Source organism: Magallana gigas, chromosome 1, assembly GCF_963853765.1.
Source record: "Magallana gigas chromosome 1, xbMagGiga1.1, whole genome shotgun sequence".
In the NCBI taxonomy this organism is placed as follows: domain Eukaryota; kingdom Metazoa; phylum Mollusca; class Bivalvia; order Ostreida; family Ostreidae; genus Magallana; species Magallana gigas.
The window spans coordinates 70,355,914-70,644,271 of record NC_088853.1 but is presented as its reverse complement, the minus strand read 5'-3'; the positions used below and the strand labels follow the sequence as shown (position 1 = coordinate 70,644,271).

Below are 288,358 nucleotides of genomic sequence, written 5' to 3'. Positions count from 1 at the left end.
TAAAAATCATTTTATTTTTATTACGGGATTGAGTAAGACGTCCTGAATGTCGGTTCAATACAGACTCACTTTGTGAAGTTGGCTGATAAAAATTTTCTGGAGAGCTAGTATAATACAACTTTACAGCCACTTGTGAACTAGCTGCAGGTCTGTATACGTAGCTCCCTGTCTAAAAATACTGATGGACGATCTTTGAGCTACAGTGCCTCACATAGTTAAACTTCAATTTACGGCGCACAAAAAATATGCGCTAGTTTTTTTTTAATTATTATTGAAGATTTTTGTTATTATTTATCTTTCACTTACACAACAACAAAAAGTATGAATACATGTAAAGTAACATATATTATCCGCGAAAAATTACCAAATCCTTGCAGGTCGTTCATTCTAACTAATTCAGAAAAATAACAAGAGTAAAAATGGGGTACTCTATATGCAATGTTTTTGCCCAAAAGTTCAACAGCTGATATTTTTATAAATTATCAGAAATCAAAATCCTAGCAATTTGCATACTTCTATATATATGTATAAATGATCTGCAAAAAAACAACGTCCTATCTTCAAAACTGTTCGAGGTGTTATCGGTACAATAAGGGTACCTTTTTGACAGCCACTCGCCCGTCTGCAATTCTTTACTATTTCAATAATCGGAAACCCGGTTAAAAATTCATTCTCAAAATTCTTAGAAGCAATTCAGAAGCAATGGAGTTACATGGGACCTCACGGCGGTCTTCGAATGCCATGCTGCTCATAATATATTTACCCCCTTAGGAAATATCTTGATCCGTCTCATTTCTAGAAAAGAGTACGCATTTACTTATATTCCAGTTTAAATAACATGTCAATTTTTTTTTTTGAGATATAAGATATTAGGCATTTCCTTTTATAATACCATGAGAATTATATTACGGAAATTAGCGCATTCGTCACATCGGCAACAATTTTTTTTCTACATGAACCTCTTCCTGTTTGGTCCAGTTTCAATCATACCTCAATTTTTTTTCTAAAAATAATACCGGTGTTTTCGATAGAAAAGGTGTCATTCATTAAAAGCTTATTGCAACAGTTTAGCTGAATATTATGTTTATTTTTCGTTCATTCCGGTCCGGCGGTTACGGCATGCCTTTTCCCGCAGCAAGGCAGTTGCTATATAAGGTCATGTCAAAATTCGACAAACTTGTAGACTTTACATTTGTCAATTTGTATCATGTCAGATGTGCTATTGCCGAGCCTGAAGTTACAAACGCAGAAACTACGAATTGAAAGAGTGCAAAGTTGAAGGTTTAATCAACTAATGTAAACAATAAAGTTGCAAAATGTGCATCATGCGAAGGAACTGAGTCAAATCTTACACGTGATTATGCCCGAGTTTTATAGGTTACACGATCAGAATTACACATATTCATGCTCAGGCTCACACATCAACACGATTGCATATTCGGATTTACAAGTTTAAACGTCTTGATTTTTGAACACGATTACCCTCCATACAAATGAGCACAATGTCGGTGCATATTTCTGATTACCATCTTGACACTCATATCCCTGCCATCCGGGGTTACACCCAGTATCACAAGAACCATTGAATCTGTTACAACCACCACAGGTGTCGTTACATCTGTCAGCACAATCTGGTCCAAAGAATCCGTATAGGCAAGCTGAAATAATAGATAACGTATGAATTAAAAAAACTAGTAACATGCCTAATAAATGTTTACAATTCTTTAACTAATATGTAATTAAAGTTGATTTTAATTTCTTTTTTATTACTCACGTGCTTTACATGTTACTCCATGATAACCAGCTTCACACCCAGTCAAACATGACCCGTTAGTGTGGACGCACTGAGTTAAGTCACGGCAGTATCCACATTCTTGTTGACACTCAGCACCATAATATCCTCGACTACACGCTATTGAAAAAAATGCAATGCTTACTTTAACATTAGACATTGGTCAATACAGTGAAATGATTATTTAAAAACAATGTTTACAAAACAACATCAATGCACAGTTCATGTATCGGTGATACCTTAAACAAATGTACACATGTATGATGCTGATTTTGTTATCAACGTACACCAAATCAAATGAGTGTGCAACAACGTCAGAAAGGTTTTTTTTTTCTGAATGGCAACACGAATAAGTTAAAAGTGATCTTTTTTGTTCGTTATTAATGAAACACGATGAATAAAATTGTGCATTTAAATACTTATTGTTAAACCCAAAGAAACATGAGCACATTATCTCTATGGAAATTGTATTATCTAAAATACAGATGTACATGCAACATAAGAATGACTAATTTATCAAATTTTCTCTTATACCTTGTTTTGTGCCTGTTGTTTTAAAATAAAGTATCAGTTTTTGTTTGATTTAAAGGCATCGTATTTGTTTATTCATCTGGCAGTACAAATCAATTTTGTTTCAAAGTCGTTTTTTAGGTCACTGGTTTTGATACTCAGTCGTAACATTGCAAATTTTAACAATTTTTTTAGAGACCTGCGCTTGGAATATGAAGTGATCGATTGGCATCAATTTTGTTAATAATTATTTGAAATCCGACGAACAGTAAACCATTGCACAGAGAGAAACGTCACTTATCTTTACCTTTAAGATAGAGCATAAGCAGATTACTGAAGATTTGTTGGTGGTTTTAGATTATGAAGCAAAATCATACACATACACAATCCCGTATTTCTTGGTTTTTAGAAATGGTGTTCGTTTATCTATACAATTACCATTTCAGGTAAAAATTAGGCAATATTAAAGAATTGTAAAACATTGTCAATGAGTTACACTACGGTCTTACAGTGGTATTCATGCTTAGTACACATTTTTAAGTGTACAATTGAACAGTCGTTACCTGATTTACACAGGTAACCTTGGAACCCAGGTGTGCAACCCTGACAGGTGCCCGTTTCTAAGTGACAGTAACAGTTGGTGTCTGGGCAGGCGTTAGAACAGTTTGCCCCGTAAAACCCTCCAGGACATCCTGTAAAAAGTAAAAACAACCAGCACTTAAAACAGATTGTACACTTTCCTTATTTATTTAAAAAGAATATATATATATATATATAAATTCCAGAGGTCGTGAGTTCAAGCCTCGGTCGGGGCGGAAGGTGGAGCTCCAACAAAAGTGAATTTCTCTGTGCTTTATATATATCTATATCATTTACTATGGGCAGGTACATGTTAGTTTGAGAGTTATTGCAATGTTTGTGCTTGTTATATATGTTTGTATCTATGCAATGTGTATCGTTCCGATCCTCTCAAATTGTCGTTTAACTGTATTCCACCTGTATCTCAAGCGACTGTGTAGTGCATGGCCAGCGCGCTAGGTTCCGTTCGTTATCGAAAGCAAGATTTTGTCTTGACTAGATAGCCGAGTGGGGAGCGCGGTGGCCGCTCACTGCTACGAGAATGGGTTCCAGAGGTCGTGAGTTCAAGCCTCGGTCGGGGCGGAAGGTGGAGCTCCAACAAAAGTGAATGTCTCTGTGCTTTATATATATATATATATATATATATATATATATATATATATATTTTCAAAATCACCTTTGACACTTTATGGTAAAAAGTATCGCTACACAAATGTTGATCACTCCTTGATATTCAAATAAAAAAGAGGGCGTAAAAAAACCCTATACCTTTCATAATTTGATTTTTAGTTCATACTTAAGATATATATCTTCAACATATTCGCCCCCCCCCCCCCACCCCTTGTCTTTTATATTTGAATCCAATGAAAGAAAGGATTAACCTTTTAAAGTATAGTCATTTTTTCATGTTCCCATCCTACCACAATTATCAGTTAATCTATGCCAACGTTTTCCGGGCATCAGGTCTCTGAATGTGGCTACTGGTTTCTTGCGTACTTCTGCATGAACTTGTATATCATTCACCGCAGTCTTAAGGCTGTTTTTGTTATTTGCAGCTGGTCAGCAGTGACAACCATGTTCCCACCCTACCACAATTATAATTTTGTCCATGCAAACGATTTCCGGGCATCGGGTCTCTGAATGTGGCTCCTCATTGGGCCGCTCATGTTGCACGTGATTACTGGTTACTTGTGTAACTTCTCCTTTTTACAGGTCTTAGGCCCACCTTCGAAAAATAATATCAGCGAAACTGGCCTCCTGCATCGCACACTTGCCTACCATGTTTCCTTTTGCGTCTTAAACGGTAACGGGATGGCAAAACTCTTGGTTTATTAATGCAAGCCATGTTGGGTGGGTTTTTTTAATCTAGTAACTTTATACATGTAATGAGTCAGTAAGAGAACAGTGTAAATATCCTTGCTCTCCCTAGGCGTAGGAATGTCCGTCTCGGTAGTTTATCTGCAACAGATTGACGTGCACTGTTGTCAGGCAGTGGCTATCTACGCTCCGAACAACCCGTGTTTTTATATTCCGTCAAATACTTGTTGGACACTCTCTTCTCTCACTTAAAATACTAACTTGTTCTTGGGCCCGGTTGCCATATAGAGAGGCAAGTCATCTGGGTCCAAAGCAGGGCCGAATCAAGAACTGCCTTTAAGGTCTTCTCCTGCTGCAGCATAGGACAGGACTTGACTCCATTAATAGTGTAGTATACTATTATCCTTTTCTCTTTCTCCAACAATATGACAAAGCTGTGATGGGACTTCATGTATTGGTAAAGGATAACCACTAGGCTGATACAAGCACCTAGCAGATGATGCTTTAATTTAGAAACTTCACGGCTGACACTGGTGATAAGCGACTTGACCATGGTTATTCTTGTACCCTGGAGTTGAGGGACAAAGGAAAGTGAAACTTCCAAATCAACAACCCGAGCTATCAGATGTTTTATCTTTGTGAAAGCCCCAGGGCTGACAATGGTTATATGCGACTTAATCAGGGTCATTGTTGTACTTTGGGGCAGGGGACATAGGAAGGGTAAACCTTAGCTTGCAAGTCAACCACCCGAACTGGTCTATGATAATGCTCCCCTTATCAAAGGAACCGAGTACAGTTCGAGTGGCTGTGCATTCTTTCATTTTTTTCGCAGCCATGGGTGCAAAATTATAACTTTGTTTTGAATTGTTATTTTACACAATAGTATTTTGACATGTAACGTTTATTAGTTGAGAAATTGTGATTTTTTAAAATTTTGATAAGTTGAAATGCTATCGACTTCCGATATTAATACTATGCATAAACCTTACGTTAAAAGTACAGGTACCTCATTTATTCTAGGCGGCTATGAATTTCAAAAGTTAAATCTTTTTGACAGAGCATTAAGAGAAACATATTACCATTTGAAAAGTGCTGTTTCATTGGAAACTATTTTAAAGCGAATATAGTCAACTATGTGACATTTTTTTAAGAAAAAAAAATTGATAATTTCTTTTGATAAAACCACGATGTAAGTTTGTTTTCTTTCATTTCATTGTTTGGTATTTTTTTTTTTTTACAAGTTTTCATATATTTGAAAGAAAAAGAATACCCTAGGACAAAAATACAAACAAAAGGCCTATAGATCACATCGCTCACCTGCGGAACAATATGTAAAAAAAAAACTAGACTCTTGTTGCTATAGCAACAAAAAGGTCTTCCGTTACTTATATATTAATCTGCACAAAAATCCAGTTTTCTTGTCAACAGAAAATGGATATAATATGTACATTTTGTCATTCCTCAAAGTTTGGATGTTCAAGTTTTGTTAGTTATAATATCTCGTTGAAAAAAGGTTTTTATCTAGGGACCGGAAACGAACAAACGGAAGTGATTTAAGAAATGGAAAGTAGATATTTTAGTACATTTACCTACGTACGTTACTGATCATCACATTGAGTAAAATGTTTTTAAAAAAGTTAAAAGTTTAAAAAAAAATTCTATTGCTTTTGAACGCATCGAGTAATAACCAAAAGTGACGTACGACCAAATAAAACCCGTTAAACACATGTTTAATCAATGTCCATTATCTATATAAGTTTTGTGTCTTGATCTATCACAGTTTCTGAGATCTTGTTGGTACTTTGTTTTTAAAAAGAAGGCTACCTGAGATATTTGAGATGTCTCACCGGAAGTAGAACTTTTTTTACCACGTGTAGATGACCTTTTGTATTTCTATAGCTAAAATGTTACTTCAATGCTTAATAACCAAAATATTTTTAAAAAATCAAAATTGGGTGTACTTCCTGTGACGACCGGAAGTTACGCCGGATAAAACATAATAGTGTTAACACATGTACATACATAGGTCAATCATCCCTCAAAGTTTGGTTGTTCAAGTCGATCTCGTCAAAACAAGGTTTTTGGTCTCGGAACAGGAAACGGACAAACGGAAGTGTTCAATGTAAATTCTATTAAATATTTCATGTATACTTGCCTTTTGCACATTATTTTTCATTTATCTAACTAAAAATATCAAAGGAAAACAGTTAAACTGATAAACAATTCCATTTTCTGAACTCTTCAGGTATGAACCGGAAGTGACGGAATACAAAATGAAACCAGTTAAACACGTCTTTAATCAAATGCCTATCATCCATGAAAGTTTTGTGTCTTGATCGCTTATAGTTTCTGAGATCTCGCGGGTACAAAATGTGTTTTAAAAAAGCTACCTGAGATAATTGAGATATCTCAAAGGAAGTAGAATTTTTTTGTTGATATTACATCGCAGAGATTTCCTATGTATAGATTTATTCTTATATATTTATTCTATGGACAAAATATTTATTGCGTAAAAATAATTATTTTTGAAATGCTTCCGATGACGACCGGAAGTTATGACGAACAAAACAAAAGTGTTTAAACACATCTACAGCTATAGGTTTATCATCCCATAAAGTTTGAATGTTCAAGTCTTTACCGTTTTTTAGATCTCGAGGTGGCAAGCTTTATGTCGCGGGACAGGAAACGGACGAACGGAAGTGAATTTAGATAATTTTTAAATAAAATCCTCTAGATATTATTATTCTCAGCCATTCCTGAAAATTTTATAAAAATCCATCAAGACATCTCTGAGAAATTCACAAGACAAAAAGGGGGGGGGGGGAATAATAAAAAGAAACATTACAACGTTGCAATCGGAAGACCTTAATTAGCTTTATGGATTCATAATACAAACTGTATCTGTAGTGTAAATGTAAATATGTATCTGGACAATGTACAATAATACATGTAGATCCTGTATAAATAAAAATCCAATTACCCCTATATAATCAAGTCCTTTTTCTAACAGGATGATTTTATAGTCATATCTATTGTTGAGCATTGGGGCTCTCTAAATATCCTATATAATTGTTTATATATTGGAAATTAACCTACATTAAACTCTGAAAGGACCAGGAATCGTCAGAGGGCTAAAATCTAAACAATTTCAAAGGTTCAGAGAATCAGCAATTTGCCAAAATACTTGCATATAATTAAAACCTTATATTATAACATACCCAACATGGCCCTACATAACTCGAATCCACATTACCTGAGGTTGAAAGTTTCAGCTTTTCTAGGCAAATGGATTTAGAAGAAAATGTTAAAGATTATCTCCGTATATATTTCCATGTAAATTGTTGATCTCCTCCTCCCTACACCTTGTGATCCCATCCTACCACAAGGATCATTATTTGAATAAACTTGAATTTATCCTACCTAAGGATGCTTTTACACAAATTTCAATTGTTCAAGCTAATTGATTTCTGAGAAAAAAAAAAGTTTTGTATATATTTCCATGTTAATTTTTGTCCCTCTCCCCTCTGCATGTTCTGACCCTATCCTACCCTAAGAATCACGATTAAAAAAAAACTTGAATCCCTCTTGAAGATGCTCCGATAAAAGTTTAAACTTTTTAAGCACATTGCTTTCTGAAAAGAAGATTTTTCAGTATTTTCGTTTGCATATTCCTATATAGAAATGCAACCCCCATTGTGGCCCCACCCTACCCTACCAGCGGATGCTTACACAAAAGTTTAAGCTTTCCCGGCTGATTAGTTTCTTAAAAGATTTACAAAGATTTCTCCATAGATTTCCTTGCAAAACGTCAACTTTCCATTACGGTCCCACCCTTTTCTGGGACATGATTTTCAAAACATTGAATCTACACTACCTGAGGATGCTTCCACATAAGTTTCCGCTTACCTGGCTGATCAGTTTCTGAGAAAAAGATTTTTCAACATTTACTTTACCTATTTCAATGTACAAATTCGACCCCGATTGAGATTCAAACTTTTCCGGTGGTCGTAATTTTTACAACCGTCCATATATACTACTTGAGGATGCCTTAATACAAGTTTCAGCTTTACTGGCTAATCAGACTCTGGAACGAAGTTTTTTAAAGACTTACTTTATATATTATAATGTAAAACATATAACCCCCATGTGGTTCTACCCATTCCCCGAAGATGATTTTCAGAAATTTAAACCTTTACTACCTAAAATTCTTACATTGTCCAATCCTATAGTAGTTTATGGCAGTTGCTTTGAGACCAACCCTGGCTATTATATATGCTATAAGTTGTACGTGTTTTGTTCTAAAATGTTTAAAAAATTCTTAAGAGTCGGGACCATGTGTCCCCTGCATGCAAACCAATTTTAACAGATTTAAAAATCCACTGAAAAATTAGATCACATATATGAGCACTATCTGCCTCCCGTTTCCTCGACCAAAAAAAAAATATCTCCTGACACCTAACCTCTATGGATAATAATGTTTAGGTGGCAGGGGACAGTTTTTTCATACAATTCATTGTAGCCAAGGGATGCATGTCTTCGGAACTCCGTAACTAGAATTTCCTCAGTTCCCATTCAGCACAAATACCTTTAATTCACTCTTTATAAGGCCAATCACCAATTTCTGAAGAAAATTACTAATCAAAACCTGTAAAATTCTCTACATACTGGTTTTTATGAGATTTTGACCTTTTCATATTTTGCCAATTTTTCATGATTTTTCAGCTTTTTAGACCTCCCCCAGCTAATTCCCTGCAGAGGGTTGACCTTCCGTACCGCGTGCATGTTGCACTATCACATGTCGCAAACTTACCGGTGTATAGTTTTCAATGTCCCATCCACCTACTTTTCGTGTTATTTTACCTCCCGTCTGTAACTATCAATTTCACTGTGTAAAGTCAGCACAACAGTCATAGCCGCAAGTTTCGCATTTTACTTCTGATTCTCATTTACCTAACATAAGGGGCCTACATATTGCATATCAATTTCAACAAGAGACACCCTAACTAATAATAATCATTAAAAATCATTTCATGAATTTTAGCAACACTCATAAGCCTTCAAGTACAGCAACTCTCAATTTTACAAAAATATTGACGGGTACTTTATTCGAAACTGTCCCTTGCTACCTTTAACATACACTAACATTCTCTGAAAAGTCATCTTGTCTTAAAATTAAAAAGCTTATGCTATTCTGAAAAAAGTACACCACATTTTGCCAGTTCCATTGAGTTTTAAGAAAAATATGGCCATTTAAGTGAACCCACCATTTCCACTTTCCTCTATTTAACACAGATTTACAGGGCTCTCAATAAATAAAGCATCTTTACCTAATCTTTTAGAGGTCAACTGTTGTTCTACCTCCTTAAATAAGAAACCTTATTCAATACTACATACATCTGCTTGATATTATCATGATAAAAGCATCACATCACTTAGAAAGCCCTTTACATGTATACTCTCCCCCTATCTCTTGATTTTCACATGAAGCATTAGTTTGAACACTTTAACCTAATATTATGAAACTTGTGGCAGTTTCCTTGAGTCATTTCTTACACATAATTGAAAACAACCATCACTGATATTTAAAATTGATCTTTTTTGGTAAATGGATGATTTGTAGCATTTTTATTTACAAAAAGTCATGTCGCCCTACATGTGATTTCTTGTTTTCATGAAAAACTAAGCCTATAATCATATTTAGTGGTTATCTTATATAGTCTGGTTTCTAGTCTTCTTTTAACTTTGCTAAATTAGTAAGACCTACAAGTGTGATGTGTGCGTTTAATTAAAATGAAATTCAAACACACCGGGGTACCTGGGGATGGATGAGAATTCCATGAAAAATGTTCAAATTTTACATGTTTTTCTACAATTTTGATGCATATATACAATAAAAGGGTAAAAATATGTTGTTTTTTGTTCATTTCAAGAGTAATTACCATAGCAGATGTTATTTCAAGGTCAAATGTACATTTACATATCCTACATGTAATGGTAATGGAGTCCATTGGAAAGAAGGGGTGGCTTTTTCAATTCTGTAAATACATCTAAAATACCATTTTTTGATAGGAAGGAGCAAAAACTTGAGTTTTTTGACATATTGTTTACTTTGATAACTGCATTTGTCTACATGTAAAGTTCATTTGAAATAAAAATATGCTGTTTTAAAAAACTTGGGTGATATAAGTCAGGTGGATTAATGTTATTTCATAAAATCAGACAGCAAAATGGCTGCAAATTCATAAATTTAATGATTTAATTGATAAAAAATGTTTTAAAGCATTTATTCTTATCTCAGTAATTAACTTAAGCCTATTAATTGTCATCAGGATAGGAAATGCCTACTCTCTAAGCCAATTTACTCTAGTGGTGGTCATTCTACACATTTAAGAGGGAGTTACTCCCCTTGAATATTTTAGCTAATAAATCATGACATGACATCTAAAGCCAAGAAAATCATCCATTTTCACAAAATGTATTACTTATGGTACAAAATCCACTCAAAATTACACTTAAAGGAGAAATATGAAAATACCATGTAGTCTTGAAGGTGGCGGGGGACAGTTTTTTTATACAATTCATTGTAGCCAAGGGATGCATGTCTTCGGAACTCCGTAACTAGAATTTCCTTATTTCCCATTCAGCACAAATACCTTTAATTCACTCTTTATAAGGCCAATCACCAATTTCTGAAGAAAATTACTAATCAAAACCTGTAAAATTCTCTACATACTGGTTTTTATGAGATATTGACCCTTTCATATTTTGCTAATTTTTCATGATTTTTCAGCTTTTTAGACCTCCCCCAGCTAATTCCCTGCAGAGGGTTGACCTTCCGTACCGCGTGCATGTTGCACTATCACATGTCGCAAACTTACCGGTGTATAGTTTTCAATGTCCCATCCACCTACTTTTCGTGTTATTTTACCTCCCGTCTGTAACTATCAATTTCACTGTGTAAAGTCAGCACAACAGTCATAGCCGCAGGTTTCGCATTTTACTTCTGATTCTCATGTACCTAACATAAGGGGCCTACATATTGCATATCAATTTCAACAAGAGACACCTCTCTAACTAATGATAATCATTAAAAATCATTTCATGAATTTTAGCAACGCCCATAAGCCTTCAAGTACAGCAACTCTCAATTTTACAAAAATATTGTACTTTATTCGAAACTGTCCCTTGCTAACTTAGTCGTAATAATGTTTAGTCGTACATAGAATTATTCGTTTAATATTTTGTTCATTTTATTTGAAATGTGGAACAATAATTTCCTTTCATCAATGTTTGGTTTTTGGATTTAAGGTTTTTTGTTCATAAACATAGTTTGATATCACTTTAAAAAAAATGATAATTAACGATGTGTATTAAAATCATTGTTAGTACAAGCTTCCGTATTTCCCATGGTCTTCTCAAGATCAAAATATTTAATCCAAAATAAACAACAATTTCTGCATTTATTTTAAAATTGCTCTTACTTGGTCAACTCATTGAATACAAACTCTGAAATGTTGAGGGTTTTAGGCAGAAAAAGCAAACCATCAATGGAAAATTTACGATCAATGCAAGAATACTCACGATATCCAGGAGTTCAAAATAGTCTTATACTCGTTTGCAGCAATGGAAGACTAATTTTAGGCAATGAAGGTCAGTTGTATAAAGTAAGTTTACACCACATTGCATTTCTCTTGCCATTATGTTTACTTAAGTGGGATTTTTTATTTATTTAGCACATATTTAAAAAAATCCCGCATTTGTAGGAATGTTTTTATTACTAAAAAGGAGAATAGTTCTCGTTTAGCGTAATCATTCCTCAAAAGGATAATTGTGCCAAACCTGTTTAATTCAGACGTTTCATATTACCTATTTTTTTGCGTTCAATTCATTTAATTCAGCTCAAAACTTTGCATCAACTGACGGTGCATCCATTCACAAAGTTGTTGATGTTATGTGTATTCCTGCTGGCCGCTTCAATTATACATGCACCAACAACAATACAAAAATTGTAAAGCAGCTGTGTGTTATATATAATACTGATAAGAAAAAATAATTATGATACAAGGGATGTGATAAAAGCAGCTTATTGTGTTTATATCAGTGATACAACAATCTTGCATTCTTTAGCAAATAAAAATGGAATTTCAATAATATTTAATAATGAACTGATAATTAGACGTGGTCGTGTTTCAATGTTTTTCTTTTCTTAGTATATTAAAGGGTACCTGCAGTGCCTGTCAATGGTTGATATAATGGATATCAATGTGTAGAAACATCATCCTGAACATTTTACAGCGATCGCATAAGTAGTTTTCAAGATTTTTGGGGAAAACCCGATTTCACACCTAAACGAGTTTTGAATCAAACCTATTAAGTGCGAAATGAACTGTGACATCACGGGGCCAACGCCGCTGTTTGAGAAACAGGAATATCGTATGAAAACTGTTCGTTTTCTTGCATTGTGTTATCGATATATGAGCATTTTTTTCTGTGGTTTTATTTCCTTATCAACCCTGGATGACTTAATATACTGTTGTTTGAGTTTAAACCCGTATTTAGTCGAACAAAAATTCAGAATTCGGAAAATTGTTTGCTTCATGAATTTAGTCAAATGTGTAACACATTTTACGTATAAATACACAAAATATGTAGAAAAATGACAATTTATTTTTCTGTTTTATTTCTTTAACAATTGAGTAGCTAATTATACACAAATCAATTTCCCAGTCTAGAGGTGTGAAACCCTTTCTTTGGTCACCAGACTCGTGTACCTTGTGTATACATACCCCGGATACACGTGTGTCTGGAGCAGTGGCTTCGTTAGTTTACCTGTGTCATTGACTCGGATCACTCGTGTGTGAAAGGATATCATGTAATCAAAAAATAAATAATGAACATAAATCTGCCCATGCAAGCGTTTTAAGATAATGTATTCATCGATGAAAAGGTGACGAGAGTAGCAGATTTTAAAATCCTTTAAAAAGAAATCTTTTTGTAATAAAATAATTATGGATACAAATTTCTAAATCTACAATACTTAAAATAACTAGATACGTTAACAAATCAGACTTATATCAATCATTTTTGCTGAAAAATCGAATTTAATTTGTATAGCTTTGTAAAGAAATTTCCCTCCTGTTGATCTCGTGACGTCACTTCCGCTGAAGCCTCGTTATCGCTTGATTTTGTTTTGTTTTGATTAGATTTCCCAAAGCAGGTAAAAATAGCCACTTTGAAAGCGGCGTAACTCCGTTATTTTTCCACCGATTTCGATGCGGTTTTTTGCATTAAATTTTGCTAAATAACCTCTTTGACATGTGTTTTACATCGGCTGGACTGCAGGTACCCTTTAACATTAAAATTCATATCAAAACAATACTTAAGTATTGCTGCTCCAAATGTGCATTGAAATTATATTGACAAATGTACACCAAGAGCATAATTATTCAAGGTTGAATTCAAGAAATAAGGAACACTCACCATACACCTCCACTTCACAGAGGCCAATGCAAACATATGTAGAGTACCCGTAAGGGTATGTAACTCCTGGTAGTCTCTCGTTGTAGTAGATGACGTACTGTCCATGTACAGGACAGGTGGTGGTGAAGACAGCAGGTATGGTGTCCCGTGTAAAGTTGTCGTCCTTGTAACACAGTGTTCCCTGTAGTCTGTCTGTTGTGTTGGAGACGTACACCGAGAATCCAAGGAATTCCTCTGACAAGCTAAGATAAAAGTCTACAAAAGGAATCACGATCAAAGATGAATTGATAAAAGCTAGATTAATTAAACAATATCGTTATTGCTCTGAGGAGTCGGTATTTTTACAAAAGGATGAAACACGCCCTGAAAAAATACTAAAAAATATTATTGTAATATAATTCTTTTGGAGTTGTGTGTATGAAGTAAATAAAACAATAAGCAGTCGAATAAACAAAACGTTTGCATGTGTTAAGTGAAACAATAAAATGCTTTCTTTGGTGATTCATGCAGGAAATTGCAGAAAAATACATAACGAGCGTAAGTATGTTATGTAATTTTTGTCTGCAATAATCGTTTATATCTACATCTTTCTCTTAACAAATAAATTGTTTGTCTAAAGTTAAAAAAAACGAAATCACTAAATTGCTGTAAATTCACATAAATACGTTAGCTAAAAGAAACTGTATTACAGCCAAGTCGTCACCTATGGGAATTTGAGTCTGACACCATCATGATTATTTCGCGCATTCCGAGACTTTTCATAGGTCGCTATAAGTTGTAACCTATTGATAAACGGGGCGTGTAGATTTCTTTAGAGCTCTAAATAAACTATAAGTTCCGTTAAAAATAATAGGAATCATACCCGGTAGATGTAAATATTCAATATGTGCATCGTTAAAACTTTTAAGTCTTACCATCGCCTTAGTATATATTAATGTTGAATATATATTAATTTATATATGCTAAACTTTTATTTTAGAAAAATGTTCTAAGTTTGTAATATCCCGTATAATCAATAAACCTGTTATATTTATTTTAAAGAAAACCTACAAAGATTCGAAATAACATAAAAGAATGGCAGTTTTGTTTTATTAAATTATCATAAATAATCCCATCTATGCCTACGCCTCAAACACAAGTATAACCAGAAAATAAATTAAATGAAAATTTATAGATAAAATATTAATAACATTTATTGGCCAGTGAATGTCACAGTCTACAAGTAATTTATAACCCACAGAGAAATATACACCGGTGTTACCCAGGGAACCTGCTTGGGATGCCCCACCCCCCAACGTGCCTGGTGGGAATATACCTTTAATATGCCCCTGTCAAGAGTGAATGCCACGTACAAACAAGGAAATCGAATTTTGGGTCGGGCCCTAATTCTAACACAACTAACAGGGGATAACCAGAGATAGACCACAAAACCGCCCCTAGGAGTTCAACGCATCTAGCTGATATTCAAAAGATACCACTTATTAACCAAAATTCCTCCTTAGTACCGTGTTGTAGTTGATGAATGAGTTGGTTGTCGCGTCTACGCTGGAATCGAAAACCTTTACCACAGCGTGGTGTTAAACGTTATTATGTTTTTAACTGTCCTTGGAAAATTATTAATTCTAACTCATAGTATTCTCTCTTATTTTATTAATATACAGTTTATTATGTGTCACTAATCCATATCGCCGCCCATATGTTGACGATTTTTAGAATGATTAATCCAGCCTTCATTATCAAGAAGTATTAATGTCATAAACAAATAATACATATACATGTATCGACTGCGAACAATAAATATAATTACATTAACATATATAACAGGTGCCTCGTTCAATACATTGAGGGTTTCTTTACATAACACCATGTCGTTGTTCCATAACCTTAGATCAAATTCACGCACGGCATGATGGCGTCATTGGTATTTAATACAAGTACAATGATCACTGCATACAAAAGGTGTTTGCAATAATATGTTACGTTAAGATGAAAATTAATGTAAAACTAAAAAAAAAAACCAAGTTTTTGTATCTGTGTACATGCATCTCTGTTTTTATCTTCAATGTTTAGAATGTATTTACATAGAAATAAGTATAATACGTAAACTGTGTAATGTCGATCACCACGTTACATGTACATCAATTCTTCATGTTTTACAGCATTACCATGGTTACCTTATCTGATCGGAAGTATGAAGAATGTCGCGTACAAGTTCGTGGAAATCTTGTTCTCAATTTAGTTATAGTTTCTAGCGATCACGAATTAATTATGTCAACAAAATCAAATATATATGACTGCTGTCACGAGAAAAGGGCTCTTACGATCACATTTTCAGAAATTCACATTTTTTGTCAATTTGGATTAGCCAACTGTTCCTGAATGCAAATATACAAAGACATTCAAGATATTGTGTTTTTTAAGCATGTTATGACAAATTTAGTAAGACATGTTAACACTATTTTGACGTTGCTTGTCGAATACGACATGAAATCACGAACGTCAAATTTTGTTTTGTTTAATCGTTTTCAATTGTTTCAGGAAAAAATAAATCAATAACTATCTATACAATTGTAAATGCCTAACAATATCAACAAAAATGAACAAAAACATTTTGAATATCCAGGTACACTTCGGTAATTAAGGATATATAAGGATATTTAAAGCCAACAAATATCAAATGTCTTCCCACCTTGAAATACATCTTAGTTTATTAAGCTGCCGGGGAGCTAACATGTAACAAACATGTAACAAACATGTAATCAAACGTCTTAGTTATTTAAGCTGCCGGGGAGCTAACAAACAGACATGTAACAAAAACCCATGAACAAAAAAGATTAAATTCGATGCCTATGTTTCAGCATTTTAGAGTATAATTAAGAATGCACATACGTGCTTCATTCTGAAAAAGATAAATATTTATTTATGTATTGATCCTTTTTGCACGACTATTTTTATTGCCTAGTACCGACATTACATTTAACGTATTTTTCCGCAAGCGAGTTTAAATACCTACAATTTACAAAATGTCTGTTTTTGAATTACGCAAGTAATATGGTATTTTCTGATTTCTCTTCTGTTTTATAAGTCAAGTATCAACAGTACTTAAAATAATTACAAGTGAAAAAAACAATCAGCTTCGACTGTCTCACTGTAATGTCACAACAAACGAAATGCGGTTAGTGGATTTGAGAGAAAGGTTTTAACAAAATAACATCTATTTTTTATACAATAATATACTCGTAACATCCGGGGTAGGATGGGGCAGTTAGGGGGGGGGGGGGAGGCGACCCTCCCACTCTTTCTCGCAGCAAACATTTTTTTCAGAAATACATATAAAACATTAAATTATCATGGAGTTAACCCCCCCCCCTTACATTTTTAGAAGCATGTAAAAATTTGAATTCTGTTAATGAACGGTGAAATCGTATTATAGTAAGTATAGGCAACACCCCCCCCCCCCCCACACACACACACACACACACTTTGAAAAAAAAATATGTTACGTGCTTTTGACTTCTGTCTCTACACCACTGTTTTGTGGTACTGCATGGTTTGTGTCAGTCTTATATTTTTGGAGGGTTTTATAACAACATCAAATCGCCTTTTACCAAAGTGTTAAACACTGCACAATTCCGATGTAATTAAACAACAGGCCAATTGGCATTAACGGTCACCTGAGTAGCAAATATCCTATACACAAACTTGTCATGGAGTCTCAAATGTGCATCAAATTAATTAGGTTTCATACTGGAGTAGAAAAATTATAAATTTGTAATGACGACCACATTTCAAAAAGAACTGTGAAACCTATAATTTTGGTGAAAAACTAAAAGATCTGTCTACAAAATCATGAATTCAGTTTACCTTTCAGGTGTGTGTAAAGAAGATATTTTTTTAACGTTATATGCATTAACATCTATACATCCATTTTGGCCCTGCCCTAGAGTCCAAACCCATCCTTGAGGGTACATGAAAATAAAAAATTCAGTAGAAGACTTCCTGGTAAACATAATTATTAGTCAGTTTTTTTTATACAGATGTGAGAGAATAGAGACGATTTTTTTTTTTAAAAATAAATGCATTAACACTATATTGCCAAATTGCGCCCCCCCCCCCTTCATGTCCTGAACCCCTGACCCAAGGGCCATGAATATCACAATTTAGGTAAAGGAGATTGTTAATTTCATTACCATGTATTCATTTTTTTGCCCACATGTGTGGGAGATGAGAAGAAGATTTTTTAAGATTTAAAACATTATTACTATATGGCCATATTGGACCCCACCCTAGAGCCTGAACACCTAATAAAGGGGTCATGAATTTCACAATTTTAGTAGAGGCCCTCATGGACATCACAACCATGTATTTAGTTTTTTGCTCACATGTGTGGGAGTAGAGAAGAAGATTTTTAAAGATTTAAAACATTTTTACTATATGGCCATATCTGCCCCACCCTAGAGCTTGAACACCTAACAAAGGGGTCATGAATTTCACAATTTAGGTATTTAGGTATAGGGCTTCATCGAGATCATAATCATGTTTTTAAAAAATATATGGCAGTAGAGAAAAAGATTTTCTAAGATTTAATACATTTTTACTATATGGCCATATTGACCCCACCCTAGAGCCAGAACCCCTGACCCAGGGGCCATAAATTTCACAATTTTGGTAGAGGGCGTCATGGACATCATAACTATGCAACGAGGTTTTTCCTCTCATGTGTGGGAGAAGAGAAGAAGATTTTTGAAAATTTGGCTTGTTTTTTTGCTTATTTAGCCCCGCCCGTGGCACCCCAGGGGTGGTAGAGCCATAAATTTGACAATGTAAATTCTTCTTACCAGAAAGATGCTTCACACTAAAAATGGTAACGAAAGGCCGGGTAGTTTTCAAGAAGAAGTTAACAATGTAAAATTGTTAACGCACGACGCACGAAGACCAATTGCAATAGGTCACACAAAAAAAGACTACGATGGGTTGTTCTGATGTGACTCTGTACGGAAATTTGTTAGATTGTGTATCTAGCGTGTCGTAGAGGTGAGGTTTTGTTTTACACGTCTAACTTCAATTAGATTGTACATACAGTGTAGTATTGCTTATACATTAAAACTTCTCTTATCTTGCAGAGGGTGGTTCTTAGAAATTCGGTCGGATTAGGCAACGTCCGGTTTGGAGAACATTGTTGCTAATTAATTTTAGTATACATGTATAATGCAGTCTTGATCGTCTTTTCTTGCAAAATGTTTAATTCTTCTGAAATATGTTAGCCCTCCTTGATCGTGATTACGATGCAGATTTTTATTTTCTATTTGGAGAACACTAATTGCATAACGGAATACGTACGATGGGAATACTTTTCAAACAAATCATCGTAAGGCAAAAAAAACTTAATGATTTGTTTCTCAGGCACCGCCGCATCAGTAAAATTGTCGCCGCATCAAACTTTTTTATCGTTATTTTTCCGGATTTTTCATATCTTATCATTATCGGTTTTCTATATTATGGAATCAATGTAAACAAACGCTCAGAATAAACGCTTGTCTCTGTCACTCAGTGTCAGTGAAAACGTTATTTTATCTGACACATCTACCCAGTGACAAACCTATGGGGCTTCCTGAGCTAAACACAAGTTTATGTAAATATAGGTACTCGCTTTGTGGTCGGTAACTTCGCCAGAATTTCCTCAGAAAGTGAGGTAAAAGTTGCCCTGTATTCTGATTTCACGATCGTGAAAGTTAACCCCTAATGCAATAAAATGATAATTATCTAATTCAAAAGACATTTTCATAGCCTTAGTTAACCCCTTTTGTGATTAATAACTAGCGACTGTCTTATTTTTAGAGGTTAGGCTATAAATAAGGTTGATGCAACCACATAGGTCCCTAGCTACTGTGCACTGAAAATTACAACCGATGTTTATAACTTTAGATGCTGATATTATAATTGGTTGGTAACTTGTGATTATAGTTAACAACTTTGCCAAGTTAATGCTAAAATAATCATAAAACCGTTTGTCTACAGTTGTCTTTAAAGTTAAACAGATCCAACCATATGACGGTTGTAATTGGGTCAAAGGGTTGGACTAATACCTCCAAAATACACTGAAACACATAGACTGGTTTTATTTGTCATTTAGCCAACACAATTTCGAAACATTTCATCTACAAAATGTATGAATACACCTAATAAATTAAATTTAAAAAATTGGATAAGATTTTAATTTTTAGGAGTTATTTTTATATTTAATTGACTTGCTTCTAATCCAATTTAAATTAAGGTTGAATCTGTGTATACAAATATTATCTTTAGTATTATGCCATTGTCAAAGAATGGAAGTCCACCTAATTTCTCAAACTTCTCCCTATCTTTCTGTGAGGGAAAATTTCAGAAGTGAAGTCTCCATAAACTAAATCTGCCCATGTTGGTCCCTGTTAACACTACCACTGCAATTTCCGTTATCTTCAGAAATTGAAGCCTCTGTGATATTGCCTAGTAGCAGGAACAAAGGACAATTCTATTGTTTGAAATTTTTTTGATGACTTATTTACTTTTCCTTGATTTCTGTACTCAAGGCAATGAAGATTAATAAGAATGCTTTATTTGATAAATTTTTATATGGCAAATTCAGCTAGTGAAATGCCATTAGAAGTCCCCTATTTCAGTTCAGACTTGTGTAATTACTGTGGAGGGGAAAGATGGGCTGCAAAATGAAGCAGGGGCACACACCATTTGCCATTGTTTGTTCATCTGCAAAAACTTAACCTTTGAAAAGGAAACAGAGACAGTTTAAACTAAAAAGAATAAATTAAAAGAAATATTTAAACTTAGCCAATGTATCAGCTTGATGAATAAATCATAAAATATGGGTTACCACCACTGTAAATTTTGTCCTTTACAAAAAAAAAAAAAAAAAATAAACCTGCCTGCCTCATCAAAATTTCAAAATTTTGGCCCGAGAAACTAATGATTAATTTTTTTTGGCCTAATTGATAAATTTTGAACAAGCTGATTAACTTAAGAAGTCCTACAAGATACAAGTGCATGAATCACCGGAAATTATTACACAAACATTAACCACTCGACAAGTCAACAGGTGGCTGATTACGAATTGGCGAGAACTGTTTTTATGCAAGAAACAATGAATAAATATACGGGAATTAAAATAAGCAAGAGGCCTATGGGCCACATCGCTCACCTGAAGAACAATAGGTATAAAATCAGCTTAATGGAGTCATAATATAAATTATCTGGACAATGTACAATAATACATGTAGATCCTGTATAAATAAAATCCATTTTCCCCCTGGATATTCTTATGTTTATAATCATTAGTCCCTTTTCTAACAGGATGATTTTATAGTCATATCACATGTTAAGTATAGCAGTTCTCAAAAAGATCCTTAACAATAGTTTATATACGGGTTATAAACCTACATCAAACTCTGAACCTTCATGTGAGGCAGAAGAATTGTCCTGGGGCCAAAGTCTTAACAATTATAAAGAATCATCTGATTGATTAGTTTCTGAGAAGAAGGTCTTTAAAGATTTACTCTATATATTCCTTTGTTAAACTTTGACTCCCCATTGTGGCCCCACCCTACCCCTAAGGATCATGGTTTTCACAACTTTGAATTTTCACTACCTGAGGATGCTTTCCTGGCTGATTAGTTTCTGAGAAACTTTGACCCCCCATTGTGGCCCCATCCTCCCCCCAAAGAAGATTTTTTTAAAAAATGTATCTATAAATTCATATGTTAAACTTCGATTCCCCCCCCCCCTAATGTGGCTCTATCCTACCCCTGGGGGTCATGATTTTCACAACTTTGAATTTACACTACCTGAGGATGCTTCCACACAAGTTTCAGCTTCCCTATCTGATTAGTTTATGAGAAGAAGATTTTTAAAGATTTACTTCATATATTCTTATGTAAAACTTTAATCCTCCTATTGTGCCCCCCCCCCCCTACCACTGGGGGTAATGATTTTCACAACCTTGAATCTACACTACCTGAGAATGCTTCCACGCAAGTTTCAGCATTCCTGGCTGATTAGGTTTTGAAAAGAAGATTTTTAAAGATTTAATCAGATATTCTTATGTAAAACTTCGAGCCACCCATTGTGGCCCCATCCTACCCCCAGGGGCTATGATTTTTGCAACTTTGAATCTACACTACCTGAGAATGCTTCCATACAATTTTCAGCTTTCCTGGCTAATTAGTTTCTGAGAAATTTTTTTTTAAAGATTTACTCTCTTTATTCCTATGTAAAACTTCGAGCCACCCATTGTGGCCCCATCCTACCCCCAGGGGTTATGATTTTTGCAACTTTCAATCTACACTTCCAGGGATGCTTCCATACAAGTTTCAGCTTTCCTGGCTAATTTGTTTCTGAGAAGAAGATTTTTAAAGATTTACTCTCAATATTCTTATGTAAAACTTCGACCCTCCATTGTGGCCACATCCGACATCCGGGGGTCATGATTTTCACAACTTTGTATCTACACTACCTGAAGATGCAGTCACACAATTTTCAGTTTACCTGGCTGATTAGTTTCTGAGAAGAAGAGTTTTAAAGATTTACTCTATATATTCATGTGTTAAACTTTGACCCCCATTGTAGCCCCACCCTCCCCCTGAGGGTCATGATTTTCACAACTTTGAATATACAATGCCTGAGGATGCTTCCACACAATTTTCAGCTTTCCTGGCTGATTAGTTTTTGAGAAGAATATTTTTAAAGATTTACTCTCTATATTCCTATGTAATACATCGACCCCCCATTGTGGCCCCATCCTACCCCCGGGGGTCATGATTTTCACAACTTTGTATCTACACTACCTGAGGATGCAGTCACACAATGTCAGTTTTCCTGGCTGATTAGTTTCTGAGAAGTAGATTTTTAAAGATTTACTCTATAAATTCCTTTGTTAAACTTTGACCCCCTTTTGTGGCCCCACCCTCCCCCCGAGGGTCATGATTTTCACAACTTCAAATTTACAATGCCTGAGTATGCATCCATACAAGTTTCAGCTTTCCTTGCTGATTAGTTTCTGACAAGAAGAATTTAAAAGATTTACTCAGATATTCTTACGTAAAACTTCGAGCCACCCATTATGGCCCCATCCTACCCCCAGGGGTTATTATTTTTGCAACTTTCAATCTAAACTACCTGAGGATGCTTCCATACAAGTTTCAGCTTTCCTGGATCATTAGTTTCTGAAAAGATTTTTAAAGATTTGCTCTCTATATTCCTATGTAAAACTTCGACCCCCCCATTGTGGCCACATCCTACACCCCGGGGTCATGATTTTTACAACTTTGTTTTAACACTACCTGAGGATGCAGTCACACAATTTTCAGCTTACCTGGCTAATTAGTTTCTGAGAAGAAGAGTTTTAAAGATTTACTCCGTATATTCTTGTGTTAAACTTTGACCCCCATTGTGGCCCCAGCCTCCCCCTGAGGGTGATGATTTCCACAACTTTGAATTTACAATGCCTGAGGATGCTTCCAAACAATTTTCAGCTTTTCTGGCTGATTAGTTTCTGAGAAGAAGATTTTTAAAGATTCACTCTCTATATTCCTATGTAAAACTTCGACCCTCCATTGTGGCCCCATCCTACTCCTGGGGGTCATGTTTTCACAACTTTGAATCTACACTACCTGAGAATGCTTCCACACAAGTGTCAGTTTTCCTGGCTGATTAGTTTTTGAGAAGAAGATTTTTAAAGATTTACTCAGATATTCTTATGTAAAACTTCGAGCCACCCATTGTGGCCCCATCCTACCCCCGGGGATTACGATTTTCGCAACTTTGTATCTACCCTACCTTAGGATGCTTCCACACAAGTTTCAGCTTTCCTAGCTGATTAGTTTCTGAGACGAAGATTTTTAAAGATTTACTCTCTATATTCCTAAGTTAAACTTCAACCCCCAATGTGGCCCCATCCTACCCCCGGGGGTCATGATTTTCACAACTTTATTTTTACACTACCTGAAGATGCAGTCACACAAATTTTAGCTTTCCTGGCTGATTAGTTTTTGAGAAGAAGATTTTAAAAGATTTACTCAGATATTATTATGTAAAACTTCGAGCCACTCATTGTGGCCCCATCCTACCCCCGGGGATTATGATTTTCGCAACTTTGTATCTACCCTACCTTAGGATGCTTCCACACAAGTTTCAGCTTTCCTAGCTGATTAGTTTCCGAGAAGAAGAATTTTAAAGATTTACTCTCTATATTCCTATGTAAAACTTCGACCCCCCCCCCCCATTGTGGCCCCATCCTACCCCCGGGGGTCATTATTTTCACAACTTTGTATCTACACTACCTGAGGATGCAGTCACGCAAGTTTCAGCTTTCCTGGCTGAAAAGTTTCTGAGTAGAAGATTTTTAAAGATTTACTCTATATATTCATGTGTTGAACTTTGACCCCCCCCCCCTCATTGTGGACCCACCCTACCCCTGGGGGTCATGTTTTTCACAACTTTGAATTAACACTACCTGAGGATGCGTCCGTACAAGTTTCAGCTTTCCTGGCTGATTCGTTTCTGAGAAGAATATTTTTAAAGATTTACTCTTTATATTCCTATGTTAAACTTCGACCCCCCCCCCATTGTGGCCCCATCCTACCCCCTGGGGTCATGATTTTCACAACTTTGTATCTACACTACCTGAGGATGCTTCCACACAAGTTTCAGCTTTTCTGGTTTTATGGTTCGTGAGAAGAAGATTTTTGAAAATTTCTCGATAATTTTCATAAATTCCTAATTATCTCCCTTTGCAAAAGGGCGTGGTCCTTAATTTAGCCTTAGGCTAAGGATGCTTTGTGCCAAGTTTGTTTAAAATTGGCCCAGTGGTTCTTGAGAAGATGTTGAAAATATGAGAAGTTTACAGACACACAGACAAAATGTGATCAGAATAGCTCACTTGAGCTTTCAGCTCCGGTGAGCTTAAAACGGTAATAAACGGAAATTTAATCAAGAATGGAGCATTTTGACGAAGTAAAATGTGACTCCGTAAGTGTAACTATGATACAACGCGCATTACAAACAATACCGGCAGTTTTACTCCCACGGTGTCGTGAATCATGGCCTGAAAAAAATGAGGTGAAATATAATACACAACCCCCATTTTGGATGTCATTCTGGCAGAAAAAATGCGTATTTATTTATAACAAGACCTAACGGTATCAACTGAAATGAATTGCTAGTTTTGACTTATGTTCACAGTTGTTTAAATCAAAAAGCAACGAAGGAAAATTGATCGATAATTGAGCAGTAATTATCCCGCATAAGGCCGATCGATGAGTGGCCGGAGTACGGGAGATAACTTCCACTAATTATAAAGAGTTGGTTCTTTTCATCTCGGCCGGTTTTACAGAATAGACAAGATCTGGGTTACACAACATTTTTTTAAACATAAAATGATAAGAAAATGTCAAGGGACTGAATAATTTTGCCGGATTGGACAACATGCCGGAATGGACAACATTCAGATTCAACAAGTTTTACTGTATACTTATGGGATTATTCAGCACAATAGAAGTAAATAAATTGTGTACATTTAATATTAACTATCCTAAGAATTCAAGATTAATGACCACTATTACCATAAAGGATATTTTAAACCAATGCTACATGTAGACTTGATATATATATTTGCAAAAATTACCTACTTTTAATTATTTAATCAAACAAATAAATTCTTCAGGCTTGTATGTGTACAGCGTTGTATCTCTGATGCGATTTTATAAACTGTAATCATTGGAATAATCAAGAATTATCCACATTTGTTGTTTTCTTTTTTTCAAATGCAAGATTAATTTCCATGTGTATATCGATAGTACGAGAACTGATAGACGTATCTTATATTTAGTGGGTTATCACACTGGGTTTTGATTATTAACCAAATCAAATGTTCTTATTAGTAATGTTGAAAAATGAATGATTGAATGAATACATCTCTCTTTACCCTCCTCCCCAACTTGCTCTTGCTCTCTCTCTCTCTCTCTCTCTCTCTCTCTCTCTCTCTCTCTCTCTCTCTCTCTCAATACAGACATCGGCAATGTGATTATCTGTTTTTTTTAATCTGAACAATTCTCCGATTTTCGAAATATTATTTTTGCTGTACATTGTAACAGACACCCATAAGAAACACTGACTGTCAATATCGGCAAAAGAAGGTGTATAGGGAATATATAGCGCAAAAGCCCATTCAGTTTAGTCGTAAAATACATTTTTGATTTTTTTTAAATTGAATCTATTTAAATATATTTTAATTCAAGTTTGCAAAAGCACAATTTCTAACTATATTCAGTTTTTAATATATTTAACAAAAAATAAAAAAAAATATTGCCCCAAATGTGTGTGCTATCGAACCCATGACACAAAATCCCTAGATATATAAGGTTAGCTGTATGTCTGGTGCTCTAACAACTGAGCCATTTCAGACACAACAAAGTAGGCTGTTTAAATACTATGTGTCACTTTGGCCTCGAATTCACGGACTTGTATTATTTTTTTAAAACGTTCAAATGTTGGGATACAAAATAATAGTTTTAATGTATAGTGGGTCACCTCTCCACGTTTTTGTTGTTTGAAATCGGTTTGTTTTCCATTATACCTTGTTTAGGCTATGAGAAAAAATATAGAGCACAGACCCACTCTATATAAGAAAATGCCTTTAAGTTCTAAAAAAACCCCACTTTTTGCAGGTTTTGATACGTATATGTCTGTTTGAATCAACATATTCCCAGTATTGAACATATTTATAGATTAAAAATAAATGATATGTTAAATATATATTGTTTTAAATGATATTTTTTAAAATATTAGAATGATTTGCATTTGATATTCTAATTTCTCAGTATCTTGTCCGACCGTGCATGGATGTTTTACACGCCTTATGCACCCATCATCTTTGTTGATTGTATGCATGAAAATAAGATGAGAAAATATAATAAATGACGTTTATTGTGCAGCGTCCATGCATGGTAATTTTCACAGAGGTCTTACATGTAGCATGCGCGGATCTAGAGAGGAAAGGTGTGTGTTAGAGGGGTCCGGTCCCCCCTTGTAAATTAATTTTTCTTTAAATTTGTATAAAAAAAATTGCCAAAAGTATGCCTCAGACCCTATCAGACCACCCTACCCCCCCCCCCCCCCGGAAGAATTTTCTGGATCCGCGGTCGTGTAGTGTATATATTTAGCGATCAATATATTTTTTTTTTCAATGATAAAACAGCGATGCCATTGACTTTATATCAAAAGCATAACAGTATAAATGACTGGGTTTTTTTTTCAAACCTGTTAATGTTATTGAATTTAGAACCATGTATGTAACTGACCTGAGATGAATATATTATCATATAAATGCTTAAACTATAAAACCTCGGTGATGTTATGACAGACTGAGAGTCTAATAACACAAAAAATGTGTGTACGTTAAATATCTCAAAAAGTACACATAACACGTGGATTTGGGTTGTCAGATTGCACAAAAGAGCAACTTATGTTTCGTGCAGATTATCACTTATATTTCATTCATACATATAGATTTAGTTTTAAGTTGTTTCTTTAAAAGCACTTTTCTTGTAAATGTCACGAAGAATAAGATTTTCCCATCAAATCAAATGAAAAGTTTACAGTGTTAACATATTTTTCAAACTCTTCGAATCCTTGAGTTACATGTACATGTTTTTAAAAGTATTTAACATTTTAACAGTCGGTCGCTATATAGAATACAAATACATGACTAATGTGTTGTTTTTAAAGTTTAAAAGCGGGTGAAAAAGCAGCATCTACGAAAGTTCAGTTGTGTTCAATATTTCGTTCGATAAGCAATACAAACATAAGAAATTATTGGTAATCAAACAAACGTGGAAAATAGAGGAGCTATCGTGTAAAAACAATGCACGGCATTATCGAAAAATCAAGAAATAAACCTGCATAATAACTATTTCAAACATCATAATCAGATCGTGGTACGAACTTTTACATCAAACACAATAGGATAATTCTTAAATATAATAGTCAGTGGAAATAAATATCATTTGATCATGAATTTTGAATTGTTATATGAGGGTAAATATAAAAGAATAAAATGTGACTATACCCTGTAGATTAGTGTACGTCATGAAGTATATGGTGATGTTGTAGATGCTGTGGATGGTGGTCAGGTTCACCCACCAGGTGGCGGTTTGTTCATCATATGATCCAGCACATTGACCTCCTCTACCACTCAGGTCTGATTTACGTCCGTCCACAACGTTACTGGCGTCAAATGTGTCACCTGGTACAGAGTTCTGTTGGTACGCTGGTTTGTTGAGGGCGACATTAACTGTGAAGATAAACACACAGTATAATGTCATTCTCGGGATGTATATCAACACACGATGCTTTGGTTATTAAAAACATCACTATACATAAAAAAGTTTAACTATGAATTAGATAAATACATTAACATTCATACTGATAGTAATATAAATAAATTCTAACTGTTATCAGGAATGTATATATTTTGGTTGTAAATGTCAACCAATTTTTGAAAATCAGTTTAAAGATTGAACTGTTTGTTTACATAATTTAAATTGTATCCAACAAAACACACAACAAAACCTCCCTCTAAAAATAGAACGTTTCCTGTCTTTTGAAAAGGGACTTTGAAAGCTGAGATATCGTGCCAAGATACATGTAGGCAGCGGCACGATAAAGAGCCACACTGCATGGTAAATGGCCTTATCACCGAGATGTAAATGCCATCAACTGTATCTGTTGATATACCGGTATATACATGAAAGAAGAGTAGAAGGCAGACTTTTAATACATCCTATAGATCCCGCCATTCATCTGACGCGCAACATGGAACCACTGTTTCCTAGATTCACATTATGTCTAATTTTTCAATACTAATTAATACCAGAGGCGGATCCAGTGTAAAATCCAGTGCTTGTAAAGGTGGTATGGGGCACATTTTAATAACGTGGACAGAAGTATATTACAAGTAATAGCTTTCAAAAATGCTTGCCTGACTAAACAAAATTATTCAATAGAAGCATGCATGTATCAATTAGGCTTATCAGAAATGAATTTTAATTTTCGCTGCTGATCATAAATTTATAAACGGAACGTGCAAATTAAGGACGAAATATCAGTCTTTTCCTCGATCTAGAACATGTAAATATATATATCAATTAAAATTCATTGAAATTCATTTATTTTATCAATTCATTTTTTTAGGAATGTACACATATCATATAAGTTTATGTAAGCTTGAAAGCTGGAGGGTAAAAAGTCGGGTATTTTTAATTGTACATGTATTTGTTATATTAATTAAGATGCAAAATCAACTGAAAGGCATTTTTAAAAATGTCCAACCATATGAAATATGAAAGGGTATACAAACACGTTTTGATTTTGAATGTGTGTGGGCAGCTTAATCAAAATCATCTTGAAAAGCAATTAAAAAAGGATGAATTCTCAAATTCATTGAAAAAAACCCTAACTGTAACTTCAATTCAATTAGAATTCCTTATTTGCAGTTTCATTTATTGCATGCTCCTACAAAAGTGGAGGGGGGGGGGGGGCAAATCCATGATATTTCCATTTATCCTATAAAGTTAAGAAAAGTGCCAGCTGCCAAAAAAGTGGTGAAGGGGGAAGCAGCCTCCTCACCCCAACCCCCGATGCTACGTGCCTGTGATTTAAACACGCAAAAACTATGAATGAGACATTATGGCGCGAAATTCTGCTATTACCGAGAACCATGGGGATGGGATCAGATGAATTGTTGACATTTGTTCTGTAACAGCTACATACATGTATATTATACTTTGGTTCGGATGTTTTGGAAGAAATCTATCGAATTAAGAAACACATTTGATTAGTAATTGTCAAAATGTAGTAGTGTACATTTAATAGTTATAATCACTTTTCAAGATTAATGAAATCGCCCGACTGAACGAAAATCGGGTCACACCCCACTTTGGCGATTTAGTTCCTCCAGTAAACATTCCAGCTGTATAAATATACCTTTATTTTAATTCAAACTGATGACTCTCTTGTAATAATGATAATCCAACACTAATTATTACTTACATTGTACCGTAATAGACAATATGTTATAACTTGTTGCGATGACCTCCTTCCCCTTTTTCACCGTTCAAATATGGTGGAATGCTGATCTATTTTCAAATCAGGACTACATACGTGTATTGCATGGTGAACGTCCCTTTTACTTGAAAACTCTTGCTCGCTGTTGTTATAACATGCCATATAACACTGATTTTATCAATTGTGAATGTAAATGCCGACATCTTAAACATGCATCGGTTAATCTTTTTAGTGATATATCATGATATTGCTTTTCCCATTGTCTGCACTGTTTCGGAGATTGCAACTTTTAAACCTTAGATATGCCTGACGTCATGACGTCAGGCAATAAACAAATTACTATCACCGGTTTTTCTTATGTTACAATATTTGACCAAAAAAAAAAATATTTTAAACATATTTGGAATGTAAAAACTATAAAAGCTCCAACGGGATTCGAACTCAGGACTTACATTCTTATTTCATTTTCTAACCGAGTGGAATACACTGTTTTGTAACAATTTTGGGAAAGAAAACATTTATAACATTATATTTGATTTCATTGGTTATATCGATAGGAAGTATACAGCAACGAGAACGCGCTTCTTCCCTTACAGTTTTTTTGGGGGGAATTTTTAACGTTTTACTCGATAGCGAAGATTTCTTGCTTTTCAGTTCAAAACTTACAATCGATTTTCTTCAGGAAATAAAAAAAAATACCTGGTAGATATAAATATAATTTGTGTATTTAGCGGTAATGCTTTATGTAAATGTTTTTAATTTTCCACATGCTTACTGTCAAACATAAACACCGGAGTCTGAAGAAAATCACTTTATCTAAGGTGGCAGGGGACAGTTTTTTTTAAACAATTCATTGTAGCCAAGGGATGCATGTCTTCGGAACTCTGTAACTAGAATTTCCTCAGTTCCCATTCAGCACAAATACCTTTAATTCACTCTTTATAAGGCCAATCACCAATTTCTGAAGAAAATTACTAATCAAAACCTGTAAAATCCTCTACATACTGGTTTTTATGAGATTTTGACCCTTTCATATTTTACTAGTTTTTCATGATTTTTCAGCTTTTTAGACCTCCCGCAGCTAATTCCCTGCAGAGGGTTGACCTTCCGTACCGTGTGCATGTTGCACTATCACATGTCAGAAACTTACCGGTGTATAGTTTACAATGTCCCATCCACCTACTTTTCGTGTTATTTTACCTCCCGTCTGTAACTTGCAATTTCACCGTGTAAAGTCAGCACAACAGTCATAGCCGCAGGTTTCGCATTTTACATCTGATTCTCATGTACCTTACATAAGGGGCCTACATATTGCATATCAAATTCAACAAGAGACACCCCTCTAACTAATGATAATCATTAAAAAATCATTTTATGAATTTTAGCAACACTCATAAGCCTTCAAGTACAGCAACTCTCAATTTTACAAAAATATTGACGGGTACTTTATTCGAAACTGTCCCTTGCTACCTAAATGAAAAAATGAAATTTGTTTTAAAAACTACCGTCCATTGTACGAAACTCTTTCATATAAGCGATTTCTAAAATTTTTTATGTTAGATAATTATAGTATTTAGATTTAGGATTAGAAAAATAGCTTTAAATAAGAACTTCAAGTTAAAACGAAAACATGTATATCACAAAAGATGACGGGACTCTATGTGACGTATCCTAGGGCTTTATCCGAATCACAGGTCGCCGCCTCGAGATCTGTCCTGATACGGATCTATGCCTATAATAGGGCTGTATCTCTCCGACACAGGCTTCAGACAGGTACACACAGTTGTTTAAATTCAAAAACCACTATTAACACACTAAGCATTGGTCATTTGGTTTGGGCAGGGTTGGCTCTCGAGTGACGAGTTTCATGGATGTCCCGGATGGCAAGGGAACTAGGGAAGCTGATCTAGCTGGAACCCAAGTTTAGAGGATATAAATGCACTAGGAGGTCAGGTGTACAATAGGTCTGACAAGCTTTTAGACTTGATAACACCTTTTTATGCCGCCAGTGTACAGCACTCCGCACGCCCGGGTAATGAAAGATAGTACTGTGATAGGGTAGGTAGACATGTTCCTTACCCAGGGGTGAGTGGGGATAGGGCTACTTAAAAAATGGGTGTGTATGAAACAGCTGGGTCTGGCAATTCACGGGCCATGGAGTCCTCCCGGCGGACCACAATTGTGTTCTAATTAAAGCACGGGTTTTAGCTTTCGAGTCACAGTTTGCCTAGATTACAAAATTTTTGGTGAAGGTGTCAGGGAACTTGGGGGAAAATCACTCTCAGGGATTAAGTCCCAGGGAGAACGCGCACGCCATCCCGCCTCTTGAGGCGAAAATGGGTCATGGAACAGTATAAAGTTGTTGACTGGGGTCGAGGGCAACTGTTGATTGGTCGGACCGGCTCGCAAACTGTTGCCCGAGACACAGTCAACAACTGTTTTGTTATACCCCTTCTAGTCAATAACACGTTTTCGCGGAATGTGACGTCACCGGTCAACAGTCTTTTTTTAACGGTCAATTTTAACAGTTCCAATCTAACAGTTCCAGTCAAACAGTCAAAATGCTGGACTTATTTTCGTATAGAGTTATATAGTAACTGTTTTACAGGGGTATAACAATGGACACTAGATAGGGACCCTGTATTGAATGCTAGGTTTTCCAGGGTTGCTAACACTGTGATCCCTGCTCGAATGGTACAAGTAATAGTGGGAGGGTAGTCCAACTGAGGATGGTTTTCCTGGCCAGAGACACAGTCAAAGATAGCATTCATGGTTGGCATTCCCAGACCACTGGAATACTGGAGACAGTAGGGTAGGCCACGTATCGGACAGCAATGTCGGGACACGTGAATAGTGTATCGGAGTAATGGGGCCGTACTTTGGTGGAAATCGTTGTAAGGTGTGTCCGTCAGGGCAGTCAAGATCCTCTATATACTCACTGTGTAGTGACTCTTATAGACAAGCAAGGCGTGATCTGCCACAGAGGCCAGAGCCTGTTGCTCATTTAGCTATTGCCAGTAATGCGTGGAATGGGGGGGGGGGGCTATCCCCCTTGTCCTCGCGATTGTCAGCAGGGGTCTGCTTTATGTTCTGCATGCTATCAGCAGTGGTATTTAAAGCGAGTTTACCTGAACAAATATCGGGTCGAATCCTCTTATCCACAAGCTCGCGTGGGTAAAAGTGGTGACAACAAGCATGTAAGTTCCCTCGATACTCCAACAGTTGGGGCGGCTTCTCGAGTTGTGCCATCTGTCAGGTCTGGGAGCTTTGCCTGTGGGGAAAGTGTGCGGCACATACCGGTTAAGGTAGATGGTGTCCCAGGGAGTGCAGTACTCGACATTGCACACTGCTAGCTCTAACAACACCTGTCCGTATGAAAATCCCCTGTCACCCCCTGTGTTTTTACTGTCATCACCTCTACACTCCCTTTCAGCCTCTATACAGAGCCCATGTATACCCTGACATCTCACGTGCGCCCCTGTATATATCCCCTGTGTGCCACTGTAAGCCCCTGTCATCCCCTGTATGCACCTGTCAACCCACCATGTAAGCCACTGTACTTCCCTGTGTATACCCCTGACATCATCTGTACGGCTTTTGACTTTTGTTTTTTTTCAATAGTATTTACTTTATTCAACTATTTAAATCACATATGTTATATTTTGAGCTATAAGTCAAATTTTGCACTTAACAGCGCCAAATCACAAGACGCACTGTTATCGTAATTTTAGAAATCACATTTTTTTGTTAAAAATTTATTGATACTTATATAATCATGCTAAAAACTAAAGACTTGAGATTCACCGGGTGGTAAACCTCACGTGAGGGCGGGGATTATTTTAGATAGATGTGAAAGCCGTCAGAGCATGTAGTCCTTCAGAGTTCAGGAACATCGCCACTCCATTATGTTTGAAAAACAGACATAAAAATACATAGAGTGAATTGTTCATTTTTAAAATTGTCTACACTTAGATGTACACTTTTACTATGAATATCCTAAACCTATGAATCGTATGATTCTTGGTAATAAATAATAAAATAAAACCAAAGATCAAGCGCTACACATGGTATTAAGCATTTAATTTTGAATATATCTAAACATATAGGTACACACTAAAACCAGTAAATCAGTCAGAATGTAGAAATTATAAGTAGCCATGTTCCATTAGAGTACGCCTTTCTTTTTTTTTTCACCCAGTATTTTGATATACCTTTATTAATTTCCCGTGAATAGCAAAATATAGCTTCAATAGCTTATATAAGTTTGGCTAAGAAATTATTTTAGTATGTTTGTTTAATATGTTTCTGACCAGCTTATTGGACTCTTAATTTGAGGTAAAACTGATGATTTATTATCATAATCAATTTCATTAATTTCTAAAATCTAATTTCCATATCCATTTTTACTGCAAAGTGGAAGATATCAAAGATAATTTAATTAATTGCCAGTGAACAGAAATTTGCGTTATACAAAAGAACTTACGGCAGAGTCGTTAATATTTTCAGTCTCATGGAATGATATTTAAAGAACAAAACTTAGACATAACCATATTTATAGAACTACTTTGATGTCCATGATAATATTTTACAGCCAACAAAATGAAATATTGATTTTAACATTCATTAAATTTATTTGGTCGTAAGTTCTGTTTTAAAACGCCGTCCTGCCGCCAAGGTCAGAACATGCCAATGCTTTTTCCAACATGTAGGAGGTTATTTCGATATTGGTCGAGAAATAAAAAAACCTGATTAATCATATGCGAGAAAGAGAGAGACAGACAGTCAGGAAGAAACCGAGAGTTTGCATTGATTTTTAATTAAATATTTAATTATATAGTTTCCTCGGGAATCAATTTCTTCATAAGTAAACATGCAATGCTAATTTCATTACCAATTCTTTATCAATCTGCAGCCTTGTTAGAACATACACAACACATATTACATGTAAATGTAGAACTAAACTAAGTGTTTTCTACACATGTAACCTAAGGAGTTTATGTAGATACTGAGAGAGAGAGACAGAGACAGAGAAAGAGAGAGAGAGACAGACAGACAGTCAGGCAGAGACAGAGACAGGGAGAGAGAGCGAGAGAGTTTGTTTTGCTTTCTCATTAAAGATACTAATATTTTACCCGAGAATTATTTTCCTAATAATTAAACATGCAATGAAAAAAATGACAATTCTAATTTTTCATAACAAATTCTCTATAATTATTTAAATTGATTTTTGATTCATCAATGTTTTTTTTCTACACCAGATCAGTTGATCAATGAACTTGAAAACACGATTAACAACTAGCTAATTGAAGCTATACTTTCCAAAGGAGAGGATGTTGACATAATAGCTACTGTAAACAACCCCTCTTGACAATTTGCAGTGTACGATAGCGAAGTAGGAAGAAACGAGATGATAGACACACGTGTACATGTATATATACACACACTTCCTAAGATATGAATGGTCGGTCAGTGATTATACAATAGCTACTGTACAAGGACGTTCTTGACAATTTGCAGTGCACGGTTACGAGATTGGGAACAATGAGGTGACAGACACACGTGTACTTGTATATGTATATACACACGTCCTAGGGCCTTGATGCTTGGTAATGCTACACGATGATGCAATATATTGTTGAAACACCCCTTATGACTTTTTTCAGTCTGTCAAGAAAAAACAAGAAAGTACAAATTTCGATTTCTCAGTTCTAAGAATTAAAAAACATGAAAAGAAAGATTTAAATTCAGAACATCATTTGGCACAGTGATATAAATTAAAACTGTAGATTGCTCTCATATTTCTCATTTTTTCAAATCAAATCAAATTTAAACAAATGTATGATATCTTTCTAATCCCAAACCCGGAACATTGTTTAAGATCATCATTGTGTGTTTATACAGGTATGCTACCCCGTTACCGTCATTTGTAGATATGCATTAAATCATTCATTACCTGTACCATTGCTCTAAATATATATATATACAATAATGCATATAAATAACTAATCTGGAAAATGCACACTGATAGAATTTAAAAGTGTCAATGAACTGGTCTATCCCCCCGTCTATCCCAATGAACTGGTCTATCAGTAAAATAATAATATCTCTCTCTTTCTCTCTCTCTCTCCCTCTCTCTCTCTGTCTCTTTTCTCTCTCTCTCTTTCTCTCTCTCTCTCTCTCTCTCTCTCTCTCTCTCCCTCTCTCTCTCTCTCTTTTCTCTCTCTCTCATGATTTGCCCAACAACAAAAAATGTTGACAACAAAGATCAGCTATTTACACGAACTTCATAAAAACTGGGCAAAACAGTCAAAATGTAGGTGATCATTTCGATCGGTGTTTGGTGTTTATGCACGTGCTGATCATGTTGTGTTATATTATGCGCTTTAGCTCAGACAGGTTACCTGGCACAGAACATTGCAGATATCCCTCATTCCTTCACTTATTGTTTTTAAATTATTTACAAAAAGTACGTGTATACCTTGATTTGTGTCAATGTTGGATCAGGATTATTCACATTTTTAATAATTTTGCCCTCTATGAAATGCAAACTTAAGAAAAACGAGCACCGTCTAAAACACGAATGCTGAATATTAACTTTTAAAAATCAGGATTATTTAAAAGCTATTTGTTCACTTTACAGAACGTACATGGAATGTCAGGGGCACGCACAGGGAAATACAGTGGCTTACAGGGGATGACAGGGGCGTACAGGGTATGACAGGGGCTTACAGTGGCACACAGGGGATGTGCACAGGGGCTGACAGGGGGCGCACAGGGGATTGACAAATCGACATGTTCCTGGATATCGACTTTATGCAAAAAATGGAGTACAATTACTCTGCTGCAAAGGAGAATTTCGCATGAGGGTAGTCTGACCAAACAGCCCATGCAACGTACGTTTACCTCCATTGTCAATGAAAGTGATCGATTCTGGAATTACTGGCAAGATGTCTGATTTTATTCCGGAACGAGGGTTAATTGTGCCTCATGAACCTCATGCAGAAGGCACTTTTTTTTTCGGCAGGGGCTGCCTTTAGCAACTGCGATGCCTGCGACCGAATCAGGAATCTCGAAGGCATTTGTGAAACAAGTCAGAGTGAAAGGTTCTTCCGAAGTACCTTCACACATGAATGGGTTACTTGACGACATCCGGAATAATGCTCCGCCTGAAGTGCGGCATGAGGTCGTGCGACTCATAACACAATATTCGGATGTATTCAGTGTTTGTGACTTAAAACAGGGCGAGTTCGCAGTTATCGAGCATCAGATTGAGACTTGAAACGCACGGCCTATTAATCAGCGCATAAGCAGCACTCCAGCGGTCTTCCAAGGAGAGGAAGAGGTTCATGAAGGCCGCATGCTGGCCGCAGAAGTTATACAATCGTCTACGTCAGATTGGGTGGCTGTGTTCGCGCTGATAAGGAAGAAAAGACGGTTCTGTGCGGTGGTGCGTTAACTATCGGGCGCTCAACAAGATGACGGTTAAAGGCACCTATCCGCTTTCACTCATCAAGGAGTGTCTCAACGTGATAGCGGGTAGCCTCTGGATTTAAAAAGTAGATGCTAACTCCGCAAACTGGCAAGTTAAGGTTAATCTTGAGGCTTTCATAACCAAAAAGTATGGGCTCTTTTAGTTTACGATATTTTGCCTCTGCAATGCCCCGGAAACGTTTTCACGGGCTATCAAACTCATCACACATCTGTTTGATAGCCATTTTCGAGGATGTTCTTATCCTCAAAGAGTCTACGCAAACAAGTTTAAATGTGTTCGGCGTTCTTTTTACGTGTCTCTATCTTTTTGTTTAGACTCTTGACCACAGAGGCCACGAGGAACCGGAATATAAGCTCTCTTCTGAGTTGTATATCATTTGTAATAATTGTGAACACAGAATAAATTGATTTTATATCAAACTGATTAGTTGTCTAACAATTGACCGCACAAATCTGTTTAATACCTAAGATAATTACATTTTTTGGATCTTTTTCCTCCCCTTACTCCGAAAATGTATGTAATTTTTATCTTAGCACGCTTGCAGTTCAAAGTGATTGGGATTTCTTATGCCTGGTTTCTATTTCTACTACTTTTTTGTATATCTACTTTAGTTCCTTGTTGTCTTGGTCTTTTTATTTGCCTTTTATCATTTTGTCAAAAAAAGTATTTGTTTGTTTGATTTTCAACTCTATGTTAGCTAAAAGTTATGGAAATGTGATTTAATACGAAAGTCAAGAAGTTTCGAGATTCGAAATTCAAAATAGGAGAGTCGAAATTCGAAATTCTATATTAAAATTGTCCAATCAAATCATGGATCTGAAACGTATATCCAAGCGACATCCAACTGTTCTAAATAAAGATCATTTGTTCATGTGTTTATCTACAAATAAATGCCTTAATAGCTCTTATATAGTATTTAAATAAAGATTTAATTAACTTTAATGAATTAACCTCGTACAGTATCAACAATTAAGTTAGTGATTACACTGTGTACTTTGCTAATCTTCATGATTTTGTTTGCTCTGTATGTATTTTCCCCCGATGCATTTAAACCCAATATATGTATTCTCCCCCGATACATAGTAAATTTGTGGCAACTGTTAAACTCAATAAAAAAAATAAACCTATTAAACTAGAGGTTATGATAAAGCTTAGACACCATGATTTAAATACAAGTTTAGAAAACATAGAATATATGCGACCTGAACGGCAAGAATACAAATGCATGTAATATAGTCTACCCATAATGCAATGTCATGGTCGAGGTTACAGAGAGAGAGAGAGAGAGAGAGAGAGAGAGAGAGAGAGAGAGAGAGAGAGAGAGACAAAGAGAGAGACAGACGGACAGAGAGACAGGCAGACAGAGATAATCGTACTGTCAAACTCAGAAATAGAGAGAGAGACAGACAGACAGACAGACACGGAGGGAGAGATATACACAGAGAGGGAGGAAGAGAGACACAGAGGGAGACAGACAGAGAGATTTAAATTCATTGAAATACATGTATATAAGCTATTTTTTGATAAGCCTTTTTAAGAAGAAAAGAAAGGAGGTAGCTTGGGAAGGGCTGACCTATTAACAAACTATAATTCCCTTCATCGTTGGTACCGCGAGGGGGTAAGGGCAGGGAAGGGAGCAGACTCATCCAAAAAATCCTGACAAGCAAAAAAAAAACCGGAAACTTGAAAACCCTAATCGTTGAATAAAGGTGAAACAGAGAAGAAGGGACTTTTTACATGCAGATCCTACTGTACCATTGCATCCAAAAAAACAACTAACACTCAAGCATCGAGTTAGACTTGCGTTGCTTTTCATTCACTGGTTATAAGGAAATTCATTTTTGAATATATTTGGATATTTTGTATTCATGACTGCGCTGGTATAGCTGTTTACCCAAATTGGCCCAAATACAGTTAAATACAACAATACACTTAAAAAGATGACAGAATTGATTTTGAACAACTCGTTATTCATTACTAATCGGGTTTTGTCTTTTAGAAATATTCTATAGAATTACATGATTGTTGAACATACATGCAGTTTCTTTTTTTGGTGTCGTGGAGTGTCTATGGCGACAGTAGCAACATGGCAACAATCAACTTCTGGTAAAATGTTTCCTGATTAAATTTCATCCGGCTATAAATCTTCAATTTTGGCGGGGCGGGGGATACAGGGAAATTCAATTTGGATGTGGTAAATATACTTTCATTTTTTTCTTGATGATAAAAAGAAACATATAAAAAAATAAAACGATAAATTGTGAAAAATACATGCAATCAAATTTTCGCATATTGTCCATAAATGATATTGGGACATTATTATCTCTTCCTTTGAAATTTTTTTTAAAGCAATGACGAACAGTTTGACTCATTATAAGCTATTTACTTTAGAAAAGTAATCTTAATATCTGGTATAAATTCCATGGCACGAATGGTGTGAACATATCTCAGTGATTATTTACAATATTGTATGACTGTATACAAAAACAAACGTTAGATAATGCTCATATTCCTTTTTTAAACCGGACTAATATTTTATATTCGTTTTAAAGAATCTTTCGGATACAAATCTTCATGCGCAGATCTAGATGGGAGGGGGTCAGATGTTCTGGAGCTCCTCGGGAAATAAAAGCTTTAAATTTACATGGCAAAATCAATAAAATTAGGCCAACCCCTCCCGCCCTCCGCAAAAAATGGATATGTTTTAAAAGCTATTTACCATAACCACATTTTTTAAACTTCAGATTTAAACTATCGATAGTGAAATATTCCAGGGTTCAAAAGCATCTGGTCGGGATGCACAAGGAGAGCAAAATCACTGAGAAAGTTATTGCATTATAACTAGTCTAGTTATATTTTCTGCGTATAAATCAAGAAAAATAATTATTAAGTTAGAGAGAACATATCATTGTTGTATTTAAGAGCATGTGCAGAATGATGTCGCTAAGAAACAGGTTTTCTGATCTATGATTTGATTAGTTAATTTAGATATTGAATCTCGAATTTTGAATCTCAAATTTCATATTTCGAATCTCGTATTTTAAGTCTTGGATCTCAAATGAGCCATTTGGGCTTTCTTATATACCAGTGTTCTTCCATTCAGTCACTTTAGATATATTTTAGTCACCTTTCAGTTAACGAAATGGCAGCACTTTATATTGTGAAACTTAAACGTGTTCCTTTCGAAATTTATTCGACATCACTATGGTGATGGTGCACTAAGGGTGCAATTACCGGGATCAGTTGTCTTGAAGAAGCAGATAAGTACAGACATTCCGAAGATAAAAAGAATAAAAACTAAAGTGGAGGCCTAATTGTATGGGCGACTATAAGATTATCTTTAGAAGCACATTCCTCCATTGTTGTGAAACGTTCTACAGCCAACAACCAAATTAATAGCAAAGGTGTAATAAGTCGACAACGCTCGGGCATTTCGCGTTATCCTAACCACTCGTCAGGAACTAGTGCAACTGTCACCCGAGTGTGTACATTTCCGTAAACATTCCACAGCCAAAAAAATAGCAAAGGCGTGAAACATCGACAACTAGGGCATTTCTCGCAAACATATCGCAACAACTCGTCAGGAACTAATACAACGGTCGACTACACTCGCCCAAGTGTGTACCTGTCCGTACGAGTTCTGGAGAAAGTGATGTGCACAAATCGTACAGATGTTGACTAAAACTCATGTTACAAATAAACAATCTTGCTGATCATCTGTCAATATGGAATTAATTGCAAGAAAAAAATCGAACTGATATCCCTGTTATCAAGGAGCATTGCAAACTGGCCGAGTTTTGTCGAGTTATGACCCCCCAGAATCGTGATAGCTCGTAGCTCTAAGTTTTGACAGTGTGACCGGGACTTAGATATTTACTTCAAATCATGATAGTCAAATCTGTCATGCATTATTGTAAACCAGAGTCTTAAAGACTGCGACTATCAGAATCATAAAACCCAATTACCTTAAATTACGGGACGATAGAAGTCCCAGTACTTTTCATCATCATTCTGATTCTGTTTTTGAACCATTTTGACAACGAAATTTGTAGATCATTGGTCTTTACAAGTTTACAGTGGATGTCTATCCAAATATTTCACTTGTGAAACACTGTAAGTCTTATTACGTACACTTATGTTGATGTATATTTACGTTATTATTGTTAAAATGAGCTTGTACTTTAAGTTTACTCACAATACGCCGCCTGGGATACTGCCAGCAGACAGAACCACACAGTGAGGACATCGAGGTAATACACAGAGTGTCCGAATAGGGACACCATGATAGGGTCTTGTCGATCTGGTCAAATAAGATCACTCTATGAGTATAGGCATGGCCACGCAACAGCAAAAAGTAGTAACATGAAGGTTAAAACTGCGCAGACTCAATGATCACGTGACAAGGAAGTTAAACAAGAAGAAAAGAGAGCTTATTATAATATTCATCAACTAGTATACACCAAAGAAAACCTCGATTTTTTAAGATGAAATAGCAATACAGTTTTATTTAATCTTAATTTCATATTAGGTGCATACATATATCATGACTATGTTTTCATTTTTTCTTTATTTCAAAGGGGCATGGTCACAATTTTGGTTAATTTATTTTTCGATTTTAATGTTTACAATGCTTTTTTGATAGGCAACCAAAATGTTATTGCCATTCGATGAGTTGTAAGCAAGTTACAGAGATTACAATTCTTTGTTAAGTAAATTAAGCTGCTGTTTAGTTATGAATGTTGAAGTGAAAATTCCAGTTTTAGACCTAAAATGGATTTGTAAAATATTAGGAATTGTTAATTTATGCTTAACATGAAAAAAAAATACACATCAGCCTGAAAAAGATTTGTATTGGTATATTGAACCTCTGAAAACAAAAAACAGGACACGAGCCTTGCTTACATGACAACGATTTGTGAGCCATGTATCTTGCTAATAACTCAAAGACTGACTCTTAATTTTCATTTGATCATTAGAAATGCATTCCTAAAACATTGTTAATGATAAAAACAGAAAAAATAGAAATTGACCGAAATCGTGACTATGCTCTTTAAAGTACTAATTGAATGAATAAATAAATGCATGAATAAATAATGTTGTTTTATATACATGCATCCGGTAGGAATCTTGAGACTTGACAAAAAAGAGACGATGCAAGTGAAATAATAAGATGATGAACAAAAGATTACTATTTCCATGATAGTTAAATAAAGCGGAATGGATAGTATGCGAATGATAAAACAAACAAACACCAATTAGTCCTACTTTGTCCTCTCCCCAACAGCTCTGATAAACACTCAAATATAGGAAAGTTCTCAAGTCTAAGAAAGTTAGTTTTGGGTTTTGATAAAAGTGTTTTTTATTCACTCACCTTTTTCTAACATTATGGTCGATACGGTTCAGTTTAATACAGTTATACATATTGGTCAGAGGTAACATAGTTTAGATGAATTTATATAATGTGTATTAATTTGAATAATTTATATTATGTGCCACATTCTATTCTGAATAAATTAGCTAAAATTGTGCTCAATAACTTTCATATGTGTCCGTTATATCGGTGAATACAAATTACTAACACATTATTACATCATTAAAATGCTATGGGTCAAAACACTTGTCGAAGCATGTACTAATATACGAGAAAAATAGAAATGTATAATTTTTAAATCTGTATACACAATAAATTTACATTAAATCGATAAAAAAGTAATGCAATATTTCCTTTCGTGTTTTTATGGTGTTAAAGAATTAGCTTGATTTGCAGAAAAAAAATATTAAGGCAGTAGTTATAAAAGTTTTATAACCACTAAAAATATATTTAATATAAAATTATAAATACATGGCATATTATATACCCACTGCGCACTCTTGGAATACCATACTATTTCCTTTCGACACTGATGAACTATGTCTTTCTATACGTAACTTCTAATATACATATACGTCAACTTCGCCGAAAACATAATATAACTTATGATATATTTACTGTTCATCATTTATGGTGAAATAAATGTTAAAAAACATTACTTTGATTTAAGCACTCAAACAAAGTAGGGTGGAAAGTTTTTAATAGATTCATGTGATTTATTAGCTGAATAAATTGTTTTTGTAAATAAACCAACTTATTGACACATAGGCAATGTACGAGGCATACGGTTGTTTAATCTTTGTTTATATGTATATACTGATACATGTTATGTATTAAAGGGGCATGGTCACGATTTTGGTCAAATTTTCTGTTTTTATTATTTATAATGCTTTAGGAATGCATTTCTAGTGATCAAGTGAAATTTGAGGGTCAGTTGTAGAGTTATTAGCAAAATACAGGGCTCACTAATTCTTGTCATGTAAACAAGGCTCGTGCGCTGTTTTTGTTTACATAGGTTCATTATACCAGTCAAATTTCGTTTTCAAGTTGATTTTTTGTCTGCTAATTCATTTTAAGCATGATTAAACAGTTCCTAACGTTTAACATATTCATTTTAGGTCTACAACTGGAATTTTTACTTCAACATTCCAAACATAAACTGTTTATATAGCAAAGAATTGTAAGCTCTGTAACTCGCTTATAACTAAACGAATGGCACTCAAATTTGAAATGATATTAAACATGCCTTAGTGAAGCATTGTAAACATTAGGATTTGGGAAATAAATTTTGACCAAAATCGTGACCATGCCCCTTTAATATTTGTGACTTTTAATTCAGGCATTGGTTCTTGAGTAAATACATATTTATATATAAAGTAAAGCCTTCTGCTTTTTTCTTCCTCCGCTTAACCACTATAACAATAGGGTTATTGAATAAAGAGGCCTGCATGTTCAGATAAGTACGTATAAGGAAATAAACATAGCGCATGGATCCTTTAGAAGCAGCATGCAAACACTGTGCTCTTTATTATTTCATCAGAAAGTGATTTTTGTTGTTCCATGGTTTCTAATGAAAACCTCAGTGGCTGTGCCACCAACAAATTATGTGAAGACAGGGTTTAGGATGGTATTTTAAAAAATAAACATGTATAGAGTGCGTCAATTTGGGACCATGTCAAGTCTCTTTTTTTTTTTTAAACCAAGTAGGATTTGAAAGTACATCAGCAAAAATAAATTAAGGATGAACGAAACAATAGAAATATAATTTAAATGTCAGACTTTATGTTGAGAATAAATGTACATCAGCTCATAAATGTAAAGAGAGACAAAATGCGTTGAATGATAAATATAATGATACAGTGTCAAGTTTTATATAAAAGAATTACATATTATATAGATATTATGTATCGTAGTTTTAATGAATTATATGATAGTTTCAGTTCAAAATTAAATAGCTTTTTGCCTCAGATTTGTGTACACTAGTAAATTGTTGCATCAATTTCATCTTTCATAATTTCTAATGAAGATTGTTTTTTTTTAAAATATGATTCATAATATTAGCTAATGACTTAAAATGTAAAAAAAATCAAGAAGTGTATTTCGTTAACTATATGTGTTCTTTCTTTGTTTTAGACATTGGTTAGCGAATCATTCATAACAGCTAGAACTATTTATCTTGTCGACAATGTCTTTTTTTAATAACTGCGAATGTTATATTTATGTGTTACTCATTAAACTGATGTAAAAGCACATGGTTAACTCCATATAGAATACAATTTGAACATATTATCAGTATTATATAATGTTATATTGTTCCACCAATATATAATTCAAGCGTTATGATTTGAATGTGTTTCATTATGTTGTCCCTGTCAGGTATTCTACGTGTAACACTATTATGACGTCATTACGTGGTCATGTTAACCGGTGGTATCCCTCGCTTTGAAACTCTATTTATTGTAAATTTCAATTCTCCAGGTAGGAGAAGTGTGAAGTTGGCTGAATGACAAAAAATAACTTTTTCTGTTTGGATCAGCTTATTTTTAAAAAAATACTTTTTATGTGTAATTACATTAAAAAAGGCAAATCTTTAATTTAACAACACTAACAAACATAACTCTCTTTTGCTGATGAATGTGGTTATTGCTTTGGAAATTGTCACTGATTATTCATTGAATGATTTACTTTATTAGAAAAATCCATTGATAAGTAATAACGTGATTAAAATTGCACGCTGTGTGAAAACAATATTTGATTTTTTATGTTTTAATGAAATGTGTATCGAAGAGTGATACATCCTTTTTAAAACATTACGTGATTGATTGGAAAAATACTATGCACAAACTTTACAAGAACAACATTGAGGAGTTTCCCTGTAACTCACCCAGATGTGTTTAAAAATAAACTATACTAGCTATGAAGCTTTTGAGTGTTCTTTTTTGTTCAAGTACAGTGTGGGTTTTTATCTCACTCAACATGTTTTTTTTAACTCTCTCCCAAATTTATCTATTTAAGGAATAATATATACTGTTACAAACATTCATATTCTTTTTATTTCATTTTTAACGTAAATATATACTTTTAAAATATGTCTGAACAGTAGGTTAGTTAGTCTAGTTATGTTCATTAATTAATTATGCCCATTGAAACTTTCTATCAAGCGTAATTTTTTAACTATTAAAAACAACATTTTGTTTAATAAATAAATACATATCACCCTCTCTGTTGTTGCGTAATTATTTGCATTTAGTTTTATTTCCTTTCGGAAAATTCAAAACAACGTTGTTTTAATGAAAGTGTCAATTGTTGTTTGATTTTCCATTTTTCCTCAATCGTCGCTGACTTATGAACTCTACAATGAAAATATACAATATGCTATGAAACATTGTTTTTATGCCGAAGGAATGACCTCAAAGATAGTATCGCCAAATCACAAATCATAGCAGCTTCCGATTGTAATGACATATTTAAAAGTACACACAAAACAAACAGTCTTAAAATCATTTTTGCAACTGATAAGTCATGCTGGAATAAGTCTGTGAAGTACAAATTTGATCAGATGACTTGAGAAAAATATAAATCAATATGTTTTTTGTTTTGTTAGTTTGTTGTGGTTTTTTTTCGTTTTTTTTTTGTTCTCTTTTTTCGGGGGGGGGGGGGTAAAATTGCATTCACTTGACACTATTCATTCAAGGATCACTTCCAGTGAAACGTGTGAACATTTAGGTTGCGTGCACTCAAGAGTATTTTTCCGGTGTTGTTTAGTAGTGGAATATCACGATTATGAATGAGTTAAACTGTATTGCTGACGTTTTATCACTAGAATGAAAACAAAAGTGGAGCAATGAAATTATCAATGACCAGTTTCAATGAGACATATAATGTTTCTATATATTGTTATACACTCTACATTAAAATGATACACTCTTCATGATAATAATTGTTATTTCTGCACTAGTATTGTACCTCGGATTCTCCGTTTTCAAAAACAAACTTCATTTTCGTTAGCTCAACACCTGACTGAAGCTACACTGTGTTTGCTTTTTTATATGAGCTAATGAAAACGTGTCCCAGTGTGCAACAGTTGAACATATGTTCAAAACAACAGTGTCCCAAAGGAATTATGTTGATATTTATCTTTTACATCATACGCCATATCATAACATAACAGTGAGATTTTATAGCATAACATTGGAATCTCATACCATAACATACAACCTTGTAGATTCTCATTCGTCATTTTATGCCGTAGCACAGCATACAGCATAATTTTAACTTGGTTTTAAATCATTTTTTTAAAGAAGATATGTTCACTTAGCAGATTAGTGGTGAACTTTGGCTTCCTATCATTTTATTCCGAAATGTTTGGAACTCTTCTGTGTATGGAAGCGTTTTGTTCAAATTTCATAGCATTGCATTCATATTTCATAGCATTGCGTAGTTCATAGCATATCGTTAAAACCGCATATCATAGCATAGCATGAAATGACTGTAAGACAAATGTTTAGTTACACAGCTGCCTGTATTTACCACATAGTCTGTTAACTGGAAATCTATTTGTAAGTATCCAACATTTATATCAGAGGAGACTTTTTTCTCAGAAACAGCAACTTTACAAGAAACACTATAGCTGCTGTTTTTCTACTGTCATGTACATGGACAATGTGTAATCTACTACAACAAGAGACTACCAGGAGTTATCTTCCATGAAGAGTTTTCTGTTGCTTTCTTACAGGAAGATTTGTGAAGTAGACCTGTGCTGTGTGTGTTATTTATTTCTTGTAAATTCAATTTACTTTAATCGCAAACTACTTATACACTGTGTTACAAAGCCAAACCTACTGTCTTGGAGATGTTATACGTCACTCTACTGCCAATATTTACCACAAAACCTACTAACTGGACATTTATTTGTACGTATCTTACATTTATATCAGAGAGGACTTCATGTCTCAAGAACAACAACTTTACAAGAAACACAATACCTGCTGTCTTCACCACCACCTGCCCTGTATATGAACAGTTCGTCATCTTCTACAACGAGAGACTACCAGGAGTTATCTTCCATGAAGAGTAATATGGCTATACACAGGCAGGACTGTGAAGTGCATCTTATTTATTTCTTTTACATTGCATTCACTTTAATCAATGACTGCTCCCTCCATTGTTTTATACTTTTTTATTTTTTGATTTATTCCTTACTAACGGGTCGTTTTTTGACAAAATATGTAGAAAAAAATTACAATAAAGCATGATTCCAGGAAAGAAAAATAGCCCATGTACATCGTACATGTATCTGTGTTTATAAGAAGAAAGAAGTAAAAATACATCTCCTTGTATTCATAATTTACATAGTGGTCTGACGTATCTAACGAATTTAACTCATAAACGTAGAGTGGATACTCAATATTTATAGAAATAAACAACCACATATTACACACATTTTACATATCCGTAAATACAAAGAAACATAATGCATACAAATATTAATACCCCCTCTCCTGAGGGATGCATGTCCTGAGATAGTTAATTTTATGCAAGGTTCTTTTGGAGTATTTCAAAATTGTTTTTGCATTAAAAAAAATTTCTTCAACAAAAAAATTTAAACTGTTCGTTGTTATTTAATTAAGTTGCCCGTCTGTTCTTTTACTGTACATGTACATGAAAATGGCAGAATATGGAGAATTTGAAATAGGTGGAGAAGACATAACAGATGAGTTATTTTTGTTCTTTGACAATGCAATTATGGACAATCTTGATCTTTTTAACTTAGAGAGGCTATTTCTGATCAGTCTGAAATATTTGAGATGTGTAAAGAGCTAGAAAAGCCAGTTTTAGCTTGGCTCCCAAAGCCAGAGACCCCTGCTCAGGCTGCTGAACCGAAAAGATTTCGTTCTCTTACAGAAAATGAGTTTTAGGAATTTCAGGATTCAAGACAATCCTGTTCAACCAAGAAAAATACAAACTGGGGCATCAACATATTCTAAGGTAAGCAAAATAAATATCAAAAAATATGAGACTTTGGGGTGGGAGGAGATGGAGCAACGTATCTTTTATGCACAAATAAATACAAACAGAAATCAGTGGCTGTTATGAAGGATATCTTAAATTTCAGAGTGGCATACAGAGGTTTACAATGAGCCATTGGAGTTTGAAACCGTCCCCTCTGATGTTCTTGCGATTCACCTGCACAAGTTATTCTTTGAGGCCAAGCCGAAGGAATCTTCCTCACGAAATGGGTAACTTTTTCCTGTTTAAGCGGAACACTATCACATGAACACATTAAAATTCACATAAAAAACTCTAATTACTTCAGATGATTTAAAAAGATTTCCTCCTACTTTCAAGCTGCTCTATTTTCTCCCCTAATGCTACGGCAGTGTGTGTGGTTCAATCTCTCGGTTCATCTTGTCTCTCGGGGCTTGGAATTTCATCAACAACTCCGTAAAGATTCTTTTAATTTTCTATTTGATGAAGATGAAAAAGAATTCTTCAACATGAAACACAGCAGAAGAATTTCCAAGGAGGCCTCAACAGTGATGACGCTCCTTCATATAACAGAATTTATGCTGTTCCAAAGTGCCCTACTTGTCCTGTTAAAATGCTTTGGCTTCTTTTGTCCAAAACTGATCAACATGCGACAAACCTTTTCAATGATTGTGTGAAAGATGCTATCATTGTTCCATCTTCTTGTGACACATGGTACCCTGTAAAGCCTCACCAAAAGCAACCATTCAGAGGATACATGCGGGATATATGTAATATATGTAAATATGCGAAATGCCAAATCATTTATATTCCCCACTGTTTAAGAGCCACGGTTATTTCCTCCAATAATGATGCAGGATTCCAAGCTAGGCACATCATGTTTATGTCTGGACACAGATGCAAATCGTCCCTGAAAACATACAACAGAAACATGTCAGTTGACCAGAAAAGAAATACAAGCTCTGTTTGGCGACAATAAGAAACCCAGAATATGAAAATACAAAACAAATCGGACGCGTCGTACAATATTTCATTACCTCTAGTCGCTATGCCTGTTTCGCCCGAAATTCCTCTACATGTTTCATTAGCCGTCGCTGACACTGCAACCTCGTCTTCCTCTTCACAACAGGATATCCACTCACAGTCTAACATCACCTCCTCAAGAAGAATGACAGCTAAAATTCTCTCCAGATCATCTTTCCAAAACTGCACGTTTAATATTAATTCAATCTTTTAGGATGCGTGGTTAACGACCGCTTCACCACCTGACAATTCTACCTCCGCTTTGTGACTTTACATTTTCACCAACAAAGTGGGGATATTAAACCTTTACAATTTAGTTAATCCTTGTTATTTAGTGATATTGAAATTTTCTATAATTTGTTGATTTTCAATGTAAACGATAAAATTTTACTTAAAGCTTTTGGAACTATGTTTTTTAAATGTCTAGGTCATGTTTCGGCTCAATTTTGTATGGCTGACAGATAGCGTCATAGTTTAAACAATTTGTCTCTCTCTCAAACGTAAATATAAGTAACAAAAATAGTAATTTGAACAATATAACTCAATGAAATACGAAATATAGTTTTCTCTTTAGATCTGTAAAAAATGTTTTAAATTGTGGAACCAAAATTGACTTATGAAAAGAGGATAATTATGTTAATAGATTAAAATATGTCAAAATAATAATATCTGATATTATTTCAAAATTTGTTAAAAATAATTCCAACAAAAATATCAAATTATATGTGTATTATTCATTTTACTCAGTAACATGAATCAAATAATTTAGTGGGAAACAACTTATCAGGTAAATTTAACCACCAGTTTGAGGTTTTTTGTAGGTGTTTTGGTTGTTCAGCTCATTTGGACTGAAAGCTCAAAGAAATTTTTCTGATCACTTTTTGTCCGCCGTCTGTATGTCCGTCTGTCGATAATAGAAATAGCTGTTCTTAAAGGTGATAATTTAGAGTTATTGAACTGTTGTGTTTTCTTTTAAGTCTTCTTCTCTAAAACTATTCGCCAAGAAAAGCTAACAGTTGTATGGAAGCATCTTCATATAAGGTAAATTCATTTTTTTAAATGATTTTTAATGATTTTAAGGGATGGTGGAAAATCATTACCGTCTTTCTTGAATATTAATCAAAGGGACTCAGTGATTAACGACATTAACTTTACTTATTTGTCTAGATTTGTTTTGGCTTTTTTGTTTTTGTTTGTTGGGTTTTTTTCGTTTGTTTGTTTGTTTGTTTGTTTGTTTTTCATATGTGGTTTTGATGAGTTTTACACCAATCCTCCATAAAATAATAAATTATGGTTATGAAGTCATATTTTTTTGTAGGTATAAGAAAATACACAAGATAACGACCCAACATACCTGTAAGATTAAGCAATCCGGGAACTTTGGCCTACAAAAATATTAATGATTCCACAGGACTTTGTGTTGACCTACAGCATAAACAACAGAGAGAAAGATCATTTAACTCTCTACTCTTTACTTTTATATTCCTTGTTTAATTAGATATTTAGATAGATAGATGAAAGATCGATAGATTTTGGTAATATGAATACACGTGAGTGTGTAATTGCTTGAACAGGAATTAAACAATTATATTCAAAACGTGGAACTCCGATCATCATTAGTTGTTTCACTAACTTTCTGATTTAAAATTCCTCCGTATTCCCTAAAATAAGAATTAAACAATGATCTTCTAAACGTGAACAACCGATCATCATTAGTTGTTTCACTAACTTTCTGATTTAAAATTCCTCCGTATTCTCTAAAACAGGAATTAAAAGTTGTCTTTTGTATCGACAATAAAAAGATTCACCTATGTACCTGCTACTATGAAGTATTGTAATGACAATAAACAGTGTAAAAGGATTTAAAAGCGCATACTTATCAAATGATATCAAGATAACCTATTTATTCCGAAAATGAACGTGTTTATTCTTAAGGCATTAGATAACCCCCTTTTTATTTCAAATTTTGTTAAATGCAAACCTTTTGTAGAACAATAGATTGATGTGCAATTAAAACAAGGTACAGTCGCATAACTGATGCCCATTTTCCGGTTAGTTTTAATAAATTTATCGTGTTTTCAGCATACGTGACTATTCAGAGACCCGTAAATAAAACTAGTGTAATGGTAGTATTAAATCACTTTCTTTCGTGATGCATGCAGAATACTTGTATGAAGGTGGCAGCATTGCAAATAAGTACATTACCGGGTTGAGCGGGTTATATTTTTTCTGTCACAAGCGCTACCTTCATCACCCACATGAATCATTAAAGAAAGCATCTTATTGTTTATACTTAACATTTTTCAGCGACAATTTCATAATTGAATCGTAACAAGTAGGTAAAGTTTACTAAATTCCTGTTAATTTACATCAGTACATTAGCTAAAAGAAATAGACACATCGTCTTTTATGGAACTTTGAGTCTGAAAGCATGTGGCTATTTCATGCAGTGTTTTTTGTTTGTTTTTTCAAAGTTTCGGGATGTGCAGATTTTAGTTCTATTAGATTCTACAGAGCTAATATTTACAAACAGTTTCCGTAAGTAATAGAGGGAATCAAACAACTCGGTAAATGGAAATATATATATATATATATATATATATATATATATATATATATATAAAGTATTGTTGTTTTAATGAATTATAATAGTTACAGTTCAAAATTAAATTGATCTTTGCCTCAGATTTGTGTACACTAGTTAATTGTTGCATGAACTTCATCTTTCATCATTTCTATTGAAGATTTTTTTTTAAAATATGATTAATAATATTAGCTTATGACTTAAAATATTTTAAAAAATCAAGAAGCGTATTTCGTTAATGATATGTTTTTTTTTCTTTGTTTTAGATATTGGTCAGCGAATCATTCACAGCAGCTAGATTTTTTTAACTTGTCGACAATATCCTTTTCATAACGGGGAATGTTATATTTAAATGTTACGCATTAAACTGGTGTAAAACCACATGGTTACCTCCATATAGAATTCTATTTGAACATATTATCAGTATTATATCATGTTATATTGTTCCACCAATATATAATTCATGCGTTATGATTTGAAAGTATTTCATTATGGTGTCCCTATCAGGTATTCTCCGTGTAACACCATGATGACGTCATTACCTGGTCATTTTACTGGTGGTATCCCTCGCTTTGAAACTATTTATTGTAAATTTATATTCTCCAGGTAGGAGAAGTGTGAAGTTGGCTGAATGACAAAAAATAACTTGTTTTGTTTGCAAAAAAGTTACGGAGCTAAAACAAACTCATTTTTTTAAAAAAATCCTTTTTATGTGTAATTACATTAAAAAAGGCAAATCTTTAATTTGACAACTAAAGGTTTGGTTCTCTATCTGGCAATTAATAACAAACATAACTCTCTTTTGATGATGAATGTGGTTTTTGCTTTGGAAATTTTCACTGATTATTCATTGACTGGTTTACTTTATTAGAAAAATCCATTGATAAGTAATCACTTGATTAAAATTGCACGCTGTGTGAAAAAAAAAAATTGATTTTTTAAGTTTTTATGAAAAGTGTATCGAAGAGTGATACATCCTTTTTAAAGCATTATGTGATTGATTGGAAAAATACTATGCACAAACTTTACAAGAAAAACATTGAGGAGTTTCTCTGTAACTCACCCAGATGTGTTTAAAAATAAACTATACTAGCTATGAAGCTTTTGAGTGTTCTTTTTTGTTCAAGTACAGTGTGGGTTTTTATCTCACTCAACATGTTTTTTTTAACTCTCTCCCAAATTTATCTATTTAAGGAAAAATATATACTGTTACAAACATTCATATTCTTTTTATTTCATTTTTAACGTAAATATATACTTTTAAAATATGTCTGAACAGTAGGTTAGTTAGTCTAGTTATGTTCATTAATTAATTATGCCCATTGAAACTTTCTATCAAGCGTGATTTTTTAAGTAATAAAAAAAACATTTTGTTTAATAAATAAATACATATTACCCTTTCTGTTGTTGCGTTATTATTTGCATTTAGTTTTATTTCCTTTCGGAAAATTCAAAACAACGTTGTTTTAATGAAAGTGTCAATTGTTGTTTGATTTTCCATTTTTCCTCAATCGTTGCTGACTTATGAACTCTACAATGAAAATATACAATATCCTATGAAACATTGTTTTTATGCCGAAAGAATGACCTCAAAGATAGTCTCGCCAAATCACAAATCATAGCAGCTTCCGATTGTAATGACATATTTAAAAGTACACACAAAACAAACAGTCTTAAAATCATTTTTTCAACTAATAATTCATTCTGGAAAAAGTCTGTGAAGTCCAAATTTGATCAGATGACTTGAGAAAATATAAATCAATATGTTTTTTGTTTTGTTAGTTTGTTGTGGTTTTTTTTTTCGTTTTTTTTTTTGTTCTCTTTTTTCGGGGGGGGGGGGGTAACATTGCATTCACTTGACACTATTCATTCAAGAATCACTTCCAGTGTAATGTGTGAACATTTAAGTGGCGTGCAGTCAAGAGTATTTTTCCGGTGTTGTTTAGTAGTGGAATATAACGATTATGAATGAGTTAAACTGTATTGCTGACGTTTTATCACTAGAATGAAAACAAAAGCAATGAAATTATCAATGACCAGTTTCAATGAGACATATAATGTTCTGCACTAGTATTGTACCTCGGATTCTCCGTTTTCAAAAACAAACTTCATTTTCGTTAGCTTAACACCTGACTGAAGCTACACTGTGTTTGCTTTTTTATATGAGCTAATGAAAACGTGTCCCAGTGTGCAACAGTTGAACATATGTTCAAAACAACAGTATCCCAAAGGAATTATGTTGATATTTATCATTTACATCATACGCCATATCATAACATAACAGTGACATATTATAGCATAACATTGGAATCTCATACCATAACATACAACCTTTTCGATTCTCATTCGTCATTTTATACCGTAGCACAGCATACAACATAACTTTAACTTGGTTTTAAATTATTTTTTTAAATAATATATGTTCACTTTGCAGATTAGTGGTGAACTTTGGCTTCGTATCATTTTATTCCGAAATGTTTGGAACTCTTCTGTGTATGGAAGCGTTTTGTTCAAATTTCAACGCATTGCATTCATATTTCATAGCATTGCGTTCAAATCTCATAGCATATCTTTAAAACCGCATATCACAGCATAGCATTAAATGACTGTAAGACAAATGTTTAGTTACACAGCTGCCTGTATTTACAACATAGTCTGTTAACTGGAAATCTATTTGTAAGTATCTAACATTTATATCAGAAGGGACTTTATTCTCAGAAACAGCAACCTTATAAGAAACACTATAGCTGCTGTTTTTCTACATGGACAATGTGTAATCTACCACAACAAGACACTTCCAGGAGTTATCTTCCATGAAGAGTTTTCTGTTGCTTTCTTACAGGAAGATTTGTGAAGTAGACCTGTGCTGTGTGTGTTATTTATTTCTTGTAAATTCAATTTACTTTAATCGCAAACTACTTATACACTGTGTTACAAAGCCAAACCTACTGTCTTGGAGATGATATACATCACTCTACTGCCAATATTTACCACACAACCTACTAACTGGACATTTATTTGTACGTATCTTACATTTATATCAGAGAGGACTTCATGTCTCAAGAACAACAGCTTTACAAGAAACACTTTACCTGCTGTCTTTACCACCACCTGTCCTGTATATTGACAGTGTGTTTTCTAATACAACGATAAACTACCAGGAGTTATCTTCCATGCCGATTATTATGACTATATACAGGCTGGACTGTGTAGTGCATGTTGTTTATTTCTTTTACATTGCATTCACTTTAATCAATGACTGTTCCCTGCATTGTTTTAGACTTTTTTATTTATTCATTTATTCCTTACAAACAAAAGTAAACTAACAGGTCGTTTTTTGACAAAATATGTAGAAAAAAATTACAATAAAGCATGATTCCAGGAAAGAAAAATAGCCCATGTACACCATACATCTATCTGTGTTTATAAGAAGAAAGAAGAAAAATACATCTCCTTGTATTGATAATTTACATAGTGGTTTGACTTATCTAACGAATTTAACTTATAAACTTAGAGTGAATACTCAATATTTATAGAAATAAACAACCACATATTACACACATTTTACATATCCGTAAATGCAAAGAAACATAATTCATACAAATGTATCAGGCCCACACATACCAAAGGGTTTCACTACCATATAAATGACAATAACAAATTGTCAACCATCTCAATAATCCTTAAAATGAAATACAAATTCAAAGCAGAGCAACACGGTCCTCCAAAAAAGATAGAGGTAAGATCAGGTGCCTAGGAGGAGTGAACATCCTCTGCAGACCGGTCACACCCGCCGTGCGCTCTTTGTCACAATTAGGCAGGTCATAATCGATGTACATGTCAAAATCGGGAAAATGTCATAGTAGGGAAAAAAAACTACACGTTGATGATTTGGGTTGTTTGTGATGGTCAAATACAAACCTTGAGCAAACATGGACCTCCATTACATTGGAGGTAGGATCAGGTGCCGAGGGGGAGTGAGCATCCTCTGCTGACCGGTCACACCCGCCGTGTGCTCTTTGTCGTTACCAGGAAAAAACTGAAAAGTCCGTAGACAATTAGATGATTAATCATTATTATTTTTGATATTGCTCTGTGTATTCTTACCCAACGTGACGTCATAGTTAACATTGCGTTGGTTTAGGCTGTTGATTGTTGTAGATTGAAAAAGTACAAAATATAATTCATGATCAGTTAATGTTTAGATTTGTAAATGTGAAGCATTTAATGCTGTTTTAAGGTTTTTTTATATATAAATTGATAAAACAAAAATATATGTTCGTAAATGAAAAGTTTGTATTTTAATCCCAAAGGAACTTTTTCCATGCCTTAAGTATTGCAGTAAATGTGTTGTGCGGCTCACAACTATAATTTTTACAGAGAAGTTTAACAAAAGACGTGGTTAAACATGTAATAAAAGGAATCTCTCATGATTGCGATGTTATATGATTGTTATTCAACTCGTTGTGAATTTTCTATAGAATACACGCAACTCTTGGGATAAACACCGTTTATATATTTTTAGGATATTTTTTGTCTCATTTTAAAGGTATATTTGGCGTATTTGTAGTAAAATTTTTGACATGAGTTTTAGTAAAAATATACATCATGCTTCTTATAATGAGACGTTTCACAAACTCTAGGCCCGTAAAACATGTTCTTTCTTTATTTATCTGTCTCTAAACTTTGCTACACGTCTGATGAATAATAATCTGATCGGCCAGTTGTAACGCCACTGCGCATGAGTGCGGGAAAACCTAGTATTGAAAACGCAATGGTAAACAGTTTTTTAACAAATTAGAAACACGTTTTTCATGTCTAAATTAGATAATTCTTTTATGAGAAGATACGCGAAGCATTATTATTCCGTTATTCATTAATGTAGAACGATAAAAATTGCTAAGTATGTGTAATAAAGATGAAACAGTATTTTAGCATCAATGACACGGTAAAATGAGTTAATACCCCCTCTCCTGAGGGATGCATGTCCTGAGAGTGTTAGTTTATTGTATTTTAGCATCAATGACACGGTAAAATGAGTTAATACCCCCTCTCCTGAGGGATGCATGTCCTGAGAGTGTTAGTTTATTCTTTTTTCAAAAAATTCTCTGAACGAAAATCCACTTGTTGTTCATAATTTATAAACTAAAGACATGAACCACATGGAGCACATACGAACCTGACTAGCAAAACCCCTACAACTTCATGATAAAAACTTATGTTAATTCGGCTGTAATTCCTATTCCATCAATCTACCTGGTCTCCGAGGACAATCTTCCCATTGTTCCTATCCGTGTCAGTTGTTTCTTTCTTGGTCAAATCTGTCAAATTTACCGGTATTACGGGTATACCTATCTTTCTCGTCGTCGCCATTGTTGTTGTGATATCCTGAGCGTGGTATCACGTGGCCGATTTAAGGCGGGATTTATTCAAATGCTGTATTTATTGTGGACGCGAACATAATTATAAAAATTACTAATTAATTTCTATATCTTTTTTAACCCGATTGACATAAACTGTGTAATTCATTGTGAAGATATATCTTTATATACCATATTTAAAAAATAGATCAATCAAATATTTATTAGCATGAAAATATACGCCACATATACCTTTAAGCTAAAGAAAATCAAAGACCGGAACGGCCACAAAGGCGTCGAACTGACATGAATGATATCAATAATTTGAATTTCTGTATTAATTAATAGTCGTTTATCAAATAATTTTAGACATAGAATAGAAAAGTATAATTATGAATTATGTTTTGTGCTGCTTTAAAAACAAAAATAAGTTTATTTTCTTGGTAGTGGTGCTTTTACAATTCAATAACTCATATTATGGTTACAAAAATCGAAGAAATTTCAAAGTTCAAAAATAAATTATATTTTCTTTCTGCTTTAAACATTCCTTGAACAATTTTCACGGGTTCATAATTTGAATATATTAACAGTGTCTCCCTAATTATAATAATAAAACATACTTTTATTTATTTCAATTTCCGTTTGAAACAAGATTCCCTATGGTACGGTTGTTTACAAACAAATCACAACACGTGCTATCTAAAATGCTCGACTAACCAACTGCATTATCGTGTTTTTATTTTTTGCAAATACGTTTATCGCTTACATTTATTTTGGAGACTGTGCCCGATAACAAATAAATTTACACCTCAAATTTTATTTCTGTCGGTCATGGTCTCCAATTAAAATGTAAGCGATAAACTCAAATGATATTTAGTGAATTTTTACACCTGATTGTATCCATCCGTCATTTCTTGATTAAGCACATTTATTCATATGCAACGAGTTGTCAATAACCAGGGAGGCAAAGTTGGGTTTTTTGTACACAATTTAGTTAAATAAATGGAATAAAAATTTCAACTGTTATCCTCCCGAACAGGCACTATTTATTTTGTTATACTGAATGTCTTTTTTAAAATTTTTAAGAAAATTTTACTGCTTTTATATAGGAATAACGTGAATTCTACAGCGAACCGTACGCGCATAATTTTCGTGCATGTAACATTTTTTAATGTTACCCGTTGCCAAGTGCGTTGCTAACGCTGAGGGTAATAGTAAATATCATTAACTGCGTCTTAACCAATCAGATTTCAGTATTTAACATGAAAGTATAACAATCATAATTGTCAACCGAAATTTAACTGCCAGTGGTCGAGTTAGTTCTCGTTTACAACTTAAATGTATATACCAGGTGTAGACCTAAAATGAATGTGGCAAACGTTAGGAAATGTTTATTTATGCTTAACACGAATTAGCAGATAGAAAAAAAATTAACTTAAAGATGGTATTACCAGTACATTGAACCAATTGAAAAACACATGACACGAACCTTGTTTACGTAACACAAATTTGTAGGCTCTTTATCTTGCTTTTAACTCTACGACTGACACTAGAATTTTTAGATTTTTAAAAATGCACTACTAAAGCATTTCATTCTAAACAATAAATATTGAGAGAAAAAAAAATAAACCCACCAAAATCGAGACCATGCCCCTAAATTTAAAGTTTATTGTTTGTCGTTGAAGACTTTTAAGATGAGAACAGGTGATTATTACATGATTAAAGGGCTGACTTTGGTGTATTGTCACTGAATGTACAAGTTAAACCTAATTTAGCTGTTGTAATTTTTTTTCGTTTCATTTGATATTTTAGTCTATTGATTTCACGTGTATTTAATCATTTTTTGGCCAACATTTGCTATAAGATAAATGAAAAATACACAAAACAAGATTAAAACAAGTTTCTAATTTAGTTCTCGTTTATTTATATAGCTAATTCTATACCAAGGGTATGCGATGAGGTGGTTACCAAATAAAAAGAGGAGGAGAGGAAGACCAAATGAGACATATAGAAGAGCAGTGGATAAGGAAATGGATGAGAAGAACAGGACATGCAGACCTACTGGAAAAGGGAGAGAGAGGAAGACTAAAATAGACCTGATCTGTGGATAAAGAAATGAAGGACAACAACTGGACATGGAGACAGGTTCAGAGATGGACACAGGACAGACCCACATTGGGATTCCTGGTAACGGCTGTATGTGCTAACCAGCACGAATATAACTATGTTGGTAATTAAGTATAGAGCAACCAAAAATGTCTTTACACGTCGACAGTTGTGTAAATTATGCTTTCTTCCCATCCTCTTTATGAGTTTTACATATAGTTATGACAAACAAAAATTAATCAATTCTCATTTTTGTCAATTGGTATATTGAGTATAATTTATTTTTTATATATGGACGTTTCAGCCAGTGTTGTTATCATTTCCCCAAAATTTACACTAGATATCAAACACCTGCCTCAAAACTATTTAAAATGTTCTGCCGTGAAAACAATGTGAAAAACAACAAAACAGACTTTTTAGTCACAAAATTAAATAAATTAAGTATGAAGTATATCTTGGGTTCCACAACTAAATATTTATCAGAAACAAATCTTTTTAAAAAATCAGCTGCGTGTAAGTTGATTAAATGTTCAAATGCAATCGGGATAATTGTCAAAGTATTCCCAAAATAAATATAATCTCCGATGTGGTATTATTGGAGTAGGCATACTTAATTGTTTTTTTCCAACAGCATCAATTTCATAAGAGTCACTTTGTTCTTGTACCTCTGTGTATATATGTAAGGCGTGATAGAACTTCGATATAACTGACATATGATTAAAGTGGATAAATCCACAAAATTTAAGTGCGCTCCTTATGGATGACGTTTAATCAGATTGAAAAAAAAATCCATTGATTATAATGAAAAACCATCTAATGTATGTTACAGACCTGTGGTTGTAGTGTTATTTTTCGCTTTCAAAAAAGTAGGTCAATGAACTACTTTTTGAGTTAGTGGCCATTGAATAATTTTTTTGAAAAATCAAGAAAAATCCCCCAACAATTTTAAACTACGATTGAAATTTTCTTCATTGTAAAAATATTACAATTAATAAAACACTTTTAAAAACAAAATACAGTGTATAGTTGGTAGTGACACTAAATAGATACAAAGCATTTAAATTTAAGTAACATTTTTTGATAATATTCAAGTCTCTCAGTTTTCAAACCCCTACCCATTCTTGACCAATTTTTACAAAAAATTGGATGATGATAACACAAACACATTTATAGTATTGGACTACTTATATTGACCTTATTCTGTTGGTATAAAATGTTCAAAATTTTGAGATATAGTGTCTTTTATCGTTTTTAAGCATTTTAAAATATTTTTGCAATTCGTGTCATACGATTATTTTAATAAATAAGTGAGGTAAAACCAATAGAAAATATGCAAAATTATATAGACTAAAATATAAAATCTTAACTTTTAATATAAGAGTACTGCCAAAAATATTTCATTGGAAAATAAAATCTGCAAAATTAAGTCCGAGTTTCCTCTATGTGGCTTAAATTCTATTTCTGTTTGAGCCTAATTTCATATTAAAATAAAAATATCGAATTTATTGTCAATAATATTTCATTCAATAAATACTTTTTTCGTTTAGAACTAATGTTACTAATAACATTGAATTTTATAACAATCCGAATTTGAGAACTCAACCCAAGAGTAAACAACACCTTTAAGGAAAAACATTCTTTTCCTCTTCTTGAATACGTTTAGAATAGATTTGTTTCAGTCAAACTGACTTTACTTTTGCAGCAGATTGAAAAAAAAAATATTATACAGACATTCATCGTAATGGCATATATCAGGGTATCTTCTGCGTCATGTTTTTTCCCCCGCGAATCAAAACCTAGAACAGTATATAAAATTTACGCAAATCAAATTTTCACAATTTCAAAGTCATAATGAAAATCTAATTCACGATTGTTTAAACTTGTGATGTAAGAGAGAAAACAAGTATCTAAAAATTCGCACAATGAAAGCATTTACACGATCATCTTAATGTGGAATAATTACCGATAATTATTTTCAGAGAAGAAAATTGTCATATAGATCAATTGACCATAGACCGTTACATATACCAATAGCTCAAGTAAAGACATCGGATTACGCAAGAAAAGTGACCGTTTGAATGAATCCAAATCATATATGTTTACCTACTCAGCATTTTGTTGCGAAATATAGATGAATAGCTGAAAAAAAAAAACATATTCCGATTTTTTTTTTCTAGTCATCTAGTATCAAGTACTATATTGCATCGCATCGACTTTATACAATTGTAAAAACTGCATCTAAGAGCAATTATGTTGGTGAATAAAAAGTGTGAATATTTTCCAAAGTGAAAGTAAAAAAAAAGTTTTACATTTTCTTTCAGCATGTAACATTACAATAGCTGTAAGATATAATTATTATGAGCGTATTACACTGAAAATCAATAATTTTAAGGTTTAAAATACGCATTGTTAAATTTTGGTGTTCATTATTGGAATCTGAGAATTGTATAATGAAAAGTATTTATTAAGATATGTTTGAAAGGGTTGAAAAATACCCATGTGTGAAATATAACTGGCTACTTAATGTAAATTTTTTTGTTATTTTCATTGGAATTTGGTTAAGTTTGGTATTGTCAAAATGTTACAAAAAATTGTTCTTAGATTTTTTTAAACAAAGACTACAAGACTGTTTTCAGCCATATTTTAATGCATTTTTTTCAACATCATCAAAATGTGCTCTGTATAGATATTTAACAAACAAGCTGTGTCTAAAATTTTATTTATCTAAAATCTTATTTATTAAAACCAATTTCAGTCAAGTATATTCAGTTAATTACAAGATGCAGATTTAGTGCGCATTCATTAATGATAAAGAAGGGAAGATTTAAAATCTTATTTATTAAAACTAATTTCAGTCAAGTATATTCAGTTAATAACAAGATGCAGATTTAGTGCGCATTCATTAATGATAAAGAAGGGAAGATTTAAAATCTTATTTATTAAAACCAATTTCAGTCAAGTATATTCAGTTAATTACAAGATGCAGATTAAGTGCGCATTCATTAATGATAAAGAAGGGAAGATTTACTCTGTTACCTAAAGAGCAAAAATTATGTATTTTTTTGTGATCGGGATGTTGCAGATGAGTATCACTTTATTCTTTAATGTTCGATGTACCATGAATATAGAAAACTGTGCATCAAAAAATGCTATTGGTATAAATCAAGTATGTATAAATTATTACAATTATTGTCAACTGAAAATACTACTAAGTTATTTAGGACAATATCCTCCAAGAATAGAAACACTCAGAAATGTGTGGGTAATAGATAAATAATCAATACTTTGATGCATTTAATTCGTATATTGCTACATATTATGTCTAACATTGTATATATATCATGTATTCTTTGTATCTGATGAGCCATTTGGCTTAAGGAATAAATAAACTGAAACTGAAGATATATCTCAAAACAATGTTTGTTTCTCTTGAATATCATGCATGATTGAATAGGGTTCTTTGACATCTTTTAATACCACACTCAGCAACGTTGGAGAAATTACCAGAAATTAATAAACTTTTGCAGACTACATGTAGCTGGATGTTTAGTTTCACATTTAGCTTTCCACAGGAGATAAATCCATTTTCAATATACATAATGTATAAGTATTCTTCAAGAGTTATTAAGGTCTTCCGTTTCCAACGGAAGACCTTACTATTATTCTGAAAAATTTTCAAATTTCTTATTATTTTTTTTTTCTTCTAGACGCCAACTTTGATCCTTAATATCTCGCTCGTTTGTTCACCGATTGTTTTGAAATTTTCAGGACTGATAACATGCCGCGTGATGTTGTCGTTGCATATTTTAGTTGAGGAAAATCCCCATCCGGTTTTGAGTTATTCCCCTTTTAGTAAAATTTAACGACTTCTTTTGTCCAGGGGGGTTTAGCTATAACGATGACTGGCAGAGTCTGAAAGATGGGCTGGTTTGGAAGCTAATACATTGAATTTGTGCGAGATATATTTTATTTATTATTTAAATGCAAATAAAAGGGGTGGTATAGATGTTGAAACAAAGGTAAGAAAAAAATTCAAAAAAATTCGCGTATTTTCCGTGTTAGTTTTCTACCTGATAAAAATTTGTTATAACATGTATTTTAAAAGATCTTGGTCTTACCAAGACCTTCCATTCGGTATACAGAAAAAGGGGCTGACCCCTATAATTAGGGAGTTAGATGCGTCAAAAGTTTCTTGTCAATAACTTGTAAAGGAATAAAAATTTCTAATGCATTATTGAAGCAAAGTTGTAAAGAAATTAATTTTGAATCCTTCCGTGGTATTCAACTTAATGTTTTCGTAATTTATAGCCAGTATTTGCAGAAACAATTGTTGTCAGTTCGGTCAATTTTTTGGGGGGTGCGCACGTTTGGGAGGTTATGAAAGGGCTTTTTGTAATGCACTAACTGATACATGCAGCGCGCAAAAATAATTCTACATAAAATTCCCAAATGTTTTTATTCATATGTACATATTCATTTCATAAAGATGAACGTCTTTGACCTTATTTTTGTTGTTTGTTTCATAACTGTGCCCCTTTCTATATTTAGATGCATTACGAGACTCAGGTAACCGATCGATAGAAGAGTCGCTAGCTGTATTCAGGCCGTCGCCTTGACGACAGTGCATATGCTTGTAGAGCTGGACGTACACATGTTACTGTAACAGAGACATTTTGAATTGTTTCAGTACTGGGAGATGTGTTAATAAAATGGTTCGAATGCATGGTAATTAAACTCAACTTTTCTACAGTACGTATACACGGCCGTCATATAAAGCACAATGTGTATTACTGACATGACAAATGTACGCTGGCAATTTAAACGAACGCGGGATTGCTCCCGATAGAACATTTCTTTTAAAGCAAAACAAAATACTGATTTCCGATGGGTATAATATTATCATCGTGGAGATGATTTTAAAAAGTGAACTTAATATTCGTATACGATAATATTTGAATCCAAAGCCGCTATTTTTAAGTAACGGTTATTAGGGATATTAATTATGACTTGCCCCGCGTTTCACGTTTTTTACTTGCAATGCATCTACAAACGAAAATACCAAACAACCTTCGGCAGCAATTTATAAATTATTTATTACATACTAGTACACAATATTAAAGAGATAATTAAATAAATTGTGCTTTATAATTGTACTCGCTATCTTCCGTGGAAATAATGGCATGGAAAAAATGTTATTCAATGTTCATCAAAAACGATGTAGCCTTAGCAATCGAAAATAATTAACAAACTGTTTATTGATAGATTGACACATTAACAAACATTCAGACCCGCAATGTATTTTTTGCAAATTCTATAAAATGTAGACTCAATAAGTGAATTTTTCCGTTTGGGGTATTTTGAATCACATGTGTACGCTATGTGTACATGTACATATAGATTAATAGCCATATAGATAAACACTTTCAGTGTTGAATTTTTAAAAGATATTTTGTACATGCAAAGCAATGCAATGCAAGGGCTATTAAATTCGAACAATGTACATACGGTAGGGATCGAACTGATACTGGTTCTGCTTGTTCTACAAACAGCGAATGAAATGCAAAGTATTAGGGTGTTATTTTTTAAACAAATAAGTATTGCTCTCTTAAAACCTTGCATTACTAAACAAAGTATTTCATCGGAAGCATTATTAGTTACCTTAGCTGCATATATGTAGCTCTCCGTCTGGAAAAATTGAGTACCATCCGAAATTTTTCATACAAGTTGCAGCTAACATTACCTTAGAATTGCCGCTGTTCATAAATTCATTAAAAGACGCGCAGATTCAAGTGGTTATATGTCGTTTGATATGGGATTTATGATGTCTATTTATATTATTTTAATTAAGGACAGACGAGACGTTCCTCAATTTTATATAATTTTCCTTGATATTTCATTCCTTATTTATTAACATTTAAACCTGTTAATTCCAAAAAATTTAGAGTACATTACCAGGCTCGTTTTGGAGCTAGAATATTTCGAACTTTCCTTAAAATAGCACGCAAAATGCATTTGAATGCTTATAAGTAAAGTCATACTATATATTTTAATATGAACACTTTATATTCAAACCAAAAAAATCATATTACATAAAAATTTAATTAAGAAATAACAAAGTGGAAATCTTAATTCACATTGTGGAGATAGGAAAAATGGAAGATACATGAAGGTCGTGTCTGACCTTAATATTATACAAGCAATAGCTTTCCAAAAGCTTGCCTGACTACCCAAATTTATTCAATGGAAGCATGCATGTATCAATTAGGCTATCTTATAAGAAATGAAATTTAATTTTCGCTGCGGATCATAAATTATTAAACTGAACGTGCAGAGTTTAGAAGCAATTTTAATCTTTTTCTTCGATCGAGTGCATGTACCTGTATATCACTGGAAATTAAATCATTTCATTATTTTAAATCATTTTAGGAATGTACATGTATCGAATAATCTCAAACAGCCATATTTAAAATTGAATTTGTTATATATTAGATGCAAAATCAAAGACATTTTGTTATTTCTAACCATATAGGAAAGGATATTCATACACGTACATTTAGCATCATTATTTGAAAGTGTGTGTGTGTGGGGGGGGGGGGGGGTTAGGTGGGCAGCTTCATCAAAAAAAAAATCTTGACAAGGAATTCAAAAAATGGGGAATTTTAAAAATCCTAATCCGTAGGTGGGAGGGGGTATTTACATTTTAACTTCAATTTAATTCAATTAGAATTACTTTATTTTTTGGTTCCATTTATTACATGCTCCGACAAAACTGAAAGATCCATGATATCTCTATTTATTATATGACCAGTAGAGTGGGTAAGACCATCTACACATCATGTGCTCTGGCCTAACTTGGACTCGCCCACTAATCGGCGAGCCAAAATTATGAATGAGACGTATTATGGCGCGAAGTCTTTCTTTACCATTCACGCAACAGCTGAGATCTCAGATAGATCCATCGGCATAGATCCATTGGGAGGGTGTCAACTAATAACTACATATATTATACTTTGGATTGAATGTTTTAGAAGAAATCTATCGAATTAACATACACACTTAATTGACTAGCAATTCTTTGATGTACATTTACATTTGTACACGCGAGTGAAACCCTTTTCCAGATGAATGAAATCGCCCAATTGATCAAAAATCGGGTCACACGTACCCCACTTCGGCGAATTACTTGTACGTAGCCCCTCCAGTAAATTTTCCAATTATATGAATTTATATTTGTTTTAATTAATCCAAACTGATGATTCTTTGTTAATGATAATAATCCAACACCAACTATTACTTACATTGTACTACTTAGACAATGTATATCATCTTGTTGCGATGACACCTCCCTTTTTTTTTTGACCTTTCAAATATGGCAATCTATTTTTAAATCAGGATTACACACGTGCAATGTGAAAACCCTCTTCATTGAACACTCTTGCTCATTGTTGCTTATTACATCCCATATAACGTTTTCATCAATTATGAATATAAATGTTGACACATTAAAGGGAATTATTAATTCAAGCTTGTGGGTGCCCCCCCCCCCCCCCCCCCACACACACTTTTTCTCACAGCAACTAATTTTTTTAAAATTTACTTATAAAAAATTGAATTATCAAGGATGTAAAAAATTTATATAAAAATAAGGAAATAAGGATTGAAATTGAAGTTATATACATACTACGCCAGACCCCCCCCCCCCCCCCCCCGGATTAGGATTTTGAAGATTTTGGGAAAGTTTCTTTTTTTTTTTTCTTTTTTGCTTGTCCAGATTTTTTGGATGAGTCTGCCCCCCCCCCCCCACTTTCAAAAAGGATGCTACGTGCCTGCATAAAGATAACAACATTCAAGGGCCTTCCGTCATTTTCAAGCCATGATAAACATGATAAAAAGGACTCTAAAAATAAGAAAATAGACGCAAAGTAAACTGCATTCATGGCATATGTTCACATTGTATGATGTGTCTCAAAATTCCTATTTTGGACTCGTCCACTATAACTACGAAAAAATAAATGAATGAGACATTCTGATTCTGGCGCGGAGTCTTGTAAATGAAATTTCCATTGATCTGAATGGATTTTTCCGTGAGGGTCGGGGTAGGTATAAAAACAAATTTAATCGTTCAAAGTTTTGAATTGTTAACAACGATATATCAGATCGAATGTTTTAGAACGATTTATAAATCCAAAATACAGTCATTTTTAATCGGTTGACGCGTGAGCATATGTATTAAGTAGGCGGGCATCCTTACACCCTATTAATTGAAGACAAATGAAATCACGTCCAGCAGAACTCCCTGGCATTTTAGTGTTTGTTATTATAAATTTATGATTTTGTTTGTTAATAACAATTCAACATCAATCATTAATTAACAATGTACACTCTAGTACGCTAATACACAATTTTGTTGCGATGACCCCCCCCCCCCCCCGGCCATTATACCTATTTTTAAATCAGGATTACACACGTGCTTGCATGTGCAGAAGACAATCTGGAACTTAACTGATAACTATATCATCTCTTTGGAAATTTATTTCTCCGTAAGCAAATACGTGTAGTAACTGATACATGCAATTGTGAAAACAATAGAGGAATGCATGATCTGCGCATAATAACTAACTGCTTGATACAATATTTCTTTTTTCCAACATGTTTTAAGTCAATGATAATATGAAAATATATGCTTGACTTCATATCGGAAATTACTCATTTTCTTTATTCCCCTTTTCAATAAACAAAACAAACCAGCAGACCAAATTGATCCAGATAAATATAATTATCAAAAATAAACCTAAAAAACAAACTACACTTTCATCCTTCACCCACAATATTGCCTTTTCGATATTTGTCATCGTGGTAGATCCGTGTAACAATCTATTAAGTAGGTGCTTGCACGACATAGAACCGGCCCTTGCTGATCAACGTTTTCATTAACACATATAAAGGAAAAAAATATTTAGATTTTTTCTTGGATTTATTTTGCTGTAAATAAAAAAGAGAAGAAATTAGTTCTATAATATATATGCGATGTAAATCTTTTTTCCATGCAATATTTCGTATAAAACAACGAAGAGTAGTATCTTGAAACTTCATTCAAAATTTTATTAGACCTTTAAATTGTAAAATGCTAACATTGAAAATTGTGCCAGATTTCTTTTTTTTTTAAGGTAAAACTTTATTGATTAAAAAAACTGATTCTTTGAGAGAAAATAAATTGACATAATCAGTTTGACATTCTCTTAGTGCAGTTCTGTAGCTCTTAGACTGAAAAAGAATCGGATGGACGACCTAGGACCCAGATCGTCCATCCAAATTTCTTGAATATTGCCATTTCTTTCGTACGCGGACGCATGTTGGCCGAATACTCACTGAGACTAAATGGTTCGTATTTTAAGTTTTAACTGCGTTTAAAGGTAATATTGGAATTCCGATAATTTTGAAAATGATTAATTAAATAAAAATGGTTAAAATTACCGTTAAATTACCGGCATCGGTCTTCCCCATTCGCGAATCTAGAAAAGTAGGATGAGGGTTCCAGACCCCACCCCAACCCTCGCAAAATTTCTTTCCATTACATGTACAATATAAAATTACAAAAATATGCCTCGGACATCCCCAGGCAAACTCAAATAACCGTCAGACACTCACCCCCCACCCCAGGAAAAATTTTCTTATCCGCGCATGCCCCCTCCCCCCCCCCCTCAAAAAACAAAATTATTCTTCAGATCCCCCTGTAAAATTTCCAGGATCTCCGCATACATTCTAAAAGATTCATTGGCCCTTGCTTTCGATAAAAAGTGCGAGTAAAATGTTTGGTCTTTTTACGTTCATACCGGGCATACCCACTGTGTGATTATAATCGTCGTCCATATATATTCTGTGTATATTGAGTCAATGATGATGAGATAAGTTTCTCAAAATAAAATGCACATGCAAAAAAACAACATGCGGCGAATCAAACTTCAGACAACTTTTAAAGATCTGTATTTGCTTATATACATGTACTTTGTTTCTTTTACACAGTGTTTATACATCTAATATTGCACCATGGTCAGGTATCAATTTTTGTATTACGTCACAAGTATGACGCAGCTACGACGGAAGACCTAATCGTTGCTTGCAACGAGCTCGCCTCTAGTTCCTCTTATATTTACAAGTGTCTGTAGTATAACATAAAAGACAATGCTAATGCTGGTTTAAATATTTAGTACATACGTTTTCATGACTAGTAGAATAAGGTTGTATTAGTACATTTGAAAAGATAAAATGTTATAAACATTAAGATGTAGTCTATTTAATTAAATGCTTTGTAATTTGAATAATCTTATCTTTTTTCTCTGTCCTCAACTTAATCTAGTCACAAAATCATCCAAGTATTCTCTCATTAACTGTGTAGTTAACCTAAAAAAAAATGCCACATTAACAAGGTTAGTTCTAATTCATTGGCAAATACAGTCATCCTTCAAATCGTGAACTCTTATTTTGCTAATCATTAAATTGATTTTGTTTTATTTTAGACAATAATTTTAACACATTTTGCTTTTAGAGGGTGACCTTTTTAATATGTTAATACCTTTGGGTATTCAACTATTTTCTTTAAATGTAAAATTTACTCCCATCGCATGTTATTTCTTTTAATTTATTCTGATAAGGGTTTAATGGTTTAACCATTAGGTGCAATAATTAACGCTAATTAGCATACCAAAATATGGAATTTTCCCATTATGTGATTCAAAGAGACTCCATAGAAATGGTGACTGATAAAATTAAACGAAAATTTTCTCTCGTTTCTCTAAAGTTCAAACTGGTCATTGTGTGTGTGTGTGTTTTGTGATTAAATACTTTGTAAAAAAAAAAAACCACCTTTATTTTCATGTTAATCGGATGGTTTGCTCAAACAAGAATTTTGAAATCCGCATGTCATTTTTTTAACATCATTATAGTATGACTTGTTTGCATTGAAAACAAATCACGTTTTTAGAATTTAAATATAATTTATACTATAGTTTAATAAGATTGATTTTGTTAAAGACAAACGAAACACATAAAAATGCTCTACATTATATAAAAAAAACAATAGGTTGTGTATATACATTTTTGTTAATTAATTTGAAAATAATATAGGCGTATATATATTTCCAAGTCTTCAAGCCAATAGAATGTCTTGTAGACAAAGAAACATTGGTTTGATTTGCAATTTGCATACACGATAAATGTAAATAACAAGACTGAATATCGCAAGTGTCAATGTACAGTGAAGAATTTTCATTTTTCCATGAAGTAGCTAGCATTGCAGAAAACAGAATGCATAATCCGCATAATCGAGTCATCGTATTTTGTCATAAAAGTTTCTGTCCATATATCAAAATCATTACATTATCTAAATCATACCTAAGCCTTTGTTAATCACTATGCATATATAACGCTAAATGAAACTGACATTACCGACATTCAACACGATATCTATGCTACAGAGAAAGAAGATATCTATTTATTAATAGGTGGAATGTTACCTTATATTCACTGACGTTTGACGACAGCCCCTGTGGTACATGTAGATTCGGATAGAGAACGTTTTAATTCAGGCAAAGTTATATACAACTTTATAACATAAGACCACATTAAAAAATGTCAGTTTCCTTATAGATAGTTTGTTTAAAATTCATATTTAGTAAATTAACAATGGAAATTAAAGCAGTATTCCAAAGCAAAAGAATGTATATATGAAAGGAGCAATACCGTTTTGAAACGGGATCTTTTGTATTATTGTTTTGTCTCGTTTCAGATTATTAACATCCGGTTTTATATTCCTGTATTTATGTTCTGTTCAGGCACGTAGCATCAGAGGGGGGGGGGGGGGCGCACACTTTTTTCGCAGCAACTAATTTGCATAAAATAATATATAAAAAAAATGAACTAATATGGAGTTGGCCCCTTGATGGAACATGTAAAAAATTGAAATGAAAAAAAAGGAAATTATGAGTGAAATTGAAATTAAAGATACACCGGATTAGGTTTTTGAAGATTTTAAAGATTTTTTTTTTAAAAATAAGTATGCCCCCGTTCAAAAACGATGCTACTAGCCTGTTGTTTGCCTACTATAACGCATATGTACTTATTAAAGAATACATATAATGCTGCTGCTGTCCGGATACTGTGTGTAACACTACAATTCTTCATTATATGGTTCTGTCTCCTGGTGGTTAACCAAGCTGTAAGAGATTATGTCATCGCAATTAGAGCGCTGGAAGTTCAAGTTCTAGGTAATCCAACCCCCAAACTACACGAAAAATATTCATGAATATGCTTTTTAAAAGACCAATGATTTGTTCGAATGGCAACATTTAAAGCAGAATCAAAATACTTTTTTATGTTTACTTCATAAAATGAAGAGAACTGCCAGTTGTTTATTATGTTTTTGTATGAAATACTTTAATGAGTCGGCATAGTATATGTACTATATTCGGGTTTAACAATTTTTTTTATAAAAATCAAATTGCTGGCTTTTTATTTCATCTGAAGATTAAATAAAATATTTGACAACAAATGCACTGTGTTATGAAGCTGTGTTAGTTAAACCATCAACAGATACAACCTATTTATAGTATATATCCACAGACATCTACCGGACAAAGTCCCTGCTTATACATAGCGACCGCCTTGGTGTAATATCCCGCGACAAAAAACACATTAAAGGAATTAAAACGATAGAAGTACCCTTTCTGGTACTTCACGGAATTTCTTTTATGTAGAAAATTAACAGTTTTAGCTGTGAAAAATGTTCATGGGTTCATAATATATCCGACTTGGCTTTCTTATCTCACTTTCCACATTTTCCTGTTTCCAAAGAAGATGAACAACAAAGAAAGAACTACTGGTGAAATTTTCTGTAATTTATTTATTTTTTCTTTTTTTTTATATTAAACGTATCACAAACCCTTTGACATAGTTAAAAAAGAAAATGATGGATGAACATTGTGTGGATTTTTTTTTCATTTGCTTTCAAAATATATCATTATTATACAAACGGTTCTAATAAAAATAAAACATTCACCAAAACAGAAAGCAAGATTGACAATGCGTTTGTGGCATTATTCTTAAGATAACAATAAATTGATATCCGGGAAATTCGTATCAATGTTAACCACTATTTACGTCGTTAAGATTTTGTCAATGCACAAAAGCATCTTGTGTTGTGTGGGACACTCAATGTTATGTTTAAGTGCAATCTGCTGATTGTATTTCGATTAAATCTGTATAATCGCTCTTTGTAACGTAGCTTCTAATGTTTAGTATCCTATAACTACTACATGTCTCGTATGTCTCGCTAAAAGTAGAATAAAAGGAAATATATGTTAAGTTTAACGCTAATTTATTACAAATGAGTATCAAATGAATTCATTGATATAGATAGACATGAACATATTACAATCATGTTTGTAAACGCAGTTGGCTTTTCAAAATAGTGCTTCAAATGACCCCTTACGTAATTACTTGGTTTGGAATGGGAAAACAAGCAACAATATGCATTCAGAGAGTTGTGTAACACAAATTGTGAACAGTTTTGAAGGCGACAGTGTGATTGTAGCTGAAAGAACTCCATTGCATAAATCCGCATTTGATATAAGAAAGAGCATCGTTTTAAGAGAGCGGATCTTCAGGTGTTCTTTGATATCCACCTCGATACAGTTAAGATTTACTTCTCCCTGAATATTACAGAAATAAAGATCATTCTAATATTGTATGTATATCAGCTTTTTCCTGACGGTTAGAGCATGCACATCTATAATGGAGCAAACAAATAGATTTGAACTGAATTGAATTAAACTGAATTAAATTATCAAGTGATCAACAATTACAGGTAAACATTAAAAGGGATAATCACTATCATAAAGTGACGAGCAATTACTAATTGGGATAGATTATAGTTTTTTTCTTTATTCGATAGAACAACACGAGTTGTAAAAATAAAACCATTTATATGCTATATTCCAGAATTTGAAAATATATTATGCATGTGTTTATTGTTTGCTTACCAACTATAAATGGCTGGTTTATTCAGAAGTTTCTTCCTTCATTTGCGACCAAATTACTCCCTAGGTCTGTACGTTGAACGGACTGTGTGGCAATGGAGAATCGACAAATAAGTAAACATGTCAAACATTAATCTGAAGTCATAGGATTTTAAAGAAGACAGTTGAGACTTGTAAATGTTTAATCAGCCAAATCGCACTAGCAACGAAATAAGTTCTTGCCAAAGGTAAATACGTTTCAGCATAATGGTTTTATGTTAAGTTATCTCTACATTTACAGTATAAAAGGTAAATTTCGAGTTATTTGTTAAGAGGGGCACGCCTTATCATTATATTCATACAACAACATGCATTTGAATATTTCTGTAATGCACAAAATACAAAAGTATGAGGAACTTATTGAAAACATATGATTATAAATGATAAAAAACACAATTACATTAATTTTTAACCAAAAAGATTTACCATAAATCGCCTGAAAACGTTAGAAGTATTCCAAAACGCATTGTATATCACAAGAGTTAGGTGGTTCTTGTTGTCTGTCGTCAAATGATTTGCAGGTTACATTCACCCGGAACTATCGAAAGGTGGTTCAAGATGACGAAATCTCTGATAAATAAATGTTGGGTATTAAATATTTGATATAGTATTTGGCCTGCAAACATTCTTTGAAATAGCTGCTTAAGGAAAAAAGAAGTAATTGTTTAAAATTAAACTGAGCATTTACTAAAAAGTTTTGCAATAAAATAAATTACCAGCGGATTTGCTGGTGTGGTGGATATTCACGTTACAAGTACGTTCTTATCTCTTCAAAGGTTGGTGATTTCCCTCAGTGAGTTACCTCTTTGAAAAAATGATTAAAAAATATAAATGAACAGAAAACTGTTGATATTTGTTGAACATAAAGCAGCTGTAATACATTTCTTTACTTTGATATACGTTGCTTTATTTTTTGAGTTTTTTGATTAGATAATTAACAATGTCAATATATACACCACGCTAATTTGTTGAAGAAAACATGTATGATATTGTTATGTAAAATAATCTCTAAATAAACATATTATCTTAGAAAATTATATAGATATATTCAAAAAATCTCAAAATTGATGTATCATGACAGGTAAAAAATAAATAGGTATAAGATAATGTAAAGTAACCAATGACAAATCAGATAAAAATGAAGTTGTAGAAAATTCTTGAAATTAAAGCAAAATCGTTCGTGTTTAGTCACAATTGTGCACTTAAAATATTATAATATGAACAAACCTTTTTAGGTTATAATCAGCACAATTAAAAAGGGTTTCAATAATCAAAGTTGCATTACTTACCAATTGAGCAATTTTTTTTCTTTTATCTGCTGAATACCTACCAGTTACCCCTCAAGGATACATGTATCATATTAAAAAAACGCGTACAGTGCATTTCCAAATCGATAATTTAATATTATAAAGGCGGATCTACACCATTACGATAGAACCAACAATGTGTATGTGGGTTCTCTCTCTCTCTCTCTCTCTCTCTCTCTCTCTCTCTCTCTCTCTCTCTCTCTGCTGCCGTCCCTCTGTCTGTTTCTTATTGTTTGTTTGTTTTGTTTTGTTTTGTGGACACTTGTTGTTTGTTACTGGTGTAATACTGACCAACAGCACACTCTCTGACATACGTCCAACATTAAATGGACTCAAACTGATACACTTTTAAAGATCCTCGACTTTGTTGAAGTGAGATTTAGTATTTGTCAGTTGTATTAAGCAAGAAGACCTTTCTGATGCGCCATTAATACAGTTATATGAATGCAGAGTAAAGTTGTGACCTTCATAATGACTTTCATTTCTTTTTGTGTAAAGACTTTGTGAATCTGCTTACAGTGTTCATGTTGAGGTGTATATATTAAGGGATGTATCAACATATCTATCATTTTGAACGTTGTTATTACCTACCATATATCAAACTGCAAAGGCATAAATCATGATTAGTAATGCTTTAAACATGTTCAAAACATAAAATTAATTAAACATGTTTCGAGTATTAACAAATCTGTTGGAGATCTATCCTGCATCAATGATTTGAAGTCACTTATAACTGAAAAAGGTACTATGGATAAGTAATATGAGTAACGTTGCATCATATCAACAACATAGACAGACTCCATGCAAGCTAACCTACCAATATCACAATAGTCTCCCATCCAGCCTGGATGACATCCTCTGTCACACACACCATTCACATTGTTGCAGCCCGTACAGTTTTCGTTACATTCACCAGTACAATCTTGTCCGAACAATTCATATGGACAGGCTGTAATAACATAAATAAATATAAACATTTAAGATTGCAATAGTTTTTTTTTTATCACGTAAGACAAAAACATACCTAGTCAATTTGATTAAAATCTGAAATATATTTGGTTACAAGACAGTAGGATCTAGAACTGTAGTCAAAATCCATATTACCTCTTACATCCCCGCTATCAATAAAGTATACACATGACAATTTACATTATTTTGTAGTAAAAATCCATCATTGTATTCCGATACATTTAGGATATTATCCAAAACATTATTTCATTTCTTAAATTTGAAAATGGTTTCCCAGTCCCGAAGATCTAAACAAAAAACAACTTGCCCTACCCCCACTCTTAAATGTGTCCGCTCTGCGTCATCTAGGTGTTTGTGCATGGTTTTGCACTGAGGCCGCCGTAGCAGACCTGAAGCGGACACGAAGTGAACAATGTGAAAGCCGACGAAGGTTTCGATCGGGGTTTTCTGACATGCTGTGTTCAGTCGGTACTGTAGAATGTTGGTTGAAGTTCTGACATTTGATATGTGAGGTAAAACTAAATGGCTGATTTTTAAAATGGACACTTTTGTACCAAGGTTTTTTTTTCAGTGGAAAGATGATAAAAAATGTAGCCCCTAAATTTATACTGTCATACGCATGAGAAATGGTTCATGTTTCTGCACACCATATATCCCTGGTACCATATCGGAAATCTATATGTCCGACTTAATCGAAGGGAAGAAGATAAAAGCTTAGCACGGCTTTACAAGGATACAAAACTTATCCAATACATTATATGCACATACTTTTAAATAAATCGTACCAGGTAAAGATTAACCAACAAAATTTATCTATTTGTCTATCTATTGGAATAATAATTGATTTTTGTGATCATTTTCATGTAGATGTACGTACGTGTTTTACACACATCGCCTTCATAACCAGCATCACATCCAGTCAAGCATGTCCCGTTGGTATGAACGCACTGGCTCTCATTACGGCACCGACCACACGTTTCGCTACAGTCAACTCCATACAGTCCCTTGCCACAAGCTATTGAAGATAAAGTGATTTAAGGTTGATCATTTAGGTTATGAGAAAGAAGTATGAATGTCGTCCATGACACACGCAGTTTAAACATACACTGCAATTTATGGTAAAAGAGGATAACCGTAATATTTAATGTTAAGTATCTAACATTTGAAAAAAAAAGTGCATAATCATTGTAGAAGAAGAAAGATTTAAAGCAATGTTTATGCCAAAAACATTGAAAAAGTATAAATCAAGCCTTAAAGGTATTTCCCAAGATTGCTTGTTAAACAAGTTGGCGTAAATTTCTCATTGTAAATGCTCCCTTGTATCTATTTATATGGATGGCAAGTGAGGCTTTTAACAGTAATTTAAAAGTCGATATAAGGCATAAAAAATAGTATCAGGAGTCGATGTGGAACACATAGATGATCAAATTTTAAAACTGAGAAAATAAGTTCAACTGCTTTTATTAGTAATATTCTACATGACTTCTGTATGTTTTGCGTTTATTTTCACAGCTTTTAATATGATTTGAAATTCATATGGTATTGAGTAAACAATAGTCATAAAACAAACTATCAACCTAAATAATATGCAATATATAAATAACAAATATACCAACAACAAAAAATTATGTTTTGTTGGCTAATCTACCTATATCACAGTAGTCTCCCTTCCAACCTGGATGACATCCTCTGTCACACACACCATTCACATTGTTGCAGCCCGTACAGGTGTTGTTACATTCACCTGTACAATCTTGTCCAAACAATCCATACGGGCAGGCTAAATACAAAAATAGATGAGATCACAATGCATACAGTTTTCTGTCACATGAATTCAAGATAGTGTCATGTGTGTTTGTCTGAAAATGACAATTTACAAATAATAGACTTTTCATTTTTAAATCATATGTCTTTACCGATTTAATCACTCTATCATCGAACAGCAAATGTAAAAGTAAATGACATTTTTGTCGCTCTAAGACAAAACCAAACAAAAAATATTAACATGTACAGTACTTTCAAAGTAAAAGGAAGTGTCAACAGATTTTGTTGCAAATATATTCTAAACAAACAGTAAAGGAAAACCTTTGAAAATTTAATCTGTTTCACGTACTTGCTATATATTTTTTTATATTTGAAAATTAATTTCTCAGATAAGATTTTTTTATCAAAATGTACAATATATGTAAATATTAAATATTTCATTTTAAGACTGTCTGTGATTTGTATTCCTACAATTAATTTTCTCAACTGCGTTTGCAAATGATAAGGACACTGTCTGTCCTGGAGGGGGAAAAGAGATCATGTCAATTAACGTCTTTTCCTTTGATCAACCTGTATTTACTCTGTAAGAAACGATTGATTTCTAATTAAATCAATAGTTTTTAATGACTGATGCTAGCCGTACATTGACTACGTTGACTAATATCCTTTTAATTAAAGTTTAATTCATTTTGCAAGCCAGTTAATATAATAGCTTCATTATTAAACGAACAAAGACAATATTTTTTTTTAATGTTTCACATTGATTTTAGGATTATTTTTTGGCAGCATGAATCACCATTGATAACACATATATCGCACAAATTATTGTTGCAATTCTCTATAAGAAAATAATGGATGCTCTTTTCCTTATTGTGACATGACGTTTTGCAAATGACCAATGCTCAAGGTCAGGACAGATTTACTGGTCACAGACAATCGGTGTGTCAGTTTTTAGCTTCTAATCATTTTTAATAATAAGATATTGCCAATCAACAAATTCAGCATTTTTTGAACAATGACTTTATACTTGCCCATTGACTCTGGGTAAAGTACATGACACATCCTTTGGTCATAAGATATAAAATAACAATTTCCAGTGCTTTTTTCCATAAGAACAAAGCAGACACAAATATAAACTTTCCTTCCAATGACCTTGAACATGCTAAAATGACATTGGGTCAAGTTATTGACACACCCTAAGGTCATAAACAGTATTTGTGTAAAGTAAGAATTTCCAATGTTTCTTCATAAAAAGGAATTGGAACGGACACGAATTCGATAATTTTTCTGCCAGTGACATTGACCATGCCCAAAAAATATTTGGTCAATATCATGACACACCCTCAGGGCATAAACAATATTTGTGTGAAGTAAGAACCTCAAACAAAATTATTCACCGGACATAAGTTAACAAAGACAGACGGACAGACGGACGGGTGGAAGGACAAACAGACGGATACGGTGATCCTTATAAAGCCACAGGCTTTGTTTGCGGGGAATATACATATATGGAGGTGTGCTTAGGAGAAAAGTGTAGTTTGTTTTTCAAAATAGGGCGACGTAGTTTTCATAACTACGTTCGAACCATCGCAGCCTAAAAATTCAAAACTAGACTGTCGCTGCTTTTGTTGCTGTAATAAACCATATAAGCTGCGTCGTTCTTATAGTGAAATTACAAAAGAAGCCATATTAAGTACTTTATTAGGCATTATACACAATTATATTTCGGATTGTAGCAATAAAACAATATAAAGAAGATACAATTCCATTAATAATGCTTACATTTTCATGCAATTTTCAAACTTTTAACAATAAAATTTAAGTTGGTATGACATTTTCTCTTATAAAAAATATTAATTGATAATTCGATGAATAATATATGTTTTAACCTTAAATTTGTTTTTGCATTTGTTTATATGTATTCAGACATATGTATACATGCAAATATGTAGGTTCTTAACTTAATCTTAACCTAAATCTTACACAATCTTTTAAATGATATACCTTCTTGGCAAACATATCCCTTGAAACCTGGAAGACATCCTTGATCACACAAACCAGTGTCATCATTACAATCATCACACGTGTCAGCACATTTCATAGCGCAGTTTACTCCAAAAAACCCACGCTGGCAAGCTGACGAAAAAATAAATAATACTCTTATTAGATACAAGAAATCATATACGCTGATTAACCTTAAACGAGTGTTACTTACTTGTTTTACACAAATCCCCTTGAAAGCCAGCAATACATCCGGATAGGCATGTTCCATTAGTATGAAAGCAGTGGTTTGCCTCATGACAGTACCCACATGTTTCATTGCAGTCCATTCCAAAGGATCCTCTGTCACATTCTATGAATAAATTTTATTTTCGTTGAATTATATTTTAATCCATAAGTAATAAATGGTTTATAAACATGCTTTATGTTATGTTATCCATATCTCAAATATAAGACATGGATACAAAAAGTATTGAAAAATAGTTGTACAAATGGATTAATGATCTTTTGTTTGCCAATAATCTGTTTCATGATAATAGTGATTATGTTATACGATCCAGTTTTCGGACTGTCATTTAACGAGTCCATACCACCCCACTTTAAAACTGATGACGGTCTGCACAGTAAATAATGTGTATGTTCTATTTATACAAAGGCTGCGTTCAATGACTTAACGTTAAATTTGAAAATAAATTCGTTAAATTTTTTTTGGTTCAAATGAAATTGTACGTCCTAAATTTATCATCACCGTATTAATGAACTCGAACAAGCCGTATCACTTCGACCCGCGTCTTGCAACCATACGTGATCCGGGCATTTGGATCAAGTTTTTGATTCGATAAAAGATTTTTATCATTGCCCAAGACAATGTCATGTTTGACCGATATCAGTATAATTATATTACAGGATAGTTTTAACACAAATTTACAAATCCTGTAAAAATGTAATATTACAATTTTAATTTTGACTTTTTTGAAGTACAGTGTTTTATTTAGAACAGTGGATAAAAAACGTTTGATCACACCCCATAATCTCACAACTCATAAACTCACTTGTTTTACAAAATTCCCCCTGATAACCAGCATCACATCCAGTTAAACATGTCCCATTGATATTGGAACACTGGCTTACATCATGACAGTGTCCACAAGTTTCACTGCAGTTATCACCAAATGATCCATTATCACAAGCTGGTTAAATAGAAAAAAAATGTTATTTAGAATATCAAATATATTGTTAAGTCAAATATTTTGTTAATTATATCATTGTATTTGCAAAAAAATTATATTGAAGTTTACTCAGATGATTTTTAAATTTAATTTTATAGAAAATAAAACGGACATGGCGATACAGTTCTTTAATGATTTAACGAAGGTTTGAGAATTTAAGTATTTTTTCTTAAAAAAATATACTATTTTACTGGTTATGTTTGTTAATTTTAAACGGGGAGAAGAGGGTTGTTTTGAAAGGTTTTTTTTTCCAAAATGAGTCATTAAAGAGCGCTCCTGAAATGTTGCTGTTACGTTTATGAACCCGCTTAAAGTCGACAAAGGCAAATGGGCTAAAAAGACATGGCGAACATTCATACAGTATGAATTTTTTTTCAATTAACAAATGTTTAAATTACCATCTTGACACTCATATCCCAGCCATCCAGGGTTACAGCCAGAATCACAAGAACCATTGATGCTGTTACATCCATCACAGTTGTCGTTACATCTCTCAGCACAATCCGGCCCGAAGAATCCGTATGAACAAGCTACATTTAATATATTGATATTGAACAAAAAAAAAACGTACATAGATTCAGACTCTGTGAACTTAACAGTGCATTACAGGCAACTTAAAGATACTTGGATGAGAAACATAATCATTAACTTGCCTCCAGCTTTTGAACTGTTTAATAAATTTAGAAGAAGTAACAATTCTCAGTTTAACAGGCAAGTAAAATTCTTTGTCATGACACGTGAAAATATTATTTCTAGACATTTATAAAATACATAGCAATGTATGCAATATCTTATTTGTTTCAGTAAATTGGTTTGAATTGGAAGTTCATATCAGGTTGGACGTTATCACTTACATGTTTTGCACAAGTACCCTTGATGACCAGCATCACATCCAGTCAAACATGTCCCATTTATATTAGAACACTTGTCTACGTCACGACAGTGTCCACATGTTTCACTGCAGTTTTCACCAAATGATCCTTTATCACAAGCTGGTGAAAGAAACGAAAAAGAAACCTCTTAGTACTCTAATAACAAACCAAGGTTATTTTTTTTCGTCTATTTATTAAATTATATTTACATTCCAAATATTTTTCGCATGTAAAGTGTGTGAAAAGACACTGCAGTTATAAGACCGTAACACACACAGGGTACTCAAAGGTTAGAATGACTAGTTTTATTATGACGTCACAAACGTTGAACGCTGTAAAATGCAACGTCACAAGCGATAATCAAAGTTCACGCTTGTGGCTGTTACAGTGGCTCTTCCATTAATTTGAACTTACCCTTAGGATAAAAAAGAAATTTCGACATATAAATCACATATGCAGACAAGGCAAGAAGTTTAAAAAAATGTAAAAATAAGCATTAAATCATTATTTTTTTAAAGATATAGTCTCATAACTGCAGCGGTGTGTGCATACAAATTTTCACAACGCGCTAGCGCGTTACTCAATTTGTATGCACACACCGCTGCAGTTATGAGACTATATCTTTCAAAAAATAATGATTCAATGCTTAAATATAAAACAGTAATTTTGGGAAAGAAAACAATTGTTTTAAAACTAGGGTTGATTGAAAACATATAGATTAATATATAAAAACAATTTTTTTGGCACCTGTATGTAAAATACTGGTACGATTAGATAAATGAGCAAACTATACATTTGTTAATTGATACATTACAAAAAATATATGGCTTCACCAAACATATTATTGAATGATAACAACTCTAAACATGAAGACAATTTTTGTATTTAAGCTTTTATAAATCGGTTTAGTTGGTTTATTTATCTGTGTTACAAACTCATTTAACAAAACGTTAGATGCGAGCAGCGACTTAAATTCTTGTTGTTTTTCATATTTGATGAAATGCAATGTAAATATTTAAGTTTAATATCATCTTATGAGCAAATAGTTCTGAGCTTAATAGAGGTTGAAATCAGATGAATTGACTTGGCTTAATCTAAAGACAGTAATAAAAAGTTGTACCGATGAAAAAATATAATTTAGACAGTATTTACCAAAAAAACAAAACAAAACAAGACTGTTCAAGATATAATTCTTTTTAAAACATTTTTAAAATCATTTTACTACCTAAACATTATATTATGCCAAATACTTTTTTTTCAATAATCAGTACAAATGAGCACAATGTCGGTGCATATTTCTCATTACCATCTTGACACTCATATCCCTGCCATCCGGGGTTACACCCAGTATCACAAGAACCATTGAATCTGTTACAACCATCACAGGTGTCGTTACATCTGTCAGCACAATCTGGTCCAAAGAATCCATATAGGCAAGCTGAAATAATAGATAACGTATGAATTAAAAAAAAACCTAGTAACATGCCTAATAAATGTTCACCAATTCTTTAACTAAAATGTAATTAAAGTTGATTTTAATTTTTTTTTATTACTCACGTGCTTTACATGTTTCTCCATCATAACCAACTTCACATCCTGTTAAGCATGACCCGTTGGTATGGACGCATTGAGTTACGTCACGGCAGTGCCCACATTCTTGTTGACACTCAGCACCATAATATCCTCGACTACACGCTATTGAAAAAACAAAATGCTTACTTTAACATTAGACATTTGTCAGAACAATGAAATGGTAATTAAAAAAAATATGTTTACAAAACAACATCAATGCACAGTCTATTTTCCGGTGAAATCTTAAGCAAATATATACATGTATGATGTTGATTTAATTATCAACTTATACCAAATAAAATGAGTGTGCAACAACGTCAGAAAGGTTGTTGTTCTGAATGGCAACACAAATAAGTTAAAAGTAATAGATCATTTTTATTCGTCATTAATAAAAAAAAAAATGAATAAAATTGTGTATTTAAAAAAATATTGTTAAAACCAAAGATACATGAGCACATTATCACTATGGAAATTGAATGATCTAAAATACAGATGTACAGATGTACATGCAACATAAAAATAACTGTATTGTTTCAATTTTTCAATAGCTTCATTTTGCTCTTAAAGACCTTGTTTTGTGCCTGTTTGTTTAATAGGGTATCAGTTTGATTGATTTTAAGGCATTGTATTTGTTTATTCATCTTGCAGTACAAATCAATTTTGTTTCAAAGTCGTTCTTTTTAGGTCACAGGTTTTGATACTCAGTCGTTACATTGCAAATTGGTAACAATTTTTTTAAGAGATCTGCGCTTGGAATATGAAGTGAGCGATTGACATCAATTTTGTTAATAATGATTTAAAATCCGACGAACAGTAAACCATTGCATAGAAAGAGAAGTCACTACTTTTTACTGTTAAGACAGAGCATAAGCAGATTACTGAAGATTTTTTAATGGTTTTAGATTTTGAAGCAAAATCATACACATACACAATCTCATATTTCTTGAGTTTTGATTTTTGTACCTGTTTTTGGTTTTGAGAAATGGCGTTCGTTTATCTATAAAACTATGAAGTTTTACCATTACAAGTAAAAAAAAAAAGCATCATTAAAGAGTTGTAAAACATTGTCAATGAGGTACACTACGGTTTCACAGTGGTATCCATGCATAGTACAAATTTTTAAGTGTACAATAGAACATTCGTTACCTGATTTACACAGGAATCCTTGGAACCCAGGTTTGCAGCCCTGACAGGTGCCCGTTTCTAAGTGACAGTAACAGTTGGTGTCTGGGCAGGCGTTAGAACAGTTTGCCCCGTAAAACCCTCCAGGACATCCTGTAAAAAGTAAAAACAACCAGCACTTAAAACAGATTGAACTCTTTCCTTATTTATTTAAAAAGAATACATATACCCACCCACCCACCCACCCACCCAGATCAAAGTATTTAATCCAAAATAACGGTGCATCCATTTACAAAGTTGTTGATGTTATGTGTATTCCTGCTGGCCGCTTCAATTATACATGCACCAACAACAATACAGAAATTGTAAAGCAGCTGTGTGTAATATATAATAATGATAAGAAAAAAGAATTATGATACAAGGGATGTGATAAAAGCAGCTTATTGTGTTTATATCAGTGATACAACAATCTTGCATTCTTTAGCAACAATAAATTGAGCTTAATAAGAATTAGACATGGTCATTTTTAAGCTTTTCTTATTACATTAAGATTATGATTAAAATTAATATCAAAACAAACCTCAAGTGTCACTGGACGGAGTATTGCTGCTCTAAATGTGCATTGAAATTATATTGACAAATGTTCACCGAAAGCATCATTATTCAAGGTTGAATTCAAGAAATAAGGAACACTCACCATACACCTCCACTTCACAGAGGTAACTGGCAACAGTGTCAGAGTAATAGTCAGGGTAGGTAACTCCTGGTAGTCTCTCGTTGTAGTAGATAACGAACTGTCCATGTACAGGACAGGTGGTGGTGAAGACAGAAGGTATGGTGAGTGCTGTAAAGTTATCGTCCTTGTAACACAGTGTTCCCTGTAGTCTGTCTGTTGTGTTGGAGACGTACACCGAGAATCCAAGGAAGTAATTTGATATGCCTCTATAAAAAACTACAAAAGGAATCACGATCAAAGATGAACTGATAAAAGAAGCTAGATTAATTAAACAATGTCGTTATTTTAAAAAAAAGGATGAAACACGCTTTGTAAAAATTACTAAAAAAATATTATTGGAATAGAATTCTTTTGGAGTTGTGTGTAGGAAGTAAATAAAACAATAAGCAGTGGAATAAACAAAACGTTTGCATGTGTTTAGTGAAAAAATAAAATGCTTTCTTTGGTGATTCATGCAGGAAATTGCAGTAAAATACATAACCCGCGTAAGTGTGTTATGTAATTTCTGTCTGCAATAATCGTTTATATCTACATCTTTCTCTTAACAAATAAATTGTTTGTCAAAAGTTTTTTAAAAAACAAAATCACTAAATTACTGTAAATTCACATCACTACGTTAGCTAAAAGAAACTGTATTACAGCCAAGTCGTCACCTATGGGAATTTGAGTCTGATACCATCATGATTATTTCGCGCATTCCGAGACTTTTCATAGGTCGCTTTAAGTTGTAACCTATTGATAAACGGGGCGTGTAGATTTCTTTAGAGCTCTAAATAAACTATAAGTTCCGTTAAAAATAAAAGGAATCATACCCGGTTGATGTAAATATTCCATGATATGTGCATCGTTAAAACTATTAAGTCTTACCATCGCCTTAGTATATATTAATGTTAAATATATATTATTTTATATATGCTAAACTTTTATTTTAGAAAAATGTTCTAAGTTTGTAGTATCCCGTATATTCAATAAACCTGTTATATTTATTTTAAAGAAAACCTACAAAGATTCGAAATAACATAAAAGAATGGCAGTTTTGTTTTATTAAATTATCATAAATAATCCCATCTATGCCTACGCCTCAAACACAAGTATAACCAGAAAATAAATTAAATGAAAATTTATAGATAAAATATTAATAACATTTATTGGCCAGCGAATGTCACAGTCTACAAGTAATTTATTACCCACAGAGAAATATCCACCGGTGTTACCCAGGGAACCTGCTTGGGATGCCCCACCCCCAACGTGCCTGGTGGGAATATACCTTTAATATGCCCCTGTCAAGAGTGAATGCCACGTACAAACAAGGAAATCGAGTTTTGGGTCGGGCCCTAATTCTAACACAACTAACAGGGGATAACCAGAGATAGACCACAAAACCGCCCCTAGGAGTTCAACGCATCTAGCTGATATTCAAAAGATACCACTTATTAACCAAAATTCCTCCTTAGCACCGTGTTGTAGTTGATGAATGAGTTGGTTGTCGCGTCTACGCTGGAATCGAAAACCTTTACCACAGCATGGTGTTAAACGTTATTATGTTTTTAACTGCCCTTGGAAAATTATTAATTCTAACTCATAGTATTCTCTCTTATTTTATTAATATACAGTTTATTATGTGTCACTAATCCATATCGCCACCCATATGTTGACGATTTTTAGAATGATTAATCCAGCCTTCATTATCAAGAAGTATTAATGTCATAAACAAATAATACATATACATGTATCGACTGCGAACAATACATAAAATTACATTAACATATATAACAGGTGCCTCGTTCAATACATTGAGGGTTTCTTTACATAACACCATGTCGTTGTTCCATAACCTTAGATCAAATTCACGCACGGCATGATGGCGTCATTGGTATTTAATACAAGTACAATGATCAGTGCATACAAAAAGTGTTTGCAATGATCTGTTGCGTTAAGATGAAAATTAATGTAAAACTAAAATAAACCAAGTTTTTGTATCTGTGTACATGCATCTCTGTTTTTATCTTCAATGTTTAGAATGTATTTACATAGAAATAAGTATAATACGTAAACTGTGTAATGTCGATCACATCGTTACATGTACATCAATTCTTCATGTTTTACAGCATTACCATGGTTACCTTATCTGATCGGAAGTATGAAGAATGTCGCGTACAAGTTCGTGGAAATCTTGTTCTCAATTTAGTTATAGTTTCTAGCGATCACGAATTAATTATGTCAACAAAATCAAATATATATGACTGCTGTCACGAGAAAAGGGCTCTTACGATCACATTTTCAGAAATTCACATTTTTTGTCAATTTGGATTAGCCAACTGTTCCTGAATGCAAATATACAAAGACATTCAAGATATTGTGTTTTTTAAGCATGTTATGACAAATTTAGTAAGACATGTTAACACTATTTTGTTTGACGTTGCTTGTCGAATACGTCATGAAATCACGAACGTCAAATTTTGTTTTGTTTAATCCTTTTCAGTTGTTTCAAGAAAAAAAAATCAATAACTATCTATACAATTGTAAATGCCTAACAATATCAACAAAAAGGAACAAAAACATTTTGAATATCCAGGTACACTTCGGTAAATCGATAAGATAATTAAGGATATATAAGGATATTTAAAGCCAACAAATATCAACTGTCTTCCCACCTTGAAATACATCTTAGTTTATTAAGCTGCCGGGGAGCTAACATGTAACAAACATGTAACAAACATGTAATCAAACGTCTTAGTTATTTAAGCTGCCGGGGAGCTAACAAACAGACGTGTAACAAAAACACATGAACAAAAATGATTAAATTCGATGCCTATGTTTCAGCATTTTAGAGTATAATTAAGAATGCACATAAGTGCTTCATTCTGAAAAAGATAAATATTTATTTATGTATTGATCCTTTTTGCACGACCATTTTATCGCCTAGTACCGACATTACATTTAACGTATTTTTCCGCAAGCGAGTTTAAATACCTAAAATTTACAAAATTAATGTCTGTTTTTGAATTTCGCAAGTAATATGGTATTTTCTGATTTCTCTTCTCTTTTATAAGTCAGGTATCAACAGTACTTAAAACAAGAGGTGTTTGTGAAACACTTATGCCCCCCTCCCTGGGAAACACCCACTAACAAAATGAACGTAAACTGCATATATTTGGAATTTTTCTAAGTCCAAAGGCCATAACTCTGTCGAAAATAGCTCGATTGTGCCCAATATCGAACTTGATCTAGATAGTATCATGATTAACCTGTATACAAAATTTCATTTCATTGTGCTTATCCTCTGCGAAGAAAATGAGCGGGAACTGCAAATAACTGGAATTTTTCTTCGTCCAAGGGCCATAACTCTGTCGAAAATGGCTCGATCATACCCAATATCGAACTTGACCTAGATATTATCATAATAAACCTGTATACCAAATTTCATTTCAAAATGTTCATCCTCTGCTAAGAAAATGAACGGAAACTTTTGGTGGACCGACCGACCGACAGACCGACAGACAGACAGCAGCAAAGCAATATGCCCTCCCTTCTTTGAAGGGGGAGCATAATAATTACGAGTGAAAAAACTATCAGCTTCGACTGTCTCACTGTAATGTCACAACAAACGAAATGTGGATAGTGGATTTGAGAGAAAGGTTTTATCAAAATAACATATATTTTTATACAATTATATCCTCGTAGCATCCGGGGTAGGATGGGGCAGTTAGAGGGGGGGGGGGGGGAGGCCAACCTCCCACTTTTTCTCGCAGCAAACATTTTTTCAGAAAAAATACATATAAAAAATTAAAATATCAAGAAGTTAACCCCCCCCTTTACATTTTCAGAATCATGTAAACATTTAAAGTAAAATTCTGTTAATGAACAGTGAAATCGATGTTATTAGTAAGTATAGGCAACACCCCCTCCCCCATTTTGAAAAAAAAACGATGTTACGTGCTTTTAACTAACACACTGTTTTGTGGCACTGCATGATCTGTGCCAGTCTTATATTTTTCGGAGGGTTTTATAACAACTTCAAATCGCCTGTCACCATAGTGTTAAACACTGCATATTGCCGATGCAATTTAAAAAAAAAAGACTACGATGGGTTGTTCTGATGTGACCCGGTACGGAAATTTGTTAGATGGTGTATCTAGCGTGTCGTAGAGAAGAGGTTTTGTTTTACACGTCTAACTTCAATTGGATTGTACATACTGTGTAGTATTGCTTATACAGTAAAACTTGTCTTATCTGGCAGAGGGTGGTTCTGAGACACTTGGTCGGATTAGGCAACGTCTGGTTTGAAGAACATTGTTGCTAATTAATTTTAGTATACATGTATAATGCAGTAGGTCTTGATCGTCTGTTTTTGCAAAATGTTTAATTCATCTGAAATATGTTAGCCCTCCTTGATCGTGATTACGATGCAGCTTTTTATTTTCTATTTGGAGAACACTAATTGAATAACGGAATACGTACGATGGAAATACTTTTCAATCAAATTATCGTAATTGATAAATTTTGAACAAGCCGATTAACTTAACAAGTCCTATATGAGACAAGTGCATGAATCACCGGAAATTGTTACACAAACACTGACCACTCGACAAGTCAACAGGTGGCTGATTACGTAATGGCGAAAACTGTTTTGATGCAAGAAACAATGAATAAATATTCTGAAATTAAAATAAAAAACGGTGATAAACGGGAATTTAATCAGGAATGGAGCATAGTGTAACCATACAACGTGCATTACAAACAATACCGGCAGTTTTACTCCCACGGTATCGTGAATCATGGCCTGAAAAAAAGTGAGGTGAAGTATAATACACAACCCCCATTTTGGATGTCACTCTGGAAGAAAAAATGCGTATTTATTTATAACAAGACCTAACGGTATCAACTGAAATGATTTGTTAGTTATGATTTATATTCACAATTGTTTAAATCAAAAGCAACGAAAGAAAATTGATCGATAATTGGGCAGTAATTATCCCGCATAAGGCCGATCGATAAGTGGCCGGATTACGGGAGATAACTCTCGCTAATTATAAAGAGTTGGTTCTTTTCATCGCGGCCGGTTTTACAGAATAGACAAGAGCCGGGTTACACAACGTTTTTTTAAACATAAAATAATAAGAAAATGTCAAGGGACTGAATAATTTCGCCGGATTGGACAACATGCCGGAATACACAACCTACGGACTTAACAAGTTTTACTGTATACTTATGGGATTATTCAGCACAATAGAAGTAAATACATTGTGTACATTTAACATTAACTATCCTCGGAATTCAAAATTAATGACTACTATTACCATAAAGGATATTTTAAACCAATGCTACATGTAGACTTGATATATATTTTTTGCAAAAGTTGCCTACTTTTAATCATTTAATCAAACAAATGAATTCTTCAAGCTTGTAAGTGTATAGTGTTGTATTTTTGATGGGATTTTTAAACACTATAATCATTGGAATAATCAAGAATTATCCGCATTTGTTTTTGTTTTTTTCAAATGCAAGATCAATTTCCATGTGTTTATCGATAGTACGAGACCTGATAGACGTATCTTATATTCAGCGGGTTATCGCACTGGGTTTTGATTATTAACCAAATCTAATGTTCTTATTAGTAATATTGAACAATGAATGAATTAATACATCTCTCTTTACCCCCCCCCCCAAACTTGCGCTCTCTCATTCTCTCTCTCTCTCTCTCTCTCTCTCTCTCTCTCTCTCTCTCTCTCTCAATACAGACATCGGCAATGTGATTATCTGGGTTTTTTTTAATCTGAACAATTCTCCGATTCTCGAAATATTATTTTTGCTGTACATTGTAACAAACACCCATAAGAAACATTGGCTGTCAATATCGGCAAAAGAAGATGTATGGGGGATATATAGCGCAAATGCCAATTCAGTTTAGTCGTAAAATACATTTTTGATTTTTTTTATTTGAATCTATTTAAATATATTTTAATTCAAGTTTGCAAAAGCACAATTTCTAACTAAATTCAGTTTTTAATATATTAAACAAATAATAAAAAAAAATATTGCCCCAAATGTGTGTGCTATCGAACCCATGACACAAAATCCCTAGATATATAAGGTTAGCTTTATGTCGGGTGCTCTAACAACTGAGCCATTTCAGACACAACAAAGTCGCGTATTTAAATACTATATGTCACTTTGGCCTCGAATTCACGGACTTGTATTATTTTTTTTTAAAACGTTCAAATGTTGGGATACAAAATAATAGTTTTAATGTATAGTGGGTCACCTCTCCACGTTTTTGTTGTTTGAAATCGGTTTGTTTTCCATTATACCTTGTTTAGGCTATGAGAAAAAATATAGAGCACAGACCCACTCTATATAAGAAAATGCCTTTAAGTTCTAAAAAAAAATAACACTATTTGCAGGTTTTGATACGTATATGTCTGTTTGAATCAACATATTCCCGGTATTGAACATATTTATAGATTAAAATTAAATGATATGTTAAATATATATTGTTTTAAATGATATTTTTTTTAAAATATTAGAATGATTTGATATTCATATTTCTCAGTATCTTGTCCGACCGTGCATTGATGTTTTACACGCCTTATGCACCCATCATCTTTGTTGATTGTATGCATAAAAATAAGATGAGAAAATATCATAAATGAAGTTTATTGTTTATATAAAAATAAAGATGAGAAAATATCCTAAATGACGTTTATTGTGCATTCGTCCATGCATGGTAATTTTCACACATTTTTTCACATAATTTTCTTACATGTAGCATGCGCGGGTCTAGAGAGGAAAGGTGTGTGTGTGTGTCAGAGGGGTCCGGTCCCCCCTTGTAAATGAATTTTTCTTTAAATTTGTATAAAAAAAATTTGCCAAAAGTATGCCTCAGACCCTATCAGACCACCCTCCCCCCCCCCCCCTCCCCCCCCCCCCCCCCGGAAGAATTTTCTGGATCCGCGGTCGTGTAGTGTATATATTTAGCGATAAATATATTTTTTTCTTCAATGATAAAACAGCGATGCCATTGACTTAATATCAAAAGTATAACAGTATAAATGACTGGTTTTTTTTTTTCAAACCTGTTAATGTTATTGAATTTAGAACCACGTATGTAACTGACCCATGCGCGGATCCAGAACATTTTTCCAGGGGGGGTCCGAAGGATAATTGTGTTTGCCAGGGGGGGGGGGGTCCGAGGCATATTTTCGCGATAATTTTACTATGTAAATTTAATAAATTTTCATTTTCCAGGGGGGGGTCGGGACCCCCCCGACCCCCCCTCTAGATCCGCGCATGTGACCTGAGATGAATAAATTATCATATAAATGCTTAAACTATAAAACCTCGGTGATGTTATGACAGACTGAGAGTCTAATAACACAAAAAATGTGTGTACGTTAAATATCTCAAAAAATACACATAACACGTGGATTTGGGTTGTCAGAATGCACAAAAGAACAACTTATGTTTCGTGCAGATTATCACTTATATTTCATTCATACATATAGATTTAGTTTTAAGTTGTTTCTTTAAAAGCACTTTTCTTGTAAATGTCACGAAGAATAAGATTTTCCCATCAAATCAAATGAAAAGTTTACCGTGTTAACATATTTTTCAAACTCTTCGAATCCTTGAGTTACATGTACATGTTTTTAAAAGTATTTAACATTTTAACAGTCGGTCGCTATGTAGAATACAAATACATGACTAATGTGTTGTTTTTAAAGTTTAAAAGCGGGTGAAAAAGCAGCATTCTTACGAAAGTTCAGTTGTGTTCAATATTTCGTTCGATAAGCAATACAAACATAAGAAATTATTGGTAATCAAACAAACGTGGAAAATAAAGGAGCTATCGTGTAAAAACAATGCACAGCATTATCGAAAAATCAAGAAATAAACCTGCATAATAACTATTTCAAACATCATAATCAAATCGTGGTACGAACTTTTACATCAAACACAATAGGATAATTCTTAAATATAATAGTCAGTGAAAATAAATATCATTTGATTATGAATTTTGAATTGTTATATGAGGGTAAATATAAAAGAATAAAATGTGACTATACACTGTAGATTATTGCCCGTCAGGAAGTATATGGTGATGTTGTGGATGCTGTGGATAGACGTCAGGTCCACCCACCAGGTGGCGGTTTGTCCGGACCCTGATACAGCACATTGACCTCCATACCAACTCAGGTTTGATTTACGTCCGTCTACAGCGTTACTGGCGTCATATGTGTCACTATAACTATACCATGGGTACTGTAGGTACGCTGGTTTGTTGAGGGCGACATTAACTGTGAAGATAAACACACAGTATAGTTTCATTCTCGGGATGTATATCACCACACGATGCTTTGGTAATTAAAAACATCACTATACATAAAAAATTAACTATTGATTAGATAAATACATTAACGTTCATAGTAATATAAATAAATTCTAATTGTTATCAGGAATGTATATATTTTGGTTGTAAATGTCAACCAATTTTTGAGAAATCAGTTTAAAGATTGAACTGTTTGTTTACATAATTTAAATTGTATCCAACAAAACACACAACAAAACCTCCCTCTAAAAATAGAACGTTTCCGGACTTTGAAAGCTGAGATATCGTGCCAAGATACATGTAGGCAGCGGCACGATAAAGAGCCACACTGCATGGTAAATGGCCTTATCACCGAGATTTAAATGTCATCAACTGTATCTGTTGATATACCGGTATATACATGAAAGGAGAGTAGAATGCAGACTTTTAATACATCCTATAGATCCCGCCATGCATCTGACGCGCAACATGGAACCACTGTTTCCTATATTCACATTATGTCCAATTTTTCAATACTAATTAATACCAGAGGCGGATCCAGTGTAAAATCCAGTGCTTGTTAAGGTGGTATGGGGCACATTTTATTAACGTGGACAGAAGTATATTACAAGTAATAGCTTTCAAAAATGCTTGCCTGACTAAACAAAATTATTCAATAGAAGCATGCATGTATCAATTAGGCTTATCAGAAATGAATTTTAATTTTCGCTGCTGATCATAAATTTATAAACGGAACGTGCAAATTAAGGACGAAATATCAGTCTTTTCCTCGATCTAGAACATGTAAATATATATCAATTGAAATTCATTGAAATTCATTTATTTTATCAATTCATTTTTTTAGGAATGTACACATATCATATAAGTTTATGTAAGCTTGAAAGCTGGAGGGTAAAAAGTCGGGTATTTTTAATTGTACATGTATTTGTTATATTAATTAAGATGCAAAATCAACTGAAAGGCATTTTTAAAAATTTCCAACCATATGAAATATGAAAGGGTATACAAACACGTTTTGATTTTGAATGTGTGTGGGCAGCTTAATCAAAATCATCTTGACAAGCAATTAAAGAAGGATGAATTCTCAAATTCATTGAAAAAAACCCAACTGTAACTTCAATTCAATTAGAATTCCTTATTTGCAGTTTCATTTATTGCATGCTCCTACAAAAGTGGAGGGGGGGGGGCAAATCCATGATATTTCTATTTATCCTATAAAGTTAAGAAAAGTGCCAGCTGCAAAAAAAGTGGTGAGGGGGAAGCAGCCTCCTCACCCCAACCCCCGATGCTACGTGCCTGTGATTTAAACACGCAAATACTATGAATGAGACATTATGGCGCGAAATCCTGCTTATACCGAGAGCCATGGGGATGGGATCAGATGAATTGTTGACATTTGTTCTGTAACAGCTACATACATGTATATTATACTTTGGTTCGGATGTTTTGGAAGAAATCTATCGAATTAAGAAACACATTTGATTAGTAATTGTTAATTATCAAAATGTAGTAGTGTGCATTTAATAGTTATAATCACTTTTCAAGATTAATGAAATCGCCCGACTGAACGAAAATCGGGTCACACCCCACTTTGGCGATTTAGTTCCTCCAGTAAACATTCCAGCTGTATAAATATACCTTTGTTTTAATTCAAACTGATGAATCTCTTGTAATAATGATAATCCAACACCAATTATTACTTACATTGTACCGTAATAGACAATATGTTATAACTTGTTGCGATGACCTCCTTCCCCTTTTTCACCGTTCAAATATGGTGGAATGCTGATCTATTTTCAAATCAGGATAACACACGTGCATTGCATGGTGAACGTCCCTTTTACTTGAAAACTCTTGCTCGCTGTTGTTATAACATGCCATATAACACTGATTTTATCAATTGTGAACGTAAATGCCGACATCTTAAACATGCATCGGTTAATCTTTTTAGTGATATATCATGATATTGCTTTTCCCATTGTCTGCACTGTTTCGGAGATTGCAACTTTTAAACCTTAGATATGCCTGACGTCATGACGTCAGGCAATAAACATATTACTATCACCTGTTTTTCTTATGTTACAATATTTGACAAAAAAAATATATTTTAAACATATTTGGAATGTAAAAACTATAAAAGCTCCAACGGGATTCGAACTCAGGACTTACATTCTTATTTCATTTTCTAACCGATTGGAATACACTGTTTTGTAACAATTTTGGGAAAGAAAACATTATAACATTATATTTGATTTCATTGTTTATATCGATAGGAAGTCTACAGCAACGAGAACGCGCTTCTTCCCTTACAGTTTTTTTTTGGGGGAATTTTTAACGTTTTACTCGATAGCGTAGATTTCTTGCTTTTCAGTTCAAAACTTACAATCGATTTTCTTCAGGACATAAAAAAAAATACCTGGTAGATATTAATATAATTTGTGTATTTAGCGGTAATGCTTTATGTAAATGTTTTTAATTTTCCACATGCTTACTGTCAAACATAAACACCGGAGTCTGAAGAAAATCACTTTATCTAAGGTGGCAGGGGACAGTTTTTTTGATACAATTCATTGTAGCCAAGGGATGCATGTCTTCGGAACTTTGTAACTAGAATTTCCTCAGTTCCCATTCAGCACAAATACCTTTAATTCACCTCTACATACTGGTTTTTATGAGATTTTGACCCTTTCATATTTTGCTAATTTGACCTTCCGTACCGCGTGCATGTTGCACTATCACATGTCAGAAACTTACCGGTGTTTAGTTTACAATGTCCCATCCACCTACTATTCGTGTTATTTTACCTCCCGTCTGTAACTTGCAATTTCACCGTGTAAAGTCAGCACAACAGTCATAGCCGCAGGTTTCGCATTTTACATCTGATTCTCATATTGCATATCAAATTCAACAAGAGACACCCCTCTAACTAATGATAATCATTAAAAAATTATTTTATAAATTTTAGCAACACTCATAAGCCTTCAAGTACAGCAACTCTCAATTTTACAAAAATATTGACGGGTACTTTATTCGAAACTGTCCCTTGCTACCTAAATGAAAAAATGAAATTTGTTTTTAAAACTACCGTCCATTGTACGAAACTCTTTCATATAAGCGATTTCTAAATTTTTTATGTTAGATAATTATAGTATTTAGATTTAGGATTAGAAAAATGGCTTTAAATAAGAACTTCAAGTTAAAACGAAAACATGTATATCACAAAAGATGACGGGACTCTGTGTGACGTATCCTAGGGCTTTATCCGAATCACAGGTCGCCGCCTCGAGATCTGTCCTGATACGGATCTATGCCTATAATAGGGCTGTATCTCTCCGACACAGGCTTCAGACAGGTACACACAGTTGTTTAAATTAAAAAATCACTATTAACACACTAAGCATTGGTCATTTGGTTTGGGCAGGGTTGGCTCTCGAGTGACGAGTTTCATGGATGTCCCGGATGGCAAGGGAACTAGGGAAGCTGATCTAGCTGGAACCCAAGTTTAGAGGATATAACATCCAAAGTCAGTTAAAGTGCCCCAAAACCAGTTTTCGTTGTCACAAGCGATTTTTGAAAACAAAATTCTCCATCTTTAATTGTTAAGGGGATTAAATCTAATATCTGGGTATGACTGACTTATGAATTAAGATATTACGATGTATTAATTCCATTTACTGTACTAAAATAAAGAATTTATAAGCCAAATTTGATCAAAACCAGATGTCACAAACGAGAGTGGTCGTATTTAGGTACAAAAAATAATCTAAAAGCACCAGGAAGCAAAGTGATGAATATTATAATGATCAGGGGATAGACATTACATTTTTTGTCTATAATTTTCTCCCTGTTGGCCGAAGAAAAAAATACAATCCAAAATTTGAGTGTCCCATTTAATGCTGTGAATTACGTTACGATTTTCTTGCATCAATAATGAAATTGTAATAGGCGTTTACCGTGAGGTTAAATGGATAAAACTGATCACAAAGTTACAAAGATATGAAAAAAATTATGACTCACTAACAAAAGATACCATTTTTCAAAAAAGAATAACAAATTTCGAAAAATTTCCATATTTACATTAAATTGTGAATTACGTTACGCAATCTTGCAAACAGTTCCTGAATGCTACAAACTTCAACTATCCAGACTGATGTACACACCGATGCCTATCATTGTTACTACATACACAATGCTTCTACCTGCCACAGTTTTATTTCGTATTCTGATTAAAAGTCAAGACTGTGAACTACGTTACAGTGAATTACGTTATGACCGATTTACTTTATATTGTAAAATAATCCTAAAGGGGGGCAAAATCACCATGAATCTTTATTCATTGACACCGCTTAACATACACGCACTTGTAGAAAGAAAGTTTACATGCGGTAACCATTTTGACTACTACAGTTGTGTACGCATTCGTCAGAAGTGTGATTATGCTTATTTGTGACTGAAGAAAACTTTTTGGTTTTTAATGATGTTATTGGAATTTTATATTGAGAATGAAGAATAAAGGTTAAACTTTGATATCATAAATATGAAACATTGGTTCGTTTGGTGTTTAAATGAGGTATAAGTCTATATTAGAGTGTAACGTAATTTACAACAGTGTAACGTAATTCACGAACAAACATAACTACTGTTTTAATTTAATATAATGACTAGAATGAAATATGCAAAGCTTTAAAAGAAATCCTGGGAACAAACAAGACCAAAGGTTAGAGAAAACTATCGCAAAAAAGAGGTTATTATGCTGTTATTTCACGGGGTGGGGGGTTGTGAGTTGTAATAGCCGTGCAGATCATGTTTCTGGGACGCAAGTTTCAAAAACGTCAATTTGGTACCATGTGGCTTGCAAAGAGTGGGTAACTTGTTGTATGAGCTCTGTTCCTTGGCAAGGCAGTGAGGGAGCACCCCTACCAACAGTTTTACAGAAAGCAGGCACTGGAACATATAATTATATTGTTGGTGATTAGGTGAACGCAAGTATCAAGTAGATGCGTGCATGTTGCCACCATGTACGAAGGTCTATAGTACACTGTATGTTGAAATAATTATCGAATAAGACCAGGGATATCATATCACATTTGTGATAGGTTGGGAAAAGTCCTTTAAATGCCCGAACAGACAGACAAAACTTGGATTCCTAGTACAGAGAAATAGTGATATTCTTTGCTCTTTGAACGATCCAGTATAGCAGGAAGAGACTAGAAATATGCTTAAATTTTCTGAAATATATGAAGAAAAGTTCAAAGTTTGTGTGATTAACTATTAAAATCCCTTCAATAAGTTAACTTTATTTACTTTTTATTTTTATTTCCATATTGACTCTTACAACTTCGTTTGTGAATTACGTTACGTTGCTTGTTTTATTCTACAGACTTATTTTGAAATATAATTCATTGCCCATTCCCATCAAATTTATATGGACACAAGAAAATATTGCTTTATTATCTGTAAGTAAGTAGTTATTATGTTCTTTAAGAACATGCAGCTTTTGAATTCCCCTGATATTTAACAAGATATGTGAAATGTGCCATAATCTGATTTGAAACAATCATAACACTTTGGAGATATATTTTATCATTTGCATAGGTATTGCAATATATGTTCTTAATTTCCCATAGTTTCATTTGTAAAAATACTGCTGTTTAATCATAAAAAAACGTATTGATTTGCACTTTAAAGAATTAATGTGAATTACGTTACAAAGAAGACCAAAAAAAAAAAAGTCTCAAAAAATATTTCCTCTGAGTTTCAACATAACAAAAACTTAAAAATCTCTTCGTAAAAGGTATACAAATGAAAGCAGATGCATAATTCTCTGTTGAATTTAGTATGTAAGTTTTAAAAAAGAATAAATAAAATAAGTTTCTTATAAGACAACATTTTTTTACTTTTTACCTTACAGATACTATGTGGTAAATGGACTATTTTAGAATTGATAGTCAATTTTCCATTGAACTATGGTTTTTAATTGGATAGTTACTCTATCTGCATCAAGTATTACTACTTAAAACACTATTTTGAATGCTACAATAAAAATTTATTTTACATTTTGTATAGTATTCCATGAAGTTACGTAATTCACTTCTAAAATTACACTGGATTTGTTAAATATGTCTGAAAAATATAATATCTGATTTTCCAGAGCTCATATATGTGTTTTCTGGTCATTCAGATATTGCTCTATCCAAATTTATACATTTCTTGCGATATCTGTTCTGAGCCGTTTTTTGAAAATTTTTGGGGCACTTTAACTGACTTTGGATGATAAATGCAGTAGGAGGTCAGGTGTACAATAGGTCTGACCAGCTTTTAGACTTGATAACACCTTTTTATGCCGCCAGTGTACAGCACTCCGCACGCCCGGGTAATGAAAGATAGTACTGTGATAGGGTAGGTAGACATGTTCCTTACCCAGGGGTGAGTGGGGATAGGGCTACTTAAAAAATGGGTGTGTAAGAACCAGCTGGGTCTGGCAATTCACGGGCCATGGAGTCCTCCCGGCGGACCACAATTGTGTTCTAATTAAAGCACGGGTTTTAGCTTGCGAGTCACAGTTTGCCTAGATTACAAAATGTTTGGTGAAGGTGTCAGGGAACTTGGGGGAAAATCACTCTCAGGCATTAAGTCCCAGGGAGAACGCGCACGCCATCCCGCCTCTTGAGGCGAAAATGGGTCATGGAACAGTATAAAGGTGTTGACTTGGGTCGAGGGCAACTGTTGATTGGTCGGACCGGCTCGCAAACTGTTGCCCGAGACACAGTCAACAACTGTTTTGTTATACTTCTTCTAGTCAATAACACGTTTTCGCGGAATGTGACGTCACCGGTCAACAGTCTTTTTTTAACGGTCAATTTTAACAGTTCCAATCTAACAGTTCCAGTCAAAGAGTCAAAATGCTGGACTTTTTTTCGTATAGAGTTATATACTAGTAGTAACTGTTTTACAGGGGTATAACAATGGACCCTAGATAGGGACCCTGTATTGAATGCTAGGTTTTCCAGGGTTGCTAACACTGTGATCCCTGCTCGAATGGTACAAGTAATAGTGGGAGGGTAGTCCAACTGAGGATGGTTTTCCTGGCCAGAGACACAGTCAAAGATAGCATTCATGGTTGGCATTCCCAGACCACTGGAATACTGGAGACAGTAGGGTAGGCCACGTATCGGACAGCAATGTCGGGACACGTGAATAGTGTATCGGAGTAATGGGGCCGTACTTTGGTGGAAATCGTTGTAAGGTGTGTCCGTCAGGGCAGTCAAGATCCTCAATATACTCGCTGTGTAGTGATTCTTATAGACAAGCAAGGCGTGATCTGCCACAGAGGCCAGAGCCTGTTGCTCATTTAGCTATTGCCAGTAATGCTTGGAATGGGGGGGGGGCTATCCCCCTTGTCCTCGCGGTTGTCAGCAGGGGTCTGCTTTTTGTTCTGCATGCTATCAGCAGTGGTATTTAAAGCGAGTTTACCTGAACAAATATCGGGTCGAATCCTCTTATCCACAAGCTCGCGTGGGTAAAAGTGGTGACAACAAGCATGTAAGTTCCCTCGATTCTCCAACAGTGGGGGCGGCTTCTCAAGTTGTGCCATCTGTCAGGTCTGGGAGCTTTGCCTGTAGGGAAAGTGTGCGGCACATACCGGATAAGGTAGATGGTGTCCCAGGGAGTGCAGTACTCGACATTGCACACTGCTAGCTCTAACAACAACTGTCCGTATGAAAATCCCCTGTAACCCCCTGTGTTTTCACTGTCATCACCTCTACACTCCCTTTCAGCCTCTATACAGAGCCCATGTATACCCTGACATCTCACGTGCGCCCCTGTATATATCCCCTGTGTGCCACTGTAAGCCCCTGTCATCCCCTGTATGCACCTGTCAACCCACCATGTAAGCCACTGTACTTCCCTGTGTATACCCCTGACATCATCTGTACGGCTTTTGACTTTTGTTTTTTTTCAATAGTATTTACTTTATTCAACTATTTAAATCAAATATGTTATATTTTGAGCTATAAGTCAAATGTTGCACTTAACAGCGCCAAATCACAAGACGCACTGTTATCGTAATTTTAGAAATTACATTTTTTTGTTAAAAATTTATTGATACTTATATAATCATGCTAAAAACTAAAGACTTGAGATTCACCGGGTGGTAAACCTCACGTGAGGGCGGGGATTATTTTAGATAGATGTGAAAGCCGTCAGAGCATGTAGTCCTTCAGAGTTCAGGAACATCTCCACTCCATTATGTTTGAAAAACAGACATAAAAATACATAGAGTGAATTGTTCATTTTTAAAATTGTCTACACATAGATGTACACTTTTACTATGAATATCCTAAACCTATGAATGGTATGATTCTTGGTAATAAATAATAAAATAAAACCAAAGATCAAGCGCTACACATGGTATTAAGCATTTAATTTTGAATATATCTAAACATATAGGTACACACTAAAACCAGTAAATCAGTCAGAATGTAGAATTTATAAGTAGCCATGTTCCATTAGAGTACGCCTTTCTTCTTTTTTTAACCCAGTATTTTGATATACCTTAATTAATTTCCCGTGAATAGCAAAATATAGCTTCAATAGCTTATATAAGTTTGGCTAAGAAATTATTTTAGTATGTTTGTTTAATATGTTTCTGACCAGCTTATTGGACTCTTAATTTGAGGTAAAACTGATGATTTATTATCATAATCAATTTCATTAATTTCTAAAATCTAATTTCCATATCCATTTTTACTGCAAAGTGGAAGATATCAAAGATAATTTAATTAATTGCCAGTGAACAGAAATTTGCGTTATACAAAAGAACTTACGGCAGAGTCGTTAATATTTTCAGTCTCATGGAATGATATTTAAAGAACAAAACTTAGACATAACCATATTTATAGAACTACTTTGATGTCCATGATAATATTTTACAGCCAACAAAATGAAATATTGATTTTAACATTCATTAAATTTATTTGGTCGTAAGTTCTGTTTTAACACGCCGTCCTGCCGCCAAGGTCAGAACATGTCAATGCTTTTTCCAACATGTAGGAGGTCATTTCGATATTGGTCGAGAAATAAAAAAAACCTGATTAATCATATGCGAGAAAGAGAGAGAGACAGACAGTCAGGGAGAAAGCGAGAGTTTGCATTGATTTGTAATTAAATATTTAATTATATAGTTTCCTCGGGAATCAATTTCTTCATAAGTAAACATGCAATGCTAATTTCATTACCAATTCTTTATCAATCTGCAGCCTTGTTAGAACATACACAACACACATTACATGTAAATGTAGAACTAAACTAAGTGTTTTCTACACATGTAACCTAAGGAGTTTATGTAGATACTGAGAGAGAGAGAGAAAGAGAGAGAGAGACAGACAGACAGATAGTCAGGCAGAGACAGAGACAGGGAGAGAGAGCGAGAGAGTTTGTTTTGCTTTTTCATTAAAGATACTAATATTTTACCCGGGAATTATTTTCCTAATAATTAAACATGCAATGAAAAAAATGACAATTCTAATTTTTCATAACAAATTCTCTATAATTATTTAAATTGATTTTTGATTCATCAATGTTTTTTTCTACACCAGATCAGTTGATCAATAAACTTGAAAACACGATTAACAACTAGCTAATTGAAGCTATACTTTCCAATGGAGAGGATGTTGACATAATAGCTACTGTAAACAACCCCTCTTGACAATTTGCAGTGTACGATAGCGAAGTAGGAAGCAACGAGATGATAGACACACGTGTACATGTATATATACACACACTTCCTAAGATATGAATGGTCGGTCAGTGATTATATAATAGCTACTGTACAAGGACGTTCTTGACAATTTGCAGTGCACGGTAACGAGATTGGGAACAATGAAGTGACAGACACACGTGTACTTGTATATGTATATACACACGTCCTAGGGCCTTGATGCTTGGTAATGCTACACGATGATGCAATATATTGTTTAAACACCCCTTATGACTTTTTTCAGTCTGTCAAGAAAAAACAAGAAAGTACAAATTTCGATTTCTCAGTTCTAAGAATTAAAAAACACGAAAAGAAAGATTTAAATTCAGAACATCATTTGGCACAGTGATATGAATTAAAACTGTAGACTGCTCTCATATTTCTCATTTTGTCAAATCAAATCAAATTTAAACAAATGTATGATATCTTTCTAATCCCAAACCCGGAACATTGTTTAAGATCATCATTGTGTGTTTATACAGCTATGCCACCCCGTTACCGTCATTTGTAGATATGCATTTAATCATTCATTACCTGTACCATTGCTCTAAATATAAATATACAATAATGCATATAAATAACTAATCTGGAAAATGCACACTGATAGAATTTAAAAGTGTCAATAAACTGGTCTATCCCCCCGTCTATCCCAATGAACTGGTTTATCAGTAAAATAATAATATCTCTCTCTTTCTTTCTCTCTCTCTCTCCCTCTCTCTGTCTCTTTTCTCTCTCTCTCATGATTTGCCCAACAACAAAAAATGTTGACAACTAAGATCAGCTATTTACATGAACTTCATAAAAACTGTTTAATTCTATGCATCATTACACTGGGCAAAACAGTCAAAATGTAGGTGATCATTTCGATCGGTGTTTGGTGTTTATGCACGTGCTGATCATGTTGTGTTATATTATGCGCTTTAGCTCAGACAGGTTACGTGGCACAGAACATTGCAGATATTCCTCACTCCTTCACTTATTGTTTTTAAATTATTTACAAAAAGTACGTGTATACCTTGATTTGTGTCAATGTTGGATCAGGATTATTCACATTTTTAATAATATTGCCCTCTATGAAATGCAAACTTAAGAAAAACGAGCGTCTAAAACACGAATGCTGAATATTAACTTTTAAAAATCAGGATTATTTAAAAGCTATTTGTTCACTTTACAGAACGTACATGGAATGTCAGGGGCACGCACAGGGAAATACAGTGGCTTACAGGGGATGACAGGGGCGTACAGGGTATGACAGGGGCTTACAGTGGCACACAGGGGATGTGCACAGGGGCTGACAGGGGGCGCACAGGGGATTGACAAATTGACATGTTCCTGGATATCGACTTTATGCAAAAAATGGAGTACAATTACTCTGCTGCAAAGGAGAATTTCGCATGAGGGTAGTCTGCCAAACAGCCCATGCAACGTACATTTACCTCCATTGTCAATGAAAGTGATCGATTCTGGAATTACTGGCAAGATGTCTGATTTTATTCATGAGCCCATGTTGAAATTCCCTGTACTGTAGGGTGAACTCTTTCAAGGTCATTTAACTATTCCGGAACGAGGGTTAATTGTGCCTCATGAACCTCATGCAGAAGGCACATATTTTTCGGCAGGGGGCTGCCTTTAGCAACTGCGATGCCTGCGACCGAATCAGGAATCTCGAAGGCATTTGTGAAACAAGTCAGAGTGAAAGGTTCTTCCGAAGTACCCTCACACATGAAGGGGTTACTTGACGACATCCGGAATAATGCTCCGCCTGAAGTGCGTCATGAGGTCGTGCGACTCATAACACAATTTTCGGATGTATTCACTGTTTGTGACTTAAAACAGGGCGAGTTCGCAGTTATCGAGCATCAGATTGAGACTTGAAACGCACGGCCTATTAATCAGCGCATAAGCAGCACTCCAGCGGTCTTCCAAGGAGAGGAAGAGGTTCATGAAGGCCGCATGCTGGCCGCAGATGTTATACAATCGTCTACGTCAGATTGGGTGGCTGTTTTCGCGCTGATAAGGAAGAAAAGACGGTTCTGTGCGGTGGTGCGTTAACTATCGGGCGCTCAACAAGATGACGGTTAAAGGCACCTATCCGCTTTCACTCATCAAGGAGTGTCTCAACGTGATAGCGGGTAGCCTCTGGATTTAAAAAGTAGATGCTAACTCCGCAAACTGGCAAATTAAGGTTAATCTTGAGGACGGGGATAAAACGGCTTTCATAACCAAAAAGTATGGGCTCTTTTAGTTTACGATATTTTGCCTCTGCAATGCCCCGGAAACGTTTTCACGGGCTATCAAACTCATCACACATCTGTTTGATAGCCATTTTCGAGGATGTTCTTATCCTCAAAGAGTCTACGCAAACAAGTTTAAATGTGTTCGGCGTTCTTTTTACGGGTCTCTATCTTTTTGTTTAGACTCTTGACCACAGAGGCCACGAGGAACCGGAATATAAGCTCTCTTCTGAGTTGTATATCATTTGTAATAATTGTGAACACAGAATAAATTGATTTTATATCAAACTGATTAGTTGTCTAACAATTGACCGCACAAATCTGTTTAATACCTTAGATAATTTCATTTTATTTGGATCATTTTTCCTCCCCTTACTCCGAAAATGTATGTAATTTTTATCTTAGCACGCTTGCAGTTCAAAGTGATTGGGATTTCTTATGCCTGGTTTCTATTTCTACTACTTTTTTGTATATCTACTTTAGTTCCTTGTTGTCTTGGTCTTCTTATTTGCCTTTTATCATTTTGTCAAAAAAAGTATTTGTTTGTTTGATTTTCAACTCTATGTTAGCTAAAAGTTATGGAAATGTGATTTAATACGAAAGTCAAGAAGTTTCGAGATTCGAAATTCAAAATACGAGAGTCGAAATTCGAAATTCTATATTAAAATTGTCCAATCAAATCATGGATCTGAAACGTATATCCAAGCGACATCCAACTGTTCTAAATAAAGATCATTTGTTCATGTGTTTATCTACAAATAAATGCCTTAATAGCTCTTATATAGTATTTACATAATGATTTAATTAACTTTGATGAATTTACCCCGTACAGTATCAACAATTAAGTTAGTGATTACACTGTGTACTTTGCTAATCTTCATGATTTTGTTTGCTCTGTATGTATTTTCCCCCGATGCATTTAAACCCAATATATGTATTCTCCCCCGATACATAGTAAATTTGTGGCAACTGTTAACTGTTATAACTCAACTGTTCAAAATAGGTAAACGAAAAAGAACTATTTAATGTAAATGATTAATATTGAGTGTGATTTTAGCTATGAAACGAAACTCAATAAAAAAAAATAAACCTATTAAACTAGAGGTTATGATAAAGCTTAGACACCATGATTTAAATACAAGTTTAGAAAACATAGAATATATGCGACCTGAACGGCAAGAATACAAATGCATGTAATATAGTCTACCCATAATCCAATGTCATGGTCGAGGTTACAGAGAGAGAGAGAGAGAGAAAGAGAGAGACAGACGGACAGAGAGACAGGCAGACAGAGATAATCGTACTGTCAAACTCAGAAATAGAGAGAGAGACACAGAGAGAGACAGACAGAGAGATTTAAATTCATTGAAATACATGTATATAAGCAATTTTTTGATAAGCCTTTTTAAGGAGAAAAGAAAGGAGGTAGCTTGGGAAGGGCTGACCTATTAAAAAACTATAATTCCCTTCATCGTTGGTACCGCGAGGGGGTAAGGGCAGGGAAGGGAGCAGACTCATCCAAAAAATCTTGACAAGCCAAAAAAAAAAAGGAAACTTGAAAACCCTAATCCGTTAGATAAAGGTAAAAAACAGAGAAGAAGGGAGTTTTACGTGCAGATCCTACTGTACCATTGCATCCAAAACAACAATTAACACTCAAACATCGAGTTAGACTTGCGTTGCTTTTCATTCACTCGTTTTAAAGATATTCATTTTTGAATATATTTAGATATCTTGTATCCATGACAGCGCTGGTATAGCTGTTTACCCAAATTGACCCCAATAAAGTTAAATACGCCAATACACTGAAAAAGATGACAAAATTGATTTTGAACAACTCGTTATTCATTACTAATCGGGTTTTGTCTTTTAAAAATATTCTATAGAATTACATGATTGTTGAACATACATGTATATAGGCCTATACATTAATTAAATTGTCTGTTATGTGATGATTACACTTTTTATCAATATTTTGCAGGATAGGTAACAAATCACAGCTTATTTGTTTGTTATTGCACTAAATATTTGAGAGAATTAGCTGCCAACTTCTATTCATTCCCCGCAGTTTTTTTTTTTTTGGTGTCGTGGAGTGTGTATGGCGACAGTGGCAACATGGCAACAATCAACTTCTTGTAAAATGTTTCCTGATTAAATTTCATCCCGTAATAAATTGTCAATTTTGGCGGGGGCGGGGGAAACAGGGAAATTCAATTTGGATGTGGTAAATATACTTTCATTTTTTTCTTGATGATAAAAAGAAACATATAAAAAAATAAAACGATAAATTATGAAAAATACATGCAATCAAATTTTCGCATATTCTCCACAAATGAAATTGGGACATAATTATCTCTTCCTTGGATATTAAAGATAGTGCATTCTTCTTCTTTTGAAAGCAATGACAAACACTTTGACTCATTATAAGCTGTTTACTTTAGAAAAGTAGTCTAAATGTCTTGTATAAATTACATGGCGCGAATGGTGTGAAAATAACTCAGTGATTATTTCCTATATTGTATGACTGTATACAAAAACAAACGTTAGATAATGCTTATATTCCTTTTTTAAACCGGACTAATATTTTATATTCGTTTTAAAGAATCTTTCGGATACAAATCTTCATGCGCAGATCTAGATGGGAGGGGGTCAGATGTTCTGGAGCTCCTCGGGAAATAAAAGCTTTAAATTTACATGGCAAAATTAATAAAATTAGGCCAACCCCCTACCGCCCTCCGCGAGAAATGGATATGTTTTAAAAGCTATTTACCATAACCACATTTTTTTAAACGTCAGATTTAAACTATCGATAGTGAAATATTCCAGGGTTCAAAAGCATCAGGTCGGGATGCACAAGGCGAGCAAAATCACTGCGAAAGTTATTGCATGATAACTAGTCTAGTTATATTTTCTGCGTATGAATCAAGAAAAATAATTATTAAGTTAGAGAGAACATAGCATTTATTTGTATATAAATGCATGTGCAGATGATCTTTTTTTTTCTAGCAGAATGATGTCGCTAAGATACAGGTGTTCTGATCTATGATTTAATTTAGATATTGAATCTCGAATTTTGAATCTTAAATTTCATATTTCGAATCTCGTATTTTTAGTCTTGAATCTGAAATGAGCCCTCTGTTCTTCCATTCAGTCACTTTAGATATATTTTAGTCACCTTTCTGTTAAAGAAATGGCAGCACTTTATATTGTGAAACTTAAACGTGTTCCTTTCGAAATTTATTCGACATCACTATGGTGATGGTGTACTAAGGGTGCAATTACCGGCATCAGTTGTCTGGAAGATGCAGATAAGTACAGACATTCCGAAGATAAAAAAAATGAAAACGAAAGTGTCTGCCTTTTTGTATGGGCGACTGTAAGATTATCTTTAGAAGCACATTCCTCCATTGTTGTGAAACGTTCTACAGCCAACAACCAAATGAATAGCAAAGGTGTAATAAGTCAACAACGCTCGGGCATTTCGCGTTATCCCAACATCTCGTCAGGAACTAGTGAAACTGTCGACTACACTCACCGAAAGTGTACATTTCCGTACGAGTTCTGGAGAAAGTGATGTGCACAGATCGTACAGATGTTCACTAGAACTCATGTTAAAAATAAACAATCTTGCTGATCTCCTGTCAATATGGAATCAATTGCAAGAAAAAAATCGAACTGATATCCCTGTTATCAAGGAGCATTGCAAACTGGCCGCGTTTTATCGAGTTATGACTCTCCAGAACTGTTGATAGCTCGTAACTCTAAGTTATGACTGTGACCGGGACTTAGATATTTACTTCAAAACATGATAGTCAAATCTGTGGTGCATTATTGTAAACCAGAATCTTAGAGACTGCAACTATTGGAATCATATAACCCAATTACCTTAAATAACCGGACAATAGAAGTCCCAGTACTTTTCATCATCATTCTGATTCTGTTTTTGAACCATTTTGACAACGAAATTTGTAAATCGTTGGTCTTTACAAGTTTACAGTGGATGTCTATCCAATTATTTCACATGTGAAACACTGTAAGTCTTATTACGTTCACTTATGTTGATGTATATTTACGTTATTATTGTTAAAATGAGCTTGTACTTTAAGTTTACTCACCATACGCCGCCTGAGAGACTGCCAGCAGACAGAACCACACAGTGAGGACACCGAGGTGATACACAGAGTGTCCGAATAGGGACACCATGGTAGTGTCTTGTCGATCTGGTCAAATAAGATTACTTTATGAGTATAAGCATGGCCACTCAACAGAAAAAGTAGTAACATGAAGGTTAAAACGGGGAGGAGTTGTGGATGTAGAGAAGGCGCAGACTCAAAGATCACGTGACAAGGAAGTTAAACAAGAAGTAAAGAGAGCTTATTATGATATTCATCGACTAGCATACAACAAAGAAAACTTCGATTTTTTAAAAATGAAATAGCAATACAGTTTTATTTAATCTTAATTTCATATTAGATGCATACATATATCATGACTATGATTTCATTTATTCATTTCATCATTTCAAAGGGGCATGGTCACAATTTTGGTTATTTTTTTTTCGATTGTAATGTTAAAATGCTCCAGTAAAGCTTTTTTGATAGGCAACCAAAATTGTATTGCCATTCGATGAGTTGTAAGCAGGTTACAGAGATTACAATTCTTTGCTAAGTAAAAAAAGCTGCTGTTGAATTTTGAATGTTGAAGTGAAAATTCCAGTTTTAGACCTAAAATGGATGTGTTAAATATTAGGAATTGTTTATTTATGCTTAACATGAAAAAAAAATATACACATCAGCCTGAAAAAGATTTTTATTGGTATATTGAACCTCTGAAAACAATAACACGAGCCTTGCTTACATGACAACGAATTGTGAGCCATGTATCTTTCTAATAACTTCAAGACTGACTCTTAATTTTGATTTGATCATTAGAAACGCATTCCTAAAACATTGTAAATTATAACAACAGAAAAATAGAAATTGACCAAAATCGTGACTATGCCCTTTTAAGTACTAATTGAATGAATAAATAAATGCATCAATAAATAATGTTGTTTTTATAAACATGCATCCGGCAGGAATCTTGAGACTTGAACAAAAAGAGACGATGCAAGTGAAATAAAAAGATGATTAACAAAAGATTACTATTTCCATAATAGTTCAATAAAGAGGAATGGATAGTATGCGAATGATAAAACAAACAAACACCCATTAGACCTACTTTGTCCTTTCCCCAACAGCTCTGATAAACACTCAAATATAGGAAAGATAGTTCTCAAGTCTAAGAAAGTTAGTTTTGTTTTTTGATGAAAGTGGTTTTTTATTCACTCACCTTTTTCTTACATTATCGTCGATACGGTTCAGTTTAATACAGTTATACATATTTGTCAGAGGTAACATAGTTTAGATGAATTTATTTAATGTGTATTAATTTGAATAATTTATATTATGTGCCACATTCTATTCTGAATAAATTAGCTAAAATTGTGCTCAATAACTTTCATATGTCAGTTATTGCGGTAAATACAAATTACTAACATATTATTACTCCATTAAAATGCTATGGGTCAAAACACTTGTCGTAGCATGTACTAACATACGAGAACAAAAAAAATGTATAATTTTTAAATCTGTATACACTGCGCACTCTTGGAATGCCATACTATTTCCTTTCGACATTGATGAACTATGTCTTTCTTTACGTAACTTCTAATATACATATACGTCAATTTTGCCAAAAACATAATATAACGTATGATATATTTACTGTTCATAATTTTATGGTGAAATACAATGTTAAAAAAAAACATTGCTTTGATTTAAGCACTCAAACAAAGTAGGATGGAAAGTTTTTAATAGATTCATGTGATTTATTAGCTGAACAAATTGTTTTTGTAAATAAACCAACTTATTGACACATAGACAATGTACGAGGCATATGGTTGTTTAATCTTTGTTAATATGTATATAATGATACATGTTATGTATTAATATTTGTGACTTTTAATTCAGGCATTGGTTCTTGAGTAAATACATATTGATTTACAAAGTAAAGCCTTCAGCTTTCTTCTTCCTCCGCTTAACCACTATAACAATTGGGTTATTGAATAAAGAGGCCTGCATGTTCAGATAAGTACGTATAAGGAAATATACACAGCGCTAAATCCTTTAGAAGCAGCATGCAAACACTGTGCGCTTTATTATTTTAGCTGAAAAGTGAGTTTTGTTATTCCATGGTTTCTAATAAAAACCTCAGTGGCTGTGCTACCAACAAATAATGGGTAGACAGGGTTTAGGATGGTATTTGAAAAAATAAACATGTTTAGAGTGCGTCAATTTGGGGTCATGTCAAGTCTCTTTTTTAAAAAAAATCAAGTAGGATTTGTAAGTACATCTGCGAAATTAAATTAAGGATGAACGGAACAATAGAAATATAATTTAAATGTCAGACTTTATGTTGAGAATAAATGTACATCAGCTCATAAATACAAAGACAGACAAAATGCGTTGAATGATAAATATAATGATACAGTGTCAGGTTTTATAGGAAAGAATTATATATATATATATATATATATATATATATATATATATATATATATATATATATATATATATATATATATATATATATATATATATATATATATATATATATATAAACGAATAAGTCCGTGGTATAGGTAACGATATAGAAACAGGTTTTCAGTAGACGATAACACCACTGGAGAGCCGATCAGGCGGAAGCGCTCTGGATTAAATTTGAGAGAAATGGATTATTGTGTTATCGTCTACTGAAAACCTTTATATATATATATATATATATATATATATATATATATATATATATATATATATATATATATATATATATATATATATATATATATATATATATTACGTATCGTAGTATTAATGAATTATATGATAGTTTCAGTTCAAAATTAAATAGCTTTTTGCCTCAGATTTGTGTACACTAGGAAATTGTTGCATCAATTTCATCTTTCATAATTTCTAATGAAGATTGTTTTTTTTTAATATTAACATAATATTAGCTAATGGCTTAAAATGTAAAAAAAAAAAATCAAGAAGTGTATTTCGTTAACGATATGTGTTCTTTCTTTGATTTAGATATTGGTTAGCGAATCATTCACAGCAGCTAGAACTATTTATTTTGTCTACAATGTATTTTTTTAATAACTGCAAATGTTATATTTATATGTTAGTCATTAAACTGATGTAAAACCACATGGTTATCTCCATATAGAATACTATTTGAACATATTTTTAGTATAATATCTTGTTCCACCAATGTATAATTTATGCGTTATGATTTGAATGTATTTCATTATGCTGTCCCTGTCAGGTATTCTCCGTGTAACACCATGATGACGTCATTACCTGGTCATGTTTACTGTTCGTATCCCTCGCTTTGAAACTCTATTTATTGTAAATTTATATTCTCCAGGTAGGAGAAGTGTGAAGTTGTCTAAATGACAAAAAAAAAATAACTTTTTCTGTTTGCAAAAAAATTACAAAGCTAAAACAAACTCAGCTTATTTTTAAAAAATACTTGTTATGTGTAATTAGATTTTAAAAAAAGGCAAATCTTTAGTTTAACAACTAAAGGTTTGGTTCTCTATCTGGCAATAATAACAAACATAACTCTCTTTTGCTGATGAATTTGGTGATTGCTTTGGAAATTTTCACTGATTATTCATTGAATGATTTACTTTATTAAAAATCCATTCATTAGTAATCACTTGATTAAAATTGTACGCCGTGTGAAAAAAAAATATTTGATTTTTTATGTTTTTATGAAATGTGTATCGAAGAGTGATACATCCTTTTTAAAACATTATGTGATTGATTGGAAAAATACTATGCACAAACTTTACAAGAACAACATTGAGGAGTTTCCCTGTAACTCACCCAGGTGTGTTTAAAATATAAACTATACTAGCTATGAAGCTTTTGAGTGTTCTTTTTTGTTCAAGTATAGTGTGGGTTTTTATCTATCTCAACATGGTTTTTTTTAACTCTCTCCAAAATGTATCTATTTAAGGAAAAATATATACTATTACAAACATTCATATTCTTTTTATTTCATTTTTAACGTAAATATATACTTTTAAAATATGTCTAAACAGTAGGTTAGTTAGTCTAGTTATGTTCATTTATTAATTGTGCCTAATGAAACTTTCTATCAAGCGTAATTTTTTAAGTAATAAAAACAACATTTTGTTTAATAAATAAATACATATCACCCTCTCTGTTGTTGCGTTATTATTTGCATTTAGTTTTATTTCCTTTCGGAAAATTCAAAACAACGTTGTTTTAATGAAAGTGTCAATTGTTGTTTGATTTTCCATTTGTCCTCAATCGTCGCTGACTTATGAACTCTACAATGAAAATATACAATATGCTATGAAACATTGTTTTTATGCCGAAGGAATGACTTCAAAGATAGTCTCGCCAATTCACAAATCATAGCAGCTTCCGATTGTAATGACATATTTAAAAGTACACACAAAACAAACAGTCTTAAAATCATTTTTGCAACTGATAAGTCATTCTGGAAAAAGTCTGTGAAGTACAAATTTGATCAGATTACTTGAGAAAAATATAAATCAATATATTTTTTGTTTTGTTAGTTTGTTGTGTTTTTTTTTTTAGAGTTTGCTTTTTGTTCTCTTTTTTCGGGGGGGGGGGGGGGGGGGGGTAACATTGCATTCACTTGACACTATTCATTCAAGGATCACTTCCAGTTTAACGTGTGAACATTTAGGTTGCGTGCACTCAAGAGTATTTTTCCGGTGTTGTTTAGTAGTGGAATATCACGATTATGAATGAGTTAAACTGTATTGCTGACGTTTTATCACTAGAGTTAAAACAAAAGTGGAGCAATGAAATTATCAATGACCAGGTTCAATGAGACATATAATGTTTCTATATATTGTAATACACTCTACATTAAAATTATACACTCTTCATGATAATAATTGTTATTTCTGGACTAGTATTGCACCTCGGATTCTCCGTTTTCAAAAACGAATTTCGTTTTCATTAGCTCAACACCTGACTGAAGCTACACTGTGTTTGCTTTTTTATATGAGCTAATGAAAACGTGTCAGAGTGTGCAACAGTTGAACATATGTTCAAAACAACAGTGTCCCAAAGGAATTATGTTGGTATTTATCTTTTACATCATACGCCATATCATAACATAACAGTGAAATCTTATAGCATAACATTGGAATATCATACCATAACATACAATCTCGTGGATTCTCATTCGTCATTTTATACTATGGCATACCATAGCACAGCATACAACATAATTTTAACTTGGTTTTAAATTATTTTTTTAAAGAACATATGTTCAATTTGCAGATTAGTGGTGAACTTTGGCTTAGTATCATTTTATTCCGAAATGTTTGGAACTCTTCTGTGTATGGAAGCGTTTGGTTCAAATCTCATAGCATTGCATTCAAATTTCATAGCATTGCGTATTTCATAGCATATCTTTAAAACCGCATATCATAGCATAGCATGAATTGTAAAAGATATGCATGAAATGACTGTAAGACAAATGTTTAGTTACACAGCTGCCTATATTAACCACACAGTCTATTAACTGGAAATCTATTTGTACGTATCCAACATTTATATCAGAGGAGACTTTTTTCTCAGAAACAGCAACTTTACAAGAAACACTATATCTGGTGTTTTTCTACTGTCATGTACATTGACAATGTGTAATCTACTACAACAAGAGACTAGCAGGAGTTATCTTCCATGAAGAGTTTTCTGTTGTTTTTTACAGGAAGATTTGTGAAGTAGACCTGTGCTGTGTGTGTTATTTATTTCTTGTAAATTCAATTTATTTTAATCGCAAACTACTTATACACTGTGTTACAAAGCAAAACCTACTGTCTTGGAGATGTTATACGTCACTCTACTGCCAATATTTACCACAAAACCTACTAACTGGACATTTATTTGTACATATCTTACATTTATATCAGAGAGGACTTCATGTCTCAAGAACAACAGCTTTACAAGAAACACTATACCTGCTGTCTTTACCACCACCTGTCCTGCATATTGACAGTCTGTTTTCTAATACAACAATAAACTACCAGGAGTTATCTTCCATGACGAGTATTATGGCTCTATACAGGCAGGACTGTGAAGTGCATGTTATTTATTTCTTTTACATTGGATTCACTTTAATCAATGACTGCTCCCTGCATTGTTTTAGACTTTTTTATTTATTCCTTACAAACAAAAGTAAACTAACAGGTCTTTTTTGACAAAATATGTGGAAAAAAAATACAATAAAGCATGATTACAGGATAGAAAAATAGCACCGTACATGTATCTGTGTTTATAAGAAGAAAGAAGAAAAAATACATCTCCTTGTATTGATAATTTACATAGTGGTTTAACGTATCTAACGAATTTAACTCATAAACTTAGAGTGGATACTCAATATTTATAGAAATAAACAACCAGATATTACACACATTTTACATATCCGTAAATAAAAAGAAACATTATTCATACAAATATTAATACCCCTCTCCTGAGGGATGCGTGTCCTGAGATAGTTTATTTTATGCTTTATTAAAAAATTTCTCTGAACGAAAATCCACTGGTTCATAATCTATAAACTAAAGACATGAAACACATGGAGCACATACGAACCTGACTAGCAAAACCCCTACAACTTCGGCTGTAATTCCTATTCCATCAATCTACATGGTCTCCGAGGACAATCTTCTTTTTGTTCCTATCCTTGTCAGTTTTTTCTTTCTTGGTCAAATCTGTCAAACTTAACGGTATTACGGGTATACCTATCTTTCTCATCGTCGCCCTTGTTGTTGTTATAGACTGAGCGTGGTATCACGTGGCCGATTTAAGGCGGGGTTTACTCAAATGCTGTATTTATTGTCGACGCGAAAATAATTATAAAAATTATTAATTTATTTCTATATCTTTTTTAACCCGATTGATATAAACCATTTTTAAATAAATAGATCAATCAAATATTTCCTAGCATGAAAAAATACGACACATATACCTTTAAGCTAAAGAAAAAGCTGTTCTCACTTCTTTAAGGTAAAGGCAGAGTTTCACTAGCTCGGTCACGTGTGTCTATGGCCAAAAACTCTCTTAATGTGAAACATAGCGATAAAGACAACAATAATAGACATCACAATGAGAACGGGCAGTATGGAAATTACAATCAATGCATGTTTTAGAATAAACTCGGCTGCAAAACAAGTTGATTTTGCGTTTAGTGTATATCATAATATTATTTAAATTTGAATATTTACATTTGCAAATATGTTTCCTTATATGAACCTATAGAATAGCGAAAACGTTCAATTATGTGTGAACTTTTAAGGGTCAATAGGTCACCAATGACGGAATTACATGGCGCATTAATACCTACATGGAAAAGTACTACTTTTCCCGTAAACAAATATAAAGTAGGTCACAGTATTAAAATTGTTGCAAGGTGATTTATACTGTTCTTTTGGAGTATTTCAAAATTGTTTTTGCATTAAAAAATAAATTTCTTCAACAAAAAAATTTAAACTGTTCGTTGTTATTCAATTAAGTTGCCCGTCTGTTCTTTTACTGTACATGTACATGAAAATGGCAGAATATGGAGAATTTGAAATAGGCGAGGAGGACATAACAGATGAGTTATTTTTGTTCTTTGACAATGCAATTATGGACAATCTTGATCTTTTTAACTTAGAGAGGCTATTTCTGATCAGTCTGAAATATTTGAGATGTGTAAAGAGCTAGAAAAGCCAGTTTTAGCTTGGCTCCCAAAGCCAGAGACCCCTGCTCAGGCTATTGAACCGAAAAGATTTCGTTCTCTTACAGAAAATGAGTTTCAGGAATTTCAGGATTCATGACAATCCTGTTCAACGAAGAAAAATACAAACTGGGGCATCAAAATATTCTAAGGTAAGCAAAATAAATATCAAAATATGAGACTTTGGGGGTGGGAGGAGATGGAGCAACGTATCTTTTATGCACAAATAAATACAAACAGAAATCAGTGGCTGTTATGAAGGATATTTTTAATTTCAGAGTGGCATACAGAGGTTTACAATGGGCCATTGGAGTTTGAAACCGTCCCCTCTGATGCTCTTGCGATTCACCTGCACAAGTTTTTCTTTGAGGCCAAGCCGAAGGAATCTTCCTCACGAAATGGGAAACTTTTTCCTGTTTAAGCGGAACACTATCACATGAACACATTAAAATTAACATAAAAAACTCTTATTACTTCAGATGATTTAAAAAGATTTCCTCCTACTTTCAAGCTGCTCTATTCTCTCCCCTAATGCTACGGCAGTGTGTGTGGTTCAATCTCTCGGTTCATCTTGTCTCTCGGGGCTTGGAATTTCATCAACAACTCCGTAAAGATTCTTTCAATTTTCTATTTGATGAAGATGAAAAAGAATTCTTCAACATGAAACACAGCAGAAGAATTTCCAAGGAGGCCTCAACAGTGATGACGCTCCTTCAGATAACAGAATTTATGCTGTTCCAAAGTGCCCTACTTGTCCTGTTAAAATGCTTTGGCTTCTTTTGTCCAAAACTGATCAACATGCGACAAACCTTTTCAATGATTGTGTGAAAGATGCTATCATTGTTCCATCTTCTTGTGACACATGGTACTCTGACAAGCCTCTCAAAAAGCAATCATTCAGAGGATTCATGCGGGATATATGTAAAATATGTAAATATGCAAAATGCCAAATCATTTATATTCCCCACTGTTTAAGAGCCACGGCTATTTCCTCCAATAATGATGCAGGATTCCAAGCTAGGCACATCATGTTTATGTCTAGACACAGATGCAAAGCTTCCCTGAAAACATACAACAGAAACATGTCAGCTGACGAGAAAAGAAAAAAAAGCTCTGTTTGGCGACAATAAGCAACCCAGAATATGAAAATACAAAACAAATCGGACGCGTCGTACAATATTTCATTACCTCTAGTCTCTATGCCTGTTTTGCCAGAAATTCCTCTACATGCTTCATTAACCGTCGCTGACACCGCAACCTCGTCTTCCTCTTCACAACAGGATATCCACTCACAGTCTAACATCACCTCCTCAAAAAGAATGACAGCTGAAATTCTCTCAAGATCATCTTTCCACAACTGCACCTTCAATATTAATTCAATCTTTTAGGATGCGTGGTTAACGACCGCTTGACCACCTGACAATTCTACCTCCGCTTTGTGACGTTTACATTTTCACCAACAAAGTGGGGATATTTAACCTTTACAATTTAATTTATCCTTGTTATTTAGTGTTATTGAAATTTTCTATAATTTGTTGATTTTCAATGTAAACAATAAAATTGTACTCAAAGCCTTTGGAACTATTTTTTAAATGTCTAGGTCACGCTTCGACTCAATTTTGTATGGCTGACAGATAGCGTCATAATTTAAACAATTTGTCTCTCTCTCTCAAACGTAAATATAAGAAATAAAAATTGTAATTTTAACAATACAAGTCAATGAAATACGAAATATAGTTTTCTTTTTAGACCTGTAAAAAAATTGTAAATTGTGGAACCAAAATTTGACTCATGAAAAGAGGATAATTATGTTTATAGATTAAAATATGTCAAAATATTAATATCTGACATTATTTCGAAATTAATTAGAAATAATCCCAACAAAAATATCAAATTACATGTGTATTATTCAATTTACTCAGTAACATGAATCAAATAATTAAGTGGGAAACAACTTGTCAGGTAAATTTAACCACCAGTTTGAGGTTTTTTGTAGGTGTTTTGGTTGTTCGGCTCACTTGGGCTGAAAGCTCAAAGAAATGTTTCTGATCACTTTTTGTCCGGTGTATGTTTGTCCGTCTGTTCGATATTAGAAATAGCTGTTCTTAAAGGGGATAATTTAGAGTTATTGAACTGTTGTGTTTTCTTTTAAATCTTCTTCTCTAAAACTATTCGCCCAGAAAATCTAACAGTTGTATGGAAGCATCTTCATGTAAGGTAAATTCACTTTCTTTAAAGCATGATCTTAAGGAGTAGGTGGAAAACCATCACCGTCTTTTTTGAATGTTAATCAAAGGGACTCAGTGATTAACGACATTAACTTAACTTATTTGTCAAGATTTATTTTGTTTTGTTGTTTTTTTTCGTTCGTTTTTTTTTTTCATATGTGGTTTTGATGAGTTTTACACCAATCCTCCATAAAATAATAAATTATGGTTATGAAGTCATATTTTTTTGAAGGTATAAGAAAATACACAAGATAAAGCCCCAACATACCTGTAAGATTTAAGCAATCCGGGAAATTTGGCCTACAAAAATATTAATGATTCCACAGGACTTTGTGTTGACCTACAGCATAAACAACAGAGAGAAAGATCTTTTAACTTTCTACTTTTTACTTTTATATTCCTTGTTGAATTAGATATTTTAGATATATAGATAGATAGATACAAGATCGTGAGCGTGTAATTGCTCGAACAGGAATTAAACAATGATCATCAAAACGTGAAAACCGATCATCATTAGTTGTTTCACTAACTTTCTGATTTAAAATTCCTCCGTATTCTCCAAAACAGGAATTAAAAGTTGTCTTTTGTATCGACAATAAATAGATTCACTAACGTACCTGCAACTATGAAGTATTATTTTGACAATAAACAGTGTAGAAGGATTTAAAAGCGCATACTTATCAAATGATATCAAGATAACCTATTTTTTTCCGAAAATGAACGTGTTTATTCTTAAGGCATTAGATAACACCCTTTTTATTTCATATTTTTTTAGATGCATACATTTGTACAACAACAGATTTATGTGCAATTAAATCATGGTACATTCGCATAACTGATACCCATTTTCCGGTTAGATTTATTCAATTTATCATGTTTTCAGCATACGTGACTATTCAGAGACCCGTAAATAAAACTAGTGTAATGGTAGTATTAAATCACTTTCTTTCGTGATGCATGCAGAATACATGTATGAAGGTGGCAGCATTGCAAAAAAGTACATAACCGGGTTGAGCGGGTTATATTTTTTTCTGTCACAAGCGCTACCTTCATCACCCACATGAATCATTAAAGAAAGCATCTTATTGTTTATACTTAACATTTTTCAGCGACAATTTCATAATTGAATCGTAAAAAGTAGGTAAAGTTAACTAAATTCCTGTTAATTTACATCAGTACATTAGCTAAAAGAAATAGACCCATCGTCTTCTATGGAAATTTGAGTCTGAAAGCATGTGGCTATTTCATGCAGTGTTTTTGGTTTGTTTTTTCAAAGTTTCGGGATGTGCAGATTTTAGTCCTATTAGATGCTACAGAGCTAATATTTACAAACAGTTTCCGTAAGTAATAGAGGGAATCATACAACTCGGTAAATGGAAATATATATATATATATATATATATATATATATATATATATATATATATATATATATATATATATATATATATATATATATATATATATATATATATATATATATATAAAGTATTGTAGTTTTAATGAATTATAATAGTTACAGTTCAAAATAAAATTGATCTTTGCCTCAGATTTGTGTACACTAGTTAATTGTTGCATGAACTTCATCTTTCATCATTTCTATTGAAGATTATTTTTTTTTAAATATGATTTATAATACTAGCTTATGACTTAAAATATTTAAAAAAATCAAGAAGCGTATTTCGTTAATGATATGTTTTTTTTCTTTGTTTTAAATATTGGTCAGCGAATCATTCACAGCAGCTAGATTTTTTAACTTGTCGACAATATCCTTTTTATAACAGGGAATGTTATATTTAAATGTTACGCATTAAACTGGTGTAAAACCACATGGTTACCGCCATATAGAATTCTATTTGAACATATTATCAGTATTATATCATGTTATATTGTTCCACCAATATATAATTCATGCGTTATGATTTGAAAGTATTTCATTATGCTGTCCCTAACAGGTATTCTCCGTGTAACACCATGATGACGTCATTACCTGGTCATGTTTACTGGTGGTATCCCTCGCTTTGAAACTATTTATTGTAAATTTATATTCTCCAGGTAGGAGAAGTGTGAAGTTGGCTGAATGACAAAAAATAACTTTTTCTGTTTGCAAAAAAGTTACAGAGCTAAAACAAACTCAGCTTATTTTTTTTTTTAAATCCTTTTTATGTGTAATTACATTAAAAAAGGCAAATCATTAATTTGACAACTAAAGGTTTGGTTCTCTATCTGGCAATTAATAACAAACATAACTCTCTTTTGATGATGAATGTGGTTATTGCTTTGGAAATTTTCACTGATTATTCATTGACTGGTTTACTTTATTAGAAAAATCCATTGATAAGTAATCACTTGATTAAAATTGCACGCTGTGTGAAAAAAAATATTAATTTTTATGTTTTTATGAAAAGTGTATCGAAGAGTGATACATCCTTTTTAAAGCATTATGTGATTGATTGGGAAAATACTATGCACAAACTTTACAAGAACAACATTGAGGAGTTTCCATGTAACTCACCCAGATGTGTTAAAAAATAAACTATACTAGCTATGAAGCTTTTGAGTGTTCTTTTTTTGTTCAAGTACAGTGTGGGTTTTTATCTCACTCAACGCGGTTTTTTTTAACTCTCTCCCAAATTTATCTATTTAAGGAAAAATATATAGTGTTACAAACATTCGTATCACTGGATGAAATATCTGGTTTCAGCGCTGCGGAAACCCTTTGGAAACTCTGCGGAAACTTAAGATTACTTTAAGTTTCCGACAGGTTTCAGCACGGAAACTTCAAGTTTCATTAAGTTTCCGCAGTGCTGAAACTTAGGCTGTCCATGAATCCAAATGGTTTCCGCAACGGAAACTTGCTGAAACTTGAAGTTTCTGCAAGGTTTCAATCTCCATATACGTTTGGGATACATATTGTTTACAAATGGTTTCCGCGATGGAAACTTACTGAAACTTGAAGTTTCTGCATAGTTTCAACCTCCATATACAATTGGGAAACATACTGTTTACAAAGGGTTTCCGCAACTGAAACTTACTGAAACTTTTTATATTTTTGCTTTCACAAAAGCTGAGCAAGGTTTCTACTTTATGTAAAAACAAAACAATTTCAAACAGTTCCAAATTTATTTTGTTCAAAAATCTGAAATTGTTTCCAATAATAAATAAAATACAGCCAAGATACAATAATGGAGAAACATCCATATGGCAATTCCCTTATTAGGGACTTTTATTTAAAAAATGATAAAATTGCACAAGAAAAAAAAATCCCATAGAAATCTTTATATTTGTATTTTTTTTTCATCTCGATTAAATGCCTATCAAATCTCCCTTTAAAAATGCAACAAAGATCTTACTTTTTAAAAAATATGAATGCAATTAACAAAATAACTGCACGTACATGAATAAACAAAGAAAACTTCACTGTTACATGAACATGATACACTTGTCTCAATTTGTTTTGAACTACAATGAAAATGTACACCATAAAATATTTTTTAAAAGTCTAAAGTATCCATCTTAAAAAAAAAATACACTACAAGATAGTAGTTGACTATAGAGGTATGACCCAGATTTGATTTGAATATGTCAATAAATTCCAAAATGAGGTCAAAGTGACCCACTTACAAGTTGGGATAAACCTTTTCTTTGTTAGTAATATAATCTAATGTTTTACAATAGAACAGGATTTGATATCATTTTTTTGATAATCCATTAAGTCCAAAGTGAACTTTTAATTTCCACCCATGATGTACCAACTGATCAGATTTTAATATCATAAGCCTGTCAGTATTTAATAGATGACCCAGAGGGAGATATGAAAAGCTTGTTGGCCAATAAAAAGTTAACAATGGAGCAGTCTGTCAAATCATGTGCAAAAATATGATGTACACATTTAATTAATTATGCAACACACTTCATTCCTGATGAATATTCTTCTTTACACACGGTTTACCTTCCTACATTTCACTACTTTACCTACATTAATATTTTTAAATCCAAGACATGAAGTAAAATATACATTGTTTATATATGACAAGTATTACTACATGAACATGTACTTGCTTTTTGTAGCATGAATGTATAAAATAAAAAGTATCACACAGATCATTCACCTTACAATTCTCATCAATACCAGCATTTTACTTATGATATAAAAGCTAATTCCAATTATATATTAGTTACATAACACAGATTAAAATAAAACCCACATGGAAACAACTTTCCATCCAAGTAATTTTGTTATATAAAAATTGTAATACATGGGGTATATGTTGTCTTTATATATTTTCATATACGACATAATTGAATATTGTTTGGTGTATTTTATCATTTCTATGACCCATGCATTCATCTCCTAATGCAGTGTTTTTACATTTAAGATTGGTTTCTTAATTTTTCATATATTGCTACAAAGTTATCAATAAATGTTTAAACAAAGAAAATGGAAAAAAAAAGTAGTTAACACTTATCAACTTGGAGGTGTGAGGATATATGTTACATGGAGTCTAATATTTTATGCAATATTTGCAAATATAACAAATTATTTAAGAAAATGAAAGTTAATATCTGCAAGGTCTAATCAATCATTTAATAAGTCAAAACCAGGGTTGGCCGGTAAATACCACTCAAAACCATGTGCTTTTCTAAGATTCTAGCTTACAGACAGACATTGTAATATACTGGTATTTGATCATATAAAAAAGTACTTTTATAGTTTATAGGTTTTTTGAAATGAGAATACTTTACAGTTAAAAAGTCTTGTTCTGCAGAGGTTAAGTCGGGTCGTAGAGATGTGTCCATTCGAATCAATAAGGAGTGTCCTTGGCTGTTGTTAATGTAACCCGAGTCGTAGTTTATGGAAATAGGCCTTTTTGGGGGACTTTCGAGCATTGTCCAGACCGGTGAAGCACTCATATGATCACATCATGGCTACAGCAGACTTAGTAGTTCTGGACAGTGGTAACATTCTTCTTCTTGCGATGAACTTGTTCCTTTCACTGGGCTGTACTTTATGTCTGATCTATTTATCTTAAACATGAATAATAAAGTTTCATTTAGATTTTTAAACAATAAACATAAGTCATTCAGCCTAACATGTAATAAAAGCATTCTGAATAAAATTCTGAATACAGAAGCTACTATGCAGTTGCCAGTTGCTGTTTAAACTATGTCATATAATGACTACAGTAGTATCTGGTCTAAAATGTTTCATTTTATGTTTGAAGCTATGTTATTTTCATTTTGATTCAATTATTGTTTGTTGAAAAATGGAAAAACCTATCAACAATAAGTGTGTTTCCCCCCCCCCCACCATCGACCTCCTTTTCAAGAACTTAGACCTGGATTTCCCAAAAATTACTACAGTAAATTATAAACATCCAACACATGTATAAGTTGATGGTGAAAATAATCAATTTCAAAGCAATACCTTGCGTTCACATCGTCCAGCTGGTCAAAACATTCACCCGAATCACCGAACAGAGGATGCAACTAATCACCGGAAACATTGACTTTGTATGCTGCGTCAATGCTGAAAAAGAAAAACTTGAAAGATTTCATTTTCCGGATTTAATTAATAAAAATTGTTCGTTACATTTAGAGTTTGTAAATTGTATAATGTGCGAAAGATTCATTGTTCGTCTTGTTTACCAACCAAGCATTCATATATTAGGGACGTTTATATAATCATATATGTGTATACCCTGGATAATCTTGATTATCATGCATATAAAGTTGGTTAATGGTTAACTTGGTCAAAACGTATATCTAAAAGAGATACGGTAATAAAAATTAAAACGCCGAACCAAGTTTGAAAAAATGACGCCATCTTGATTTGATGGCGCGAGATCTCGTTTACAAATGAAAGATAAATTAGAGCCTTGAAAATGTTATTGGGGGTATCTATATTGTGAATTAAGTTACCTTGACATGAGTTCTTCGTTCCTGCATTATCTCCTTGTTGTAGAGGCTATTAATGCTTCTCAATTCTCAATTTTACAACAGCACCTTCTTGTCCATTTTAACCTTCGCTCGGAATCATAAAGTGCGCCAATACTGACCGATCAGAACCCGCTAAATCTTGGAAAAGTGCATCTTGGGATAGTTTAAAATGAATAATGTTTAATCAAAATTATCATTTTTTACCGAATAGTATACTTTTTACATGTATATTCATTTTAAATAAGAACTGTCGGAGTCAGTATTTCCTGGTTAAATACGACAAAGTATTGGCGTGTGTTTGTTACAATTGTATTTGTAACACGTGATTAACCAAAAAAAATGGCCGACCTTTTGTTTACAAATGTCTAATGAAATTAAACAAGTTTTAATGAGACATATGTATCAGATTTTGTTTTTAACTATATTTTATTTACATGTACTGATGATTTTGCCAAACTAAATATTATAGAGCCATATATAGTTTACTGACAAGTTAGTCTTGACTTGTCCAATTTTCACCGCGATTCTAAGCACGGTCATATTCTTATTCAAAATATAGAGGTGTGAAAATATTATGTTCATCCCAGAGCAGGTTCTGCATGAACACACAGAAATCACAAATATAATTAGATGCCGATCAATTAACGGGGTCCGGTAAACAGCGTTCACCCGTACGGTGAATTTACAACTACGATGAATTGATGGCAATTATTTTACAGTAACACATGTGCACTGATTGGTCATGCGATGAACAGTACGTTAAGAATACTTATGAAATTAAAATACAAACGCGTTAAACAAGCCGGGAAGTAAGATGTACACGTCGGACTGATATATAAACAAAATATAATTTTAATTATTTGGTATACTTTCTACATCAAATGTATACGTATGTATAATCAAATTTTAAAAATGGGATTAAAATCACGTGCACCACATGGCTAGTGCTGGATTTTAAGCTGATTTTGTAATATAATACGAAAGACGAATAGGGCCAATTTAAAAAATATTTTTATCTCGTAATTACGAGAAAAGATCTCGTTATTACGAGTTAATTATCTCGTTATTACGAGAAAAGATCTCGTTATTACGAGTTAATTATCTCGTTATTACGAGAAAAGATCTCGTAATTACGAGAAAAGATCTCGTTATTACGAGTTAGTTATCTCGTTATTACGAGTTAATTATCTCGTAATTACCAGAAAAGATCTCGTTATTACGAGAAAAGATCTCGTTATTACGAGAAAAGATCTCGTTATTACGAGTTAATTATCTCGTAATTACGAGAAAAGATCTAGTTTTGAAATGGCGCGTTTCATTATTCTATTCTTTTTATATAAAGTGTATGAACTACTGCAATTTCTATTAATATACACTTACTTAGCATGATCATCGTTTAAAACGCATAATTTGATATAAAATCGGACCAAGCAGTTTTAAAGAAATTTCAGAAGAATTAGCAAAGCAAATTGATTAAAAAATTCATTGAACTGTATGTCAATAATTAAGAAGGATACGTGTTATTTTTTTCAGACTCCAAAATGTTTATATAAAATCAATTATTTTCAATATACATGTAGGTTGTGTATGAACATATAAAACACAAATTCGGGTAAATCCTGTGTATCCATATCCATGACTGAAGCTATATAGTCATTAAAGTTATCTGTAACTAATAAAACTGTGCTTTTACGACTATAGGACTACCTGGTATTTACTTCGGAGTGGAATTATAATATATATAAGTTGAATAGAAAAATTACATAAAGTTCTTTCCTTATATTAATACCAGATAAAATGTCGAAACCAATCATTTTGATATGTAGAAATTAATGAATAATGATCGTTGTTATTTTTAAATATTAATCAAAATTGAATCAACGTTTCTGAAATGAAAAAGATAGACTTAAAGTGTGATCCAGTCGAATTCTTTTTCAGAAACGCACCATTTTATATAGATCTTTTCTCGTAATAACGAGATCTTTTCTCGTAATAACGAGAAAATTAACTCGTAATAACGAGAAAATTATCTCGTAATAACGAGATCTTTTCTCGTAATAACGAGAAAATTATCTCGTAATAACGAGATCTTTTCTCGTAATTATGAGATCTTTTCTCGTAATAACGAGATAACTAACTCGTAATAATGAGATCTTTTCTCGTTATAACGAGATAATTAACTCGTAATAACGAGATCTTTTCTCGTAATTACGAGATAAAAATATTTTTTTATGTGGCCCTATTCGGCTTTCGTAATATAACGTATAACTTCAGTAAAATTAAAAATAATGCTTATTATATCTTATAACAGAAACATGTGCATGTTTCATAAACATGTATTAATATCTGTGTTTACAGTACAGAAAGTAAATACAAGGTATAGAAATGCACGAATCACATAAGCGTCGAACCGGGGGGGGGGGGGGGGGTAGGGGGGGGGGGGCTTAGTGCAAAGTTAGACTTAACCAATAGGCATATAGCCCCCCCCCCCCCCACTTTTTCTCGCTGGAAATGTAATTGTTCCTAAATTTACCTTGAAAGATTGAGAAGTTGGAGTAATAGGCATACTAGCCCCCCCACCCCCCCCCCCCCCCCCCACCCCCCACGGATTAGGATTTTCATGATTTTGGGAATTAGGGTTTTTCCTCAATATTTCTGAGGATTAGTCTAGCCCCCCCCCCCCCACTTTCAATTTGCTTCCGACGCCAGTGAATCATGATACAGTCATACATGTAGTAAAGTCTGAAATGCATGTAAATAATTAAACAATTATTATATTAGACTCAAACTCCAAGTTGGTTTTACTTGTTATTATCAACTGTAGAATTTTAAAAAAAAAAATTCCTGTGTACATGTGTTGGCGTGGTATTAAAAAAGAAATGAAATAGCTCTAAACTTCAGGTTATACGAATATTTGGTACGATTTGTAAAAATTTACAACGACTTTACCTTAATTTGTTTGCTTAATTAGTTACTGTACCTCAAGGTTCATTCAAATGATAACTAAATGATTTAAGAAGGAGTCTTACAAAATAGGTATATTAATTTATTTTACTAAATAATTATAATTTACTTATCAGTTTTACTAACTCAGGTACTCACAAATTGAAAATAAATTCCCGCCGGGCTCCAGTTATAAACTCACGCTTCGTACTGTGTATATGTTATGTAACAGTCTTTTGTTCACTCCTGACAGAAAAAACCCTGCAATCCACACAGAATATACAGAAAAATCACAGAGAAGGTCACCTGGACAAAGAATGTATACACATGTATACACGTGCCCGAGAACCTAAGATTAATGATTTCATCATATGCATTAAACAAGATCAGACATCAGTTTTTCTTTTCAAATTCAATTAATTACTTAGTATAAATGTTCTTAATCGCCATATTTGCCACATTTGAAGATAGTTACATGTATACATATAGTTTCAGTCATGGTATCACTATTAAACTCAAATCAATTTTAGTAATAGTTTCAGCAATGCGTAAACCATTTGGAATCTTAACTTAAAGTTTCAGCATACTGAAACCTAGCGGAAATGTTCTGAAACTGATTGATATTTCCATAATAATTTACACAACTTTTCACATTATTCAAATTTAGTTTCCGCATTGCGGAAACCATCAGGAATCTTAACTTAAAATTTCAGCATACTGAAACCTAGCGGAAATGTTCTGAAACTGATTGATATTTCCATAATAATTTACACAACTATTCACACGATTCAAATTTAGTTTCCGCATTGCGGAAACCATCAGGAATCTTAGACTAAAGTTTCTGCTGACTGAAACCTAACGGATACTTGCTGAATCGATATAATGGTTTCCGCATTGCGGAAACTATACATGAAACTTCAACTCCAAGTTTCAGCAAGGTTTTCATATAGTTTCAGTTTTGCTGAAACTTGATTTTTCATCCAGTGTATTCTTCTTATTTTATTTTTAACGTTAATGTATACTTTTAGAATATGTCTGAACAGTAGTTTAGTTAGTCTAGTTAATGTTTTCTAATGATGAATGTGGTTACATGTATTGCTTTGGTAAATTTCACCGATTAGTCATTGATTGATTTACTTTATTAGAAAAAAATATTGATTAGTAATCACGTGATTAGAATTGCACGCTGTGTAAAAAAAGTATATGATATGTAGGTATTTATGAAATGTGTATCGAAGAGATATACACCCTTTTTAAAACATCAGGGATTGATTGGAAAAATACTATGCAAAAACTTTACCAGAACAGCATTGAGCAGTTTCCCTGTAACTCACCCAGATGTGTTTAAAAATATGAAGCTTTTGAATGGTTTTTTGTTCAATGACGGTTTGGGTTTTATCGTACTCAACAAACATTTATACTTTTTTTATTTCATTCGTCAGAACAGTAGTTCAGTTAGTCTAGTTAGGTTCATCAATTTACAATGCCCATTAAAACTTTTCTATCAGGCGTAATTATTTAAGTAATTAAAACAGCACTGTTGTTTTTGTATAGAAGATAAAGATTATCTTGTCTATTTTTGCGTTATACAATATTGTTTGCTTTTCTGTTTTATTTCCTTTTGCAGCATTCCAAACCGTGTTGTTTTAATGAAAATGTCAAGTGTTGTTCAATTTTCTATTTTTCCTCAAACGTTGCGTACCTCTGAACTCTACAATGAAAATATGCTAATATGCTATGAGACATTGTTTTTATGCCGAAGGAATGACCTCAAAGATAGTCTCGCCTAGTCACAAATCATAGTAGCTTCTGATGGTAATGACCTATTTAAAAGTACATATCAAACAACCTTAAAGTGATCTTCTCAAATGACAATTCATTTTAGAAAAAAAGTTTGTTAAGTCCAATTTTATTCAGTTGACTTGAGAAAAATATGAATTAATACTATTTTTTTCTTTTGTTCTTTTTTTTTCGGAGGGGGGGATAACATTGCATTCACATGACACTATTCATTCAAGGATCACTTCCAGTGTAACGTGTGAACATTTAAGTGGCGTGCACTCAAGAGTAAAGTATCTTTCCGGTATTGTTTAGTAGTGGAATATCACGATTATGAATGAGTTAAACTGTATTGCTGTCGTTTTATCACTATAATGAAAACAAAAGTGGAGCAATGAAATTATCAATGACCAGTTTCATTGAGACATTATAATGTTTCTATATGTTGTAATACACTCTACATTAAAATTATACACTCTTCATGATAATAATTGTTATTTCTGGACTAGTATTGTACCTCGGATTCTCCGTTTTCAAAAACAAATTTCGTTTTCATTAGCTCAACACCTGACTGAAGCTACACTGTGTTTGCTTTTTTATATGAGCTAATGAAAACGTGTCAGAGTGTGCAACAGTTGAACATATGTTCAAAACAACAGTGTCCCAAAGGAATAATGTTAGTATTTATCTTTTACATCATACGCCATATCATAACATAACAGTGAAATCTTAAAGCATAACATTGGAATCTCATACCATAACATACAACCTTGTGGATTCTCATTCGTCATTTTATACCATGGCATACCATAGCACAGCATAAAACATAATTTTAACTTGGTTTTACATTATTTTTCAAAGAACATATGTTCACTTTGCAGATTAGTGGTGAACTTTGGCTTAGTATCATTTTATTCCGAAATGTTTGGAACTCTTCTGTGTATGGAAGCGTTTGGTTCAAATCTCATAGCATTGCATTCAAATTTCATAGCATTGCGTATTTCATAGCATATCTTTAAAACCGCATATCATAGCATAGCATGAATTGTAAAAGATATGCATGAAATGACTGTAAGACAAATGTTTAGTTACACAGCTGCCTATATTAACCACACAGTCTATTAACTGGAAATCTATTTGTACGTATCCAACATTTATATCAGAGGAGACTTTTTTCTCAGAAACAGCAACTTTACAAGAAACACTATATCTGGTGTTTTTCTACTGTCATGTACATGGACAATGTGTAATCTACTACAACAAGAGACTACCAGGAGTTATCTTCCATGAAGAGTTTTCTGTTGTTTTTTAAAAGGAAGATTTGTGAAGTAGACCTGTGCTGTGTGTGTTATTTATTTCTTGTAACTTCAATTTACTTTAATCGCAAACTACTTATACATTGTGTTACAAAGCCAAACCTACTGTCTTGGAGATGTTATACGTCACTCTACTGCCAATATTTACCACAAAACCTACTAACTGGACATTTATTTGTACATATCTTACATTTATATCAGAGAGGACTTCATGTCTCAAGAACAACAGCTTTACAAGAAACACAATACCTGCTGTCTTTACCACCACCTGTCCTGTATATTGACAGTATGTTTTCTAATACAACAATAAACTACCAGGAGTTATCTTCCATGACGAGTATTATGGCTCTATACAGGCAGGACTGTGAAGTGCATGTTATTTATTTCTTTTACATTGGATTCACTTTAATCAATGACTGCTCCCTGCATTGTTTTAGACTTTTTTATTTATTCCTTACAAACAAAAGTAAACTAACAGGTCGTTTTTTGACAAAATATGTAGAAAAAATACAATAAAGCATGATTACAGGAAAGAAAAATAGCCCATGTACACCATACATAGCACCAAACATGTATCTGTGTTTATAAGAAGAAAGAAGAAAAAATACATCTCCTTGTATTGATAATTTACATAGTGGTTTGACGTATCTAACGAATTTAACTCATAAACTTAGAGTGGATACTCAATATTTATAGATATAAACAACTAGATATTACACACATTTTACATATCCGTAAATACAAAGAAACATTATTCATACAAATATTATTACCCCCTCTCCTGAGGGATGCATGTCCTGAGATTGTTTATTTATGCTTTATTCAAAAATTTCTCTGAACGAAAATCCACTGGTTCATAATCTATAAACTAAAGACATAAAACACATGGAGCACATACGAACCTGACTAGCAAAACCCCTACAACTTCGGCTGTAATTCCTATTCCATCAATCAACATGGTCTCCGAGGACAACCTTCCCTTTGTTCCTATCCTTGTCAGTTGTTTCTTTCTTGGTCAAATCTGTCAAACTTACCGGTATTACGGGTATACCTATCTTTCTCATCGTCGCCCTTGTTGTTGTGATAGACTGAGCGTGGTATCACGTGGCCGATTTAAGGCTGGGTTTATTTAAATGCTGTATTTATTGTGGACGCGAAAATAATTAAAAAAAATTATTGATTATCTTGGTATCACGTGGCCGGTAGGAATTACAGCCGAAGTTGTACGGGTTTTGCTAGTCAGGTTCGTATGTGCTCCATGTGTTTCAGTATTTTCGTCATTGACCTGTGACTGTAGACAAAAATATGTATTGAATATATTTGATTTTTCCAAATCGTCGCTTGTCGGTGTACTATTTTCATTTAATTTGATAGGAGGATAAGAAGATTTGTTAAGTTTTTTAATATTACTAACTCTTTTCAGTAATGACCACCATTCTTTTTGAGACAGGTTTTTAGATTTGATCTGGTTTGCTAGTTTTAAGTAGTATGTTTGTCTTGCATTCCTTACTTTGTTTACACATTCATTTCTAGCTTTTCTGTACTTAGCCTAGTCTGCTGGATATTTCGTTGTTGTTTTTTTTTTTTTTTTGCTTTTTTGTGCAATCGTTTGCGTTGCCTTATTGCTTTGCGGACTGCATTGTGCAGCTACGCGGGTCGCTAGGGCGATAAGTGATTACCTTATTTGGTATATTTTCTGACGCAGAATCTAGTATTTTATTTGTAATTTCATTACAGACTTGATTTATATCATCCCAAATTATACTATCCCAATCTTGATTTTGCAAGCTGCTTTTATAATCACTAAAATTTGTTTCAGCAAACGACCAAATTTTCCTTGTGAATGTCCTAGTGTATGATTTGGGAAGTTTTAAAACACAATATACAAGACAGTGGTAGCGTGTAGTGCTAGGAAGTACATTTTCACCCACCCCAAAGAAATCAATCTTTTCCGTATCGTTTACGATTAACAAATTCAATATGGTTTCGGAATTTTCCGTAAAATGTGTTGAATTTGAGATTAATCGAGTCATTCCTATGTCTTTGATAAAGCCACTAATTTTGCAATTTTTTGAGTTGCGGATATTGTCATTAAAATCGCCCGTGATAAGTACATTTTCTATGTTTGTGTTTTTCGCTTTTTCCATAGAATATGCAATTAAGTTCCATTTTTCCCTATCGGCATTCGGTGGACGGTAAAAAGTTCCAATAAGAAATTTTTTCTTGTCAATTAAGCATTCGACCCAGATGCATTCGGTTTGGTTAATTTCTAAATATGTTCGGCGTTTACATATTATATTACTATTTACATATATCATCACGCCACCATATCTATCGTCTCGTCTATCGCGTCTAAATGGCTCTTGGAAGCCTTGGTCCATTAAAGTTTCAGAAGTTGTATTATTGTCTAACCAAGTTTCGTTTAGCGTAATAATGTCGAATCCCCCAAATTCTGCTTGAATTATATCAAGCTTGTTACATATACTTTGAACATTGAGGTGTATTAGAGTAACTGATTTTTCTAGGTATGCATCAAGAGAGTCTAGAGAGCTGTCGTTGTCATGGTTTGTCACTGGGGGGCCTGGATTTTGTTCAATGTCGCTGCAAAGTAAAAGTAAAATATAGATAATTATTGATATTATTTTCATTGTCCATGTGGGTGATGATGTATATTTATGTGGGGGCATGTTAAGGCGGGAGTCGTAGTATTTCGATTCGTTGTTTGATTTTGGTGAGTTTTGGTTATTACGTGGCATTATAGTCGTGTATGTAGGTAAAATGCATAATATTAATATGATTAGTGATATTGATTTTGGTCCAAACTTAAGTTTTAGGTTGACCATCAAAATAGTAAGCAGATTAAGAAACTCATTATTCTTTTTAGCACCGTTGTATAACCCTGTCCGGATCCTGTGTGTGACACTATTTACTGGCATGGTTTAGGTAATTGGCGTGAAAAATACATATAACAATAATTAAAAAAAAAGGGGGGGGGGGTTACACAGGATCCAGAGCTGACAAAAACGGAATAGTAATACAAATTTGATATGTAGAACAGTGACTTCACTTAAGGTTGATATTCTAGGTTTCTTTTGTGTTTCCAACTCAATATATAACCAAAGGAAAAATAAAATAAGGAAAATATGTACATTCAAATCAAAAGTAAGCATTTGTTTTCTTTTGAGTGCTGTAATGAAGGGTTTGACTATAGACAAAGGATTTTGTTTGTAATAAATGTAACAAACTTATGAAAAACTTAGAATTTGTCAAAAGTTAGTGATGAACACGATTTGAACACATACATTAATGCTTTTCACAACATGAGTGGATCTTAGGATCCGAAAATACCAAGATTTTTACAACGATCATGTGCGTGGCAGTTCCTGTGAGTGCGTTAGTTCACCATGAGAAGGATTTAACCGTCCGCTGTTTGTCGTCCTCCAATATGAGCAAGGAAATTGCTCATGTCTTTGGGGTTAAGGATCTTGTGTTTGCGGTCGTGAAAATCGATAACGAAGTTTTTTCCGTCCCAAACGAATGTTGATTTGGCTTGTATGGTTTTAACGAGTTGCCTAGCCTCGTAGGCTAGCTAATTTTGGGTTTTAGTAAGGTCTTGGTTTATGGCGACCTTGTCCATGCCCGTAACGTTTCTGAGGTCTTTGCTCGACTTGAGGAGGCTATGACGTAGCTCGTAATTTTTGATACGGGCAATGATTTGCCTTGGTTTTGCCGGATATTTTGGTCCCACACGGTGGGACACCTCAATGTCCGTCTGCTTTAGGGGAACGTCGAGTTTCTGGGCGATGTCCAACAATACTTGGTCGGTATCCCCACACTCCTTGGATACGCCGGAGACCCTGACACAACTGCGTCTGCTGTACATTTCTAGGTTGTCAATCTCGTGCTTGAGAGCTTCATTTTCGTTTTGCAATGAAATAATTTGATCTTTTAACGGTTCGATAGCGTTGTTTAGCTCTGTAACCAAGAGACCCTTGACAGCTACTGCTATTCGTTGTACATCGATGTCTGTTAGTACCGATTGTTGGGACTGCTGCTGAGGCACACCCACCCCCACCCCGTTTGTGTTTGGTGGAGAGGACAGAAAAGTCCCGGGACGTACCATGTGGGCGAGGTGTGGATGATAGGGTGACATTGGTGTAAAGGAGCCCTGAGGAACTTGGTTGGGGTCCTGCATGGATCCGTGCAGTGACATGGCTGGGGTTATGTTCATATGTTCTTTCGTTTTTTTGTGCAAGTGAGTTGTGCTTGGTGCATGACGGTTCAGAGTCAGAGGAGCGGAATTCAGATCGTTTTCGTTTTGGTTGTTGCTCGAGTTTAGACATACATATGATACACAAAAACTACACAAAGAAGGTTCACAGTACACTTTTGATTTGTTTTGGTTCGCTATACGCTTGGCTGGGCACTGTTGTTCGAGTTTATCTTCACCCAAATACCATGTTATACATACTACACTTGGACATATAAATTTACATTCGGAACGTCCAGAGGATTAGTAATAATATATATCTTTCTTCAATTATGTCTTCAACTTAAGACATAATCAAAACAAGTTAAGGACAGCGACCAAGGGTATAAACAATGAAACAGTGAAAAGCGTGCGTGCGGGGTGAGCGTAGACTCACCTGGCTAAGAAAGTATAACAGGTGTTCGGGTAGAATACACTATAAATTCCATGCGAATCTTCAAATGTATGTCAAATGTATGTCCATTAATCACAGTCAATGCAAAATTCACCCTTCACTATTAGGCACAAATAAGTAAAACTTACATATTTCTAATTTTCTCAGTCCGTTGAATATCCCACTCTCACCTGTCTAGCACATGCGCATTTCGGGGCTAACATTTGTATGGAAGCATCTTTATGTAAGGTAAATTCATTTTTTTAGCATGATCTTAAGGGGTAGGTGGAAACCATTACCGTCTTTCTTGTATATTAATCAAAGGGACTCATTAACTTTACTTATTTGTCAAGATTTGTTTTCAATTGTTTTGTTTTTTGTTTCTATTTTCTTTTTTTCGGTTTTTTTCGTTTGTTTGTTTGTGGTTTTTATTTCATATGTGGTTTTGATGAGTTTTACACCATTCCTCCATAAAATAATAAATTATGGTTATGAAGTCATATTTTTTTGAAGGTATAAGAAGATAACGCCCCAACTTACCTGTAAGATTTAAGCAATCCGGGAAATTTGGCCTACAAAAATATTAATGATTCCACAGGACTTTGTGTTGACCTACAGCATAAACAACAGAGAGAAAGATCTTTTAACTTTCTATTATAATCCTTTTATATTCCTTGTTTAATAAGATATTTATATCGATAGATGAAAGATCGATAGATTTTGGTAATATGAATACACGTGAGCGTCTAATTGCTCAAACAGGAATAAAACAATGATATTCATAACGTGAAAAACCGATCATCATTAGTTGTTTCAACAAATTTCTTATCTATAATTCCTCCGTATTCTCTAAAACAGGAATTGAAAGTTGTCTTTTGTATCGACAATAAATAGATTCACTTACGTTCCCTGCTACTATGAAGTATTGTAATGACAATAGACAGTGTAGAGGGATTTAAAAGCGCATACTTATCAAATGATATCAAGATAACCTATTTTTCCGAAAATGAACGCGATTATTCTTAGGGCATGTTTCATTTCAATCAAAATTCGTCATTAGATAACCCCCTTTTTTCATATTTTGTTAAATGCAAACCTGGTGTACAACAATAGATTCATGTGCAATTAAAACAAGGTACAGTCGCATACCTGATGCTGCTTTTCCGGTTAGATTTATTCAATTTATCGCGTTTTCAACATACGTGACTATTCAGAGACCCTTAATCAAAATTAGTGTAATGGTAGTATTAAATCACTTTTTAGCAATAAAATACTTTCTTTGGTGATGCATGCAGAATATATGTTTGAAGGTAGCAGTATTGCAAATGAATACATAACCGGGTTGAGCGGGTTATATTTTTTTCTGTCACAAGCGCTACCTTCATCACCCACATGAATCATTAAAGAAAGCATCTTATTGTTTATACTTAACATTTTTCAGCGACAATTTTATAATTGAATCGTAAAAAGTTAACTAAATTCCTGTTAATTTACATCAGTACGTTAGCTAAATGAAATTGCCTAGATGGCCCAGTGGTAAGCGCGGTGGCCGCTCACTGCTAGGAGAATGGGTTCCAGAGGTCGTGAGTTCAAGCCCCGGCCTGGGCGGAGGTGGAGCTCCAAAAAGGTGAATTTCTCTGTGCTTTATATATATATATATATATATATATATATATATATATATATATATATATATATATATATATATAACACTCGTAATATATGCATAAATCGTGAGCAAATAATGCGAATCAAAAAGACTGATTGTTAAACGATGGAAACGATTTGAAGCTACATACAAATATTTTGTCCTATTTCGATTATATATCTTAAGATATGATGTAGTATACTGTGGAATCATCATTGTTCATTGAAGCCTAATGTTTGTAGCTATCGCAGGTATCAACTGCGCACGAAATAGCATTCCTTGCATCGTAAATAAAAGCATTTGTTTTATATTTATTATAATGATCTCGCACTTGCTATCAACGAAATTAAGGCCCCACGTTCTGGTAAATTTCGACTACCCACGAACATTAACCCATATTAATCAAAAGGATCCCAGAGTACATTTTCGCTCTGTTTTGTCTTTTTCAGAAATTAAAAGATTTTATAATTTGATAACAAAAAAAAATAATTAAAACGCACACAGATGTATTTAGACAAAATCAATCACTATTATAAGTAATATTAAATGCTAAGCAATGACATGTCCATCCCATGTAAATATATTACCAAAGATTTACTTAATATCATAGAATATTTTTCTTCAGAAAAGAGCACGTTTTTAATAAATAAAGGACATTTTAATAAGTTTTGTTTATTATTTCTCATGATCGGTATTTTTTTTAAATTATTATTTTTATTCTTCAAAATTAAAATAATACTCCCCGACGTTGATGAATATTCCAGCCTTTTTTGTTAATTACAGGTTCTAATACGTAAAGAAACTTTTCCTAAGGTTTACTTTAGAATTTCTCATTCAAGCATTTCGTGTATCATTTTCTTATAACATTAATCATAACACCTTAACATCAGACAAAGGGAAAAAAAAACTTACATGCATCAGCGATAATTGGTCATGCACATGTAGAAGTGTTGAGCCCTGAGGCCAGTATCGTGTGGTTTACACTGACAGGGATCCTACTCTCTGCATTATCTGTCAAGGACCTCATTCCCTAGACTGGTACTCGTCGTAAACTGGTGGACTTGGCTCTAATGACTTAAACTCGGTGTAACTGTTTTGTCCATTTCAATACTGAGGTTAAGCCATGTGGAATTGTGTCAAAAATGCTGTTTTCTTCCTTCTGAGTATAGGTGAGATATTAATTTAAATTTAATTTTTTTTTTGTTAATTTACGAACATTTCAAACGATTTTTATGAGATTTTCTTTTATTCTATCATTATGTATATTCAACATATATTGACTCAAATGTAAAATGTTCATGAGCATCATCAACCTTTTTTTCACTGAAGTCTTATTTTTTGTTATGATACATAGCGGATTAAAACAATGATTATCTTTATTTCAATTACTACTTTGAATTATCGTCGTAAAAAAAATGTTCATCAAAACCTAACGGTTAACATTTTAAAAGCAAAGAATATTGGTTACATAAAACCAATTAGTTTCTTTAATGTTGCAGCTCTGAATAATTCGTTAAGCCTAAAGATGATATCAATAGTTTGCCTCCAGCATACGAATAACAAGGTGTTGTATCATAAATATTAATTGAAACAGAGAAAAATGAGAAAATTATATTTTGATTGTGCGTTCACAAACTGCAGATGCAATTTAATTTTAGATGTTCAGGTAGTGCATAGAAATAACAATTTTATTTAATTTTGGAGATATTTCATTCTATAATAGGATGACTTGAAAAAAGGGAAAACCCGTTGATCACATGTACAAAAAAATGAAACATTTCAGGACTTTTATTTTATCTATGAAATCAAACTTACCAAACCACCATACAAGATACTTAATTTGTATACTTTTGTTCTACCAATAATTAATTTGATATTTCCTGGAAAACTTTTTTTTGACAAAATTAAATACTGAAACATTAAAACTTTATTCAACTTCTATGAACAGTCTTTGAGTACAAGTTTCCTTTTTCTCTGATAAAACAAACCGCGGTACTGCGACTGATTTTCAAAGATTGGCTATACAATTACAAAAGCTATACATTATTGTATTCAAAACTGTATACAATAGCTACACAATTGAATTTTTTAGTCGCAATTGAATTTCAAGAGGTTAATAACAACGAAAGAATGAAATCCAATGATTGTAATGCAATCACATATACAATAAAATTCACATTCGTAGCAAAGATTATTTTGAGATAAAACAAAGAATCTCCATCACCCTTGTGACGACAGAGATAATTTATGTAACACAAAATTTAATTTTGGGGTCTATCCTTTTGGTCAGGAAATTTATCTTTGGATTAACCTTAAAATTTAAGACAGGATTTTTAAACCATACACTTTTTAAGTAAAGAAAGCTTCCTAATATTTTAGCTTTAATATTTGAATATTTCCAATATATGCATACAATGAACTCTTTCTAAAGAAGATAGATTTAGTATAAAAAGTGCAATGACTGTCCAGCCGTCTTAAAAGAAAGCCCCATGTGTTATAAATCACGCATCATGGTATTACAAATTACAGAGACAATCGTCATTATCTAAGTCAGCATATAAATCGACTGTAACGGTCAATTGTTAGTTTAATGGTCACTGAGTCTGTCACGTTAGTCAATACGTAATGGGTGAGGAATCTGACCCCAGGGTCAATTGGACCTAAGGGTGTGTCAGAACATCATTGAGTGTCTCCGAACGTGCATTTTCACACCATTCAGACACCTTTGGTATTGTTTACTGATTTTAGCTGTTATGCTTTACAAATTATATATTGATATTGTTTGGTTAGCATTTGATCTGCAAATCTAGGTCAGAAATATGTGAATTTACATGTTATCCGTAAAATGACAAAATGTTAAAGTCCTGATTTTGTATGCATAAACATAAAACATCTAGACTTTTTTTTTATTTTATTGTTTTGTTTTTTACTTTTATCAGAAACAGTGTAAGGGAAACATAACAGTTTGTATTTTTTTTACAGGCTGTGTGAATGGACAACGTAAGTATATCATATATAGATTATCTTAACAAAGTCCAAGGTTAACATGATCCCATGTTATGTTGGGTTCTTGTATGCACTTGTATGCCAAAATTACCATTTTGTCGGTGTTACATACAACCAAAAAAAGGTCACTTTAAATACAGTGATTCATTTTCATTGGTCATTTTGATGATATTTAAATGAGGTCTATTATTTAAGTAACTTAATTTGTCAAAAAAGCGATTTATTAATGATTAATGATTCAAGTGGGCACATTATATAAGACCAACCAATCGCATTTGTTGAATTACGATATAAAGAGTCAGCAGCAACAAACATTACATACACATACAAGCCAATTATTTAGCAAGAAAGCGAACCATACTAAAACATTCATACCTTTAAACGTTAAAATCCAATATAAGTGACTTGGACTAGAATTAATATATGTATGGGCACATTTCTAAAATACAAGACGCAACTTTAGGCAACTATCTTTATAACAAACACAAAGAATAAAGTTTGTTTTGGTGAAGAAAACCATTACCGTCATCATAAAAGAGCTTACATAGTCCTAATACATTTTGTCTTTGTAAATAGCAATTAAATGGTCTAAACCATATTTCCATTTTACTTCAAACGCTTTTTTTATTGTCTTACAGAATCCTTTAAGTTGTTTTTCTCTTTGAACATTTCGATGTAGGATTATATCAAACTATTTTATGATATACCTTTTTAATGAGTAAAGGATATCGTTATTTCTTCAGTATAATTTAGTATATCAAATTTCGTCTGCGAAATAATATCGTTATTAATATTTACACGCAGTGGTATATAAATAACTCAAGCAATATCATATTTTGGACAAGTTTCCCTTCATTGTGTGTTGGATGGGCGATTTGCATGTGATGTTTACCCTTTCACTAAGCACCATACGAGCCTCATTTTGCAATTGACCATCAACCTAATATGAACATTTGCCTAAATTTTAGCAGATGTAACAGTTGCAATTTAAAGATATAGGTTTATGTGGGTTGCTTTATTTATGTTTAAAAGTTATTGTACCCTTTGCTATAGGATTCATAGTGTTCAATCAAATATCAACTAGCATCATCATTTTACCGGATTGTGTTTAAATAACTATTTTCACCATCTGTACATTTCTCCAGCAACGCATATTTTTGATTTAATGATTCATTATCAATCTATACTTTATTTTTTGGTACTGTTCATGCATTTTTGCTTTAAATCAAGTTAATATCATGAACTCTTAATATTTTATAAAAGAAACGCATTTAATTCATTTAATTAACGTATTCAAGTATGCAGCTACTCTTAAGCATTATTGAAGACAATTAACAAAGTACTTGATTTAACAGAATATGCTTTACATTTGGAAACGCTAAAAGGAATCAATTGACAAATATAGTACACTTGCAGAGAATTATTGATTGGGTATCTTTATTATACTATTAGTATTTTTATATCATTCTTTAGACTTTAGTGAATTGCAATTCAACGTAGTATGTTTTCTGTCAAAAACGCTATAAGCAATAACAGCCAAGTGCATTTAGACCACTTACAGATAATAATGAATTTATTATCTTTACCATACTAGTGATGTTTAATATCATTCCTTACATATTATTGAATGGCAATCAGCAATGTATTTGGCTTAATGGAGTACTGTAAATGTGGTTATTTGCGCGTGGGGGAAATTTGCAGTCAGCGGATGACGATCATTTCTCCATGGCCCTTGATCATACCTCTAATATTTGTAGAGGCCAGTGCTCAGCTCTTGTTTTGTATTGTTTCATCGAACTTTTGATTTTCAACACTGTTCGTTGTCGTCACATGTCTCACTAGCTACGCGGTAAGGCCATTCCAAGTTTGTTCTATGTTTAGCGTCCGCGGACGGATTGGTTTTGAGAGGCAAAAATTAAAAAAAACCAAAAAAAAAAAACCCCACAATTGTTGTTCATAAAATTAGATCGCTTTTTCATATGTCGGGCTCAGGATCGCATTTTTAAATCCGGATCAGAAATCAAATATAACAACATTCAAAGTGGAAATCATATAGTTGGTATTTGTTATTTTTGCATTTTGTTACAAAATGAAGAAAACACTTCAAAATATATAAACAAATTTTATTTTGTTGAACTTTAAAGTTGTGTATTTTTACCAAGGTTTGTGTTTTTTTCCTGATAGAAAGATAGGATTTTGAGTTTTGGGTGGACGCTAAATAACGAAAAAACTTGCAATGGCCTAAGCCTAAAATCGCATAAAATATCCCCGCGCATATGGTAAAAAGGTGAATTTCTTACACATTTATTTAACAACCACGGGTATTGTTTTACCATAAAAAACTCGTTTTTAACCACCAGCGTAAATAACCACTTTTACAATACACTTTATTTTCCGTCAAAGTTGTAAGAGAAATACTCAGCCAAACAGTGAATTTACGGAGACCGATAAATATCTTCATCATGCTAATAATATTTATATATCATCCACCATATTTTCAGTGAGGTATCCTCGACCAGGGGTAACAGCGCCTCTGGGACACGATCTGTTATCCAGAAACCACCAAGGTGTTCATTCTATTCATTGTAGTGATCATAGCCACTAATTATAATCCATTAGTTTTCATTGACCGGTAGATTTTTTTCATTGGTGTATATCAAATTAACCCATATTAGATTCGGTACTTGTAATCTTTGTAGCCTTGAGTCAACAACGGAAAGTGAGTGTAAGAACATATCCGATTTTACCAATGATAAACCCGTACGTTGAACGTCGGTTTCGGATCACAGTCATTTGAGGGGGTGGGGGTGTCTTCATTGTAAGTTATATATTTTTTTAAGTTCAAAGTTGAAAACGCTTATTTGTTAGAATAAAATCAGTTTTACCTTTTATAAGCAATAGTAAACAATTCATGAATTATTTTTATTCAAATAACATAATTGGCAAAAAGTCACTGTTTCACAAGCCTCAGGTTAGTAGAAAACCGCTGTGTTATAACCATTGTTAGAAATAATGTTTGAGCAAACCAACGATTGCTTGATTCTTAAACAAACGAAATTATGCTTAATGATTTTTAGGCCATGAGAGAACAATTTATTATTGTCTTATTAATAGTAATACAATTATTTTTGTTTTCGTCAATAATGCAGAGAGGTGCAAGTTTTAGCGACTAATAAGTGTTTCTTTACCAAATCGCACGTTTGTCGTTCAATGACAAAAATCCAAAACTGATATAAAGTTAGTATTTTACTGGTTCTGTATTTCCGTAACATCATCATTGTGTCCAGCAAGTCAGTACCTAAAGTATGAATTATTTGTTATGACTATATACGGTCAGTCGCTTCTGGGTCATACGTCACAGAAAACATTAACTTGTGGCGTTGATGGTACACCTTAATTACACATTATGATTAACCGGCCACTCCGCTGGAAATGTCAATATCAATGCCCCAACCAGGTCCATACAAGGCTTACCCTGTTCATATTCTCTGTTGTTCTATCAGGACTGCTTTTTAAACAATAAAATGCTTTCAATTGCCGTCTTGTTATGGCTCAATATGTCAATATGTCAACAAATCAACAAAAGAAAGCAGTCATTTATCTGTAATATTGGTTTTTGGCTTAAAGCATGCTTATAATGGAAAGAAGTGTGAATATACAATATGACATAAAGAGGTTTTTTTTATTGTGCTAAATATGTTATGAACTCTCCTTAAGATCACGATACATTTTCACAGACCATTTAGTTAATTACGTATTAACTGCAATTCTTAAGAGACATAACTCAATACTGTAAACACTACAACAAAAATCACAATAAATCACTCCACGAAATAACACTTTGATAACAATTTAACATCCATGTCAACAGTTAACGCCACAATAACTTGTATATTTCCCTCAGTCTACTTTGTTTTCTTACTAACTTTATTGCATGCTATTATGTTACGTTGTTTGTTGTTTGTGGTATGCTGTAGGAAAAGTTGTTTATTTGTTTATGTCTGTTATGTATCAAGTAGATCTCGACATTCCATGTGTGTAAAAACTTGTTTTGATTAAGGTACTTCATTACACCTAGACTTATACTTTTTAAGGTAGTACGTCACAAGATGGTGATTTAAATGTTTTATTTAATAGTATATATCAATCTACTCGGTTGTATATCATCAAAGCGCATTGGCGCTAAAGTATCGGGCTTATGGACCGCATATCGTGAAATCGAATCCTTATGAGGCTTCTGCTCATATTGACTTTACCAATATTTTTAAAAAGATAATTTTTCGACCAAAATTGCATTTGTTTTACCTGTTTGACTTATATCCACCTTATCTATCATGCTTCAAGGCATTTTATGCTGATTTGAAAAACTTAAGTATTTCAAGTTGTAGTCAGCTATTTTAATGCAGTAATTATCTTCTTGATATGTTTCTGTATTAGGAATTCAGGGCATCGATGAGAGAATAACTTACTGTGGAATCATTTTTATTCGAGAGGGTCAATATTCGTGGGTAGCCAAAATTTTTATGGTTCACGGGGGCGTAATTTCGTAAATAGGAAGTTCTATTCGTAAATAAGATATGCTCACATTTACGTTTGTGTTGATGTAAATTCGTGTACAAGGGTTACCCGCGAAAGTCACGAACATTGGTCCCCACGAAAAATGATGATTCCACGGTAATTGTTATCTGTATGAATATATTATCTGTGATAATATCAAAGGATTAGTGTTCTAGTTATCATTGAATTAACCCCTATGCCTTTTGCTGCATCTAACTTTAGTTGACTTTTCTGCAGTGTGTACAAACGATTTTCATTAGGTGTTAAATCATCTCATGAGTTAACTAGTGTGTGATTCTTAAAAAAATATAAAAAATCCATATTTTAATTCTTTTTTTTATTATACTTATTATACTCTTATTATTCAATAATTTCAACTCATTTATTTATCATATTGAACTTTACGAGAAAAGTAGATTTGTTTGGGAATTGACGTGCATTGTTCGTTTGTGATAGTTAAAAGTTTCTATTATTGATCAAACATAAACATATCACCTAATGGTGCTGATGATATAACTGATAGTATTAGTGATTACTTTCGATTTTCATTAGTGCGCTCTTCACATTGGAGGCGCAATTAGTAGAGTCGTCTAGGATAAAATTTTGTCGTGATGGACGCCAGCTGATAACTGATAATAGTGTTATACGTTACAATAAGTAAGAACAATGTGACGTCACAATTAATTGTAGGCACAAAAACGGGCCTTAGTAATTGTAAATAATGTTATTGGTATCATTTATTTGTACGTGTTATTGTTATAATTTATAATTAGTTGTGTTATTTGCATCATTTATATTTATAACAGTGATCTTGATACATCACTTAAAGTTATCAAAGTTTTTTGGATCAACTATTGTAAACCGTTGTTTTGGGATCATTAATTGTACAAAATTGTATGTATCACATACAGTTTAGGTGGTATTGGGGATCCTTTACTTTTGCTTTACATTTTATTATTGGAATCACTTATTGGTAACAATATTACCTAGATCATTTACAGTTAACTTTGGTTTTTGAATCACAAATAGATACCAATGTTATTAGTATCACTTATAGTTAAAAGTTGTATTGGGGATCACTTATTGGTACATGTACACTTGTTATTGAAATGACTAATTATTTAGGATGTTAAAGGATCACTTAAAGTTAACATTGATATTGTAATCACTTATATTTATTAAGGTTAAATAGTTGTAACACCTATAGATATCAATGTTTTATTTATCACTTAATATTATAAATGTTATTTTCAACACTTATAGAAGGCGGTAATATTTGGATCACTCATAGTTGCCAAGTTATTTTATCACCTATAGTTATTAAAGTTATTTGTAACACTTATAGTAGACAGTAGTATTAGGATCACTCACAGTTAACCAAGTTGTTTTTATCACTTGTAGTTATCAAAGTTATTTGTAACACTTACAGTAGACAAGGATATTAGGATCGCTGATAATTTACGATATTATTTGGATCAATTATAGTGAACATCGGTATTGGCATCACTTACTGTTACAATTGTTATTAAGATCAATATTTGTTTATAATGGTTATTGAGATAAGGATTTTTTTACCATGTTAATAAGGTCACTAACTGATTATAATTATAATTGTTTTTGTGATCACTTATTGATTACAATTGTTATTGTAAACACTTCTTGATTACAATTGTTATTGTGAACACTTCTTGATTACAATTGTTACTGTGAACACGTATTGATTACAATTGATAATGTGAACACTTATTGATTACAATTGATACTGTGAACACGTATTGATTACAATTGATACTGTGAACACGTATTGATTACAATTGTTACTGTGAACACGTATTGATTACAATTGATACCGTGAACACGTTTTGATTACATTTGTTATTGTGAACAATTATTGATTACAATTGTTATTGTGAACACTTATTGATTACAATTGTTATTGTGAACACTTATTGTTTACAATTGTTACTGTGAACACGTATTGATTACAATTGATACTGTGAACACTTATTGATTACAATTGATACTGTGAACACTTATTGATTACAATTGATACTGTGAACACTTATTACTAACTTTTATCATAACAGTTTTATTTGTATCGTATCGCCTTTTGTTAACTGTGTCTCTGTTGCACTCTTATAAGTTTCGGTCCCTTTACACGCAGATCAATTTCCCAGCATGCTGCACTTCCAAATGCCAACCCAAGACATGGTCGCCGAGTTAGCAACCGAAGGTTTTCAATTAGTTGTGGAAATCTATATTTAGAAAACTTAAACTTAGAATCTAGTTCCTACAGAAATAAAACTTTAAGATAATTTTAGAGTTCGCTAATCTAGTCATATCTAGACATCCCTTGAAAATATTGTCATCGTCTTACTGTCTTGAGAGTTCTTTAACAGAGATTTGTTCAAACTCCAGGAACACCAAGAAAACCTAAAATTACATTTAAAAAGAAACACTAAATATAACACCCTATGATCACTTTCAAGAAGTAGTTCCACATAACTGCCATGTACTTATCCCTTAATTCTAATTAATCTATACCTGTGTATTAATTATAGAACAGTTGTATGTTGATACACTTTAGCAATTTGATATGCGATATATTTATTATCAAATGGGGCAAGCCAGTGCATTGCATAAAGAACTTTTGGGTTTAATAAGAATTATTGACATTTACTGGAAATAAAAAAAGTTATTGGAAGTCATTAACATTGTATTCTTGTAAATAAATATATGATTTGATTTATTATTTTTAATAACTTTTATAGCAATAATGCTTACTTTAATGAAACAAAACGATATTATGACACACACTTGAAACGTTACAATTTTATTTTGATGTATACCGGTATTCAAGAATATATGCAATCAGAGCTTCATTTATGTTCTTTTGTCGGTAAAAAAAAGATGTTAATAAGAAACTAGATGCGCTTTGCAGCTTAGAACTACTTGTAGATGATTTACGGTGCATAGTGCACTGTTTGATCATTAACGTCAGCTCAGACACATAGAGTAATCATATAAAGCGTGCCCGGATCTACTAATGTCAGGCTTGTAGCGTTTTTAGTGCATTCGTCACTGCATAATTCCTGACGTAGGCTCAATCAGTAGGGCATATCTAGCGCTGACAGGACCAAAGCGTTCGGTTTAGTAACTACTCATGAATAAAACTTCTTGGGATGGGCTCATACATGTACCACCTACATTGTCTTAAAGAATCCGGTTCTAACCTGTAATGACATGTTTGGAAAGATTGTTTTTTTTGTGTACAATTTGTAATGACCTGTTGGCAAAGTTTTTCAATAGTTATCGCATTTCTCTATCCGCATTTGTTCTAATCAAAGATATAAACAAATTGATACCCAAGAAGAAGTGGTCATATGCCATGAGTCATCTCATAGTCATGTGCGGGGTAATTGCTTGAAACATTAAAATGAATCTATTCAAATCAAGCACTTACTAAATGCGCATGATTTAGGATGAGCGTTTAACAGTAGAAATATCTTTACAATTTCACGGCAAAAAAAATCATCACGTTCCATGTGCCAGTCTATATGAAATAAATATTTTGTAGAAGACTGAAATTCTGATTTAAGTCCAAGATCTTTCATTACCCGGTACCAAGAATGAATACCGTATATCAAATATTTTTCGTGATGATCTAATGTTCACTTTTTTCGCAAACTTTTTTAATCGCAAAAAATTAAATATGCAGAAATTATATCCTGTATCATTTTCTGTAGGACACTTATAATCGCAAAAAATGACTAACGGAAATAGAAAATGCTACATATATTTTCCCATTTTGGCAAATTTTGTGACACGCGATAAAAAAAAGCGGATATACGGTATATTATCATCGCAAAAAATTGATTTGATCATCACGTCAATTTCAACGACTTTTTTTTTATCTTATCGTTAGTAACCATTTGGTCAATAGATGTATATCTCTTTGAAACTGTGTATTTATAATCAATATATCTTAAGGAAAATAGGGGACAATGTGTACTATGCATGTTAGGGAATTTCAGTAGAATAAAAAAAAAAACCACTACTTAAGCATGTTTTTGAATGAGGTTTTATTATACACTTCTTTATATTCTAACCCAATCTGTTTGATAACTATTCAGCAAGACTCAAATACTCTCTACCTTGTATGTTAATGAAATCCAAACGATAACTTGCTTATGGTCAAAATACAATTTTAATAAATTTTGTTTGCATTGCATTTCTTAGAAAAATATTTACTGAAAATATATAGAAAAGATCTTATTCGTTTTACTCACATTGCTTTTTTGTTCTTTTTTTAGGGGGCAGTGTCTCAGGACTTAGACAGAGTGAGTGTTATAGTTATTTATTTCTTTGAAAGATTTCAGAAAAAAACGCCCATGAAATAAAAAGAAATGAATAAAAGCGTGTGTTTGAAACATGTTTACAAACATAAAAAAGTTAAAAGCAAATGTTTATATACGTGTATTTGACATTTTCTATATATATAGTACAAATAACATCCCAAAGAAATGTGTGAGCATTCACATATATTAGACATCACGATATTTTGTGTTTTAAGGCAGATTATGTGAATCAATGTGTTTGTCAATTTGTAGAACTTTTAGAACGTCTCCTGATCAACAATCAGCTCCAACAGATGACGGGACAGGGAACCGGAAGTGCTATGAACTTTGGGAGCGCGTCGTTTGGCGCACCGTCTCTAGGAGGGGCCAATCTCGGTGGGGGAATGTTCTCCGCGGGGGGATTGAGTGACCCCGGAATGGGTCTTTTGGACACCTCAGGTTTGTTGACCAGGAGCCCACAACCTCCATCACTCAACTTTGCATCTCTTCTCGATTCCATGTCTCCCCCAAGGGCCTCCTTTTCAAGTGAGCTGCTCTTCTTTTAATTAATGAATATATATATATATATATATATATATGTATGTATGTAACTGTCAGTTTGAACATCAGCGTGACATTTTGTACATTTTGGTAAATGCTGCAACACTTTATCGAATTTCCTATGTTATCAATATAATAGTGTGATATGTGCAAATATTGGTGTATGTAACTTTACAAAGACGCAAATATTTGATTTTATTTCTAATTATACTCATACTTACGTTCCAAAACGTAGTATTTCGTATTTTATGAAAATAAAATGATAAAAGCTAAAAAAACAAAAAAAAAAAAACCACGATAACAATATTTAATGCATACTCACAGGCATATGACGATAATCTTAAAATTAAGTGTCATACATTACTAGTAAATACAAGGGATCATGTTTATTTAATAAACATATAAACGAGCAATTAGCAACTGTAGAGTTCTCGTTATGAATCCAATATGTACCAATTTATTACACAGTGTTATCCAGCAAAAGAAGAAAGAGTAAATTGATTTTTTTTAATGAAATAAAGAATATTTCAATTTAATCTTATTTTAGAACCTAGCAACACGAAAATTCTGAGTCGTTCTGCAGCAATCCAGAACTTGCAGCGACGACTGGATGCGATGAGGGGGAATCAGCTCCCTGAAACTCAACTGAAGGGAGGAATAGCGTTCCAGACGCCGGCACGTGACCAAGGTCTGAACGACAACATCATCAGTCAAACTCGGAAAGAAACGCCAAACGCTTCTGTAAAGATAACAGTCAAACGTACCACCAAGACATCGGGAGGGGGGCAGACGAACCAAGTCCAGGCTCCTTCCATGATGCCTGCAGTTCAAGACACGTTCAGCGCGGCGTCTCTTCGCAACACTGTCCCTAAGTCACAAGCGGTGTTCCAGTCCTCTCCTGTGCTGCGAGTCCAACCGTCTTCCCAGCCCTCGGCACCGCCAGTAACTGCGATCGCACAGGCTGCGGCGGTTCCCACGGTGGCTGCCCAGTCAGCTCAACTTGCGACTGCTAGTCTAGCCAACGTGGCTGGAGCAGCAGCGATGACTTCTGCATCATCGGTCGCCGCCGCCAAATCAATGCAGAATCACATCTCCGATATGATGGATACGAAAATGGATATGATGAGTGACATGGCGGAAGCCGGGATGCTTGGTGGTGGTATGATGGGAATGGGTATGGGTATGGGCGGGATGGGTGGGATGGGCGGATTGGGCGGTCTCGGTGGTATGGCAGGTTTGTCTGGGCTAGGCGGGATGCCCGATATGATGGGTGGGTTGTCTGGAATGGGCGGTATGGGCATGGGTATGGATATGGGCATGGGGATGAGTGGGATGGGCATGGGGATGGGAGGTCTAGGAATGGGCGGTCTAATGGGCGGAGGGATGGGTGGGTTAATGGGCGGAGGGTTCGGTAATCTAGGAATGATGTCTGCATTTACGTGAGGTATCCAAAAACACGCATCTGTCTGGAAATGCACATGTATGGGGTGAAATCTCGTAAGGATACCATCGACCGATTGTTTGAGATGAGTTTATGAATGATGTAAGCCATGTTTCAATGATCACGCTGCTTCAGGATGCAACCCAAGCTACCCACTAAAGTTTTCTATTTAACAGAATCAACATAACGTAAAACTGTTTTAATAAGCATCATCAGCCGATAGAAACATAGGCAATTGAATATATTTTATATCAAGTTGCTATTACAATATATATTATGTTGCTTCAAATATTTCTATGAAATGTGCTGTTGTTACGTTATACACTAGCCAGGTATGTTTTGGAGCAATGTGAATATTTCTAATTCTGTAAAATTTCTTCTTTAAGATAAATGTACCACTCTTGGTGATGTAATTTGGAACGCAATCTGACAAAACTGAAACCATTTCCATGTTCTCATTTCTATTGTGCTTTCATTTCGCTTTTACTCATAATGTATTGTTTTCTTCATCAGTAGCTTTTTTATTATATACATGTCATCTCTCTAGATAGATTTATCCGATTCCCGATGTAAATAAACTTATTTATTGTTTTCTTAATAAACTATTACCATGCAAAACAATATTCTTTAGGGTTATTTTTTTCAGCATAATTAAGGTGCCTCAGTGGTGTTAACGACAGTCTTTTATCATAAACCATGCTTGAATATGAGCGAATCCAGAATTTGTTGTACAAATGGACGCGGGGAATAATTTGCTTGCCAGGGGGGTTCGAAGCAAGTTTCCAAGAACTCCATTCTTTGTGTTGAATTTTGCATATTATTTAGAAATAAGGGGCCTCCCCCTTCCATTAATATCCCTCTTTTTTGCGCATGTTAAAGGACAAACAAGCACACCTTAAATAAAACAATTGCAAACTTCCATGCATTCATATTGATTTGGGGGCTGTTTTGTGTTTTTTAATCTCTAAAGTGAACGGCAACATACATGTGTTAACCAATGTTTGCCATCACAAGTGAGTAAAATATCATATAAGGAATCACAAAGATTTCAGTACATCACCTCAGAAAAGAACACAAGGCCTATGTGCTGTATTTTACCGTAATCTATATACTCTGACCTTATTATTAAAAATCACATAATCAAATAAAGGAAAGAAATATTATATAATGAGGCTTTTATTGATATATATTTAACATTCAATTGATAAATATAAATTATTTGATTACAAAAAAAATATACAATAGAAATATACACATAACTTCAGAATAAGGAAAATATACAAAGATTTTGCATATTTCATATGCAAAAAATGAGTAAATATTTCGTTTGAGCTGTAATATAGGTTTTTTTTATATTCGGAGAAATTCTTTACACAGTAAAGAACTAGACATTTATTAGATTTTATAGAAATAATTATTTTTGATAAATGTAATATGTCACTTGGTAAATAATGTACGTATTTCAGATTGAAATATATTCACTACGTATTTTCATCTCTCTTGTAAAGTCTAGCAGAGCCTTGGAGTAAGATACAGATGTTCTCGCTACGAAGGTTTTTGTTTTTGGCAAAGTGGTTAAAAGCGTCAAAGGATAACTCCTGTCTGTATTTAAGTCATCCTTAATCTGTAACAAAAATGTGCACCTTTAATTATCACTCAATAATTTAATACTACTAACGTTTTAGCAAATGTTAAACATCAAGTAATTCATGAATTAAAAAAAAAGCAACAACATATGTAAATTCGTGAAAATATGACATAGTTAGATTAAACCAAAGAAAACAGAATTTAAAAATATTATTATTGTCTGTGTTTAAATATCATTAAATGTTATTATTGCGTCTATTCAGAATCTGGCGATATTTTCACCTGTCCTGTACCTGTTTAATCACAGTCAACAATTCTGTTCCCTCCCTGGTACCATTCAGGGGCGCATCCTCCGCAGGGGTTTGTTCTGTATATTTAATACATAATAATAATAATAATATAATGATGATGATGATAATATAAATAATAATTATAAAATAATTGTAATAATTATGATAAATCAAATGGGGGTATCGAGTTAACAAAGGTCCGGAAGGTTTTAAGAAAAGGGTTCTTTAATTGATGAATAAACTATCAAACAAGAAAAGAAGCGGTCACATCATAGGATGTACCGATTGATTTCAAATCAAGTTATCGATTACTCGCGCCCTCAGAGAAAACGGTCATTATTCCGGGTGATTACGTCATACTTCATTATTTCATGTAATTACGTCATACTTTATTATTCCAGGTGATTATGTCATATTTTATTATTCCATGTGATTACGTCATACATCATTATTTCAAGTGATTACGTCATGCTTCATTTCTCCAGATGATTACGTCATACTTAATTATTTCAGGTGAATACGTCATACTTTATTATTCCAGGTGATTACGTCATACTTTATTTTTCCAGTTGATTACGTCATACTTTATTTTTCCAGTTGATTACGTCATACTTCATTATTTCAAGTGATTACGTCATGCTTCATTACTCCAGATGATTACGTCATACTCTATTATTCCACGTGATTACGTCATACTTACACACAACGTGCTGCAGGGAATCGTTTGCATCTGATGGGACAGGGGTTAATATGGCACTGTCGAAATGTTGTAAAAGCAGGGCATTCTACAAATACCAAAGAGGCATTAATGTGTGAAAATATTGAAATAATATGTTTTACGGTGCGACCGTTGGGGCGAGCGCAGCAGGTGATCAAAAATCAATAAAAATAAAAGTAGTGACATAAAGTACACGTAAATGAAGAATGCAAAATAAAATAAATATACCAATTTTCAAGTAAATTTTTATTATTCATAATTCATAAGATTTTTTATTTATTTATATACCAATCTGATTAAAATCAGATCTTAAACACTGACAGCTGCTTAATAACGCTCCGAAATTCTGATAGTCGCTGAACAAAGTGTAGCGACATCAGAATTTGTCGGAGCGGATCAAATATACTGGTCGCACGCCAGTATAGAATTTATCTCAGATAAAATGTTGTTGAATAATAAAGATTTTATCATAATGTTTTAACATAATATTTCCTCTTTTCTTGCAGCAGACATTTTTCTTAAACAAATAAAAATTGACTTATCACAGAATCCCCCCTCCCCCATTTAAAAAGAAATCAAATTTACGTATTAAAAAATTTGTTGATCACATAAGGAAAATGGATCCCCCGGTAGCATGTAATACCGTAAATAGTAGTGAAAATAAAGACACTTTTGAGCAGCTAAAGAGCTAAAGGCATACTACGCACTCCCCATTCCTCACCCCGATTAGAATTTTGAGAATTTTATTTTTCTTTTTGCTTGTGAAGATTCTTTGAATGATGTTGCCATGCACGCCCCATTTAAAAAAACGTTCCTGGAAATTACCGTAAATACAGTGAATAAAATAAATGTGAGCATTCATCCAAATGAGAGCAAGTTACAGCTGTTTCCTATCTCTGAAGAAATGTCTCGATTCGTTAGCTCTGCAAGATTTTGAGAAGATTTTGGTATTTATATTTCAGCAGATTTACAATAACTACTTAGAGTTGTTTCCCCTTATTGTGACGTCAAAGTTCACGTCGGTCAAGTGTAGTCTGTCTCTTTGAAAACACACTATAGAAAAAACTACGCGAAAAATATTGATTGTTTACTTAAAAAGCATGATGTTCTGGAAATTACACAATTTATCTGTTTCTCAAAAGTTTTACTTTGATTCTCGCGAGATGGTATCCAGTCTAGTGAGATCGGCCGACATTGAGGAATTGCATTGTGGGTCGAAATTTACTGACTCCGAAAAATTCTGTCGGATCAATGTGCAAGAAATCCATTGTGACGTCACTCGAAAGGACGATAACTCCGTTAGTCTTAAAAGTAATGGAAATTGGCGTTGTGTTATTTACAATGCATGTACATAGTCTTTTATCTTGTTCTCGTGAGAGTGTGAAATGGGAAACCATAATTACAGAGAACTACTGGGACGATTAAAACAAGGCATTACTGGTCCGATTTACTGACGCCAAAAAAATCCGTTGAATGAATGTGCAAATAGTCCGAATTTTCTATTCACACACGCCTTGCCGGTAGAGCTCGCTTCGCGCCGGCGCTGCGCGCCGGCGAGCTGCGCTCGCTATTATGACGTCAAAGACCGTGTACAAAATGTATAATGACAGTAAAAGATGGAAATCGCCTCTATAAATATGAAAGATAACAAATATGTCCAAAAATAAATAAATCATGAGTCATTTGCAAAATAAAATAGTTGAAGGTGGGGCTGAATTTAACTTTCATCATCTTACGCACATATTAATGATAAAAAAGGGGAAATTTCCTTGAATAATCTGTAAAACAGACATTTGTTAGAAACCCATTTCTAAGTTTTAAATTGGTAATAAATTTAAATTGTTAGAAATTCATTGCACTTTAAAGTTGCTTCTGTAGATGTGTACAGCAATTATAGCTCTACTTACGGTTTGCTGTGTACACTACTTCGGGCGGGCCTGGAAAAGTGTAGAAACATTAACATTATGAATATACAGGCATAAAACAATGCTTTTAAATTTAAGTTTAATCGTGTGATATTGACTTTGATTTTAGAAAGATATTTAAACATAGGGCATTGCATATTTTTATAGTATGAAACCAAAAAAAAAAAATCCAAAGAGAAACAGTTGAATGAAATAAAGTATCATTATTAACAAACAAGCACAAATATAAAGTTCTTAAATTCACTTACTTGGATTAAAGTTATCTGTGAAAAATAAACAACAACAAAATATATTTAGAATGTTTTCACACTTGTTTGAAATTGTACACAATAATTTTTGTCTGTAAAGAAATAGTTGTTTTTCATAGAAAAAAATTTGGGTCCATTTTTTAAAAAAAATGGTTAATTATTAAAGTATTTTAATGTTATTAGTGACAAAATGAGTCGTTAAATCAAGATAACTAAATGTCTGCACAGGCACGTAGCATCGTGTACATACTCCCAAAAAAGTGGGGGGGGGGGCCAACTCCATGATTATTCCATTTTTTATATGTAAATTTTAAAATATTTGTTGCTGCGAGAAAAAGTGGGGGGGGGGGGGGGGCAGCCCCCCCCCCCCCCCCCCCCTCTGATGCTACGTGCCTGCTGCAAGAACCAAAAATTCAGTCACACTGCAGTTAATATTTAGTCACATTTTGGTAAATATTTAGTCACAATTTGGTAAACGGTCAAATTTCGGCAGACAAAGAGTCAATGTTCAGGAAACATTCATATAACGGTTAACATTCAATCACCTTAGGGAATTACAATACAACTTCAAGAATAGCATCTTGGCCAAAGAATATTCCTGTTTGCAACATTTAGATGATATATTTTGCAATTGGGCTAGTAAAATCCTAATGAATATTCATATTTGCATCAGATGATTAATGAATATGCCAAACGTTCAGATTTTAATATATTCGTGAGATACACTAGTCTTTATGTGTATTTCATGGATGCTTTCATTGATGAATTGATATTCTAACTCTACTTAACGTTGGCATTAAGAAATTACCGTAATTATGTGTTCATGAAAAAACGTGTAACGAATACGAATATTGTTCTTGAAGAACTGAAATAGTTCCCCAGTAAATACATAAAATGGTTAACATATTTACCTCCCATACTTCTTGCTTGCATGTTCAACATCAATGACATCGGGTTCATCATTCCTAAAATTATTATACATTTTACGAAAGCGTTCTTCTGATGGCTATGTTAAATCTAAAACAAACTATTGATTCACTGAATCAAGATTGAAATTTTTCACTAGAATTCCGTGCACTGATGATATCATGCATGTATCTTTTATTACAATTGAATTGGGTAAAAGAAGGCAACGTGCACAAAATAAAAGAAGCTGAATGAAAGCTACAGTTTATTTTCTTAACTATATTAACAATGACCATATATTTTTTATGATGATAGGCATAACATTTTTTCCTGAAATACATATTTGATTCCGTGTTACTCTGCATTGTTGTATTTTGTTTTATGGATTTTTGAGATAGCTGACAGTTTGTTATTCAATTTGTCATTTTCCATTGATGACGTATTTTATTCAATAGATATAACATCTGTGGCTGGAAAACGCCCATCTGCTGAATATCAAAATATCTAATGATTGACCAATCACGATTTAATTTACTCAATGAGTTTTTTTTCACTCTGTACTCTGTATTTCACTGTGACGTCACTGACGTGGTAACAGGATTGGGTAATGATAGTGGACCTGGTCCTTCACTATTTTTGCTACTTTGTTTTATTAAGTTTAAACAGAAAATTATAAATATAAAGTTGTTCCTTTGCTTCTTATTTTACTATTCAAATATTTTATTGAAACTTAATAGGATTCGGCATTGAACAAAGTCTAAATGAACCGATGCTACGCCAGTGTTTGATATGCAATTTATGTACGACTTGTCTAATGTTAGAAACTTTTTTGTTTATGGTAAGGAAATATTTATGGTATTATCCCGCTTCATTTTATGTTTTGATGCCGAAACGTGTTTTTATAATAAACTTTAATTCATCCTTGAAAAAATAAACTTGGTTGGTTACGTGATTAAACCTTGTGAAGCTCGAAGGCTTCTCAGAAGATTTGATCTCGTACCAACCAAGTTCATATCTGAATTAACTTTTTTAACATTGCAGTTTATAACTTATGTTTACAGCTGAAAAAAAAAACAACAAAACGTTCAGAATTACCGAGATTGTTTGTTTCCAATAATCCAACTGAAAAGCGATAAGCGCGTGCTATCATAATTGTGACGTCCTGAAAAAGTTCATACAGAAATGAACGTTTTAGCTATTCTATAGGTTCGTATGAAGAAACATATTTATAAATGTAAATATATATTGATAGCACCAAGTGTCTATTTTAGTGACGATATCTTACCTGTCATGGCGTTCAGGGCACTCATGCCCCCCATGCCACCTGATGATCCGCCCCCCATGCCCCCCATGCCACCCAGCCCCATCATGGCGGCCATGCTGGCTGCTTCCAACATGGGATTGGAAGACTGAGAAGATGTCGAGGAAGAACTTGTCCAACTGCCTCCTCCCTGTTGGGTGCCCCAATTACCGCCCTGTGATTGGCCTCCTCCACCTCCCCCGCTATTGGAAAAATGGGGATTGGGGTCCCAGGAGGGGTTATTTGAGGATTGGCCTGAAAAGGGAAAACAATTAAATTATGAGATATTGAATTGCAAGATTGCATTTAAATTTTTTTAATGTTTATTCTTAAAATCAGAGATAATGTTGATATGACAACGAATCAGAATATACAGAAAAAAAAATTAGAAATACGTTTATCGGTCATAAGATTGGATTTTATTTTAAGTTTAACTTTCTGCATAGAAAATACATGCTCATGGCAAAAAGTATTCAAATGTGAACTTTTTAAATTGTTGGTTAGTTTATTGCAGTTTTGATCACGGAACAATTACAAGCACACCATTTATCTCTACACTATAAATGCACAAGACAGGTAGAAAATTATCCTTCCACGCAAACATGCATCTAAGCAACGTTTAACAACCAAGCGTTCAAGACTACAAAACGGTGCTACGGTGCTTGAATTTACATTTTCTTGAAGGAAGATGATTGATTTTTACTAACTTGACATTAATTATTTTTTTTTTTGCAGACATAAACTAAAAAAGTATGCTGACACGTCCAGGATGTGAAGTCTTTGGAATTAATGGCTGCTTACAAACGGTTCACGCATGAGTTAAAATAAAGGAATAGGACGAAACAAAAAGTTGATTACGATGAGGAAATGGTTATTTTATCATTCCCCGCAACCTGTCAGCGCTGACAGGCAGAAAAGAGACATAATAGAGGCGAAGGACGTGAAACGTTAACAGTGGTGGCATATTGGCCGCGAAATCTATGATCCATTGTGTTGAATTTCATATAAGATTATATGAAATATATGAGAAAACGTCAGTCAGGCGTGACATGATTGACACGTGTATATTCGCGTGTGTAGATAATTTTTAATATGTATTTGACATATTGTGAGTAATGTTTCGTTACATGACGTATTTATGTATCTAAGTATCCATGTCTCTATTTTATAATTTTAAAAACCCCTTTGTCACAATTAAAGTGAGATATCCTTTGTTAGATAACATTTGCATGCATTTATGTCCGCATGTGAATATACATAGTAAAAATAAATAAACCGAGTTTTATCTGCTATATAATGTTTTTAAAACAGGCAACATTTTGTTAAAATCTAGTTAATTTTTCTTCTGATGAAAGTATAGTTTTTTTTATCACATGAAATAAGATTTTGTATTTACAAGACACAAGAAATCAAACAAATACCCAAAATGTCTTTCAAACAAGCTCTTAAGTACATGTATATAACTATAAAACTTATTTGATATTCTATTTCTTGTAATCCAAACCCAGTATGTCAGTTCGTTGTTAATGATTTGATTCAAGTTATATATATATACACTTATCACAACACGCCACTTATTACCATAGTTTGTTATAAAACAGTCGGTATACAAAGAAATCTTGCATTCTAATTAAACTTACCCCACATATTTTGAGCTAAAAGTAATATTTTTTCAATATAATCAGGTAAATTTTTTATAAGAAAGTTAAATAAAAATTTAAAATTTTAATTAGATACTGAATGATAAAAACCATGACATGTTTAACATGTTAATTGCATTGTGATATGTAATTTGAATAGGCAAAAAAGCAAATCTGCAGAAAATTCTGTTATCTTTAGTTTAAAAGATAATAGAAAAGAAATGCAGGTTCAATATTTCCTGATAAGAACACTGTGTATTTGTTGGAACAACGTGAAATACATAAATTCTTGGTACACATTTGTCTTTCTTAAGTATGTCGTATATTGCCTTTTATGTTATATTTAGGCATTAAACAGGGAGGCCCATCACCTGCGTGACATTTAATGCATTACTGCGATGTAATTGTTTACGAACTACATATAAACAACCACATAATATAACAAAGCGAAAGAAAACAAACATCTTGCTAAAAACAGAAATAATACCCTCAAAACAACTGATGAATCCCAGTTTGTTCTCTTAAAGTGGTATGGGACATCTGTCGATATTAATGTGGATTAAAGTACAATGTAATTGAAAAACTTTCACCGGTTTAGAATTTTCAAATTTTACAATATTTAACAAAAAAATAGCTTTTAAAAATATTTGAAAAGGTAAAAATTGTAAAACCCCCAGCGGGATTCGAACTCATAACTTACAGGTTCGTAGTAAACTCTCTAACCCACTGCGCTACGGAGTTAGGAGACCATTTTTGGAGAGAAACTACTTATATGATTACACTTTATTTTATTGTTTATTTCGATAAACAATACGTCACAACATGGAAGTGTCCCATACCACCTTAAAAAAAATAGTTTTTTTTATGTTTTAAAAAGGGTTATGAATACTTAAATTAACAAAAAGTTAAACTTACCCCTGGATTGAGCAATCACTAATGTGGAACCTAAGAAGGAAATGAATATCTAAATGAACATAATTAAGGTGGTCTATTTTAAAGATATACAAGTTTGAAGTTTGTGCATGTCAATCATACAAATTACTGTTTATTCTTCATTGTAAAAATTACTCTTTATTAAGAAATCAAATAAAAAATGAACGTAAAACTGCACATTTCTCTAAACAATCAAAACAAATCTTTAAAAACTCACCAACAAGAAAACTTAAACTGAAAAATGTTGCTCTGTTCATGTTTATATTTCCTCCTTTCTGTAATCCGAGTCTAAGCGGGTCAGTCAAACGGGCCAAAGTGAGAGCAGCAAAAGGACAGAATTTACTTGACCAAGGATGACAGAGACCGGAGACAGGTTAATTTATGGGTTCCTCGTCACCGAGGCCAGCTTTCTGTTCCTGCTCTCAACGGAGATGAAATCTGTGGGGCTGTCAAAGGCGCCATAAAACGGCAACCATCGGCCAATTCGAGGCGCTCTTTAAATGGTCGTTAAGGTGAATTACATGTGATATGTTAATGTTACGGTAATAAAAAGGTCAAATGCTTCTACACCAAATATAAAAATTGTATATTTCTGGTTACCTTACATGCATTTTTTGAAAAGATTGGTTACCAAAAGGCAGTCATACAAAGGAATGGGCTTAATGCACATGTTAATGGGTGATGAATTTTGTTTCGGGAAGTTTTTATTTCCAATTACTCATCTTAATCATAAACATAAAGAACAAACTATACTTTAAATAAAAAAACTGTTTAAGGTATATATTAAGAAGAACATATCTTTTAATTGAAAAACCTCAAAATTCAAGTAATTGTAAATACATGTATATGTCTGAATAGAAAAAGAAACTTGGAAAAAAAAGTTTGCAGTATATAAAACAACTGCAAATAATTGAATTGGTGTGTCTCTTCTTAAAGTTCTATACATTATTAAAGAAATCATAGTATTTTTTTGAGAGGGGATGAGGGTTACATTGTACAACTTTAAAATTAACGAAACCTAAACTAAATATTAATGTAACTGAAGGCACAAATCAAACCTTTAATTTTATCTTTATTAAATTCAATCCTTTTTAAATATTTTTTTTTAAAGTTTATTTTTGTTTGCTTGAAAAAGGGGGGTGGGGGGGCTAACACATGTTATCAGTGAAAAAAGTTTGCCGTGTGCGCTAAACCTCCTTTTGGCTATGACGTCAATATCGTGTTTCGTATTTCTATAGTTTACGACAGACCTAAATAAAGAAATCGGTATATACTAACGTCTTTTTGTGTGTTTGTGGTAGCAGTGACGTAAACAGTACGCAAGTTCAATAAAACAGGTGACGCTTAATCTAAAATGCAACACGTTGATGAAAGCAGTTAAGTTATAACGGTAATAGACTTTTGACAGTATTTTACCCCAACTTACTCTTGCTATCGTTGGATGACCTCTAGGCTCTATTTAACTCCTGTAGACGAACAGCTCTGCATACTGGCATGGCTTAATATTTAAATTTTACAGACTTTGGTTTTTTCTGTATATATATTATTAAGACCCACAACATCGTATTTAAACGTTTTAAGGCAGATCAGATGAGTATTTGTTGACACCTCCCCCCTTCTCTTTAATCTATACATTAAAAAGTATTTCGAGGAGAGAAAAAAGCCGATGAATGCTTGATAGATTTGATGTTAATAATTAGTTGTCAATAATTTTTATAATGTAGATTTTCAAACAACACAGATATGTAAGATATCTTTTCACTGTTTAACAGGGTTAAAACAACACATTTTTAAATTTTTTTTATTAAGCTTGCATTAGAAAATTGCACTTGCAACATCTTTGAAATTTTTTTTGTGATATCAGGATTTCTAAAATCCAACGTTTGACCTTTCTGTTCTCAGCTCGAGGCATTTTGGTAAATTACTATTATGAAACCTTAGTTGCATTGAACGAGGCCGGGTCTAATTTTTTCTGCCCTAGATTTTTGAATGAAATTTTTTACAAAAATTTCTACTAATATAATTATTATTTTAAAATAAAAAAAATAGACATTTACCACACCGTTTGTTTAAGGGGTCATCTCAAAGATTGTTAATTTTTAACATAGGACCCTATGGGATTTTGCTTGAAATGTACCAATTTTACACATTTTTTAAACTTCTGCCCTAGGGATTTCTTTTTCTGTTCTACATATTAAAGTTATTGCTAAAAGGCATCAAATGGTCAAATAAAAAAAAACCTTTTACCTCCTGGTTTGTTCCAGGGGTCTTATCAAAGTTATTTTTTGTATGCCAAATTTCCCAGTTTGTTTGATAATGACTAGTTTTTATTTGACAATGACGGAAATGGTGATCTTTATTGTATTATTAAAACATTCAGACATATTTAAGCATTAAATAAATATATAACATCACATATTATGGGTCATTTAAACATAAAATACATGGTTAATGTTTTATAATAATGAACTAAGCTATATTTAGGCGGGTTAAGACAACGTGACAGAGGGATAGGCTTGCTGAACCCTCTTCACGTTTTCGACCCGAGCCCAAATATAGCTTATACGTCGAGGCATTTATGTTTATTCCACAATATAATATCAATTTTACGCATCAAACGAGCTATTTTCCACAAATTTCTCTGAATATCTGCAGTTGAAACTATCACGCCATGTCGTCAACAAAGCAAAAAGATGACGTCACAATACAAATGAAACGCTGCGCGAAAGCGTGCGTACTCGTTCTGTACTCGACCTCGTTAAGTTCACCATGTTAACGTAGCTCGCGGGTTTGCTGACGTCACAATAGGAATCGACGTGAAGAGTTGACTGTCATAGTAAACTCATATTTTTTTTTAAAAAATGACAAATGAGATATTTAGAAGTATAAAAGAAAATATTTTAGAAAGCTTATATGCGGTTTATGACTGTTTATACAAAGATTTATAATATCAAGTGCTGAAAATTTAAAGATGTCACATACATTGTCACATTTTGTTCTAATATGTTTTACGGTGCTACCGTTCTGGCGAGCGCAGCAAGAATTACACATACTGTACCTTGCATCATTGTCAACTTTTAGTTTTATTTAGGTATCAACGAACGTCAAAGAATTTTTGAGAGAGTATTGCTCTACAATAAGTATGCCAAAGGTACTAATTTTAATGGTTATGATACATACAGCGCAACCCCCTACCCAGAGAGAGAGAGAGAGAGAGAGAGAGAGAGACCGGTACCTGTTTGTAGGTGTGTAATTTCCCACTTTTAAATTTAATGGTCTGACTATATGCAATATCTACATAATTTGTTTACCTGTTTATTTTTTCATTTTATTCCTTTTTATTTAGTTCAAAATGTCCTATTGTTTATTTCCTCCCTACTCATATACGTACCTGCCGACTGTACATGCATGCACAATTAGTTTAACAATGGATCTATATGACAGTAAAGTATGGCTCTTAAAAAAACATTAAAAAAAATCATATGTCAATGAGGCAGATATCGCAGACTATACTAAAATAGTCAGTACACTCATTACAGATGTTTGATCCACCTCTAAATTTATCGCGGGAAATATAGCGCGAGTGCACTGTGACGTCATCCATGACTTTGTTCGTCTTTGTCTACGTTTCTCGACTCAATACGAAGGTATGGAAGCATGCAACAAATCTTTTGAGTCTCACCAAAGCATATGCGGTACTCAAAACGTGTCTTCAAACTTTAAGTCACCGTAAATTACGAGTTAAAAGTTGGCCATTTTTGGCATAGCACCACGGGTGAAAACATTAGAGAGCATTATGGGACGTAGACAAAAAATTTTGTTTGATGAACTGTAGGTTTAGCTCGTTCTTTTTCCCGCGCACACTGGTTCTTAGAGCTCGCTTCGCTAGCCGGCGCGCCGGCGAGCTGTGCTCGCTATAAAGATAAAGAATGAGTGTGCGTTAGAACTCTTCCATTTAAAGTCATGTTTTAAAATAGAATGTATGCATTAACTTCGCTTTTTTTTTTTACAATTATAACTTTCGTAATCTGTACTACCGATTAAATTCTTAAATTTCTTTTGGCTTGAGATAACTGTTTTATTCGATTACTTACTTATAATGTCAGTAGTTGCCTGGCATTTTATTTTTGCATTGATTGACTCAGAGTTTCATAAAAACAAAAATAGCAATTTTCTGTATCTTTACAGCCTTACATTAATTGCATTTGATAACATTCACAATAATGTCTAATAAGCATTTACATGTTCTAAAATGTGTTAAACAGCTAGTCTTGTCAATAAATGCATTTCAATTTTGGTGTTCTAAGAAGTAAGGAAATGATGACGTCAGGCTAACGTCGTAATGAAAATATAAGGTTTTGAGAAATCTTTTAAATCTTTAAAGTTTTTTTGCCAAAAATTGGCCGAGAACACATACTGATATTTTTTTATGAATTGATTCATAATTATCTCCTCTGTTTTTGTGTTGAGTATGATTAATTTCGTCTGAATCGTTTAAAAGTTTGGAGCATAGTTTTGTAATGCGGTTCTCGGTTAAAATGTGCATTTTACTATATATTTCATTGAAATGGCGTTGCTTGATTTTATTAATGACACTGTATTTGAAACACAATAACATAATTACCGCGCAGACGAATCTTAAATAAATTTTAGAAATAAAACTATAAAACCTATGGATCACGTGGACAAATTTTCAAGGTAGGTTTCTCACAAGCAGGTAAACCCGCGAGCTACCTTAACTGAAAGCATACATCGACCCAGTCAATTAAACAAGGTCAGACCCAGGTCATTCTCTATGTATTGACGACAATAAGAAACCTTATCACCTGCAAACATGATGTGTCTTATGAAAAAAACAACAATATTTGATTTTATCAACTTTCTAAATGACTATTTTATACCATAATCCTTTGATCTACTGATAATTCGAGTAACAATTTCTGTAAAACAACTTTATTTGATTTTATCAACTCTCTAAATGACTATTTCATACCATAATCCTTAGATCTACTGATAACTCGAGTAACAACTGTAAAACAACTTTATTTGATTTTATCAACTCTCTAAATGACTATTTCATACCATAATCCTTAGATCTACTCATAATTCGAGTAACAACTGTAAAACAACTTTTATTCCCGACGACTTTATTTCGCGATCTACCGAAGAAAAACTAATTCGCGACGATTCTTTTTCTTAACCACGCTCGTTTCGATATAGCACTCATATACATGTAGCACTCATACAGCAAAGACTAGTTCGCGGCGAGAAATATTCGCGTTGAAAAAGTCTCTCGCGAATATTTCTTGCACGCAGATGAAAGTTGCTTCACAGTATATGTAGAGAGCAGCTATCAAATCTACTGCATTTTGTTCTTTGTCATATAAAAGTTTACCCCCTGAATATTCTTTGAATGGCTTTCCTAATGATGATTTATCAGTTTTTAGCATTGATCCCTCTGTTAACTGGGTCAAAAATAACGTTACACAAAGTTTACCTCTTTATTTTCCTTGAATGGCTTTTCCCCTGATGATTTATCAAGCACACTAATCACTCTGTTAACTGGGTCAAATATAACGTTACAAAATCTATGTCTACATGAACAACAAAATATTATGCTGTATAACAAATTTGACCTTTATTTAAAAACAAAGTACTCAAGATTTCTCTGATTTATTGCTTCTAGTAATGATCTAAAATTGATTGCTTAATTAAAAATATTCAAGACTTTTAACCCATAAAAGGCAAAACCAATTGATCTTTTTTTAACTTTTTTCATAAAATCTATTCATTTTCCCTTCATCTAACCTAGTTGACATCAAAATAAACAACTCCAAATACATGTTTTAATAAAGTTCAACATTCTTTTTTTCAGTTCTATCGATTTCTACAAAATCAGTATACAAAGAATTTTCTTGTCGTAGATACAACAAGTTTCAAGATCCTCACAACATATACTTCACAAAATCAAAACAGGAATTTGAAACAACACTGTAGACAAATAGACGCATGTGTTTGACATTGGAGTACAATATAAAAATGGACGGCATTTCATTGCTATATATTTAAGAAAAATTTCAGAAACTTGTAAAGAAATAAAATAAAATGCATTTTATACATGATTGCAGCATGCTAGTGTAAAATATTTCACATTTTTACTTAAGGTCAGTAATGATATACCACAAACCTGTCAACTCATCATTGACATCACTAATGACATCATGCAAAAGGTGATGAGGTAAACTCCATTTCTTTTTCAAAGGCTTGATTAAGTTGATATGTCAAGTGCATAAAAAATAAAATTCATCTTTGGTGACAATGTTTCTGCACTAGAAAAAAAAATGAATACATTGTTCTGATAAACACAACTATGTCAGTGAACAGTCTCCACACATCGTCTCTCGAATATGCGTTAAGAATTTCTTATTTCTAAGAACACTGTAGATTTTGTAGGAGACTGGTGGTCAATAAAACAGCCACCAAATCTACTTTAAATTGTTAGATATGAATTCTTTAGCTATAAAGTATTACTAGTATTTAGATTTAGTTCTAAACAAATTCAAATCCATAAATACATTGACCTTTACTTTAAATTGTTAGATATAAATTCTTTAGCTATAAAGTATTACTAGTATTTAGATTTAATACTAAAAATTCAAATCCATAAATACATTGACCTTTAAATTTGAGTAATTTTCTTTGTATTCATAGCTCTTCTATAAAAGGAGATAAAATCATTCAAATCTTGGCCATGACCATCTAGTCCTCTTAATTCGTCTCTGATCCTCAAATGACCAATTCGAAATTAAAATAAGTTGTTTATAAAACTGGATCAAAATCATAATTCTTTTTAGGAAAGGATAACTGTTTCATGAGATCACCAGAAAAAAAAATCATCAAACAATATTAAAATATAGTACATGTAATGAAGTAAATCAATATTCTTAATAATTTATGTAACTTTGTCTACATACTTTAATTAGCATAACTTGTTAAAGACTATTAACTTTCTCCTCACACTGATGCAAACCATTACACTACTTCAATTATCTTAATACTGAGACATATGAATATCCTTTGAAAATCTCATGTGAGTGCTCAAAGTAATGATACACCTTCATTGAATCTCAGAAAAATACATGTAATGTTGAATAATTTTCACAGTAATTTCTTTAAACATCTAATGTAAGTGTGCACAGGGATGATACAGCTTGAATGAATCCCAAAATATTAATGTTGACCCTGTTATAAAGTAATAATAGGACTGTACAATACCGACTACTACACGTGTATATAAGAACAAGAAAATGAAAAGCATCGGTTACAGGGAGGTGAGGTGTATATAGGAGGGTATATCATTGAGGTACCCAATACCTATTACATTTTTAAGTTGTAGAAATAAAACATATAAAACAAATAAATTTTTTATAAAAAATAAATATATAGGTTAATATTTGTATTGTAAAAACAAGTACAAGCTTGTATATGGGAAATTCACACTTGTACATGGGGCAAAAAAAACAAAAAACGGGACAGCTTCTAATTTAGGCAAAAACAAAAAAAAAATAACAAAAATATCATACAAATCATAACTAATATTAAGCAATAAGTTTGAGATACAAGGTAATAAGTTGAGGGGTTGGGGTTGACATTCCCATATTTTGGGTTGGTGCATTGATAAAGTAATGTCTGTCACTGACAATCTACCAGGTACTCAACAATACAGGTCCTAATCAAAATTATTCGGGAGTGTTTTTCGTTCTCCTGTTACGACGGGCCGCGAGTTTGGCTTCCAAGCCCTGCTGTAGGCGAGCCTTATTCATTTCTTGAGCCTTCTGGAAATCACTGATCTCCTTCTCGTGCTGTTTCTTCAACTGTTCGATGTTACCTGATAAAACAAATCAAAAATATCATTCAAAATTGAACACTGTGTTATTTTGGATGCAAATTGATCATAAAAAATATTTGTAGGGCTGTATCTAACAAGAGGAAGATGAACCTCAATTAACAAACAAAAAATTAAACATGATAATTAAAACAAAACAAAAATATCCCTCATGATTTAACACTGCGTTATTTTAGACACAAATTGATTGTGAAAAGTACGGTATTTGTAGGTCTATATTACCAGATAAAACAAAACAAAAAAGTTCTTCAAAATTTAGTACTGCTCTATTTTGGACACAAATTGATCATAAAAAGTATTTGTAGCTTGGTCTGTATGTTATAAAAGGAAGATGAAACACAATTAACAAACAAAAAATTGAAAAATACTATATGATCGATTAACATTCGTATCATTCATGACACTCTGCACTAAACAAAAGAAAGATTAAACTTAGCAACAGAATACTTTATTGTACAGTAGAAGGGAGGAATGAGCATATATATATACAATGAAAATATATGTCTAGACCAGGAATCGAACCCGGGACCCCTGCAACTCTAGTCAGGAGTATAACCACTGAGTTACCCATGCATATATCAACGGTCCATATGGCCCCAAATACCACCGTATAAGGGGAAATATTTGCCCACACCCCTCTTTTATTTTTCAGCTCTTTCGCCCTCAATGTCAGTGGACAAATTTAAGACTAAGTAAATTCTTAACAATTATCCATTAAACAGCAGTGTTAAGTGATTGTACATTTGAATTAGATGCATTTCATGAGAAAAAAGTACCTTAACTTTTTTAAATTGATAAATGTAATGCACACATGTAACTTAATCAAGCATGGTTTTTCAAGGTATGTATGCAGAGACATGCTTTATTATTGTAAATATTAATATTACATGTATGTAACTCTGAATGTAAGAAAAGGGAGATTAATCTTAACAATTTAGAGATAATCCAATGTAAATGTATGGGGCTCTATAATTACATCCAGGTCAATTCTACCAAATAAAGACTACAATACATGTAGCAATAGGAATTTATTGTGTGTACATGTACTAAGTAAATCATTAAAAAAAAATAGACTTAGTGTTATTTATGTGCATTCATAGCATGTAACTCTACATTATGTGACTAAAGGAAGACAAACTCTCACAAACCGAATCACGCATGTACATCAGAAGTATATGACAGGAGAAAACAAGTGAAAAGCTGTCAATGTGACAGCAAACCGGGTTTTCTTTTATGTAAACTGTATCCATAATCCATGTCAACCCTTATCCAGTGAAATGGAGTACCCTACATGTATATGCAACATTTTGCCAAAAAATGACTAAGTTCAAAAGCTAGTATTTTTTTTATAAATTATCGGAAATCAAAATCCTAGCAATATGCACACCTCTGATATATGTACAATTGATCTGCAAAAGAACAACTTCCTATCTTGAGAACTGTAGGAGGAGTTATCCGTACAATGAGGGTACCCTATATGCAATATTTTGCCAAAAAATGACTAAGTTCAAAAGCTGGTATTTTTTTCATAAATTATCGGAAATCAAAATCCTAGCAATATGCACACCTCTGATATATGTACAATTGATCTGCAAAAGAACAACTTCCTATCTTGAGAACTGTAGGAGGAGTTATCCGTACAATGAGGGTACCCTATATGCAATATTTTGCCAAAAAATGACTAAGTTCAAAAGCTGGTATTTTTTCCATAAATTATCGGAAATCAAAATCCTAGCAATATGCACACCTCTGATATATGTACAATTGATCTGCAAAAGAACAACTTCCTATCTTGAGAACTGTAGGAGGAGTTATCCGTACAATGAGGGTACCCTATATGCAATATTTTGCCAAAAAATGACTAAGTTCAAAAGCTGGTATTTTTTCCATAAATTATCGGAAATCAAAATCCTAGCAATATGCACACCTCTGATATATGTACAATTGATCTGCAAAAGAACAACTTCCTATCTTGAGAACTGTAGGAGGAGTTATCCGTACAATGAGGGTACCCTATATGCAATATTTTGCCAAAAAATGACTAAGTTCAAAAGCTGGTATTTTTTCCATAAATTATCGGAAATCAAAATCCTAGCAATATGCACACCTCTGATATATGTACAATTGATCTGCAAAAGAACAACTTCCTATCTTGAAAACTGTAGGAGGAGTTATCCGTACAATGAGGGTACCCTTTTGGCAGCCGCCCGCCCGCCATCCGCCCGCCCGCCCGCCCGCCATTTTCACCATTTTAATAACCGGATTTTTCCGTTGGAAAACCCGGTTAAAAACCCTCTAAACAAATAAAATAAATCATCAATGTAATATATGTTAACGTGCATGTAACTCACTCCTGATAAATCTAACACAACATAATTACGCTGATTTTATAAAATCCATGTACATTTGAATCTGTTACTTAGGATGATAAAACTTAAACATTTAATTACAACCATGTTCATGTATATACTGTAGATTCCTTACTTTACGCGAGTACTCGGTACTTATTCCGCAATTCCACTGTTTTTGTATCAAATCAAGAAAATATAACATCACAAGCACCAATTTTTTTTTTTATAGTTTCCTTTAATTCAAAACTGAAAAAATTAAGCTAGAATCTAAAATCTGCGAGGGTTGCTTTTGGGAAATCACACAAATATTAATTTCAAGCGTTTAATTAGTAATCTGTGTAAATAACTCTTAATGATAATTAAACCCTAACAAGTGGAACACTACTACTTTTTTTGTGATCCATGATGAAAATATATAGCTCGATCCATAAATCTTAAAAACATTGCTTCCCTTGTTGTCCATTGTAATGTTTGTAAGTAAATCTTAAGTGTCTGTGTGTAACTAGATCAAACAACACTCACCAAACAAGGCCTCGTTGTTGGGGGGTGGGGCCAGCTCACTGAGAGGGACCGGTGTGGGGGCGGGGGGAACGTCCTGTGCTGGGTGTAGCTACAGCAACAGAAAATCAAAATATCAATACATAAATTAACACATGATTGTAATCGATCCTTCTGGTTGTAATGTTCAAATTTAATTCTGTTCATAGTATTAGATTGATGTCAATCTATCTATAATTCATGTCATTGGCAAAGAAATGCTTGAAAAGACTTGAATATTTCTTGAATGCTAAAAAATGTAGGATTACAGTAACAGATATCAAATACTATAAATATATATTATTATAACAGTAACTAGATCCAAAGGGCCGGATCACGTTGACTTGCAAGGGGCGGATCATCAGATCAAATGAGACGTTATAATGATAAAATAAAAATCTATCATATATCCTGAGGCACGTATAGTTAAAAGTTTTAATTGTAAAACCATCTTTTTAAAATCAACTGTATGATGTTTACTTTTATATCAAAGCTATTTTGAAACAAACTCTTTAATCGCGCGAAAACACAGACATTATTTAATCAATAAAATTAAAACTCAGAGAGTGGTGATACAGAATCGGAAAACCACAGTGTGGTGATTCAGAAAACCACAGTGTGGTGATTCAGAAAACCACAGTGTGGTGATTCAGACAACCACAGAGTGGTGATTCAAACAACCACATAGTGGTGATTCAGAAAACCACAGTGTGGTGATTCAGAAAATCAGATCAAACTATGTAAAATTGACAGTATCTAGATAGGAAAATTGATGGGTATGTAATTGAATATTGTATAATAATACCGAGTTATCGTCCTCTCCGTCCGCCTTGAATATCACCGCTTGGATCTCAACATCCTCTTCTTCACCGTCGCACATCGCCAATTCTACAACAACAAACGCAAAGGTGCTCATTGGTGAAAATACTTAAAGAAGATATTAGAAGCCCCCTTATTGTATAATGAACAAATGTTAAACATTGTCTATCTCCAAGTTGCTCCTTGATGGAACATACTTAAAGAAGATAATGGAAACCCCTATTTTGTAATGTACTAATGTTAAACATTGTCCATTTTACAACAAAATACTCAAACTTGCTCATTGGTGGAAAATACTTAAAGAAGATATTGAAAACCCCCATTTTGTAAAGTACTAATGTTAAATATTCATTTGTCTATTTCACAACAAAAGACAGAAAGTCTCTAAGTCTCTCACTGGTGGAAAATACCTAAATATAACATTGGAAACCCCATTATGTATAATGTACTAATGTTATACATTGTCTATTTCAACCTATTTAAACATTATACATTAAATGAAAATTAAAAATATTCTGCATGATATATCATTAATATCAACACATGCAACATATGATATTGATAAAAAAATTTCATGAATTTAAAATGTGTTACATATTAATATATATTGTACATTGTTCCCGAGGATTTGGTGACATTAACCAACTATACCAAGCTACTGTCACCAAGTAGATTATATTAATCAGATTTATATCACGTCTTTTCACAAAAAAACCAGGTGGGTTTGAGGAACAGAGAGAGAGAGAGAGAGAGAGAGAGAGAGAAAGAGAGAGACAGAGAGAGGACAGACAGCTAGAGACAGAAAGAGACAAAGATTGTGCCTGATAACCAAGTAACCAAGATAAAACAAGCCAGAAGCTAATTGATATAATGATATACAGAGAGTGGAAAATGCCAGCTACTAGCTCACCTAGACTTCTCTCTATAAAGCAAATATAATACACACAATATGGTCAATCAAACACTAGAATATACCACTCATATATAACATTTTACAAGTACTCGCAGTACATGTACTATAAATAATATGTATGTTACTGCAATGTAAATTTTAACCCCCCCCCCCCCCCCCCCACCACTGAAAACAAAAATAAAATTATTATTAATAATCACTTACCACATAATAATGCACTATTATTTTTTTTTTAAATTTAATTGAAAAGGCTGTGTTTTCTAGATAATTTTTGTTTTACTTTATAAGTAAGCAATTATTTCATTAAAAAGAGTGATCACCATTTTAACTCTTTAACACTTTAACATTCAATTCAGTTTTCCTTTCTATTCTTTTACAGTTGTGTGACAAGAGAGTTGATAATTTGATTCATGTGAATAAAATTCAGTGTATGAACAACAACTGTGTAAACAATCTTAATTTCAGTGTATCTGTGAAAAATTGAATTCTGGTTGTAACACACGATTTCATTAGCTGAAAAAAAGTTAATTAATTTGTCTATAATGTATCAATATGACTGACATTATATTTGAATTAATTTTAATTTCATTTTAATGTCATTTTTTACTGTTAAATTAAATAGCACAAAATAAGAGAATGAGAAATCAATACCGTCCCATACTACACATTTTATATTCATAGTAACTGAATTGAAACTTCCTACATTTATTCATCAGCTGTTTATGATCATAAACCAAAACCTGTTTCGGTATGCTATATATATAGTCTGTCCCAAGATATTTATGCTGCAGTCATTTGAACGATTTTTAATAAAAATACACATACTTGTGAAAGAAGTGCAATTGAAATCGATGAAAGGGAAAATTTTCAAGATAACTCTTAATTCACATATTATCATATTTCCATCGTAAAAATTCACAGGAACCAAAACAGATTAATATCATTCGGAGATTTATAATGGGGAATGTTTACATCTTTCACCATGCCGAAGTCACTTGGAATACCTCGCACAATTTGTCAACGTTATCATGCGGGCTTAATTATGACTGATGCAATGCAAAATCCCCGTAGACTATAGACTAGCCATGTATTGAAACCTGAGAAGCTAGAGGGAGCGTTTCAAAAGGGAAATCTGGGGATTTTTTTATACTATTGAAAGAACATCGTTTGAATCAAGAGGTATTTATAGATATCGAATAATTTAAGAATATATGCAGCAAAAATATCTTGGGACAGACTATAGCTATTATCTGTTTACCGGTAGTTCACAAATCTGTAGCCAGTATAACCAACACCGATGTACCACATCTAAGATATATTTCTAGCCACACCCCAAAAAAATTAATTAAATCAAGCTTATCATACATTTCTTTAATTTCACAAACAGATCAGCAGTTTATTAGTTATTTTAAAATTAAATAGCAGCAAAAACTATTTTTGTTAAATTACTGTTAACAATTAAACAATGAAATTGAATTCAACAAAATTGCTCTCAAAAAAAAAACCTGTCTGATCTTACCATTTTTTGCTAATTATCAAGAAAAAAGAAATGTTTTATTTTCCATTGTACTAGATCAATACTCTCTCTCTCTCCTCTCTCTCTCTCTCTCTCTCTCTCTCTCTCTCTCTGTAATGAGTAGTCAGAAATGCACATTCATTATGTACTTCATTTATTCATATAGTGTTAACCCTGCATGAAAACCATATGGAGATGCTATTTACACAAAAATTTACTAGAATATCATTCCTTGGTACTCTTAACTTTCTTTCCCTGTGCTTCATGCATTTTCATTACATCATAATTCTCTTGATGCACTTCTGCATGTAAGGCGACAAACTTCGTGCATAGATGTATATAATATCATATGAATAATAAAGTCATACATTGTAACATAATTATCTTAATTATCTATCGTGACTAAAATATGCCTGCTTATTCCCTGCAAATCTGCTTTCTTCCTGAGTACATCATGCATACATTACATGAGCCTTTAAGACACAGTGTAAACTATAATTATCTGAGTTGTTCAATGTGACTTAAATATGTCATTCCATGCCCTGCGACTCTACTTTCTCTTTCATTACCTTATGCATACATTACATAAACATTTAAGACATGACGTAAATGATAAATACCCGAGTCGTCTATCTGGACTTGGCCGCCCATTCCCTGGGCCTCTACTTTCTCTTTCAGCAGTTTGATCCTCTCCGCTCTCAGCTTCTTACTGGCCTCGGCCTCTTCCTTCGTCGATTCCATGATGTCCTTTTCTATAACTGTATTAATCACCTGTAAATAAGATTGATATATATAGATCCTTACATTATCAAACCATTGTAGAAGAAAAGAAAAATGACAGGATATAAGGTATTCTAGATCCTTACATTATCAAACCATTGGAGAAGTGCAGCAGCTCGTCGATGCGTGACGTTGTAACACTCCCCTGCATGTTTGTGACGGTCGGGCGACTGCATGTCTACATAGATGTTATTGGTCGCTTTCTCCAGTGTCTGGACCTCGTTGGGCTTGCAGTACGGGAAGTCGATGTTGTCCAGGTATTTCTGACAACTCTGCAGGTTCTGTATCGCTGCGATCAGGTTGTTACGAGCTTCTGTGGCGATTCCGTATTTCTCCTGCATGTTTCTGAATTATAGATGTTAATGCATTATGGTTTAGAGGAACATACATTAGCTGCAGGTCTGTAGCCCCTGGTCTGAAAAAAATTCAGACGGATGACCAGATTGTTCATTTGAATTTCTTTTACCGGGGGCTACAGACCTGCAGTTAAACACACATGTACTGCATGCGAATCAATACAGACATTAAATTGTCTAAGAATGAATACTGTATACAGGATTATTTTCGCCCAGTGTAATTTTCACCCTTCTTCACTTGTAAAAGGTTTTGCCCTGTCTTGAATTGGCTCAGGCAAAGGTGTTTTTCATGGGATAAGATCTGAATTTCAATTTTCACAGTTCAGTTCTCAACCGGTCAAATCGGAATAAAAATCAAAGTACTGAAGTACTGTCGGGAGTTGATTTTATTGATTTTTATCAATTTTAAAATCAACAATATGTTATTTTGCCTGGCAAGTACTTTCTAATCTGTATTTGAATTACGCACATTTTTATAATATGAATTCTCAAACTTTTCCAACAAGAATTTCTAGAAAACCCCATATGAATCATGTTGTGTAATACTTAAAGATAGAATTAATTCCATCAAACTGTGTATCAGAAATTGAAATGTGTCTAAAAATTTTACACGTCTGGATCCAAGCAATATTGAACTCTAGTCTCGTTCAAACAGACGCTCGGCTGTCTCCGTTAGTCTCCGACTACCAAGACAGACTCTCTACTTGTCGGAGATTTACAGAGACAGCCGAACGTCTGGTTGAACGAGACTATATTGAACTCTGGTGTAGGAATACATACAACTACAAAAAACAATTAAACTGGTTGTACTATATAAAATCTGACTATTTTCAAGGTATCTATAAATACGTTTCTTTTGAAAAACAATGGTACAGCATACGGTACACCGATTTTATCTATTATTTTCAAGATCTACGTCTTGTCAGCAGTGATGATTTGTGCTTAGGTCCAAACACTGTTTCACTTTTCATTTGCCAGAGTAACTGCATAGTAGAGTTGATTAAAATCAACTCCCAATAATGATGATACTATTTCTAATTAACAATATTTGACTAATCAATAATACTTGACAAATTATTAATATTGTACTATGCAAGTTTCTAGCACTCAAAGTGAGGTATTTTTGATGACGGCCCAGCGTTTGTTGATGATACAAGTTCTAATCAACAATATTGTACTAATTAATAATATATTTTTTTTTAATTTTTCAAATTCAAACATACAAATTTCAATAAATATAATGTCAATTTTTAAGAAATATTTCAATCGCTTTCTTTCTAATTAATAATGCCTGACAAATTATTAATATTGGACTAGGGTTTCTATATCACTCACAGTGAGGTATTTTTTATGTCGGCCCAACGTTTGTTGGCAAAGGCGAGCTGGTTACAAGCGTGCTCCAACAAGATCCTCCCATTGGTCCACTTATACTTAGCATTGCCGATCCTCTGTCGCTTCTCTCTGACTAGGTCGAGATCACTCTCCAGTTTGTTCTCAAGCTCGCTTCCATAAGCGCCGTCAAAAATTTTAGCTTAAATACAAAAAGAGAGGATGCCATTTTTTAATTTTTCATATTCAATTTATAAACAATGCTATTTTCTTCAAATCTGATTATGTAAATAAACTTCAACTTCAACTAATATCATAGATTACTGCCAAGCTAAATCAGCGGTTGTTAACTTAAAGAGATGAAGATATATATTACTGATCGAACTCAACCTATCTGAAAGTAAACCCCAACGTAAACCCAGAGTGGACACAGAGAGTAAACCGCGATCAGAAGTATACTACTGATCTGCACATGTTTCTCAGCCTACTGTGGAATCGCTAGATTTATTGAAATTCGTGGGGACCTCTCAGCCACAATTTAACATTCTCCTTTATTAGCCTTATAAAGTCATATTTCCTTTTGTAGGAATTAGAAAATGCACAAAATTATGTTCCCATGAACCTATAAAATTTCAGCATTCCACGAAAAATTGGCCCCCATGAATTTCAATGATACCACAGTATTTTCTCAAGCTACAACTGTATACAGGGTTATTTTCGCCCGATGTAATTTTCGCCCTTTTACACTTGCAAATGGTTTTGCCCCGTCTTGAATTTGCCCAGATGCAGTTGTATAGTTTGCCAAGTCTTAAATTCCCCCTTTGACAATGAGGGCCAAAGGGGTGAAAATAAAACGTGGGCAAATATTTCCCTGTATCTCATAATGATCCTGCTCCTTACACAGTAGGTCTTCCTGCTCCTGGCACATCTTTTCGAGCTCCTCGATGCCTCCTTTCTCTCTATTGAGCTCCTTCTCCATATCGCCAAGTTGAGGCTGTATTGTGTCCAACTGCTTCTTGATCAGCTCCTCCCTATTTAATGCCTCCAAATACTCAGCCTGCACAAACGTAGAGAATCAAAGTACTGAAAGTACTGATAGATGGAGGTATCATTTCAGAGGAGATTAAACATAGAGAAAAACCATGAATTTACAATATACTGTAAATGTACTATATTCAGCGTGTTCAGCTTATACAATATTTGGCAGAATTTAATTTTCAAAAAGTTAGCGAGGATTTGAATTAGCGCATTTCTAAATGTACCTATTTATCTACTTATATATATATTACATTTGGCGATGTACTTGATTGAGCAGACACTGTTTTTTGCCAAAAACGCTAATTAGAATACACAGCCAAGTGTAATTCATTAACAGTAATGTGATACTGTTTATGTCAAAATTATCTAATATAATTTATTAAACGCTCACATTTTAATACAAATATTTGGTTATATAGTAAAACACGGCTTTAGCAAACACGCTTATAATAAATTTACGCTTACAGCAAAGTGATTTTTTCCATTTACCCTGACTTTAGAACACAATTATTTTAAGCTAGACAAATATAACAAATTAGACTTCTAGTGAAGCTAAAACGCCCGTCCCTGGCCCTTTGTTATGTTTTACTGTGCAGGGATTTTGGATATTTGAAAAATATTCTAGCTCTGATTATAATGTATTAATTCTATTGACTGAAAAAATTAGTACAGATATCATATGTTAAACTGTAGCTTTCAAGTTTGTTGCAAGCATTAAAACTAATGTCAAAAATGTATCATGAACGTTTTAATTTTGTACAGTTCAATGACATTTTAAGGTCAAATGCCTTATTTTCTATACTCAATCCCAGAAATGTAATTATCAAGCATGAATATAATCGCTCTTATTAATACTCTTGATTAGCACAGCTAGTTTACACTTTTCTATAAACCACTTTACTGCTATGAATAGCACAGCTGTTGAGCTCAGTCCTTAAGTGTCATTTTTATCATGGCTTTTGAGTGTTGAAATGATTCTGAATAAAGCTTAGCTACACTGCTACTGACTGGATAAAGTTTAAATTTGTTTTGTTTTGCCTCAGACTAGAATGTCTCGACGTCATTGGATGAATCGCGTCACATGATTGCCTTATAAATTTCTTTACACGGCGGGCGTCCAAATTTTTACGGCAACATGGCGGACGTAAAGTTATTTGAGCTTATTTTTGACACAAATGTTCAACCATACCTATAATTTTTAAGCCCCAAAATATTTAGAGTGACTCCCCCTTTGCCCGTGATGTAATAAAACGATCCTATATACAATGGCATCCAGGTTTGCACAGACGACTGACGAGAAAGGTACAAAATTATAGATAATAAGCCTATGAATTTAATTGGTATATATAATCTTTTGTTGTTTACATATCAAATTTAGGGTCCTCGACAAAACAAAACACTTATTAGGTTTGTTACTGACTGTTTAAAGAAATTTGTGGTGTCATTAAAGTCCAAAGAAGGCTCGGCTCCGTCTCGCCTTCTATGGACTTTAACAACCCCACAAATTTCTGTAAACAGTCAGTAACAAATCTAATATGTAATATTATCGAGTAAAGAATGAGTACATATATAGAGAAAGAACTCATAATGTTATATTCGTTTAGTTTGTCTGTCATGATAATATGTGTAATTTATAAGTCAGACCATAGATACCCTATAAAAAAAAATTTTTGGTATCACAAAATAAATATTTAAATTTGCAAAGTGGAAAGTAATTTCTATTCGATTATTCATTTATCTGCATTGTTCCAGTCCACCCAACTTAAATTTGGTACCGCCTTATGCTGGGGGTTAAACCAGTGATGGACTGGTGTCCCATCCAAGGGGGAGTCAATGACTCGCCTCTATTTTGCACCAAGGAAACTATAGATAAGCATCGGCCTTATGTTTGGAGAAAGATTCTACTATGTTGGTATCAGAGATGAAAAAAACTAGTATGTTGTATGCCTATTAATGCTTTAAACAACTCAAAAACATATCCTCTGCCCCATTTAATAGGACACAGAATTCATACTGTAGATTCCAAATTTAACAAGAGGAATTAATATCTGCATAAAATTGAGAGAATCACTTCTCCCAAACTTTTTAAATACCAGTATTGATTTCATTTTTCAGATATATGTTAACTCAGTGAAATAATGATAAAAATTTGGCATATGCAATTTTATATTCTCACGATTTGATTGGAAATGGTTGAATCGCAGAATTGAGTACTCAAGTAAAATATCTAAGGAATCTATAGTCTCTTCTGATAGGGTAGAAATCAAGCAAACCTTTTCTTTAGACATGGACTTGTCAAAAGCTTCTTGATTTAGGAAGGACTTAATATCCAGTTGATCTACGTCGGCTTTCTCTTTAGCCCTGAAATTGAAAGTAGAGAATAATATTTACATCTTCTGGTGTTTCTTTGGTAATGATTAAACTACGTATAAATTAGATTTTGTTAATAAACAGGTTTTTTAAGTGGACATTACATGGGCATGTTCCATAAATTACTGTTAAATCATTAATTTTCATGGAGGCTAATTTTTGTGGATTGCTTAAATTTTACAGGTTCGTGAGGACGTAATTTTGTGTGTTTTTCTATACCTACAAAAGAAAATATGAATTCGTGGAGGATGTTAATTCATGGATCAGAGATACCCTCAAATTCCACAAATTCAAAATTAAACCACCAGGAAATCTGATGATTTCACAATACGCTGTATGTTGGTAAATTTATATAATTGGTTTTTTTTTTGTTTCACATTGTTCGCTATTTTCTATTTTCATAAAGAATTAAACCAATCAATCTTGAATGCTAGCTGTTATATTCTCCCTCACTTTGTTCGTATGATTAAAAAAAGTATGAATATGCTGAACCAATCGAAAAATTACTAACTCATGAATCTGGATTGTTGCTTGTTAGAATGTTAATATAATATATTTTGTTACAAAAAAACCACACCAACACCATAGAATTGAACACACGTCACATATATAATTATAACAAGAGCACCTCAAAGCGGAGCATCCCCTTGCAAAATGAAATATTGTGCAGAGAAATGCATTATTTAGGAATATACATGTAGTTGAAGAGACCAAATATTTTTCTTTTTAAAACCCGCTTTGAATTAAAATATTTCCCTTATTCCTATCCCCATGAATGCTCAGCGGTGTATCCAAAGGGAAGGGGGTTCATTTACATGGTTGTGCAATTCCTCCCATTACATGTACTAGCTAGCAAAAACACACCACAAATGTTTTAAAGTCTTGTAATATAGTTTTTTCTTTATTCAGTGACATGCATTAAGCATTTAGACAGTTAGTGTAGGCAAATTTTACGTTTCATATTGGATATCTAATATCTAGCGATTTACAGTCTCCTCTATGGAAAGATTCAAGTTTAAATAAAATTTAATGATTTAGTAATTTTCCCCAATGGATAAAAATGGGTATCGTAAAAACATAATCACAACCATCATGCCTCCTTAAAATAGGAGAAAACTTACATCTGTTCAAAAATTTAAGTTAGATGTTATGGTTAACGTGCCTCCTTAAAATAGGAGAAAACTTACGTCTGTCAATTTTTTTTAGGTAGATGTGATGGGTAATTTGTTGACCAGCCTCCTTAAAACAGGAAAAAACTTACGTCTGTTTTTTGCACTCCTCATATTTTTTCTTTAAGGTCTGCACCGAGAGAACTATTGCATCGTAGCGTTTCTTGACGCTGTCGTATGTTTTACGAATGTTCTTGTTCTCCAGCAAGCGAATCTTGTTGTCAAGAGCGACATATTTGTCAATGGTCTCCTGCGTCACCTCCTGAATGAAAGAAAGAAGATCAAAAATGCATTTTCAAGAGTCATACCAGGAAAGGTAACTCAATGAGAAAAAAAAATCCTTTTTTCATTCAAATGTAGTAAAAGAAGGAAATCAAAGCAAAAAAAACCCAAACATGTCATGTATTTGTGATTATTAACAAAATATCTATTATGATGCATTTTAATACATATGTATATTAAGGTTAATGCATTGTGTTACAATATTAATATAGATTTACTGTTCTTGCTTTGTTTTTTATCCTCATATTCATGAGTATTAGTAGAATATTTGAGGACTATAATCATTATATAAAATAAATTACTTCTCTTTTCAGTTAAGGTTAAGAATTAATATTTGCAACATTAAGATTTTGTTTTACATGTATATACTCACCCCTGACATCTTTGCTTTTCTTTAGCGAGTACCTGAAAATAATTTACAAAGCACTTAGCTATAGGCCTATATATATATGATAAAATAAAACCTGGTCTCACAATTATTGTGAGCATTGCACGTAATGTAAATTAAACAGCCTGTATAACATGAAATAATGACAGCCAGGATTCAAAACCAGCCTTAAAACCGGCCCCAGAAATCTCTAGTCGGAGGCTCTATGCTGTTAAAACGAGGTATAGCTAACTGACCACAAGCCATTGAAGTACGTGGTCTGATCTTCACATTACCAGGGACGTATATATACTGACTTAGTATATACTGACATTACTGAAGTCTACATCTCGTTCAGCATCAGGAAACAACAAGCAAATCAATAATTGCTTCATAAATTAGGATTTACAAATTGTGTGGTATGATTTTCGGTGTTGATTCAATGAACACAAGACACAATGCACATTTTTACTTCAGGACGATGAACATTAATTTGTATATATGTCTGACTCCTACATGGTAGACTTGTAATTATGAATCAAAGCATGAGACCATACTGTTATGGGACAAATTCTTGCTGGTAGTATCATTTCTCGCTACTTCATTCATTGTTAAGTCATTTAATTTATCAACACAGAAATTATACACGAAAAAGACGTAACAAAACACTGTCTAGAAATAGTAGATCTGAGAACTGATTGCATGCCAGAAGCTATATTAACATGTATATACAAAATACATGATTACTGTCTTGAAATATAAGCTATATCTGGGCGATGGTCAAATACGTGACAGAGGATGAGGCTTGCTGTGCCTTTCATATTTTCGACCCTTGCCCAAATATAGCTTATATTTCAAGACAGTTATCATATATTTTGTTTTTCCTGCAACATAATATCACATTTTGCACCTCAAATAAGCTTTATTCGAAAAATTTCGCTGCATATCTGCAGTTGAAACCATGAAGCCAATGTGAAAACGATGCAAGATCCGAAAGATGACGTCACAATGCATTTGGGTTAAATGCACGAGGCTTTATTGGGGCATTGACTGAATATAGCTTAATTTGGTTTATTAGGTTACATTTATTCGATCAATGAATGCAAGGGGTGGTTGCAAGATAAAACTGCCATACAAGTAGGTATGGAGTCTGGGAGTCACAGCTCCAAGCACCACTCTAGATCTATACTCTGTCCCAAGATATTTTGGATTCACGTTTGGACGATTTTTAATAAAAATACACTTACCTGTGAAAGAAGTGCAATTGAAATAGTTGAAAGGGATATTTTCCAAGATAATCTCATTGACACATTATCATCTTTCACTCGGAAAAATTCACAGGAACGAAAACAGATTCCTTACGGAGATTTATAATGGGGAATGTTTACATCTTTTCTCCATTCGGAATACACTCGGAATACATCGCGCAATATTTCAACGTTATCATCCGGGCTTGCTGCAATGCAAAATCTCCGTAGACATCACATTTTTTAGCATTGTATTGAAACCTGATAAGCTAACAGGGGCGTTTTGACTGAGAAATCTTGGAAATTGTTCATACTTTTGAATGAACATCGTTTGGATCCTGAGGTATTTATAAATATCAAACAATTAAGCCAAACGTGAATCCAAAATATCTTGGGACAGAGTATAGATGTCATGAGGGGATCTGGAGGGCGGTTGGAAGGGGGTGCAGACCCCCTGAAAATTTCAAACACATTCATATTCCAATAGTGAAATTTATTTATCGACAATAGAAATAGACATCCCCACACCCCAGACTGGAAAAATTCTTGATCCGCCTTTATATAGATGTGAATACATGTACGGTTCAACGGACCTAATTAATGTATAAACGTATACTTAGCGCTGGTTAGTACACCCTCACACCTGGCATCCAGTACGGGAAATGTGGTTCAGTAAATTTCAAGTTTTAGCAGGTAACAGAAAATATAACAATAACATCATCTAGCATAAACATGTACATGTAGGTCGATCTTTGTAACGTTATTTGTCTAAAGTTGGGAAAAAGCTACCACAATTTGGTCATTAAAGTAAACATTTAACGGCTGCAATATCGTGTTTTGGAAATTCATTCAACAACACCGACATTAACATCGCCAAACCGCACAGTACCTACCGTAAGAGCCGACACACTGCAGCCAAGCGTTTTATTTACAAGTTTGCGAAATTAGCAGGAAGTGACGTCATTTCCATAGCAATTACTACAACACTGAATGTGCTTGTATACATATGCTCAGCCAGATTCTGTCAATAAATTAAATGTTTTGATCTTTCATATTTTAAAAGCCATGACTCTCTAGATAATATCTTTTAAATTCATTATTTCTTAATATCGTTGGTGCATTGACTCGGTGTCAAGTGCCCGTTATATTGACCTATTGCGAAATCGCTTTCCTTTTGTTTTACCATTCAATTTTATAACGCAAATACGGCCTATTTAAGTCAGGCACGTAGCATCGTTTTTGAAAGTGGGGGGGGGGGGAGCCAGACCCATCCAAAAATTTTGACAAGTTAAAAAAAAAAAAAAAAAAAAGGAAAATTTAAAGTTTCCAAAAATCTTCAAAATCCTAATCCGTGGGGGGGGGGGGGGGGGGGGGGGGGGGGGGGGGGGGGGGTAGGCTCAACTATACTTCCAAAAAAAATTCTTCCCTACCAAAAATTTTGACCTCCAAATCATGAATTTCCTAATCCGGGGGGGGGGGGGGGGGCAAGCAACTTCAATTTGACTACTCATTTCCTTATTTTCATATCAATTTTTTACTAACTTTCAAAAAAGTGGGGGGGGGGGGCAACTCCATTATAATACATTTTTTTATATGCAAATTTTAAAAAAATTGTTGCTGCGAGAAAAAGTGGGGGGCCAGGCCCCCCCCTGCCCCCCCCCCCCCCCCCCCCCTGATGCTACGTGCCTGTAAGTCTTTACCATTTTTATAAACGATGCAAATGTGTTCAAACAAAATACCTATTGCATATATGTAAATTTATCATTTCTTATCAAATCTTGTTTTAATACTTAATGTTAACGTTACAGCGGTTGTCCGATAAAAAAATATAAATATTTCTAATTCAGAGTCCCGAACAGACAAGTACATGAACTATTATTATAAATTACATGCATGCAATTTGCAGGTGTTTTTGCAATTAATGAGCCTGAAAAAAAGTCGCCATAAGATATAAATAGATCGTTTGAATATTTTTGTAGCGCTGTGCATTAATTGCCCCCCTCCCCCTGAAAATAAATTATCTTTAAACAGATGATGCTTAGACAACAAGAATTAATAAATGAAAAAAAAAATGAAGAGAAACAATAGAAAAAAATACTTAAAGAAGTAATAAAATAAATCTGCAGTGCAATACAATCCGCGGTCTTTTATTATGCTCAAATCAAATACAGTCACAAATTAATACATTAATTAATGTATCATACTATTGTTATAACCTTTTGGATTTTTTTTTCAACAGATGTGCACAGCATCAAATATTTGGAACAGTGAAGCTACACTGATTACTACCATTCTTTATTCTGATTATAACTTATAACTTTTAAGGAACTACCCCTTTATATTTTTTCAGACAATGCGATAGAAAGATCGATACTAGGAGGATAGTTATAACCATCATGCGTCCCAATATGAATTTTTAAATAATGAACTTATGTATAAATTAAAGTGAATTTTCTAGATCTTTGATCCGCTCCTAATAAATTGCTACAGCTTGGGTGGGGGTCAAATTGGATGAGTCTGCCCCCTTCAATAAACGATGCAACGTGCCTGCCTGCATACATGATATACATGTAGTCTGTCCCAAGATATTTATGCTGCATATTCGAACGATTTTTAATAAAAATACACATACTTGTGACTGAAGTGCAATTAAAATCGATGAAAGGGAAAATTCCCAAGATAACTTCATTCACACATTATCATTTTTCCCTCGTAAAAATTCACAGGAACGAAAACAGATTTCCTACGGAGATTTATAATGGGGAATGTTGACATCTTTTCTCCATTCGGAAGTACTCGGGACACCTTGCGCAATTTTTCAACGTTATCATCCGGGCGTCTTCACTTACTTACTTACTTTTTATTTTTAGCCGTGTACTGATACCCGACAAGCTAGAGGGGGCGTTTCAAAGGGGAACTCTTGGGATTTTTTCATACTATTGAATGAACATAGTCTGAACCAAGAGGTGTTTATAAATATTGAAAAATTTAAGAAATTATGCGGCAAAAATATCTTGGGACAGACTATAGTCAACAGGTCAAAATCTCTCTCTCTCTCTCTCTCTCTCTCTCTCTCTCTCCCCCTCTCTCTCTCTCTCTCTCTCTCTCTCTCTCTCTCTCTCTCTCTCTCTCTCTCTCTCTCTTAACAAGTTATTCCCCTTGTTAAAATACACCAAACCATGGTTTATATTTTCCCGCTGAAACCTCCGACGAAAAGACTTCCGGTTGCTGAGGAAGCTCTAGACTTTTACCGATTCCTTATTATTTTTATCATAACAACTTCATTCGCAAAGCTTTGAGACTTCATATGGTACATGGTATTACCGTTATTATAAATTAAATTAAAGATCACCAGGGAAAAGTTGTGTATTTATACTAAAAAAAATCGATGCTGCAATAATCCGCGATGCTGTTAGAGTGACATCCCTTTGATGGTAATTATCATAATCAATACCTGCACTGTATTGCATTATTATAAGTATCCTCCAAGATGGCGTATGGATAGAACGTTCTGGTGATAGGGAATAGTGCTCCTGGAAGATTTAAACGTCGTCTGGAGTGCCATTTTATTGTGATTGTTTTATTCTTTGTTCAGTTTCATCAATCAATACGTTCTACATCTATTATTTTTCACCAAGATGGCAGATTTGGATCCGTAGGTACGTACTCATAGAGTTAAAAGTTGTACTATAATAACAGTGATGGCTTGGATGCTGATTTTCTTTTTTATTTCATGGGTAATGTGTATTATAATAATTCATTGTGATTTTCATATATATGTATAAACATGAGTCTTTCATACGTTATTCCTGAAGATCGGATTGCTGTATATTTATTGGAAATAATGCATGTGTTTGTACATAGGATCTTGTTTATACATAAATTATTCACATGTGTTTGGAATAAATAACTTGATAACTTGATTAGCCACCTCCATCTCCCATTCTATCTTAACTCTTACATTTAACATTGTATATAATTTTGAATAGTGATTATATGAATGATACCCTAGTGACTTAATAATTGGGATATTAAAAAAAGAAGGTAAATTGATTAAACTCCACATTGTTAACATGCAGCATTTTTAATATTCACAAATATGTTTGTGTAAATTATGATAAAAAAGTAGAGAAATATCAAATTTAAATTTCTGCCTCTTTGATTTACAAATGGTCCTTAAGGCTTATGTAATACTGTTCAAATGTGTACATATTAATGAGTTATCAAACTCTTTTTATAATGTAAAAAATAAAATACATGTATATGTATCTACAAATGGTCACACAAAAGTGGCAGCTGACCCAACCAGGATTTGAACTTGGGCCCCCTGAATCTCTAATCGTGGTCTTCCAGCTGCGCTATCTGGAGCTGGTATTCGAACCGGTCTGACGGTCACAATAGAATTGAGTTCATCACGGACAGGAGTGTACACTGGCATAAGAGAGCTCTGTTGGTAGAGCACCTGACTAGAGATTCAGGGGCCCAGGTTCAAATCCTGGTCTGGTGTCATTATCTCTCCCCTCCAGTTACAGTGTACATTACCACTGTGACAACATGGACAACGCAGCAATGTTAAGGCATCCCGGCGCTAAAATACTGCTGGAAAACGATATTTTTTGAATCATCGCAAAAATACTTTGACTGGGAGTATTTCTTAGAATCTCTGTTACATTTATTGACAACGATGTTAAACATTATATTTGATGCATTTTTGTGACGTTATATGTACTTTGTAATCCTAATATCACAAATGATCTTTTTGAATTGCATCGGCGCAGGTGATTAATGACATTAAATCAAAAATATTTTTAAGAAAAATCGTTTGTTATGTCATATACCTTGAAGTTCTTGCTTGGGCTTGAAATAGATTTTTTGTTTATGGAAGATATTGTTGAAACATTCCACAAAATCATCAAAATAATGCACATTTTTAGTAATCAAAAGCAATTTACAAAAAATTGGGGTAAATCCGTAGGTTTCCAAGCACGATTCACATTGGTACTTATATTCTCTACCAATTTTACGTAAAATATTCTAAAATTGTGTTGATCTTTCACCTGCGCCAAGCTGGTTGTTTCATGCATTTAAATTTCTTCATTCAGTTGCTTACTCGTAGCAGGGAGAGTCTCCAAAGCACTAGACTAAGTTTATAAACAGCCTTTTACTTAAAATGAAGCTTTAAAACTGCCGATTATTTAATACAGATTATTACAGTAAAACACGCTTATAACGAAGTCCCAGGGACGGCCAATTTAACTTCGTTATAAGCGTAATTTGTTATATCCGTCAGGTTTACAACATGAAATAGAGACTTTGGGAATGAAATTCGCTTCGCTGAAAGCGTCAATTCATTATAAGCGTGTTCGCTATAACCGTGTTTTACTGTAATATGAATGACTTCTGTACGTCTAGCATTAACGGCAGCATCTATGTAAAGGAAACATGCAGATTTATACTGGTTTCACAGAATTCACTTTTAATGTTAAGATACATTCCCTTAAACTATCGTCAGGAATGCAGATCGTGACATCAAAGTTCATTATGACGTCATATCATATGAAGTACAGACAAGTGACTTTCTACACATCGCTGTAAAACCCATCGGGAAGCCTTAACATGCCCGCCCGCAAAGAGTTAAAAGGGGGCAGGATACTGGACATTCTTACTTATGTCATTATAATATCATTTTTGTAAGATATTTACAAAGATTTTCTCCTGAATGCTTCAAAGAAAATTTTATGATGGAATATTAAACTAACCAATAACTTTCTTTCATTTTTAATTCTCTTTAAATGAATAACAAATAAAATTGTGTCCGTCTAATAAAACCGATTCATCAAAAGTGATTTTGGAGATAGAAATGTAGATATTTAAAAGTTAGGTATCAAGTTTTATTAAGCTATTAACTCCATTCCAAATAATAAGCACCAATTACATGTATTTGCTTCTTGTGGCGGAAAACCATGGACATGGGATGTTATACACAGTATGGATGGTGTATGGATGATATACAAGTGTTTATGTATATATACGTGTGTATATGATAGACTAAGTGATGTTTACTTACACGAAAGCTGTTAAGTCTCACCATCTGTGAACTCTATATATATGCAGCCTCTATTTCTTGTTATTGGCCAACACTATTAAATACAATGTAAGATTAGATCTCAAAAGATTTTCAACACAGGTTTATAAGTATTGAAGATACTGGTTATATTGTTGCTATTATGCAATCTTTTATGTGCCTGCTATTTTGTCTTACTTTAAACATGTTAAAACTTTATTCAAGGATTTTAAGAAAACATGGTCAAAGCACTCACTTTGTCATGTTTGTATTTTTCAATTGATAACCATGCAATTCAAGAGAACAAAAGATATTATATAACAAAGTGTGATGCAAGTACTCATTTAGTAGACTGGTTTTCTTATGGATTTTTATGTTGAAAAACCACGGAGTCCTATGTTTCCATTACCTCCAAATAAAGAAAAGCTCAAATTACTCCACATTTGTTTAAAATATCAATATCCATAAATACTTTTGTGTTGTAAATACATGCTTTTAAAAAAAAAGTTTCCAAAAGTTCTGTTCTTTAAACACATTCTCTGATAATTATTGTTCTGGTGTCTGATTGAAATCAATGGTTAAAAATGAAATATCTTGGAGTTTTTCACATTGTTATAAAACAATAGAGGGACAAAAGATAATTTAACACCATGCATGCTCATGCTTTTTCTTTTTTTTTTTAAACAGGTGTCACCATGGTGATGTCCTTTGACCCCTGTGGTTGACCAGGGTATGGACATAAATGAAAACAACACAGTCTCAGCAAGCAGTCACCACACATATACACAGGTAAATATAGGGGGAGTGTCAAAAGTCAAAAACTCGTGCTATCAAAAGTTGGAATTTTTTTTCGTCACATGATCTCCTATCCTATTTTCAAATCAGCCTAGTAATGAAAGATGCCATACTTTAACGTACCTTGTGCAGTTATGGCAGCCTCTATATAGAGTCATAGACATTGATACTCACAGGTTGGAATTATATAAATAGTGCCTGTTTGGGAGGGTAACAGGTGAAATTTACACCCCGAGAAAACCATTGTCAACCGACGCGAAGCGGAGGTTGACAATGGTTTTAGGGGTGTCAATTTCAACTGTTATCCTCCCAAACAGGCACTATTTATTTTGTTATACTGAATGTCTTAATTTTTAAGAAAATTTTACTGCTTTTATATAGGAATAACGTGAATTCTACAGCGAACTGTATTCGCATAATTTTTGCGCATGTAACAATTTGTAATGTTACCCGTTGCTAAGTGCGTTGCTAGCGCTGAGGGTAATAGAACGAATTATGAACTGCGTCTTAACCAATCAGATTTCAGTATTTAACATGAAAGTATAACAAAACATTTTAATGCCCTGACAGTGTATTCAATAAATAGGAATAAATTTAGATTGAATTCATTAGGAGGGTGTAAGACAGGGGGAGGTAAATTCTCAATCTACGAGTGCATGTCACCGTTGATACACAGTCAGGTGTACTTATTATGGCAGTATTGAATGATACATGATCGTGAAGGCTGAAACAGAAAGACTAGAAAAATAAGGGTTTTGAACTATTCGTGTTGGAGACACTAGTGAATAAACAGTACAAAAACATTGCCAGTTAGATATATTTTACATTTTTTGATTAGTCGAATGGTTTTGGACTTTTGGTAAACCCCAATCAATATCCAGGAAAAAAATCTCAACTTTTGATAGCACGATATGCCAAGTGCTCATGAGGAGCGGTGCAGCTCAGAAAACCTTGGCAAAGATGGTCATTGCAGGAAATTTTGCGCTCCATTGAAATGAATTTATGACCATTTGTTGTAGTACAGATTTGATTATTGGCCAATCATAAGTTGTTAAACGGATTCTACCAATGAATCGATTTTCAATGCAACCAATTTAACAACACTACCATATAGGCTAGATTTGATCACGCCCTGACTGCAGTATTTGATGACCCCTCATGATACATGTACTCAAAGAATGATTCCTTGTTCGTTAAATATACCAGTCTCAAGAGTCTTATAAAAGAGAGGCCATTTTGGTACAGCTATTGATTTTTCAATCATTCATAAAGGTAGAACTGGGGATTATGATGATTTAAAAACACAGCACACACAAAACAAAGCTGGAGTAATGAATGGCCCCCAATTAATTGTGGCACGCTAAAGAAACAGATGACTTGGTGCATACTGCTTCTATGCATCTCTGAAAACCAGATTAATTGGAGCATGTAACCGAATGGAACTGACAGAGTCTGAAGGAAAGAGTCTTTTTTATCTCTTTTTCTTTCTGTATCCCTCTCTCATATGTCTCTCATCCAAATTGTATCTATAACTGCCTCCCCTCTGTCTCTCCATTTTCCTATCTATCCATCCTCTCTTTTTCTCTCTTCTCTCTCTTTCTTTCCTTTCATATAATACTTTTCTTTCTACTCTCTTTGTCATTGTCTGACTCTCTCTCTTTCTCCACATATCTGTAACTGCAGGTGAAATTTATTTGAAAGTCATCTCTCTCTCTCTCTCTCTCTCTCTCTCTCTCTCTCTCTCTCTCTCTCTCTCTCTCTCTCTCTCTCTCTCTCTCCATGCACACACTTTACTGCTACTTTATCAGATATTAACTACTGTAGATTGTGTAAAATTGCAAGAAGCACATCTTGCAATTTTAAAATCTCGCTTTTATTTTTCGGGCATATGTAAACTATGTGAAAATATGATCAAAATTCTGCATTTGCGATTTTATGTTCTTGCGGTTTAGTGGAAATTGGGTGAATCACGGAATTAAGTACCCGCATAAAATAGGGTATCTTCAGTGCTGTCTCTCTCTTCCTCCCTCCCTCCCTCTTTCTCTGAGTCTGTCTCTGTCTTTCTCTCTCTCTCTCTCTGTGTGCACATCATACAGTAGTCTATTCTGTAAAACTCTGCAACTGTCAAATTAGGTGATCCTATTTCTGTCTGCATCGGATTCTGTGTAGAGCTTGAGGATGGAAAAATCAATGACATTTCACAGAGGGCCTGAATAAACAAAAACTGGAGACAATCGAATCGGCAGATTTCAGCGACGAGATTACTACAGCCATGATAGAAAAACGGCCCCATTCAATGTCTCCGTAGAGAAATTGATTTAGGAGCGAGGGAATTTTTTTTTCTATTTTTGATTAGGTCAATTATTCCCAGCAATTGACAATCATAGGCAAGTGCATTTAATACAGTGTATAGACTCGTAAATGAGCTTAGAGTCGTTTGCAGTGTATAGTTTTTTCTTTAAACTTTATTGTAACATGTGTAAAGTTGAATATGTTAAACTTTTACTAAGTAAATTATAAAGGGAGATATTTGCCACCATTTTATTTTTTCCTTCTCCCCTTTTTGTTCCCCTTTTTGTTCTCAATATCGACAGGCCAATTTAAGACTAGGCAAATTAGAAACAATTTTGAAATTAATATGTTAATTAAAAAGAGTATCTCTTCTATATTCTATCTATTCAATTACCTGGCAAATTCAAAAAGGGATGAAACCGTTTGCAAGTGTAGAAGGGCGAAAAAAAAAACAGGGAGCAAAAAGAAAAAATGATTTCATAAATTGTTGGCAATGATTGTTAATATTGATATTGTAAGAATGTCTTTCATGTGAAAATGTCTAACTACAGAAAACAGAAAAACATGTGACAACTAGCCACATATTTAATTAATTTTTGAAATAATGAGAATTGTGTATGAAGATGGGGACAGGGGTGAGAGTGATAGATTGTGTAAGATGAAGAAAGTCAGAGAGTTTGGATAGAGAGAAGAGTGGAAGAATGAGAAAATTAGAACAAATGAAAGAATGAATGAGAAGGGGGTCTGGGTGTCTAGCTTATAACTAGAGTGTGTTTAAAATGTAATAATAGCTGGGTAATTGTGTCATTTTAGGAGGGGTAATTCCCCGCTCCCCGGGTATTAGAGACAACCCTGAATACCCCTAATTAGAAATATGTAAAGATGTGTTTTAGAAATATGTAAAGATGTGTATTAGAAATATGTAATGATGTGTATTAGAAATATGTAATGATGTGTATTAGAAATATGTAATGATGTGTATTAGAAATATGTAAAGATGTATATTAGAAATATGTAAACTTTTTTAAGATGTGTATTAGAAATATGTAAAGATGTGTATTGGGAGTGAAAGAGAAAAAGGAATGTGAAGATATGAAAGGAAGGAGAATAAGGAGAGCATTGGGAAGGAAAGAGAGATGAGAAAGATGAATAAAACATTAGTAGAGATTGATTGACAGAAAAAAATAGCAAGACATGCAAATTCAGAGAGAGAGAGAGAGAGAGAAAGAGAGAGAGAGTGTTAAAAATAAAACAGACTAGGAAATGAAAATTGATAAGCTGATGAAAACCAAATGAAGAATTGATTTTTTTTTTCATAGATGACATAAAATGGACGCTGATTACAGGGTATTAATATAAAAGACCTGGGGCATATGGAAAGATGATTAGCCAGACAAAGTATTGACCTGTGTCTTGGTGTGTCACTGCGCGGTTGACATCTGTAATGTGACCCTATGCTGTGTGGTGGCTCGCGGTTGATAGTTTATTGTTTGTTCACTCTAATCACTGAATCATAGTGACTCATTTAATACCAGTGTCTAACTCATATTGAGTAAACCCTCCTCAATCCTGCAAATGTCTGCTGATGCTGCGTACTGTAAAGATGGGGAAAAAAGGAGTGAGAGAATGAAACAAAAAGACAAGGGATGGAAAGAATGAAGTGGGAATCAAAACGTGAAAAGGGGAAACGGGGAGGAAAAGGAGAAAGATTTTTTGAATTTTGTTTGATCAGAAAAAAAAATTCATAAAATTATTAAATCACATTTACGTTTTATGAGAAGGTTGGCTAATCTGATAATTTATTTACTGTAATCCTTCCTCAGATCCCTCTAACGATCTCTATAATGATTAATAGATGAAACACTGAAAGTTAATCCAGTTAGAAATTAAAGCATGTAGTGGTACATAATAAAACATGTAACTGTACATGATATCGTCATATCTCACACACACCGTGTGTTCCTCTGCTTCCTCAGTACCTGATTGAGATGATACCTTGGTGAGATTTGTTTGTTGTTGTAAGATTTATAATGTACTGATCAGGAAACAGATTCTCAAAACACATTAAACATTTATGTTTCGGTACTCTTGTAGCAGCACTATCTGTTTAATTCTGAGTTACAGCACACAAGGGAAGATTATTGCAGTAGATAACTGATTATAAACGTTATATTCTTGAAACTAACCCCCCCCCCCAAATTTTGATACAATGTAGTTTTATAACTCAAGATAATGCACAATTGTTATTAGAAATCTGCACAACATGCAAACAATTGAAGATACAGGTAATTATACCATTGCAGTAGATTGCATAAATCAATCAAACATCAATCCCCCCCCCCCCCCACACACACACACACACACACCCACCCCAACCAACCCTAACCTATCCCCCCCCCCTTTTGAGACAATAATTAGTTTCTTTCAAAGATCATGCACTATTTTGTAGACTGATAATAAGAAATCAGTGCAGTGAAGAATGTCAATCTTATTAAAAATTAAATCGTTTTGTCGCTCCCATATTCGATTTGTCGCAGTGACATATGTGAGCGCGGAGGATCTAATTTCAACAAATAGTGAAGAACTTGCACAAAGTTTTAGTCTGTAAGATCATTTTACCAGTATATTACAAATGTTATTTCATCAATGCTACCCCCTTTATTCTATGAAGCAGTGAGTTTCTTTAAGCAGTGAAGTTTCTTTATAATAAGCGGTTTCTTGAAGCAGTGAAGTTTCTTTGAGTTTCTTTAAACAGTGAGTTTCTTTAAGCAGTGTAGTTTCTAAAGATAATAGAAGATGCACAATTGTAGATGTCGCAGTGCAGCAGATAAGGAATGCTTTTTCTCAGTTTCCCCTGATGCATTGCAGGAATGAATTGATCAGAATCAATTTAGCATCACTGTGCAAGGAATTCGTTCAAATATTTCAGATTTTTACCATTGATATTATTAACATAATATTTCTTGTAACTTCCTAGAGAGAGCTAGAAAAAAACCCAAAAACAAATAGCAGACGAAAACAGTTACACAATCTCATAGTCATGTAATAAAAAAAATTCACTGTACAGTTGCATCTTTATAACTCAGTATCATGTATGATCACATTATGTATGTTGTTATACTGAGAGTACCTTCCTTTGGAGATGACTTTTAAAACAGAAATCAAACAATATACTGTATAAGCTTTCAACAAAAACTGACCATGAAAATATGTCCTTGAACAAATATGGAATCTTAATCATACACAGTAATAGCACTTTGTTGGATTTTCGTAGGACAATTAAATAAGGCATTACAAGCAGAATTAAAGTAATTAATATTAGCAGTGTATAGTGAAACAACTTCAAAAATTATATTTAAAAGTCTGGATAATATCTCAGCAATACAGTTACTGAACTAGTGAACTATACAGAATGCATGGTTGTTCAAGGTTTGCTGCCAGCCATGGTGATCTGTCTTTCTGATGCAGTAGAAATTAGTCCAGTTGCTATAAGAAAACAAATCACACACAAATGTACAAGCATAGAACACTGGTGTATCGTCAGTCGTCAATATCTCTCCGTCCAAGTCTCTTCCTCCAGTATTGATCCAGTTTTTTCTCCATTATTCCCGAAACAGTGCTGCTATCTGAAAGCAGACATTTCCTTTTTTGGGAGACGCAAAGCTCATGAATATTCATAAGGTTTCTATACTTGAACAAAGTAATTTCTGTGGTCCCCCCCAAGTGTTGGGATAATTATGTAATTTACATGTAGACTGAGACACACAGGGACAGCCAGGAGATTGCCATTTACATGTATGTACTGGTATGCTGAATACTTATCAGACGCCAATTTGCATTCAGAGGAGAAACAATGTACAGTAAAACACGGTTATAGCGAACACGCTTATACTGAATTGACGCTTACAGCGAAGTGGTTTTTATTCCCCGTGACTTTATTTCATGTTGTAAACTTGACGGATATAATGAATTACGCTTATAACGAAGTTAAATTGCCAGAAAAACCCTGGAACTAAAACAGAATACAGTAAAACACGGTTATAGCGAACACGCTTATAATGAATTGACGCTTACAGCGAAGTGGTTTTTATTCCCCGTGACTTTATTTCATGTTGTAAACTTGACGGATATAACGAATTACGCTTATAACAAAGTAAAATTGCCCGTCCCTGGGACTTCGTTTTAAGCGTGTTTTACTGTATTAGGAGAGGGTTGGGGGGGGGGGGGTTATTGATTTAGGTGCAAGATGTACATGTGCAGGTATGCTGAATTCTGAAGCCAATTTGCATTTAGAAGAAACAATGAATTGGGAAGGGGTTGGGGGGGGGGTGTTATTGATTCAATTGCAAGATGTACATGTGTTAAATGCCCAGTATGTGCATTATGTCTTTGGATCTGTGGATCATGGAATTCAGAATCAAACACAATGTGAAACTCGCTTAAATAGTGTGCTACGTACATGTACACCCAATTTCCTGCAGTGTTTGGTAGAAATGACAAGATACACTGTATGCATCTCTTTGCATTTGTACACTTGTGTTGCGTTTTCATCGCAGCAACCAGGAAATTCTGTGAACTTGTAGCCCTAGCAGTAACATTCCAGACAGAGTATTCTGGTCACTGACCTTCAGTACAATGTCCTTGAGAATTCCTGGGAGAGATAGAGTCATATGGCCCATTGTTCCAATGACAGAATTATATACTTCAAAGAATAGAAATTAATTTGTCTTGTGAATCCAATATTGAGGACTAATGGATCAATCTTGCTATTATTATTATGAATTCTGGGTAGTATTTCTGTTGGAACTAGAATTTATCACATATTCAGCCCCCCCCCCCCCCCCCCCCCCACCGATTTAAAATATAAAACATTTTTATGCTTTTGACTTTTTTGACTTTTGTCTAGTTTATTACAAAGCTCAAACTTATATATTCTCAATGTTTATGTGCATTTATCAACCATCAACCATTTATTTTGGTTGTGATGGGAGAGAGATATTTCTCATCAGGCCTCTTGTTCAGCTGTTTTTGAGGGGGAATATCTCGGCATTATGGTCTCAAGGAGGTTTTTATGAATGATTCAGTACACATGTGTGTAAATGATTCAGTAATTGTATGTGTAAGTGATTTAGTAATTGTATGTGTTTGTGTGCAGTGCCTGTGCTGAATTTCTTAGACAAACAGCATTGTTATGAGCCGCTGCATGATTCCGGTTAACTGTCGGTAGCCCTGTGCATTTGGCAACAGGGAATTTAAGAGCTGCAGTGTAGAGGCTTTTTATTGATTCAATCAATGATGTGTACTGTGTCAGCTGATGCTGGATGATGTCTGAGAGAGAGAGAGAGAGAGAGAGAGAGAGAGAGAGAGAGAGAGAGAGAGAGAGAGAGAGAGAGAGAGAGAGAGAGAAGTATTAATAGAGAAAGTCTATTTGAGAGATGTTAATTAAAGTGAAGCAAGTAGAAGTTATAAGACAGAATGGGACAGAGTGCATGTGGAAGATGAAAAAGAGATAAAGGGGAGAATGATTAAATAGATCAAAAATTAAAAGACAAAAATGCAGGAGAGACAGAATTGTTTGATATATGATAGAAACAGTGACTGAGGTCCATGGTTTTTATACATAGACATTTTTACTGGTTTATAGAGTGTACAGAAATAATGAAACTAGTTAACAATGACATGTAAATCGGAGGGGGGGGGTTATTGTTAAACAGTCTTAATATTAAGCGTTGGTGCAACGATGAATTTCAACGTAGTTGTGATGCATGACATGAATTCTGTCATGGATGCAAATGACCATTTTTTGGGGGGGGGGGTGTAGAGGAGGAGGTTGTCTTTTGTCAATTTTAAGATGCCACATCAATCATGATGCATTAATTATTTACTAGTTATGGGCTGCAAAACAGATCAATATAAACTGGAGTATAGCTCGTTTCTATTTGCACTGTGAACTACAGACATATTTGTGCAAATATTGGATGTTGTAGAAGACTGTGGTTTTTTGTTTACTGTAACAGTAACAACATAAACAGGTTGATAAACAGTATAAAAATAAGTTCTGTCTTATTGAATTCAACATCATTATATCAGTTGCATGATTAAAACTCTATATTTCTCATCAAGGGGCCACAATTTAGTGAGTTTTTATCCTAAAAATACTTAGTAACACTATAAACTACAGGTCTCTCTCTCTCCCTGACTCTCTCTCTCTCTCTCTCTCTCTCTCTCTCTCTCTCTTTCTCTCTCACTCCCTGACTCTCTCTCTCTCTCTGTTTCCTATCTCACTCCCTCTGACTTCCTCTCTCTCTATCTCTGTTTCTCACTCCCTCTGACTCTCTCTCTCTCTCTCTCTCTCTCTCTCTGTTTCCTATCTCACTCCCTCTGACTTCCTCTCTCTCTATCTCTGTGTTTCTCACTCCCTCAGACTCCCCCCCTCTCTCTCTCTCACTCCCTCTGACTCCCCCCCCTCTCTCTCTCTCTCTCTCTCTCCCCCCCCCCCCCCATTGGAAGCATTAGGGATAGGCTGTAAAGACCCTAAGTGTTGTGATGTATTGATTGCTTCCCATTCAGGATGTTATAATAATATCAGAATGTTTATTGATTTGTAACGTGAGAGAGAGTGGAGACGACACAGTGCAACTGAACCATTTTACCCCCAGAGCCAAGAAATGCATCAATTATCAGCTGCAATTGTGGGGTCTTTGTTTCCATAAATACAGTGTCTGCTAGCTAGTCCTGTTAGCCCTATATACAACATGTACTGGTATCCTATATACAACATGTGCTGGTATTGATGGTTCAGTGTCATATAGAGTTTTGGACATTGTGCTCTGTAACACTGGTTTGTCAAACGCACTCATGATCAAGACAGTTGAAACGATTTCAATTCGGGATCTGGCATTTTGGATTTCTATCTGTCAAGTTGTTATGTAACCGTCATGGGAGGCAACTATTTTGAAGGAATTTATTATTCGGTTTCATGTGTGTGCATGCTTCAGAGAGCTAAATAGTGTGTTTCTTGAATTGTCTGTGACAGTGATTTTGTGGTGTGAGTTGGATTTAAGATGACAATCTTGCCCTGAAACCAGCATTCAGTTTTTAGATTTGGATCAGGAATTATTTTTATCACACATCAACTAAATCTTTAGATTCAGCCATTGTAATCAACATGTAATTGACATTGCGTAATAATGCAATAGTCTGCATTCAGGGGATATGTGTTGTGCATTGAAGAAGCATTATCAAAATAGCTCTCATGCTAAATTTAACATCAATATGTTCCTCTTGTAACTGAAGTTCCAAGAATTTAGTACGGTACTGCTATTTCTATTTTGCCGCACATATTGATGAATGGATAGATCGACATTTGAATCAAAAGCTGATCTATGCAGATGTTGGTTTTCAATGTGAACATGTAAAAAAAAAACAATTCTAAGGTAGAGGTTTTGTTTCCATTTAATCTTTGTTAAGATGGATACACTTATATGCAACTCAACAAATAAATCGATCATTCCATTAAACTTGAACAGCTAAATAAAACCTGGAGCTAAATAATTGTTAGGGTTTTTAGCATTTTAAACAGCTGAACAGGAAATAGAAAATGTTTGCATCTGCAGATCAGAGTGAGAGTGGAGGAATTTGAAGTTTTTACCTATTCATTACCTTTGCGTAAGATTTTTAGGAAACAAACAAGAATACACAATTTATATCTGGAATACTCAAACAGAGAGGTAAACTTGTTTCAGAAATTCAGAAACACACTCTGTATCTAAAATACAGTATGGTATGATATGGTACTGTAGATTCCTAATTAAATGCGAGGAATTAATATAGGCGTAAAATTGCGAGAAGCACCCTAAAATCTTGCCATTATTTTTTGAAAGTTGAGAACTATAAGAAATAAGGAGAAAAGTTCCAATGTTCACAATTTATTATTTGATACAAACTAGCAGGAATTAAGTACTCGTTGTAATATAAGGAATTTACAGTATGGTTTTTTATAGAAACGGCCGCTTCCTACAATTGTTGAATTGTTGAGTGAGTCGAAATAGAATTACCGTAACTAAACCAATTTCCAAAGGAAAGGGCTCAAGGACACCAGAAAATAACGAAATCTTACATCATTATCCAACTCTCTCAAGGTTCAATATTCTGTTGGAAGCCTTGGATGCTTCGACTAATGGGGGTCTATAGTCAACCAGAAACAAGACTGTAGCTAGGCGATCAATAGAAAGGAAGCACTTTTTGTTTCTCCTGGTAGTTAGAGAGAGAAACAGAGAGAAAACCTTGATGGCAGATAGACATTTGCAATTTTTATTCTCCCCAGCTGGTTCGCGTCTTAGAGTGATATAAGCGAAGGCTAGGTTTTATTTCTATTGATATGTGCAAGTCTACACAGGATTTTTTGTTAGAATTATTGTATTGTTTTCCCCAATCATACAATCATTAAATCATATGTTGCATAGTTTACTACCCCCCCCCCCCCCCCCCCCCCCCCCCCGATCATTATAAGTAATGAGATCTCGTTGTATTATCAAAACCAGTAAATTATGAAATGTTGGATTAGAAATATTGTGATTATAATCATTGCTATGATTGTGAAGACCAACTTATTATGTAATACAGTTGATGTAGCTGTCGACTGCTGTAATTTATCATGTGAATCGATGCTTTTCTTTCCTCTAAGCAACACCTGGTGATAGATAAAATTCAGCATTTAAAAAAAATAGAACTACCAGATTTTTACTAGTAATTTTATGATCTAAACTGTTGAAGAAGCTGCTTCAGTTAATGACATTCACAGTACAAGAGAACAGGATGTATTTATAAATTAAACTCAAACGCACCGACATTATGTATATCTGAACCAATTGCTGCATTTATAATTCTTGTATCTGTTCAAGAAAAAAAAAATATATTGATTAAATTCAAAGAGTTTATCTGTGTCATCACAGTTTGACCTTTCACCTTTGACCTTTGTGGATGAATGAGTTGATCACAGTGTTGCTATGGTTACTGTTTTGTTTGTGGTACTTTTGGTTGTCCTTGGTTACGTGGCTGTTGACCTATCCCCGTGTCCTTGAGGTTATTGTTCCCGTGTTACTCTTTGGATTAATCACACTAGAAATGAAGGTAATCTATACACTGAATGATTTCAAAACATAAACATAAAGTTTTTCCTTTAAAAGTCTGTACATGTTATTTGAAATGAATTATCCAGGTTCAGTCAAGGATGTACATGTACTGGATTTTACCCTGGGTTGTGTTCCAGTTAGGATGTATGGAATACAACTGGGGGTAAATCCCTGAACATCCTTGATTGGACCTGGAAAATGAATTTATTTCCTATGGAAACCAAATAAATCTGTTTCCCATGTCCAGTCAAGTCTGAATTACACTTTTAAGATGTACCATTAAAGCACTTGATGCATTGTGACATCACAGTATTAACTTCAGCACAAGTCAGGTGTAAGAAAATAGACCAGGCTTATTAGCCAAACAAATCTCATGTTACAAGCTTCATTGGAAATAATATCATAAAGTTAAACACATTGACTCCTTATATTGAGGGTTATTTTACCCCATGTTATTTTCACCCCATTACAGTAAACTGTTGTAAATAGATATCTATAACTGGCCTAAGACCAATTCTCTGCAAGTACCATTCGTCACCTGCAAACATTCTAACTTTAAACAGCTGCTATAACATAGCAATGCTTTTTATTTCCCTGTAAATGTGTTCACTCCTTGTGTACACCCTATGTAACACAGCAACAGCCTTAAACACTACAATCATCTCACTCATTGCTGTGATACATTGATGATTCTCTACTTAATACTAGCCGCATAGGAAGAATTTGAATCAGAGGTGCAATTTATTTTTATGAGATTTGTATAGAGAGAATTTTATTCTCAAGTTAACAAATGTGTAGGAGTGTTTGATTGGTAGATGGAACTACTACTGTAAAAATTTCAGCCCTTTTCGCTCTTGCTGACAGGGGGAGAATTTAAGACTGGGCAAATTCTATAGTCGCAAATAATATATCATTTAACACAACTGCATCTGGGCGAATTCAACACGGGGCGAAGTGCTCAGTCTTTAAGGTGGAATATATCACATCGTCACAAATGGCTGACCTCAGATCGAAACGACATTTCGTTTTATTAAAAGGATTTTATAGACGATGATATATAACTTACTGCATAGCCGAGTGGATAAAGTGTCGAGCTTGTGATCCGTACATCCCGAGTTCAAATCCCGCAGGGGCTTTTGTTGTTACTTAGTAAACTAAATTGAATTATTTAGATATTCATTTTTTTATCCCCAATCTGCAATTTTTTCGCTTATTTGACATATATACAGTGTATTTATCGTTATATCTTTCATAATCAAATAATTTACTGTTAAGTTATGTGACTCTTTCCAGGTGTGTTATTCCACCTTAAGTGTTAAAGGGCGAATATAATATAGTGTGAAAATAACCCTGTACTCAGTAATATGCGTAACTTTGATCATGAATTAATGTCATCATATAACATTTTGCTATTTAAATATTTGTCAAATGCAGAACCCAAATATAGTCTATTGATTTTCCAAGGGAAAAAAAAAATTATTTCTGTCTTAAACTTTCTCTTTGCAGGGTCTAAATGGAAACCAATCATATTCCAAGGTGGACAGTATGGATGCAGTGATTGGTCATGATATCATCCAATCAGAAAAAACATCAGCAGCCACAGAAAACAACCAATCATCACCCAAGACTGTGTCAAACTTAAACTTTCACTCCGAAGACAGACCTATTCTTAATGGTGTAGTGAACCCAATTTCACCGGATGAAAACAAAGAAATGAGAATAACAGATGTGAAGTTGGAGACGCTGAAAAACAAAACAACATGGCAGGAGCTGTCTCCAAAGAGAGAGCGGAAAATCAGCCGACAGAACAGCGCCGGAAGCATCAAGAGTTCCAGCAGTGGTAGTGGTAGTGCCAGTGGTACGTCGGGGAGCAGCGATTATTCCTCCTGCTCTCCGCCGGGAAGTCCCACAAAGTCCTGGAAATCCATCCGAGAGGGCAACAAAAATAATGCACTCTCCTGGAAGGAGCTATCCGGAGGTAATAAGTCTGAGGAAAGTTCCGAGGAGAATTTGTCTCCTCCGTCGAAAGGAACTAGTACGAATGAGAACAAGTTTGTGGGGAAATGTGTGTGTAGTCCTGAGCACAGAGGACGTGAAACAACAACAACAACAAATACACAACAAGTTACAGACAATGCTTTTATAACTGCTGCTATTGATCACACCATGACAGACAATGGGAAGAAGGGGAGTACAGGCTGTGTTCATACCACACACAACAGGCAGGGGGACACTGATAAAAACACGGCCTGTAACTGTAAGGTCAGCAACAGACCCAATCAAAACGTGAATAACAAAAACCAAGGAAGTCCCGATCACAAACCGTCGACCAATCACAGAAACCCTAACAAGCTGGAGAGCGCTCAGTCTGAGGAACAGAATAATGAGTATTTCTACGACGAGGATTTCACGGTTCAGTTCGATACTAATCTACGCGAATCTTCTCCGGGATTGAACTGTACATGCATAGATCCAACCATTGTCAGTGATTTTCCTAACATTGTGACTGGAAGCTACTTGTCTTTTAATAATATGAAGGGATCTGCAATTCTGGATCCGAATGCTCATACGGAACTGTTCTGTCCGGATGAGTCGGAATTGTCCTCGTGTAGAAACTCCGCCATGGATATGTCCTCTAGTGAACGGGAGATGATGTGCTCCAGTGATATGTTGGAATTCAGTGACAACCCACTCTTTACACCTTCCCCCACAAAAGAGTTAGAAAAACAGAATGTCTCCACTGACAGCCTGGATAAGAATTTTAGTAGATCAGTGGAGCACTGCTGTCAGGATGGCAGTCTGGAGTCGAGTGACGGGAACCTGTGCATTAACTGCTGTCCCAAGAAGGAGGACTATTTCCTCTCCTTTGATGGCTCGCAAGGGAGGTCCCAGACCAACTCAGAAAATGACACATCTCTGCTTTCAATCGGGTCGGGTCAAGGTCATTGGGGTCAGAGTTCATCCGGAGAAGAAATGGTTTCCGAAGAATGCACAGACAGTTTCCATTTCTGCTACACTAACGGGAACGTACAACAACACGGACACCGGAAGATTAAATTCCAGTCCCTGAAGGCAGTTCACGAGAGTAACGATGACGCAGACATTGAGAACAGTGAAGATAGATTATCCACCTCACTACCCAAAATCACCAGAAGCCCTATATCGGAGTTCAACCAGAAGTTACATGCAGGGCATCATGGGAAGAAGGGGTGTTGTCCCGGGAAGCGAGCACACCCGAACAAATCAAATTTATTGCCTCCTTCCAAGAATTCCTCGATGCGCCAGACTGTTCCCAACAGGAAGGTGACCTCATGGAAGCAGGTCAAGTCTCTGAAGTCCCTGGGTAAGGTTGACATGATGCTGGATGCGAATCGTAGCAGCAGTATGCCTGAGCTGTATGTACAGGCCTGGCAGTCCTTTACTTCTCAAGAGTTGGACATCACCAAGATTGCCGAGAGTTTCCACGGAAAGAGGCACTCCGCGTACCTCCTGGACCTCTACCAACGAGTGAGGAACCAGTCTAATCCAGTTTCTCCAGAAACGATGGCCAACATTGAGCAGATCCTTTTCCACCCTCTGATTAGTCAGAACCGATGTCACGGTGAGGCCAACTTGAGTGCGCCAGCTGGTCCGTGCGCAGTGTGTGGGCGGGACGGTTCACATAGCAGCCACACCCTGACTAACAGCAACATCCACCACCTGGTCAACACCAGCCGGTCTGGACAACCACTGGACCAGTACACCAGGAGACGGATCATCGAGTGGTTGGAGAGAGACAAGATTGAGGGAGAGGCCAAGGGCTGTCAGACTCAGAACCTCGCTCAGAAAGAGACCAGGGCAGCCGAGACACTCATCTCCCCCACCACAGTGATCCTGTGGAGCGGAACCAAAAACTTCAGTGCCCAGTTCCCCCCTCACACCAAGGACTGTGGGATACAGACTTCATGCAGTGGACAGACCTCCCATGTCCAGCAGCAGACATCGCCCACGTTAGACGTGCAGTACAAGAAGCTGTGTATGACAGAAGTTGCTCAGCAGACGTCACCAAGCCTAGAGAAGCACGACGTTCTCTCCATGCTGCCGGAGACTTTTACAGACCTGGATGACATCATTCCAAGACGAGATCCAGTTGCTCACAAACAGGTTCCCAGATCCCAGAGCGCTGACAGCAACGTTCCCAAGAACCCTCTTGAAGTGCCACAAAGAGGCTGCATTTCTTACTATACGTTTAAGTCCTTACCAGATCTGAACTTTATGATCTCTAGTGCTGATCTTCAGGAGGAAGAGGAGGATGAAATCTCACTGTTTGATCCTATACCTGTAGCCATGCCTATCCCCATTTTGACACCAACTTTTGCCAAGTCTTTCTCTGGGTCATCTGGAAAGATGGAAAGTCAGTCAAGCGGATCGGCCAAAAAAAGGTCACGGTCAGTTCCAGCCAAACTCATGAATCCACAACTGCTCAAGAATGCTGGCGAATCTGGATCCAGCAGTAGTGGAGTTAGCACCAGTTCCACATCATCTGGAATAGATCCGGGTTACAGTACAGAGGAGAGAACATTCAGTGTTGGTAGTCCTTCAAATGACATTGAAAGACTGTTGTTTTACCCTCCGCATGTGGAGAGCAGTGCCAAGAAAGATAAAGAAGATATAGAAGTTCAGAAAGGTTATGAACAACTAGAAGGTGAAGGTCAAAACAAAGCCCAAGGTCATCCGAAACTGAAGAGAGTCTGTGAGAACAAGGTCAACAAATATGCAAATGAGGTTCACCCAATATCTCTTGATGCAATGCATAAGCCAAAACCAATTGAAATAATAGACTCCAAGACTGATGGTAAGGTTGCCATGGAAACTAATCCAGCCATGGAACATCTGTACTCCCTACAGGAAGAGAACACGCCCGTCTCCTCTCCGGATGTCAGTCGCTGTCACCACACCTGTTGTCATGGTGATGACTGTTTCTTTGTCAACCACCCCAACCAGTTTTCCAGTGAATCGAACTCGTCCAATGGAAGCGGACACACTAAACCAAACCGGAAACCCCTTAAGTCCTGTCTCCGCAAACAACACTTCCTGAGGTCGAGATCATTGTCAGACCCCCATAATCTGGGTCAGGCAAGTGACAGCCAGAAACAGAGGCGGAAGTTGAACCGGCATTCCTACGCATGCGAGGAAGTGTATTTGCTGACGGATGAATCAGGGCAGTATTATCTCTGTCAAAGTGACAATTCTTCACAGTCAAATGAGAGCACAGGGCCGGCACTGTGTTACTTTGATGAGGTATCCGCGGACGGAACACAGACAGTCAAATTACGGCGGAAAAATCCACCAGAGGCTGGAACCAAGTCTGGGGTTGAAGCGGCGGATACGCTGAGTGGAAAACGGAAGAGTGTTAGCTTTGCCTCTGAGGTTTCTTTCCATGACATCAGTCCTCACGCCTCACCCAAACACAAAGTGGAGGAGGTGGAGGCAACTCAAGCAGGTATGTTAACTACAAAATTTTATTCTTATTTTGAAGAGAGAGAGATAAACAAAAAAGATACAAGGAGAAGTAAGAAGAGAGGGTAGAAATGCATCTCATGTAGAATTCTGCTGATTCGAACATGATTTCACTTTCTTATGGCATAGGTAGCAAGCTTAACTGCCTAAACGTAAGCAAAGGAAAACTTTGTGTATCTGAAAATTTCATTGATTTGTTAGTGTATTAAACTATGAATTTTGCCACCTGCTGAATTGTCACTTTTGCTTTAGGCTGCTTTTTAGAAGATACTGAGTTTATTGATGATTCTCTGTACTCGGTTATAGATCCTTCCATATTGGCTCGAGTCAACTCGACCGAGAGCTGTGAGTCCTCAGACTCAGACTCACCCCCGGATAACTTCAAGCTGTCCCCCTCCACGGAGCAGATAGTGTACGCCCACAGGTTCGACGAACTGGAACGCAAGAGAGGTATGTCCCCAGTCTATTGATATCAATAGCTAATTAATTCAGGTGTTGTAAAGTAACTGATATATTTCTTCATATCTGGGACCATAATATTCACTACTCCAATTAAAATTTCTGGAAAATCTCATAAAATTAGGCAGTTTACATGATCTTGATTTTTGACAAAAACCAAAGTTGTTGGTAGATATTTCTGTTTCATTCATCACAATTATTACAAATTATAAAACAATTGCTACAAAAGTAGTTTTGAAAAATCAGTTTCACCGTTGACCTGAATTTTTACGATAGTGTGTTGTTTTGTTCTTGAATGATAATGGTTATAATGACTGTGTTTTGTCCTTGGATTGTGACAATCTATATAACTATGTTTTGCAGTAGGTTTATTGTTTTGTTGTCAGGTTTACTGATAGATTTTATTCTTTATGCTAGGTGTACTGATAAATTTCATATTACAATGTTTACATTTTATTCTAGGTTTACTTACTATTTATGTTATATGACAATGTTTACATTTTGTTCTAGGTTTACTTATAGATTTTATGTTACAATGTTTACGTTTTATTCTAGGTTTACTGATAGACTTTACAAAGTTTATGTTTATTCTAGGTTTACTGATAGACTTTTTAAAGTTTAATACATTTTATTCTAGGTTTACTTATAGAGGTGTGTCGTGTGTCGGAGGTCATCCTCAATCACTTCAGTACAGCCAAGAACCCCTTTGACAAGGTGAGACAAACTATGTATACCTGTAATCTGTATACCTGTAATCTGTATACCTGTATACCTGTAATCCCCACAACCCTCAAAATATACTTCACTGCTCCATCTTCAAGCCCTCTTAAAATGAAGGAGGAAGATCTGACACTAATTATATGAATCTTTCGTTTTATGTCAAATGCATCATGTTTTGAATGAAAAACAAATGTTGCTGCATTGCAACTGAATGGTGGTGCCTCATGATTTAATAATCATTAATGGAGGGATAGGGGCTTAAATATATATTTCTTAAATTCCCATGTTACCTTTCACTACAAATGCATTACGAAATGTGTTAATATTTAATCATAATTATACCCCCGCAAACAAAGTTTAGGGGGGTATATTGGTTTCACCCTGTCCGTCTGTCCGTCTGTCCGTCTGTCTGTAGACGCAACTTTGTCCCCCCAATAGAATTTTTTATTACTGCATGGAACAATTTGAAAATTTGTACATATGTTGAACACCATCTGAAGATGTGCACCTGCAATTTTTTTTAAGATCAGACAAGATTTAATGATTTTATGACAGTTTTCATTTTCCTTATTCTATATATTGTACACTAATGTTGAAAAGTAAGGGAGGTAATCCTTACAGATTTTATTAATTTAAGAAAACACTCTAAAATATATTTATATAAATACATCCAGGTGGAGTTTTTTGTCTTTATGTCTTAATTAATAATAAAAAAAATATTTTTTATAAGTATTCTATCAACTGACAATGCAAAGTTTTTGTTTGTCAATGATAAATTCTTAGGAGCTAATGAGAACATCAAAGACAAGTGTGGCTGAATTCATTTGTCCCAAGGGAGCCATTATCTGAGCCATGGTTCAGATGGAGCATGTGTTTAGGGGAAATTGATAATCTGTAAAATGGGTGATGGTTTTGGGGCTATTTTAAAACTGTTTCATGTAAACCAAAAGGTCTATCATTATAAGGAAATAAATAATACTAGAGCAGAGCTCGTGGCAAAGCCACGAGTAGGTCTTCCGTTGTTGCTGCGGGTTGAAAATATATGTGATATGGTGTCAAAATTACAATGACTATACTTTCAGTTCTGCTTTTGTTATAAAAACGTGTTGTGATTGAAAGCTTGTCTATAAAACATGTTTTGAAAAAGAAAGGAAGAAAATGTTTTAGGAAAACTATTTGTCGAACACAGTTTGTGTAATCGTTTCAAAAAGGCTTTAAAAAATGAGATGTTAAATGGCGAGTTAAATTTTCAAAGGGTAGCAAGCATTGTTATAAACAGTATGCACTCATGATTCATGTCAGGAATTGTATTTTTTTTTAAAACCGAACACGCCTACAAAACACGTAACCTTTTCTCTAAGATAACTTCTTTATCTAAATCTTTCTAAATTTTTGAAGACTGTGTGCAAGTTTAGAATTGTTACGTGCTGACAAAATTTAGTAATTAGTCAAAATTGATGGCATCTCTGAACTTTTCTATAGGGAAATGTGTGTCGTCTGATATTATTTAATGATACGAGTAGACTCGGACATTCAAAATAATATATAATCAGCTAAATAAAAAAGATCAGCGGGAGAATTTATGCAAAAGCGAGCATCTAAATTTTACACCAGATGGTGCTGTTTCATAAAGACACCGCTATGTAACGTGAATTAAATAACCTTATTACAGATATGAATATTACCTCTCTCGACGATGTAATAATATGCAAAATCCTTATTTTTATGTCAGTGGGTTGATTAATAAAATTGAAAAAAAAACTTCAATTGCACTTGCGTAAATTGGAATTCTGGGAAGGAATTAGAGAAATTCGAAGAAGTTATGAAACTGGTCAGTTTCTAGATCAAACTGCGCATTGATGTATTAAAAGACTATCATGTGTATCGTCTGTAGCCACGGTCCGGAATGCGTATGTACAGTCATACATTGTATGTATATCGATACACCTTTACCTCCTCACCTACAGCCATGCAAACGAGGGTACAACCTTCATATACACATGCATAGTATTATAGTTCTGGAAACAATTTATCTTGTATTTTAATATATTGGGTATCCATTGTTCACCTAAAATTAGTATTCCACTGGCTGTAGCTAACCTTGTAAGTAAATTAAGTTGCATTACAACCTCATAATACACAACTTCGATTAAAATGGTTTATTTTTTAAATCAATTTTCGTACAATTAGCAATAAATAAAATCTCCAATAACGCACTTAAGTGTAACTTTGAGACGCGCATATATATTTTGGAGGCAGATTTGTCGCTATATTATAGTCTGCAAGTCAAATGAACTATTATGGTCTTGCAACGAAATAAGAAATCTGTCGACACTTGCAGTACTTTGATGATTTCTATGGCGATCGACTGCATTGCATAATGTAGTCGTATTTCCCAAGAACAAAATTTCCTTTGACTTCCAACTTTCAATTATAATATATGAATTATTCTGTCCATAACTATAGAAGTTTAGCATGTTCAAGAGGTTAATTTATTAGCCACATTCTCAGGTTACGATTTCACTTCTTTAATGTGAAGATGATTGACTTCGAATTAGTCTTATTGTTAATAAAAGCACCTTCCAACTGTTCCTCAATTACATATGTTCTGAGTTGTGTGCGCTAAAGCGACACAAGATTTTCGGTCGCACGTGGCGATTGAATTAACACAGACTGACCGAATGTACAAACGGGTGGGAAAGTGAAACACGTTGAGGAGAAATTGTTTAACATAAGAAGAAGTCACCAAAAATGATTTTCGACAGATCTGGATATCTTTTCGCCAATTTAAATAAAATCCAGCGCGGGCACTTGTCAGCGGAGCGGGAGGAGGGGGGGGGGGCGCAGCAATGAGTTCGCTTCCACACTCAAACGAACAACAATGTATTAGAAAAACTACAGAGTGATTAATATGTGACCGATAGAATCTAATCTTAAGTTGTTTACAACTCATGTGAATATTCTTATAAATAATCATCAAATGCCTCAATTAAGGAAATTCTTTTATCGTGCTAGCACCTACCGCAAACATGTAAAATGGAACTTTGATTATAATTTGAGTTGATTTTTAAAGCGCTAAGCATAGCTCAGCGCTTTATTGTCGTTAGACTTCTATTTCCGGTGCAAGGAATAACTGCCCTCTATGAGCAGAAATATACATCATTTAAACTGGTAAGAGGTATAGGGAACCAGTTATCTGGGTGACGGAAATGGCCGAATAGATACGATTGGTTTGCGGGGCTTACGTACATCAGCACGGGATGCTACGCAGTGATGAAAAAATATAGTGCGTATCCAGAAGCTAAAATATAGAAAAATAAAATCGATTCTTTGCAAGAAAATGTCAAAAAACTGTGATAAATTACTGTTCAAAAGGTGTAATTTGTGATTTTAACATATCTTTTTTCAGGCAAGTATCCATATACAAGTCGTGTTCAGCTTTTATTCACATCATCTTAAGAAAGTAACATATATTTAAAGAAATCTGGCCTTCGATACTTTAAATTGATATTCATTAAACAAACCAAAATTTCAATAAGGTTCATTTCCGCCTACGCTTGCACACAGTAAATTTTCTTAGAACCAAGCTAGGTTAGCGCTTTTCAGTACTTTCAGTACTTTGATTAAACTACCTTGTACGCTATCGTATAATTAAATCAATGCTTAATCAGCTGTACAAGTAAAATAAATTCATATTTTCATCTTAAACCTATATAATAGTTGAAAACATAATAAATATAGTTGTGTCCGTGCAAAATATGAAACATGAACGCGTGATAAGATACATGTAGAAGAACACGAGCCGACCGCGGATCACTTGTCCACTCGCGCTATATCTCCTCTGCCATGTGCGAAGGATGATCATCATTTAATATTTGTGTGTGTGGGGGGGGGGGGGGGGGGTTAAACATTTTTAGATATACAAACCAACCATTTATTTATGTCTGACGATGTTTCCGATTTGGAGTAATATCGTTCATTAATATTCATTTTCACTCAAATCTTTAATTAAATAAATACAAGATGGACAAACTTTTATAACATAAAATTAAAATAGTTCTTGTATTTACGGCTATATAAACTCAAACACGTTCATATTCATCTAAGTGTGCATCGCAGTGTGCGAATCTTGTGTATTAGATAACCGCTTACCGCTAGGTAGTGCAGCCGTGGCTGATCTCCTCGGCCGTGGACGAAGGGTATATTACGTAAAGGTACAACGCACAGACATGCACAGCTCAGAACCCAGGACGATTTGAAAAGTTTGCAGTATAATGACCATATTCAATCAAATAAAAGTTCTTAATTTTAAACTTAAAACCCACAATTGATCTATGTCTGATATTGCTTTAGATTGAGAATGACATTGCTTTTAATAATTAACTGAACAATTTCTTAATTGACACCGACTTGTTTAGTCGATAAACTTTTATGTGTAATCAAAACTAAAACAATTCTTGAGTTCGCGGCTAAATAAACTCGTATATGAGAGACGCAACTCTCGTGTATTAGATAACCGCTGAGCGCTAGGTAGCCCAGCCGCGACCATGGTGACCGATTTTCTCGACCGCGTATTACTTTTCCCCTCACATTATGCAATACCCGAACACAAAAACAGTTTTATGAGATCAATAAAGTCACAAACAACATTTTTTGCAGCGACGCCCATATCGAAAAATTTACCGTTTTAGAGTTATGAAGCAAAGACTTTTAAGGGATCTAGACCCCTCATTTTAGGGGCTAGCCCCTTTTTTATGGTATCAAATGAAAGCTCTTAATATTCTGCACAACTTTTGCTCTATATGTGTCTAGAAAAAATTTACAACTAAAAAGTTATTGAGCAAAGATATAAGCAAAATTTAACATTTTTTGAAACATAAATTTCGATGTAATTTTTTAAGAAGTATACGTGGGTTAATCAAACATGTAAAACTAGGAGGACAACGTTCAAGATGTCTACATTAAAGATTTGTAAATTAAAACTACTTGCTACTGATCAACTCGGAGCCTTTGCAGGTACACGAGACCCACTAAAAAAATATTCAAAGGGGAATAACTCAAAACCGGAAGTAGCAATTTCCCAATTTTTGTTCTATAGTAAGCTATTGTCATTTCCAATAAACCCTGAAAATTTGAATAAAATTTAATGACAAACAAGCGAGATATTAAAGTTTAAAGAAACGTCTAGAAGAAAAAGAAGAAGAAAAATAATAATGAAGAATTTCCAACAGAATCAGTACAAGGTCTTCCGTTGGAAACGGAAGACCTTAATAATTATTAATAAAGAAGTTAAACTATTTTTAGAGGTTGTTTAAATTTATTTGTCAAGATATGATTGTAGTGTTTTGGCAATTTTAAAATTGTTTGCAATATTAAATTTTCTTTTTTACATATTTTTACATAGTATGGTAATTATGGTAATGTTTTGGGAGTTTAAGGGATCAATTTTCTGATATGGAGTTCAATTGTGCCATAGGAGAAAGTGAGGAAAATTTGAAACAACTAATTGCATATGTCAAGACTCTTATTAGAAAGATATTGAAAGTCTTATCAACAGAAGAGCATTGCTTGGCTACCGGTATATCTATTCACTGCAAAGGGAGGGGTTATTGTCATTTTGTTGGTTTTTCTTTAAATCAATTAAATTAAAAAAATATATCATCAAATACATACATTTGTAAATGTATTACTGTTATAGATATGTATTTACAGTGAAATTCTGACAATTTTGATTTTAATTTTTCTTTGTTAACTATTTTTTTTTTTTTTTACAATTCTAGAATTATTTTTTTTGTATATGTTCCAAACCTTAATTATTATTCAATTCAATTATTTGTCCCATTTGAAATTAGCCTAGCGGGGGTATTAGTCCCATTAGGACAGTTCTAGTTGCTGTAGATTCCTAATTAAACCCAAGGAATTAATTAATTAATTAATAATTAAACCCAAATCCGCATAAAAATGCTCAAAACAGATCTCAAGGATTTAGATATTTTGCTTTTATTTTTCAGACATATAAAAAAAATAAAATTTAAAAAAAATTGGCTTCTGCAATTTTATATTCTCGCGATTTGATGCAAAACAGTTGAACAGCAGAATGAAGTGTTTGCCAATTAAGAATAGGGAATCTACAGTACATGTCTACAGTACATGTCTACAGTACATGTCCACAATACATGTCTACAGTACATGTCTACAGTATATGTCCACAGTACATGTCTACAGTACATGTCTACAGTACATGTCCACAGTACATGTCCACAGTACATGTCTACAGTACATGTCTACAGTACATGTCTACAGTACATGTAATAAGCTGATTAGTTTACTCGCCGTATTACATGTCCCTGTCAATTCTTTATATTTTTGCCTATTCTTTAATTTCCACATTATCAGTTGATTCAAGTACCTCGCATCAGACTACGTTGATAACAATTATTTTGATGGTTCTCCATGTAAAAATTTTACCTTGTCTTTGATGTTATTCTTAAATTTCTATGATATTAACTTCACTTTTCTTTTACTTTTCAAGTTGAGGCTGGGAAGTTCCGCCGACACGCCAGAGATCGGTGACCTAGTTTTGAGTCGTCTCTGTCCGGCACTAAGTCAGGTCGTGGGGAACGGACTGAAGCCGTTCCTGAACGGGTTCCAGATGTTTGGCCGTGTCAATGTCACCGTGTGGAAAGTGGCGGAAATTTCCGCCGAACAAGGTGAGTTTTCCCAAGTGGAGGCTCTCACACAAGGGGCACCTAGACTTAATTTTACAGTTTGAGCCAACCCCCTGCAGTGGCTGCACTGATGTAGTTTTCTGTGTTTTATAAAGACATTTTTGATTTTACACTTTGAGCAGGCCCCTACACTTAAGGATCTCTACTTGTTTTTATATACATTCTTAATTTTCCACGTTTAGCATCATATACCCCTACATTACACTGTATCTAAATTATACAATGGTATGTTGTTATATGCATTCTTATTTTCACACTTTGAGCAGGTCCCTACATGAGAGCTATCTATGTTATACAATGATATGTTGTTTTATACGGTACATTCTTAATTTCATACTTTGAGCAGGTCCCTACACTAGAGCTATCCATGACCTTGTCCAGCAACTCAAGAGTCACGCTGGCCTGACCAGCTGTGCTGCCAAGTTTGAGGCGTTTCTATTTGGACTTCTCAAGTGAGTTTATGTAAAATGAATTCTTTAGATTTTTCTGAGCCCAGATTTTAATGACATACTATGTTAACAAAAAGACTCCTCCTTCTTCAACCTTAATTTGTCAAATTGATTTAATATGACCTTGACCTTGATTAATATAAGGTCAAACAAAAACTATTCTTATTGTTTCACTATTAATAATAAAGTAATTCTGTGGATATTGAAAACTACATTCTATAGAAATAGATAAGCATAAGATTCCAAATAGACATACAAATAAAACAATTTTATATTCTACCTCTGTTTCAAGATTAGGAACTATGAATTCTCGAATAAATGTTTGAATGTTATTGAGCCTTTTCACATTACTATCATAAATTAAAACAGATAGAATTTCATGCCAATGTATATAATTTAAAGAACTTAGATTCCTAAAACCATTTAATGAATTACTATTTACTGTGGTTTCATCAATATTTGTTGAATACCAATTTTCGTTGATTTCATTGTTAAGTTTATCCTTGAAAATAAATATTCATTGAACTGCAATTTCTACTAGTATTTTGTATTGATAGGGTCATTGGCCACGAATTTACGTATCCTTGAAACTGCGATTTTCACTTTATCCATGAAAATTGATACCCTTGAATATTAATGAAACCACAGTACCTTTAAGCATCTTTCCTTAAAGTCAAAACTCAAAACTTCAAGACTGATGTAAGTTGATTCTATTTTCAGCCTGAGACTGCTGGACTACTGGATGGGATATCTCCGTTACAGCGACGCCCTCACCGACAAGTTCTACAACTCAGACAGCGTCGTCATCTTGAGCCGGACCTGTCACGAGCGAGCTTACGACGAGATGCTCATCTCACTGCAGCCTCTGTCTGTGCTGCCATTCCAACTGGGTCTTGAGTACGTTTTAGAGAATTCCAAGCACCTGACCCACTCCCCCAATCTGAGCCCCAACAGAAACAAGTCGCCTTTAATCAGCCCCTCTCTAGAGAAGGAGGTAGTTATACCTCCTCCAAAGCCCGCCCGAAGTATGGGCGTTAACGGAACGGGACTGATCTCTGCTAAAGCTTGGGAGTGGATCAAAGGGAGTGTGTGTGAGGAAACAGGGGATCAAAAGTCCACAGAGGTGGATCAGAAGATGGTGGAAAAGAAAGAAGAGGTTGGATTGGTTGAAAAGCGAAGCAAGTCTTTGAATGATGTAGAAGGGAGAAAAGTTCAGAAGCAGGGTGAAGGCGGATTACCAGTGGTAAAGAGATCGGTGAGCAGTGGAGGGAGTCAGTCGGACGTTAGAGGAATGACAGACTCATTCTCTGGAATCGCCCAGAAACTACTAGGGATGAATACCTCTCGGGAAAAAAGTCCGGAAAACAGCGTCAACAAAACACAAACTGCTAACAGCATCGAAAAGAAAGCAGTAAAAGACAAAGTTCAGCCCATAGATAGCACAGAAACAGTGTCATCCAAAGCCAAGTCTGGAATCCTGAAATTCTTTGACAAGTTGCTGCTGTCCAAGGACAATGTTTCAAGCCCCAAGAGTCAGATTCCTAAGAGGTACAGCTGGAATGTTCCCAGTGAGGGTCAAAGTTCATCTGGATCACCTGGAACCAAGAGCCTGTCTCCGGTATCTGGAAACAAGGAGTTGAAGAATAGTCTGGAGTATCAGAAACAGAAGTTTGCCAACCAGAGGAAGACCCAGAAATCAAAGTCCGAGAGCGTGGTGGCCAAGAGCATCCAAAGCGAGGCCACAAAGGATGATGGGAAGGCTGTGGTTGGAAAATCTGAAGGAAACAGTAATGGGAAAAGTCTGAAGGCTACTGAAAAAGTTAATGCCCCGTCTGATAAACTGGTGTCAAAAATGGCAAGGAATCCACCTTCTAATTTGAGTTTGAAGATGAGAATTGTGGAAGAAGCCCAAGAGAAGGCTCCAGTGAAAGTATCAGACTCGCCCTCAAAGAAGTTTGGTTCACCTCAACGCAGAGCAGCAGACAAGGCAAAAATCAGCAAGATACCCACACTTCAGAAGAAAACTGAAAGTAAAATACCCAAGAGAAACAGTCTGGTGTTGGACTCATCTGGTTATAGCTCATCGAGTGTGCTCAGTTCACCAACTCGAGTCAAGCACTCATACTCTGCTGGACAGATTCCAGTCCCTGTACAATCTCCAAAGAAGACCAAATCCAACAATGCCACAGCTGATGCTGAAACTTCAACCAAAAAGACTGCTTCCTTAAAACCAGTTGTCTCTAAGTCCGATGTGGAAAAACTGGAGGGAATGGCATCTTCCACGGAATTTCCAAGTCAAGATCCGACAGAATCCGTGGAGTCCAATACCTCCAGTGAGTGTGCTTCTCTAGAAGTGGGTCCTACTTTGGTGGCACCCAGCCAGACCAAGAAAAAACTGAATGGGTGTGTGGAGACGCAGAATGAAGCTGTGAAGTCGGACCAGAAGACCAGAGCTGCGCCGGTATTTCCCGGAACTGCCCAGGCGGTAGAGCTTGATATCAACTCCAACTCCCCCCACCCCTGTCCATCAGAGGAGGCCCGGGGTCAAAGTGCAGAGAGGGGAACTTGTGAGGCGGGTGACCAGAAGGATTTCATGAAACCTGACTTCAGGTAAGGAAATACCTAAGCTGTGTGCATGTTATACCACAAATTGTGACTCCTATCTTTTGTTTGACTGTCACAACTTACAAAAATTATGGAACTGTACAATATTATTATCAAAGAAGCTTGAATTTGGCAAAACATGTTGTATACATTTTATCAATCTAATTTAAATTAGATGTTAGATCCGCTAGCTTACTCAGTGAGTCATTACTTTTTTATTTATAGGCAATTCTAGTTCTCTTTGTAAATGCTTGAGAAACATGCTACAAATTATACATGTACATGTAATAAATGACCTATATTTCAACAATTAAGTAACAGTGAGACCTGGGTCTTATTTTCCAGATACATAGAGACTGTTGTAGATTTTGAGTCGTCCGAGATATCTCAGCTCTCCTACAAGAGGGGAGATCACTTCGAGGTGCTCGCTGAGATCGACTCCAGCTGGTTCTACTGTGTGAACGGCCCACAGGAAGGGCTCGTACATGTCAACGCTGTCAAGCCTCTGAGTGACAAAGACGAGTCGCATCTACTTCATAACACATTTGATTCATAATCATCTTGGTCATTTCTGCGTTTGTTTAACTTTTAAAAAATTCATTCAACTCTCATTTAGTCTGTTTAAAAACATGAAAGCGGTACTGATTGTATTTGAAATGCTGATATTTCAACAGAAAGGATTTCATTGATCATAGGAATGGTATTATAGTCATAGAAATCAAGTTCATTAAGTATTAATCAACATTACTGTGTAGAATCAGTAGATACATATTGTCATAGGAAGGATTTTAATTTCTTTCAGATCAGTAGTGTGTTATTTTATTGATTAATTAAACTTTATATTATATTGAATCGTCTGTTCGAAATATATTTGAAGATACCAGTATATACATACATTGAACATGTATTGGTATACATGGGTAACTTACAATTTAACGGTCAAACATTACATTTACCTATACCTAATATGTATTATCAAATCATTTTGAATGAAACTTGACATGTATGTAAATACGTTATAGTATAGGAACTTTTTAACGGATGTGTGCAATATAATAGGTGTAATACAAATAACTGAACATGAAATTGTACTTCTGTTTATAAATGATGGCATTTTAATGTCAGCTGCATAATAATTAAGGTTGTGTTGTAATTAAGTTGTAATTTGATACAGCATCGTTATTCACAATTTCCGTTTGTTAATTTTGTCGGGATTCTAGTCCGCTTGTTGATATTTTTTTGTTGCCATTATGTTGTGATAAAATCCCTCATTTATATGTGATATATCATGAAATTATTGATGGTTCTGTTTTTTATTGTTTTTATGAAGTTGTTTCATTTTTTAATACTTCATTGACTGTATCGGCCCATAAACCGTTGCATTTGGTTACTAGTAACATAGGGATATTGTTCATGTGTGGATCCAGATAATTTTTCAGGGGTGAGTCAGGGGCCTATTTTTGGTAATCTCACAATGTGAGTTTGATAAGGTTGAATCTTTCAGCATCATGGACTTAACCTGCCACCCTTCTTCCTATATTTATTTTGGACATGCCATTTATATACAGTTTTAAGTTTACTGGTTACATAAAACATGCATTATGGATCTTACACCTATTCTATTTTGTCCCCAATCAGGTTTTTAAGGATCCTCAACACCCCGTGACTCTTTATGACAGAGTGTTTTAACTCATTATAAAACAGCTTATATCACCAAATTTTTAGTGTTATCTCTGTCGTGCAACGGTTGTAGCTACAATCTACTGACCCGCTGGTCCCGAGTTCAAATACTGCATGGACTTTTGCTTTCATGAATAGAAGTCAAGTTTTTAAAGTTGATATTTTTCCCCCCAAAAATTGGAATTTTTTCTTTCATTTTCTCACTCACTAACTAAAACTCACTAACTGAACATTCTCCACAATTTAGGTTAATACAGTATCAGTAGAAATCCCCCGACACTGTAGGTATTCGCAGCACTCAGTGTTGGAACTATGAGAGGAGAGTAGTGGTCTTTCTTAGTTTTGAACTTGTTAGTTTTTACGAGTGATTTAACTTCATGCTACTTGGAAAATGGAAAGTCTTCATGCAATACCTGTGTATACATGTACTTAGAATATATTTTTGACTTGATTTAAATTTTTAACACACCCCCCTCCCAAAAAAAAAACAAAGGGGGGGGGGGGGGAGAGAAATAAATAGACTGGAGAACTATTGCTCTCTCATTGTGGATATGACCTCACCCATGGTTTGACAGTTTGGCCTTAAACAGTTGTTTCAATGTCTAAGTCATCTCTTACACTTGGTACAAGCCATACAATTTCTGGATTCTCTTCCTAAATTATGAGGCTTGATCCACTCCCCAAGATTATGCGTTTGATCCACTATGGTACCGTAAAATTGGAAGTCTTGATCCACTCCCCAAAACTATGAGTCTTGATCCACACCTCAAAATTATTAGTCTTGATCCACTCCCAATAATCGTAAGTCTTAATCCACATAAAACTATGAGTCTTGATCCACTTTCCCAAATTATGAGTCTTGATCCACTCCCCCAAATTATGTGTCTTGATCCACTCCCCCAACTTATGAGAATTGATCCACTCCCCAACTTATGAGAATTGATCCACTCCCCAACTTATGGGAATTGATCCACCCCCCAAATTATGAGAATTGATCCACTCCCCCAAATTATGAGTCTTGATCCATTCCCCTAAACTATGAGTTTTGATTCACTCCTCAAAATCATGAGTCATAGACGTGACTGAGGGCAGGTTGATACAGCATGAAGGGATTTCTTTAGTGAGTCTGGCTGGAATAACAATATTGATACATTAAAGACTATTAATTTTTGCATTGGAGTTCCATATTTTTAAGTGTGAAAACATTAAGGCCAATTCATCTCTGTCAACATTCCTTGTTAAGTTCGGTAAATTCCTTATAAAACGTGAGGAATTAATATCCACATAAAATCGCGAGAAGCAGTCCTCGCTGATTCTTAAATCTCGCCTTTATTTTTCAGACAGTTTTGAGCTATATGAAATTATACAAAAAATTGGTGTTCACGATTTTATATTCTCGCAATGTCATGCAAAACAGCAGAAATGCAGAATTAAGTACTCGCATAAAATAAGGAATTTACAGTATCTTAAAATGCATTGTACTCTTGTTGTACATTGTAACTTAGTGGGAAAATATAAATAAAATCAACCTGTCTAAAAATTAAGAAAATGTTTTACATGTTTTACTTATAAATCATCTTTCTTCAGTCAATGAAATTGATTTTTACATGTATTTTATCATTTCTGGGTAATCAATAAACGTTCTATAGGTTTAGTCAATTTTTCATAGAGAATTTAAATACTATACACAGTGCTGCTATATCGTCACTATAGCTAATTTTCATACAATAATCATTTTTCTATAATTACAGGAACTAATTATTGAATGTGTCATTATTGTTGATTCTGAGACTTACTGGACAGCGACTGTTACAGTAGAGAAAGGTTGCATACTCTCCTCCATAGCTGACATATTGCTGCTTTAATTAACACTCCTCCATGTAGATTACTAATTAACTTCGCTAATTTCTTGTTTTGATCTACACCTATTACTGAGTACTTCTCTGTTTGTGCAGGATTTGTTTTCACTTTTCGTCTCGACATTTTTGAATCCTAGCTATAGAGTAGACTAGTAATACATGTATCGCTTCATCACTGAAAACAGGTAAAAACTTATTAACCCGAAAGCTCTCTAACCTGAATCCCTTTACATATACCGCTTCATCACTGAAAACAGGTAAAAACTGATTAACCCGAAACCTCTCTAACCCGAATCCCTTTACATATATCGCTTCATCACTGAAAACAGGAAAAACTGATTAACCCAAAACCTCTCTAACCTGAATCTCTTTCCATGTATCACATCATCACTGATAGTAATAGGAAAAAAACCCTGATTAACCCGAAACCTCACTAACCCGAATCACTGTCTATGAGGAATTCTAAAATCTATGTCATTTCATTCAGTTTGAAGCCTACACCTTTTTTTATTAATTTTAAAATGGCTGCAAATTGAAATTCCATTATCTGTGATTTCATGAATTTAATGATTGTGCTTTTCTTCAACCAGATTGAGATTTTCTTCACCTGAACACATAACCCCAGACTGAAGCATGCAAATTTTGAGTCAGCCAGATTGAGTTGGAATGTTAAATTCGTCAACTTCATAATGGCCCCAATCTCCCTCATTTCCATCCATAACCTGTTTGCTTTAACACTTTTCTTTGTACCGGTACATGTTCATCGGTTAGACATGCTTTCAGTTGAAATAAATGTATTATGTGGTGGAAAAGGCTACTTTATTTGTAACACTTTATATATATCAACTAATTAAGAAAGCTGGCTAACATCTTTATTGTTGTAAATGAAATCCTCTACCACTAAGGTAAACAATTTATGTCAAGCGTGATCGATCTCTGAATTTTATGATCGGTCTCGTAACTGTATCGATGGGTTCTATATTTATGTCAACTGCTTCTTTCATTAATTCTATGTGCAATACAATATACTGTTATTTTAATTTCACTATTATATACATCCTAGGCAGAATATTGAATTACCTGAGAGTTCAGTATTGAAAGCATATAAATGCAATTGTGCTGTTTACATGTAAATATATATACTGTTGTGATGCATATTGCAGTAACAATGATGCAAACTATAAGTGTTTCACTTACAGACATCTTATATATTTATGATTGTCATTTTTTTCCAACTAGACAAGTATGTTAATAATTAGATTGTTCTTTTAAGCATAATAATTTAGAGAATTACAAATTTAAAATGAATTCTTATCTTGATATTTAGAGCTACATGTACAACCTTCTTAATCTGATCATGATATTTTGTTTTAAAGTGTTTAGAGCTACAGCCTTCTTAATTGCTTTTGAGTTAACTTATTAACTTAAACCATTTTAAAATTTGCAAATGCTAAAAATTGAGGAAACTGGTAACCAACTTGTTTGATGTGGGGCATTATTTACTTGTAGGATTTTCTCATGATCATATTATATATATATACCATAATAAAACTTTGATGCACCTTTATCAGACCTTTGAGATGCAAGTGTATTTTTTTGTTCCAAATCAAAGTCCTAAAAGTACTTGGAGATTTATTTACAATGTCTATGTGCATCAATATTCAGATTTTACTTTTCAGTTACTGTCAGTGTTAATAATTTTTAGCATTATTTATAAATGTGTCAGTTTTCATGATAGCCCTGACATCAGAAACTGATGCAAGACCCTTGGAAACAGATTTGTGTTCTCGGTGTCAATGTGACAACCTGCTTACAAACCACGGAGAGTGTACCTTAAAGAGAGTGTTCCTTAAAGAGAGTGTACCTTAAAAGCAGTGAACAAAATGTACATTTCTACATAGAATATTCATGACATTGTATGCGACAATGATATTTGATAAAATATTTCTTTCCCATAATTTACTCAATTTTAATGTGACAACTGGTTTTAAATTAAATGTTTACCATGGTGACTCTCTTCAAGAAATAATGTGTATTTGAGTATTTCTACTAGATAGATTATACAAGTATGCATGTACTATGGTATTGTACTGTACATGTGGTTATGCAATGTACTCTCCAGGTTGACTCAGTATGTGGGATGCGTATAATGTACTGTACAGAAACTGAATCACTGCTCGTCAACTATATCTCCCTGCTATGGATTCTACACTTGTTAACTTGACCATTATGTGTTTAATATGATTATAATACATAATATTGTATACAGTAGGTAAATTCAAGTCATTTCTGTTGCCTAATAAAGTCATATGAAGCAAGGATGCGGATTTTTGTTATATACAGTCTACAATTCTTACACAACCAAGAGATTCTGCAGCTCCTATCCATCAAAGCCTGGCCATCACCAACTTTCCTCAAGTCAATACTGAGCCTCATAGTTTTGACCTCAAATTTATGCACTTTTCTTTCAAGAAATTGAGTTTAGGACTGAGTTGAGTGACATACATAATCATTTTGGGGGTGCTGTTAATTAATTGTTCCTCTGATATGCTGCATGACTTTAGTTGATCAGACATGAACAAGTTGATCAGACATGAACGAGTTGATCAGACATGAACGAGTTGATTAGACATCAACGAGTTGATCAGACATTAACGAGTTGATCAAACATTAACGACTTCTCGGTTGGAGCAGAAATGAATGACTTTCAGTCACAGGCTAAATGCCTTATAGTGTTGAAAACCTTGATACATGTACCTTATAATTAGCTAAAATACATACAATAGACAAATTTCTCATAATTTATTTATTTTTGAATGGACCTAACCATTAAGAAGCTTCGATCTGATTAAATCAAATCCTTGATGATTACTGTAATTGTATAACGCCTACGAGGCGACATATCTACTGTGATTGTATAACACCTACGAGGCGACATATCTGATTCAATAATCATAGTTACATACATCATCAATCAGGTGCATCGAGGATCTGCCTTTTATTATATTGTGTGAAGTTTCTACCACAATCAACATCTGCTAAACAACATAGTACAATAAACAAAAAGTTCAGTCTTTAAGAATGCAAAGATGCACATGCTGTTAAACAGCTAACAAAATTATTACTGGAAGAAAATTTTGTAATTGGATCCTTCCAGCCAATTGAATGCCTTCATTCAACTGCTTCCAACCAGTGAAATGCCTTTTGATTGTCCAATGGTCATCTCTGATCCCTGTCCCTATATCCTCCTGAATTGCGGTTGTCACGGTAACGGTCTCTGTTGTTACCACCATAATCAGAACGCTCTCGATCATTGTCTCTGTTACCCCGATTATCATCTCTGTAACCCCGATTATCATCTCTATAGCCCCGATTATCATCTCTGTAACCCCGATTATCATCTCTATAGCCCCGATTATCATCTCTATAACCTCGATTATCATCTCTGTAACCACGGTGGTCATTCCTGTATCCACGGTTACCATCTCTATATCCATGACCTTCCCTGTTGCTGTTGTCATGGTGACGCCCTCCACGTCGATCCTGGTAACCACCTCTGATAATTTAAGAAAGTTTGAAATCAACTTTTGAAATGCTCTACTGGATAATTGTGATTAATAAGGACAATAAATGAATCAACAAACATTTTAGAAATATGAATATCCCCCCCCCCTCCTCTCAACAAATTGGATTCGTAGTCGGGTTTACCCATTATGAAAATTGCTCCTGGTTTTTATCTAAATAAATCTTAAACTAGTGCGTTAACTCTATTAACCTGTTTCTGAAGTTGCCCCTGTTTTTCTGGAACCAGTTTCTGATGCAGGGCGGGGGTGGGGTGGGGGTGTTGACTGTCTCCATGTACTCTGAGTCATCTTCTGTATAGCGAGTCTTAAACATCTCGTCAAACAAGGTCAGTAACTCCTCAGTTGACTTCTCTTCTGCTGACAAATTTAGCGCCATTTTGTCTACTGAAAGATACACATTGAATCAGTTTATCTTGATGCTTTCCATGAGTCATTTTTTCAAAGAAAAAGTCATTTCCCTACATACAAGTAACACTATTGTAAACAAATATAAGATTAGAGCTTCGTTTACATGACAATAAATTCTTATCTCTGTATCTCACTACTAGTAGTAACTTTTGGTCAATCATTCAAAATGCACAAGTAAACTATTTTCTACATAAAAAATTAAAAACTAAATTTTGATCTCAAATCATGTCTAGGTCCCCTTAAACTACAATGTAAGGGGCGAAAAAACACTGTTTTGTGAAGTTTGTTTTGTAAACTGACTTTGTACATAGATTTTTCATAAAAAATATCACTTAAATCATTGGGAAAACTACTGCTTATTTTTGGATACCGTCAGTCCTATAACAAAAGGTCATGCAGACAAATTGAATACCGCATGTTAGTGCAGTATGCAGGGTTGTCTCTAAAAATTGAAGTAGAAGGGAGAAATAAAAAAGTAGAAGGGGATCTGAAGGTCTAGCTTATAGCTAGATTGTGTTTGAAATGCAATAATAGCCGGGTAATTACGTCACTTTAGGCGGGGAAATTCCCCGCCTTCCGGGTCTTAGAGACAACCCTGAGTATGATAAACTTTGTCTGCATGGTCTCACTATCTGGTGAGTTATAATTTACTGCAGCAGCTGTGTACACACTTTTGTTGCAAAAAATATAGGGAATGTAAATACTGCCTAAAAATATACACATACTGAATGAAACCGTCATTTCACTCTGTCCATAAAACAGACCAACGTCCAAGTATAGCTTTAAAATCTGCATGAGATGCCTCCCACAATTTTATGCAGACATCATTTCCTCATGTATAATCAATTAGGAACTGACAGTATATAGTGACAATTAATTTAATTATAATCACATTAATAATTTCCCAGTACGTGTCTCAATTCAATGTATTTAATTTATAAGAAGGATAATTCATTTTCAAAGAAAATAATTGAATATGAATATAGATAGGCCTACATGCTAAAATTTCCTGGATAAGGATATACAATTTGCATTGTCTTATCAATTTACTGTTAAAATAAAATTAATATACACATATACAAACTACATATACAGGTTAATAAAATCACCAGAGAGGAACCTTGAAGAATAAAACAATAATTTATAAAAAAAAACACGACTGGTAACCAGAGACATAAATAACGGCATTGACACGAGTTGAAGTTTTTAAAATTATTATACTAAGTATTCAATAAGAGGTATAAAAACAAAGCAATGCCAACCTTTTTGTGGTTGTGAAGTATTCACACAAACTGACAAAGGAGGAAGACAAACCCACGTTGATCTACTTTTACTTTCGTTTTATGAACAAAGATAGGTAGTGCGAGAAAACAACTAAAGGATTCAAGTTCATATTCAACCCCCTGAGGTTAGATTAGAATAGAATATTATTGATAATCAAAAAATTACACAGATACTTACTGGATTACTAAGTCTTATGACTTTTATGAAGTCGAGATGCTCATAATCCGAACATTACAGGTACGACTGATGTGAAACTATTGCCCATTCTTTCCTCGAGGGTAGTTTGAATCCTTGATAGTCAGACTAGTCAAATACTGATTCCAGATTGCCCAATAGGTAGATCACCTGGCAAGAGATTCAGGAGGCCAGGTTTCGAATCTCTATCTGCTCCGTCATTATTTCTCCTATCGTGTCACAGGTGTATGTTAGAGAATCCAGGATGTTTGCCTCAAGCAGTCAGCTGAAGCACTGGATGTTTAACAATGAAGGCGAGATTCAGTCCCTGAGACAGGAGGCCAACGAACGCTACATAGAGGAACATGGGACCAAGATGTCGGTAAGTCTTAATTTAAGGAAGCGATTTATCAAAACAATATTTGATAATGTATACATGGTAATATTTGCCCCCATTTTTTTTTTCGCCCTTTTCTCCCTCGGTTGTCAGTCATGAGTGGGCAAATTCAAGACTTGGGGAATTCCAATGACTCAAACTATCTCCTACTCACTACTGAATTCAAGATGAGGCAAAACTGCAAGTGTAGGATAACCCTGTATACAGTGACTGTTAACAAATTTACTGAATTTTATTTTTCAGTGCGATATAAACTGATAAAAGGTCTATAGGAGGGACAATTTTAACTTTATATACATGATATAAGATTTGATATATGTTAATAGAAATATTATGATTGCTATAATTGTCTTGATGAAATTGATTTTCTGACTGGAGGTCCCCTTTTGTTTATGAAGGAGGAGCAGAGACAAGCCTATTTTCTGACAGCATCGGAGGAAAGACATCTCTGCCGCCATTTTGAATTTGTCCTCAAGGAATTCTGTAGCAGGTTCCAGCCACCTATGCCCAAATATGTTTTGGTAATACATGATTGTATATTCAACCTTGATAAACCCTTTCATGGCATTAACTCCTGTACTGCTTTATTGCAGGGCAATTTGACAGAGTGTGTTGAAATAGGAGAGAACAGCAGTTGTTTTCATTTATCAAGGCTCAATGTAAACTATTGGGCCAAATGGCAACATATAGTACCGATCAGACCCAACTTAACACCAGAGTAAACCCCAACTAAACCATGGGTTTACTTTGGGGGTTTACTCTGGGTTTGCTATTTGAAAATTTGGGTCCACTTGGGGTTTATGGGGTTTACTCTGGGTTTACTTGGAAATTGCTTTTGAGGTCGTCTGTATGCACTGAAGTGTGAAGCAGATCCGTCTTTTATCTTACCATCCTACTACCTGTAATTCTTGATCCTTGTATATTCCGAATACACAGATAGTGTCTGTTTTCAGGGGTATACCTCAGACCAGGTTTACTCTCTGTGTCCACTCTGGGTTTACTTTCAATTGGGTTTTTTTTCTGGGTCTACTCTAGTAAACCTGGAGTAAACCAAGGGTAAACCCAGAAAGTAAACCCAAGGTTTAGTTGGGGTTTACAGGGTTGTCTCTAAGACCCGGGAGGCGGGGAATTTCCCCGCCTAAAGTGACGTAATTACCCGGCTATTATTGCATTTCAAACACAATCTAGCTATAAGGTAGACCTCCAGATCCCCTTCTACTTTTTTATTTCTCCCTTCTACTTCAATTTTTAAAAACAACCATGGGTTTATTTTTTGTTAGGTTGGGCCTGATTGGTACTGTACTTTGAATTTAACTGGTTATTTTCAAATTAACATCACCAGTAGTTAAACCAGGGCTCGACATTAACGCTTGTCCGCTTGTCCGGTACCAGTTAAAAAAATATACGGACAAGTGAATATTGCTTGCCACTTGTCCGACTGGACAAGTGCATTTTTATGTAAAGAAGTCTCGAACATTTTAAAAAGTAAAGAAAGTTTTGTGATAAGTTTATACGGAGTCCCGTTATAAGTTTATCGATTAGTTATTTTGAATTTCGATCCCGACTTCAAATTGAAATGCAACATAGTTACTCTTGATCGGGATTGAAGTTCACTTATTACAAACAACTTTCAATATTGAACTGTAAAGGTGTGGATCTTAGTTCTTACAAAGTACCAAACACACATGTTATCAAAAAGAAAGGAATAACAGGTAGCAAAGATAAACTTAAGGATTATGGAAAGAAATGTAATTTATATTAGGTTTCTTTCATCATTGATAGACTATGATGACTTTCCATGTTTAGTTTAAAAAACAGATGAGAAATCAATATAAGAGTTACATGTATTTTAAAACCTGATGCTAAATTTAAATGTCTTGTAATTTGCCATGACAAAGCTACAGCTGACAAATCATGTTTATAAATGTTATATGAAACCAATACATTTAGGAAAGGCACTTTTAGTTTCCATTTAAGAAGTCAGGTTATTAATTATGGCAAGAATAATCAATAAATGACTTTATTTTAGTAATACAGAACTGTAGTTTTCAAGTTGACAATATTTGATCTTTAATATTGAAACATTTTTGGACAAGTGAAGTTGAAGTTCGGACAAGTTAATATCTTGGTCACTTGTCCGAATGGACAAGTAGGAAAAAAAGTTAATGTAGAGCCCTGTAAACTATATTTGCATATTTTCTCTTATAATAAATACTTTAGAAATTGATAAAAGAAGTGTATTGTTGGTAAGGTTTTATTTATTGCATGTATCACAAATGGCCAAAAGTTTTTTTGCTTTGACGAGTCTGCCATTTTGTGTATTTTGACTAAATTTTGAACCTGATTTTAAATTTTTTTAAATCCGATATTTTTTACCTCAGAATGGCAGCTGGCTTTTATTTTAACTTGCAAAACCTATGTTAAATTCGCAAATGCAACGGTTTACCTACTGTAAATTTCTTATTTAATGCCAATAATTAATTCTGCTATTTTGTATCAAAATGTGAGAATATAAAATCATGAGAACCAATTTTTGGTTTTAATTTCATATAGTTCAAAACTGATTAAAAAATAGAGATTTGAATTCTGCAAGGGTTGCTTCTCGTAGTTTTACGCAGATTTAAATTCCTCATGTTTGATAAAGAACATGAAGAATCTACAGTATTTAGTCACAAATTTACATCATGTAAAAGTGAAAGTATTGCCTAAGAAACAGCACAAAACCACCGCAGCCTCTTTGTTTTTTAATTTGATGATCATTGCAATTTAATGCAAAGAGTTAATCAATTATTCATTTCTTCATTGGATCTTCTCAGAATATACAGTTCTACATATTATCTTGCCAGTCACAAGAAGAGTTATTTTTCTTGAATCAACCAACTTCAAAACCCGAACCTAACTTAAAATGGTATTAATCAATCTTTTGACTCTGATTGTACATTTGTGCAATTTAGAGTCTATATATAGAGTTATATAGTAACAGAATCTCCCACTGAATATAACAAATCATTTGTTTCATTCCAGGGAACAGCCCTGTGTTATTTCAAGCGTTTTTACATAAATTGCTCAGCGATGGATTACCATCCCAAAGACATCATGTAAGTTCAGTACTTTGATTTTGACAAGAGGGGTTGCATTCAATCTATATGTTTTATTACTTAAGTTTACTATTAGTATTTAACCACTAACAGTGACACCTTTCAGTACTTTGATTTTTGATACATATAGAAAGTTGCTAACGCATTTCGGTACTCTGTGTACACTGATTTTTGACAGGTTGACCTCTGTATATTTAGCAACAGTGACACTCAGTACTTACAGTTCTTTGATCGTTAACAGGTTGATTGTGTATTTAGCCTGTTACTTTGATACATATCAGTACTTTGATTTTTGACAGGTTGACCTGCGTGTACTTAGCCAGTAAGGTCGAGGAGTTCAACGTGTCAATCAACCAGTTTGTGGGGAACTTGAAGGGGGACCGAGAAAAGTTCGCCAACATTATCCTGACCTTTGAACTCCTGTTGATGGACAAGCTCAACTATCACCTGCTGATCCACAACCCCTACAGACCCATGGAGGGGCTATTTATAGATCTTAAGGTCAGAGTTCAACTGAATGAACTTTTGGATTATTTGCACAACTGTTTCAGAAAAGGAGACTCTTTTAAAGAGAAAACTGTATTTTTTCAAATACAGATGTCTAACATACACTGAGATATAGGGATCAATGAATCCCTTTTTAAGAATTTCATTTAGGTCAGATGACACGTTCCTCAATTTTATATTACTTTTTCTAGGAATTTGTCATTACTTTAGTACTACTATGACAAGCTTTCTTGCAAAAAAAAAAAATAGGATACCTTACCAGGCATTTCTGCAAAATACTAGAGTTTGCAATTTCCTATATAATCTTCTTGAAAATACACTTAAATTGTTGATATAAAAATAAATAAATATACAGCACAGGGAAATTCACTATATTGGAGATCCATCTCGGCCGGGGCCGAGAATTGAACTCACAGCCTCTGGACCCTACGTCCCTAGCAGTGAGCGGCCACCGCATTAACGACTTGGCCATCTAGGCATATACTGGTACCTATATATAAATAAAACTTTAATAATTGAAAAAATGATTATAAATAATAATTATTTTATTGGAACTCTTTATTAAAAGGAGATACCAAAAAGATACTTGTAATGAGGAACGTGTCGTCTGACCTTAAAACTTAAAAAAAAAGAGGACCAAAATAAAACCAAGGTCACAAAATACCATAACTTCAAGAGAACTTTTTTTTCCACAATAGACCAGGTTCAGAGTTTTGGAAAATCCCGAGAAACTCCGGAAAGGAGCGGAGGAATTCCTGGAAAAGTCCCTGATGACTGATGTGTGCATGCTATTTGCACCTTCACAGGTATGTCTTACCGATCTTAAAGCTTAAAACCACTCGTAAATAGGCACCGTCACAAAAGTACCTGGTATATAAATCATTCGATTTTGTTACACCAGACTGCACAGATGAAACTCGTGGCCGACGTGTAGTATTCCTTTTGTTGTCTTTGGATTTTTGGCATTTATTTCTTATTTCATATGCATATTCTGTTTGTAAATTATATTTTGACTAGTTCTTTTGAGGTTAGTATTCTCATGGCTTGAAAAAAGTGCTTAAAACTTGATAATTTCATCACGACCGAGTAACACAGCAATGCAAGGTGTATGTCCACACAGGTGAAACCTCTACTGCAAAATGCTCTAAACTGCTAAGAGGTCTGCTGCTTATATAGGGGTTGTAGGGATAATGGTGGTGAGAGAAAAATATGGTGGACAGTGCCTATTTACGAGCGATGTTTAACTTTAAGGTACAATGACCCTCTTGTAAGAGAGATAATTCTTATATAGATATAAAACTTGTTACAATGTATATATGCTGTTTGCTCCCTCCCAAGTATACTGGTTTCTCACCAACTTTAAGGTGCACTGACTCTTTTATATAGTTATTGGGCTTTCTGTGATCTTCATGTTAAAAGATTTCTGTCAAATTTTGCCCTTAAATTTGTTCTGAATTTGTTGAGTTTTTGAAGTAAATTTCTAATAACATTTCATTTTATCATTTTCATTTTAACAATTGTGTTCATAGTGCAGAGACGATTGCTACCGTACATGTTAATAAGAGTCCCTAGTACAGGTACTTTAAATAGATGTACCTTAAGGTGACTCACTACACCTGGAAATAGTGTCTCAAATAAAGGGAAAAAATGCTCTATATTAAAGATAGCATGATGATTAAGAAGTATATAAGTCAAGACGTCAAAAATATTGGTATATGCAATTTTGGATAACAAAAATGAATTTCAAAATTTTACTTTGTAACAGTAAAGAAATGCCCTGGGCGGATTCCAGCTTGTGATCATCAGTTCAAAAGTACTTATTAAGACTTAACCCACTGAGCAATGATGATATTCAACCAAATCAATTGAAACGAACAATTTAACAATACATTAAAATTGCCACAATATGACGTTGTGTCTTAACAAGGATAACTCTTAATGTAGCGGTCTACCTTAACGATGTTGTTACACCTGACTTCACCTTTCTGTGCAGGTAGCATTAACAGCTGTGTTGGTCAGTGCTGCCAAAGAGAAGGCTAACCTGGACAGGTGAGTGTATTAAAGTTAGGCTGTCCAAGGTAAATTTGGACGGGTGAGTGTATTAAAGTTAGGCTGTCCAAGGTAAATATGGATGGGCGAGTGTATTAAAGTAAGGCTGTCCAAGGTAAATTTGGACGGGTGAGTGTATTAAAGTAAGGCTGTCCAAGGTAAATTTGGACGGGCGAGTGTATTAAAGTTAGGCTGTCCTAGTTAAATCTGGACAGGTAATTTCTATGTTTAACATCACACTTTGTAGGTTTAGGAGAAATTGTCGTTTTAAAAATTCAAACATACATAAAAGTTTTTTAGCAAATGTCAAGGTAATTAGATTTACATGATTTAGAATGCATTGTACTACTGTACTTTTTAAAAAATGGATTCTGGATAATAGTTGTCAGGAGTTGGGATGTGTATAAATTTTTAAAATGATACTGTAAATGTATTATATTTAAGGAGTCTCGGGGGAGAATGTATCAAACATACGATTTCCTTTAAATTTTTTACAGTGAACATCAAATTTAATTTTATTTGTATTAGAAGAAAAAATACATTTCCACTCACACAGAAAGTAGAAGGGTCGCGTATATGTTTTTATTTTGCAAATTATAGTTTTGATTTCAATTATTGATGCTGTAATAGAAAATGCACGACGTTAATTTTTGTTAATTGTTACATCAGAGTCTCAACTGTCGTCCACCTAATATGTTGACTCCGACGACAATAATGTCGATTTTGAAGAAGCGGTGAAAAAATTAAAATACTTCTGACATTATTCTAATGATTCATTTCACTTAGAATAATTTTTGATAAGTAATTTTTCTGAAATAAAAACGTTACATGATAACCTGTATACATATATCATTCAACTTTTTTGTGTTTTACAACAGTAATGCGCAATACCCTGCGCAGAAGGCGCTAAATTTTAAACACGCTATGGCATATACCAATTTATAATAAGGATAAAATCTCGCTAAAAAGAATACACAGCCAGATGCTGTAAATTGTTACAATATTTTGTTGTGAATTAATAAGAATGAGTACTTTTAAAATATGTATAAAACTGTTGCTTCCTATTTTTGATAGGTATGTAACAGAAACACTGTTAAAGGGCATGTCCCCAGAGGACATCAAGAAACTACAGGTGCAAATCAAAAGTAAGTTTCTCATTCAGTTTTTCCTATTTTTGTTGCTGTTATTAATTTTTAAAGAAAACAGAAGTTCTACCCTATCAATAAGCAGTGCATTTATAAACTGATAGGCTATTAACAAAAAAAAAAGTCTTTTTCTTAGAAAATTATTATTTTTTGATATACAATTTCATGTTTAAAAAAAACTGTTGCCATATTGTCAGAATAAAAACCCATTTTTTTTTATTTTTATTAAGTTAAATATTTAAAATTTAAAATTCCCCCTTTTCAAATCCTGCAATGAAAATCAAATACATGCCTTTTGAAAGATTTTGTATGCAAAAACAAGATGTTAATCTATTTGATCTTATTGCTTACTGGTATTAGTCTGAATGATTTGATCATTTTGCATTCAGAGCTGAGATACATGGTAAAATCACAGGAACAGATTCCCAGGGAGCAAATGGCTCATCTGCAGAGGAAGCTGGACCACTGCCGGAACCAAGAAAACAACCCAGAGAGTGAAGTGTAAGGAAATTGTGTACATAATGCTGTATACAGGGGGATACTTTATACAGGGGTATTCTATGTACATTATACTGTATACAGAGTCATTTTATGTACATAATACTGTATACAGGGCGATGTACATAATACTGTATACAGGGGTATTTTATGTACATAATATTGTATACAGGGTTAAATTCACCTTGTGTCACTTTTGCCCTTTTACACATGTATTTTTTGTCGCAGAAGCTAACTAAATAACATTTTAATATGACTGTTTCATGTATGTTTCATATTTCCGACTAAGAGCGCTAATAATGGCTTTATAGCAGCGATACACAAATTTCTTAGAAATCAGTATGAAATTATATATGCGCAGTATTCAATTTTTCTGCACCGCTTGGTGTATCATAGGAACGATGACATCCAAAAATAAGCATTCAATGCTTAAGTAACAGTCATCTGAAATGAAATGGAAGCATATATCTATGGTAGCGTTAAAAGCATGATTTCTTTCTGTTTTAGTAAATCCAATGTTTATTTTTTTTGGAAGATATAAAAGAAAATTGCAAGAAATGTTAAATGAAGATGAAGAAATTCAGACAAAGAAGAGGAAAAAAATCAGTGAGGTAGGCATCCATTGTTTACCCCAGGGTTACTATGACGTCCTTGGGGTTACTATGACGTCCTCTTGGACCACACGTATTTACAACCCAACATTACGATTGTTTGGTACATGATCAAATCATTTGAGAAGCCCTTTTGGCTTCACAAAATTTGATCATGTGACCAACCAAGTTCATATTCTGGTGAACTTTTTAACATTGTTGTTTATCTCTTAAAATAATTGAGCACATGATGTTTAAAAAACAATTGAGATTTTGATAAATAACTTTAAAACATATCTAAAAGCTATACTGATGACTGTATCTACATATACATGTATAAAGTGATTTTATTATGTCACCTATTAACTTATAAACATGCATAAACAGTAAATAGATATCAAGGAGGCTGAATGGTCAACAAATTAGCCATCTAATCTGACTTTGATTTTAAAAATTGATTCTTTATTTTAAAGCTATAAACAAATTTACAATTAATAATTGAACAACAACGCCATATACTGTATACAGGGAAATATTCTCCCACATTTGATTTTCCCTCTTTTCGCCCTCTTTGTCAATGGGCAAATTTTAGACTGGGCGAACTCTAATGTCTTCACGTATCTCTCTTTAAATACAACTATATATGGGCAAATTCAAGAAAGGGAAAAACTGTTTGCAAATCAAGAAGGGCGAAAAAAAAAACATGGTGTGAAAATACTGTGGAAGCAGAAATATTTGTTGAGGATTTAGTTTCGCTATTTTCGTTGGCAGTATAAATCAACAAATTTAAATCCCTGACAAACTTTTAACCCATGTATTAATGAATACAAGAAATAGCAATATGACGAAATTAAAGGCCAACGAAATTGTTTTTGGTCTAAAAACAACGAAATGGTGACCCAACGAAAATATGTGCTTCTACAGTATACAGTATTTTAACTTCATGCAGAGGTCTTCTTCTTAGTGAGATCAATATAGTCTGAAAATGGTCTCTACCATCCAGCCGTCTTAATCAAAAACTTTTGTGGGCATATATAGGTGTGTGTGTATAAAGGTTCAAAATGATGTCATTGATAACTCTTTCAGGAGCAGAAGAAGAAGGACGATGAGTTACTGTTCATGCCATCATACGTACCATCCTCCAACACGTGAAAATCTGGTCATGAAAACAATACACAGGGATAAGATTTAAATTGTTGACAGATGAAGATTGCTTTTTGAGCGATGAAGGTTGCTTGTTGAGAGATGACGATCACTTGTTGAGTGAATAATCGCTTGTTGAGTGAATAATCGCTTGTTAGGTGATGAATCGCTTGTTGAATGATGAATATGACTTGTGGAGTGATAAAAGGGTATTGCATTACACTGCATTAATTGTCAACAGTTCTACTGTCTGTACATTTTGGATGGTGTCCACTCGTAATCAGGGGATGAGTGAACTCTTGACCCCTGACATTGTGAAGATGAAGAAACATAATTATTACTTAATTAATAACCACAATAAGTTTATGAAATGACAATAAATGAGCTGTAATGTCAGGTTTTGCAACTCAAGTGCTTTGTATGGAGCATAGTAAGTCTGTTTTAATTAATAAATCATATTTTGTTTGAAAAATGAAAAAAAAAATTAATTAAACTTAAACCAGAATTTTTCAACTTCCTTATATTATAGCAAATATAGTGTTGCTGAAGTTAATTACCATGTATGACCACACTTCAGCTTTTGCATTTTGGCGCATGTTTTTAAACTTCAAATATTAATAAGTCATAAATCAATAATCAGAATTTAATGAACTGACTGAAATGCTTACGTTTGAAGTCTTTTATGATTCCAAATCCTTTGTACATATAAAGGCATTTAAGAATAGTAGTTGTAAATTTGTGACAGTTTTTTTTCTCTGTGAACCGGTTGTTTCCAGATGTTTTCAGATTCGTTTGTTACCAGTAATTGTTTTCATTTCATTGATATTTTATCGTTTCATAGCAATAACTATGAATACCATCTTAATATGTGGGTTACTGTTTCCCTCACGGAGCTTTGCACATGTATTTTAAATTCTTATTTTGTTCTTGTTAATGTACATCATCTTGCAATGTTTGTGTAAGAGAATTGGAGGAATGACAACAACATGGCTCTAGACAGTGGGTTTTCAAACAGAAGGGTCCTGGGTTCGAGCTTAGTGTTGGTCATTTTTCAAATTCTATTGCATGTGTACCTCTCCTTGTTACATTAAATGGAAACCAACAATTTTTGGGTTTTAGTTTTCAAACTATGATATATATATATATCAGACTTGGGTCGAATTACATTGTAAAGTAATGCATTACATTATCATAACTTCATGAATTTGGGCATTAAATTACCATTACTTGATTTTCTGGAAGTAATGCATTACATTACCATTACAGGAGTAAAGTAATGCATTACCATTACCATTACTTTGTTTTAAAAAAGTAAAGCTAATAAAGAGTTTTTGCAAATGTTTCAAATATTAAACATACAGGTTCATGCTCAGTATTAGGTTCAAATTAAATAACTATACAGGAGTCATTCTTTATTTGTTCAATATATAATCATCTTGTGGCATTATGAACAACGTATTACATAAGGAAAATGATATTTATAGACATTTGGCATGATACAATGTAGGATACGAAATAGAGATACAGAATTACATGCATAACAAAAAACAATTTATGGAATAATGTTGCAGTTATTAAAAGCTAAATAGAGATATTTCCACAGATTACACAAATCTTTATAATTTTGGACACTTAATTGTATTAATTCATAAACAGATGGTTTTTCCCAGGTATATTTCTTAAGATACGGTATTTTAATCATATTTCTTTCTACTGAGGACACTTTAAGACAAAAGATTGCTGTTGCACTTTATGATCGAAGTTTCAAAGGGTTCATCTTTTAACTGCATCCTGTTAGTTTGAAAATCTTCACAGCTATACTAAATAAATGTTTTACAGGAGCAGTCGAAGCTTGGACTGAAAAGTACTTTTTGACGATCTTTATCTTAGGATATATTAAGTGCAATAATAGAAAAAAAAACATGAATCTTGTATTTTCTGTTACTCCAAACTAATGTACAGTGAACTTAATATTAGACAGAGAGAGAGAGAGAATAAGTAAAATTATTTCCAAATGGGTTATAATATTGGAAGTGATATTGATTTTTATCATGGATGGACAGTGCATTCATTTTGCTTTTAAACGTGCATGTCTGTCTCCTATTCTATTGGGACATAGCGAAGTGAAGGGGGTTAGGGTGTTTAGCACTTCTTATAACAATAGAATGTTTTGATACTTAAAATTAGTTTATCCCGAGGGCATAGTGTATTGTTGACACCTTTCTTATTGAAGTGCAAACTAATTGGAGTAAATTGTTTAAATGATTCAAAACTCTTAATAACAACACTCTTAAAAATGTTATGAAATTGTACTGTTATCTTTAGTAACATAAACAATTCGAAAATGAATTTTAAGAAACCTTTTGTAATAAACATGTATTTAGTAATATTAACAATTCAAAAATGAATTTTTTAAAATCTTTTTTAATAAACATGTATTTAGTAATATTAACAATTCAAAAATGAATTTTTTAAAATCTTTTTCAATAATACAATTAAAACATTTTTTTCTCAATTAGAATTATTTCGTTCCTCTTTAAAAATAAATTTAATCAAATTCAATTTCAACTATTCATTTATTCATCACATTTTTTAAAGTGAACATGCATAAATAAGCATAGTAATGCCATGTAATGCCAGTGTCATGTTGTAAATTTTGAATTTATACTGGGTGGGTGTAAATACAAAATTTACATAATGACGTAAATTTTGTATTTACACCCACCCAGTAAATTCAAATTTTACAACATGACACCAGCATTACACTAGATTTTGGAAAGTAATGAATTACATTACCATTACATGTACTTGTAATGCTAATTTTGTGGCATTACACATTACTAGCATTACTTTGAAAACATGTAATGCATTGCAATGCATTACCATTACATTTAGCATTACTCCAAGCCTGATATATATATATATATATATATATATATATATATATATATATATATATATATATATATATATATATATATATATACCTATATCTGAATTTATTTTAATATCACGCTCCTCCTTTCCTCCTTTTAATTATAAAGTGGTTAATATCTTTAAGCAGTACATTGTAGCTGATGAAATGCAGATTTATCTGCTTATATATTTGGACACAATTTTATTTATAACATAAAACCTAACTTAACAACAAATGAGTTCAAATAATCAAACATCAGGCATATTGATTTACGATTCTGTTACTAAATTGGTTGTAAGAGTTTCAGGAAATTAAACAAAAGTACGATCGAAGGATATCGTATTGTTTTATTTAACAGAGCTAGAACAAAATCACTTGCCTTTTACCATGTGACATGCGAATGTCACATGAAGGAATGACCCACATCCTGTATTACTTAAGCGTAGGGGGTAGGGTGGAAGTCAATTTGGATAGAGTAAATTCGGTAGATACTTGACGTATAGTTTGATGAATATCAAAAACAGTGTTTATGCTTTGATGTATAAAAAGACGACAGATTATGGATTTGTTTGCTTTGTTTCTATGTCCTTGCTTGATTTTGTTAAAATATAAGGCGCTCATACAATTCAAAACATTACAAAGCGAAACCGATTTAGGAACGTAAAAAATAAATAATGATCAACTATTTGGGGCACTCATTACAATTTTAAATCAGGACCCAACATTTGAGGCGCTCGTGATTCTTATTTGGAGTCCTCGTGGAGAATAGATAGGGCGCTGAAAAATAAAATTTGGGACGCTCATGAATGGGGCCTTATATTGTGGAATCATTAGATTTCGTGGTGGCTCAATTATCGTGGAATTCGTGGGTACCTCTCATCCGCGAATTAACATCCTCCGCGAGTTAACAAATTAGGGCTATAAAGTCATATTTCTTTTTGTAGTATAAGATAATACACGAAATTACGTCCCCACGAACTTCAATTGTAAAATTTAAGCAATCCACGAAAATTGGCTCCCACGAATTTTAATGATTCCACAAAAGTTTTTGAGTAAAGTTACCAGCACCCAATTGAATTGCTGTTTTTTTAACTGCATATATTTTGCGCGAATTCAAGATATATTTCCTATGCATAATGCTATCTATCATATTCAAGTTATCTAATTTTCTGCTGATTTGTTTTAAGAAGCTATTTCAAGATGTAACGAGTGATCGTCTGACTTCCGTGTATACCTGTCCATCGTATCCTTGGTCAACTGTAGTGTCCAGAATCGTTTCCTTGTCGTTTGATTATTATTTTTGGATCATCGAAAAAGGGGAATTCGATGTGAAGAGACACGAGAAAGTCTATTGAATCACTCAAACATTCCGACAAAGAAAGTAGATAAAACACAAGATTTTGAAATATACCAAAATGTGTACTCGTACATGTAGATTTTCTTTCCGCACTCATGCGCATTGATATTGTAATCGTCATTCATAGGGATCGGTATTCCATCCGTATGAAGAAAATATAACATAAAATTGATAATGTTTAACGATTTTATTGAAAACATATTTGTTAATTTGCGTGGCATGTAATGTTAAGACCTTGTATTCTGTAAAACAAGAAATAAACGGACATTTGATAATTCGTCATTCAAGGCGCAACACAAGGGACAACACAAGGGACAACACAAGGCACAACACAAGGTACACCACAAGGCACAACACAAGGCACAACACAAGGCACAACACAATGCACAACACAAGAGGCCCAGGGGCCACATCGCTCACCTGAGCAACAATTTTATTAATTCTGATCGAATTAGCATTACAGTATCAAAATATCCTGACAATTGAGTACAGTAGCTCTTGCTAAAAAAATTAAAAATCTGCCAATTTTATCCACCTCTTATTTTTTGGTAAATACCAAGCCCCTTTTGTTGATGTAACTGTAAGAAGATTTTTCTCTATTCCTATATACCCCCCCCCCTTCCCATTTCGTGGCCCCACTTTTCTCTAGGGAATCATGGTTTTATCAAACATAAATCTGCATAACCTGTGCTTTCACACTAAGTACTGAGTTTTGGACCGAAAACTTTCCCAGAATATTTTTAAAGATTTTCTCTATATCTTCCTATGTAAAAATTGATCCCCCAATTGTGGCCCCACCCTATCCCCGGGGACCATGATTTGAACAAACGTGAATCTACACTATCTGAGGATGCTTCCACTCAAATTTGAGCTTTCTTGGCCTAAGCGTTTTTGAGAAAAAGATTTTTAAAGATTTTCTCTATATATTCCTATGTAAAAATTGATCCCCTAATTGTGGCCCCACCCTACCCCCGGGGATCATGATTTTAACAAACTTGAATCTACACTTCCTGAGGATGCTTCCATTTTAATTTGAGCTTTTCTGGCCTAATAGTTTTTGAGAAGAAGATTTTTAAAGATTTTCTCTATATATTCCTATGTAAAACTTGATCCCCTAATTGTGGCCCCACCCTACCCCCGGGGATCATGATTTAAACAAACTTGAATCTACACTTCCTGAGGATGCTTCCATTTTAATTTGAGCTTTTCTGGCCTAATAGTTTTTGAGAAGAGATTTTCAAAGATTTTCTCTATATATTCCTATGTAAAACTTGATCCCCCTCTTGTGGCCCCGCCCTCCCCCCGGGGACCATGATTTGAATAAACTTGAATCTACTCTATCTGAGGATGCCTCCAATCAAGTTTGAGCTTTTCTGGCCTTATAGTTTTTGAGAAGAAGATTTTTGAAGATTTTCTCTATATACTCCTATGTAAAACTTGATCCCCCTCTTGTGGCCCCTCCCTACCCCCGGGGACCATGATTTGAACAAACTTGAATCTACACTTCCTGAGGATGCTTCCATTTTAATTTGAGCTTTTCTGGCCTAATAGTTTTTGAGAAGATTTTTAAAGATTTTCTCTATATATTCCTATGTAAAACTTGATCCCCCTCTTGTGGCCCCACCTACCCCTAGGGACCATGACTTGAATAAACTTGCATCTACACTTCCTGAGGATGCTTCCATTTTAATTTGAGCTTCTCTGGCCAAATAGTTTTTGAGAAGAAGATTTTTAAAGATTTTCTCTATATATTCCTATGTAAAACTTGATCCCCCAATTGTGGTCCCACCCTACCCCCGGGGACCATGATTTGAACAAACTTGAATCAATACTACCTGAGGATGCTCCCATTTTAATTTGAGCTTTTCTGGCCTGATAGTTTTTGAGAAAAAGATTTTTGAAGATTTTCTCTATATATTCCTCTGTAAAACTTGATCCCCCAATTGTATGGAGGGTAATCGTGTTCAAAAATCCAGACATGTAAACTTGTAAATTCGAATATGAATCGTGTTGATGTGTGAGCCTGAGTATGAATATGTGTAATTCTGATCGTGTAACCTATAAAACTCGGGCATAAACACGTGTAAGATTTGACTCAGATCCTTCGCAGGATGCACATTTTGCAACTTGATTGTTTACATTTGTTAATTCAACCTTCAACTTTGCACACTTTCAGTCCGTAGTTTCTGCATTTGTAACTTCAGGCTCGGCAATAGCACATCTGACATGATACAAATTGACAAATGTAAAGTCTACAAGTTTGTCGAACTTTGACATGACCTTATATGGAAACAGTGACGTCACTGATAGAAAAAGGCTAGCTGCAGGTAAAGGCATGCCGTAATCACCGGAATAGGGACGGAATAAATTTAAAAAAAATATATATTAGGTAGGCCTATAATCATATTATCTTTGGTTAGCGACATTTCATAGAGTATTATTTTTCGGAAAATTAAAATATGAGATTTGTGTACATTTTATCAAGATAAAGATGCGAGTAAAGAATTCGATCGGCTTCAGATATCCTCTTAGAACTGAAAAAAATTACATTTAATGACTTTGTTTGAATACACGTGTATAAAGATATATACGCATTTTTATTCATAGGCGTCGGAACCGGGAAGGGGGGGGGACTTCGCCCCCCCCCCCTTTTTGCCAAGTTAGACTTAACCATTAGGAACATAGCAACAGGGAGGATTCACCCCCCCCCCTACTTTTTCCTCGCAACAAACAAAATTGTTCCTTAAAAGACCTTAAAGAGAATGAAATATTTATAGTGATATTAAAAATTAGAGTCATAGTAGGTATACTAGCACACAACCCCCCCCCCCCCCCACCACCACCACCACCACCACGGATTAGGAATTTCATGATTTTGGGGGGGAGGGGGGGGGGGGAAATTGGGCAGGTAAGATTGGAGTTATTGGTATCCTTCCCCCTACGGATTAGAATTTTCATGATTATGGGAATTCTTGTCAATATTTTTTTTCAATTTGCTTCCGACGTCATTGTTATTAGAGTACATGCAACACATTGTTAAAGTATAGGCCTCGGCTGAATTAAGAAAATATCTCCAAATGCATCCTTATCGCCACCACAAAGTTGTGACAAGACCTCCATAACCCCCACCCCCGCGAAAAATTACACGGGGTCGGCCAGCTGAGTTGCAAAGTTATCGAGAAAAACAAACTATTTAAAGACATTGGTTTTGAGAAAAAAAATGAATAAAAATTCCAAAGATAAGGTTAACTGTCGTGAAATTAAAATATGTATAAATTATTTTAAGAAATGTTTCTTTGCATTGTCGGCAATATATAGGGGGAAAAGCCTATCATGAAGGTAAAAATTGGCATTTTTTTTTTTTTTATTATTTCAAGGAATTATTACGGGATATGAGTATGACGTCCTGAATGTCAGTTCAATACACTCACTTTGTGAAGTTGGTTGATAAAAATTTTCTGGAGAGCTAGTATAATACAGCTTTACAGCCACTTGTGAACTAGCTGCAGGTCTGTAGCTCCCTGTCTAAAAATACAGATGGACGACCTGGGAGCTACAGTGCCTCTCATAGTAAAACTTCAATTTACAGCGCACAAAAATATGCGCTAGTTCTTTATTATTATTGAAGATTGTGTTATTATTTATATTTCACTTACACAACAACAAAAAGTATAAATACATGTAAAGTAACATAAATTTTTCCGCGAAAAATTACCAAATCTTTGCAGGTCGTTTATTCTAACTAATTCAGAAAAATAACATGAGTAAAAATGGGGTACTCTATATGCAATGTTTTTACCCAAAAATGACTAAGTTCAACAGCTGATATTTTTTCATAAATTATCAGAAATCAAAATCCTAGCAATTTGCATACCTCTAATATAAGTATAAATGATCTGCAAAAGAACAAGTTCCTATCTTGAAAACTGTTCGAGGAGTTATTGGTACAATAAGGGTACCTTTTTGACAGCCACTCGCCCGCCTGCAATTTTTACTATTTCAATAATCGGAAACCCGGTTAAAAATTCTCTCTCAAAATTCTTAGAATTCAGAAGCAGTGGAGTTATATGGGACCTCACGGCGGTCTTCGAACCTCATGCCGCTCAAAATATATTCACCCCTTTAAGAAATTTCTTGATCCGTCTCATTTCTAGAAAAGAGTACGCATTTACTTATATTCCAGTTTAAATTACATGTCAATTTTTTTTTTTAGAGAAATAAGATATTAGGCATTTCCTTTTATAATACCATGAGAATTATATTACGGAAATTAGCGCATTCGTCACATCAGCAACGATTTTTTTTCTACATGAACCTCTTCCTGTTTGGTCATGTTTCAATCATACCTCAATTTTTTTTCTAAAAATAATACCGGTGTTTTTTATAGAAAAGGTGTCGTTCATTAAATGCTTTAGTTTAGCTGAATATTGTGTTTATTTTTCGTTCATTCCGGCGGTTACGGCATGCCTTTTCCCGCAGCAAGGCAGTTGCCATATAAGGTCATGTCAAAATTCGACAAACTTGTAGACTTTACATTTGTCAATTTGTATCATGTCAGATGTGCTATTGCCGAGCCTGAAGTTACAAATGCAGAAACTACGGATTGAAAGTGTGCAAAGTTGAAGGTTTAATTAACTAATGTAAACAATAAAGTTGCAAAATGTGCATCATGCGAAGGATCTGAGTCAAATCTTACACGTGATTATGCCCGAGCTTTATAGGTTACATGATCAGAATTACACATATTCATACTCAGGCTCACACATCAACACGATTGCATATTCGGATTTCTGGATTTTTTAACACGATTACCCTCCATACAATTGTGGCCCCTCCCTACCCCCGGGGACCATGATTTGAACAAACTTGAATCTACACTACCTGATGATGCCTCCACACAAGTTTAACCTTTTCCGGCCGAATAGTTTTTTAGAAGAAGATTTTTGAAAAATACTAACAAATTTTCAATAATTCTCATTTATCTCCCCTTTAAAGAGGGCGTGGCACTTCATTTGAACAAACTTGAATCCCCTTCACCTAGTGGTGCTTTGTGCCAAATTTGGTTGAAATCTGCCCAGTGGTTCTTGAGAAGAAGATGAAAATGTGAAAAGTTTACGACGACGACGACAACGACGACGACGACGACAACGACGACAGACAACGGACAAATTGTGATCAGAAAAGCTCACTTGAGCATTTGGCTCAGGTGAGCTAACAAGGCACAACACAAGGCACAACACAAGGCACAACACAAGGCACAACACAAGGGACAACACAAGGCACAACACAGGGCACAACACAAGGCACAACACATGGAACAACACAAGGCACAACACAAGGGACAACACAAGGCACAACACAAGGGACAACACAAGGCACAGCACAATGCACAGCACAAGGGACAACACAAGGGACAACACAAGGGACAACACAAGGCACAACACAAGGCAAAACACATGGCACAACACAAGGCACAACACAAGGGACAACACAAGGTACAACACAAGGCACAACACAAGGGACAATACAAGGGACAACACAAGGCACAACACAAGGGACAACACAAGGCACAACACATGGTACAACACAAGGGACAACACAAGGCACAACACAAGGGACAACACAATTTAAAACACACAGTTCCCTGCATGTATCTTAGTTTTATACTGTATACCAACTTTTATTCGCGTGCGAGAAATGTTCGCGAGGTTCGCGAGAGCCTCGTCGTCGCGAATATTTCTCGCCGCGAACTAGTCTTTAGTGTATGGTTGTTATATAAGGAATCAGGAATCATTCTTTGAGTATTATGAGGTGATGATTTCGGTAGGGGCGTGATCATATCCAATAAAGCCCAAAGGGTTTTATGATAGATTTGATCACACCCCGACCGAAATTATCATCTCATAATATTCAAAGAATGATTCCTCATTACTTATATTTATATAATTTTAAGCCATCGTACCATTATATATTTAAATGATAGATAAGCAAACCCTGCTGGCGCCTCGATTTGGCGTCATTTGTATTATGAGTTATAGAGTACAAAATCGATACGTAGTGTTATCACAGGCGAAGACACTGGAAAATGTAAATATAACAAAATAAGGATCTGGATAAGGCTTGGTCGCAAACATTAGTCGTCACAAACTAGTTTATTGCAGGAAAATCGCGAAATAAAGTCGCCGCGAATAAAAATTGGATAACAGTATTCATTAGTTCATTTTTTAGAGGACTTGATGGTCATGGCCAATTTTTGATTGTATTTTAGTCTTTATTAAAAGAACTACTCGTATGTATGAAATTTAAATAGCAAGATAAAATTAGCTTTTTTTTTTTACTAAATAATAATTCATATGTAAATAAATCAGGTCTTAAAATTTTAGGTGAATCCGTTGGTTAACTTGTTGACCACTAAGTCTTCTTGAAGAAAAAAGAAATCATTATATATATACATGTAAGTTTGATATTTTTATCGTTAAGTAGGCTGGATGGCCTAACAATCTAACCAGTAGATCTTCCTAAAACTTTTACGAATGATATAAAGAATCATTTCATAAAGGAAAAATCCATCCTTGAAAATTGAGCATTACCCTAACTGTATACTGATCACTTCTTCTTAAGGTCAAGAAGATCTAGTAATTGGTTCCAGACTGTCTTTTTGGTGCTAGAACCATTATGACGTCATAATTGATTTGATGAATCTGTTCCCCTATTTAAGGCTAGTGTATGTAGAAAATAAATGATATTTTGACATTCTATATTTAATCACGGGAAAAGTAATCCCGATACCTATATTCAATTTGACATCATTTTAAAGAAGAGATCAATAGCTAGTTTAATGTCGTCTTTGGAGAGACGGTAAACATTGTAGATATATTTCATTAGTCATAAATGGATAAAACTCCGAGATTTATCACGTTTATCCTTCATATTTCACAGAAAATGGCTGTTTAAAACATTATTTTTCATTGTGTTTACCAACAGTTTAAGCCCCGGTACACCCTATGAAACAAAGATATTGTTATTAAGCATTATTAAAAGAATTTACATCTTGAATTTCATAAACCTGTAGGCAGCTTTCATTTACTAGATCTTGACCTTAAGGAGATTAATATTGTCGAAAAATGACCAGGGCCAACTAGTCCTCTTAACTCATTGTTGACACTTTAGAAGAAGACACATTTTTCAGTGAAATAAAATAAATAGAAAGAGAATATATTACTGGTTAGAGAAGTCGTTCTCTTTGCTGTCACAAAAAAGTTTGTCAGTGTCATTACAGCTCCATCCTGGGTTGTTTACTTCTCTGCAGTAGAAGCAGCAGAACTTCTGGAGTTCTGGGTCGCCATCTTGACAGATCTGTAGGTTTTTCTCTAGATATTCACACTGGCAGCGGGGAATAGGGTCCGAACAATCAAGGGGCGCCGCTGGAGACAGATACAAGCTATGGTAACTAGTACTTAAATAAATATATACCGCCTTTTTCTCTTAAAAATCTTTTGAACTATTTAATTTTTAATCATATGTTTCTAATTATATGGTTGTAACTATTGTATCTAATGTTTTCATCATATGCATGTTAATTAAGGTAATACTTTTAAATGACTAGTTCTATTTGAAACGTTTTCCTGTCGCCTCTGTGAAACCAGAAATTAACACGCACTCTTTATCTGAATTTTCTAAATCTTTATCATTACAGAAAATCCTCCCTAGGTTTATATCAGAGTCATTTGTAATCTTGATCATTGTTCATACAGGCACCGTTACGCCTCTTAATGTAAAATGCTGACTCGACACAATCCTTCAGAACCCAAAAATATATACATGTAAACACAATACCCACAGAGACTTGTTCATTCAAACAATTTTTTAACTAATTATTACAAATTTTCATCCACTTAAAATGTTTTAAAATTTTTTAAAAATGTCAAATAAAAAATACTAATCTTATCACACATCTCATCCATCGGAAATATTTGAATAAAGAAATGTTGACATTCTGTATTTCGATTTCGAAAGTAAAATCTTAGATATAGCTTAAAAATTACGTTATTACCAAAACAAAGGATACTGAGACACGTAGGCAAGGGTAAAAAAATCCATATCTTCTTGTTCACTTCTACATGTTATAATTCTATCCTACAGGTGCACATGTACTAGTTCTATTCTACAGGTCAACATGTACTAGTTCTGTTCTACAGGTCTACATGTACTAGTTCTATTCTACAGGTCAACATGTACTAGTTCTATTCTACAGGTCTACATGTACTAGTTCTATTCTACAGGTCTACATGTACTAGTTCTGTTCTACAGGTCTACATGTACTAGTTCTATTCTACAGGTCTACATGTACTAGTTCTGTTCTACAGGTCTACATGTACTAGTTCTATTCTACATGTCAACATGTACTAGTTCTATTCTACAGGTCAACATGTACTAGTTCTGTTCTACAGGTCTACATGTACTTGTTTTATTCTACAGGTCTACATGTACTAGTTCTATTCTACATGTCAACATGTACTAGTTCTATTCTACAGGTCTACGTGTACTAGTTCTATTCTATAAGTCTACATGTACTAGTTCTATTCTATAAGTCTACATGTACTAGTTCTATTCTACAGGTCAAAATGTACTAGTTCTATTCTACAGGTCAACATGTACTAGTTCTATTCTACAGGTCTACATGTACTAGTTCTATTCTACAGGTCTACATGTACTAGTTCTATTCTACAGGTCTAAATGTACTAGTTCTATTCTACAGGTCAACATGTACTAGTTCAATTCTAGAGGTCTAAATGTACTAGTTCTATTCTACAGGTCTACATGTACTAGTTCTATTCTACAGGTCTAAATGTACTAGTTCTATTCTACAGGTCAACATGTACTAGTTCAATTCTAGAGGTCTAAATGTACTAGTTCTATTCTACAGGTCTAAATGTACTAGTTCTATTCTACAGGTCAACATGTACTAGTTCTATTCTGCAGGTCAACATGTACTAGTTCTATTTTACAGGTCAACATGTACTAGTTCTATTCTACAGGTCAACATGTACTAGTTCTATTCTACAGGTCTAAATGTACTAGTTCTATTCTACAGGTCAACATGTACTAGTTCAATTCTAGAGGTCTAAATGTACTAGTTCTATTCTACAGGTCTACATGTACTAGTTTTATTCTACAGGTCTATATGTACTAGTTCTATTCTACAGGTCAACATGTACTAGTTCTATTCTACAGGTCAACATGTACTAGTTCTATTCTACAGGTCAACATGTACTAGTTCTATTCTACAGGTCTAAATGTACTAGTTCTATTTTACAGGTCTACATGTACTAGTTCTATTCTACAGGTCAACATGTACTAGTTCTATTCTACAGGTCTACATGTACTAGTTCTATTCCACAGGTCAACATGTACTTGTTCTATTCTACAGGTCAACATGTACTAGTTCAATTCTAGAGGTCTAAATGTATTAGTTCTATTCTACAGGTCAACATGTACTAGTTCTATTCTACAGGTCTACATGTACTAGTTCAATTCTAGAGGTCTAAATGTACTAGTTCTATTCTACAGGTCTACATGTACTAGTTCTATTCTACAGGTCTACATGTACTAGTTCTATTCTACAGGTCTAAATGTACTAGTTCTATTCTACAGGTCAACATGTACTAGTTCTATTCTACAGGTCAACATGTACTAGTTCTATTCTACAGGTCAACATGTACTAGTTCTATTCTACAGGTCAACATGTACTAGTTCTATTCTACAGGTCTACATGTACTAGTTCTATTCTACAGGTCTAAATGTACTAGTTCTATTCTACAGGTCAACATGTACTAGTTCTATTCTACAGGTCAACATGTACTAGTTCTATTCTACAGGTCAACATGTACTAGTTCTATTCTACAGGTCAACATGTACTAGTTCTATTCTACAGGTCAACATGTACTTGTTCTATTCTACAGGTCTACATGTACTAGTTCTATTCTACAGGTCTAAATGTACTAGTTCTATTCTACAGGTCAACATGTACTAGTTCTATTCTACAGGTCAACATGTACTAGTTCTATTCTACAGGTCAACATGTACTAGTTCTATTCTACAGGTCTACATGTACTAGTTCTATTCTACAGGTCTAAATGTACTAGTTCTATTCTACAGGTCAACATGTACTAGTTCTATTCTACATGTCAACATGTACTAGTTCTATTCTAAAGGTCTACATGTACTAGTTCTATTCTAAAGGTCTACATGTACTAGTTCTATTCTACAGGTCAACATGTACTAGTTCTATTCTACATGTCAACATGTACTAGTTCTATTCTACAGGTCTACATGAACTAGTTCTATTCTACAGGTCTACATGTACTAGTTCTATTCTACAGGTCAACATGTACTAGTTCTATTCTACAGGTCTACATGTACTAGTTCTATTCCACAGGTCAACATGTACTTGTTCTATTCTACAGGTCAACATGTACTAGTTCAATTCTAGAGGTCTAAATGTATTAGTTCTATTCTACAGGTCAACATGTACTAGTTCTATTCTACAGGTCTACATGTACTAGTTCAATTCTAGAGGTCTAAATGTACTAGTTCTATTCTACAGGTCAACATGTACTAGTTCAATTCTACAGGTCTAAATGTACTAGTTCTATTCTACAGGTCAACATGTACTAGTTCTATTCTACAGGTCTAAATGTACTAGTTCTATTCTACAGGTCAACATGTACTAGTTCTATTCTACAGGTCTACATGTACTAGTTCTATTCTACAGGTCTATATGTACTTGTTCTTTTCTACATGTCAACATGTACTAGTTCTATTCTACAGGTCTATATGTACTAGTTCTATTCTACAGGTCAACATGTACTAGTTCTATTCTACAGGTCTACATGTACTAGTTCTTTTCTACATGTCAACATGTACTAGTTCAATTTTACAGGTCTACATGTACTAGTTCTATTCTACAGGTCTAAATGTACTAGTTCTATTCTACAGGTCAACATGTACTAGTTCTATTCTACAGGTCTACATGTACTAGTTCTATTCTACAGGTCAACATGTACTAGTCCTGTTCTACAGGTCTACATGTACTAGTTCTATTCTACATGTCAACATGTACTAGTTCTATTCTACAGGTCTACATGTACTAGTTCTATTCTACAGGTCAACATGTACTAGTTCTATTCTAGAGGTCTAAATGTACTAGTTTTATTCTACAGGTCAACATGTATAAGTTCTATTTTACAGGTCAACATGTACTAGTACTATTCTACAGGTCAACATGTTCTAGTTTTTATTCTAAAGGTCTACATGTACTAGTTCTATTCTATAGGTCTACATGAACTAGTTCTATTCTACAGGTCAACATGTACTAGTTCTATTCTACAGGTCAACATGTACTAGTTCAATTCTAGAGGTCTAAATGTAATAGTTCTATTTTACAGGTCTACATGAACTAGTTCTATTCCACAGGTGTACATGTACTAGTTCTATTCTACAGGTCAACATGTACTAGTTCTATTCTACAGGTCAACATGTACTAGTTCTATTCTACAGGTCTAAATGTACTAGTTCTATTCTACAGGTCAACATGTACTAGTTCAATTCTAGAGGTCTAAATGTACTAGTTCTATTCTACAGGTCAACATGTACTAGTTTTGTTTTACAGGTCTACATGTACTAGTTTTATTCTACAGGTCTATATGTACTAGTTCTATTCTACAGGTCAACATGTACTAGTTCTATTCTACAGGTCAACATGTACTAGTTCTATTCTACAGGTCAACATGTACTAGTTCTATTCTATAAGTCTACATGAACTAGTTCTATTCTACAGGTCTACATGTACTAGTTCTATTCTACAGGTCAACATGTACTAGTCCTGTTCTACAGGTCTACATGTACTAGTTCTATTCTACATGTCAACATGTACTAGTTCTATTCTACAGGTCTACATGTACTAGTTCTATTCTACAGGTCAACATGTACTAGTTCTATTCTACAGGTCTAAATGTACTAGTTCTATTCTACAGGTCAACATGTTCTAGTTTTTATTCTAAAGGTCTACATGTACTAGTTCTATTCTATAGGTCTACATGAACTAGTTCTATTCTACAGGTCAACATGTACTAGTTCTATTCTACATGTCAACATGTACTAGTTCTATTCTACAGGTCTACATGTACTAGTTCTGTTCTACAGGTCTACATGTACTAGTTCTATTCTACAGGTCTACATGTACTAGTTCTATTCTACAGGTCTACATGTACTAGTTCTATTTTACAGGTCTACATGTACTAGTTCTATTCTACAGGTCAACATGTACTAGTTCTATTCTACAGGTCAACATGTACTAGTTCAATTCTAGAGGTCTAAATGTACTAGTTCTATTCTACAGGTCAACATGTACTAGTTCAATTCTAGAGGTCTAAATGTACTAGTTCTATTCTACAGGTCAACATGTACTAGTTTTGTTTTACAGGTCTACATGTACTAGTTCTATTCTGCAGGTCTACATTTACTAGTTCTTTTCTACAGGTCTTCATTCACTAGTTCTTTTCTACATGTCAACATGTACTAGTTTTGTTTTACAGGTCAACATGTACTAGTTCTATTCTACAGGTCAACATGTACTAGTTCTATTCTACAGGTCAACATGTACTAGTTCTATTCTACAGGTCAACATGTACTAGTTCAATTCTAGAGGTCTAAATGTACTAGTTCTATTCTACAGGTCTACATGTACTAGTTCAATTCTAGAGGTCTAAATGTACTAGTTCTATTCTACAGGTCAACATGTACTAGTTTTGTTTTACAGGTCTACATGTACTAGTTCTATTCTGCAGGTCTACATTTACTAGTTCTTTTCTACAGGTCAATATGTACTATTTTATTTTACAGGTCTACAGGTGTACCAGTTTTATTCAAGAGGTATACATGTATTAGTTCTATTCTATAACACCTCACCTGTGGTTGTTGAAGCAGAAGCTGAAAATGAAAAATAAGGAAGATAATAATCACGTCTTTTTAGGAATAAACTTTTCTTGTTGATTCATTCCCCAATACGGACTGTTACAGACTTAAACAGAACTTTGAAATTATTTTGAGTAATATTTTCTTCTTCAAAACTGTGCGTCTTCAAAACCTTAACCAACGGTTCAATGCCAATATAACATTTTATAATTATAAAATTATTATAAAATATAAAATTTTGACATTATATTTCATATTTTTATATAGATGTAATGAGAGAGAGAGAGAGAGAGAGAGAGAGAGAGAGAGAGAGAGAGAGAGAGAGAGAGAGAGAGAGAGAGGTTCTTACCCTTTGATGGACCAATTTTATATTGTTGCCTTTCCTTAACATTTAAATTCTATTCGAATATTTCTCTTTTGTTTGTCATGCTGAATAATATGGTGACGGATTTATGTATATTCCTTCATTACCAACATTGATAGAACATTCCCAGATTACCCTTTACCCATATATTTAATTTTTTATATGAAACTATGAATTGATGGAAATAACGGTATTGTCGAAACTTATTAAACATTCAGGTGAGAAAGGTAAATTATATTACAACAATCTACTTAGTATTTTTTAAAGCGCTAAGCATAGTTCAGCGCTTTATTGTTGTTAGACTTCTACTTCCGATGCATCGAATAACCGCTCCTGTGAGCAGAAGTTTACATCATTTAAACTGGTTAGGGAACCAGTTTCAGGAGTTTATGCACATAGCTGCACGGGCTATTGTGAATCTAATGCACTGGCTATTGTGAATTTAATGTACGGGGCTCACATACATCATTGCAGGGGCTGCCACGCAGTGATGAGGAAATATAGTGCGTATACAGAAGTTGAACTTTTATATACAAATATCTGTTGTATACATACATGTACAGAAGCTGGGTTAGCGCTTTTCAGTACTATCAGTACTTTGATTATTATTTCTGATTAGAAGACGCTCTGCCATTAGTCAAAATGCATCACATAGTTGCTGTCTGAATTTCTTGACGGTTAACAATTGACATTATCCACTGGGAAGTTTACTTTTGACTGTTTAGTGTCATACCTTAAAAATGTGTATTCTAAGGCTAGATACAAGAATGTTAATTTTTCCCATCCGCTTTATTATAATGCAAGTGCAAAAGACAAAACTGTTTACAGGGAAATATTCACCCCTGTTTATTTTTGCCCCTTTCGCCCTCGTTGTCAGAGGGAAAATTTAGGACTGGGTGAATTCTATTTTACAAATAATATCTCTGTAAACACAACTGCAACTGGTCAAATTGAAGACTGGACAAAACTGTTTTCAAGTGTAGAAGAGCAAAAATAACACGGGGCGAAAATTACCAGGTAGACAGTATTAAAATACTGCAGCATAATATCTCCTGATGAGCAGTCGGTCCCTTGGACCCAAATTTGATTTTAAAGTAATAGTGTTGATACATTTCAATTTATTATTCAATTTTTGTAGATATTCTCAATTTAAAACTTTCCTTCTTCCTAAATTATCAAACCTTCTTGCCCTATACTTGCAATACACTATCCTAGCTCGTCAACTTATGCGCCATACACTTATGTCCTTTGTTAATTTAATCAAAATCAAATGAATACTGTTTTGTCTCTATTTATTTTTCAATGTATAACAACTAACGCTCTGAGAAATGTAGCTAACTATTAAATAAGTACGTCCGAACGCTTCTAATTTATTTTCTTAAATTGATTATGTTCCGCATTTATCCAGATGCAGTTTTAGCCTTGGTACTACAACAATTAAAGTTGTCAAGTTTTAAGCCAGTGTATGAAAGCAGGCATGCAAAAAAAAAAAACCGCAAACGTAGGATCTTACCCACACATCTTGGGTTTTTGCAGGTGATTGGACAAACATCTATTCCTGACGGGTTGGAAGGACTGCAGAAAAAGTCGGCATACTGCGCGCAGTTCATTCCGTCCGTACAATTAGCTAGAGGAGCTAGAGTAAAACAGATCGTTCAATGAAAAGATAGAACAACGGGCATAGTGTCAGATATTACCCCAAAAATATAAATACTTTGTGTAACCAGTTAGTGAATGCAGATCAGTTTAAGGTGGCTCACTACAACGTTAAATATTTTCTAAAATCAGCAGAAAATTACTTGATTATGATGATTATCATAATGGATAAGAAGTATTTAAGTCTAATAAGCAAAAAAAAAAAAATTGTGCAATTTTGGATGAAAAATTACATTTTCAAAAATGTAATTCAGTTAACATGAACAAAAGCTCCAGGCGGATTCGAACTGTGATCGGCAATGACTTAATCTGACATTAACAAACTAAGTAACGCTATTAAAATAAAGACTTAATTTAATATGTTTGTATCATTTTGAAACCGAATCATATAATTAAACAATTATTGCTTGATTTTTTTTTATCAATACGATGATTTAGCTACCTTCGAAGGAAGCTATTTGCCTCATCCTCTGGGATGGCTTACGTGAATATTATAATTCTCCAGTAGTTTGAGTATTGTATTGACCGAAAACAGCATTAAATGTATATAGTATGGAATGTTTACACTTATTTTATATTTATGAGTTCAAATTAAAACAGAAACAAATGAGCTGAGCAGTAAACACTGAAATAGGGTTAAGAAATATTTTTTTTTAGTAAAGTAACAGTGATTAAGTTTTGCAGATGTCGAAAGTAAAAATAAACGCTACAGTTCTATTCAATCAAGAGTGCTTGAACATTTGTAGGACAAATCTTTATGGCATTTATATATATATCCAATCAAAAGACGAAGGAGAATAGCTTTCTGAACCGTTACTGCAAGTCTTTGTTCGTTCTTAACCCAGCAATAAAAGTACGAAATCTCTTTTCCTTTAAAGGGGCATGGTCACGATTTTGGTCAAATTTCATTTTTCTGTTTTACTATTTACAATGCTTCATGAATGCATTTCTAAAGATCAAATGAAGTATGAGAGTCAGTCATTGAGTTATAAGCAAGATACAGGGCTCACAGCTCTATGTCATGTAAACAAGGCTCGTGCCCTGTTTTTGTTTACATAGGTTCAATTTATCAGTAAAAAATCTTTCTCAAGCTGATTTGTTTATCTTCTTATTCATTCTAAGAATAAATAAACAGTTCCTAACGGTTAACACATTAATGTTAGGTCTAAAACTGGAAACTTCCCTTCAACTCTCAAAATGTAAACAAAAGCTTTGTTTACATAGCAAAGAATTGTAAGCTCTGTAACTCGCTTATAACTCAACGAATGACACTCAAATTTTGCCTTACTGAAGCATTGTGAATATTAAAATCAAAAAAATAATTTTTGACCAAAATCGTGACCATGGAGAAATGAAATGAAAAAAAACCCCAACAAATTATCTTGATTAATTAATTACTTGTGGTCATTGAAGTCACCGGGTTCGTAACAGACTCTGAAAATCAAATAGAAATAAACTTATGTAACGCTTAGAATATCACACAAAATAAAAAAAACTGGAAAAGTAAAAAAAAAAAATTATTAGAAAATTACGCACATGTCCAAATATGTTCAACATTACATTAAAACCTATTTTACTATTGATAGGGTTCTTAAGATAATCGATATAATGCAGTAACGAAATTTTCTAAAAAATTAGACTACCCTTTAATTTCCTTGTAAATGTCGCAATGAATTTACATTTACATAATCATGATTCAATTTCGTTTATATATTTTTTTAAAACAAAACATAGGACTGGTTTATGCTTACTTTTGATACAAAGCCTTGAAACTGTGTAGAACAAAACTAATTATAGAATATTCGTACGATAGACTGGCAATAAAATAATGTTACGAACGCGCTTAATGTATAATGTAACTTATCACAACTCTTCGAGCCTTCATAATAATCTTAATTAAATTCAACCATCCGATGATGTTTATATATTTCATGGTTTGTTTTTAGTTTTGCCGGAAAGACCCGAGAAGTTACGATCTATTGTTACGTTACGTTGTGTAGTTGTCACCACTGGTAGTGGCAAACCCCCTCCACCTACAAAATAAAACGTCAAATTAAAAACAAATGTAATTTTTTAATTATGAATAAATATTGAAACTTCAAAACCTTTTTCTTAATATCCAGTGGTTTTTATAATATTTATTGCTGTGAAACTTCGTCAATTTATTGAAATTCGAGAAAACAAATTTTTTTGGGGGCAAACAAGTCTATGAATTTAACAGTTCAACAACAACACTCTCTTGATTAACTGGAGAAAATGGATAGGAAAATTTATTTGTTTAATCACTTTAAATGATTGAGTTTTGCTTTTCAATTTAAATTCATGTGAAATCATATTTTCAAGTTAATTACTGTATTCATGAAAGAAGCACAATAGAAACAATACATTGAAAATGAACTTGGCAAAAATCCACTCAAGTTTATATTTAACGAATAACGAAGAAACAACATTTCATCAGATAATAGATTAACACGTACTGCATGTGTTGCAGGTGCGCGGACAGAAGAGGCGTTTGTTGGCTGGGTCATCACAGAATGTGGGGTCCTTTGTCAGACTGTCCCTACAGGAGGATGTCTCATAGTCCTGACACAGGACCAACGAAGGAGGGGCAGTCAACTCGTACTGGTTCACCACTGTGGAGAGAGGACTAATCAAAATAAACAGAATAACAAACACGGAGGGTTGACAACTTTAAGATGTATCGTAGTCCTGACAGAAAACAACAAATGAGTGGCTGCCAAGTCTTACTGGTTTACCTTTGTGGAAAGAGAACCAACCAAAACAAACAGTCGGAATAACCAATACGGAGAGTACTCACTTTTTAGTGATTCAGCACTATACAGAGAGAAACAATTAAAATATACATTCCAAAAAGCAATTACGGAGGGGCCTGCTCGTACTTGTTCAAAACTGTGATGCTCAGACAGAAGAACAATCAAATGAACTAAGAGTAGATAAAAAAGTTTTGCCAATGTTAAGCCAACTGGATGTCGTATTCAAAGTTTGATAAAAGCATGCGCAATATGTTTAGAAGTTTATATAACACTGTTGGTTCGCAGCGATGACCCGAAAGAGAACATTTAAAAAATAAAACCCAGAAAATAGAAAAAAACTGCTATGCCATCATGTGAAAAACGGACAAGAAACGCAAAACGTTAGCCAGCTAACAAGTGACTGTAAGACTAAGATATGCGTTTATAATCAAACAACAGAGCGTTTTACAGATTTTTGATCGAAGTAAAAGTTTAGATAATCTAGAAACTTTATTACTTCATATTTTTTCTTAGCATTGACTTGTGCACACAACCTGTTTAAACTATTTGATTTGTAGCGATCCTTAACATCATTTACACTTTTTAAAAACACTCGTGAATGCAACAAACAGTGGAAATCGATTCACCCCGTCTATTTAAGCAAATGTCCCTGTTCAAATCATATTATTGTATTATCTAGCGCACATTTTAAATCTTTATTATGTGAAAAACTCACCCACCCTGTCAACTCGTGAAGGTCCCCTGTTACAATCATATCATTGTATAGTTTTACCCCATAACTAGCACCCATTATAACTCTTTATTATGTGAGAAGCCCACTCACCCTGTCTACTCGTACAATGTTCCCTGTTACAATCATATCATTGTATAGTTTTACACCATAATTAGCACACATTTTAACTCTTTATCTATTTATGAGAAACCCACTCACCTTGTCTACTTGTACAAAGGTCCCTGTTACAGTTGGTCCCTGTACAACACTTGGCGCAGTAGTCTCCCCCAGGGAGGGCTTCCTTGTAGCGGTTTAGGTAACTCACCCCCGTCTCTCTCCGTCCAACCACAGGAGCGACCTGCCCAGGGGATGGTGTGGATGTTATCCCAACCTTGCACCCCTTAAAATTAACGGTAAAAACCTTCAGATTTTGCATACGGTGATTCTAATATAATTTCACGTTCCACTGGTTAAAGCAATAGGAATACAACTAGAACCATTTTAACAAGAGCTTGGACTTAAGGTAAATGTGTCAAACAGCAATGTGACATAGGCCTGTCCATTTCATTACTAGCCACTCAGCCATAGCTCTTCGAAATCAACAAGATTGTTCTGGCTTTTAAGCTAACACTACGCAATCGGTGCATATTTCGTTTGGAATCGCGTCATTTTTAACTTGTTTTGACGCAAGAAATAGCCTCGTTCTACTGAAAGTCCAAGGTCTGGTTAAAATAGTCCTAATTTTAGAATGCAAGTACAAAGAATGATTATTAATATAATGCACAGAATGTTCACATCTATACTAGCATTTATAAAACCAACTCTGTATTAACAAACACCAACGTACCGTTCTATGAGCGCATCCCATTCGGAACCGCTTCTCGCGGTTCACATAAATATGTTCAGTGTAACAGTACTGCAAAATAAATAAATAAATAAATATTTTCTTTTTAAATAATCGTTTGAAACTGATTAGATGGTGATGGTAGTTTTTGTACTAAATGTTATTTTTGTTTCAAAGGAGACCTTTATATGAACGATATATGTAATGTTTAAAAATATAGGAATTTTCTTTAATTAAGGATGACGTTTACTCAGAATGAAAAAAAATTTCACTGATGATGAAAAACCATCTATACTGTGCTATAGACCTTACATGGTAGTGTTATGCTTTACTTTCAAAAAGACCTACTTTTTGAGTTAATGGCCATTTAATAATTTTGGAAATTTAAGAAAAATTCCTAAAAATTTTACACTATGATTGAGATTTTTTTAATTGTGAAAATAATACAAATTGCCAAACTTTTTAACAAATGAAATATAATTTATGAATGGCATTGACATTAAATAGATACAACATATTAAGTTTTCATTCACAATTTTTATAGATATTCAAGTCCGAATTTCCTCTATTAGTTTTCAAGTGCCTACCCATTTTTGATTCAATATAACAAAAAACTGAATGATGATAATGATGCTAAAACATTTATAGTTTTAAACTAAGTATACTGACCTTCCACTGCTGGCATAAAATTTATATGAGGTCAATGGTCAAAATTTTGAGATATGGTGTATTTTATCAACTTAAGAATTTCTTAATATTTCTTAATATTTTTGTAGCATGTTACATCCGATTATTTTAACGAAAATGTGAGATAAAACGAGCAGAAAATATGAAAAATTATGTTGACTAACTAATAAAATCTAAACTTTTAAAATTATAGTACTACCAAAAATATTTCAGTTGAAAACAAAATCTGAAAAATTTAGTCCAAATTTCCTCTATTTTGCTAAAAGTCAAACTTTGTTTGAGCCTTATTCCATAATATAGTAAAATTATCGAGTTTTATGTCAATTATAATTCATTTTATAAATACTTTTTGTGTTTAGAACAAATTTTACTCATGACATTGAAGTTTTTGACAATCCGGATTTGAGAACTGAAACCCTGAGTAAAGAACGTCCTTAATAAAAGTTTGTGTCTAGAAAAAACACACACAGAATTTAAGATAGATCTGATGGTTAACATGTTAATAATTCATCCATCTGACAGAAATCTGATTAGGAAACATTGATAAAAGTGTACAATTTCATAGTTTACAGAACCTCGAATATGATATATATTTCAAAATGTTTTATCTCGTTTACCTTTCTTGTCTGAAGTATAGAATTAAAGTAAGCCTTTCCAAATAAAAAAAAACCACCCCAAAACCCCCATATTTATTCTTCTTATATCAATAATTAGAATGGTTATCAATGTTTGGTAATTTTGTGAAAATGGCTAGTTTTAGAATATGTAAATTCAATGCCACTGAATCTTTTTTTTAACATTTTATTTGATATTCATTTCAATGAATGTTTTTTTTTCAACTTAACAAAAAATGCCATTTAACGAAAATTGTTGAAAAATTGTACTAGTTATAGAAAGCAGTGTTGGAAGAAACAGACACTCATGGGATTTAGTGAAATGAGACTTTTGACAAAACGTAAGATCGTTGACAACCTGAACGGGCTGTACCTCTAAGAACAGATCAACACCATGCAAAAAATTAATATATTAGCAGACTATTGATAATCTTTTTTTAAAAGTAGCCAAACAGTGTTGGCAACTTATATGAGTTGCATTTTAATAAGTTTTTATTTTTGTCATTGATCTACTCAACAGCTATTCGACAAACATTGTTATTTCAAGAATAATGATGAAACAACAGTGGTTTTATTAAAAATATATGTAAACAGTACATCGTCAATTTTGTTAACGTTGTTTTTCAATGAATATTTTGATAAGTTGATCAACTTATAACGAATTTAGAGAACAATATGTAAATTGTATAAATATATCACCTGGTCTTCGTCACATTGAAGAGAAAGGTTGCAGTCTTCAGGATTTATGACGTCATCACAGAAAAGACACCGTTCTTTTAATTCTACAAGGAAATAAATATGCTTGAAATTAAAAAAAAATAACACATTGATTTTATTTTATTGAAATATATTTTTTTAAATGACGTGTAGACTCCTTAATTTTATTAATATATTCTACCCATATTTTACGTTTTAATTTATTTAAGCACATATTTAAGGTGTTTTTTGGTGATCTACTTATTGATTTTTTTACTTACATTCCAATTTCTTTGTTTTACACTTACTTTCTTTACTTGATGAACATTCGTCAACAAATGTTACCCTATTTATTTCGAATAATTTTTTTTAATAATCATCTTCTAAATTTTAAAAGGCTTGATAGTCATCAGATTATTCGTCAAATCTACCTTTAACGTTTAAATATGATATTTTGGCATCAAATAATTTTTATTTCGCAATATTTTAGGTTTATGTCCGCTACTTTCAAATGATATTTTAAGCTTTCTGCTAATGGAACTCTATCTCATTCTAATGGGATAGATCATTATCTTCATATGGCATTCTTTCCTTTTTTTATTATATGATCATTTTTTAACGTTTACACCAATCAGTAAATTGACCTAATTATGATTTGTATTAAAGATTTTCTTACCATTTGGATTGGATGTATAAACTACTCATAACCCTTTTGCTAATATAATATTTTTTTCTTATTCATATGAGATTTATCGGTTACTTATGTATGGGATTGTATACTATTTACTGATGGGGGTTATTATTTTTATTTGTATGAGATATATTAGTTACTTACGATATGAAAAAGCATCGTATTTACTACCGGGAATATATATTTTTAAATTAGGTAGGATTTACAGTTACTTATGAATGGGAGTATATCCTATTTTCTAACGGGGTTATTATTTTTATTTGAATGGGATTTATCAGTTCCTTACGTATGCGAATTGTCTTATATACTGATGGGGTTTTTATGTTACTTTGGATGGGATATATTATTAATTTGGACTGGGATTGTCAAACAGTTGAACATAACAACAATCCCTATCATGGGATTTATTAGTTACTTACGTATAGGAATGTCACAAAGCTGTACATTACAACAATCCCTGTCATTGGATTGATCAGTTACTTACGTATGGGAATGTTACACAGTTGCAAGTTACAATAATCCTTGTCGTGGGATTTATCAGTTACTTAGGTATAGGAATGTCACACAGTTGTACATTACCGTAATCCCTCTTCAGGAATGTATAAGTTACTTATGTATGGGAATGCCACACAGTTGTACGTTACAATAATCCCTCTTCAGGAATTTATAAGTTACTTATGTATGGGAATGCCACACAGTTGTACGTTACAATAATCCTTGCCATGCAATTTATCAGTTACTTACGTAAAGGATCGAATGTCACACAGTTGTACATTACAATAATCCTTGTCGTGGGATTTATCAGTAACTTACATATAGGAATGTCACACAGTTGTACATTACAGTTATCCTTCTTCAGGAATTTATAAGTTACTTATGTATGGGAATGTCACACAGTTGTACGTTACAATAGTCCCTGTCATGGGATTGATCAGCTACTTACGTATAGGAATGTCACACATTTGTACGTTACAGTAATCCCTGTCCTGGGATTTATCAGTTACTTACGTATAGGAATGTCACACAGTTGTACATTACAGTAATCCTTCTTCAGGAATTTATCAGTTACTTACGTATAGGAATGTCACACAGCTGTACGTTACAATAGTCCCTGTCATGGGATTTATCAGTTACTTACGTATAGGAATGTCACACAGCTGTACTTTACAATAGTCCCTGTCATGGGATTTATCAGTTACTTACGTATAGGAATGTCACACAGCTGTACTTTACAATACTCCTTGTGGGATTTATCAGTTACTTACGTATGGGAATGTCACACAGCTGTACATTACAGTAATCTTTGTCATCACAGCATTGGTCACACGCCTGGATGTCCCCACTCCCCAGCCTCGTCATCTTGTGCTGACTGTCGTGTGGAATGTTGAATGATCGTCTCGCTGAGCAGCCCTGTAAATGGCCACAGAATAGGAATTTTATGATAAGAAGTTAATGTAAACCGACTTCTATTCGCAAGTAGCATTTTTCGCGAGGTTAGCGAGAGCCATGTTGTCGCGAATATTTCTCACGCGAGACAGTCCTTGTCGTATGGTTGTTATAATAACACGAGACAGTCCTTGTCGTATAGTTGTTATAATAACACGGGCCTCAATGTGATTTGTTTGCAATCATACGTCGTCGTAAACTAGTGTTTCAAAAGTAAATCGCGAAATAAAGTCGCCACAAGTTGATTCACAGTATGCTAAAGTCCAAACGAAGTTTGTCTGGTATTACTCCAAAAATTCTTTCTTAAAGAATTCGGGTTATATCTCAATTGTAAATAACTTCCGAATTAGTACAGACTTTTTATTTTTTCCCAAATGAAAGGCGCAATTTGTTTTCCCCATTTAGCAAAACGAGATACATAGGTAAGAGGTTTTTTACTTACAGCAACAGATTCACATCCCGAAGAGAAATAAGTCAATCCATCAGGTGTCAAGAACCTCCGACCGAAACATTTCTGGAACCAGTTAACATAATATACACAACACAACACAAGTAAAAAAAATATAGACAAAAGTAACAATTGGTAAGGGAACCTGCAGAATGTACTGGAAAAAACAAAGAAATACTTAGATTCTGTATTGTAACATTATTGAAAAAATTACGTTATTTGAAATAATAAAATTAAAATCATATTTCAATGTCACATGACGCAGGTTTTGGTCTATGAGTTATAAGGTGGCTGATCAAAAAATAAGTTACGCTAACAAGGGCGTGTTATAATCAGAATATAAATAACATATCACATTTTCCCTCATGATGCTGAACATGCTTACCAACAAGATATAATTACTATTCAGATGTTGGCATTTTTACAGCAACAATGAAAGCATATATATGTTGCATACAAATTAAGGACACCGGGTGGTTATCATACAACTTTTAATAAGTGATTGTTGAAGCACATTTTTGATTAACAAAAAAGTTCAAAAATTCTAGCTTTTTAATTTGAGATTATTTCGCCAATTCATTATTCAATTAATAGCAAAAAATCAACTGTAAGAAATGAAATCAATAGCGTCTACTTTATACTTATATAAAATAGGTTGGAGCAGTTTACGCTTTTTATAAACCGCTTCATACTTTATAAATCGTAAACTGCATGTTCCAACCCATTTTGATATAAGTATAAAGTGGATAGCTATATTGCTTCCATTCATTGAATACGAAGCTCTTATTCTAAATGAAATCAATACGGTGTAAAAAACAAACAATGGCCAAGACTACACATTCCTCTTAAAAATAACTCTATCATGTATTTATTCACAATATAAATTATAGGTACATACTTCGTGTGATCCGCATTGTACAATACGAGTACAGTCCCTTTGGTGAGCCACATGTGAACAGGAGTAACATAAAAGTCCGGACACTGGAAATAAAAAAAATCCGGACACTGGAAATTAATTTTTGCAGATAGAAGCACAAAACATTGAATAATACATTTTTACAGTCTTCACTTTTAAAGGGACATGGTCACGATTTTGGTCAAAAATTATTTTTCCGATTTGAATGTTTACATAACTTTAGTAAGGCATTTTTTTTACAGGCAACAACACTTTGGGTGTCATTACTTAGGTTATAAGCGATCTACAGAGCTTGAAATTCTTTGCTTTGTAAATAAAGCTCTCGTTTACATTCTGAATGATGAAGAAAAAATCCAGTTTAAGATCTTAAATAAATGTGTTAAACGCTAGAAAGTGTCTAATTATCCTTAAATTGAAATTAAATGAAAGATATGTATTGAGCTTGAAAAAGATTTTTTATTGTTATATATTGAACCTATGTAAACAAAAACCAAGGCAAGAGCCTTCATTACATGGCAAAGAATTGCGAGCCTTGTGTCTTGCTTATAATACTACGCGTACGAATGACTATTAATTCGATTATTAGAAGAAATGCATTCCTAAAGCATCGTAACTAATAAAAGCAGAAAAATAGAATGAGACAAAAAATTGTGACCATACGCCTTTACTATTGGTAAATGGTCGGATGACTTAACATCACTCTGAATCATCTCATTAATAAAGAATTTTTCGACATGAAAAAATCCGGCTTCAGTTAGAAATTAAATGAGTGAACATACTTGTAGATCTTCCAGGAAAGATAAAATTGTTTTAATATTGATAGAGATTATAATCTAGGAAATATTAAAATGAATCAATATATAAGTGTTTAAAAAAAATGATGGAGATTACAATTACAACTTTCCATGAATATATAAGTGTTTTAATAATGATAGAGATTGTAATTTTGTGTTTTTCAAGGAATATATAAGTGGTTTAATATTAATAGATGTTATAATTATACGTCTTTCAAGGAATATATAAGTGGTTTAATATTGACAGAAATTGTAATTATAAGTCTTTCAAGGAATATATGTGGTTTAATATTGATAAGACTATAATTATTCGTCTTTCAAGGTACATATAGGTGTTTAAATATTGATAGAGACTATTATTATACGTCTTTCAAACAATATATGTGTTTAAATATTGATAGAGACTATGATTATACGTCTTTCAATGTAAATATAGGTGTTTAAATATTGATAGAGACTATGATTATACGTCTTTCAATGTAAATATAGGTGTTTAAATATTGATAGAGACTATAATTATACGTATTTCAAGGAAAATATAAGTGTTTTAAATTAAAAGAGACAATAATAATACTTTACCTTGCACGAGGTTCAGTGTGGAAAGAATGAGAGACAGTAAGGGGAGGCAACTTCCGACCGACATGACTGAGCAATATACAAAACAATATCAATGACAGATAAACCGTTATAATTTTAACCATTGTGAAAAACTTTCAATGATAATTATTATTTCTAAAAGTGAATAGTATAATAATGCTATATAGGGGAACAGTGCGATTAAAGGAAAAAAAGAATTAGGAGAGAGAGAGAGAGAGAGAGAGAGAGAGAGAGAGAGAGAGAGAGAGAGAGAGAGAAGAGAGAGATGTTTTAACATGATTCAAATTATGATAATGAAATGCAATTGCTGATGATGCATTTTGATATAAAGAGAATTTTTATGGTACCAACTGACTGAAAATAGCATGCCTGTATTTATAACATGGCGATACTAACCTCGTAATATTTATCAATTTAAAAGTCGCAATGGATAAGGTACATAAAGTTCTTTTGCACTTGGAAGCACGTGGTTTATCATGAGAATATTTCTAGTTCATTTATCAAGATACCTTTAATACTGGAGTCAAACATCTAACATAGCAATATGTTATAGAATTCCAAAACATTTAATTGAATAAAACAGAGCTATAATAAATCTTGTAAGTTATTAAGTAAATGCTTATTGATTTTAAACTACTTCGAAGTATTAAGGGTAATTATGTAATCATTTTGACATATTGTGTACACAGGAGAAATAAATGTGTCAATAATATAATGTTATCAGAGAGGAACCTGGTGAAATTTCTGTACCTCTAATATTTAATATCTCAGCGTTGTTCATATATTCTGAGATGTTATATCAACAAACAATCCTTTGAATTTTGGTAAAGTTTAAAATGGATTTGTGTTTATTATAGTTTAACCATATTAAAGCTTTACCAATCAAAGAATCTCACAATCTTTTAATCTTACCTTTGGCAATCAACGAGAACCCTTTGGCCGCCATTTTGATAAGGTCCTTGTCACGACTGACATAATTCAACACGTGACAACGTCACCTTCTGCTGTTTCATGGATTATACCGTTCCTCTCTCTGTCGTAAGGAGCGACAGAGATAGAAGGACTGCAGATTTGTTTGTTGGCTTTATATTATTTCCTTAGGTGCATTTAAACTTTTGTATTATTTTTTTCTATAATACAATTTTGGTACATAAGTTATTTTTTTCTAACTTGATTGGCACCACATGGTTAAAATAAATCATAAATTATCAACCTTTCATATTTACTGCCAAAACGAAAGAACTAGCTTTAGTTGATGTCATTATTATCAGGTGATACTTACATTTGCTAATATGTTTTCTTAGATCTTATATAAACCTCTTAAAAGCGAAAACGTTCATTTAAGTGGGGATGTTATTCATGACGTTACAAACATTACCAGCGAATTGCGTTTGCTTTCTTGTAAACATAAAAATACGGTTAAACATTCTGAATAAATTGTCTTCTCAAACGTAAAAATAAGTAGTGAAGAGCACAATTTAAAAGTTAAAGGGGGGGGGGGGTTAATTTGCAAATTTGAATAGCACATTTAAAATATGAAGTAAAATAAATTACACATAAACCACTTCCGACACCGGCCGTAGCTAACCCCTAACTCTACCATTAACTATTTGAATGATTAAAACGATTATTTAACTTCCGGTAAAAAATAGAATTGTCAGTTGATTTACCAAACATCAACACACCTGTTTCACCTGTTCCCTTTTCCCGTATTTTTTCGGTCTTATTTTCTTTTTTTCTTTCTTTTTTGGCTCAAAACATTGTTCACCAAAAAACCAAAAATATTATCGTTAAAAATTAATTGATATCTTATTTTCAAAAAATAAAATGTTCACTGACTTTAAGATAAGGGCATCCGATAACGACGCAATTATATAAATGTATCATTATATACCAAGTTCGTAGCAAATTCTAACTCTTTATTTTAAAACGTTGACATAATTTCTTGAAACTTGTTGAAACTTTAACAGTTACCGATAGATCAATTTGTTTATTCTCAAAATAATTCAAACTGGCACAGTTTTAAGATAGAATTGATAAAAGATAACGAGGTATTACACTAAGTTTATCAGGGAACCGCACCGTTCCGATTACATACTGCACTCTAGATCCATAAACAATCCCTCCATTATCTGAATAGTTATCTTACTGCGATGAACGGCGTACTGCTAATTCTACTTGGATCCCTTTGTCTTCTCCAGGGTATGTATGACAACAAATACGACTTTACTTAGTAATCACTATATATGTTGCTTTATGAGTTTATAAAATTATCTTTTTTTCTCGCTAGAATAAACGCAAAATCAATGTACAGTTCAACCTGTCATTTATTAAGCCATCAAAATATTCTTATATTCTGATAAAAAAAATACAATACTTTTGTTGAACTAAGTTCCATAAGTTTTGATCTCTTTGATTTCAGTCCCATATTTCCTAAAGCCTTTATCGTACTGAAGCCATTTTGTCCTTTCATTTAATTGATAAAACAATCGTGTGTATGCATGTATTTGCTATTTTTACGTGTATTTAACCTGAAACTTGCCGGTGACAACCATGAAAAACATACAAAGGTTACTCAAGTATTCATACAATCTAATAGTCCATCAAATACTAGTAATTTCCTTATCATACTTAGATGTGTTACTTACTATTCTACGTTGACAGTGACGTCACTGATTGATACCACAACCTTTCCTAATCGCTAAACTTTTCTTTGCTTTGACCATACTGTTAACAAGAAGTATTCGCTCGTTTAATATTCTAGAGCACACCGTATGATATATAAAAGTAAACTTGAACACAATTCTGTTAATTATGTTTTCAACTTATCATACACATGAAAGATCGCAATTGCAAGTAAACAACTGCAAAAGCAGTGTCTGACTAAATGACGAACTGCGCTTATATATAGATCACATACAGATTGAAAGCAAGATTTCTAATGCTTTGGAATACAATAATAGAAGCAATAGTCAAAACAAACTATTTTGGCTTCGACGGGTTTACTTCACCAATTAGATGAATTAGTGCCTAATATCTAAAATAAGACACACTGACAAAGTTTTAAAGAATGTAAAAAGTGGTGTCATTACTTTAAAAAGAATTAAAATATACAGTTTTAACAATATGAAACTGTTTAAGTGATATTGTAGTGATATTTAATTGATAGTTTGTGTATTTCAAGCTCATTTTGTACAGTCTGAGGATTGTGTTGTAGCGTTTTCGTGTATTTCCAGCACATGCAGCCAACCTAGACGCGGTGTTGTGTGGACCAGTCTGTATGATATGGTGTCCTTTTGGTAACGTGATGGACGAGCGGGGCTGTCCAACGTGTAGGTGTAGAAGTGGTAAGTGGTTTTGTTAATGATGATGATGACCTAAAACTTCATTCAACCAACAAAAAAAAAAACAAAAAAAAAAACAAAAAATAAATAAAAATAAATTAAATTATAAGAAGAAATGAAATCAAAATACATATATGGATCCTTTACTGTTAATCGTACATGTATACAAGTAGTGCATGCTCTAAATGATAACATTATATAACCTATTTTTTTAAATTTCATAATATGTAGAACACAGAACAACGACTGAAGCTCCAGTTTCAACCGGGACCCCTAAGGTGTGTGCGGGGGTCATGTGTGACATATACTGTCCCCAGGGACACACACTAGTAGACGGCTGTCCAGTGTGTGCCTGCAAAACTGACGATGGTTGGGTTGGATAGAAAAAGTTTTGTCGAAACTGTTGATGTTAATTAAAGAATTGGGATTTTTTACTTACTTAATATAAACATTAAACATATTTTCAAAACGCAACAGAAACTGTTCAAATGCTTTCAACAAAGATAAATTTTGATTACTTTTATAACAATCTGCAAAGAATACTTTAATAGACTAAAATTCAATTACATTTTCTTTCAATTTTATCTATCAATTACCAAATTTTAATAACCATTTAGCATTGAATATGTGTGGGGTATAGCAAACGACATTTAAAGCTGCTTGGTCCGATTGTTTTGTTATTATCCATAATGATAATTTTCCATACAAACCATTTATCTTAGAAAGTTATGGACTTTCTCCTATTTACACCAGCAGAATCGGTCTTCTTTCAAAGTTAGAAATATTTAAAGTAAATAAAAATAATTCCTCTTTGGGCAAGCGAGAAAACAAACCAAAATGCATCATGGGATGTTTACAAAAGGGTACTGCTTTGTTTCGTACCCCGAATGATAAGGGCTATTCAACCTGCATACTATGTATCGAATGTAAACAAAGCAAACTTCAGAAATATTAGCGAATAAAACGTACACAGGTTTATTTGTAATTTGTCTGAACATTACGACCTTCATTTATAGCGATGTCAAAGTCTTAATACAATCATATCCTTCTTGACGTCAGGGGTGAATTTTAACATGAGGCGAAATAACGCGATACCCTATTTATGTCGTTTGTTTTGTTGACAAATTTTGTACATGATTTTTGGGAGTTGATTTTAATCAACTCTCCTATGCACTTTCTCGGGCAAAGCGAAAGTGAAACAGTGTTTGGACCTAAGCACAAATCAATACCGCTGACAACACTTAGTTCTTGAAAATAATCGACAAATTCGATGCTATGTATTCTGAAGCATTGTTTTTCAAGAAAACTTATTTATTAATACCATAAAAATAGTGAGATTTTAAATTGAACAAACAGTTTAGATATTTTTTAAAGTCGTATGTATTCCTACGCTAGAGTTCAATGAAGTCTCGTTCAACCAGATGCTTGGCTGTCTCCATTAATATCCGACAAAACAGAGTCTCTCTTGCTTGTCGGAGATAAACGGAGGCAGCCGAGTGTTTGGTTGAACAAGACAAGAGTTCAATCTTGCCTGGATCCATACAATTTCTCGGAAATATTTAGATTACTGATACTTCTTGTCATGCAAAATCACATATCGTTGATTTTGAATAAATGATAATCGATAAAATCAACTCCCGTCAGTACTTCAGTACTTTGATTTTCATTGAAATTTGGCGTAATTGACTAGGGAAACTACTGCAATGTCTATCATTATACAAATACTAAGCATAACCATCGTTTAAAAACGTGCACAAAATTTGATATAAAATCGGACCAAGCAGCTTTAAAAAGCAAATTTAGACGGTACATTTAAATACGTGATTGAAATCCAATAGAGTATTGTTTAAATCCTTGCTACATGTTGTTATACTTTTGTTGTTGGTCGTTTGTCTGTCCTTGATTTTCTCAGGCAATATTTTTATCAATTTATAGGAACTCAAACTAAATAGTTGCATCAATTGACATATTAGAGAGTTTAAGCATTTCAACGTGTACGTGTCCGAGTACGTGTAATTAGGGAAATCCCCAAATTTTATGTGTATTACGTCACATTATCCGTATACCGCGTAATTCTACAAGTTGTACAAAACGTGTAGAATCAACAGTACACGTAGGTCAAAACTTGTAGCATTTTTTATAAGAATATAGACTAAGTGTAAAGATGTTGTGTAATGTAAAGCAGACGATAAATTAAGGGCAACAATGATTTTGGTTTCATCAAAGCCATAGAATTATTTCATAAACAATGAGAGTAAACTGAACATGTTCAAAACGTTGAATCTAATTATTTTACACGTACGCGTACACTTAGAGTTATACAACCAAATGTTGGTACGTATAAACAGACTTGTAGCTTCGCACGTACCCGAAGACGTTCTCGTTTAAATGCTTCACCTCTCTGTTGTTACCAAGAATATTTATAAAGAAAATAAATGTTTTTCCTTTTCCTTTATTATTGTTTTTAAAATTATTCTAATAACATTGAAAAAAAGTCCTAAATAACTACAATTACTTTACTATGTTTTAAAAGAAATATTCATAAAGAAAAGAAAACTTTTGTTTTTCTTATGCTATTTTTATTGGTTTTAACATTATTCTAAAAACATTAAAAGATGATATACATAATTATAGTTACTTTTTAATGGAAATAATGTTACTGTATTATTAATTTATTTATAGCGATATAATTTATAATTGGCGATATTGGTTTTTCAACATTTAAAGATGGGTTTGAATTGTCATTTAGTAAAACGCTAATTCATTATATCATTATACATATATACAAGGCATAAAGCAATGTCCTTGGTTTCGTAAAAAATGTTTTTCGTTAAAAAAGAAATTGAATTCCCAAACAAACGTGGTACGTGTACAGTATACAATTCTTCATCTTGTCTCATGAATTGAATTCTATTACAAATTTCTAATCCAGAGTCCATTGATAGTTGATTATTGAACATATATTTCCACAAAATGTCAAACGTGCTATTTTTTAAAATATGTAAATGTTTTTAATGTATACATCTTATATGACCAAATAAGTAATTAACAAAGTTAACAAAGCATATACAATTGTTGTGCTTATGACTTTGTGCATAGATTTATTTTCCTGCAGCCGTAGGTGCAGATTTATAATATTTTGATGAATTGTGTTTTCATACAAAATTAACATTATATAAGTAAACGTTTACTATAAAGTAAAAAAGTTTCAAATTGATAAAATGGCACCTACGCCATTGTTTCTCAGTATTTTAAGCTTTATATAAAGTCAAAGAAATGAAAGTGTTATATGCTCATTTAACATTTGATTTATTGAACCCAGGATATATAACTTCATATAAATGGCTAAATATTAATTGACAACTAAATTAAGCCATGTCTTTTTTTTTATTCGTTGAATAAAGGTTCTAGACAAAGTTAAAGACTGTCTCTGAGACTTTTAAGGTGAAACAAAATTTCCTGCAAATCCATAGCCATCATTATTCCTATGACCGTACACAATGAGTCCAAACGGTTCCTGATCTGTGGTCCTTAGGGTGTAGACACCTTCTTTGACTGGAATTGTTCGAACGTAGAATGATTTACCCGAAGAAATAACTGACCGTTGATATACTGCATCAAAATGACCAACAGGAATTTGGTTAATATGAAGGTTGTTATATGATCCAGTTGGAATAATAACACAAAGGTAATTGTCTCTGTATTGGTCGGGTACTACAATTTTGTAGTAATCAAGGTATTGGTTAATGCCTGGGATAACTGTTATATAAGGACCATTGGAAGAAGAACCCATAGCATATCCGGTCACCATAACGGGACGCTCTGAATTCACGATTGTTATCTCAGTAGTATTAACTCTAATATTGCTGTGCTCCTTCTTATTTAGACGGAACCTTGATTTATCGTTTCCTGTACTAACGTTTACGTTATTATGAAATGGACTCAACACTTGTATTAAAGTTTCCGAATTATTGAAAAATGATGGGATAATGTAATTGTCATCAAGTTGGTCGATTGGGGGTAATTGGGACACCATGTGACTACAATTTGTACCTAAAAAGTCCTGGCATTTATTCCCAGAAAACACTGCGACGGGTTTATTAGATGTAATGTAGGTTCCGGTAAGGTCTCTTTCATGACTAACTTGGAAGGTGTCTAATTCTCCAAAAGTCTTTTTATAAACGCCTCCAGACCAATACGCTGCTCCGTCTATAGTTATAGATTCGTTCTTCTTGATGTTAAATGTAATATTCAAATTAGTATTGTTGTGTAAAATCCCAACGGTGAATTGGCTTGCATGGAAAGAACTTACATACAGTCCTTCTGTTGATGAAACAAGATATTCAGTCGATAATTTGTGGGTAGGAATAACCAAAGTTCCGTCATTTGTAAGTGTGTCATTTGAGTCGAACAATGTTACGCTGGATACATCTGTAGTCCTTATTATGACCGCTTTGTATTCAGTTACTAACTCGTGGCAAGCCAAATCAAAAGGAAAGGGAATGCTTGCATATGAATTAAAATTTAAAGTTAAAGTGTTCCTTTCTATTTTAAATTTCATAGTTTGGTTTAATTTTCGAGAACTCGTTATTTTTAGAGATGACCTGTTGGTTGTAGTTATTTTTACTACCAAAGACCCATTTGCGCTTGGGTGGTTTTGCATAAACAAAACAAGAAATTCCTTCCCAAGGCTACCTAGGAAAATTTAAAAGTAAGTTTATTAAATATTGAATGTTATATCGTTTAATAACAAACTGAAAATCGCGTTGCCTAGACTATAAGTAATGAAAGGTAAATTATAATTTTATTCAACGCGTAATTTTTTTTATTCATGTATATAATAATTATCTGCCTTTGGGTTGTGGAGCTGCAGTTGACCCTGACTGAGTTGTTGTTTTCACAGTGGTAGAAGGGGTTGTTGATAAAGATGGCTCGGCATCACCTTTCAGAAATTAAACGTTTGGATTTATGATAATATTTTTTTTTAAATATTATAGTGTAAAAACCAATACATATAAAACCAAACGCTTAATATACACACTTTACTTATCTCCCACTCCCAGAAAAGTAAAGCTACAGGAGTGCAATTAAATGCCTGCTTGGGATAAGGTAAAAAACGAACATAATGAAATTAAATATGAAAAAAGAACATAAGGGATTACATCAAGAAACGATGATACTTACAATTGGCATTGCATAAATCCGACGGACAGCACTTGGAACAATATTCAGCATTTCTCTTCCCAAAGATATCAATGTGTGGTGGACAAGACTTTGGAAAAAAACAATTTTGTTTAAATATGAAAGAATCGGAATGGTTTGGCAACAAAACAGAAAAAAGCCAACTAGGGAACAAATAATTATATAAATATATTTTTAAAAAGATATATTTGTTTTTTGAAGTCTATTGGTTCAATGTCTAAATGACAATTGCTATGTCTATACGATAATCTGATTCGTGAAAGGTTAGGAGCATTTATTAGATAGTGTGTCATCATAGTCATCAGATATTAATATATACATTTGTTGGGCAAGCCGTCTTTTTTCAATTAATATAAACCATCACAATACAAGGTAATACAAATGTGAAAACCCTAGTGAAGAGTCAGTATTTGATATACAGACGTTTTTCTTTCAAAAGTGTTCTTACCTGTTTGTTGATACAGCCAGATGTAAAGATAATGTCATTGTACTCATATGTTTGCTGGACATAGCATACCTTAAATAATAACGAAGGGCGACTTGAGGTAGTCTTGTGTATTTGTATATTTTATCATCGTCATTATTTCATATTTTGCAAATATCCTTTTGATGTATGCAACGTTAAATCACAAAAAAGTACCTGATCTGAGTAGCAAACTGTAATCGTATCACAAAGTGATGGGTTAGCAACATCTTGACAGTTAAAACAAACTGACCGGTTTAATGGAAAACCTTATGTGGAAAACAAAAAGAGAATAAGTATCATGCGTAGTTTTTCTGTTTTCGCCTATGTTAATTTGATTAATGGACTGCAATTTGTAAAAACAGAGAATTGGAAGGATACATCGACTTTCCTTTGCATAATTAATGTTACGGCGAATGAAAACAGAAACCGGTTGTGACTCAGAAGAAAGCATTGAATATACAGTAATTATATTAAAATCCCTAAACAAGGTATGATAATTAGATTCACAACATAATGGAAGAAAGACAAAATTAATAACAATTCGTTCATGTTAAAAAAAGGTTAAACATGTATCGATGTGATATTTCAAAAATATGTATTTGTTAATAAAAAACGAACTTTTGTTTTTGGCAACTCATTTTCTCGTTTAACGTTTGATAAACTGGTTCGCGATAATGATTTGTTCCCGACCAAATCTGATCCAGACACGTGTTGGTATAACAACAATGGACCAAAGACTGGTTTGCGGCGAGTAATACAAGAGCTCTCGTTAACCACGCAAATTTTTTTCGCACGCGAAAATTGGCTTAAAGAACCTTTCTGTCCGCAGCCTTTCTGGTTACAGAGATCCGAGGAGCAGCAATCTAAACATAGATGGTGTGGATAATGGGGGTCGATGGCCCTCTGTAGGTGTTGACTATCACTTCCATTATCACGTTTCGAATAACATAACTGAATTAATAAAAAATAAATAATTACGTTACACGTCAAAATATTTTTTTTTAAATACTCTTTAATACAAAAGGATGATTTTATATATGCAACGAGATGATTAAAACGTCATTTGCTTACATTTTCTCACATTATACATGTAGATAAAATAAAATAAAAAAAGTAAATGATTAGTGTTAATGCATACAATTTAACACTACTTAGGCCGAAAAAATGTTGAGTTCTATGACTTTTTGAAATTTCAAATAACACGTATTATACTTGCAAGAACAACGAATTATGAATTGATAAAAATACTAAATCAAAAATGAAATAAATAAAGAAATAGATATTAAATAAATAAATGAATAAATAAAAAAATAAATAGATAAATAAATAAATAAATAGATAGATAGATGTATTGAGAAACATTGAGGAACTAAATGCAAATTTCGACAATATCAAAACAATTACCTCAGAGTCTTTGCTTATACATCCAGTCTCAAAGACAACATTTCCGTTCAATGAATAATGGCTCTCCGTGAAGCATACCTTAACAAAATACAATATAGGAAAATATTTTTTTTCGTTATTGGTATATCATTTAAAAGATGTTTTACTTACATAAACAAATCAGGGTGTGAATATCATGTTATATATATCTTTATTGTCTTTCACAGAGAATCTGTTTTTCGTGGTGTTTATTTGAACCAATAAATTCTCAAATTTTGATTATTAAAATATTTTACAAATTAGCAAAAGTTTATAAAGCAAATGCCCCTCGTTTTTATAATAATGGGGTATTTTTTTAAACCTAGTATTTTTTAAATTTTGTATTATACATTTCAAATATAAACACGATGACTTTAATCTCCATAAAAACGTCATATAGATTTTTTGACCCATTTTTAAAACATTATAACAACCAATCCTATGTATCGGGATTACTTTTCATGAAATGGAATCTCAAAAATGTTGTATTTATATTTTCTACGACTGTTTTTTAAATCTAAGTACAGTCAAAAATGAAAATAACAAAATTTACCGAATTAATTATTACGTCATACTGGGTAAAGTACCCCCCCCCCCCTATAAAAAAAAGAGAAAAAAAATCAATGATTTGAGCTGATGACTGAGTTTATTGATGTAAAAATTTTTGGTGAGACGAGGTCGGAATTCAAAACTACATTTTGAGTTATTGTATTAATAAACCTACAGAACATCAATAAAAAAATGAGTAATGGTTATACAAGATAGATTAACAATTACTTCGCAAGAAAACAATTTTAAAATCAATGTGAAAAAAAATATACGTATTGCATCAAATTTCAGCTAGTGGAATTTTAGTTGTTCGTTTTTGATATCAAATGGAAGCGAACCATAACATTAAACACAATATGTATCATATTTAGGTCTCTTAATTAGGTAATGGTAACAAAATAACATAACTCTATTATCTTATGTCAAAAATTTTGACTTACTTCTTCGCCGCTGCATTTTTTTTACTTCGTGGCAATGTCTAGGGGAAACACTCTTAGGGCACGACAAACAGTACAGCCCATCTTAAAAAAGGAATGAATTTTAAGGGTTTTATCATGTTCTGTAAGAGGAATTCAATTCATATTTCGTTTTCCACTTAAAAATGACTGTAAACAGACCGATACCCTGCTAGAAAGTGTAAAACGTTGATGACATAATACACATCTATCAAATAAACGAAGATCTAAAAAATAAACGTAAAGATAAATTTTCAACAATTATTGACGAAACCGGCCATTGTGAATTATCATAAACAATTTTAGCAATGATTTCTGTCGTTTTATCTATGAACACAGGATGAATGACGAAGGGTCCCGGGTACAATCCTCGTCTCGGGCGTATTGATTATTTATTTTTTTTTCATTTTATTTTCTAGAACAAAAACCGTCAAAAGTCAAAAATTTTGACTTACTTCTTCGCCGCTGCATTTTTTTTACTTCGTGGCAATGTCTAGGGGAAACACTCTTAGGGCACGACAAACAGTACAGCCCATCTTAAAAAAGGAATGAATTTTAAGGGTTTTATCATGTTCTGTAAGAGGAATTCAATTCATATTTCGTTTTCCACTTAAAAATGACTGTAAACAGACCGAGACGATCTTTAAGCCACCTTTAAGCTACCTTTAAGCCACCTTTAAGCCACCTTTAAGCCATTAAAAAATCTTTTAATTCAATATTGTGCTTAATTTACCAACAAAATATATTAACTATATGATAATGATAGAAAAGGTATTAAAAACGGTTTTTGTTCTAGAAAATAAAATGAAAAAAAAATAAATAATCAATACGCCCGAGACGAGGATTGTACCCGGGACCCTTCGTTTACCAGCATCACCTCGCTTCCTCTGCGCCACGGCTACTTACAAATATAGGGAGGTTTTTATATTCTATATATTTCAGTGGATATTGAATCAATGTATTCAATGTGTATTTTTTACTTGAAAAGATGTTGACTTCCATTCAAATTGTAACAATCAATCATATCTAATTTATAAATTACATGCATGCATATATTTAGAATGAAATACGGAACTTGGTCTTCAGTGAAAAAACTATATTATACCATAATGGAAACCGTTAGGCTTATTTAGTAAATAAATTTAAACAGAGTAGATAAACGTTCATCTTATTCACAGCTAAATGAAATGCAAGGAAGAAGATGAAATCATTTCTTTTATTAAATGCATTGAAACTATTAGGGTATTAGTTCTACGCAATTTTCCCGGTTTTCATGATCACGGCGCCGTTCCAGTATGTTTAAACATTTACTTGTATACATGATTTTTAGACTATCAATTCTATAAACAATATTACCAATAACGGGTGACGTATTTACTGCATGTGGCAATTGCAAATGATGTATACATATACTTGTGCATACAATTGTATGATGTACAATGCCGGGTATGTGACATATTTACTCTCATACATATATTTAAACAATTACCCCTATTTATGATCACCGGTACAGGAATTAATTAGCCTCTAGATTTTACTCTTACATACATGTATATTTAATTTGTAGACGTAACATTTTTAAAACACAGAGTTGGGAAATAATTCTTTGAAAATGAATTACAAATGTAAATAAACTTTTATTCACTAGAATTATCGTATACACGTACAAACTAAAATTCAACGCCTTTAGAAACACTGACTTGCACCTGGGCACACGACACACCTGTTGTGTATATCTTGTATATTCTGTGTTAGTTCCAGGGGTTTTCTTAAGTTAGACAAACAATAGACTCTAATTAGATATACACAAACATGCACCTGGGCACAAGACACAACTGTTGTGTATATCTTGTATATTCTGTGTTAGTTCCCGGGTTTTTCTTAAGTTAGACAAACAATAGACTCTAATTAGATATACACAAACGAACAAAACTATGTCTAGACAAACAAAGCAGTAATATTATGCCCGATATAACAAAGGCAGTAGAGATACTTTTCATCTTTAACGTGTATCTAGCAGATTTAGAATTAGACCTAGAAATAATTAAAATTGAAAAAAATACATACCTTCAACCGATTATTAAATTAAATCATGCAGTTTTGGTTCATTATCTTTATTTTGTTTAATAACCGGATGAACTAAGAGAGAGAGAGAGAGAGAGAGAGAGAGAGAGAGAGAGAGAGAGAGAGAGAGAGAGATTTCACCGATTTATTTATAATAGGAAACAAACATAATTAAATATAATTTCATACACAAATTTAGATACAGAGACTGCGCTCACCCCTACAATAATTTTGAATAGTTTTGAAAAAAAAATTATAAAGAATTTTATAACGCCAATATGTGTCCATCGGAGCGGTGTTGATGATAGCGATATGTGTTTAATGGCACGAAAAATAAAACCACCTGGAACTTCCCCTCCCCTTCCTTGGAAATTATATCATCACTCGGATCACCCCCTCCCCTCCCTATAAAAGAGATTTTGCATTTAATACATTTTTTTATTGTTTAGTTTGATCAAACCTGACTTAAAGGGAACTTAAAGATGGTTTAAAGACAACTTAAAGGGAGCGTAAATGCCACTTAAAGATGCTGAAAGGTAGCTTAAAGATGGCTTAAAGGTGACTTAAAGAAGTTTGGACATTAAGGACCTATAAGCTCAGCTTAAAGGTGACTTAAAGGTGGCTTAAAGATTGTATCTCCTTTAAGCCACCTTTACGCCACCTTTAAGCCACCTTTAAGGACTTGCTTAAAGATTGTTTTTCGCCTTGTGGAATATTTTAGACCGTTTGTGAATAAATTTTGTAAATAATCGAGATATGTCAATAACCCTTTTAGGCGCCGAAACCAACTTCTATTATGTGTTAGTTAACGTTCTTCTTTAACAAAATCTATTGAATTTAACGTTTTAAATGTATTGGGGTGCCAAATACCTTAGCATCTCGTTGTAATCAAAGATGTGATGCCGAGGATATTTAAGAAACTGACTTGACTGAAACTCGCGAAGAGCTAGAAAATTGTTGTGATTTGTTTTCAAATTATTTATTTAAATTGTTTTTTGGCAAAGTCTCAAAGACCCTTTAGTGCCGATGATATTAAGAACTTGAGATTTCTGTGTTGGGCTAAAATAATAAGACAGACAGTTTTAACATGTCCCACAAATAACCATTTGCAATCTTTGTAAAATTTCAATTGGCTCAAAAATAATTAAAATAAACTAGATGCAATCTCGTTGCAATTTTAGAATTATTCTTAGAAAATTTAAACACGATTTAAATAAATTTAAAATTGAAAAAGAAATAAAATTCATCCTATTAATTCGTGAAAGATGTCATCAGATGCAGAATTGTAAGCGCAACTTAGATATTTTGTTTAAAAATTAGTCTGAGGTCATTTTATTATGATTTATTTGAATAAAAAAAAATTAAATTTTTTAAAATTCATCCTATCAATTCGGAAAAGGTGTCATCAGACACAAAATTGTAAGCGCAACTTAGATATTATGTTTGAAAATTAGTCTGAGGTCATTTTAACACAATTTATTTAAATTTAAAATTTTCAAAAGATTTAAAATTCCTCTAATCAATTCGAGAAAAATGTCATCAGATGCAAAATTGTAAGCGCAACTTAGATATAATATGTTTTAGATTTAGTCTAAGGTCATTTTAACACGATTAAATTAAATTAAATTAAAAAAAAAAATTAAAATTCATCCAATCAATTCGAAAAAAATGTCATCAGACGCAGAATTGTAAGTGCAACTTAGATATTATGTTTGAAAATTAGTCTGAGGTCACTTTAACACGATTTAATTAAATTAATCTTTTTTTAAAAATTTAAATTTCATCACATCAATTTCAAAAAGATTTTATTAGATGCAGAATTGTAAGTGCAACTTTGGTATTACGTTTTAAAATTAGGTCATTTTAGCACATTTGATATGAGTTTAGAAATTTAGCTTCCCTACTCGGAATTTCCAGACAACCTATCATTCCTGAAAATTTCAGCTTTCTATATTTTTTAGCTTTAAAATAGATGTGTGGACAATGACAACTCATCGAAAGTGTGTCCTATATTTTGACCTCGACTAGCTTCCGTATTCGGAATTTCCGAACAATGATTTTCCTTGTAAGACTAAATTTGTATATACTTTACCATTCTGTAAAATTTCAGCTATTATTTCTCGTTTTTGCGGAGATGCGTTGACAAAAAGAATTCGTCAAAAACGTGTCCTATATTTTGACCCCTGCTAGCTTCCGTACTCGGAATTTCCGGACCATGATTGTCCTTGTGAGGCTAGATGTTCATGTAATCTATCATTTCTGCAATTTTCAGCTTCCTATCTTTGCTTGTTTTTGAGGAAATGCGTGGACGAGAACTTTTTTAAAAATGACAAAATGGCGGATACGTCTGAACAGGAACTGATTTTTACCAAAAAAAATGTATATAAACTTTAGATGATTATAGATCAATGCTGAAAATTTGATAAAATTGGGCCACCCATCTCCGATAAATCTTCTGCACAAAAATTGTAAAGAAAAAAAAAGATAAAAAAAGTGAAAAAGAAACAAAAGAATAATAGAATGGTCTTCCGCTGAAGACGGAAGACCCTAACTTACCTGATGGATTGATAAGGGTGAAGAGTATACAAAGTCCTATGGTAATGAATGAAAAATACATAATTTGAGAGTATTCCATAATGAATATATCAGAAAATTTTAGAACCATTTTTCAATTTTATTTTTTGCCCATCGAATTTGGTAATAAACTTTAACATTACCTGAATATCTTGTCAAGTTGTACATGGTAAGATAATGTATCCTGCCAAAATGATACAGTCCTTATAGTTCTTCTATATATATATATATATATATATATATATATATATATATATATATATATATATATATATATATATATATATATATGGTATGTAATAACGCCTACATAGAACTTGAATGACGAATTTATTTTTCTTGGAAAATTATTAATAAGATCACAATCTTAAGGTACTTGGAATGAACTGATTGACATTTGGAATTGCAGCCTTTTTATACGCAAAGAAATATTATCTAAATCCCATTCAAAATATACGATAGAGAAGCGATTCATTGTTTTTAATCCAAACAATGGCCAAAGCCATGTAATATGTCTTTCGGTACATTTTTACCTTGTTTTTTTTTTTATTTTATCAAATGTTGTGACAAAGTAATCAACTGCAATGATATATAGATACATTTTTAAGTTCACCAAGCGTTGAGTAATAGCATTAAAAAAAAACCTTGTTGAATTACAATAACAAACTGTCAACCACCGCAAAAATCCATAAAACAAAATACAAATTCAAAGCAGCGCAACACATACCTAGGTGCCAAGGAGGAGTGAGCATTCTCTGCTGACCGGTCACACTCGCCGTTTGCTCTTTCTAATAATATGACACAAAGAATGAGGTGATTGTATAATGTACACAATGCTTCAAATAACATTTAACAATTTCATTAAGGAGCCAAAGGGGCATTGCCATGATTTTTGTCAAATTTTCTTTTTTTTCTTGTTCTCTTCTAAATGTTTAAAATGCTTTGATGAGTCATTTCTAATACTCAATCAAAATTTGATCGTCAGCAGTTCAGTTATGAGTGAGATAAAAAGTTCACAGTTCTTTGTTTTATACACAACGATTAAGTCATCTTTTAGGTTACATTTTGATTTTTCCAGGTTTAGTTCTAAATGGATAAAACAAATGCTTAGATAGTGTTAATTTATGTCCAAAACTAATCAGCAGATAGAAAATCAGATTTTAAATGATTTTTTACGGTATCTTTAACCAATGAAAAGAAAAACCTTGCACGAGCCTTGTAAACATAAAGAATGTTGAGCTCTTTGTCTTGCTCATAACTCTACAACTGATACTCAAATTTTGGTTGATCATTAAAATCAATGCCTTACTAAAACATTGTAAAAAATAAGAATAGAAAAATCAAATTTGACCAAAATCGTGACCATGCCCCTTTATCAGAGAAAAATATTTTTCTTTAATTTTTTTAACGATCAATTCAAAATGCTTTATTATAATATCTCATCATTTTTTTTAAAGTGCACAATCTATATATGATCTTGAATTTAAAATAGCTAATTCCAAACTTATTTGAAAATGATAACACATTAAGAAATAGGTTTTGCGGTGAACAAATCCAAACTGACTCTTTCCCGGTAATCAGTTTTCCTGGTAGCGACTATTGTGTCAGTACATTGTTTTAAGATAAGGAGTATATATGTAAGAATCATAACTGTAATGAGACTAATTTTTGTCATAATCAGGTATTATGAAAAACAAATCAATTTCAATCAAGAAAAAGTTGTATTGTTGACCAATAGAACCTTAAAATATCATGTTTTGTCCTCAAAAATAAAAACATGAGCGGTAGCATTTCGTAAACTCGTAGCTCAGATTTCAATACAGTCTAATTTGTTCACCACCATCGAGTCCTCTTGTACGTATATATCGCAGGATGAAATTCTGCCTACCAGCCATATTAACGCTATCTGGAGGCAAACAGGTGACTGAATATCAAAAGACACCGTTCCAGACCTTTTTAGCTAGCATTCATTTCAGCAGGTATTCATTCTGTAGTATAAAGTACGTGAACTATTCTTCATTTCATACAGAACAACACGTTTGATCGTTTCGTTAATTGTTGCAAAAAGTATTAAAAAATATCTACTCTTGTAAGATGTGAATATATAAAGATTTATCTCATACGTGTGGTGTATATTACCCGTGTGATAAACTTTGCTATATCAAACGGGTGATGCTTTATCAAATACTTCCGGTCCAAACTATTTTGACACAGCCCCTCGCTTCAACGCTTCAGTGACCCATTTTCGATGATTTGCTAGTACTTTCAAAATAACTATATCTTCTACAAAATTTGATATTAAATGGATTTTGTCAAAAACTTACATAAGGAATAAGGAATCATTCTTTGAGTATTATGAGGTGATAATTTTGGTCGGGGCGTGATCAAATCCAAAAAAGCCCATTCCTTTGTATTATGCTGAGATTCGTAAACAAAGCAAAACATCTACATTCAAAACTCTTTAGAACCATTAAGGTTTAAATTAAGACGGTACATTTATAAAACTAGACTTTGACCCGTGCGTGCACGGGTTGACATTGCGTATCGGACATTTACGATAAAGGTACATCGAAAATCCTTATTATTGACATTTACATAACAAAGCTAAAAGCTTTAATTAATTTCACTACACTTTCCTTAGGTGGAATAATCTAACTGTGTCTCGGGAAACTCACCACAGTTAGAATGCCTCTCATATACCCGTAATGTAGCAGAAAATTGCAGAATCGCTCCGGAACGATTTTGGAGAAATTTAATGAAGTTGCCCTGAACATAACAGACAAATTCATCACAACAAACCTTTTGAGAATGCAAATACATTTCAACTAAAAATTTAAATCCAAAGAATGGACAAATTCAACACCTTTTCGCCAACGTACACGTATTTTCTTTGTAAAACTAGGTCCGAAGGACATTATTCATTTTTACGATAAAACATCTTCACTCTCCTCACAAATATAATAGAACTTTTTTGCATGTAATCAAATATTTTTGTCATCACGAAAACAAAAGTAAGTACTTAGTTGAAATGTATATTTGTTATTTTATACTTTCTTTCATAAGAAATCATTAATATATATGAACAGAATATATAGCAAAAGTGCAATGAAAATTTACCTGTATTTGAATATTTGAATTTTCTGAGTTTATTCATGCAGATGTGATATTGTGGTAACATAAACTAAAGATCCCGTTAGCATGGATGTATTGCGCAAGATTGTAAAATCCAAAAAATCCAGATGATTTTTCGGGATTTTTTTTTAGGAATTTTCGTTGATTATTAATTAGCGAAGCTTAAATGAGAAACAATAAACACAAAATGGTAATTTTCAAGTACCAATGATGTTTAAAATATATAAAACAAAAGACAGTATTCTTCCGATTTCTTAGTATTAAAGACAAAAAATTCGAGTCTATTATTTTAATTTAGTAGTATAGATTAATTGGAATTCAATTTAGTATTGTTCAAATTTTTGCTACAAGATGTTTAAACTTTTGTTATTAGTCGTTTGTCTTTCCTTGGTTTTCCCAGGCATGAATTTTATCAATTTATAGGAACTCAAACCAAATAGTCGCATCAGTTGACATATTATCAAGAAACCTTATAAAGAAGATAAATGTATTTCCTTTTGCTTTTTTATTGGCTTTAACATTAATCTAATATCATTTGAAAAACGACCTAAATAACTACAATTACTTTACTATGCTTTAAAAATAATAGACATAAAGAAAAGAAAATGTTTTTCTAATGCTATTTTTATTGGCTTTAACATTCTAATTACATGAAAAGATGATCTACATAATAAACGATATAGTACAGCATTTTATTCTAGACTGTCCTGTCCTTTATAAAAGTCGCGAGTATCTTATGCATCTTATAGTAAATTCGTTGACTGTAAATACATACGTCAAGTTGACATACAACTCGGACGGCGTAATAGTTGGTACTATTCTCGGATCGAAGGACGACGACGTCATTCCAGAGGAGGAGTGGGCAAGCTATATGCTTTAAGTTTCGGAAGGCATCACAGTGATGATAAAGGACATGCAAGCACTCTTGTAACGTTATTTTGTTTAAAATATGTGCGATTCAAGATGAACACTCCATGATATTTGAACATTGATTGTGTTCTGTATATAAGGAATTGTATATATATGTGTTCGTGATAATTTTATGCTTGAAATTTCAGCACT

General features: G+C 33.7%; 9 protein-coding genes and 2 long non-coding RNA genes across 28 annotated transcripts in view; 4 read left to right on the top strand and 7 right to left on the bottom strand.

The window, feature by feature from the left end:
* LOC105338723 (multiple epidermal growth factor-like domains protein 10) overlaps positions 1 to 110,003 on the bottom strand; it is a 128,588-nt gene extending 18,585 nt beyond the window's left edge. For 10 of the 12 annotated variants that reach the window (XM_066072138.1, XM_066072158.1, XM_066072182.1 and 7 more), the window contains exons 1-11: positions 109,795 to 110,002; positions 93,423 to 93,653; positions 85,318 to 85,572; positions 84,645 to 84,773; positions 83,484 to 83,621; positions 83,233 to 83,364; positions 27,792 to 28,016; positions 13,679 to 13,933; positions 2,866 to 2,994; positions 1,775 to 1,912; positions 1,527 to 1,658 (exon numbers count right to left, since the gene is read on the bottom strand). In XM_066072138.1, coding sequence (XP_065928210.1) covers positions 1,527 to 1,658; positions 1,775 to 1,912; positions 2,866 to 2,994; positions 13,679 to 13,933; positions 27,792 to 28,016; positions 83,233 to 83,364; positions 83,484 to 83,621; positions 84,645 to 84,773; positions 85,318 to 85,572; positions 93,423 to 93,653; positions 109,795 to 109,882 — 1,852 coding nt within the window. In that variant the 5' untranslated portion in view covers positions 109,883 to 110,002. Of the gene's footprint in view, positions 1 to 1,526; positions 1,659 to 1,774; positions 1,913 to 2,865; positions 2,995 to 13,678; positions 13,934 to 27,791; positions 28,017 to 83,232; positions 83,365 to 83,483; positions 83,622 to 84,644; positions 84,774 to 85,317; positions 85,573 to 93,422; positions 93,654 to 109,794 lie in introns of all 12 variants that reach the window. The other 2 variants (XM_066072359.1, XM_066072396.1) reach the window with 1 other exon arrangement.
* On the bottom strand, positions 48,740 to 50,075 carry LOC117688003 (uncharacterized). Its single transcript, XR_004600784.2, has 2 exons — positions 49,677 to 50,075; positions 48,740 to 49,549 (listed from the first exon to the last, which is right to left on the bottom strand). It is a non-coding gene; the product is annotated as an uncharacterized lncRNA (long non-coding RNA).
* Positions 110,004 to 117,761: 7,758 nt separating the features above from the next.
* Positions 117,762 to 119,070, bottom strand: LOC109620919 (uncharacterized). Its single transcript, XR_004600785.2, has 2 exons — positions 118,703 to 119,070; positions 117,762 to 118,575 (listed from the first exon to the last, which is right to left on the bottom strand). It is a non-coding gene; the product is annotated as an uncharacterized lncRNA (long non-coding RNA).
* Positions 119,071 to 139,016: 19,946 nt separating this feature from the next.
* On the top strand, positions 139,017 to 152,537 carry LOC105333008 (uncharacterized). Of its 4 annotated transcripts, none has more exons than XM_066071940.1 (6): positions 139,017 to 139,180; positions 140,994 to 141,011; positions 147,739 to 147,807; positions 149,888 to 149,914; positions 150,185 to 150,370; positions 151,020 to 152,537. In XM_066071940.1, the coding sequence occupies exons 1-6, from the start codon at positions 139,135 to 139,137 to the stop codon at positions 151,913 to 151,915; spliced, it is 1,242 nt and encodes a 413-aa protein (XP_065928012.1). In that variant the 5' UTR covers positions 139,017 to 139,134; the 3' UTR covers positions 151,916 to 152,537. The 4 variants fall into 4 exon arrangements, with proteins under 4 accessions (XP_065928012.1, XP_011434096.4, XP_019924773.3 ...); XM_011435794.4 differs by having other exon boundaries at positions 139,018 to 139,180; positions 150,185 to 150,457; positions 151,020 to 152,536; XM_020069212.3 differs by lacking the exon at positions 147,739 to 147,807 and adding an exon at positions 143,519 to 143,584 and having other exon boundaries at positions 139,019 to 139,180; positions 150,185 to 150,457; positions 151,020 to 152,535.
* Positions 152,538 to 153,073: 536 nt separating this feature from the next.
* LOC105333007 (dermokine) lies at positions 153,074 to 161,883 on the bottom strand. 2 transcript variants are annotated; one of them, XM_011435791.4, is made up of 10 exons: positions 161,678 to 161,883; positions 161,443 to 161,472; positions 160,528 to 160,542; positions 158,873 to 159,142; positions 157,593 to 157,646; positions 156,682 to 156,696; positions 156,416 to 156,445; positions 154,491 to 154,575; positions 153,794 to 153,867; positions 153,074 to 153,537 (listed from the first exon to the last, which is right to left on the bottom strand). In XM_011435791.4, the coding sequence occupies exons 1-9, from the start codon at positions 161,715 to 161,717 to the stop codon at positions 153,798 to 153,800; spliced, it is 609 nt and encodes a 202-aa protein (XP_011434093.2). In that variant the 5' UTR covers positions 161,718 to 161,883; the 3' UTR covers positions 153,074 to 153,537; positions 153,794 to 153,797. The 2 variants fall into 2 exon arrangements, with proteins under 2 accessions (XP_011434093.2, XP_011434094.2); XM_011435792.4 differs by lacking the exon at positions 160,528 to 160,542 and having other exon boundaries at positions 161,678 to 161,881.
* Positions 161,884 to 167,292: 5,409 nt separating this feature from the next.
* LOC105333006 (uncharacterized) lies at positions 167,293 to 185,449 on the bottom strand. The gene is made up of 11 exons (XM_020069209.3): positions 185,334 to 185,449; positions 183,200 to 183,231; positions 182,637 to 182,806; positions 181,279 to 181,366; positions 178,868 to 179,024; positions 177,974 to 178,169; positions 176,369 to 176,627; positions 176,123 to 176,273; positions 173,060 to 173,142; positions 172,240 to 172,327; positions 167,293 to 169,348 (listed from the first exon to the last, which is right to left on the bottom strand). The coding sequence occupies exons 2-11, from the start codon at positions 183,206 to 183,208 to the stop codon at positions 169,200 to 169,202; spliced, it is 1,350 nt and encodes a 449-aa protein (XP_019924768.3). The 5' UTR covers positions 183,209 to 183,231; positions 185,334 to 185,449; the 3' UTR covers positions 167,293 to 169,199.
* A 2,450-nt stretch (positions 185,450 to 187,899) lies between these two features.
* Positions 187,900 to 225,042, top strand: LOC105333005 (Iporin). Of its 2 annotated transcripts, XM_011435786.4 has the most exons (9): positions 187,900 to 188,099; positions 191,192 to 191,293; positions 204,232 to 208,207; positions 208,531 to 208,674; positions 209,321 to 209,397; positions 215,936 to 216,113; positions 216,478 to 216,583; positions 217,301 to 219,190; positions 219,530 to 225,042. In XM_011435786.4, exons 2-9 carry the CDS (start codon positions 191,237 to 191,239, stop codon positions 219,738 to 219,740), a joined length of 6,639 nt encoding a protein of 2,212 aa, XP_011434088.3. In that variant the 5' UTR covers positions 187,900 to 188,099; positions 191,192 to 191,236; the 3' UTR covers positions 219,741 to 225,042. The 2 variants fall into 2 exon arrangements, with proteins under 2 accessions (XP_011434088.3, XP_011434087.3); XM_011435785.4 differs by lacking the exons at positions 187,900 to 188,099; positions 191,192 to 191,293 and adding an exon at positions 202,534 to 202,723.
* A 655-nt stretch (positions 225,043 to 225,697) lies between these two features.
* Positions 225,698 to 228,064, bottom strand: LOC105333004 (RNA guanine-N7 methyltransferase activating subunit). 2 transcript variants are annotated; one of them, XM_011435782.4, is made up of 3 exons: positions 227,978 to 228,064; positions 226,499 to 226,691; positions 225,698 to 226,279 (listed from the first exon to the last, which is right to left on the bottom strand). In XM_011435782.4, exons 2-3 carry the CDS (start codon positions 226,681 to 226,683, stop codon positions 225,943 to 225,945), a joined length of 522 nt encoding a protein of 173 aa, XP_011434084.3. In that variant the 5' UTR covers positions 226,684 to 226,691; positions 227,978 to 228,064; the 3' UTR covers positions 225,698 to 225,942. The 2 variants fall into 2 exon arrangements, with proteins under 2 accessions (XP_011434084.3, XP_011434085.3); XM_011435783.4 differs by having other exon boundaries at positions 226,499 to 226,688; positions 227,978 to 228,050.
* A 257-nt stretch (positions 228,065 to 228,321) lies between these two features.
* Positions 228,322 to 238,705, top strand: LOC105333009 (cyclin-H). The gene is made up of 10 exons (XM_066071454.1): positions 228,322 to 228,555; positions 228,969 to 229,091; positions 231,595 to 231,668; positions 231,968 to 232,169; positions 232,874 to 232,981; positions 234,169 to 234,224; positions 235,299 to 235,369; positions 235,759 to 235,870; positions 236,403 to 236,478; positions 237,544 to 238,705. The coding sequence occupies exons 1-10, from the start codon at positions 228,439 to 228,441 to the stop codon at positions 237,607 to 237,609; spliced, it is 1,005 nt and encodes a 334-aa protein (XP_065927526.1). The 5' UTR covers positions 228,322 to 228,438; the 3' UTR covers positions 237,610 to 238,705.
* Positions 238,706 to 242,046: 3,341 nt separating this feature from the next.
* Positions 242,047 to 269,113, bottom strand: LOC105329740 (extracellular matrix protein A). Its single transcript, XM_034462336.2, has 15 exons — positions 269,001 to 269,113; positions 268,071 to 268,136; positions 266,680 to 266,762; positions 265,776 to 265,847; positions 265,153 to 265,297; positions 263,200 to 263,282; positions 261,203 to 261,271; positions 260,575 to 260,755; positions 259,347 to 259,502; positions 258,861 to 258,902; positions 258,268 to 258,303; positions 256,727 to 256,849; positions 254,844 to 254,864; positions 249,097 to 249,298; positions 242,047 to 242,116 (listed from the first exon to the last, which is right to left on the bottom strand). The coding sequence occupies exons 1-15, from the start codon at positions 269,032 to 269,034 to the stop codon at positions 242,080 to 242,082; spliced, it is 1,350 nt and encodes a 449-aa protein (XP_034318227.2). The 5' UTR covers positions 269,035 to 269,113; the 3' UTR covers positions 242,047 to 242,079.
* Positions 269,114 to 270,130: 1,017 nt separating this feature from the next.
* LOC105329741 (BPTI/Kunitz domain-containing protein 4) lies at positions 270,131 to 271,864 on the top strand. Its single transcript, XM_011431104.4, has 3 exons — positions 270,131 to 270,290; positions 271,325 to 271,435; positions 271,664 to 271,864. The coding sequence occupies exons 1-3, from the start codon at positions 270,242 to 270,244 to the stop codon at positions 271,813 to 271,815; spliced, it is 312 nt and encodes a 103-aa protein (XP_011429406.2). The 5' UTR covers positions 270,131 to 270,241; the 3' UTR covers positions 271,816 to 271,864.
* The last annotated feature ends 16,494 nt before the right edge of the window (positions 271,865 to 288,358 follow it).

Bases quoted from the DNA above. Each gene is read 5' to 3' on its own strand.
- LOC105333008 (XM_011435794.4), top strand. From the start codon at position 139,135: ATGTGGAATTGTGTCAAAAATGCTGTTTTCTTCCTTCTGAGTATAG. The intron at 147,808-149,887 runs GTTTTCAATTAG...TTCTTTTTTTAG, and splicing joins CGCCGAGTTAGCAACCGAAG to GGGGCAGTGTCTCAGGACTT. The intron at 150,458-151,019 runs GTGAGCTGCTCT...ATCTTATTTTAG, and splicing joins CCCAAGGGCCTCCTTTTCAA to AACCTAGCAACACGAAAATT.
- LOC105333007 (XM_011435791.4), bottom strand. From the start codon at position 161,717: ATGAACAGAGCAACATTTTTCAGTTTAAGTTTTCTTGTTG. The intron at 161,473-161,677 runs GTGAGTTTTTAA...TTTCCTTCTTAG, and splicing joins CAGTTTAAGTTTTCTTGTTG to GTTCCACATTAGTGATTGCT. The intron at 153,868-154,490 runs GTAAGTATGACG...TTAAATATACAG, and splicing joins TTCCCTGCAGCACGTTGTGT to AACAAACCCCTGCGGAGGAT.
- LOC105333006 (XM_020069209.3), bottom strand. The intron at 179,025-181,278 runs GTTTGCTTGATT...ACGTTTGTGCAG, and splicing joins AGTCCATGTCTAAAGAAAAG to GCTGAGTATTTGGAGGCATT. The intron at 172,328-173,059 runs GTATTATTATAC...CTGTTGCTGTAG, and splicing joins ACGGAGAGGACGATAACTCG to CTACACCCAGCACAGGACGT.
- LOC105333005 (XM_011435785.4), top strand. From the start codon at position 202,574: ATGAATGAGTTGATCACAGTGTTGCTATGGTTACTGTTTTGTTTGTGG. The intron at 216,114-216,477 runs GTGAGTTTTCCC...TACTTTGAGCAG, and splicing joins GGAAATTTCCGCCGAACAAG to GTCCCTACACTAGAGCTATC. The intron at 219,191-219,529 runs GTAAGGAAATAC...CTTATTTTCCAG, and splicing joins TTCATGAAACCTGACTTCAG to ATACATAGAGACTGTTGTAG.
- LOC105333004 (XM_011435782.4), bottom strand. From the start codon at position 226,683: ATGGCGCTAAATTTGTCAGCAGAAGAGAAGTCAACTGAGGAGTTACTG. The intron at 226,280-226,498 runs GTTAATAGAGTT...TTAAATTATCAG, and splicing joins AGGGGCAACTTCAGAAACAG to AGGTGGTTACCAGGATCGAC.
- LOC105333009 (XM_066071454.1), top strand. From the start codon at position 228,439: ATGTTTGCCTCAAGCAGTCAGCTGAAGCACTGGATGTTTAACAATGAA. The intron at 232,170-232,873 runs GTCAGAGTTCAA...TTTCCACAATAG, and splicing joins GGCTATTTATAGATCTTAAG to ACCAGGTTCAGAGTTTTGGA. The intron at 235,370-235,758 runs GTAAGTTTCTCA...TTTTGCATTCAG, and splicing joins ACTACAGGTGCAAATCAAAA to AGCTGAGATACATGGTAAAA.
- LOC105329740 (XM_034462336.2), bottom strand. From the start codon at position 269,034: ATGGCGGCCAAAGGGTTCTCGTTGATTGCCAAAG. The intron at 263,283-265,152 runs GTAAGTAACTGA...ATTTCCTTGTAG, and splicing joins GCTGTGTGACATTCCCATAC to AATTAAAAGAACGGTGTCTT. The intron at 260,756-261,202 runs GTACGTTGGTGT...GTTAATTTTAAG, and splicing joins TGGGATGCGCTCATAGAACG to GGGTGCAAGGTTGGGATAAC.
- LOC105329741 (XM_011431104.4), top strand. From the start codon at position 270,242: ATGAACGGCGTACTGCTAATTCTACTTGGATCCCTTTGTCTTCTCCAG. The intron at 270,291-271,324 runs GTATGTATGACA...GTGTATTTCCAG, and splicing joins ATCCCTTTGTCTTCTCCAGG to CACATGCAGCCAACCTAGAC. The intron at 271,436-271,663 runs GTAAGTGGTTTT...CATAATATGTAG, and splicing joins AACGTGTAGGTGTAGAAGTG to AACACAGAACAACGACTGAA.